At 40.3% G+C, this 286,797-nt stretch overlaps 17 protein-coding genes across 30 annotated transcripts in view; 7 read left to right on the forward strand and 10 right to left on the reverse strand.

Annotated features, from left to right (window-relative positions):
- The window catches only part of tmem47 (transmembrane protein 47), an 8,569-nt gene extending 8,219 nt beyond the window's left edge, over positions 1-350 (forward strand). Inside the window, exon 3 of the mRNA XM_044044148.1 lies at positions 1-350. This exon is cut by the window's left edge and continues 1,371 nt beyond it. The gene's annotated coding sequence lies outside the window, so the exon portion shown is untranslated.
- An 80-nt stretch (positions 351-430) lies between these two features.
- tab3 (TGF-beta activated kinase 1 (MAP3K7) binding protein 3) lies at positions 431-9,209 on the reverse strand. 2 transcript variants are annotated; one of them, XM_044044127.1, is made up of 7 exons: positions 9,019-9,209; positions 8,172-8,343; positions 5,890-7,156; positions 4,152-4,312; positions 3,723-3,816; positions 1,610-1,693; positions 431-1,295 (listed from the first exon to the last, which is right to left on the reverse strand). In XM_044044127.1, exons 2-7 carry the CDS (start codon positions 8,271-8,273, stop codon positions 1,150-1,152), a joined length of 1,854 nt encoding a protein of 617 aa, XP_043900062.1. In that variant the 5' UTR covers positions 8,274-8,343; positions 9,019-9,209; the 3' UTR covers positions 431-1,149. The 2 variants fall into 2 exon arrangements, with proteins under 2 accessions (XP_043900062.1, XP_043900063.1); XM_044044128.1 differs by lacking the exon at positions 8,172-8,343.
- Positions 9,210-14,197: 4,988 nt separating this feature from the next.
- Positions 14,198-26,419, forward strand: nexn (nexilin (F actin binding protein)). 3 transcript variants are annotated; one of them, XM_044044120.1, is made up of 15 exons: positions 14,198-14,342; positions 16,245-16,680; positions 16,819-17,016; positions 18,208-18,292; positions 18,395-18,543; positions 20,908-21,105; positions 21,204-21,377; positions 21,590-21,778; positions 22,088-22,279; positions 22,904-22,948; positions 23,240-23,434; positions 23,542-23,763; positions 23,949-24,137; positions 24,264-24,627; positions 24,764-26,419. In XM_044044120.1, the coding sequence occupies exons 2-15, from the start codon at positions 16,300-16,302 to the stop codon at positions 24,775-24,777; spliced, it is 2,595 nt and encodes an 864-aa protein (XP_043900055.1). In that variant the 5' UTR covers positions 14,198-14,342; positions 16,245-16,299; the 3' UTR covers positions 24,778-26,419. The 3 variants fall into 3 exon arrangements, with proteins under 3 accessions (XP_043900055.1, XP_043900054.1, XP_043900056.1); XM_044044119.1 differs by having other exon boundaries at positions 24,264-26,419; XM_044044121.1 differs by lacking the exon at positions 22,904-22,948 and having other exon boundaries at positions 24,264-26,419.
- Positions 26,420-27,391: 972 nt separating this feature from the next.
- On the forward strand, positions 27,392-33,283 carry LOC122780807 (afadin- and alpha-actinin-binding protein-like). 4 transcript variants are annotated; one of them, XM_044044129.1, is made up of 14 exons: positions 27,392-27,482; positions 28,616-28,736; positions 29,071-29,222; positions 29,380-29,583; positions 29,669-29,779; positions 29,884-30,019; positions 30,448-30,523; positions 30,749-30,929; positions 31,176-31,323; positions 31,606-31,739; positions 32,018-32,191; positions 32,329-32,446; positions 32,582-32,730; positions 32,864-33,283. In XM_044044129.1, the coding sequence occupies exons 2-14, from the start codon at positions 28,718-28,720 to the stop codon at positions 32,891-32,893; spliced, it is 1,632 nt and encodes a 543-aa protein (XP_043900064.1). In that variant the 5' UTR covers positions 27,392-27,482; positions 28,616-28,717; the 3' UTR covers positions 32,894-33,283. The 4 variants fall into 4 exon arrangements, with proteins under 4 accessions (XP_043900064.1, XP_043900067.1, XP_043900066.1 ...); XM_044044132.1 differs by lacking the exon at positions 27,392-27,482 and adding an exon at positions 28,887-28,978 and having other exon boundaries at positions 27,490-28,736; XM_044044131.1 differs by lacking the exon at positions 27,392-27,482 and having other exon boundaries at positions 27,490-28,736; positions 32,585-32,730.
- An 881-nt stretch (positions 33,284-34,164) lies between these two features.
- Positions 34,165-43,695, reverse strand: LOC122780797 (vitellogenin-like). The gene is made up of 34 exons (XM_044044083.1): positions 43,653-43,695; positions 43,000-43,017; positions 42,679-42,824; positions 42,341-42,592; positions 42,098-42,259; positions 41,860-41,999; positions 41,445-41,595; positions 41,192-41,349; positions 40,927-41,092; positions 40,718-40,843; positions 40,412-40,630; positions 40,113-40,330; positions 39,931-40,028; positions 39,611-39,735; positions 39,439-39,540; positions 39,219-39,338; positions 38,943-39,129; positions 38,521-38,614; positions 38,251-38,436; positions 38,016-38,154; positions 37,723-37,933; positions 37,307-37,638; positions 37,174-37,218; positions 37,029-37,094; positions 36,687-36,893; positions 36,426-36,568; positions 36,205-36,340; positions 35,939-36,062; positions 35,673-35,853; positions 35,253-35,347; positions 34,957-35,051; positions 34,715-34,880; positions 34,441-34,602; positions 34,165-34,351 (listed from the first exon to the last, which is right to left on the reverse strand). Exons 1-34 carry the CDS (start codon positions 43,690-43,692, stop codon positions 34,239-34,241), a joined length of 4,923 nt encoding a protein of 1,640 aa, XP_043900018.1. The 5' UTR covers positions 43,693-43,695; the 3' UTR covers positions 34,165-34,238.
- Positions 43,696-47,318: 3,623 nt separating this feature from the next.
- LOC122780824 (vitellogenin-2-like) lies at positions 47,319-56,154 on the reverse strand. The gene is made up of 34 exons (XM_044044155.1): positions 56,115-56,154; positions 55,615-55,635; positions 55,044-55,195; positions 54,687-54,938; positions 54,445-54,606; positions 54,200-54,348; positions 53,964-54,114; positions 53,711-53,868; positions 53,458-53,627; positions 53,252-53,397; positions 52,951-53,169; positions 52,643-52,860; positions 52,457-52,554; positions 52,253-52,377; positions 52,036-52,137; positions 51,821-51,940; positions 51,536-51,722; positions 51,342-51,435; positions 51,062-51,247; positions 50,846-50,972; positions 50,551-50,767; positions 50,170-50,465; positions 50,024-50,068; positions 49,864-49,932; positions 49,566-49,772; positions 49,302-49,444; positions 49,075-49,213; positions 48,840-48,969; positions 48,559-48,742; positions 48,344-48,438; positions 48,149-48,243; positions 47,909-48,074; positions 47,590-47,751; positions 47,319-47,484 (listed from the first exon to the last, which is right to left on the reverse strand). The coding sequence occupies exons 1-34, from the start codon at positions 56,152-56,154 to the stop codon at positions 47,372-47,374; spliced, it is 4,938 nt and encodes a 1,645-aa protein (XP_043900090.1). The 3' UTR covers positions 47,319-47,371.
- Positions 56,155-61,638: 5,484 nt separating this feature from the next.
- On the reverse strand, positions 61,639-69,960 carry LOC122780825 (vitellogenin-2-like). Its single transcript, XM_044044156.1, has 34 exons — positions 69,921-69,960; positions 69,727-69,747; positions 69,392-69,543; positions 69,035-69,286; positions 68,793-68,954; positions 68,548-68,696; positions 68,312-68,462; positions 68,059-68,216; positions 67,810-67,975; positions 67,600-67,725; positions 67,299-67,517; positions 66,991-67,208; positions 66,805-66,902; positions 66,601-66,725; positions 66,384-66,485; positions 66,169-66,288; positions 65,884-66,070; positions 65,690-65,783; positions 65,410-65,595; positions 65,194-65,320; positions 64,899-65,115; positions 64,518-64,813; positions 64,372-64,416; positions 64,212-64,280; positions 63,914-64,120; positions 63,664-63,806; positions 63,437-63,575; positions 63,202-63,331; positions 62,921-63,104; positions 62,704-62,798; positions 62,509-62,603; positions 62,269-62,434; positions 61,944-62,105; positions 61,639-61,846 (listed from the first exon to the last, which is right to left on the reverse strand). Exons 1-34 carry the CDS (start codon positions 69,958-69,960, stop codon positions 61,734-61,736), a joined length of 4,914 nt encoding a protein of 1,637 aa, XP_043900091.1. The 3' UTR covers positions 61,639-61,733.
- An 871-nt stretch (positions 69,961-70,831) lies between these two features.
- Positions 70,832-74,777, forward strand: ctbs (chitobiase, di-N-acetyl-). The gene is made up of 7 exons (XM_044044144.1): positions 70,832-71,024; positions 71,524-71,662; positions 71,877-72,085; positions 72,162-72,333; positions 72,423-72,520; positions 73,192-73,353; positions 74,299-74,777. Exons 1-7 carry the CDS (start codon positions 70,911-70,913, stop codon positions 74,485-74,487), a joined length of 1,083 nt encoding a protein of 360 aa, XP_043900079.1. The 5' UTR covers positions 70,832-70,910; the 3' UTR covers positions 74,488-74,777.
- Positions 74,778-74,781: 4 nt separating this feature from the next.
- Positions 74,782-84,092, reverse strand: spata1 (spermatogenesis associated 1). Its single transcript, XM_044044133.1, has 13 exons — positions 84,046-84,092; positions 81,198-81,298; positions 80,983-81,089; positions 79,910-80,027; positions 79,509-79,562; positions 78,942-79,362; positions 78,159-78,324; positions 78,039-78,084; positions 77,544-77,664; positions 77,314-77,439; positions 76,355-76,530; positions 75,682-75,780; positions 74,782-75,515 (listed from the first exon to the last, which is right to left on the reverse strand). Exons 2-13 carry the CDS (start codon positions 81,255-81,257, stop codon positions 75,381-75,383), a joined length of 1,629 nt encoding a protein of 542 aa, XP_043900068.1. The 5' UTR covers positions 81,258-81,298; positions 84,046-84,092; the 3' UTR covers positions 74,782-75,380.
- On the forward strand, positions 82,933-85,187 carry LOC122780823 (guanine nucleotide-binding protein G(I)/G(S)/G(O) subunit gamma-5). The gene is made up of 3 exons (XM_044044154.1): positions 82,933-83,146; positions 84,074-84,229; positions 84,883-85,187. Exons 1-2 carry the CDS (start codon positions 83,066-83,068, stop codon positions 84,197-84,199), a joined length of 207 nt encoding a protein of 68 aa, XP_043900089.1. The 5' UTR covers positions 82,933-83,065; the 3' UTR covers positions 84,200-84,229; positions 84,883-85,187.
- Positions 84,479-90,313, reverse strand: rpf1 (ribosome production factor 1 homolog). The gene is made up of 9 exons (XM_044044145.1): positions 89,976-90,313; positions 88,740-88,796; positions 88,333-88,413; positions 88,144-88,239; positions 87,016-87,169; positions 86,777-86,859; positions 86,180-86,361; positions 85,954-86,080; positions 84,479-85,667 (listed from the first exon to the last, which is right to left on the reverse strand). Exons 1-9 carry the CDS (start codon positions 90,216-90,218, stop codon positions 85,626-85,628), a joined length of 1,065 nt encoding a protein of 354 aa, XP_043900080.1. The 5' UTR covers positions 90,219-90,313; the 3' UTR covers positions 84,479-85,625.
- Positions 90,314-90,440: 127 nt separating this feature from the next.
- On the reverse strand, positions 90,441-95,183 carry LOC122780813 (deoxyribonuclease-2-alpha-like). Of its 2 annotated transcripts, none has more exons than XM_044044138.1 (7): positions 94,731-95,183; positions 92,779-92,869; positions 92,525-92,687; positions 92,363-92,444; positions 92,105-92,263; positions 91,819-92,010; positions 90,441-91,237 (listed from the first exon to the last, which is right to left on the reverse strand). In XM_044044138.1, exons 1-7 carry the CDS (start codon positions 94,858-94,860, stop codon positions 90,870-90,872), a joined length of 1,185 nt encoding a protein of 394 aa, XP_043900073.1. In that variant the 5' UTR covers positions 94,861-95,183; the 3' UTR covers positions 90,441-90,869. The 2 variants fall into 2 exon arrangements, with proteins under 2 accessions (XP_043900073.1, XP_043900075.1); XM_044044140.1 differs by having other exon boundaries at positions 92,779-92,873; positions 94,731-94,821.
- A 381-nt stretch (positions 95,184-95,564) lies between these two features.
- Positions 95,565-101,402, reverse strand: LOC122780817 (deoxyribonuclease-2-beta-like). Its single transcript, XM_044044146.1, has 6 exons — positions 101,194-101,402; positions 100,382-100,556; positions 99,615-99,693; positions 98,072-98,233; positions 97,466-97,663; positions 95,565-96,406 (listed from the first exon to the last, which is right to left on the reverse strand). Exons 1-6 carry the CDS (start codon positions 101,298-101,300, stop codon positions 96,072-96,074), a joined length of 1,056 nt encoding a protein of 351 aa, XP_043900081.1. The 5' UTR covers positions 101,301-101,402; the 3' UTR covers positions 95,565-96,071.
- Positions 101,403-102,393: 991 nt separating this feature from the next.
- On the forward strand, positions 102,394-106,047 carry uox (urate oxidase). Its single transcript, XM_044044147.1, has 8 exons — positions 102,394-102,816; positions 103,155-103,367; positions 104,339-104,455; positions 104,609-104,687; positions 104,981-105,167; positions 105,281-105,404; positions 105,624-105,707; positions 105,801-106,047. Exons 1-8 carry the CDS (start codon positions 102,802-102,804, stop codon positions 105,873-105,875), a joined length of 894 nt encoding a protein of 297 aa, XP_043900082.1. The 5' UTR covers positions 102,394-102,801; the 3' UTR covers positions 105,876-106,047.
- A 12-nt stretch (positions 106,048-106,059) lies between these two features.
- On the reverse strand, positions 106,060-109,800 carry samd13 (sterile alpha motif domain containing 13). Of its 2 annotated transcripts, XM_044044153.1 has the most exons (6): positions 109,761-109,800; positions 109,413-109,509; positions 108,773-108,887; positions 107,288-107,330; positions 107,071-107,182; positions 106,060-106,983 (listed from the first exon to the last, which is right to left on the reverse strand). In XM_044044153.1, exons 3-6 carry the CDS (start codon positions 108,798-108,800, stop codon positions 106,840-106,842), a joined length of 327 nt encoding a protein of 108 aa, XP_043900088.1. In that variant the 5' UTR covers positions 108,801-108,887; positions 109,413-109,509; positions 109,761-109,800; the 3' UTR covers positions 106,060-106,839. The 2 variants fall into 2 exon arrangements, with proteins under 2 accessions (XP_043900088.1, XP_043900087.1); XM_044044152.1 differs by lacking the exon at positions 109,761-109,800 and having other exon boundaries at positions 109,254-109,509.
- Positions 109,801-109,936: 136 nt separating this feature from the next.
- prkacba (protein kinase, cAMP-dependent, catalytic, beta a) lies at positions 109,937-122,625 on the reverse strand. 3 transcript variants are annotated; one of them, XM_044044142.1, is made up of 11 exons: positions 122,262-122,625; positions 119,214-119,222; positions 118,478-118,539; positions 118,045-118,173; positions 117,031-117,129; positions 116,686-116,768; positions 116,074-116,200; positions 114,978-115,073; positions 113,710-113,832; positions 113,314-113,478; positions 109,937-113,240 (listed from the first exon to the last, which is right to left on the reverse strand). In XM_044044142.1, exons 1-11 carry the CDS (start codon positions 122,305-122,307, stop codon positions 113,115-113,117), a joined length of 1,065 nt encoding a protein of 354 aa, XP_043900077.1. In that variant the 5' UTR covers positions 122,308-122,625; the 3' UTR covers positions 109,937-113,114. The 3 variants fall into 3 exon arrangements, with proteins under 3 accessions (XP_043900077.1, XP_043900078.1, XP_043900076.1); XM_044044143.1 differs by lacking the exon at positions 119,214-119,222; XM_044044141.1 differs by lacking the exons at positions 119,214-119,222; positions 122,262-122,625 and adding an exon at positions 119,896-122,245.
- A 1,431-nt stretch (positions 122,626-124,056) lies between these two features.
- Positions 124,057-193,043, forward strand: ttll7 (tubulin tyrosine ligase-like family, member 7). Of its 4 annotated transcripts, none has more exons than XM_044044115.1 (23): positions 124,057-124,336; positions 131,586-131,979; positions 132,649-132,780; positions 134,665-134,786; positions 137,099-137,166; positions 137,437-137,595; positions 141,231-141,447; positions 142,637-142,801; positions 144,999-145,157; positions 154,631-154,725; positions 156,540-156,687; positions 158,438-158,511; positions 161,495-161,630; positions 167,311-167,397; positions 169,626-169,869; positions 171,746-172,041; positions 174,096-174,230; positions 180,101-180,181; positions 182,414-182,574; positions 185,852-186,025; positions 187,346-187,452; positions 190,890-190,994; positions 192,357-192,419. In XM_044044115.1, the coding sequence occupies exons 2-22, from the start codon at positions 131,955-131,957 to the stop codon at positions 190,970-190,972; spliced, it is 2,868 nt and encodes a 955-aa protein (XP_043900050.1). In that variant the 5' UTR covers positions 124,057-124,336; positions 131,586-131,954; the 3' UTR covers positions 190,973-190,994; positions 192,357-192,419. The 4 variants fall into 4 exon arrangements, with proteins under 4 accessions (XP_043900050.1, XP_043900051.1, XP_043900053.1 ...); XM_044044116.1 differs by having other exon boundaries at positions 124,057-124,292; XM_044044118.1 differs by lacking the exon at positions 187,346-187,452.
- The last annotated feature ends 93,754 nt before the right edge of the window (positions 193,044-286,797 follow it).

Genomic DNA, 286,797 nt, shown 5'->3' on the forward strand with positions numbered 1-286,797 from the left:
GCACACACCTCCCCATGTGATGCCTCCTTATCTTACCACTGTAGGAAATGGGGATTCTAAGTAGGCGCCATTAAGGATGCATCAATTTTCAGAGAGGCATGTTCTGGGTCTTTTTTTACTTGCGTCTCCAGTTACTTAAGAAAATTCCAGCATGCTGTGGGTGAGTTGTGTTAAGATGAAACTAAGGAGGACAGTGAGGGATCTTCTCACAACTTATTTAAAAAAAAGGTAGTCAGGAACTTCTATTTCTCTTTTGCAACACTTGTAAAATAATGTAACACCTGCTGCTGTACTTGAATCCCAGTGGCTTGTTTACCAATACAATAAACGTGTACTGTGAAAAAAAAAAAGGTGTACATGTTCATTTGGGGGAAATCAGAGCATTTGTGGAATATGGACTATGTAGAAATGTGACATTTGCATGGTAAAGTCACATAGAATCAGCTCCTTTATTTAAGTACAGCAAGTTGAGGCATTTGCACAGAAAATCAATATCTTAAGAACACATAATACAGGGTGGCATGATATGCATATAAGTACCAGAAATATACTTAAATGCAATTGTCTTTAGTGTTCTTTCAGTGAAATGAGCTCTAATACAGAGCTAGATACAGTGTACAGTCTACATTTCGCATTAGTCACAACTTATATACCATTGCTTTCGTTGATTCACTGTCAGAGAGAGAGAGATAGTTACAGGTTCTGAATTTAAGTAGAGGTTCCTCCATTTTGAGTTCAGAAATAGGCATAGTTGTGTAAACAGGGCAGTCACTCATTCTGCATGGAATGTTCGCTAGGTAAACCATAGCTTCCCCTCATCAAACCTCAATAATTTGACCTTTCAGAAGCTCCATCTCAATCACTGCCAGTGTCACGGAATGTCACTGCCTCTTCTATACATTTGCCATGAGAAGAGTCTCCAACCGTCCGGAAAAGGTTTAATCATCCGCCAACAGAAATGAGGGCCAAAGTGCACAGGAGCAGTGGATGTGAGCTGCAGCACAAGTGGGAAGTCAGGGATAGTGGCTCTTCCTCAGCAGGTAAGAGGGACTTATATACTGATTGAGAACGGAAGACCTCTAGACAAGATTCTGGAGGGGTGCGGCAGGAGATGGAGCAAGTATGTGGAAATACAGCACAGTCCTCAGCTCAGGTGCAGCGCGGCATCTCGCACTGTTCACAGCGGTTGAGTGCAGGGTGGTTGAGGAAGGTGCAGCTTTCACAGTTCCACTGGGCGCCTTCAAAGTCCTCGTCCCTCTGAAGCCTTGGCACTGACTTGGAGCCCTGCTCCCCTTCTGATGAAGCCAGACAGAAGCAGTACATAAAAAGACTATTTGTGTGATAAAATGCAAAATGCAACAATTTCAGTGTCAACACCTCAAGGTCATCAACCATTTATAAGTGTGTGTGTTGATAGAATTTGGCATTCACTAAATATCCATCTTTCTCATCTAGGTTCCATACCAACAGATTTGTGGAGGTCAATACAAAAAAAAGTCCCAAATACCCTGACAGCTGAATGCCAGATAAGACAAATATGAAAGTGGCAGAAACTCAAATCCGTAGGGCTCATATTTATGCCATGGAAACTGCTTTGGACAATTCTCACCTTTCTTTCCGGGTTTAGGTGGAACAACTGGACCAGGCTGAATGTTGTCATAAAAGTTGTTCATTGCTTTTGGATCAAACTTCCCTGTGGAAGAAAGCAGAAATCAAATACTGACGTTTATTTAAAAGTGATCATCCCAGGTAAAAGTTTGTCATCAGTCCAACTGGTTTCCAGCTCCAGAAAAGAATAGCTGTTTAACCTAGCTCAATTATTGCAACAATAAACGTAAAAAAGTAATGCGTCCAATATTCAAAATGCCCAATTATTTCATTGAACCCTGATGCAACACGCCACAACCAGTGCAGATCCTTGGTTTCTCTTTCTTTACAGCCCCTAGTGAATATAATAATACAATTACTAAGCCAATTCAGTATGAATTATACTGTTTTTTCTTCTTCACTTGGACACAGTTCCATACATTATTTTTTACCAGCATTATAATATTGCTAGCTTAAAGACACCAGTTTTAGTTAAAATACTTTCTATTTATATAAACTTACAAGTTAATATAATACTTAAGCCACACGAAGATGGCGTGAAGATGGTTTGACGATATATTCTTGCAGCTGCATTTTCCCTTGAGCAAAGTTTTCTTGGTCAATGAGCTGGATGTTGGGTGATGCAAATTACACATTTACTGGCTGTTACAAACCAATCACAATTAGCAGCATTTTCCACAATGTTACACAATCATTGATCCATTTGACTATTGTTTGATGTTTGTGTTTAAAATACGGCGCAAAGTGGGGATGCTTCTAAATAACAGGGACATTGTAAGTATAGGACTACACTGATGTCCTGAATCTTGACATACATACGTTATTGTCTGCCAACACATTTCCGTGGATTAACATGTTTACATTGAAAGAAAGACATTGTGTACATTGTGAGAATGACTATAGAACACAGAGTTACTTTAAAGCTGCTTTTTTGTTGTGAGTTAAGACTTATTAACCAACTTATAATACGGATCATCCTTAAAAACAAAATCTGAGAGTGGCACCAGGGTTGCCACTTGCCACGATTCAAAAGCTCAGAATAAAGACCCTCGACACGTGCCAAACCACAGTCAAGTAGCTTAACGAAGTTGTTCAATTGCAACACTGCTCTTGTCCCAGTATACGAGCAGAAGTAGAGAATTGATTTATTGACTTTAGTGTTTTCACCTCTGCTCCACTAGGGAGACCCTTTAAGCTTGTTGGTATAAGGCAGTTTACAGTTTAGCAAGTGGCAAGTTGATAGCATGTCTAAACACTGACTTAAAAATATAAAATTCTTTAAGCTGATGGAGCAACAAATTGGTCTCTTCGTCAGTCCTAAAAAATGCAGTAGAGATTATTAGAGACGGAAACTGTGTCACATGGTCAGAGCATTGAGACCAGTTCGAGTCTGATCTCTGGTTCAACTTAAGTAATACATGCAGTAGTAGCTCGACTCCCAATCATATTATGTGTTATCCATCTTTATCCATCTTTAAGAAATGTGATTTAGTACAATTTCCAACCTGACTGCATACCTAGATGCTTTATCAATCACAGCTTTAAGGAAAAATATTAACAAATCATGCTCTTTAAAACAACTTCAATACATATTTTGCTCTTTGTTTACTAAAAGGTTTTTGTGGGATATAACTCACAATTCACATGTAAATCGATTTACTGTTAGTGCAGAAAAACACTAGAAATATTTTTAAAACATATTTGTACAACTGGAAAGGAGAATACCTGCACATTTTTAAACCCTCAAAAATCTAAACGGGCACTGGACTGGAAAATCCTGTGTTGGTTGGGCTCTTACCTAAACATCACACATCAAAATAAACACAGCATCTTATCCGTGAAGCCTAACTTGGCAGAATCATGCCTGCACTAGTGGTTTGTATGATTAAAAAGGTGCAATGGAGCCATCACGCTGGAGCTAAATCTGGTCTGCTTCTGTTCTGCTTTTTCAAGACCAGTCCATCCATCCATCCATTTTCTAACGCTTTGTTAGGAGGGTTGCAGGGGTGCTGTGCCAATCTCAGCTGACATAGGGCGATAGGTGGGGTACACCCAGGATTGTAATGTGCACTTCTGAGTGAGCATGTGGTGTGAGTGAGTGTGTGTATATATACCTCTAGACTGCAGTAGATCCGTCTCTTTCAGAGTACAGTCGATATCAATCTGAAGCTGTCTGTTAAAACTCCGCAATCTGGTCATCTCCTCTGGCTGCAGTTAGAATAACCAAAAGCACATCACCAAATATACTCCCGTGACCATTTCAAGCTTCTTACAAGGTCATTTTTTTCCCATCACTTTATATAACATGGTATTATGTTTTATTGTTATTATTATTATTATTATTGTTATTATTATTATTATTATTATTATTACTACTAATGTTATTATTACTACTATTACTTTTATTGCTGGATCTTCTGTTCATTTTTTATGAATCTGTACAATGAATAATAATTATTGTCTGTGGTTTTAAATAATGTTTGTGAGCATATGGAAATGTATAATTTAAGATTTGTGATGACAAGAAATGTGCAAGTCCTTACTCTGGGTATAAGACTGGTTGAATTTACTCGTCGAAAGCGCCTTTGAAGGGCATCATATTCCATGTTGTTGACATCAGCTTTGAGCTGCTCTAGTTTCTGCTTCTCCAGCATCAGTTCCTTCAGTAGACGCTCCATCCTGGCCCGCTGGTGGAGCAAGAGAGCTATAAAACAGAGTAGTATATATAGTAAATGATACCAATTTAGCCTGGATAAGTTTAACACTACCAAATAAATTCCCCTTACTCATCATTTGTCTTTTCAAACAAAAAAAAACTTCAAATGTAACAAAGACAAAATTAAATTAGCAAAAATGTATATCCATTACCAGCACACGAACCAGCAGCTTATGAATGAATAAAAAGGTAAATCTAATTTAATTAATGGATTAGATATCATTTTATACATTTCCAACAAAAGAGACACACCCTGCAGTACTGGAACTGAGATGTGTCAGTTATACAGTATATGTCTTATCCAAAAAACAGAAACAGAAAAAAACATACAGATGAAAACACATGGAGAAAAAGAGACAGTACATTGAAAACAAATATCAGTTTCCAAGATGAAATGCATCAGTAAACAAGGTTTCATGAGTTATGATGTCAAACAGTTTTCTTCAGGCTGAATTCTGACATCAGATATTCCATTTAGTACACTACCACATATGAACATAGCACACACAGCATACTTCATGGCATAGAGTGTTGATTTCAACTGTATCATGTTGTCTGAAAGCACATGTGGCTGTTATGCACTTTGGTTAGTGGTGTTTTATGTGTCTAACTAAACCTGCCTTGGTCAGTTGACTTAAAAAAGTCAGTGTTTTACTTGTATGTCACATTTTTGTGTCACAAAAATAGTTAAATTTCACATTTAACTATTTTGATGCAGGTGGATCAAAAGATCTAGAGCCAGGAGAGGTGGAGGTATGCACTGGAGGGAAGAGGAATGAAGGTTAGCAGGGGCAAGATAGAATACCTGTGTATGAATGACAGTGAGACACGTAGAACAGTGAAGAGTAGAGGTTGCAAAAGTGGATGAGTTTCAATACCTGGGGTCAAACATCCACAGCAATGCAGGGTGGAGTGGATGGAGATGAGTGTCAGGGGTGATGTGTGACAGAAGGATAACAGCAAAAGTGAAAGGGAAGGTCTACAAGATGCTAGTGCGACCTGCTATGATGTATGCTTGAAGACAGTGGCACTGTCCAAAAGACAGGAGGCAGAGCTGGAGCTGGCAGAGCTGAAGATGTGAGGGACAAATCAGGTTGAATAGTTTGCGAATAAAATAAGAGAGGCAAGGTTGAGATCGTTTGGTCAAGGGCAGAGAAGATATAGTGATTATAATGGACAAAGGATGTTGAAGATGGAGCTGAGGAAGAGGAAGATCATAGTGAAGGAGGAGGACATGAGGACAGTTGGTGTAACAGAAGAGGACACAAGGGATAGGGCAAAATGGAGGCAGATGATCCACTGTGGCGACCCCTAAAGGGAGGAGCCGAAAGAAGAACAAAACTATTTTCATCCAGATACTGTATATAACCATACTGGTCAGTATGAACACATTCATGCACTCAACATAGCATGTGCGTGTGCAAAAATGCAAACTGAGACAAAGTCTTTGCCTTTATCATAAACTGCACAGCCACAAACACACATCAAATATCAGTTTCACAGGGAAAACATTTCTAAGTGATACACATAAATGCAGGGCTAAAGAAAACTCAAGAATCCCTTACCTTGTGTGTAAGCATAGTCATCAGAGCCTGAGCTTGTGCGTCGGGGCATTTGCTGAAATTGATTAGCAATATTCCCTGGTAGAGCGGAAATGGGGAGGATGGGTGCAGGTGCAGCGTTGTGCTCCCCTTGGTCTACTATGTTGAGAAGAGACTCTGCTTCAGTCACTGGAGGTGAGCTGGATGGCCTCTGGGCCTGACCTCCGGGGGACACTTTGATTTTGAAAGTGTAGGCTGATTGGCCTGGTTGAGGAGAAGAGGCTGGCCGAGGCCTTGCAGGACCCTGGTGCTGCAGGTACAAGCCAGGATGAAAGGCTGCTGGGCCTGGAGGTCCACTCATAGTGATGCCCCTTGAAGGGGAGCTGGGTGAAGGGCTGGTGGCCATGTAAAGCGCTCCTTGGGGGTGAGGGGTGTGCACGGGTGAGTTGCTGCGTGGTCGTGGACCCTCCAAGGTAATCTCTATTTGGTTCTTGAGAGAACTTTTTGTGTGGTAGGGCCTGTAGACAGCTGGCTGTTGTTGGGGTTGTTGCTGGTGATGGTAGGGCATGCTGGGAAGGGTTGGGGAGCTAATAGGGAGAAAGACATATTGCTGGTGCTGGGGTTGTGGCTGGGGCTGAGGCTGTGGTTGGGGCTGTGGCTGGACTTGATGTTGTGGGGAGCTGTAAGGTGAGCCATATGTGGGAGTGCTGTAGGGAGATTGCTGATGCTGATAGACAGATGCTGCTGAAGAGGACCAGGGTGCTGGCTGTGGGCTCTGGGAGGGTGAGGGTCGAATATATAAGGTTGTGTTTGTGCTGTTAGCATAGTGCCCAGGAGGGATCTGCAGAGCCTGTGGAACATTGGGTATATTTTGAGAAAGGGTGACCGTTATTGGGTTCATAGTATAACGTGGGATAGGGGCATATGTGGGAGACATGCCCTGCATGGTGGGTGGAGGAGTGGGAGTGCTTGCAGTGCGGCTCTGGTCATTCATAAAAAAAGGATTATATCCAGGGGAGGGGGCCATAGTGGCAGGGGCTGACAGTGGCTCAGGGTAGCTCGGCCGCTGGGGTTCGATGTGACTGTCACTAGTGCTGTGCACAAGAGAGCGCCCTACTCCTGCTGCTCCTCCGTTTGTCTTACTTGCCTCTGAGCCTGGGTAGCCCAGACTAATGTGCAGCATGTGGTTTCTCACTCGCCCTTCTTCTGGGCTGTGGTGGAACTCTCCATACAGGTATCTATTACTCTCCTGGGCAAGGAGGTGGCAGCAGAGATCCAGGTTGTTGTTGTTCTGAGACAGAAACAGAACAGTCTCAGGAATACAAAATGTATTACCGAGTGTTAAAAACTTCATTGTGCTGTCTTACTGTGCAATATACATCATAAGGGATAATGCTAGAGGTTAATATCTGAGTAGTAGTATAAACAAAGTAATATGTGCGGTAATGAATCTACCCACCAACCATGTGATAATCAGTCACAATTTTCCAATATCATTCTGTCGTAATTTTCTAACAATCTCCAAATAGCTGTATGAGCATATGGTTGTGTATTGTGTCTGACTGTGTGTGTAAATCTGGGATATGTGGTCAGGTAAGACAGAGCCACACGAGTCATCATGAAAAGTAAAAAACAAATAATGATAACATAAAATATATGAGTCCACTTGTCTGTATAATAAATTAGTTTTCTGAATGATTCCAATAAGTTTGATAATTTTTATAGCCAAAACCATAGCCAGATGGTATAGCCAGATTTTGCACATTTACTGTTCAAATACAGGGGAGAAACATGAAAAGTGTGGCAGCGGCAACCTCACCTCAGACTGCTATACCTCACACACTGGGTTGATGCATGCATGCATGCCTGTTGCTGTCTCCCTCTATGTGGCCAATATAATGTTTGCAGACACGTTTATTATTCACCCATACTTCCCACAGTCTGGCTATTATCTTCAATGAATGTGTATGACATAAAACCACAGTGAAGAGGCACAAGGTAAGGCAGACAGTACCTTGCCACACTGACAGAGGCACATGTGAGCCCAACAGGTGCTTGTTGTTGCTGTTCTTGGAGGATGCAGAGCAAATGTGCTCACATTCATGTAACATTCATTCTTTCTTAGCCAAATAGGTACCTTACCTATGTGTGTAAAGAATGCTTAAGAGATATGAAACATAACCAGTAGCCAGTGTGCATGCTGCCAACTGCCTAGATAATAAACTACTTTTGTGGGTTAATATATTTGTATAGCTGTGCCTCAGCAGCCATGAACCTCATGGCACGTCACTGGTGTAAATAAATACCTGCAGAAGGCACTGTGACACTACCCCTTCTGGGATCTCCGGGAAACGCTGCTTGAGGTCCTGCAGGATGTGGTAGTCGAGCTGAGAACCTCCCTGCGCCATCCTGAGCCAACACAGAGAGTCAACGAGCCCAAAGCAGCAGTGGGGGAAATACCATACCTCGGCTCATCCCCTAAAGATACAAGATGACAATCAAAGTTGATGATTGAACTCAAATTTCATGAGAACCCTGGAGTGAAAAACAATCCTATTTGCACTACTGGTCTGCAAAATGTCTGTCACACTCCCCATGTGTCAGCAATAACTGCAGCCAACAATTCTATTAGTCTTTACGGGGCATGTCAACCTGAGTTTGTTTATGAGCACTACGTATCCATCAAAAGAGTCGAACAAATCACGAAAAATAGCACACCATCACAAAGACCATCCATCCCTGACGTTCATTCGCATTCGCACACGGGTGCTAACAAGGTGGCCTGTCAGTCTGTTGTTGTTTGTTTAGCCATACCTTTGCACCAAGCAACGACGACATACCATCTCTAGCTAGCACGCAAGCTACTTATGAGCATCAGTTTAACCTAAGTACATAACTGAAACTGACAACTACACCAGACTAATGACACTCCTACAGCAAGCAACAACAACGTCGAGGTTGTACCGATGGCTCAGTGAGCAACACAGATCTCCAAAAGCCAATTTAAGTAAGATTAATAGAATTAGTCAACTGTCTGGCAGCTAGCTCTGCTAATGCTAGTCGTAGTCCCGGTCAGCTGTCACAGGGATGGATTTGCTAGCTAGTCATGCTAAAGTCAGCGAGGTGTAGCGCGGAGCTCTTGTTAAAACTCACCATATGTTACGCGTCTGTCTCATGGCTCAGACCATAGCTGAGATATAAGAGCAAGCTGAGATGTTTGTGAAATGACGCGCCGAGGTTTCCCAGGTTTTTGGTTTGGCTTAATAACTTATAGTTTCGCATTCCAGCGTCAGGCCCCCGCCGCGGAACCGATCACGGACAGGCTGTTGTATCGCGATGACACATTTGCCCGGACCAGGAAGTCGTTCAAATCTGTTGTTTTGTTTTTTTGAAGATGGACAAAAAATACACAGGTTGACAGGAAATTGTACAACGTGAGACAACAAATGGACAACAACAGAACTTATGAACAAAATAAAGGAATATATATAAATATAATAAGATAAAATAAGATTAACTTTAACCCTCAAAGGGGAAAATCTCCAAAAACAATTAAGAAAGACGTGTACAGGCAGTGAAAATGTGAGCACAGTCATTACAGCCGTATAGTTTTCAACTGAAGATATTGTCTTTAGGTATAATTGAAACTCTTTCAAGAAAACACAGACAATGAAATTATGAAAAAAAAAATCATAAATCTGGTGAAAAATTGGTGATTACAAAATACTCCTTTTTGTGTTTTGTATAGGTCTTTAGGTAACCAAAACCTACATTTTCAGACAAGAGTTTAAAGTCACAGATGATATTATCGAGAATTAATCTACAGTTGCCACAGTTGGAGGTTGTACACACACCCGTGTGTGTGTACACTTCTCTCAGCATGGGTATCACAGAAAGAGCATCTTAAATCAATATCAGTTTAGAGAGACTTAACAGGGTAGCACCAGTGAATCATTTTAAAGTTTTTGCCCAGCACAGGTTATTTACCAACACAGGTTATTTACAGGGTTGTTCCAGAAAGTTACTGGAATTCATTCAAATCAGTTTTTCTCTGTCATGGAAATTACACATAATGAGAACAATTACAGAATTAGTGTACAACTATTTTTTTGTCAGTATTACAGAATACACACTAACATACATACTAATATTGTATGGTACTAAAAAAACCTGGTTTTGAAATAGTTATTTTAACCCTTTTACCCATATTTATTACATAGATGCACCATAAGACAATGTCATAATCATGAGATAAGGTTTCCATTTTTTTTATCAAAAGGGCGTCAAGTTGATTATCAGATGCATGTTCCAGCTGTTTTCACTAGGGGGCAGTAAGAGATTCATGTATTTGGCACGAACACTCCAACACACTAATGAAAAATGGAAAGTAATGAACTAAGATGAGTTTCTGTGATGAGGCATTATGATTTAATGTAACGCCAAACCCATATGTCCTCAATAATTCTGCTGATTAAGACAAAACAGAACGATAAAAACCAAACATGAGAGGTCAGAGGTCAGAACTGTGCAACTGCAGAGGTGTTGTTAATACACTATGATCAGTAACTCATCGTGGTGCAGTCAACAGAAACCCCTTTCTTACGTGTCGTTGTTACATGTTTCCAAAGCAGCTCAGTAAGAGTGTGGTCTGCTCTGCTCACAGTCAGCACCTGTTTTGTGGTGGAGTGGCTTTTTCTTCTCATGACAGCTGAGCACTCAGCAGTCACAGCCTGGACATTTTGACAGGGCACACTACTCTTACTGTCGAAGACTCAATTGAGATGAGATCTGTAAAGATCTCTAAAACTAAAAGTCAAAAAATGGTATTGTATTCCAATATTAAAGAAAAACAAAAAATAACTTGTCACTGGGGCTCCTTAGCAGCTTGCCTTGCATAGCTTGGTCAGTCATCTCAGTAGCACCACATTTAATTTAAAGTTAACGGGAAAACCAATCCACAGACAGAACTGTCCACTCCTGACATCTATTCTGCCCTCAGATCATCTTACAGATCAGTTGTCTTTTTGAATTGACTGTAGTTCAGGAAAAGTAGACACTTGCTTCAGCCTAGGCGGTTATTGCATGAACACTTTGGACTGCATTGAAAGTCTTTATAATCTGTTGAAGAACTTTGAACTGCAATAAAGAAAAAACATTATTCATTTTAGTATGATCAGAATAATAATAAGAACATTATAATAATAATAATAACAAGAAGAAGAAGAAGCAATTGCATCCAGCTATACCTCTTTTGGTCTATTCTAGATAGACCCACCTGAAACTTCTACAAGGAACCAAAAGAAGGACCTGCAGTAAGTTCTAATCTGCAGTTTTACTTCAAAGAGAATATCAACTTGTGTTGGTGCAATACAGAAAAAATGTTTGTGACACAATAGTTTGAATGATAGGATTTGATGATAGTTAGAGTTTAGTTTAATAGTGCATAGTGAATCTTAAGTGTGTCTAAAGTGTGTTTTTCTCTGATTATGTGACCTGAAATGGGCTGAAAAAGGGTCAGTAATGTTGTGGACAGGTGGCACCCATGTGACATGCAGAGCTCATCTTCCTGGGCTTAAACATGGGTGTGGGCCTGTAACACTACAAAAATGTTCACAGGGGGAGTTAGGGTTGTGCTGCAGCAGCAGGGACTGACGAGCAGGCAGCACAGGCCCGGTCTGACTCAGGTTAGCTGTCCCTGCAGTGTTGACAAGTTGCCACAGCTGTGGTGCTATTTTTAAGCAGTCCCCTTGTTGTCTCTGATGTCCTGCAGGACACAGGAGGATGAAGCCCCGGTTGCCCAAAGGGTTTCCAGAAGAGACGTTGAGGTGGTGAAAAGAGTAACTGCAAAACATATCAGTTGAGACTAAAACTGATTATTGTTTTCCAAACACTCACATCATTGCATACAGTGAAGATGTTAGGTCCAAAGTGTATAATGTCTATATAGTCAGTGACTGCGTAGTTTTAAGTCCTTAAATATTATGTTTAGTTTTTTTTTCTGTTTGGACTTTTGTTGAATTCTGTGGTCCTTAATTATTTACTTTTTACAGACAGAGACCCTTTACATTTCTTTTTCCTTCAATGATACACTGCCTATCAGGTTTCTGAGTATAGTATTAGTGGAAGTCTTGAACCTGTTGTTGGGGGTTTTCCCAAAACCGTAGCAGCTCTAATGGGACACAATAAATGATTGCTGAAATTATGAAACATTCACAGTTTCCGCTCACATTTATCTTGTTATGTATTGGTATCACACATTTCATTCATTGGGCACCTTTGCATCACAGCATACAAACCAATATACAGCACATTACGCCATACTTACTTTGGTGCACATAGGATCACTAAAGGTTTTCCTGTGTCACCTCAAAAGTCTGTAAAATTCCTGGAATACCTGAGCGGGGACTCAAACTGCTGTGCTTGTTTGGTCAGTGAGTCAGTAGTTGTGCATGGAGTCATTGGCTCAGATGAGGTGTGTGTACAGCAGTGATTATCACACATCCTAATTTAAATGAAGACTCACCCACTGGGGCCACACGGTGGTGTAATGGTTAGCACTCTCGCCTTGCAGCGAGAAGACCCGGATTCGAGCCCCGGTTGGAACAAGGGCCTTTCTGCATGGAGTTTGCATGTTCTCCCCGTGTGTGCGTGGGTTCTCTCCGGGTTCTCCGGCTTCCTCCCACAGTCCAAAAACATGCAATGTGGGGATTAGGTAAATTGGACACTCTAAATTGACCGTAGGAGTGAGTGTGAGAGTGAATGGTTGTTTGTCTCTAGTTGTGTGTGGCCCTGCGATGGACTGGCGAACTGTCCAGGGTGTACCCCGCCTATCGCCCGATGTAGCTGAGATTGGCACAGCACCCCCCGCGACCCTCTGGTGGAGGATAAAGCGGTTAGATGATGACTGACTGACTGACTCACCCACTGAATATCAGGACTATGGTGAAACGCTTATACTGTAAGCTTTGTCAGGCATGCATGTTTTTTTTTAACAACTTGTGACCACGTTGAAATGGTTCAACCATCACTGCATAGTAGAAACAGGTTATCATATTATCTTAACAATGCGGAAGCTGGAGTTTCTCTTAGAAGACAGGTCAGGAATCTTGGCTCTACCAGGCCGACATGAAGATAACGATTCAGTCTGTGAAAAAAAAATAGACCTCACCAGAAGACAGTCTTTCGCACACTACGGGGTCCAGTCATTTCTTTGCTATAGCAAAACAATGAACAATTCATAAACGCTTACAACCCACTAATACAGCTTATAAGCAGATACACAGATAAGAACTCTCGATAAATAGGATTTGAAATGTCTGTAGGTCATAACTGCATAAAACTACATACACATTTATTAAACGTTTGATTATTAGATGAAAGGTCCAGTGTTTAAAGTTGAAAATTAAAGCTTGGTGCAAAGGTATGGCTTAACAACAACAGACTGAAAGCTGAAATTACTTTAATTTGGCAGAAATTGATGATAAAAATAATTATTCATAAATGTTTTATGTGCACAATCACATGATTGCATGAATTGTTGTTTTTCAGTCTTTTTACATTCATAGCAGGAGCTTGGTCAGCTCGAGGGGGGTTGCACCATTTTGGACCACCATGTTTTTACAGTAGACCACAAGGGACAAACTAAATATCTTTGTGTTTTTATGGTAACTGAAGGCCACGCAAGGGAAGTGAGAAGTGAGGGATATTCAGCTGTAATAAATGTCACTAAATGTTACATGTTGTACATTTAAAAATCCCTCCCATAAGTACCAGGACCCAAGTTGCACATTTTTTTATAAGTAACAAAATAATTAAAATGTTATAATAATATTAGTATTGGAATATTAAGAAAGTATTCATAAATACCAATCTAAAACATTAATAAAATACAGACTCATGACACATCAAAATTATACATTATTTTATGCTAAATGTATATGAAAACAGAATGGTTGTCAAAAGTCCGGGGTACAAATGTAAATACATAAATATTAAAATAAAAATATATAAAAATATATATAAAAATAATAAACAAAGAAAACGACGCACACACAAATGTTAAAATGATAAACATAATAAAATGTGAATAAATGAAGGAGCGACACCATCACTAACCACTGGCGACAACCACTGACTTTATCCTATTAATCAAAATTAAATTACAACTGTTATTAAAATTTTCGATGCAGCTGCGGCTTCAAGAGACCAGGGCGGAAGCTTGGGTGCACTCGTGCGTGAGTGCGCGTGGCAACAGCTGAACCTGTAGCAGGCGCGCGCGGAATGCAGTATCCGGTAGAAAGTAACGGTACTTTTATGGAAACGCACACCCACACCGAGCAGTCGGTCGAGTAGTCGCATCTCGGATTGTTCCGCTCCGTCAAACTGTGGCGTCGTTTTTATTTTTAATAACAACCCAAAGGATTACTTAATTATTATTTTTTAAACCACAAGCAGGAGGACGACAGCACACTCAACAGGTAAACGCTGATTTAATCGATAATGTAGATGGAAAAGATTTGACTGAGCATCATTACTTAGCACAATATATTCGTTTTTATTCATTGTCAAGTCAAATTGCCAATTGCAATTATGTTAGTAAAAAAAAGTAGGTAGACGTGACTAAATATTATTATATATTTATTTGTTAGACATTGACATATTCATATGTGTGTCACACGTTTTCAGAGACAGTCATGATCTGTTCTGCCAGCTGAGTACAGAAATAGGACCACCAACCAAACCTTAACCTACAAACGTCTTTCTTTCTTTCTTTCTTTCTTGCAACCATCAAATCACCAAGAACGTATTATGAAAGATAATGTAGTTGAATGTTGAATGAGTCAGAATACTGCATTTATCAAAACACAACACAGTAATCACTGTCACAGGCTGCAGTTTTGCAAGTGTCACATGATTATGATCTGATACAACTGTTTTATTTTGTCTCTCATTCACCTCCATGTTACTGCTGCTGAAGTTGGGCATGTATGTAGATGACACACTGCTAGGTGATTAGTCAATATATGTATGTATATATATATATATATATTCATATACATATATATGTATGTATATATATACGTATATATATATATATACGTATATATAGACATAAACACATATATAGCTGAACGATAAACATGATTTTATATAACACTTTGGTTAAATAAGTTACTGTGATTTCAAAACTTGATCACATTTGCAAACACCCTTTATTGACAGACAGATTAAAAGACTCATAACAACTATACCACTCTTTATAAAACAACATTTTTACACCACTGAAGCCAGCCGACATGTTGACACTGTTGACACTGAGAAGCAGAACATGAATACTGTGATATGAGATGAGATTAATCAGAAACACTGGCTACACTGTGATTCATGTCTTTGTGTACCATGGTACACCAAAGGTTCACACAGAGAGGCAGAATCATGCACACTATGATCCTCATAGCTGGAGAGAAAAAAAAGGTACTTGAGGACACTGATAAACAGCAGCAGTTGACGTTTTGGCAGACTAACAGTCCCTCATTCATCCAGTTGTCTGACTCTTTGTCTGGCCATTTTGTTAAGGTCTGTGGGGCGACATGTGTCTTACTGCCTATCACTCATCAGAAATAGCAATGATCACATGTCCTGCACTCGCAAGTGGGCTATTAATAGAGGTCAGCCAGCTTCCACTGCCCTCCTTCTCAACAAGTGGAAGTTTAGCAGCTCTTTTCACCCCGAATTCTGCCTGTTAGACATATACTGTACATCCCAGCACCAGATTAGGTGCATATCAAATGTTCATGAATTTATTAATGTAGGTGTTAATATGTAATGAAAACACAGATTATGACAGATCTGGCCAAGATTTTACTAAAATATACTTGGTTTGAATCTTGATATTTTCAAATGCACAAATAGACAAACAATACTAAACCATGTAACTGCTATCAGTACACACAACGTGTCATTTATTAATATGAAAAGAATCATGAGGAGAAGAGAGAGCTTCCTTCGTAGCCATTTGAATGTTGTTTATATTTGATTTCAAAAGCAATGCATCAATCAATTAATCGTCCAGATGTAAAGATTGATGACATTTAATGAGGCTGCAGAATGCAACAAATGGAGGACTCCTCAATTCACCACCTCTCTTTTCGAAGAAAGATGTTTTATATACCTCAACTACATATAAGACTTATTATAAGGCTATGAAAACCAATATTTTAATATTTGAAAGTAATATTATACACATATACAAACATACTTGTGGGTAATATGTTTAATTTCTGCCAATAAAACCTCCTACATGTTACACACTCACCCTTTAAATTTAAGATATCACAAGAATACTGTAACATTTGCCCTATTCCTCATTTGCTTTACAGGTAACATTTTTTTTAAATCAGTGCCTGTTTGTCAACTTGTCATTTTGGCACAAACATGACGGAGGTGGCACAGGTTACGGCAGTCGTTGCCCAAGACACTGAAAATGACAATGAACTCAGCATGAGCGACGCAGAAAACAAAGATGATGATACTGCACAGGTAGACGTGGCCCTTAACGAAGATGACGACAACACTGAGGAGAAAAGTGAGACGACGTCAGACAAAGACAAAGAGGAAAAGGCCTGTCACGAGGATAATAAAGAAAATACTGAGACAGACAAGCCACATATGAATGGTGTGAAGCACAAAGAAAAAGGTTCAGCCGAGATGGAATCAGATTCCGTTCCCGGTGACGCAGAGGATGGAGAGAAGAACGATGAACAACCGGATACAAATGAAGACCAGAATATGTCTGATTTGGCAATTAAAAAAGAGGTGAGACAGAAATTTACATCTTAGATGATTTGATTCCCTTCCATATGTAAACTGCCCTGCAGGGAAACAAGTCCCCCTCCTCTATATAAGACATTTTTTCTTATGTGTTTTCTTCTTCTTTTGACTCTTGAATGACAGAAACTTCTACGAACCAGAAAGCCAATCGCCAGAAGCTACGTACCCAAGCTGAACAAAGACAAGGGAGATGTGACGAACAAGTTTGAGACCATGCAGAAGGCCAGGGAGGAGCGCAGCCGGAAGAGGAACAACGAAGAGCAGCAGAAGAGAAAAGAGCAATTTATCAAGGAGCGAGAGTGGAACCGCAGGAAGCAGCAGGTCAAAGATAGATAACCCCACTAACCTCTGACTGTGACCTGCATGCATGATGAGGCATGACGGGGTGACAAGGCTGCCAGTCTGAGTGAGAATTCACTGTTTTCTACACTGCACTGCAACACCATTCACAGCATTCCATACAATTAACATTTATTAATCATTTTTATTCTGTATAATATTCACACTTTGCTCTGTGTTTGATTTTTAAAGAAACCCTGTTAACCCTGTTAATGCTCCAGTGGATCCAGAATTGAAAATACATGCATACATTTATTTAAAAATTATAAATCCAATCCCAAATTTACACCAATTGTGTTGATGGTCAATAAGGACAGGAAAAACATCTTTACACCTTTTTCTTTTACTGAAGCCGTATTCAAATATTTACAAAGGTAAAGTGTATGCATTAAAGCATTAACAAAACTTAATTATAGTTATTGATGCAGTAATCTATAGATAATGTTAAAGCTGTTGTTGGCAAATGTATGGCTAATTTACGTCAACGTAATGCTGAGTAGATTAATTCAGTCTTAACCTACGCCAGCATATGCAGCAACAAACCAATACAACTTCTTTAAATTGATATCGTCTTTAAAATGCAACAATTCTCATGGCAATTCTCAAGTTCTCAAATAAAGCAAACTGATTTCAGGACTGCACTTAAGAACAGCACATGTTTTTTTTCATCTTCAAGATTGTAAAGTGACAAAAAATGTATTTAAAGACATCACATGAAGTTCTTAAAATTGAATAACAAATCACAGATTTGTGTCTTGGCCTGACTGATGCACTAAAAGCAGCAGGGCATGTACAAATGCATGAGATTGAAATGTAGAGAAGCTGCTTTCTGATTTAAAAACTGTCTGTGAACAATTTAAGCGCCAAAGATTGATGAATTCACAGGGTGGGGAAGCGTTTTCTCAGGATCGTTTGGGGTGACATAAATGCAGTAATAGTGTGTTATGTGAGTGGATTATCAGTGCTGCTTGGACAGAGCAACCCAAAGCTCATCTCCTGTCTGTGCAGCAGCATCATAGCCCAATCACAGGTCCATGTGCAGGTCACATGATCCACCTATTAGCAGGGATTAGGCCTGTGTTCTTGCTGGGACCAGCATGGCTCCACAGTGGCAAAGGAGATGATCCAGGCTAAAGCGTAGTCTCACTATACTTTACGTCTGATCTACCACAGATAAAAGAGCTTCTTGCATCCAGTGATGAGGAGGAAGAGGTGAAACCAGTGAAGGTGGAAAAATCGTATGTCCCCAAAATCACAGGTAAGACACACACACACATCTGAAATATGGAGATTCAGAGAAGGATGTTGGAGGAAAAGGGGGAAACTGAAGCCTTGTGTCGTGCTATGTGAAATCCCTCAGGTAGTGTAAAGGGGAAGTTTGCAGAAATGGAAAAGCAAAGACAGGAAGTGGAAAGGAAGAGGATGGAGGGGGAGAGGAAGAAAAGGGAAACCCAGGACTACATGGAAAAAGCCAAAATCAAGAAGGAACTGGCTCAGAAAGCAGCCGAGGTAAGTCAATGAAGCTGGGGTGAATTTTGTTGTGCTGGGCAGTTGGACAGCATGTCCAGGTGGCTCGTCACTGCCTCTCTGATGAGAGTGGTGCACTTGTGACTATAACGATTCAGGTAATCCTCAGCTGCCACTCGGATGAGTTATTTTAAGTGGTGTTTGAGATCCAAACAGTTGGCAGAGGCTGGATATAGGTCTGAAATCACCAGAAGGATTGTTGACATGAGCAGTGGCTGAACTCCTGGTAAATATGTCTGCTTTAGTTTATCTCACTAAGTAAGACTTGTGGTAGATCTGAAAATCACAAGTACATTACAGCGTACTAGAAATTAAAAATTGTGAATCAAACCATCAGACAGGCGGTTTAGGTCTTGGCAACTTGAATTATCTTGTGGCTGATTGGCAGTTGAAAACAATTACCTGCCCCTGATTTGCCCTAATTCCACTCTAGGACAGTGTCATAGTTACTGTGCCACTGAATTTTAAGGGTTTAAGGGTTTTACTACATTTGTATAACATTTAGTAAGAATTAGCAGATACACTAACAGTATCGGTATGCTGGCCAAAATCACAGGACTAGATATCGAAAAACGTGAAAAGGTCAAATATAATACAATCTATAAAAAGTCTTCCATGTCAATATCTTAATAACAGCAAAAGAAAGATAAAGATTCGGACTAATATCATGATCGAGAATTCAAGGTTGTGATATCAGTATCAGTATCAGACACAAAACAGTGGTAGTTTGAGCCATCTCTAGTATTCAAAAATTAAAATCTGTGTTTTTACATATATTTATATTATGAAGCCAATTTCATTTTTGTATTCTATGAAATTCCTTCAAAAATGGATTGAAATATGAGTTTTGAAACAGCATTAATAATGACTCATAAATGATTCTAAAAACAATTTACTAAAGGGCTTTCGTGCTTTTTTGCTGAATACATGTTATTCACAGTGGGTCACATTCCATTTTCACTGTATTCTTCAAACTTTCTGTGCGTCATCTGTCATCTGAAACAGAATGCGTTAGATTTTTCATCAGCAGCTGTCTAACAGTTAACAATGTTCACAAGCTTTGACTTGGTGAAAACAGTCAAACACTAGAACAGAGCTGCCAGGTGTGGACAGCAGATGACTGGCAACTGTCTCCCACACCTCCCTGCGACTAAATTAGCTTGAGACCCCCTTACTGTGACTAAATTAGACTCTGCTATCTAAGACTGACACCCATCCTCTGACCTACTGCAAATGGTGACATTACGCCAATGGAGTTGAATCCTACCCCCCACATGCTCTTGTGTCCCGTCTGTGTGTGTTGGGTGAACACTGTCAGTGACCTGAATGGGTTTTTTCTTTTACCACTGATTGGTATGTTTTTACACCATACAAAAGAGCTGAAAATGTGTACATGACACCCTAATTAGGACCATAATTCAGCTTCCTTTTACTGGGTTCGCGACCTGGTCCGACCAAGGCTCTCTGTGTGTGGAGTTTGCATGAGTGGGTTTTTCTCCAGGTTTTCTGGTTACCTCCCACTGTCCAAAACACACAGATGTTAATTAGACACTCTAAATTGACCGTAGATGCAGAAGTGGACAGTAATGAATAACATTTACTCGCTTTACTGTAATTGAGTCGGTTTTTTGTGTAATCTTTAAAATTTGTAATTTTACTTTTACTGAAGTATGTTTTTTTGGAAGTGCTGTACTTTGCTATGGTTTAAATCACATCTGTTACTGAGTAAAACAAAAATGTTGACCTGAAATCAGGTGAATGATGGGGAGGACAGGTGAATGATGGGGAGGACAGGTGAATGATGGGGAGGACAGGTGAATGATGATGAGGACAGGTTAATGATGAGGACAGGAGAATGATGATGACAGGTGAATGATGAGGACAGATGAAAGATGATGAGGGCAGGTGAATAACGAGGACAGGTGAATGGCGAGGACAGACACTATTTAAGGTCCCTGAGTGAGAAAGCACTTGTGACCTTTGACCCATTTTGACTGATACATTATGTTTTCATCTTTTATTTAGTCAGCACTTCATTTGGTAAAGTTTTGCCTTATTTGCCTAATTAAAAACGATTAATGTGAGATATGTGTCCTAAGTAACTTTTAAATAAGCAAAATAGTGGTACTTTTACTTGAGTAGAATATTTCAGCACTCTTCCCACCTCTGCGCAGGTGTGAGTTGAGAGTGAATGATTATTCGTCTCTGTATGTTGGCCCTGCAATGGACTGGGTGAACCTCGCCTTTCGCCATATGTCAGCTGGGATTGGCTCCAGCGGCCTGGAGCCCTCATATGGAGGATAAAGCTGTAGACAATGAATTAATATTATATTATCTAAATTTTAGGAAGGAGATGACACCATCCTGGTACGGGTGGTTCCAGCGAAGTCATCACGAACTCCGGGAAGAATCAAAATGAACTTTGAAGATATCGAGAAGAATCGGGAGGACGAACTGAAGAAGGCAGCAGAGGAGGAGAAAAAGAGACGGTACATTGAAAACAAACACTCCTTCAGGGAAGCCAAGCGGCGCTCTGTTGTGCAGGTACGAGTTGGGATGAATAAATTAATACGGGCCATTTTTGTTAACATTTGTATGCTTATATTTTTATATATATCATGTATACATTTACTTGGCTTTAGGATGACGAGGAAAAGCCCTCAGAGAAGGTGCAGATGGCTCCCGGAAAGCTGAAGATGACGTTTGAGGAGCTGGAGAAAGAAAGGCAGGAGCAGAGGAAGAAGCTCGCTGAGGAGGAATCCAAACGCCGCCTGATTGAAGAGAAGAAAGCTTTTGAGGAGGCCAGGCTCGAAATGGTAGAAAAACATTTAAACACTTTAAAAAAAACATTAATTGAGAGTTTGCAATGAATTATGTAATTCAATAATTTTTTTATTCAATATCCTGATACTCACGAGCACCCAAAATGAGTCAAATAAAGTTGCTGTTAGGATAACCTGAATAGCAGAGCATTTTTGGATGCCTTTTAATGGAGTTAATGGAGTTAATGGCGTCTGTGTATCATCAGGGAGACGATGAGGAAGATGCTCAGGCGTCCCAGGAAGACAAAGACGAGGTCCGACCGGGAAAACTGAGGTTGAGCTTTGAAGAGCTGGAGAGGCAAAGAGTTGAAGAAGTGCGCAAGAAGGCAGAGGAGGAGGCCAAGAGACGGATGGAGGAGGAGAGGAGAGCTTTTGCTCAAGCCAGAAAGAGCATGGTCAATATGTCTCCCATAAATCATAGCAAATAGACAACTGACATTTATAATGATGCCTTATCATAATATATGATGCTAATTAATGAGCATTAGAGGCTTTTGTGGGTTTTGTTAGCTTCTGGTTCCCCAATGTACAAAATTTTCATCTCTTTTATCTACCTCTCCACCACAATGTGTATATACCAAAATGTCTAGCAATTATTTGAAACACAGTTAGAATATGTCACATAAAACTGGTAACAGATGGTTACACCATCAGCCACATTTTATCTACAGGTCTTAAGAGTTACCCTTGTGCTTTTGATGCAGCTTGTCGATGAGGACGATGAGGCGCTGATGGCCTTGTTGAACCTGGAGGGCAGTGAACCTGGGAAGATTTGTGCCAGCTTTGAGGAGCTGGAACGCCAGCGAAGAGAAGAAGAGCAGAAGAAAGCCGAGGAGGAGGCCAAGAAGAGACTGGAAGAAGAGAAGAGGCTTTTCGCTGAGGCCCGCAAGAGTATGGTAAGTGCACATGTGTCAGTGAATGACAGTAGTGTGCATGTATTTGGCTGATCACTAATAACGTCAGAACTGTTTTATTGTTCTAAAACATTAGAGTTAATTTGCTGCTGCTGCTGCTGCTGCTGCTGCTCTTTCCTATGTAAAACAGGGGGAACCATGCATTACAGAAATATTTTAAAGTGAAATCTTAACATGCAGATTTGGGGATTAGGCAATTTGGACACTCTAAATTGACCGTAGGTGTGAGTGTAAGAGTGGATGGTTGTGTGTCTCTTTGTGGCCCCGCGATGGACTGGTGAACTGTCCAAGGTATATCCCGACCTTTCACCCTACGTCAGCTGGAATTGGCACCAGCGACCCCGCAACCCTCATGTGGAGGATAGTGTGTGTGGAGTGAATGAGTGAGTGAGTGACTATGTGTACAGCACAGTAATATTCATTAAAAGCCACCCAAATTAATATTAGTTAGGATCAAAGTAGTTCTGCTCTACATTAAACTGATACTTCAGTCACAATAGGATTCTAATTAGATGTGGGAATAATACATTTGCTGCATGTTTGCATATCATTCTTTTGGGCTTGAATTGTACACCTGCATTCCATTTTCCAAATTATTTCTTTAAGAGCCCCGGCCTGGATCAAGAAATGTCTGCGTATGGAGATGAAACAGTAAGATATTTTCAATTTCAAATGTACACTTTCAAAGAAAAATCTGAAACAACAATTGTTCACAAAGTGCACACTATGCTATTAAGAACGCATCTCATTTAAAAACACATCATCATCTCTAGATGATGATGTGTTGTGTTTTTATGTAATGTAATGGCTATGCTTCCATTTTTTTTTTTTTAAACTTACTTGTGGGTAAGTAGTTGGACTGGCATGTTCATTCATCATGGTCACAACACTCGGGTCAGTTGATTCTCTTCCAAACGGAAATATTTGCCTTCATCTGTGCAGGTAGAAAATGAGGAAGAAGGGATGGTGAAGAGTGAGTCTCAGGAAGCATTGCATCCAGGAAAACTGGAGATAAACTTTGAGGAGCTGCTGAAACAGAAGGCGGAAGCTGAGAAACGACGTAAAGCAGAGGAACGCAAAAAGAAAATGGAGCAAGAGAAGCAGGAATTTGAGCAGCTCAGACAAGAGATGGGCGAGGTCAGTCTGGAACAAATGTTTTAAAATATGACAAACATGCAAATCCAATGCTTGGGGCCCCTGTGGCATGCTCTATAACTACAGTTAAATTGGCTTCTGTTTCACAGGACGAAGTAAATGAAAGCTCAGATGTCGTGAGCAAAGAATATGAAGAACTGACAAAGCTTAAGAGGACCGGCTCCATTCAGGCCAAAAACCTCAAGTCCAAGTTTGAGAAGATCAAGCAGCTGACAGAAGAGGAAATTCAGAAAAAGATAGAGATGGAAAGAGCACGGAGGAAGGCGGTTGATGATGAAATTAAAGAGAGAGAGGCTGAGAGGTTCCAGGAGGTGAGATGACCCCACATTAAACAAAGATGCCATTAGTATAATTTGACAGTTTGGAGACCAAATTACGAAATGATTCCTCTTGTCTTGTTCATTGATTATGCCTAAAGGTGTTAGGTTTCTGTCATGCTTTTCACATAAACGGTGCTATTATCTAGGTTTCACATGTTGAAGTTGTCGTTTTTCAGGAGGATGAGGGAGGAGAATCAACTCCACTCAGGGCCGAAGAATCACCGTTCAAACAGAAGGTGGACATGCGAGCTCGATTTGAGCAAATGGCTAAAGCCAGAGAAGAGGAGGAGAGGAAGAGGATAGAGGAGCAGAAGCTGCAGAGGATGCAGTTTGAGCAACAGGAGATTGATGCTGCGCTCCAAAAAGTAAATCTTCCATGTTCATGGCCATATATGTACAGTATGAGTGTTGCATGACAGCTTAACAAGTGTGTTTTAGGGTCATTTTTACACTGGCAAACACTTGTCATTCCTGTTGTCATCTGTTTGCAGAAGAAGGAGGATGATGGGGATGAGGAGGGTAGCATCATCAATGGCTCTGCCGCCTACGAGGACGAGGAGGATCACGCCAGGTCTGGGGCTCCTTTGTTTAAAAAGCCGCTCAAAAATCAATCGGTGGTGGACTCGGAGCCGGTTCGGTTCACTGTTAAAATAACCGGCGAGCCAAAGCCAGAGGTCACCTGGTGGTTTGAGGGGGAGATGCTTCAGGACTGTGAGGACTATCAGTATATAGATAGAGGAGAGACATACTGCCTGTACCTGCCGGAAACCTTCCCCGAGGATGAGGGAGAGTACATGTGCAAGGCTGTGAACAGCAGAGGCACAGCAGCAAGTACATGCATCCTCACAATAGAAAGTAAGACAACCTTGGTTTGACTGCATGCCTCATGATACTTCAGCATCTGTGTGAAGTGGATCGCATGTTCCTCTTCCCTGCGAACCTGGGCTACAAGGCAGATGTGTATAACTGCTTGTGTGTTTCTTTTTTGCAGCTTATGACTACTGATGCCCTTCCACGCTCTGGAAACTTTCCCTGTTGTCTCTCACTCCCTTTGTAAATCTTTGTCCCACATGGTATAGTATGGTCAAACAGCAGAGGGAAGGAAATAGCAGTATGCTTGGCATTCCTTAGGGAGGGACACACACACACACACACACACACACACACACACACACATAAAGGCAAGATGTTGTTTACATATTGCTCATTCATAAAGCTGCACTTTCTGTTAAGAGTAGGATAATATTTGTGCCAAAATCAGACGTGATTCTTCGTCCCCATGCCAGGGGTTGCGCAAAAATTGAAAAAACTATCTTCACTGAGAGGCCCCTACTGTTGTAGTGATATATTGAAAATACAAACCCCATTTACAGAAAAGTTGGGACATTGTCCGGAAATTCAATAAAATACTAAGTGGTATAATTTGTTTTGGGGGTGGGGTAAAGTGAATGTTGTAGTTTTTGTGTCACGGCCCCCGAAACCAGAAGTCACCCGGTACCAATGCAGGCGATGCAGACCTGCGCTGCCATTATGAGTCCACGTACTAACAAAGTCATCTTTGAGACATTATTTGAAGGTTGACATCCTAAACTTTAAATCACCGAGAGGAGATATGGCCTTCTCTTGGCTTCCAGTGATTTTCTAAATGTGGCTTTGTCCATCACAGTAGAATGACAGTTTCTCATACAATAGTTCTTGCACATTCAGCAGCAGTTTCTGTCCTTGGCCTTTACACGCTGAGATTCCGTGGCTTTAAATGGTGAAGACAATGTTGAACAGAGAAACATGCCCTTTGAACTGACTGAAAGTCTCTCGTGAAGTTTGGTGCAAACTGTTGATCCACGAGCCACCCTTGTGTGGATGAAGCCTTCAGTAGATACTCCTTGTTTATACCTTGACACTGTCACTTGTTAACCTGGTAGTTGTGGAACCTTCCAGCACAGTGTTACTTGTATAACCATTTCTGTCTAGACAGCTGTACCAACGTTTTTGAGTGTGTTGCATTTTTATACAATTGTAAAATACATTTAGGTTTGTTCAAGGTGATTAAACGGATTAAGTGTTACAGTTTTTTTTAATTGCATTTTTAGGAAGTGTCCCAACTATCCTGGAAATGGGTTTTGTAACTGACTTCAATAGTCGTTATAAGGCAAACCTTATTTCTGAGTCACTGAGTGAAATGTTTAAAATCCATGTCTGCAGATTTTAAAGAATAATATAGTGAAACTATGCTCATGTGTGGTTGTCTACAATATTACCGCATGACCACTACGTCAATGCCAATCAGTCTTCTGGACCCTTTCACTTGGTTCCTGGTATTCGATCAATAGCTAACCCACTGTGTTGGAGGAACAAACACAAACACAACAATTGAACTTGTATCCATCCTGATTTTCAATTATACTTTTTAAGTCAAGCTAAAGTGTTTTTTTTTTTTTATTGCAGCATATTTAAATTTTAATGTGTTGATTTTCCATGCACAGACCCCCCCTTTTCTTTTTGAATGTAATTCTCTTGTTACAGTTGACATACTTCAGTTGTGCTTGAAAGGAGGTAACCATATATTGGTTTGATAGTTTTAAAAAAAGCATTAGGTTAGTCTAGAATATTTGTCATATGAAAATGTTTTAATAAAACGAACAAAACACTTCAGGTGTGGCGTGATTAAGATGTGAATAAGTGATCAACAGTTCATTAGGTTCTCTGTTTTAAGGGAGATTTTATCTTTGAGTTAGAACTGTATGTTTTGTGATGCACTGAGCCGTATTTCCTACAAACACAAAGCAGCCCCTTCCTCTTAAGAATGGATTACCATCCAGGTTACGAAGGCAGCTACACTGGGTCCTGTCGCGCATTTACATGTAAGTACAGTAGTTATTAACATTTGACAAGCAGACTCTTCTCTCCAAAACACACAAAATACACACATGGAGAGAAACAATGTTTGCTGTGATTATTGAATTGAAGTACACTATTTTTTTGAGAACTAATTTATGAGATTTTTATATATTTTTGAAAAAAATAGTTTGACTTTTGTAGTTTGACAAGAAACATTTTATACTATTTACTATTTATTTAAACAAGGGCCAAAAGGACAAACTGGATAGTGTGTATGTTTTTCATTTTTAAAGTGTAAACTTAATATGTAAACAAAGACAAACGGCCACTAGTTCCTGTAGTTCCTTGACACACTTGGGAAAAGGAATGAGCAGAAGATTCTCTTATATATGTTACGTTCTGTCAACCTCATCAAATTCAAACTTCCAATAACAGTAACAATAAAAATAGTCTGAAACATTGTGGATTGGGTTGCAATGATTTGTCACCTTGAAAAAGAAGTTCCCCATGTGAATATATACATATTATATCTGTATTTGAGTATTATTATTATTATTTGTAGTAGTAGTAGGGGGCATGTTTCTGTTTGGCTGGTCCAAATGACAAACTAATAAAAATGTGTGCATGTTGACTTCCATAAGATTACAAAGGGTTAAAATGGAAAAAAAAGGAAAGACACTAAAACGCCCCTCAGACAGCAGCCAATCATATCGAGCCATTTTTGGTTGCTACGCGACGAGTCAGCCAATGCCCTGCTGTTTGGATTGTGTGCAGCAGCTTCTGTCGTTGGGAGAAACAAGGGCTTCATATCTGTTCCTGTGTCGTGAAGAAACGACCATCTATAGGATATAAACGACCAAACTCAACGAGCGGTAAGTGGTCACGCATTTTTTTTTATCCTGAATCACGTTCTCTGTTAATAAAGACTTCAGACGTGTGTTGTTGTTTTTGTAACAAGTCCACTTGTGTCTTTCCGTGTGGACCTGATAGTGCAGATTATAGTCATCAATATGGTGCCACCTGCCAGCTTTATTTATGTATACATATGTCCTTTACTGCGTACAGACAACTGTTTCAACTCTCAATTTTCTTTCAAGTGCACCAAAGGAAAGACTTAACTTAACTGAACAGAATAAATACACCACTGTGCCTGTTTTCCATCATAATATTGATAATAAACTTAATGTATGCAGTACATTGGTTAAAAATACAGTCACAACGTGCTTTGCAGGACACAATTGAAAAGGCAAACAAAGTACTTATAGGCAGACGTTGGCATTAGACAATATAAAACAAAACGGAATAAAACTTACAGTAGTTTGCGTCCTTGCATTAATGCCCTCTTCACTTCAGTTCATCTTACTGCAATAAGTAATATGAGAATAAAAAGATCAGAGGAATGGTAATACCATAAATGCATTTTTTTTTTCAAGGTTAATACTTGAAGTAGGTTTGCCATCTGTCACACCAGACTTAAAAGAAGAAAGAAAAAAATATTACTGAACTGAAAAGTTAATGAGTTAAAATTAACGAACAGCTAAAATATTTAAAAAGAAAAACAAGCATTATTTCTGCTTATGCTTTGTTGACTGCTGTCCTGAGATGAATTGCCCTTAATTGTGCTTTAAGTGTGATATGTTCATTCTGTCTACTGCAGCCTAGCTAGTGTTGCTGTTGCTGTTTTGTTGTGGATTTGATTTTGCAACTCTACAGACAAATCACTCCACAGTCAGCCTGGGATTAATGTGATCAGCTGATGATAAGAGCATTAAGATAAGACTGTGGCTGGGTCCTTCCATGTAACCTTTGAAATACTTTACACATTACACAGATCACATTATTGTCCACTCTCCTTCTGTGTTACATGCATGAATTAGCCCTCGTGGATGTGCTTCCTCACTCTCTGATAATTAGATTGCTGCTTGTTCCGACCAGTCGCTGCTGCAGTTGCTCTGTAATCCACGCCGAGATAAATGTGTACTGCTAATCTGACCTTCTATTTCAGGAGCTGACAGCATAGGTGGATCCTGTGTGTGGGGGGGGTTTTGTGTGTCCTACACATGTGGTAGATGATCCAGACACGTAGACTGAAGGCAGATCTGCAGCAATGCCAGAGTCCTCGCTGGGTGAGTTTTCCCACGTTTCTTTTTAACACCACTTTTATGCAGTGTGAAGGTGACACATTGATGGTGCTTTTGCTGCAAAATTATCATGTACTGAGTAAGAATAGCACTATGCATATTGTATAATGCAAAGTCTGGATTATGTGTCTATAGTATTCTGCCTGCATCATTTCTTTTGCCTCCGTCTGCTGGTCTATATCTGCAGACACAAGTGTAACCTCAAATCCTACAGCATAATATATGAGGTGTTTTCCTTTTCTTCTAAAGCCTTGTCAATTATAAGCATAGGTCTATGTGCTGTATAAATTTGAATGATATTTTTCCCTTTTCGTTGAAGTCAAGGACATTCACGGCACCTCTGCTGAATGTAGAACATCCCCCTTGAGAGAGTTTTACCAATCATCGCTCCAGCTGCACAGAAGCTCCAACATGTTCAGCTGCTTCTGCACAGAGCACAATGTGCAGGAGTGTGCATCACACATCAGTCAGGTGGGTAACGTTACATGTGTCTGTGGTCATTAGTTGTATTAGTACAGTGGTTTAAGACATGTACAATATGATCTGGAACAGGACACTGTATCCTGTTTTAGTAACGATCAGAATAATCCATAAAAGCTTGTCTCTTGCTGTACCCTCACATATGTAGGAGCTGTTATCGCTTGGCCTCACACCAGTTTGGACCGAGTTGTCGTGCAGGTCAGAGCTAAATGTCACGGCTGTGATAAATTGCATGTATGACCTGATTCAGCTGCATCGTCGAAGCATCCGAACACTGGAAAACTTGGAAGTGGAACATCACAAGTTGAGCAGCAATGTGGCCTTTCTTCAGCTCACCAGTACCAGACAAACGGTTCAGTAACATTTAAAAACGCTCACGTATTGACATTTTTCTTATCAATAACTATCAATAGTTCACGTTTGCTCTGTTCTTACAGGAGCAGCTCGAGGTTTGCAAAAGAGAAAACGCGGGGCTCGTTGAGAAAGAACGGCAGCTTCAGCTGAAAGTGAAAAGTTTGCAGAATGCTGTGAGAAATGAAAAGGAAGAGGTACTTTCTTTGGAATAAACTGCTTTTGATGGTGTTGAGTGAACATGGAATGACAGGTCCTATATAATAATCACAATCACAAATGTTGATTTCACTCTCGACAGGTGCATAAACTTCAGAGCATAATTGCAAGTCGTGCGAGTCAGTACAACCATGAGATGAAGAAGAAGGAAAAAGAATTTAACAAACTAAAAGAGCATCTGCATCAACTTCTGGTCGGTAAAAAGGAGAAGAAACAAGGTGAAATCTCTCTGACCCTGGTAGAACCTTTTACATTCATAAATGTGTGAGCTGATGTAATTTCTTCAAAATTATTTTGGGTTTATTATTGGGATTAATCAGACGATTATCTGCTGTGATAGTAGAGATAGTAAGTTTTATCTTATGGGAGACCTCAGTGCAGTGTTTGATCTAATGTAAGACTATGTTTTCTAAGTTTGTTTGAAGTTTAAAATGAAGGCGACAGAATCAAGTGTTGTGATTGAAAGTTAAACATGAGCAGAAAGAAGTGGCGTTGCTTCCTTCATGTGTTGGACTATACTACAGAACCACTATACTACTTATTCTTCTTCTTCAAAAAAGCTGTGTTTTCACACACACTCACCAAGGAACTCCACACGCTCGCTCGTCTTTCTCATCCCTTGTGTCTTTGTCATTGTTGCTTTCAGCTATTGATGTGTTAAATAACATTGGAAGAGCAGATGGAAAGAGAAGCCTTTGGAAAACTGAAAAGACAGAAGCAAAGTAAGCTCAAGTCTTGTGTCCTTGTTTCAAAAGAAAGATATTTTCTAAACAAAAACGTCATTGAAAAGAATGGCACTGTAATAAAACCTAGTTGGTCTTTCTGCTTTTGAATCTCAAGCAGGTAACATGAGCTTTAATCATAGCTGGATCCTGAATGATGGAAGAGTTACTTTATCAGTTTGTTATTGATGAATAAAAACACACCCCTACCTTTCTTTTCTTCAGACATGAAGGCGAGATGTACAGAACTCTGCTGAGTGACTACGACGCCCGGCAGAGGGAGCTGGAAGTGGAAAATGCAGAGATGAGGAAAGTGTTGCAGCAAATGAAAAAAGACATGATGTCTGTTCTAAGTTCAACCAAATTGACTGTGACGAATGATAAACAAGCAGATGACGGCGTACAGGTTAGAAACGCTCCCCTCTTTCTCTATTTATTAACTATGTTATTCAACTATGTTATTCAACTCAAGAAATGCTTATGTTATGGTTTATTCATTTATTTATAGAGATTAATGTAACTAACTAATGTGAGATGATAACAAATGGAAACAACCCACTGGAATTGCTGATTATCTTCCTCATGCTTGTTATTTAGTGTAGGAGGCATTTTTGTCTGGTGTGTTCATGCATTGTTTTCATGACCATGAAAGGCTGACTCGGGCGAGGAAGAGGAAGTGCTTGACTCCAGTAAGGAAAGCGTAGAGCTGCACTGTGTTCATGCTCGGGAGAAGCTGACTAACAGTATTCGCCTCCAGTGGAGAAGACTCAAGAATCATGTAGAAAGACTGGACAGCCAAGGTAGTCGTCACTCTGCACACGACCTGATGAACAAGTTTTTTAGATCAAATCTATTTTTTTTACCTAAGAAAGCAACCGCAGACTCTGGACATAGTTTAGGTTCAATCAGAATACTTGTGTTACTTAGTCAATATCCTATTTTAAACCCCAGTTTGTATGGAAAACACTAAAAGGCCAACAAGAATGTTTCAATAATGTTCCAGACAATTGAAGGTAAAATATAAATGTGCAAACGATTAATGTAAACATAGTTTTAATGTTGGACTTTTTCTGTTTGTGCAGCATCTTTGGCTCAGGTGGATGAGAGTAAAACTTTAGCTGTTCCTCGAGAGACTCACGAGGAGGAAATGAACAGATTGAAGCTGGAGATCCAGCAGTGCAAAGACTTTATCCAAACACAGCAACAGCTGCTGCAGGTAAAACTCTGTTTACACTCAAATCTGTGGGATTCATTCAGTCAAAGTTACTTTGCTGAGACAAATGTATTTTTTCAATCCATCTGTTGTCGCACATTTTATTGGTTAATTGAGTAGTTTTAGTAGTATCTTTTTAATGTTATTAATTATATACCAAACACATGGGCTGAGGTTAAGAGCACTATGGCACCTGTTTGCTGACATTTTTTAATTGATATCATGCCTCTGTAATCATTTTTAGCTGAACCACATTGTACTGTTTTCATCACTTCTTGCAGCAGCAGCTCAGCTCTCCATGTGATGAGGAGACTGGTTCTTTGTTGAGTGACCGCTACATGTCCCAGGAGACAGAGCGCCTCAGAGAGGAGTGGAGGACCTTAGAGGAACAGAGAAAGATCTTTGAGAGGGAGAGAAGGAACTTCACAGAAGCAGCCATAAGACTGAGTCATGAGGTGACATAAATGATATTTATTCCAAGATTTTTTAAATAAAATGGGAATTTAGCTATGTATATTGGAGGCCAAGGACACGTTCAAAAAATGTATAATAATTTCAGGTTTTCATAGTTCATATATGGTGTCATTCACAGAGGAAGGCCTTTGAGGAGGATCGTGCGACATGGCTGAAACACCAGTTTTTAAACTCAAGTCCATTTGCAGACTCAAAGAAACCTCAGATGTCAAAGTCTAAAAGTGCCTTTTTAATATGTAAGTGTTGTGGACTGTTTAATCATCTACTGATACAGCTAACTTAGCACTAAAATATTGACTTAGTATTCAGGATGAATGAGGATAAAGAATCCTCATGTAGACCTAAAGCAGTATTTATTTATATTATTTTAGCAGCTGAAACAGAAGCAAGTGGGACAATGGATCCAGAAGAGCTCGTCAAATGTCCATCTGACACGACTTCTCCTGCACACGGATGTTTCCCACTCACATCACCATCCACAGCCATCACGTCACGCACTGTTCCTTATCCCAGGAAAAAGGTACAGTGTCTTTGTTTGCGTGGTGATTCATAAAATATTAAGAAAAAAAGAAAATAAATCAAAATATAGTTAACCAACAAATGTTTTCGCTCAATTGCTCTTCTGTTTACTCTCTGTAAAATGTGATTTCCAGCTCGAGCAAACCGAAGACAAAGACTACTGAGTGTGATGAGGAAATCAAACATCTTTTGTTGTGGAAATGTTCCACTTCAACCACAGCAAAGACCACAGTGGCCACACACTCACACAGGAAACAAACAACTTTTTGTTTCATGCCATTTTGTCTGGCAAGATTGTAAAGTGATGAAATACTGTAGCAGTCAAACTAGTTATATGTGCTCTTGTTTCTTTTTCCATTGCTTACCTTTTGTTGGTAGATTTTGTAATTACTTACAGTATTTGGACGATACTATACATTTTGCTTTGGGAGTCATAGCTCATGTTTAGCAGCATGAGTGCAGTGCAACAAAACGTTGCTTTCTGGCTGTTTCTGCAGCTAAAATTTGGTGTACCATTAACATATGCCATTAAAACCATAAGTGAACAACAGTAACTTTAAAGTCACTGACAATTTTTTGTTTTAGAATGTTTTATGTCAACCAGTGATGGTTGGTTTGCCAGAACTCAAGATTTACGTAACAATCTTTGTCCTTTGTGCGTTTAAACTTGAAAGAAACTATTAAAACGTGTATTATGACTCTAGTTTTATAGAGGAAATGTTCCATAAATAGCTGTTAGCATACTTTGTGTTTCAGTTTAAAAGGAAGATTGTAACACACATGACATAATGTGTAGTAGACAGTGAACGCACAACAGTCATGTGAATGATAATGCACATTCCTCTCACCACTTTGAAATGTATGCGTTCATCATAGTGGTTTTTATATTGACTACAGTGATGTATATTGTATTGTAGATTTATTTGTTTCTAAAAAAGAAAATATCCCTCACCGTTATACTTACACTGATCTTCATTTGTCAAGTTACTGCATGTCCAGTGTCAGCTATCAATACCAAATGGTGAAGAGGCAATTCTGCAGAAATGTCTGTAATAGAGATAGACAAGACAGAAGCATTATAATCTTGTAGTATAAGCAACCACTGATCGATATCTATACACTATAACAACCATTTCAAATCCATTATATAAAAATGACACTTACCAGACGCTCTATTAGGTAGACTGGGCATCTAATAAAGTGGCATCTACTTTAACCCTTAGAACACAGAGCATTTTGGCTATGTACTCAAAATGTTTCAAATCAGATTGAATTTGTGAAATTTGGAAATATGTCACAGTTCAAAGTTCACTTGGCTTGTTTTTATGAACAAAAAGAAAAGGTAAGGAAAAGGGTCTATTTTGGGACTTCTGCACAATTATTGGTACCTTCATTCATTCATACATTCATCTTTACAATTGAAACACAACACAACTTGTTTGAGTTGTTCATTCGTTTAATTTGAAATCATATTCAAAACATAATGGTGACTGACAGAAGAAAGTGTTCTTAAGCACACTGAGCAGTGCAGCTGCAGGCCAGGTGAGCCTCTGCTGTTTCCCTCAGGTCGACGCTGTTTTCAAAGATGCTGTGAAGTTTCTCTTGCTGATTTGAAGCAGAATCTGCAGAAATGAAAGCACAGGCATTGCAAAATCAATCCTTTCCCCCCAAACTTTCATGTGCTGCCAACTATACACAACTTAGGACTCACCAGCAGGCAGGCAGTGGTAGCCAACGGTGACAGTTGTGGTCTTAACAGGGTAACAGCCAGGTAGACAGCGCAGCACTGGCTCAACAGAGAAGCATTTGGACTGCTGTCCAAGGATGTTGACCTGTTTCTCCAGCTGCACAGACTCAAGCTTCATACGGCACTCTAAAAGAGAGCGAATCATCACGTGGTTTATGGACTTGATTTAGTTGTATGCAGTCATATGAATGTATCTGTTAAGTTAATCTGAAGTGGAACAGTGTTGACAAACACTCACCTGTGTTGTCCCTGCAACTCTCAGCTGGCAAAACCCAGGAATGAGCATAGGTGACTGGATTCTTGGTCAAGCGTCCACTGGGTGTGCGGAACTCCTGTTTGACTTCCCCATCAGCCTTTCCACAGAGTCCACAAGTCTGTCCCCTCATCCAGTCTACAACTTTAATCTGCATGTCAAGATAAAATCAGAGTTATTTTTTAAAGTTAAATATATTGCTAAATTGTCCTCAGTTAATATTTTACCCTATATGAGTTCCTGTCAAAGTAGACTTCAAGAAGACCATGGCTAGGAGCCTGTACAGAAACACCGTTTCCATTTGGTATTATCTGGATTTTAGCTGCAAGAAAAAAACATTTCATGATCATTTACTTTAGTTTATACAGATTACATAACTATATAAAAAACAAATATTAACTAATACAGTTATATTTGCTGCAATTTTGGAGGAAAAAAAACAACAAAAAAACAGAATTTAGACTTATTTCTCTTCTGGCTGTAGTGAGAGATTTTGATTGGGCAATTAATGTGTGTACAAAACCTGTGGGATGCTGGTATGGCAGGCTGCTGATGGGTATTTCCAATCCATTGACCTTCACAACCACAACACTGTTCTTCGGATACAGGTCAATATCACTGCAAGTTCATAACATGAACATGTTTTATCATTTTATTTTATGAAAGTGTGGATACAAAACAGAGTTCTGTGCACAATTCAACTAAACTCAACTTTTATTTCAATCATCTTACGACACTTTCTAGATTTTTACTCTTTCCATTTGTATGATTGCTCTGTTCAACCATTGTTGCTACATACAGTTTATAGCAAATTGTGTGCAAATGTGAAGATATGTCACTTTAAAACTCATTTGTCTGACAATGATAAGCTTAATCAGCACTGTGTGTATCAATATCCTTGTAACCTAAATAATAATAATAGTAATAATTTAAAAACACTCACATATCAGAAATCTTCACATTCAAGTGGTTCTGTTCAAGTTGATCCTTCCTCAGAAGAACCATGAATTTCAGCTCATCAGTGCAATCCTGTGCTAGAACTTGGTAGCAAGACAGAGGCCTCTCATTCTTGTATTTCTTGTTGTTGAACGTGGTCAGTGTGTCTCCGTCAAAGCTACATTCAGCTGAGGAAAAAATAATAATTTGGGCTTAATTAGTCAAAAGTCATTTCCTATGCATTTCATAGGAAATGCTGAAATTAGCCATTACCTGCACCAGCTATGCCAAGCAAGTGGTGGGTCTTATCAACAATGTTGTTGATTGGGGTAAGACCGTGGATTCTATCCAATGGCAGAGCAATTGGAAGTTGCAAAGACATCTGATATACAATATGCTGTGTAGAAAGAAAAATAATTTAGAATTTGTAATTACTATTTGTTAGCAGTTCACAAAAGGCTAGAGCATATTTTTTTCAGAGGTGGCATCATTATACATGAAGGGATCTAGTGATTTGCACACAAATGAATTATTCATACCATAGGTGTTTTCCAGACAAAGTCAACTTTTTTGTCAGACGTTGCAATCACAGTAAGTGAGAGCTGCTCGGGGCTTTTTTCGTCCTTTCCTTGAACAAAACCGGCCAGCATGTTAGCAGGAATGTAGTCGTATGCCCTGTAAAAAATATGTCAAAATGCCATTTTACAGTACATCTGTTATATGTGAATTAGCGAAAGACAGTGTGTATGAAGTTGCTTACTTCTGTGCATAGCGTTTAAAAGCAGAAGGTAGGTTGGTCCATGTCACTTTAAGACGAGCTGCAGGGCTTTGACCAACAAGACCAGTCTCTGCTGTAATGACGGTGTCGTACTGCTTGCATTCATCTCCCCAGCCGATTTTTGCCTTTGGAGAGGCAGTGAAAGTGGCAATAAGGTCACTGGTTGTACAGGTATGTGTCTACATGTTATATTGTTACATTGTAATATTTATTGAATATAAGACAAGCGAGACAATTTCTCACGGTGACTTTGAAGTTGCTGAGCAGAACTCCGTCAGCACATAACTTCCACTTGTTATCAGCAGCCAAGGCAGCCAGAATGATCTGAAGTCTGGCAGTAGGTCTGTCCAAGTACACAGCCAGTTGGTATCCCTGCACCTGTTTGTCAGCTCTGACAGCACGGAAGATAATAGCAAGGGCTGGAGCAATTTCTTTGCCAAGGAATTTGTTCTGTGGGACCAATAAAGGTTGACATCACATTATTCATAAATGTAAACAATTTTATGTTCTTCTTTTACATGTTCTTACAGAAACAGGCAAAACAATCTGACAGAATATATATGTGACCAAACAACCACACTTTACCTTCTTGTGGATGGCTTCAAAACTCTCCATGGACCGTTTTGCAGAGGTGGTTTGAGAGATATGAGCCTACAAAAAATATTGCATCATTGTTAATGGGCATCATGGAAAAGCTGCAACAGATTTTTGTAGCATCATCTAAATGTACCTGTCTCTTATGGTGCTTTTGGAAGTTGGGTTGATAAATCACTTCCTGTTGAATAGAAATATACATTTCTTTCAGATTCCATACTTTGTGTATTTTTCAAACTCACAACATCAATTTAGTCATGTGATCTTACCTTTGAGAGACGAGCACTGGAACGAGATGAGATTGAGATTGCACCAAAGAGCGATTCAAGGCTTGATGCAGAGCTGGACCTTCTGAGAGATCTAGAGGAACTTGAAGAGGCAGATGAAGACCTTGAACTATGGATTGAGCTTCTGGAGCTAGAGGAGGAAGACAAAGTGCTGTTCTTATGACCAGGAGCCAGAATTCTCTTGAGCTTATTCAAGACTTGTCTTCCCTCAACCAACTCCTCTTCACTCAGATTGATCTGCTTGATTAGCTTCTCTGCAGCCTTTGGTCCAACTTGAATCTCCATCTCCAGTCTTTCAATGGCTTCACCTTCAACTGTATGTATCAATACATATTGGCATTAATAATTGCTTCGTGCAAACTGATTCTCCAAAAAACGGACAAGTATAAAATACTTACTTGGTTTCACAGAAAGAGCGACCGAGTGTTTTCCAGCCAGTTTGTACAGGGCAACGTCTCTGTGGAAAGCAGCATTATCGGTGGCAATCTTGATGCAGCCTTTCAGTCCAACAGCTTTGGTACAGTACTTCTTCTCAAACTGAGCTGCTTTGGGTTTTAAATTAGGCCTTGAAGATTCCACTTCCTGGTCAAGGATTTCCAAGGATCTTGTCTGCAGCAAAGAAAGACCAAGCTGTTATATTTTAAATGTAGATCCTATCTTGGCAATATTAACATGAATTGTTTAAGCTCACCAGGCTATCTGAAGCAGAAGTGATCTTCGATGTGAGAATCTGACTTGAGAGGGGCTCCAATACTTTGGCAGGAATAAGAGGAGTGATCTTTGCAGCAGCAAGATCCTCAATATTTCTTGCCACAGCAAAAGTCTCAACACTGTTAAAGTAGCAAAAGTTTAATCATGTAACCTTGATGTGATGTGTCAAAATGATATTTGCAATGGTACATAATTAATAAAAAAAATAGACTTACTGCACAGATGCAACTTCTTCAGGCACAGAAACAGGCAGAATCACAACCTTGAAGTTGCCCTCATTGATATCAAGTCTTGCAGAAATTCTGGCAGGTAAAATGGAGTTGAGCTTGGCTCTTGTCAGTAGGGCAGCCTGAAGTACAGCCGTGTTTACCCCCATCACAGCAAACGTGTTCACAGCAACACTAGAAGGAGACGTTTTTATATTATGCTCTGTGATGTGACATATGTCCTAATTGTTTTATTGTAGTGTCAGTTATTATACTTACCTAGGTTTGATTTGAGTCTCAAGCTGCATGTCTGTCTTCAGGAGGTGAGCGAGATGGAAGTTTTCAGCCAGAGCTGGTGTTGTGGTGGCCTTGACTAAGAAAACAAATAAATCCTTGTGTCACCTCTTATCATAGCATAATTTTAAAAATATTGTTGGTTCCACTATAAGATGATATTATGTACCATATCCCACAAGGGCTTTAATGCTAGTATTTATGAAATTCAATCAAGTAGATCCCATGTTTTAGGAAAAGCAATGTTACGGTGATAAATCTATCACAATTTTAATTTTTTCATCATTCAAAGGAATTTACTTTAGCCAGCACCCAGATTATTACAAATAGCTGTTTTCCAGTATAAAATAACTACAAAGTTGTTGTTTTTTTGTTACTGGAATACAGTAAATGTAGCTTCTACTTACTTTGAATAGCTGCAGTAGCCACAGCAGCTGTGTACAGACTGAGCTCCATTGGAAGACCAGCAGCAGTAGGCAGGATGCGCCGTACCTCAGTCGCCAGCAGAGGCTTAACAACGTGGAAGGAAGCACCGGACAGCAGAGCCTTGATTGCATCTCTACCAAGTGACTGGACAGAGGGTGCAGTGGAAAGCTGGAAAAAAAATGATTTTTTGCTATAATTATCATGTCTTACAAATAAACAATGTCATATGAAATTGATTTTACAGTTGAGACATTTACCGAAATGATCTGATCAACCAAGGCTTTGTCAATGTTGGCAAAGGCAATTTCCTGTCCGAAGAACTTGACATAGATAGATGCCAGGGGACTGCTGTTGGGCTGAGCTCTCCACTGAGAAAGCTGTGGACAGACAAAACATACAGTACAATTGTTTTCTTCCATCACATGACACTGATATTTAATACTTGTGTTTATAAATACATAGCGTTTAATCACTTACAGCCTTGATGACACGCTTCATCTTGGTGATCCTGTCAGAACTCTGAATAATGTTAGGGTTTTTCAGAATAGCTTCCTGGAGTCCCTCCGTTCTTACTCCAACCTAGGAAACATTCAACACTTTAATTTGTAGCTGTTATCTGAAAAAGCTACTTTTTTGCTTTTTGACTCACCTCCAAAACATCAGCAGCAGCTCCAGTAAGGTAGGCACTGGTCTTAGCCACAATAGATTTGGGCAGAAGAGTGGCAGCATCGTTGATATAGAAAGCAGTGGCAGCAGCACCCAGCATCAAGGGACCTGAAAATGCCAGTCAGTAAATCTATTAATAAAACATAATGTTTATGGCATATTTTGTACAGGTTAATACAAATCAGACACATATTAGAAACCATCTATTACATGGAGAGCACTGGTAGAACTCCCAGTTGTTTGTATTTGATAAGATGAAATAAGATGATGTTACTAAAAAAGGTAAGGTAACAAGGATCTTACTGTTATAGATGTCTGCATAGACGGCTTTGCTGAAACGCATGTTCAGTCTGCCCAGAAGTGGATTCAAGATTTTGACAGCAACATTGCAAGCTGCAGACCTGAAAGTAGAGTACAGAAGACGTGAATAAGCAGCTTTGAGTAGACAGACTTGGTGATGAATAGGGTTCAGAATGTGCTCTTACACTGAGTTATGCATAACACTGTTGCTCTTGGTCAAGGATTTCATGTAAGAGTAAGTGAAGCTTGCAACCTGCAGATTTTTCTCTGCTTTCACAATGCTGGCAAGAGATGTTACCAAACCCACTGGAGGTCTTGTCTCAAACAGCACCATGCATGCAAGCATACGAAGCTCTGGTTGAAGAGCCTTGTCTATGTAGAGCTGAAGAGCCAAGTCCTGGATCTATTTTGCAAGAAAAACTAAAGTCAGAGTGGAGTTCTCTTAGAAATGTACGTTAAATGGTCTTTGGTGTTGGGAGATCACCATTCTGGGCTCCTTCTTTGCAATGTTCCTTAATGCCAGGATGGCTTCAGCATGGACTCTTGTGGGCAAAGATGCAGCTGCAGTGCCATGTATGGGCAAGATCTTTGTTATCGGCTTAATGCTACTTGGATGGCCAGCATTACCCAAAACCTTGAGGAGCAGGATGATGTTCTGTGTGTCATCTTTAGCAACAGCTTCTGCAAGGAGTTCCTGAATGGGCTGTGGGAGAAAATTAAAAATTAAGAACTTCCTCTCTAGTGCAGAAATGTAAAAGTAAGTAACATGAACAGAACTAGTTTACATCACCTTTATGAATTCAGCAGGGCAGACAGGCTTTTCAGCACAATGTTTGGATATCATGGTGCCAAAGCCAAGAAGAACGATCTCCCTCAAAATTGGCTGTTCCAGTATTTTATTGCTGACTGCCAGTTGCTAGAAAACAGCAACAATTGAAAATAAGACACCTAACTTTAATCTTACCACAGTCAATGTAACTTGCACAGAAGTGTACCTACCTCAACCACCTTTATGACCTCAGTGTTTGCTGCCACCATGTGAACAGATGCAACCAAAGCCTGAGCTGTTTCAGAAACAGTTAGCTCATCAGACAAGAATTTCTCCTTAATGAATCTCAGAGCATCAGGTGTTCCAATGACGGGAATGGCATCCAAGATCCACTGTCTGAATGACGAAAGGTTTGGACACAAAAGTGGGTATTGTACATATCTTATAAATATCTTTTGTTTTTTGTTTTTTTAAAGAAATGTTCAAACAACAAACCTGTAGATGGGGCGGTTTCTGTATTGAATCCAAAGTCTTTCCAGGTCTACTAAGTGTGCTGCGCGAAGGACCTGAATGAGCTCCAAAAACTTGAGTGGGGCATCGTCATGGACCTTATCCACATTGTGGGTGACCAAATGATCCAGAATCTCCACAATCTAAAAATACAGGAAACGTGTGAATTTGTTTTTAATATAAAAGAGTTTCACAAATGTATTGTTTCCTTTTTTCACTAATATTCTTTTGAAGGTACCTGGGAATGAACATTTTTGATCTTGATAAGCTGGAGGGGCGTCTGAAGAAGCTCAGTGGAGAACTCGTACTTCAGAGATCCACGCTGAAGATACTGAGCTTCAATGGGCACAATAGGAGCGTTTTCAATCTCAAGGAAGACCAATGATTGCCTTGAAAATTAATGTGAAAATGATTAAATTAACACAATCAGCTCTGTATAAATGAAACACTGCCATTATATATAGCATTTAAAATGTAATCCCTAATCCTAAAAAAAATACATGTTTTCTAGAAATGGTTTCTGTTATTTTAGGTTGTTTTTATCATGCTGATTATGTTCAAGGGTTCATAGTAATAATATGCTTAGTTTTGACTAGTTATTTGATGCTGTAAAAAAAATTCTATTTAAACCTCCATCGCCCAATTAAACATACTTAGTCTCCATCTGAGCAGCTCCATTTATCTCAGTGAAAGGTGAAAACTGGATCAACTCGTTGACTTTTGCCTCGAGGATTAGCATGCCATTAGCAAGTGGCTTCAAGACGTAATTGTATGCGGTAGCTCCTCTCAGGTTCTTCAAATCATATTGAGAAAAAACAGAAAGTTACTTGATCGTGTAATACCTTTTACTTTCACAGATGTAAGTGTAACACAAAAAGGGTCTGAACGTACCTGCTGGCACTTTGTACATTTCTCAGTGTATGCCAGGCCTATGTCCTTCATGATCCTTTCCTGACAGTGGTTCAGGTCCCTGGTCTTTGTCAATAGGATGCGTTCTGCTTTTTCATCTTCAGTAATGGCATAGAGGGTCCTGCACACACCCTGAGCTCCAGCCTAATTAGAAGAACATACATTTACCAGAAATTCAACTTCCTCTGGTGGATTCATCACAACACTATAAGAGCATTGACAAACCTCCTGCAACTCATAAACATTCTGCGTCTTCTTCAAGTTGAGCTGAAGGACGTTCAGAATTCCTCTGTAGATGTTCAGCACCAGTGTGGAGACTCCCTGAGGGGCCAACATTTTTCCTACAACACCATTGGTATACTCAAATTTGACGGGGGTCAAGAGCTGAGCTGCCAGTGCTGATGTCAGCTTGGATGCTGGGATTAGAGGATCCTTTGGCCAGACACCGCTGTACTCAAAGAGCTCAGGTTCCACAAGCTACAGTATATAAAATTAGATTTGTTATAGAACAGTCTGCCGTAAAAGTACAATGTACAATCCTCGCACACAATTTTAATCTCTACCTTCAGCATGTAGATGTTTTCCGTAGCGGCACTAAAGAGAACTTTGGTGCTGACTTTGATTCCAGCTCTGGCCAGACCTTGCTCTGGTAGGCCACCAAGAAGCAATGCCTCATATTTGTAGACATATGTCTTGCCAGCAGCAAAGTCTGTAGATGTAAACAACACAATTTAAACGAATGAGTGTGTACTTTCTATCCAAATAGTTATTTATAAAATCATGAAAAAAACATTACTTGTATAATTTACTGCATAGTCTTGTAGGTTTCCCGATTGTTAGGAAAAGTTAAAAATTAAAGTTAAAAAATTAAGGACTGAACTTACCAGCATAGGCGTGACCTGCTAAAAAAAAAGACAAAAGGAAAGAATATGATTAAACATATTAATCGAATTTAGCATGAGATTCTTTTAAAAGCAATCAAATCTGTCAATATTCTCAAGTTGTGAAACAGGGAAAATTGTCAAGGTAAATGTTTTGTTAATATACAACACTTGTTTATTCTTCACTCCTGTGTGTGAAATCTCTGAGGACGGGACGTGTTGTCATGCTGATTAGACCAGAGAACGATGTGTGAGTGCACCAGAGACACAAGCATGGACTAAAATGGCAAAATTTTAATGCAGTAGCTGGTGTTTGACCAATGAGAGGCAGTAAATATGCTGAATTTCTTTTTTTTTATTTTTTTTTTTATCACAACATATATATTTAAATACTTTAAACTAAACTGTGAAGATTTGCACCTGGATCAACAAATAACATTACTAGATGCCGGTGTACACTGGTTTACACCTGAAAAAAGTGGTTTAGGAGTTTAGTTACACTCTAACTGTAACATTTGCTCAATTATGAGGGATAGACTATATTGGTATATACAACATTTACCTTTGATTTCATGAAAAAAAACACACATCCCTTTTCAAACTATGATAAAACTTGCTTTGTTGAAAGGTTTCACAAAAGCAGAAATCATACTTACCCACAAGGGCCAGAGTCAGGGCAAGCACAACCGCTGTCATGACTGACTGAGTTGTGAAGGCCCGAGTGAAGGGGCAGCCTATTTATGGAAACTAAATTGTGCTGAAAACACAGTAAATTAGTTTGTCCTAAACCCTAACATGATTGACCAATACTGTGAGGTTTGTATTGGGCATGATAGCAGGGTTTGTATCAGTGGATGAAGAGTTAGGTTCTTCTGACCTTGTTCTCCTCACATAATATGTCATGTCAAACTCTCACAATTAGTTTTTCAAGCAAACATGTGACAACCTCCCCCTTTTTTTCCACAATAATCCTTACTTTGGATGAAGATATTGAAACTTTTTCGGTGCTGTTTCGTGTTCTGGTTTGCAAGTTCTGTATTCTGTATATTATTATGACATAAAAACATCTGAAAAAATATGCTGTTGGAAAATAAATCTGTCTTCCTAAACAAACAATCTTTGAATAAAAGGCACAATAGGAATAATAAATAAAAACTTATTTGACAAGAATTTGGTATTTATTTCCATTATCATTTAATTTCATGAATTCCATAAATGTCTATGGCATAACTGTGTCATACAGTTGACACAGTCAAAGTTCACAAGTGTAGAGACCATGTCAGTGGTTGTTTGCTAACTTTGTTTGTTGTGGTCAGGGTGACCATCACTGACATTAGAGGACTTCCTACCCACATTCACACTATCTGAACATTAATGACAAGAATGTCAGGCGCAAAATACACAATATTTCAATATTTCACAAGAATGGGGTATACTGTATCATTGTAATGTCATAAATGTGCAGTTCTTTACTGTATTATTGTAAATGTGTTGCCCAAAATAATAATTAAAAAAAAAGAAAATATTACAATCTAAGATTTATACCAGTCATACCTAGAAACTCGGTTTGGACCCACAGATGGGTTGCAGGAGATTTTGTTGAGGTCGGCAAATATATTTGCATATTTTATTCCAGCCTTCAACTGAAGATTTATGTTAAGTATATTCCACAAAATCTAAATCACATTTCATTGAGAATATCATAACATCCTAAAAGTGTTTTTACAACCTCAAGCCTTTGTAGGATTGTATGCAATACTTATGCACAGTGTGCTAAACACAGCAGATGGCAACCAGCGTGCTGCCTGTTTAGAAATGGAGATGGCAGGATCAGTGACTTATACATTGTAATAATAATAATAATAATAATAATAATAATGATAATGATAATAATAACTTAGATTTATAAAGCGCCTTTGACAATACCCAAGGTCGCTGTACAGTTGAGAACAGATAAAAAAAAAGAAGTATTGTAACAACATTTTAACTGTATTCTATCATTATATATTCTGTGGTTTATCAGGCTGACAGACAGCTCTCTCATTCCTAGTACTGAAGCTGTATACAGTACATTGAGAATACATAATGACACTCAGTACATTACTCTAAATTAACACAAACTGATAAATAATAAATTAAAATAACAAACAGAAAAGCATCAGAATCCCTTTTAACTCTTTTAAACCCCCTTTCATCATCAAACCCCATCTCATCATAACAGTATACCAAAAAAATTGAAGACTTGCATGTATTTGTGCCAAAACATATTTTGCAAAAATTGACAAGGTTTTTGACCATGTCAAACTTTTCATGTGTGTCAGTCGTGGTGAAAATGTAAGATTTACTGGTCATATACATAAGTAGTTCAAAATGAATTGCTCAAGCCAAGGAGTGACATTGCAGTGTGACGTTAGAGAGAACATTCAGAGCCGCATCCTCTGATAGAACAGACGCCATCTTTTAGCAACTCACTGTGTTACATGTTTATTCACAGATCAAGCAAAACTGCAAGGAAAAATAGGCCTAGACATTGCCTGTTATTTGTTAATTTATTTTATAATCCCTTTTCTTTCGCATATCACACGCCCCTTATTTGTTACTGTTTTTTTTCTATTTCATGAATCCCCCAAATTTGCTTTGTTTATATTGTAGCCTACTTAACATTCATCTATATCATTGTCCTCATGAGAGTTTGTGTTTTTCCACTGCGCAATAAAAAAAAAGAATAAAAAGGATATTCACATATGGTTGTTATCCTAGCCTAGCAGTTAGCTTAGCAGTGATGGCTCCTCACTATCCCTCTCAGTCTCATGTGCGTCAAGTCGAACACAACTGTGAAAGTGAACAACATAAACGCCTTACAGCCACTGTTACACAATCCCACTGAAGGAGCAGATATAGGAGAGGGAGTACAAAAAAGGGCTCCAGTATTATAGCGACATTATTACAGTGGCCAATAGGGGCAAACGCACTCCAACGACCCAAAACACATGCAGGAGGAGAAAGAGCTACATATTCACAAGCGCTGCAGATTCCCAAAATACCAGCAAGTCCCAAAACGCCAAGTCACAAGTCACAACTAGTAAGAAGCTGAATATTGGTGTTTTTGAAGTTTTGATTAAGTTTCTATATTGTCCAAGTACAGGGAACTAGTTGATAAATAAAAATCAAAGCAAGCAATTCATCACAAAAAGATGACAAACAGAATAATGTGAAACCAGTAGGATGTAAATAATTAAAATACATAATAACGATGATGAAGATTTAAGTAATTGGAATGACGAATGACGATAGGATTTACACTCCTCCATACAAGTGATGGCACGAGCCTGTCATTTGTACATCTCACTACTATTTCCTTTGTTTAAGGTAAATACCCTGCATAAAGTATTGAGGGTACACCCTGGACACATCACCAGTCCATCCAGGGCACACCTATAGTGATGGGGGGTTGGAGTGGCTCAGTGGTTAAGACCGGTACCCTATGTGCGAAAAACATCATGGTCGCAAGTTCGATTCCACCCCTCGCTGATTGTACTCAATTCCATTGTAAGTCGCTTTGGATAAAAGCGTCTGCTAAATGACATGTAATGTAATGAACAACCATTTGCTCACTCACACCTACGGTCAATTTAGAGTGTCCATGTAACCCATTCTGCATGTTTTTGGACTATGGGGGGAAGCCAGAGTACTCGGAGAGAATGCAAAGCATGCAAACTGCATTCAACAGTTTAGTAAAAACACAGGAAAAGGTTCCACTCGGTCCAAAGACAGGATAATCATGAATACAGTACACCAATTTACACATTATATTGGGCTATAGGGCATATTCTCTGTTGGCTGTATCTTATTGTTTTTATACTTAGAACCTAGTAAATAAGATTTAATTATTTAAGAGGAGGACAATCAGGACATTAAATTCTGAATTCAGAATTAAACCAAACCAATAGACTTGACAAGGCCGTGTTTCCTGATGTTATAGATAAGTGAATCCAAACCATAAAACGATTTCAGGAAGAAAAATATTTGTCATTAAAGTTGTATTAGACTCTTTAGTCCTAAATTAGATTTTGTCCACAGTTAGACTAAGGATGATCAGTATGTTGTAGATTCAGGATTGCTGAAGTAGATTTTTTTATGCACTGTAGCATTGTCATGCTTGTTGGTTCTATATTTCTCCATAGGTAGGCGTCATTACAACATAAAAATAAGTTTCTGGATGAACAATGTCTTAGATTAAAGGTTTCAGTTGTAATTCTAATACATTTCAGATGACAAATGTTTCATGTGATTCAATTGTTTATTTTATTGTACATGTCAAGAATACTTCCACAAAAACACAACATTAAAGTTGTCATCCCGGAAGTCAGCGAGATTAAGCGCACTGAGCGGTGCAGCGACAGGCCAGGTGAGCCTCTGCTGTTTCCTGGAGGTCAATGCTCTTCTCAAAGATGCTGCTCAGACCCTCAGAGCGGTTCATGTTTGAATCTGTAACAGTGGACAGAGTCAAGCACTTAGGCTCAAGCTATTAGGTACTATAGCTATAACTATGACTTAGTCTTGCGAACTAGTGGTGATTTCTTGCTGACTCACCAGCTGGCACGCAGTGGAAGCCAACAGTGACAGTAGTGGTCCTCACTGGCATGCAGCCAGGCAGACAACGAAGTACAGGCTCCACAGAGTAGCATTTGGACTCCTGACCATGGAGGATCATTTGCTTCTCCAGCTTTACTGATTCAAGCTTCATGTAACACTCTGGAAAATAATTATTAAGCAAATCTCTGTACATTTCAATAAGTTCAACAATTGCAGTCCTGATCTAAAATCCATCCTAAAAACCATTCTGGTCTATGTGTGTGGAAGTTTCTTAAAATCTTAAAAGAAAAAGTGGCATTGGAACTTAGTGCCTTACCAGAGGCATCGCGGCAGCTCTTTCCTGGCAGAACCCAAGAGTGAGCGTAACTGACTGCACTCTTGGTCTGGCGTTGGTTAGGAGTGCGGTACTCCTGTCTGACTTCCCCGTCAGCATTTCCACACATTCCACAAGTCTGACCCCTCATCCAGTCCACAACTTTAACCTGAAGAAAACTTAAACAGTTCAGTATATGTGGAACTTCTAGAAAAGTCACTCAAGTCAATTTTCTTGCGTTACCTTCAGTATGTTCAGACTGAAGAAGACCTCCTGAAGACCAAGGCTGGGAGCATGGAGAGTGATGCCATCTTCTCGCTGTAGGATCTGAAGTTTGCCTAAAATGTATGCAAATAAGTATACATATATAGTACAGCATCAATATCTAGTTTGTAAACTTCAAACAAACTGAATAATGTAATAAATGAAACAAAAAACCTTCGGGATGATGGTATGGTAAGTTGCTGATGGGGACCTCGACTCCATTAACCATCAAAGCGATAGCATTGTTCTTTGGATACATGTCGACATCACTGTTCAAAGGAACATGGGATTATATATGAAATTTACTTTTGTTGCATTCTGGTATTCACAGACCTCTAATTGAATGTTTGTTTTCGGACAATTCCTATAACTTAGATAGAAACACATACATGTTAGCAATTTTCAGGCTGATCTGGTTCTGTTGCTGCATTTGGTCCCTCTTCAGCAGAACTATGAATTTGAGTTCTTTAGTGCAATCCTGAGCCAACACCTGGTAGCAAGAGTGAGGCATCTCATTCTTCAGTTTCCTGTTGTTGAATGTGATCAGTGTGTCTTTGACCAAGGAACACTCAGCTGGGGTGGGAAGGAAAACCGAAGCAAGTTAGTTACAGGTAGAGATCAGTCTAACTATTTAAAAAATGTTAAACTTAATCCTTTTGAGTGTTTTCACCTGCATGAGCCTTGGTGAGCAAGTGTATGATCTTGTCAGCCCAGTTGTCCTGGTATACTTGCAGCTCAGCAGCAGTGTTTCCAATGGGCAGAGAAAGGGGAAGACTGATTCCAAGTTTGGAAATGGTCGTCTATAATATTTAATTTCAAACATAAGGTACACATACAGGATAAGTGACAAGGTTAAATATGGACATTGTTATGTACTATTAATGGTTGGTAGGATAAAAATATACCTTTGGTGTCTTCAGCACCAAATTCAGACTTTTCTCAGTAGCAACAGCCACAGTCAGTTTGATTTGATTGCGAACATTTTTGACCTTGGCCAGGTTCACTCCCATTTCACGAGCAACACGGGAAATGTACTCAGAGACGCTAGACAAACGGACAACATTATGGTTAGTTGTTTTTTCATTTAAATATACATATTGTTATATGAACATGTATTATATAATGGCATTACTCCTTTGCATAGGGCTGCAAGTTCCTTGGGAGTTTGTCCCAGGTCAGCTTCAGGCGGAATGCAGGCATTTGATTCACAAGACCAGTTTCAGCTGTGATCTCAGTCTGGTATTGCTTGCATTCAATTCCCCAGGCAAGCTTGGCCTAGGAGAAATTTAAATCAAAGATACATTTCTCTCTCACACATACACACACTTACGGGGTTACACAAATTTTGTCATTATTGCCAACTAAATTCTTGTGACCAAAATCAAAATGTTTTCACCATCAGTTTGTTGTTGCTCAGCAACACACCATCAGCACAGATTCTAAAGTGATCATTCTCAGCCAGGTTGGCAAGAATGATCTGCAGCCTGGCGGTGGTTCTATCGAGGTAAGCTGCAATCTGGTATCCCTGCACCTTGTGGTCAGCCCTCACAGCACGGATGAGAACAGTCACAGTTGGAGTGACAGTGTTAGCAAGATACTTGGCCTGAAAGTGCAAAGTAGAAATGATGGAAGTGAGTTTTTATTATTTTCCCAAATAATAGAAAAGTCTTAAAAGACTTGCTCTAATGACGTGCCTTATTGTAAATAGCTTCAAAGCTGCGAGCACTGCTCTTGCTGTTGACCATAGCAGATGAGATGGAATGCTGCACAAAAAGAAAATGTTTATTCAACCTGCTCAAACACTGCACATGGTGTGACTTTATCATGCTCCTTAAAGCACACTGCAATAGTTACCTGGTGGATGTGGTTCTTTTGGAACTTCATGTCATGCAGTTCCTGCTGCAATACAAAAATTAGTAGATGAATTAAATTAATTAATTCCAGCACATAGATTTTTGATTCCATTGTTTTTACTTGTCAGAGGTGGAGTTGTATCTCACCTTGGACTGAGTTCTGGAGCTGTGGCTGCTAGATGATGAAGCACTGCTGGAGTAACTTCTTGAAGACTTGGATGATGCAGAGGAGGAGAGGCTTGCACGGGAGCTACTTGAGCTAGAAGAAACTGCCGTCCTATTATTCAGACCCGGAACCAATATTTTCTTAAGTTCCATCAGGACATTCTTGTCCTCAAGAATTTCCTCTTCAACACTGATACGGATCACCTTGAGGATCTTTTCTGCTGCTTTGTCTCCAACCTGAATCTCAATTTCAATCCTCTCAATGACTGGTCCAGCAACTGCAATCAAATTAATGGTAAATTACTTTCAAACTACTTGCTTACGATGTTACTCTTATCAATAATTGAATGTCATTTCACTTGCCTGGAGACACCTCAACCATGACAGCGTGCTTTCCAATGATTGCATAGAGTGGACTATCTCTGATGAATGCAGCATTACGGGATTGAACCTCAGTGCATGCCTTTATTCCAAAGACTTCGATTGCAGCACACATTTTTTTCTCATAGGCCACGGGCAGTTTCAGTCTGTTCACAAGTTTTCTTGGCAGGTCATCAGAAATGAGCTCAGATGATAGTGACTGTAAAAACCACAACATCAGTCAGATCACATTTTTAAACATTGTAGGATTTCTGTTGGTAAAGGCTGTCAAACTCACCATGTCATCAGCAATTGAGGATGCTAATTTTGATGAGGTCTGAACTGCAGGCTCAGCTGGAATTATTGGTGTGAACTTAGCAGCTGTAAGATCTTCTACATTTCTTGCAACAGCAAAAGTCTCAACACTGTTGGAAAATGGAAACAACAGTTTTAGGAAATGTACTTTTTAAAACTGCAAGATATATTTAAGTGAATGAGAAGGAGACATGCATACAGTGCAGATGCGATCTTATCAATGCCCTGAACAGGCAGGAGCTGCAGCTTGAAGTTGCCCTTAATCATGTCAATTCTTGCTTCCATCTTTGCAGGAACAATGGTGTGAACTCTGGCTCTTGACAGCAGGGAAGCTTGGATCAAAGCAGTGTTCACACCCATAACTGCATAGGTGTGAATGGAAACGCTGCAAGAGACAGAATTGTAGATTTGTTTTTCTGTTGAACAGTTGGAAAGATGACAACAAGCTCAACAAACTTACTACATCACAGTAAGCTTACCTTGGAGCAATGGCAGCCCTGACGCTGATGTCAGACTTCAAAAGCTGGGTAGCATGGAAATTCTCAGGCAGTGGTGGTGTCACAGTGGCATGGACTATTAAAAACAACACATTGTCATTCTAAGTGTGAATCAATGTCACTTTAGTGTTCGTATTTTTCAGTGTTTCAATTCCAGTCAGGCAAGTGGGACTTACATTCAACGGAAGCAGCTGCCACAGCGGCAGTGTAGAAACTCAGCTCCATGGGCAGACCAGCAGCAGTGGGAATGATGCGACGGACCTCAGCAAGCAGCAGTGGTTTAGCATAATGCAGTGAGAAACCAGACAGCAGAGCATCCAGAGCCTGTCTGCCATGAGCGTTGACAGAAGGTCCGCTGGCCAGCTGTAAACACAAAATAGCTTTTGAGACATCTGATCTTCATTTCAGGGTACAATTTTATTTAGTTGTTATACAGTATTTAAAGGTTAAAAATGCTGTACCTCAATAATCTGATCAACAATGGCTTTGTCAACATTGGCAAATGCAATTTCCTGTCCAAAGAACTTCACATTCACTGAGGCCAGGGGTTGGCTATTAGGATGAGCCCTCCACTCAGACAGCTATAAGAAAAAGAAAAACAATTAACCTGTGCAGCTTTTACAGACAAAAACAAATGACTATTCTTGAGGCGATTGGAATGATCCCTTGAACCTACAGCCTTCATCACTTGTTTCATCTTGGTGATCCTGTCAGCATTATGTGGAGCCTCCTTGATTTTTAGAAGGGCCTCCTGAATTCCCTCAGTTCTTACTCCAACCTGTAATGGGAATAAAGCATTTAATAAATATATAAATATATTTTGTCTCATACATACGAAGATTATCAGCTGGCTACATTTCCTCCTCTTAGTTGTTTTAACATGATTGTCATACCTCAAGAACATCAGCGTAAGCTCCAGCCAAGTAGGTGCGAGCTTTGGCTACAACTGCTCTTGGTAAAACAGTTGCAGCATCATTAATGTAGAAGGCAGTGGCAGCAGCACCAATCATCCAGGGATCTACATGGAGGAGACAAGAATCATCAAGCCACATGAAAATGAAAATGAAATCTCTGATTCTCCAGTATTATTCACTTACTATGGTAGGCATCTACATAGAAAGCTCTGCTGAAGCTGGAGCTAAGTCTGTCAAATTTGGGACTGAGGATCTTAACAGCAACATTGCAGGCTGCGGCACTGAAAGGACAACGCTACAATGATTAAGACTGTAGGTGGCAAAAGGTAAATTAATAAATACAAACATTGCTATAATTTCGGTTCTTACACTGAAGCAAAATCAGGAGCAGTGTTCTTGGTCATGGCCTTCATGTAAGAGTAGACAAAGCTTGCAATCTGCAGATTTTTCTCTTTTAAGAGTGTGTCAGCAAGGACGGTCACCAGACCCATGGGCAACTTTGTCTCAAACAACACAATAGCAGCAACCATACGAAGCTCTGGGTGGAGAGCCTTGTCCATGAACATCTGAACAGCCATTTCCTGGATCTAATTCAGAAAGAGGAACATTTTCAAAACTGTACATGACAAGGTAGGTCTTGTTTTTTCACTGAGTTAAGTCACAAATTTTCATCTCACCATCTTGGGCTCTTTCTTTGCAATGTTCCTCAGGGCCAAAACAGCATCAATGTGAACTCTGAGTGGCAGATTAGCAGCAGCACTTCCAAAACCAGGCAGGAACTTCATGATTGGCTTAAGGCTTGAATGATGTCCAGCATTACCCAGGACTTTCAAAGCGACAGTGAGCTCCTCGATATTACCTTTGGCGAGAGCCTCGACAGCAAGCTCATGGATGGGCTGTTGTAGAAACAGCATTCATCATGTTATTGATGATAGAACTGAAGTTCAGCTCCATCAAACACCTATGAATGACACATACCCGCACAAGTTCAGCTGGGCAAGATGGATTCTCTACACAGTATTTGGCAACCAGAGTACCATAGCCAAGCATGACAATCTCACGCAGGATTGGGTTTTCTTGGATTTTGCGGTTCATTAACAGACCCTGTGGAGTGATGAAAATAACTGATTACTTGTCTGTGTTCTCACATCATTGAAAACACAAAGATCAGTCCTAAAATGTACTAGCCTCAGTAAGCTTGATGGATTCCAGGTCAGCTGTCACCATGTGCACTGATGCCAACAGAGCTTGAGCAGCTTCAGCAATAGTCAGCTCATCAGCCAGGAACTTTTCCTTGATGAACCTCAGAGCAGCATGATTACCAATGGCGGGAACAGCATCGATAATCCAGTGCCTAAGAAAGACAAGCTCTGCATTATTATGTTATCTATTACATTTTTGTTTCATGGCTCTTCTCTGAATGAAAGTTGCTGTTACCTGTGGTCAGGTCTAGCTTTGAACTGATTCCAGAGAGCTTCAATACTCTCAAATCTGGCCACACGCAGCAGCTGGATGAGCTCAAGGAACTTCAGAGGGGCATCTTCATGGACTTTGGCCACGTTGAAGGTCACTAGGTGGTTCAGGACCTCAACAATCTAAAATAATATTAAATTTTTCCCTCAATACATTATGTTGCTACAGGACAGATTCACAAAAATATCTAGAAAATCTAGAGCATTGCCTGAAGTACCTGAGCCTCAGCATTGCTAATCCTCAGAAGCTGGATAGGATTCTGAAGAAGCTCACTACCAAACTCGTACTGCAGGGATCCACGGTGAAGATAATCAGCTTGGATGGGCTCCACTGGGGTCTTCAAAATCTCCAAGAAGGTTAGGGTTTGCCTTTGAAGGTACATAACCACCTAATTAAACTCCACTCATTAAAACTGCAAAGTCATCTTTTGAATATTTAAATGTGGTAACATACTTTGCTTCCATCTGAGCAGCACCATTCAAGATGTTAAAAGGAGAGAACTGAATCAGTTCTGTAGCAGTTGCCTCCAAGATCAGAGCACCTGTGGGCAGTGGCTTCATGACGTAGTTAAAGGCAGCGGCTCCTTTCAGGGACTTTCCTCTCTGCATTGACAGCCAAACCCACAAAATAATCAGATCAACATTATAGGAGTGAAATGTATCTGTGGACAAGTTGTGTCACAGAAAAATACAACTTACAGCTTCACACTCAACACATTTTTCAGTGTAAGCCAAGCCAATGTCCTTAATGAGTCTCTCCTGACAATGGTTCAGGTCCTTGGTCTTGGTCAGATGAATGCGTTCAGCCTTAGCGTCCTCACTGATGACATAGTGCGTCTTGCATACACCCTGGACTCCAGGCTAGTTCACAGAGAAGTCAAAGGTTTAAGTATGTTGTTGTTTGTTGGTGTGGGTGGAACTGTATGACAAGTAATTCATACCTCTTGCAGTTCATAAACATTCTGAGTCTTCTTGATGTTCAGCTGCAAGATATTAATGATTCCTCTGTAGATATTTAGTACAGTAGCAGAGATGCCAGCCGGTGCAAACACCCTACCAACAACACCGTTAGAATACTCAAACTTGATGGGTGTCAACAGCTGAGCAGCCAAGGCTGAGGTGAGCTTGGTGGCAGGAATGAAAGCATCTTTGGGCCAGATGCCACTGTACTCAAAGAGTTCAGGGTCTAAAAGCTGCAAGGAAAAAATTGACAATTTTAATGACATCTTATCAGAGGACAAACCTGTCATTTCATTTTATCAATATAAATTATATTAATATGTATAATTGGTCATTACCTTCAGCACAAAGGTGTCAGCAGCTGCCGGATTGATCAAAACTTTGCTGCGGATTTTCAGTCCAGCCCGTGCCAGGCCCTCTTCAGGCAGGCCACCCATAAGAACTGCTTCATATTTGTACACGTAGGTCTTTCCAAGAGCAAATTCTGGGGCTGCAGTAATATTGAAATATCATGACTGATGTGAATTTATTTTAAAGGAGATCAAAATAGGTAATAATAAAAAAAGGATCACAGTTCACTTATATTGGTATTTAACAAGGATTGACAGAAGCAACTTTTAAAAACACTGTTGAATAATTGTATATTTTTTAAATTGTGTTATCAAAGTTACCGAAACTGACCCATCATGACTGATGAGAATTTATAAAATAGGTCAAATGTATATATATGTATACATATATATATATACACACACAGTTTATCACACACATACTTCTATTTGTACTTTAACAAAGATAAAGAGAAACAAATACATTTAGTTTCTCATATTTTGTAAAAAAAAAAAAATACATTTGAAAACATTTTTAATTATTATATAATTATTTATAATATGATGTTAGCATACTCACCAAAACTGACCTGGTACCCCGCTGAAAAATAAGACATAGAGCACAGTCACAATAGAATATACAACCAGTCCATTTGTAAAGGACAAATGTTATATCTTAGTTAAAATGATTTCTGAAGGCATTGGTGGTGACAAGACAGAACATATTTAATAGTAGAACTCTTTAATGTGCACAGATTGTCTCAAAAATGTAAGCATCTTACACATTAATAGCTATTACAATACCAGTGTATATCAAATTCTCAACTCAACTCAACTCTATTTATAAAGCGCTTTAAGCAGTCGTAACTGAGACAAAGTGCTATACAAGAAAAGAAATAAAACAAAAAGTAAAACAATAAAAATATTAAAACAATAAAAACAATAAAACAATAAAAATGTTAAGAGAATAAAAACAATAAAACACTAGAAACAAGAGCAAAGTCTCATGCTGAGTTGAAAGCCAATTGTAGAAAATACAAGTTAAATGTAAGCCAATTTTGCTTTAAATACCTGCCTCACCTGCAAGGGCCAGAGTAAGAGCTAACACAAACACCCTCATGGCTGGTGGATGTAACGGATTGCCTCCAGATGCTGCATTTTAAAGACAATTTTTGCTGTGCTCATCAAAATGTAACAGTAGCTAAATATTAACTCTTAACTTCTGCTACTGAAGTAAGCAAGTTATCACGCCCTGACCGTGCAGGTTAGACAAACAGTGATAAAAACAGATTTAAAAAAATATCAGTGACATTAGCAATTTGATCCTCTATATCTGTGTATGTAATGCTCAAGCATTTCTTGGATAAGCCTGCCATAATAGAGATTTTTCGCAACAGATATTTGTTGATGGGAAATAGTATTCACTTTAGTTTGGGTTCCACAAAAAAAAAGAAGCCAGGGTCGTGCTATTGTTCAAGTGTATATACAGTCATTTTAAATTGCAATTATTTAACTACTCCTGAAAAAGATATTGAACAGCTGGAAAAAGGTAATGGCTGAACAGCTCATTTTTAAGCAATAACTGACTTTTTGAGACTTTTCAATCTGCATGGAGACTGCTTTACTTGGAAATATGAATGACCTGCTCATTGCGGCTGATGAAAACTGTTGGTTTTGGTTCTAAATTTGAGTACTGCTGACCAGTTGGAACATCTTAAACACTGGGTTGACAGCACTGGTTTAGCTTTTAAACATTTTATTCCTATTTAACTGACAGGCATTTTAATATTTGGAAATTCACAATAATCAGGCATGAAGTTGACTTGTAGTGTTCCCCAGGGTTCAGTTCTCGGACCTGTTTTCAATATAAATTCTCCCGCCAAGACAAATTATCCATAAACACAATGTTGATTTTTACGCAGATGACACTAAACAGTTCCTTTCTTTTAACCAAAATAATCTTGATGTCATTAGGACGTGTAAGTCAACAAAAAAGCTTGATGGCCCAACACTTACTAAATGTTGATCAAGGTCATCATTATTGACCCAAACAAACCACACCCTCATATATCGCAACTTATCTTCTAACATGAACAATAGCTGCAGAAATCTGGGAGTAATTCTTTATAGCTTCTTAAATATGGACAAGCATGTAAGATAAAACTTACATAAATAACTCAAATGCTTACAAGAAACTACTAGAAATGGTATTCTACTCCTGTCTGGACTACTGTAATGCTTTGTCTGTGTGTCTACCACAATAGAACATTTGACCAAATACATATCTGACCTGTCCTCATCCAGCCTTCAAAAAATCCCCCAATCCAGGCTGAGGACTAAGATGGACCAGGTCTTTTCTGTCCAGACTCCTACAGTTTAGAACAACCTGTCTGAGGATATCTGGCTGGTAAGATCCCAATCCTCTTTTAGTCCCTTTGAAAAGTTTATTTTACTGGGTCAAAGCTTTGATTTTTTTTTTTTTGATTTAAATGACTGTTTCATTTATTTTATTATCATTATAAATAGAATTATATCTCTTAAAGCAGTCTGGCAAAGATCACCACATGCATAAATGGTGCTGCTGTGGAGAGGGTCAGGAACCTCATGCAAGCAGTGCCAGTGGACTTTAGAGCTGAACTGACGCTGCCTAGAGGGGAAGAGTAATTTTAATTTTGCCACAAAACCAACAAGACACCGCAGAGAAAATCTTCACAGAACAAATTGTATGGGGATAAAGTCACAGCCTCAGTTTAGCGTTCACAATTTTTTAATGCTAAACAACAGCCACATGAGGACATTAGTACTTTTGCTCTCCGATTACAAGAGGACTTTAACAGACTCAAAAACAAAGACCCAAGAGGAATTAATGATAACGATGTTTTACTCAGAGACCACTCGATTGAAGGCCTCAGAGACCCAGCCACCAGGGGTGAGTTTCGAAACCAAAATTTAGCTGGATGACACACTCACGTTTGACTGTCAAAGATGAACTATGTTTGAGAGAACAGGCCAGTGGTGAGACATTTGAACAGGCTCAGTGTTTTACTTTGAAGGGCCATGACAGTAACACAGTGAACACTAAAGACTTTGAACAATTTAAATCTCAATTAAGGGAAGAAATTAACACTCAAATGGCTACTAAATTTACTGAACTGTCCAAAACCATTATTAGTGAGATTAGGTCTGAGCTGCAGAGGACCCCACCCGGATCGGCACCCTCTCCAGGCTGGAACCTCTCCTTCTCGCAAACCAGACCTGTTAGCAGGAGCCGCCCACGGATGAACTCTACAAACCGGTATGATGATCAGGGCAACCCAATTTGCAATAAATGTAGTCAGCCAGGCCACAGTGCTATTGTAATGGCAAACAAAGATCGGCATCTTTAAACTAGTGGACACCACTTTAGCAGCCCACACAGTGGGGTATCCAGAGCCTAAAGGGCCCAAAGAGGAAGTTGCTAACAAGTTGATTGGACAAGTACCAAATGTTGACTTTATTATTGAATATATTCCAGTCCGCTACATCCTGGACATGGGATCTAATGTTTCGCTAATGAAAAACAGTTTCTTCCTGAGCCACACACACAGGGAAAGAAATTGGAGGACGCAGGACACTGGCTAACACTAGAGGCCGCCAATGAACTTAACATCCCCTACTTGGGTTATGTGATCCTCCCTATTAAAGCAGGCGAAGCTGAGCTAACCAACTGTGGTTTCCTAATTATAAAAGATCACTGCCTTACTGACTCTAATGGTGTTGTTGGGATGAATATAATTTCTCGTCTGTGGCAAGAAATGGACAAGTGCCCCGTTGCCTCTTTGACCCATGACCCTTCCCAACAACAGGCATGGACTATGGCTTTTAAAATCTGCTCAAGACAGGCTCAGTTTGCAGACTCTGAAGGGACAATTGGATCTGTGAGGACAATCAACTGCAATCCCATCCAGATCCCTGCTCAGAGTGAAGTTAGAGGGGCCGGACTAAAGGAGGAATCGACGGGAAGGACTATCAGTGCTTGGTGGAACCACTTGAGGTGGGTAGACTTTTAATTGCCCGTTCCTTATCCACTGTTCAATGTGGAAGAGTTTTGATAAAAGTCAGCAATGTACCTGTATAAACACCAAATGCTAGCCAAAACATGTGAAGTTAACTCTGCAGATATAAATCCTGAGAATAAGGTGACCTTGACCCGTGTCAAACCCGTGCAAATGCAGTAAGAGTGAGTACAGACAAAAGTAAAGCGTGTGCTGACCCCAATACCTTGCCTAACATGAATGATTCTGACCTGTGTGTAGAAAGCAAAGAGCGCTTGCAAGCCCTCCTCCACAAACAGTGAGCCGTCTTTGCAACAAATGATGAAGACTATGGACAGACAACAACAGTGCAACATGTAATTCCAACGGCAGATGCACCCCCCATCAGAGAACGCTACTGCCAAATACCACAGTTAACTGGGATGAGACTTGTACAGAGGCCTTCCGGACTTTAAAAAATGCACTCACGTCTGCACCAATTCTGGCTTTTGCTGACTAACTTGCCCTTTGTCTTGTACACAGATGCCAGTAGCCGGGGCTTGGGTGCAGTGCTGTGTCAAATACAGGATGGGAGAGAAAGGGTAATAGCATTTGCTAGCAGAACACTTAGCCCCTCAGAGAGAAATGACAAAAATGATAGCTCTTTTAAGAGCTAAAATAACAGTTTTTAGCCTTAACATGGGCTGTAACGAAGAAATTTGCTGAGTATCTTCATTGTGGCTTTGGCAAGCGGTGGACCCAATCTCCTCCACCGACTTTCCCCCTGCCCAACTATTAGCATACCTGCACTTTTGGATACAGCTCTATTTTAATAATACCCTTTTAATCTTTTAAACTTTGTAATAAAATTAAACCTTTTAACTACAACCTAGTTTCTGCATTTTTGTCCACACTATACTGGTTGGTCAGACAGAACTCTTGGGCGTTACACTAACAGCTTGAGTTGGAGGAAAGTGTGTGAGTGAGTGTCCAGTCAGCAGGCTAACAGCTGTTTGCTACATGAGGTGTGCGTTTGCTCTCTGATTGCTACATGAGTTGGAGGAAAGGTGTGTCCCTATCAGTACAAAGTTACAGGCTATACAGCTCATTGTGGGGGAAGTATGTTCATTAGCTGACAGTAACATTGGAGCAGATTTCAGAGAGATCATGAACTATACTAGTGACACTAGTATATTTAGTTTCTGAAATAATTATCAGTGCCTTTATGCTTTTTCATGCAAATATTGTCATAAACAAAACAATTAAGTTATTGAAGATACAGTAAACATTTATTAAAAAATGTGGACAAAAGTCGATATATTAGGCAGTTGTATCAGGAACTCCTGGCGTATCTGGAAAACAACACAGGACATGATGAGGACTTGTACACTTCTACCCAAATACTCCCAGCAGCAGACAAAGCTGTGATAACGCCTGAGAAGAGAATCAGACAATATTGTAAAACAGTGAAATGCTGTTGTTGCTGGGTATGTTTTTATAAATATTTTGAAATTAAAATATTCTGGGGAAAAATGTTTGTCATTCTTTCATTATTTGGTCCATATGGTAGGCAGATAAGGCGTCTAATTTTTACATTACACTAATGTACTTCATTAGATGTGATTAAGACTTTACTTGTGTAATGTTCTGCCTCTCAAAGGCCCATTGTCTGCACAGCAGATGTTGTAAATATTTTGGTGGTCTTATTCCTGTATCAGTAATTTACGGGTATGATCAGTCTAAAGCCGACACACATACACACACACTGTGAGGTCGGCTGGGGAAGAGGAGAGCAGCTACAAAGAGTGACTCATCACATTTCAAGATTTTCAAGAACAGCATAGAGAAAATACACACAGAAAAAAATTATTATTACCTTTATGAAACGTCCTGCTGCAGCCTTGGTAGTGGGAGAGGTTCCGTTGTCTCCATTTCTGACTCTGGATGAAAATGTAAGGAGATAGGATGAGGTGACAGCGATGAAGCTACTAACTGCTAAACATTACGTTGCCGCTAATTGCTAGCACTGTTTTTAGCATTGGACAGGCCACCAGTGACATGCCTCCAGTTTGGCCAATCACAAGAGAGTAGGAATGCTCTCCGTAGCTGACCAATCACAAGACAGAAACCGCCACTCAGCAGTGGCAGACTGAGAGGAGTAAACAGGCTATTTCTGTAGAAACTCTGAGGACATGTCATGTCCTTCTCCAACAACACTACAGCTTTCATCCATAAAGCATCTCCATCTCCTTCCGGAGACTCAGAATGACAGAACTCCCCATACCTCACTAATTACATTTTATAGGGGCACCATCGAGAACATCCTGACGCATGATTTCACATCCTGGTTTGGCAGCTAAAAGGCATATGATCAAAGACAGGTTAACAGGATTGTTAAGTCTGCCAATATAATTGTTAGTGCCCCTCTCCTGTTCCTAGAGATCTCCCAGCAGCGCTGCATATGGAAAGCAATCAAGGACTGTCACCACCCCACTAATGGCCTGTTCTGTCTCCTGCCGTCTGGCAAGCAGTACATGAGCATCAGCTGCAGATCCAGATCCAGCATTAGTAATACATTCCAGATGACAAAGTTTGCATGTGATTCAATTGTTTATTTTATTGTACATGTCAAGAATACTTCCACAAAAACACAACATTAAACTTGTCATCCCGGAAGGCAGTGAGATTAAGCGCACTGAGCGGTGCAGCGACAGGCCAGGTGAGCCTCTGCTGTTTCCTGGAGGTCAATGCTCTTCTCAAAGATGCTGCTCAGACCCTCAGAGCGGTTCATGTTTGAATCTGTAACAGTGGGCAGAGTCAAGCATTTAGGCTCAAGGTAGCTATTAGGTACTATGACTTAGTCTTGTGAACTAGTGGTGATTTCTTGCTGACTCACCAGCTGGCACACAGTGGAAGCCAACAGTGACAGTAGTGGTCCTCACTGGCATGCAGCCAGGCAGACAACGAAGTACAGGCTCCACAGAGTAGCATTTGGACTCCTGACCATGGAGGATCATTTGCTTCTCCAGCTTTACTGATTCAAGCTTCATGTAACACTCTGGAAAATAATTATTAAGCAAAAGCTCTGTACATTTCAATAAGTTCAACAATTGCAGTCCTGATCTAAAATCCATCCTAAAAACCATTCTGCCAGGTCTATGTGTGTGAAAGTTTCTTAAAATCTTAAAAGAAAAAGTGGCATTTGGAACTTAGTGCCTTACCAGAGGCATCGCGGCAGCTCTTTCCTGGCAGAACCCAAGAGTGAGCGTAACTGACTGCATTCTTGGTCTGGCGTTGGTTAGGAGTGCGGTACTCCTGTCTGACTTCCCCGTCAGCATTTCCACACATTCCGCAAGTCTGACCCCTCATCCAGTCCACAACTTTAACCTGAAGAAAACTTAAACAGTTCAGTATATGTGGAACTTCTAGAAAAGTCACTCAAGTCAATTTTCTTGCGTTACCTTCAGTATGCTCAGACTGAAGAAGACCTCCTGAAGACCAAGGCTGGGAGCATGGAGAGTGATGCCATCTTCTCGCTGTAGGATCTGAAGTTTGCCTAAAATGAATGCAAATAAGTATACATATATAGAACAGCATCAATATGTAGTTTGTAAACTTCAAACAAACTGAATAATGTAATAAATAAAACAAAAAACCTTCGGGATGATGGTATGGTAAGTTGCTGATGGGGACCTCGACTCCATTAACCATCAAAGCGATAGCATTGTTCTTTGGATACATGTCGACATCACTGTTCAAAGGAACATGGGATTATATATGAAATTTACTTTTGTTGCATTCTGTTCAATTCACAGACCTCTAATTGAATGTTTGTTTTCGGACAATTCCTATAACTTAGATAGAAACACATACATGTTAGCAATTTTCAGGCTGATCTGGTTCTGTTGCTGCATTTGGTCCCTCTTCAGCAGAACTATGAATTTGAGTTCTTTAGTGCAATCCTGAGCCAACACCTGGTAGCAAGAGTGAGGCATCTCATTCTTCAGTTTCCTGTTGTTGAATGTGATCAGTGTGTCTTTGACCAAGGAACACTCAGCTGGGGTGGGAAGGAAAACCGAAGCAAGTTAGTTACAGGTAGAGATCAGTCTAACTATTTAAAAAATGCTAAACTTAATCCTTTTGAGTGTTTTCACCTGCATGAGCCTTGGTGAGCAAGTGTATGATCTTGTCAGCCCAGTTGTCCTGGTATACTTGCAGCTCAGCAGGAGTGTTTCCAATTGGCAGAGAAAGGGGAAGACTGATTCCAAGTTTGGAAATGGTCGTCTATAATATTTAATTTCAAACATAAAGTACACATACAGGATAAGTGACAAGGTTAAATATGGACATTGTTATGTACTATTAAGGGTTGGTAGGATAAAAATATACCTTTGGTGTCTTCAGCACCAAATTCAGACTTTTCTCAGTAGCAACAGCCACAGTCAGTTTGATTTGATTGCGAACATTTTTGACCTTGGCCAGGTCCACTCCCATTTCACGAGCAACACGGGAAATGTACTCAGAGACGCTAGACAAACGGACAACATTATGGTTAGTTGTTTTTTCATTTAAATATACATATTGTTATATGAACATGTATTATATAATGGCATTACTCCTTTGCATAGGGCTGCAAGTTCCTTGGGAGTTTGTCCCAGGTCAGCTTCAGGCGGAATGCAGGCATTTGATTCACAAGACCAGTTTCAGCTGTGATCTCAGTCTGGTATTGCTTGCATTCAATTCCCCAGGCAAGCTTGGCCTAGGAGAAATTTAAATCAAAGATACATTTCTCTCTCACACATACACACACAAATTTTGTCATTATTGCCAACTAAATTCTTGTGACCAAAATCAAAATGTTTTCACCATCAGTTTGTTGTTGCTCAGCAACACACCATCAGCACAGATTCTAAAGTGATCATTCTCAGCCAGGTTGGCAAGAATGATCTGCAGCCTGGCGGTGGTTCTATCGAGGTAAGCTGCAATCTGGTATCCCTGCACCTTGTGGTCAGCCCTCACAGCACGGATGAGAACAGTCACAGTTGGAGTGACAGTGTTAGCAAGATACTTGGCCTGAAAGTGCAAAGTAGAAATGATGGAAGTGAGTTTTTATTATTTTCCCAAATAATAGAAAAGTCTTAAAAGACTTGCTCTAATGACGTGCCTTATTGTAAATAGCTTCAAAGCTGCGAGCACTGCTCTTGCTGTTGACCATGGCAGATGAGATGGAATGCTGCATAAAAAGAAAATGTTTATTTAACCTGCTCAAACACTGCACATGGTGTGACTTTATCATGCTCCTTAAAGCACACTGCAATAGTTACCTGGTGGATGTGGTTCTTTTCGAACTTCATGTCATGCAGTTCCTGCTGCAATACAAACATTAGTAGATGAATTAAATGAATTAATTCCAGCACATAGATTTTTGATTCCATTGTTTTTACTTGTCAGAGGTGGAGTTGTATCTCACCTTGGACTGAGTTCTGGAGCTGTGGCTGCTAGATGATGAAGCACTGCTGGAGTAACTTCTTGAAGACTTGGATGATGCAGAGGAGGAGAGGCTTGCACGGGAGCTGCTTGAGCTAGAAGAAACTGCTGTCCTGTTATTCAGACCCGGAACCAAGATTTTTTTAAGTTTCATCAGGACATTCTTGTCCTCAAGAATTTCCTCTTCATCACTGATACGGATCACCTTGAGGATCTTTTCTGCTGCTTTGTCTCCAACCTGAATCTCAATTTCAATCCTCTCAATGACTGGTCCAGCAACTGCAATCAAATTAATGGTAAATTACTTTCAAACTACTTGCTTACAATGTTACTCTTATCAATAATTGAATGTCATTTCACTTGCCTGGAGACACCTCAACCATGACAGCGTGCTTTCCAATGATTGCATAGAGTGGACTATCTCTGATGAATGCAGCATTACGGGATTGAACCTCAGTGCATGCCTTTATTCCAAAGACTTCGATTGCAGCACACATTTTTTTCTCATAGGCCACGGGCAGTTTCAGTCTGTTCACAAGTTTTCTTGGCAGGTCATCAGAAATGAGCTCAGATGATAGTGACTGTAAAAACCACAACATCAGTCAGATCACATTTTTAAACAATGTAGGATTTCTGTTGGTAAAGGCTGTCAAACTCACCATGTCATCAGCAATTGAGGATGCTAATTTTGATGAGGTCTGAACTGCAGGCTCAGCTGGAATTATTGGTGTGAACTTAGCAGCTGTAAGATCTTCTACATTTCTTGCAACAGCAAAAGTCTCAACACTGTTGGAAAATGGAAACAACAGTTTTAGGAAATGTACTTTTTAAAACTGCAAGATATATTTAAGTGAATGAGAAGGAGACATGCATACAGTGCAGATGCGATCTTATCAATGCCCTGAACAGGCAGGAGCTGCAGCTTGAAGTTGCCCTTAATCATGTCAATTCTTGCTTCCATCTTTGCAGGAACAATGGTGTGAACTCTGGCTCTTGACAGCAGGGAAGCTTGGATCAAAGCAGTGTTCACACCCATAACTGCATAGGTGTGAATGGAAACGCTGCAAGAGACAGAATTGTAGATTTGTTTTTCTGTTGAACAGTTGGAAAGATGACAACAAGCTCAACAAACTTACTACATCACAGTAAGCTTACCTTGGAGCAATGGCAGCCCTGACGCTGATGTCAGACTTCAAAAGCTGGGTAGCATGGAAATTCTCAGGCAGTGGTGGTGTCACAGTGGCATGGACTATTAAAAACAACACATTGTCATTCTAAGTGTGAATCAATGTCACTTTAGTGTTCGTATTTTTCAGTGTTTCAATTCCAGTCAGGCAAGTGGGACTTACATTCAACGGAAGCAGCTGCCACAGCGGCAGTGTAGAAACTCAGCTCCATGGGCAGACCAGCAGCAGTGGGAATGATGCGACGGACCTCAGCAAGCAGCAGTGGTTTAGCATAATGCAGTGAGAAACCAGACAGCAGAGCATCCAGAGCCTGTCTGCCATGAGCGTTGACAGAAGGTCCGCTGGCCAGCTGTAAACACAAAATAGCTTTTGAGACATCTGATCTTCATTTCAGGGTACAATTTTATTTAGTGGTTATACAGTATTTAAAGGTTAAAAATGCTGTACCTCAATAATCTGATCAACAATGGCTTTGTCAACATTGGCAAATGCAATTTCCTGTCCAAAGAACTTCACATTCACTGAGGCCAGGGGTTGGCTATTAGGATGAGCCCTCCACTCAGACAGCTATAAGAAAAAGAAAAACAATTAACCTGTGCAGCTTTTACAGACAAAAACAAATGACTATTCTTGAGGCGATTGGAATGATCCCTTGAACCTACAGCCTTCATCACTTGTTTCATCTTGGTGATCCTGTCAGCATTATGTGGAGCCTCCTTGATTTTTAGAAGGGCCTCCTGAATTCCCTCAGTTCTTACTCCAACCTGTAATGGGAATAAAGCATTTAATAAATATATAAATATATTTTGTCTCATGCGTACGAAGATTATCAGCTGGCTACATTTCCTCCTCTTAGTTGTTTTAACATGATTGTCATACCTCAAGAACATCAGCGTAAGCTCCAGCCAAGTAGGTGCGAGCTTTGGCTACAACTGCTCTTGGTAAAACAGTTGCAGCATCATTAATGTAGAAGGCAGTGGCAGCAGCACCAATCATCCAGGGATCTACATGGAGGAGACAAGAATCATCAAGCCACATGAAAATGAAAATGAAATCTCTGATTCTCCAATATTATTCACTTACTATGGTAGGCATCTACATAGAAAGCTCTGCTGAAGCTGGAGCTAAGTCTGTCAAATTTGGGACTGAGGATCTTAACAGCAACATTGCAGGCTGCGGCACTGAAAGGACAACGCTACAATGATTAAGACTGTAGGTGGCAAAAGGTAAATTAATAAATACAAACATTGCTATAATTTTGGTTCTTACACTGAAGCAAAATCAGGAGCAGTGTTCTTGGTCATGGCCTTCATATAAGAGTAGACAAAGCTGGCAATCTGCAGATTTTTCTCTTTCAAGAGGGCGTCAGCAAGGACGGTCACCAGACCCATGGGCAGCTTTGTCTCAAACAACACAATAGCAGCAACCATACGAAGCTCTGGGTGGAGAGCCTTGTCCATGAACATCTGAACAGCCATTTCCTGGATCTAATTCAGAAAGAGGAACGTTTTCAAAACTGTACATGACAAGGTAGGCCTTATTTTTTCACTGAGTTAAGTCACACATTTTCATCTCACCATCTTGGGCTCTTTCTTTGCAATGTTCCTCAGGGCCAAAACAGCATCAATGTGAACTCTGAGTGGCAGATTAGCAGCAGCACTTCCAAAACCAGGCAGGAACTTCATGATTGGCTTAAGGCTTGAATGATGTCCAGCATTACCCAGGACTTTCAAAGCAACAGTGAGCTCCTCGATATTACCTTTGGCAAGAGCCTCGACAGCAAGCTCATGGATGGGCTGTTGTAGAAACAGCATTCATCATGTTATTGATGATAGAACTGAAATTCAGCTCCATCAAACACCTATGAATGACACGTACCCGCACAAGTTCAGCTGGGCAAGATGGATTCTCTACACAGTATTTGGCAACCAGAGTACCATAGCCAAGCATGACAATCTCACGCAGGATTGGGTTTTCTTGGATTTTGCGGTTCATTAACAGACCCTGTGGAGTGATGAAAATAACTGATTACTTGTCTGTGTTCTCACATCATTGAAAACACAAAGATCAGTCCTAAAATGTACTAGCCTCAGTAAGCTTGATGGATTCCAGGTCAGCTGTCACCATGTGCACTGATGCCAACAGAGCTTGAGCAGCTTCAGCAATAGTCAGCTCATCAGCCAGGAACTTTTCCTTGATGAACCTCAGAGCAGCATGATTACCAATGGCGGGAACAGCATCGATAATCCAGTGCCTAAGAAAGACAAGCTCTGCATTATTATGTTATCTATTACATTTTTGTTTCATGGCTCTTCTCTGAATGAAAGTTGCTGTTACCTGTGGTCAGGTCTAGCTTTGAACTGATTCCAGAGAGCTTCAATACTCTCAAATCTGGCCACACGCAGCAGCTGGATGAGCTCAAGGAACTTCAGAGGGGCATCTTCATGGACTTTGGCCACGTTGAAGGTCACCAGGTGGTTCAGGACCTCAACAATCTAAAATAATATTAAATGTTTCCCTCAACACATTTTGTTGCTACCGGGCAGATTCACAAAAATATCTTTAGAACAGAGAGCATTGCCTGAAGTACCTGAGCCTCAGCATTGCTAATCCTCAGAAGCTGGATAGGATTCTGAAGTAGCTCACTACCAAACTCGTACTGCAGGGATCCACGGTGTAGATAATCTGCTTGGATGGGCTCCACTGGGGTCTTCAAAATCTCCAAGAAGGTTAGGGTTTGCCTTTGAAGGTACATAACCACCTAATTAAACTCCACTCATTAAAACTGCAAAGTCATCTTTTGAACATTTAAATGTGGTAACATACTTTGCTTCCATCTGAGCAGCACCATTCAAGATGTTAAAAGGAGAGAACTGAATCAGTTCTGTAGCAGTTGCCTCCAAGATCAGAGCACCTGTGGGCAGTGGCTTCATGACGTAGTTAAAGGCAGCGGCTCCCTTCAGGGACTTCCCTGTCTGTATTGACATCCAAACCCACAAAATAATCAGATCAACATTATAGGAGTGAAATGTATCTGTGGACAAGTTGTGTCACAGAAAAATACAACTTACAGCTTCACACTCAAGGCATTTCTTGGTGTAAGCCAAGCCAATGTCCTTAATGATTCTCTCCTGACAATTGTCCATGTCTTTGGTCTTGGTCAGATGAATGCGTTCAGCCTTCGCGTCCTCACTGATGACATAGTGTGTCTTGCACACACCCTGGACTCCAGGCTAGTTCACAGAGAAGTCAAAGGTTTAAGTATGTTGTTGTTTGTTGGTGTGGGTGGAACTGTATGACAAGTAATTCATACCTCTTGCAGTTCATAAACATTCTGAGTCTTCTTGATGTTCAGCTGCAAGATATTAATGATTCCCCTGTAGATATTTAGTACAGTAGCAGAGATGCCAGCCGGTGCAAACACCCTACCAACAACACCGTTAGAATACTCAAACTTGATGGGTGTCAACAGCTGAGCAGCCAAGGCTGAGGTGAGCTTGGTGGCAGGAATGAAAGCATCTTTGGGCCAGATGCCACTGTACTCAAAGAGTTCAGGGTCTAAAAGCTGCAAGGAAAAAAATGACAATTTTAATGACATCTTATCAGAGGACAAACCTGTCATTTCATTTTATCAATATAAATTATATTAATATGTATAATTGGTCATTACCTTCAGCACAAAGGTGTCAGCAGCTGCCGGATTGATCAAAACTTTGCTGCGGATTTTCAGTCCAGCCCGTGCCAGGCCCTCTTCAGGCAGGCCACCCATAAGAACTGCTTCATATTTGTACACGTAGGTCTTTCCAAGAGCAAATTCTGGGGCTGCAGTAATATTGAAATATCATGACTGATGTGAATTTATTTTAAGGAATAAAAATAGGTAATAAGAATAAAAAAAATTATCACAGTTCACTTATATTGATATTTAACAAGGATTGACAGAAACAACTTTTAAAAACACTGTTGAATGATTGCATATCTTTTTAATTGTGTTATCAAACTTACCGAAACTGACCTGGTACCCCGCTTAAAAAACAAGACATAGAGCACAAGTACAGTAAAATATAAACGTAGCCGATTTGTAAAGGACAAGTTTCAAAATTCACAAGTTATTTCCAAATTAAAATATTTTTCTTCCTGCATTTAAGATGCCCACAATGTAAGCATTCAAGCACATTTTTAAAAACTGCCTGCCTCACCTGCAAGGGCAACAGTGAGAGCTAGCACGAACACTCTCATGGCTGATGGATGTGACTGACTGCCACCAGAAGCTGCCTTTTAAAGCCAAGTTTTTTTGCCATGCCTCTCAGCATCATTAGCTAAATATTACCTTCTGTTACTGTAGTTGTCAAGTTGTCATGCCCTGACTGTGTAGGTTAGACAAACAGTGAGTGTGTGTATTGATAATGGACACTTGTTCTTGGTCTGTGATTCAGTTTTATATTGACAGATACTATTATCATTATATACTTCATTAAAGACACAAAAGAAGGTCCATAGCACAATTTATAAAATAAAAAAAGGCTGGATAGATAGATGGATAGATGGATAGATAGATAGATAGATAGATAGATAGATAGATAGATAGATAGATAGATAGATAGATAGATAGATAGATAGATAGATAGATAGATATCCTTGTGACCATGGGATATTTGTCTGGTGCAGAAATGTTAAAGTAACACTGTTTCAGTAAAATGTCATACTGTCCTGACATCACTATCACTATCAACTTGTCCTTAAAACTGTTGACTGTGCAAAGGCTGCAGTCCAAAACACCTAGTGTCAAATATACAAACAACTACTCAAGTGATAAGTAGAATTTCATAAAAGGTTAAGGAAAATTCACATTTTATACACTCAGCTTTAACATCATCATAATGCTATATTCAAAGGATGTATACATGTATATAATATTCCAATAATAGTACAATGGGATACATTTGCCCAATTTACCCTATTGGTAAAAGTATCACATTGTTTTCTGCTCATTTCATAAATGCCTGGACAGATATAAGAAGTAAAAATGATTCCACAAATCATAATTTGTTAACCAGTAACAAAATGCTTTGACTGGTACAATTAAAACTATTACGACAGTCGACTGTACGAAGTTTGTCCCACGCCGTTATCCGTACATTAGTCGTGTGTTGTTGTTGGTTTGTTAGTTTGTGATTTAAAGGTGAAACATGAACTGGCTTTTCGCGGTTTTGGTGACGACCGTCGCGGTCTGCGGAGCCAACATTTGTCCGTGTGAGAGAGCAGAGCTGTGTGAGCAGATCCGTCAGCAGAGAGACTTTGAGGTATTTCACTGCTGCTCGATTAAGCACACATGTTTATAGAGTCACTTGACTTGACTTCCTCAATGTACAAGTACGTTTCTGTGTCCGTACAAGTGTCTCCAACCCGCTTTAACACAGTGCTCGTCACCTTACAACTGTGACTCGTGAGCTATAGTGGTAAGTTATGGGGTAATGAAACTAACTTCTCGTCAACATGTATCAGTCAGTCAAAAAGTATAAAAATCAGTCGATAACGTACATTAATAAACACGTCGAGAAGAAGGCAGTAATGCAACATTGCCTCGAAACATCATTACTAACTAACTAGGTCTTACATGTATTTTTGTAAATACACTCACTGGCCACTTTATTAGATACACCTGTTCATCTAACTCAATGCAGTTAGGCATGTAGATATGGTATAAAAGATAATAAATTGGCCAACATATTTTTACATCTGTCACTTACACAGATGTGGAATAAAAGCCTCCATTTTCACAGACATGTCCTGTGTTTTTAGGTGTTTTTGTTTGATGTTGGTAGCAAGACGTGGGAGTTCTATGACTGGAGCATGGTAACAACAGTGGCGACATTTGGGAAATATGATGCCGAACTTTTGTGCTTCGCTCACTCCAAAGGAGCACGCGTCGTTCTCAAAGGTAGGGTAAATAAGAAAGATACTCAAGTTTTACATAAGAGTTACATAAAGTAATATTACATCCTTACATTTATTAATATAGAGCCCTAACTTTGGACCGTTACAGAGATTGTCAGCAAAGAAGCTTTGCCTTGTATATTGAGATTTTAATACAACATGCAGTGAACTTGTCACTGACCTGTTTCTAACTCTTTCCTTCATGGTGATGTGTGAAGGTGACGTTCCCCTCTCCTACATTGTGGACCAAGAAAACAGGACAGCGTGGATAACAGAGAAAGTCAACTTGGCCAAAAGTCAGTTTATGGATGGAATCAACATCGACATTGAACAAGCGGTGGATCAGGGCTCGCCTGAGTTCCATGCTCTGACCGACCTGGTTAGAGAAACCACTGAGGCTTTCCACAGGGAGATCCCAGGGTCACAGGTAGCTCTCTCTTTTAGGTAAATGGATTGCCATGAACCTTGATGTCCATTCTTATGTACATTTTCCTGGTCTGTAGGTCTCCTTCGATGTTGCCTGGTCACCGAACTGTATTGACAAACGCTGCTATGATTACGTTGCCATTGCTGAATCCTGTGACCTGCTTTTTGTCATGTCCTACGATGAGCAAAGTCAGATCACTGGGGATTGTATTGCAATGGCAAACGCCCCAGTCGCGCAAACACTAAATGGTTCGTCGTTCACTTCTCTGTCACGTGATCAAATGATGCCAAGACTACTCACTGCCACCATATGAACTCCCTGCTATTTTTCCTTTAAGGCTATGACCAGTATTTGAGTCTGAAGATCGATCCAAAGAAACTAGTGATGGGTGTTCCATGGTACGGCTATGACTACCCATGCCTCAACCTTTCCCAGGTAACATGTCAGTCATTCAAAATCTATAGAGCTTAAATGTAGGTAGATGAGTGTTTTTATAGAATAATATTTTTAGCAGCACAGTTCCAAGGAATGGCAATATTTCATCAACTCCAAACAATGAGGCTAATGTTCATTCTGAACTGTTAGTGTTCTGTTCTGTTAGCCAGTGTGTTGTCTTTTTTATATTAATCTTATTTTTGTGTTTGTTTGTGTCATTAATGTTTTGACAAAACATTAATGAGTCTGAGAATTACACTGGCACCTGATTACATTTTGCTGTTAAGATCATAACCACTGGAGCACTGTGTTTTTACTGATGTAAAATAGTAAACAAAAGGTGCATCATTCACTATGGCTATAATGTTAAGTCTGTAGATATTTCCTACACTAGGAGAGACAGACTCAAACATTTTATGTTGAAAATGTAAAAAAATGTTTTGTTTAAACAAGATGATGCACAAAAACATCCATTGCGCCCTTCTGTGTGCAAGCAGAGTGTGCATGAATTGTGAACTCGCCTATGCGATCTAATGGTCCATTTTAATAACCAAGAAAACACTGCACCATTGACTTAAGACCAGGTTTCTATTGGTGCAATGGTTTTCTGCTCTTTTCTCATTGTTTTTGTTTTGTTTTGTTTGTTTTTTTAATGTCTTTTCTCTTGACAGGAAGGGATATGCTCCATAGACAAAGTTCCTTTCCGTGGAGCTCCCTGCAGTGATGCAGCTGGAAAACAGAAGACATACAAGTGGATCATGACGCAGGTCAACAGCTCGCTGTCAGGCAGGTTATGGGACAGCGAGCAGAAGGCTCCCTACTTCAATTACAAGGTGCGTAATCTTTATTTTCCAAAATAAATTTCTTATGTATGTTAATGTTCTTATTTTTTAATTTTGCACCAAGTTCAAGCTTCACCAATTTACTTGTACTTAAAGCCCTATTTGGACAGGATTAATTTTACATGGAGAGGTGGGGTAAAGTAATTATCACCACAGCTTCTCAGGGATTTTAGTCCCGTCCAAATCAGCCATGGCAGTAATCATTACCGGTGACTTTTACCTTGGAAAAAAAGGTCAGGAAAAAAACGGATTGTGCAAATAGACCAGCAGTAAATATGTGTGAAAATATTCCATCATATCCTGTTTACAAGTAGTGTTCCGCAGATCTTTAAGCATGGAGGCACTGACCCTAACCCGCCTGAAGTCACTCTAGGCGGTCGCTCAAGTCTGTGGCAAAGTTTGTGTACTTTTGGTGTACAACGAACACCATTCTGAACCAAAGGGAGGTCGAAAGCACTTGTCAGAGGCACATGACTTCTGATTGCTTTCGGTAAATAAATCTCTTCCCAAATGGTGTGGTTATGCACCATGGTCACAAACTGCCACTGTTCTCCCCAAATCAAAAATTAAACACAGCGCTTCCTCCTTGCGTTTTAGGTGATTTAGCTTTTGTCAGCACTATGATAAGGAAGTGTGAATTGGCCGTTAATATTACAGATTACCTGTGGTAAAATAACATTAGTCCACCATGTAAATCTAATCCTATCTATATAGTGCAGTCCTAATAAACCACAATTCAACAGTTCAGGCAGTCAGTCCAGTAAAGGACAGTTTATCTACAGTAGCGACGTCCACCCGAGCTGCTTCCCAGTCTGAACAAATTGCCTCCTTGAAACAGCAATAAAACCTTTCCTGGCAAATGTCTGTTGGCTCAAAAAGCTTCACCATCACCACAAGGTGGTGCCGTCATCATTTCTTCATTTTCATTTTTTGTAGGACCAGAGTGGACAGATTCATCAGGTCTGGTATGATGATCCACAGAGTATTTGTCTGAAGACAAACTATGTGAAATCTAATGGTCTGAGGGGCGTCGGCATGTGGAATGCCAACATCTTGGACTACAGTGGTGAAACAGTTGCCAAGCAGCAGACAGAGATGATGTGGAATGCCCTGTTTGGATGCTAGCTGGGACACAAGACATTTACACCACCCCGAGTCCACTCCTGTTTGTTGCTAAGTCAATATATGCCTTTGTAAGCAGTAACGGGTTGTGAGTTCGGGGATGCATACCTTAACTTGAGAGTTTATTGTGGCTTTTATTGCTTTGTTTTTGAATGTAGTAACGCCTCAGACATTCCTCTGTGCTAAATGAAATAACAGGGATTCACTGAAAAACACGCAGTATTTTTGATTCACCAAAGTTGAGTTCGTTGTGGTCTGTGCACTTTTCCTAAAATAAAATATTTTCTGATAAATTGCTGATGTTACACAGCGACATGACACTTTTTAATTTGAGCTCAGTGTGTTTATGTCTTTGTACATTCATGGACTCAGACACATTTTAAGATCATCACAAAATCAGCTTCTAATGGATCTCACCTCTCATGGAATAAAGGATTTAAGGACTGAGCAGGATTTGAAAAGAAATCTCACATTTATCTCTTGATTTCATGGACCTTCACCAAGTAATGAATGTATTTTTTTAACTGAGTGGAACATAGAACAAAAACAAATAGCACAATTGCAAACGATTTCCAAATAGCATAGTCTCAAAGTGCAATTTTGATTTAAAAGTGATTGTTCTTTTTGGATTTTATATAAAGCATTTTCCTTTTGTAAATGTGACAAGCTTACAGCACAGAGCAAAATGAACAAAGCAGGACAACATTGACATCGTGAAGAATTCCGGCCATGCTCATGAGTGGCTCATAATGTATGAAGAAAATGTAGAGAACGTAAACACAAAATTCAGGTGTAAAAGGTAGGTTTTGTCAAAAATGTGATACTTAAGAGAGTCCATTTGAGATCAGACATCAGTCTTGTGTGTCCTTGTAAACAGAGGATTAGGCGGACGTGTTTTAAAGATGTGCTCTGTTGCATGTGGTATGTCCAAAGCCCAGAGAGGACGTAGGTCCCAGATGAGATGACTGGCTTTTCTTCTGGGCCAGTTCGGCCTTCAGCGCCCTCAGCTCTGTGGCAGCCTGTTTCCTCAACTACACAATCACATTCATTCAAACCAAGGAGAACGTGTGAATGTATCATGAAACAAAATGAACCTCGTAGTTTGCCAGTAGAGCCGAGTGAGTGATGAGTGCGGTATTGATTGAAAATATCTCGACTTTCTACACTTTTTTGACATTGTACTAAAAGATGTGTTACCTTTATCTCCGTTACCAGCTTCATTTTTGCATCTTCTACTTTCCTCTTCAGGTCGTCAATCTCATGGCTCTCAGTCATAATCTGAATGATGAGCTCGTTCTGAAATGAAAAGACGTTTGTTCAGTTATAAATAATGTACTCACAATTTAAATATACAAACAAAAGTAGAGAAAAAAGTGACTGACTTGCAGTGTTGTAATGTAACAAAGTACAAATACTTCATTAGTGAACTTAAGTACAAAATTCATGTACCTGTACTTTACTTTGTTATTTACTTTACTTCACTACATTTCCTTTACTTAAGTAATTTTATACAAAAGTGAATTCAACTTCTACCAAAGTCATATTCTGATAAGATACTTGTACTTCAACTCAAGTATCCTTTTAGGTACTTTATACAAAACTGCTGACTTGTGCAAAATGTGGGATCTTTTAGTGACAAATATAATGCATCACATTTTATGGAGAGTATATGTATTAAATATATTGATCAAATCTGTTACAATGAGGGTCAGTTTCTCCACAAACTTTATTTTGTTAAAAATGGCTACTCAGTCATTCTTTGGAAGTTTACTTAAATATTTCTCGAGAAGTCTTTTGCTAATAATTGAAAAAACTAAAGGACAGAGCCCAGAATATATGACAATACAAATCAATGTTATGCTGACTTCACCTTGATGGAAGACCTGCCTTGCCGTCCTTGCTTCCCTCTGTTATCTCTGGCCTGGAGCTGGTGCAGCAGTTTGTTGTAAAACGTCTCCAACTCTTGTCGTAACTTCCTCAGACTGTCCTCCAGTGGTGCCGTGGCCTTCTTGGTTTCAAAGTATTTCTTTTTCCAGCTATCCCGCGCTGATGTTACATCCAATATGAAGACAAGAACAGTCTATTTAGAAAGTTTGAGACCACACATTCTCCTCTACAGCTGTGTCAGTGCACCTCAAAATATTTCCATTAATGAAATCCATTAATGAAAGTTGTTCTATCATTTACATAGAACAACTAGACCTCTAGTGTTTGTATGGAGATACTGCAGAGGCCTAGTCTACCAGGAGGCCGAGCTCTTACAAAACATTGTTTTAATTACTGAGCCACAAATATTCAGAACATTATTCACTGGCTTCATATTCCAAGAACAGACTGGTGCCACATTGAAGCTACAGCCTGAAATTCAAACGAGTTTTAACATTGTGTTAACATCAGCCCTGTAGAAGTTAAAAAGAGTATGTTGCTGTCTTGGATTAGATAAAATATGTTTGGTTTATTGATCCCACAACTTGTTAAAGCAGCGAAAAACAAAAAGGTCAAAGTCCAAAATAACAATACACTGAAAAGAAAAAAGGGCCAAAGGGTCAAAATGTAAAGTTACTTCAGTTGGTAACACCCAAATAAATTGAGTGGATTCAGACTAACCAAGTAAAAAAATCGTTTTAAAAAAAAGACAACTTTTTTCAGTGTAGAATAAGCAATAAAAATAATACTTAAGTAAAAGTGGGATATAAGGAATAGTGTAAATGTTGTCACATGTTTGTGATAACTCCTATTTGTCAATATACAGGGGGATTCCTGGAATTATTCTTTTTTTATTTGTTTCACAGATTCCTAACAAGGTTATTAGCGTGTTACTGTTCCCACCTTGGTTCCTACGATGTCTATTCTGGGCCAATAAATCTTTCCCCTTCCTCAGCAACTCCTGCCTCATCCACTCCAGCTGCTTTCTCTCCTCCCTCACCAGCTTGATGTCCTCGATCAGTTCCTCTCCTGACGGGCACAAAACATGTCAGCTGTCATTCATTCATTCATCCATCCATCCATCCATTCATTCATTCATTCATTCTCTGTATGTGGCCAAAGTGACAGCTCACTGTTTGTCTGGAAGACCGGAGGAGCAGCAGGTTTATGGGTAACCAAGGCCAAGTCCAGACCCGGAGGAGGAGGAGAGTTACGCCGCACAGGCCCAGACGACACAGCTGGACTCTCCGTCACCTTCAAATAGACGTTAAATACAACAACACAAGGTCATAACCACAATAGATGTTAGTGGATTTGTGTGGATTCAAGTCTTTTGTTCACTTAAAAGACCACACACTCTCCACTAAACCCACCTGCTGGTGCAGGAATTTGGATTAATCACTTTACCAGCCATGAATTGTCCAGCAAAAGCACACATCCGGCAAAACAGATAAATATGCTATCATACAACAACACAACTGAGAAAACAACATTCAGTATCATCATTTATAACAAATGCAAGCGATGATGCAAACTGAGACAATAAAGTTTTAGAACAGTTTGATAACCCAGAATAAAAGCTGAAAGAAAGAAAACATGCTTGGAACATGTTGGGTTTTGTGCATTACCTCACTCGCTGGTTTACGTGCATGTGTTTCTTTTGACTTCCCGAGCCTGCAGACAGACACACTGTTTAGAACAACACGCAGCAGTACTTGTCCATGCATGCAGGCCCGACAATACAGTACCCATCTGTGAGGGTGGAGCCTGACTCTCCATCCTCCAGAGACTCTGCTACTCCTGAGTCTCTGGTCACTTTTCTGTGGTATTGTTTCTTTTTTCTGCTGGTTTCTTCTTTTTGTGTCGGCTCCTTCATCTGAGTGGCTTCAGCTTCCTGTCGCTGTCCACATAAACCTAGGGTAGATAAAGATGCACAAACATGTTCCAACCGTATGTGATGTGCTAATTGTTCAATCATGAAGTATAATTTCAAGGAATTATTTTTGAAAGATGCAAACATTTGTGTCTAGGATGATAGTAGCAGTTGTAGTATTCATTTTGTCACCCATTTATTAAATTTGGTCTTAGTCTCATTTCAAATGTCCTTATTAGTCGTCATCCTATTTTTATCATTTTATTCCAGCGTTTGTCAAAAGAGAACTCAATGGATCTTTGTCAAGATTGGGTCAAAAAAAGTTAGTCTGTACTGTGTTCATTTCACAGGACGGAGTATATTACGACCTTTTTTTTTATGACGAGACTGCACCGATGTCCTACAACACTGACTAAGACTATATTGACATGCATTATTGTTGATAAACAAAGACCAAATGTTTTGCATGACTAAATACGACAAAGACTAATAAGGACATTTGAAACAGGACTAAGACTAAATTAAAAAAAAAAATGGGAAGACAAAATGAACACTAGTCTTGATAGCCAGCCGTATGTGTATGGCTTTTAAACACTGAAACTTAACGTAATGCTGTGTTTGCCATTTGCTCCTCAGATGTCACACACTGTTGTTTTACCTGTATTTAGTAAAACCGGCTGTGGTGCCCTTTGATTCTGAGTCTTCCTCAGACAACACTTGTGCTCTGCCCATTCAGATTTGTTAGAGGAGAGATGTCCCTCTTCATTTTCTCCATCTCCCTCTGAAGAACTGTAGCTCTGTTCCTCTTCTTCTTCCTCCTCCTCTTCATCATCATCCTCCCCCTCCTCCAGACTGAGGTTGGGAGGTGGTTGATGGGAACACTGGGGGATGAGGGGGAATTTAATGGGCTCCTTTGTCCTCGTTGGCAGGCTGCATGTCTTGGGAAGCTGGTAATATGTCGGGGGGTGTGGGGAGCTGCTGCTGCTGCTGCTGCTGCTGGTGTCTGCAGTGAGAGACTGGGAGCAAACACTGCTGCCGTTCTCCACAGTGGGCAGCAGGTAAAGCTCTGGCTGTGGCGCCTGCCCACAGAAGATAACCATACATGAACACGCTTCCACAAACACTGGTGAATGTACCACAAGATGTAATATTTTACATATGTGAGGGTGTATCAATGTATGTGTTATTCAATGTATGTGTTATTTTAGATGCTGTTCATACGTACATATGGTGGAGCAAAGGTTTTCACTTTGAGATCCTTCTCCTGTTTGCTTTTGACCTGGAACAAGTGAGTGTGTTTGGTGTCAAAACCATGGTAGTAAAACACACACACATACAGTTTTCTTAATAAAGACATAATGCATCCCATTGCCCCTTAACTATCACAACTGGATGCTTAACCCTAACCCTTAATCCTCAAAAAGCCCTTTAAAGCAGTAATGACTGGCCAATTCATCCCCACAAAGATAGTTTTTAATCAAATTTTCACATCCTCAAAAAATCCTCACAGCCAACAACAGACACACACACTTTGAACTTGTAAATCAAACTGTCCGTATTGTTTCCCTCTTCTGTCTGCCTGGTGAAACACAAGAAAAAGTGCACTTAACAAGCAGCTGCACTCACCAGTGCCAGACTACGGCCCACACATTTCAGGAAGGAGAATTTGTTGATGCTCCTCTCTGTGCCAAGGAGAGCGCCCAGCTCGTTCCTCAGACTATTCAGGGTGACGTCAGGAAAAACTCTAATGACACACCCATAAAAAAAAAAAAAGATTTAACAGATTTAACAGATTTAACAGTAACTGCTACACAAGGTAACACACTTTTACTGTAAAATGATATTGTAAAAGCTGGTCTTCATTCAATTCAGAGGGAAGTATTTATTATCATTATCAGTACTGATAACCAAATACAAGAGGTTTATTGCATTTTTTTTTTTTTTTAAATACAGCGGCTTAGACTGCAGTGACAAGTGAGTTCCCCTCTACACAAATCAATATACTGTAAATCTGCATCAACAATAAAAATGTGACTAAAAATGACTCCATATAATAAAGGTGGTTGTCATAGTTATTCATTATTTTTCAAATGAAGGGTTCATCCAATGGCTTTTGGAGAACTATACAACAATCTATCCAATAATAACTATAGAGCAATGTATCCACCACTTGACATTTACCAAATATTGCTCATGTGTTGTACTAATAACTTGACATTTCACAGAATTTTTGATAAAATATTTATGTGTTTTAATTCAGGTTGAATCACATGCTAAACCGGGTGCTTGATCAATACAAGTGAAAAGACTCTACATTCTGTTTATTCAAATGTGCACCGATCTCTATTGACTTCAAGAACCCAGGTGTACATTTTTTGTTTTATTTCTTAAAGCAATGCTATACCATTTTTACAATAAAATAACAGCTTCACAATCATTTTTGATGGATTATTGACTTGAATTATGAAGAATGGGTCCTTTTTTATTCCCACTCTTCCTTGTCCTTGCATCATGTTTGTGTTAGAGTTGGTCAAAAAGACTTAAAAATGCACCACGCAGTCTTTGCTACTGTGACAGCACAACCACAAACTTGTTTACAAATACTTCTACACCACTGATAATTGTATAATTAGTAACACCATTATTCACATTCAGTGGACAGACTTGGACTTGTTAAATGAAATGTGTAGCAGCTTCACCTGATGAAGCCTGCAGAGATGAAAGTCTCGATGGCTTCTGCTGGTACTTTGTTGAGCTTCACATTCCACTGGTCATCTGGTACATACAGCACATGGAGCTCTACAAACTAGACGCATGCAAACACTGTTTATTAACTGGCACTGTGTGTCACTGTGCATCAGTTACATTTCGTTTTCACATGCACAAGTTAAGAGTTTAATTCCACACAACTTACCTTGCAACTGGCCGGTCTTCTGTCTTCTGGGTATCTCACGGATTCACAAGACAGCTCCATTGTGAGAGCAGTTGAGCAGAGAGAGTAGAAGCAGAGCACGGCTGTTAAAGAGGGTAGATCTCTGTTAGGTTTAATCACAGGCGGTCCCTTTCTTTGCCTGTTGAGTGTGTTGACTGCTGAAGTAACAGTCGGTCATTTCTTTTATGAGAGTGCCAGCACTGGTTGCTCTGGAGTTGCAGCAGAGCAAAGGAGCTTTTCCTCCCCACCAGAGATAATACTTGTTCTGCAGAATACATTCATCAAACATAACTTTGATTATTTACTAGTTCAGAGGTTCTCAATCTTTTAATACTAAGTCTTCATCACATATACTTCACACACTAGTATAGTGCAATTAGATTAAGGAGTGAGAGATAAGGTGAATCTAATTATTAATATTTAATTTCTTATTTTTGTTTTGCTATTCGTTTCACTCTGATCAAAATGTCTCAGCTCCACTCTGATGACATAGCCTGGTATATACAATAGAGCAGTATATTTCTGATTTTCCTCCATGTACTACCAGAGGAAGCTTGTGTACCACTGGTGGCACATGTACCACAGTTTGAGAATCATGGTACTAGTTTATACACTAATGATATGAACAATGATCATATTCACTCATGGTTGTCATAAGCATGCATCTTCCACTATTGCCTTTTAGGAGCAGTCATTATTCTTTATTTAATATTTCTTATTAAGTTTGAGAAATGCTGTTGTGTCATATGTTAAGATAACATATCTCTTCAAGGAAGAGTAATCCCCCTAATCACAATTATTTTATTTTATTATATGTATGTATATATGTATGTGTATATATATATGTATGTGTATATATATATATATATATATATATATATGTATGTGTATATATATATATATATATATATATATATATATATATATATATATATATATATATATATATATATATATGTGTGTGTGTGTGTGTGTGTGTGTATATATATATACACATACATACATATATACATATACATATACATACATATATATGCATTTATCTTTTGTATTTGTGGCTTATTAACATTGTTGAAACTGGAGCACGTGTCTTTTTCATGTACATTTTTCTTTCAATAAAAAAAAGAGTTTGTTGATATTATATGTATGAGAGGCGCTGCAGTACCGAACGGATACATTATTTATATTTAATTGAATCATGTTTTATCTGTCAAAAATTAATTTACACACTATATTCATATGTACTTTAAACAGTCACCGTTTATGTCAATGTGTTCGATTTTTTAGTTTAGTTCCGAATCGCATTGTTACATGGTTCAGAGTGTTGATAAATTTTTACCACTAGAGGTCGACAATTAAATAACTACATCCCGTGCTGCTTTTAAGTACCTTAGGGAGGACTTGTAAATGTTAAGTTTAAAGAACATTTAAAAGAGAGAATTGCCTGCGAACATAACATAAATTAAGTATTTAATAAACAAGATACTATCTGCATACACATCTTATACATCCTCATGATCATAACTTTTGTACATAAAACAAAAAAACATTTTGTCGCCACAAAGTGTGCGCGTGATTATTATATATGCAAAGTAACTTTAGCACATAAGATTATAACTTATACATGTACTTCTGGAACAGGGACAGTGACATTGAAAGCAACCCGTCTTTTCCCATTCACATAAAACTAATGTGATTGACGAGCATACCGTGAACGCAGCAGCAGTATTAGCCACGCCTCTACAAAAACCGGAAAGTCTTTGTTGAGGAAGACGAGAGGAGTTTAGAACAGCGACTGATTATTACTTTTTCCTAAAGGTTTCGGTTCATTTTTTTGTAAAATCACAACAATGTCCGGCTCCTCCAACATCATAGCTATGAAGAAAATCGTGCAGCAGCTGCGTCTAGAAGCCGGCATTAACAGAGTGAAGGTAACGGTAGAGCTCGCTGCTGTCAGGGCGTGTGAACTTCCACCGTGTGACTCTGGTTTTTAGTTGTGATTATTTATCAGCGTGGACGACGTTTACCGTCACTCACCAAACGTTTCAATGCAAGGAATGTCTGCGTGTTAATTACACAACTGTTACAACTAAACTTAACCGGGGACTTTTTTTTTTACGACGGAGCACCAGTGTGTGCAGTGTCGGCTATATGGATTTTTGGAAATGTTATACTGGACGTAAACGGGCGGATCCTTCTCTACATTTATATGATTTATGTCCGTAGTTCACAAAATACGTTTTCAGGAACTGGGGGAATACTTCGGAAGACTATTATGGCCACTTGTAAAAACTTTTTTTTTTAAAGTAAAAAAAATTAAAATAAAACATCATATACTCTGAGATGAAAGTCAGAAATACGAGGGGAAAAAATATAGAAATCTTAGTCAGAATTTTTTCTCGTAATTCTGACTTTAATCTCAATGTTTTAAAGGGACATTTAAATTTAAAGATTCATAAAATATGTATCTTGCAGACATTATCTTGTTTATGTTTGTGAACATAAAAAACCCCAGAAAATGTAAATGTACAAGAAAAATTAACATTTACATGGAAAAATAAAATTAGAAAAGTAGAATTAAGTCTTTAGAATTTTGTGTTATTTCAAATTGTGAATTGATTTAAAAATTAATAAATTGTTCAGTTCTATGTTACATACATGAAATATAAACCCTCTTCCCCATTCACAGTGGAAATTGAGTATGATCAACTGATTGTGACTGCTTTTTAAAGTCATGTACATCATCCCATTCTTGGTACTTGTGTACACACTCAGTGACTACAGAATTTATGTTAAATAACCTTTAGTAACACATTAAATGTAGGCTTACTTTACATGGAGTGGCTTGTCTTCTACAGGTGTCCCAGGCTGCCGCAGACCTGCAGCAGTTCTGTCTCCAGAATGCACAGCAGGACCCTCTGCTCACCGGCATGTCGTCCAGCAACAACCCGTTCAGACCACAGAAAGTCTGCTCCTTCCTATAGCACCCGCGGGCAAACCCACCCTCTGCCACTGTGAGTACCATTGATCATAATTTCCTCATCGTCACTGCCACAAGTACGCGTTTTTTTATTTAAAAATATAATATTTAGCATCTCTGCATTATCTAAACATTTAACACTGTAAATAAAGGCAATTACAAGTGAAATTCATCCATATAAAATAAAGTAGGACCCACAAATACATGCATTGCCACCCTAATATGAATCAAAAGTAATACAGTCAACGTGTTAATACCTATAAATAGTCTGGACCAATATAGATTGACTTAACCATTTATTAAGCAAACTGAACTGAAACTAAAGCAGTGTAGTGTAACAATCCTGCAGTACCATTAACCCCATGAAGCCTAGAATGTTGGCTTTTAGTTGATACACTGAGATAATAGTAATGGTAAGTAAGATTTCCACAGTTTAGGGCCAACTAGGGAATGCTTCATCCCTGTTCTTCTCTATGCCCGTCACACAATTTTGAAGTCATAAAATGTATATTAAATGAAAATCCTGATGAGAATTCAGAGGTATATCTGAAAAGCTTTACCCAGTTTTTAAATATATAATGTCTGAAGCTGGTTTAATGGTCTCAAATGGCGCAAAGGACATACATTCCAAGTGTAATGTGCTTATGTTTTGTAGTTTGCATTTCTAATGCAATCACATGTCTTCAGGTTTCGGACACTGTGGTGCCTTGTGGAGACGAGCTACAGGATCCAGCGTCATGGACTGGAATTGTCTCAGGAGTGTTTTTCGGGACAAACAACTAACTTAAGAATTTTCTTCTTTTTTTTTTACTTCGTCTTTGTAAAATCTGATACAGAAACATTTCAAGGTGTTCAGGGGGCACAATAGATATCTTAACCCGTCTGCTTTATAGTAACTAACCGATATCAACACACACTGTGCCTGTGAATTGTACATTGATAAAAATGGTATTTCCACATTTTAAACGTTTATTAAAATGAGCATAAAACCATTGAGAAATGTCTTTGATGTGTTAGCTACAGTATATTTACATTGAAAGTCCCACTACTGGACATTATGTTCTGACATAATCAAGGCCATATTCATACAGTTTGTATGCCAATTTAACTTCCACATAAACCTGACAATTTAAGTGTTTTTGTGGAGTGCCTGCATGTTTAAACGCTTTTACCATGAGCAACAGGTTCATGTCCCACACTTCGTCTTCTAAAGGTTTTGCATAAACATCCTTTCAAAAACAGTTTTTGAAGAAGAATAGAATTCTAATCCAGTTATCAGTGTCGAAACTCTGAATGTGTTAAAAGAGCAAGTGTCAACTGATCTCTTCAATGAATCTTGGACATCCACACTCAAGTTCTTTTGTGCACGTCCACAAAAAGTGTCTCAATAAACCTTCCCTGTCTGCCCATGAAGTATCGCTGTAACATCCCTATAGCTGGAACTTCCGTCTGCAGGCATCCATCTCGTGACGCTGTGAACAGAAAAAAGTAATTTAAGCATTTTTTGGACAACAAGAAAAGTCCTGAGTGTAATACAGGTATTCTTCTATTGGCATTTAAACTGTTGTTTAAATGCTTCTTTAAACAACAGTTAAAGAAGCATTTAACTGTTGTTTAGGTCAGTTTTTCCTCGACTCCACTGCAAAATTACATTAACATCAATGTGCCACTGAAGATCATGACGACAGTTTAACAGAGCTGCATAAAACACCATATGTATAACAATAAAGCTCACAGTCAAAGTTTAGAGAGACTCACCTTTAGGACCCACTCGTATTCTCCAAACTTTGAGTCGAAGGTGCCTTTCTGTAGAGAGCGCAGTTTGAGGGTGAAGCGCGGTCCCAGCTCCTGAATGCCAACTTTTTTCTCATTCTTGAAGATATACCTTTACAGATGGAAAGAATTGTGTTTTGTTTGTATACTGTACACTCTAGATTTAAGGAAAAAGGAAGGTTGAGTCGGAATTAACAGTTCAAATATTAACCTGTGGAATCTGAAAAAGACAAAGTCTCTCTGGTTGTGGAAGGTGGCGACCTGTCGACCCACAAATTGCGGATTTTGAGGAAAAAGAGCAGCGAACAGTCGACCGATGCTGTGGCCCAGGCGTGTTGTGAAGTTGTTGAGGATCACCTCTGGAAAGTGCTCTGTGGGATCTTTACCTCGTCTCTGCAAAGAGAAAACGTCACAAAAATATTTTTTTATACAAAAGCAAATGCAGGATAATGATATGTCAGAGTTCCGCAGTCGTTTTCATTAACTTAGTGCTCATTAACTTAGTGCTCATCTTTCAAACATAAACAAATGTTTGTTTCATTCAAACTGGAAAAATTAGTTCACACAATTAAGCCTCTCCACGCGACTCTATTTCTCCATGTAGTGGTGTTTGGATCTTGTGTTGCTTGGTGACATTCCTGAACTGCACACAGGAAGTTATTTGTTTCATGTTCATACAGACTGAGGCAACAACAACATTCCACTTGTGAAGTGAGGCAGCTACAAACAGGTTGGAGTTTGACTGAAAACACAAAGAAGCTCCCACAAAAAGTTCCAGAACTGAATTCATGATGATTTATGAACTTGCCTTAAGTTCTTTTTGTAGTCTAACACTGCTGACTTTGAAGTGTGCAGTCGGTCCATCAGGTAGGTGACACAGAACCAAACCATCTGAAAGTTGCAGTTAAGGAAGCAAACCTTCAAAAAACCTTAAAACTTCAGTGAAATTTCAAAAACAGAGTTTTCATTCTTAATCCAAACTACAGCAATGTAATGACTGCCACACAGAGCATCATCCTCGCCAACTACTGCTGCTTTTCAGGATACTGGGCACTTTGCGATCCTCATTGATGACCATTAGGTAGGTGAAGTTCCTGGCGATGCACTGAGGAATGACCTTTTTCAGGGCCAACCCTCTTCTGTAGTACACGTGGGCATCTGGTATCACTGTCGCCAGCTGCCTGCAAAACCTCACTGTCCTCTGCAAGACACACACAGCATGTTGAAGAAAAAACTGTATCATTTTTTAGACTCATTACATATGGTGACCCTGAGGCCTGATTCATTCATCTACCCGACCCTAATGAACATTCTGTATGAAACAGAAGAGGCAGCTAATCTCGAACAGTGTAAATGCTGACGCATTAACATTTCTGACAGTTTCAGTAGACAGTGTTACCTTGGGCTTATTGCATGAAATTTGGTGTGAAATAATTAAATAAATCTAAAATAATTTGGATAATATGGACTTGTACGTTTCCCAAATGGTCTTTAACCAATCTAAGCTGGTTGTTCTGTTGCTTATTGACCTCCAATGACTATTGACTTCCAATGGCAGTCCAAATTAATTTCGTCACTGACCTATGCCTGGATCTGCATCCATGTACTTGAACCCATTTGTGGTTCTGTCATGGTGGAACCAGTTCCCTTATGTTAACAGCGCAGCGAGAGTTTCTCTATATTCAACTCTTGAAGACTTACCTCTTTCAAGAACACTTTCTTGCTAAAATCTCTAAACACAACTAACTAATTAACTAACAATAACTTGTCTTGAGCACTCTCTACTCCTGCTCTTTCCTTCCTTGAACTTACCAACATCTTTTAATTTCTTTGCTCCTGATGGTCTCTCACAGTGATGTAACTCTAATGAATGAATGTTTTCAGTTACAGTGTAACATTAATACGTTGCTCACTTGTAATTCACTGCCTGTAACTTTCCTCTGTCAAATGAACAAATGCCATGTAAGATTAAACAAGCTACACTGTGGCCCTCTCCTGCCCTAAGACTGAATGGTGAGGGTGAAAGCATTACACTCAACTAACATACCTGCTGCTGCGAGAATGCATGAAACATAATATACTGTAAAAGTGTAAGGTTAGGTTCCCTGAAGTATATGTTTGTTAAAAGACAAAAAACAGTAATGAAATAATAGTGAAGTAGCTTCAGCCTCTCACCCCTCTGGGTCTGTCTGATGTTGTAATGAGCACTTTGGGGTTAGTGATGCCATTGAAGTAGGCAGAAAATTCATCTGTTCCCTCATCAAATGCGACCTGCAGATGACAAAGACAGAAAATGAAAGCACACCACCCAAGACGATATAATCTGAGATAATATGATCACTGTCAGCCAGTCACGATCCATACCTCTTCATCCTCTGGGTCAACTGTCGTCTCGTCATACACCCTCTGGTTTTCTATTGTCTTTGGGACTTCTTTAGGTGGAGCCTATGTAAAGGATAGTAAGCATTTTAATAATACATGAATTAATTAATATGAACATTTTAGCAATTCAGAAAAAGAAAGACAGAGGGAGAGAATGTTCGAAAACATCATGTTGACATGTTTGGTTTAACTCAAAATATTGTGTTTTTCCATAATGTAGCCTGGGATGCCTGTATTTTGGACTGCAACTTGTACATTATAAACTTTCTGTGAAGACTTTAAGAACAGTCAGTGAATTTTGAATAGTTACCACGAGTCTTGTGTAATGATCATTCTAGACAAAAAATTAGTTTGTGACACGTGGGATAAGACAATGGGGGGAAACTCACCTTGTCACCTAATGCTTCCCTTTCTTTTTTCTTCTTCTTCTTCAGCTGCATCTTTTGCTGAAATACAGACAGAAAAAAACATTACATTTAAATAGAGGCCTTTTACATTATATTTACTACAGAAAAGAAGATTATTGTCCACATTGACATGACTGCATCATGCAGATGGCTGAACATCCATGAAGTGAATCGCCACCACATCCCAAATAAACAGATGGATTGTGATCTGGTGAATGTGGAGGCCATAGAGCGGACTCATTGAGAGACCAGTTTGAGAGGTTCCTACTGGAAGTAGGAAGGAAGGAAAGGATCTTTATCGTCACTATACAACCAAAATTGCACAACGAAATTACAGGGCCGCTGCGACTGAGTGTGCTGCCACAATGGACCAACCTGACCGAATGTGTCCAACATTCATACATGTTTTCGATGGTGGGAGGAAACTGGAGAGCCCAAAGACAGGGGACATGACACGGGGAGAGCAAACACCACAAAGTCCCAGGTCAGGATTGTGAGGCAACCACTCCACTACCACTTATCCACTGTACAATCATCAGAGGATGTGCACATAGAGGATGGACACGGTGAGCAAAAACACTTCGGTAGGCTGTGGTGTTTAAACGATTCTCAGTTGGTAAATCAGGGGCCAAAAGTGAAAGAAAATATTCCCCCCAGGCTGGAGGTAAACTTTGATGTGGTTTACAATACATTCCGAACCTACGATTAGCCCAAAATTGGTGCTCAGACTCATCAGACCAGGCAACATTTTCCCAATCCATTATTGTCCCATTTCCATGCACTGTTACTTTAGTTTCCTGTTTATAGCTGACAGTAGTTTCACTCAGTGTTGTCTTCTGCTGCTGTAGCCCATCTGCATCAAGGTTCAACATGTTGTGTGTTCAGAGATGATGTTCTGCATACACTGGATATTTACTCTTTTTTTAATCCATCCATCCAAGACTATTTTAAACCACATAACTGGTTTAAAATAACTGGCTGAAAATCATTGTGTAGCTTCTGAAACACTGCCTATCCAGCACCAAGAACCATAGAAAGTCACTTTATTCACATTTCTTCCTCATTCTGATGCTGGAGGGTTAGCTAACACTAACCCATGCAGCAGGTCGTCTTGACCATGTCTACATAAACTGATGAGACATCCGTGTTTAAAAGGAGTTGAACAGGTGTACCTAATAAAGTGGCCAGTGAGTGTACGACCTTCCGTGTTACGTTTACCTTTCTTTTCTCCTGCTTGAATTTCATGAACATCATGTGTCTTCGCTGTTTGTTCTTGATTTCGGAGACACTGAAGGTGGGGGGGAAAGAGATACCCGCTGCTCCCTCACTCTGCTCCATTTTCTCCTCTTTCGGCTCCGCTTCTCCATGCTCCTCCTCTCTCGCTCTCTTGTTCTTTGGCTTCTTGTTCTTCTTTCTTTTACCTTTGTTGTCCTGGCTCACTGGAACTTCTGTAATGTCCATGCTGCGCCAGCTACCTGTTATTTTCCTTCTTTCACGTGTTTGTGTGTGTGGTGGTTGAAGGCGAGCTGAGTTCCTGCTCGTGTTTTCACATCCGGGGACGTCAGGTCACCGACGTGACGTCTTAGGTGAACATATGGGGACATCTAGTGGTAAGGAGGAAAAACTACACAGTTCCTACTCATAGCCCACATACGTACGCACATACATACAATATATAAAAGATTGTGATTCATTTATATATACATATATGTATTTATTTTTTTCTCAATGACATCAGTAAAATATTCTCTTTTCAAATGTTGATGTTACACAGCATACAGTTGTGAACGCATGAAATGAATGACACATTTATGAATTAAAACGGTTGAATTTGACTATAACCACAAGTGGGTTATTCACATTTTAACTTAAAAAAAGGAAGTAACATGGAATATGTGATAATAACTTACTTCTACTTGTTAATAACTTACTTCTACTTGTTTCTTTCAAAACTCAGTCCATGATGTCTTTAATTAGCTAAATAAAACCCAGCCTCAATTATAAACAGATGCAGTCATACGCCATCTACAACCTTTTTATAGAACATCTGTCATGTTCCTGTTATGCCTTTCAGTTTTCAAGCGTGCAGCTTTATTTCACATGATTTTTCCTTCAAAGCTCTCTGTGCGCATCAGAAAATGCACCTTCAACATTACATGGTTCAACCTGTTGGATCAATCCTCTGAAAGCCTGACCAAATGCAACATCAGTGCTGCATATTGCTCCTCCACCTCTGCCCATCTGACTCTCTTCCCTGTTCATGTCAGCGATGCAGGCCCAGCCAGCATCCTGCGTCACACACCACTTGGAGTGATCGACGGTGTCGGTGAATGGGTTCCTGTCGGGAAGACGCATTTCCTTCACATTGTACACATGATGAGTGATGGTGCAGTTAGAGGGCAGGGGGCGACGCATCTTCCCCCAGCTCTTGACATACAAATCCTGCTTTGTGTTGTTTACAATAATGCCAGAGTAAAGATCTAGAGTACAAATAAAAAAAACAAAAACAAAGCAGAACAGAACACACTCATCAATGAAAATGAATAAACAAAGTATCAGAGGTGGAAAGAGTAAAATTACTCAGGGTAAAAGTTACTTAGATACTTTTTTAACAAGGTTGGGATTCTTTTTTGTGTCGTGCAAAAAGGACAAGGGGACACAAATCTCATATTCATTGTTTTTAATTAAAGGCAAACCTTTACAAATTAAAGTGCTGACTAAATAAATGTATAAACACATAATGTATCATTAAAAATCAAAGGTCACAAATGCTCACTTCTCACTCACTCAGGGACCATAATTAACACCAATTCACCTGACCTCATCATTGACCTGTCATCGTTTACCTGTCAAGTATATAGTATATATAGTAAGTCAATGTTTTCTTTATAGAAAAACTAAAATCTCAACTGGACATAGGTGGTACAGAATGCGCTATTGGGTAACCCTAACCCTAACCCTAACCCTCAAGAAGACATCTATCTATCTATCTATCTATCTATCTATCTATCTATCTATCTATCTACATATATCACCATTTATCTGAACTACAAATACTCACCATCTCCAAAACGTCTGTATTTTGCAAAGCTGTGGAACTGTCGTCTGTTCACTGATGTCAGGATCTGTTCTCTGAACCAGGGTGCCGTCTTTGGGTAGCAGTCTCTCTGAGCAACACAACGCAGCTCATTGTGAAATGTTGTCGGTATGTCAGAGTCGTACGAATATGCATGGATGAACTTGAGCTGCAATCCTGAGAAATGTGATACAAGCTGTTGTTATTTAGTACCGTTACCGTTCCTTTTGAATGTTCAGACATAATGGCAACATAATTAGCACTAACCTACCTATTTTTTTGAATTCATCATAGGAGTAAGTTACACACATAAAGGTCTGAGCATTCGCATTTCCATTTTTTGGCCAGAAGTCTTTGCTGCCATATGTTGGAAATTGTGGTGTACTGTGTGAGAGCCAAACTCCAGTAGCTCTGTCCAACATTATGACGCCTTTGGGAGGTTAATCAGTAGAAGTCAATATAAACAGGACTGTAAAGGTTTTGCTTTTGGCTTTTGAGAGCAAATACAGAGGAACGATGCTGCTCCCACCTTTACTGTGGCCAAATGATGATGGAGCAACATATGGTTTTGGAGGTTGATCACTGTACAGCATATATCCAAAGCCTTCAATCTATAATAAAACAATGAAACTATGATATAGTTTACTGCTGGCTGTCTTGCCAAATGATGTTGCACACATGTACATGTTACCTTTCTGTCATAGAAGTCAAGCAGAGGTTTCAGGGTATATGCCAGAGCGCCAGATGCACTGTTGATGGTTTCTCTGCTGAGCCTCCATCCTTTTGTGCTCTCGTCCATGTACAGATACGACAAACCACCATCCCTCAAATTGGGCAACTTGTATAGAACAAACCTAAAGGTATACAAATGCAATATTTCTTACACTATGTATCCAGCCAAAACTGAGAATAGGTGAGACGATTAAAAAATAAATGGTTACCAACCAGTCGACCTGGTTTCCATCGTCATTCCTACAGTTCACATCTGAATCACACCCTTGGAGAAGGATCCAAGAAGTCAGGAGGAATCTGATCACTGTCTGAGACAATGGGAACATTATCATGATCAGAGGTGGAAAGTAATACATTTCATTTAATTGCATTACAGTAAATGAGTAGATGTTTTCTGTACTTTAAAATTTGTAATTTTACTTTTACTTAAGTATGTTTTTTTGGAGGAATTGTACTTTGTTACAGTTTAAATCACATCCGTGATTTAAGTGTTTTAAGCTAAAGTGTTGGCCTGAATTAAAATATACAAATAAATAAAAATCATGCACCGGAAATTTGGAAATTTTGGCAGTGAATGATAAGGGCAGGTGAATTGGAGTTAATTAAGGTCCCTGAGTGAGTAAGAAAGTTAAAGCATTTGTGACCTTTGACCTATTTTGACTTATACATATTTATGTGTACATATTTTATTTTGTCAACACTTTCAATTTTTGAGGTGTGTGGTGTGCATTAAAGTGTGACTCTACAAACCTCAATTTAAGATTATTACTGTCAATAGCGAATGTGCTCTGATGCATTTTAACATCAAATATTATGTGTGACAGTTGTGTTACTGACTACTTTGCCTCTATCTATACTACTGGATTTCAGAATTATTTTGGGTTTGAATATTTAAAGCGGAGAATCATCCCATTTTTGCCACATGACATACAGTGGAGTATTTCCAATATGATTAAGGGCAGGGTTGTTGTGAAAATCTCACATTATGAATAGAATCTACTTCTGTAATGAGAAATACTATATTTTACAGTTTCAGATACCTGTGACTAAATGTTTTGTGCTTCTGTAGATCCACTGTGATGTGTAAATGGTAAAAAAAAAAATAAAAAAAATAGCATATAATATATAATATAATATTATTGAAATTGCACTTATTATTCTCAATCTCAGTGTTGCGGAGATTTGATGATCAGGTGAGCCGAGCAAGTATGGAGTTTCTGGGGTCAGAGATGAGTTAAGTCGAAAAGCTTTATTGGAAACAGCTCAGATCTGAGGAGAACTGAGAAACATGAACTAGTAGATGTTAACAGTTGGGCATCCTCTGTCAGTCTGCCTGTGAGCCCCTAACCCTGCTGATACCTCGAGCTGAACTTAGGGAGGACAGCATAGTTGAGTTATCAGTCCGCTGTCCCAGTCAGGTTAGGCACAGTGAAAATATAAAGAGGCACATTCTGTAAATAAATGACTGGTGCCAGTGCAACATCAAGGCCTTTTTGATTAGAGAGTTGCAGCTGGCACCGTCCGGAGTTGTTTAGGTTTGTGATTATGAATGTAAGCTGCTAATTTTAGAGAAGGCCGAATAATAAGTTTTTCTCTTATATTCAGTTCTTTATAATATATATCTTGTAGAAAGCTACTTCATTAAATGGAAAACAAAGGGAAAAAATTGGATTCCTTGTTGTTTATATGTATATTTGTATATTTTTGTATATATTTTATGTGACCCCTAAACTAAAATGAGTTTGACACTCCTGTTTTAGGGGCTCATCTAAGAATGTCACCTCTGAGTTCAGCTGTAAAAACAGGAAGCAGGTTATCAGAGGGCTGTTAATGTTCTGCATTTGTGTCAAGTGACTTCCTGAACCTAAAAGATTACGTCATCCGAAAACATAACCGGCAACATAACCAGTTCCCCTTTCACGAGCCGTAAATAGCACCTCAAAGGAAACATAGAACATTAATGTATTAGTACAACAAACCATAAAAACAACTTGAGAGTGACTATTTTTTATTTTCTATAACATATGGACGTCACCATAATATGACAGCTCATGTAATTATGAACACTGCACTAAATACATTTCAGTCTGACTTAAAGAATATGTTACACCCACAACATTAATCTGTACATAACCTTAACCAACACGGTAGTTTATTTTACTCACATGTATGGTCCTCTGCATTTCTTTCTTTCTTTCTTCCTTTCTTTCTTTTCTTCACAGTATGCTGCACAGTGATCTGTTCTGCAGATTCACATTTGTTATCACTGAAATGAAACTGAAAACTGCAAATCATATATGTAATCTACTTCCTTGTTCCTGTCCCGCAAGCTTCAAGTACTATCTATGTATTGTATTTATATAAACTACTAAATAAAAGTACTAAATATAAAAAATCGACTTGCTCTATTTACTGTATGTGTATGTTTACCTTTCTACTTTTCAACTCCAAGAGTTTTAATTAAAAAAAAGTATTTAATTGTCTTGCTGTCATTTGTTTAGTAATGATGTGTCAAGACTTTTGCATAAACCTACTTGACATTGATTTCAAAATAAAAGTGGATCAGTGTGGCACTAAAACTGCTCAGTTGTTGATAGAGAAGTTGTAACATCTTGATGTGGAACATACAATATTATAGGCAGCTGTTACCAGTGCAATTTCCCTTATTTCAGGGGTGTTTTAAGACTAATGTCCACAGCCAGTAATAATAGATTCTGAAATTTCCCTGAATTTATCAGGATCTCACAACTTTCGGTCAACATTGCACTTGATCTTTTCAGGTTAAAGGAAATACTGATGCGATGAAGAAAGTGAGAAAATTGAGAATTCTAATTCTCACCAAAAACACTGGTGATTTGGTGAAGTGGATAAAGGTTTACAATTAAAATACATGACACAAGCAGTTGCTCTTGTTTAATGAGATGAGATATTTTTAAATGTTAATATTTAAGTGGATAGGTTTGCTATTGTCATTTTTGAAAGGTTATTGTGTTTCGTGACTGCAACAACCCTGAGTGAGTAGAAGGATTTATAGTGGCCTTCATGAAGCCATACAAGAAAACATACAAGGCCTTCCAGTACTTCCTGCATGACAGACTCCATCTGACACAGTCACTGAACTGAAATACAGCAGAAGGGGCGAAATACATCAGACTCCTTTGTTAAATGTTTCCTTGGTAAATGTCGGAGATTAATGCATGTCTTCAGTCTTTTTAACTGATTTTAAGTTTGCCATTGTTTGGTTTAATTCTTTTGTCGGGCGTCTTGCTCGTTGGAACCTTGCCAGAACAGGTACTAAAAAAAAGTCCCAGGTACCAACGCTAATGGAAAAGCAAAAAAAAAAAAAAATGTGCCAAGTCATGCCAGGACTGTATAGGGGAAAAGCCATTCGTAGTAGCCAATAGTTACTGAAAACAACAATACTGAAATCATTATACATTTAACATTCTATTTCTGACAGTAAACCTCTGAGTCAAAGACTGATTCACTTCTATGTTTCTTGTCTGTCAACAGTCAATGTACCAGTCCACCACCTGTCTGAAAGCCCTGTAAATCAAAGGGTTGAAGGAGCAGACCAGTCCACCACCACGCCACAGCTGGGCCCTCTCCCTGTTCAGGTCACCCAGACAGGTCACCTGGTCCGTGGAGCTCTGAGACACACACCACTTGGAGTGGTCATAGCGGGACTGGAAGCTGACTGATGTGGGAAAATAAATCCTCTGGATGTTCATAGTGTGTTGGGCCAGGGAGCAGTTGGACGGCAGAGCGTGACCTTCTCGCTGCCAGGACTCCACCAGCAGGTCAGCCTTCAGGACCTGAGCCACCCAGCCAGTGTAGATATCTGCATAAAAGATCCGAGAGAGTTTTTAGACGACATGGTGGCAGACACATCTGTCTGTAGATGTTCTTGCTGATTTTTTTTAAGATTGTGTAGGATTTTATGATTATGACTGTGACATGAAAAGTGCTTATCTGGTTATTTTATGTTTTTGCTGACTGTTTGTCTGTAACCTTGTTGTACTTTGTTTGTTTGTAAGAGAGCTGCAGCCTGTCTTGGCCAGGACACACTTGAAAAAGAGACCTTTAATCTGAATGTGTGTGGGGTTAAATAAAGGTTAAATAAATTAAAAATAAATAAACTGTGCAAAGGTTTCATTGCACCACCAACGTTCATCTGTGAAATTCTGTGATAATTGACATTTGGATTGGAATGATGTGACTCAAAGTTGGTCTCATTTTAGCAAACTGTCAATGAGTTTAACTCATAGAACATGTTTACGTAATGCTTAAGGCATGTCTTGAATAAACATAGACATAGTAGAACACAGGTTTTACCAGTAACATGGTAAAATGCTACCTGTTATTTTAGAACTGCATACAGTTCTAAAATGTTCCCTGTATTTTCTGGATGTGTTGCAGTAAAGAGATTGAGAAATAATAATAATGTATGATCATTATAGCATTGCTAAAACAACAAATCTAATGGTGTCACCCCCACTTCTCGCTTCTCCCTCTCTCGGGGTCAGTGGCTCAGCTGCTATGAACCCACATATTGATTTTATGCCAGATGCCCTTTCTGACGCAACCATCCCATTTATCGGGGCGTAAGACCGGCACTGAGAGAACCCTGTGGCTAATGTACAGTGGCTTTTGCACATTACTGTATATATATTCAATATAAACATTCACTTACATATTTTCACATGTAAATTTAATAAAGAAGATTTCATGTCATGGAATAATGACAAAATAATAATAAGCTCTTAGCAGTTTTTTAAGGATCTATATCTATCTATTTTGTTAGGCTGTTTCTAACACCCCTGGCTGATTGTACTCAGTTCCATTGTAAGTCACTTTGGATAAAAGTGTCTGCTAAATGACATGTAATGGAATACTTTACCATCCACAAAGTGCTCAGATTTGACAAAACTGACAAACTTGTCGCCTCCGAGAGAGAAAAGCTGCTCCACTCTCTTCACTGAGGTCAACAGTGGTTTGGAGCCTTCACATAACTGGACCAACTGTGGCAGGTCGGCGGAGAATGCAGCAGGTACAGAGCAGTTATAGCAACGTGGATAAAGGTAGACCATCTGTTTTGCTGGAGAGTGACAGAGTGCAGCACAAAGAGAGAAAGATGAGATCATTTTGGTGAGAGAAAACTACAGGGAGTTTTATCACTTTATTTATATTAGGTAGATTTGTCTTGCACTTTCAAGACGTGACAAATACACGACGTGAAACAAAAAGTGAGTATAGGGTGTTTTAAAGACAAACAGTTATCAATAAAGTGAAAAATGTGGTTATATTTTAACAGGACCTGCTGTGCTGGTTCTGTAAAATGTACTCCAGTATCACTGGACAAATATCATGGAGGTGTGTGCAGGCTGCATGTTAATGAAGCTACTGAAGGCCTTAGACCAGACAACAGTGCAAATGTTGTCTTGTTTTCAGCAAAAATAAACTTTTTTAAGATAGCAGGATTATCAGCCCATGTTGCTTCACTCACCTATTTCATGAAACTGTTCATACTGATAAGTCATGCACAGTGCAGTCTGTCCGTTGACTTTACCAGAGGAGGGGTAAAGGTAGCCCAACTCCGGGAATGAGGGGAAATGGGGGATTGTGTGCGACAACCAGAAACCTTGAGAGCGGCCAAAGAGCAGAACCCCTGTAGGATGCATACAAACATTTCTTTAAACCTACAGTGCTGTGCAAAAGTCTGCAGCCACCATTGGATCTGTTGTTTCAGCAATGCTCTAATGACCATGCAGTCTAATTATTTTCACTTTATTGGAACATATTCAAAAAAAAAAATATAAAGGAAACATGTATGCAGTTTTAAAATAACAACATCTTCAGAGAAAACATAATAATCTTCTTTTGGTATTCAGTGTGATCTACATTTACACTTGAACAATTGCACGACCCTGGCTTGAGTGGAGCTTTAATTAATCTTACTGGTAAAAAAAACCTGTGTTTGTCCCACTATTTCAAGTTCTATATGCCCAGGTATTTCAAGGCATGCTTGAGCATCACATACGCATATGTATGAGTTAAAGTCATTGACATTTTGCTAATGAAGAAGAAGAGATTTCAGTCACATTTGACAGTCATAAAGACCATAAAGGTGGTGGTGCCCTGAGACTTTTGCACTGTACTGTAAACACACTGACAGCAACACAAATTCAGTCAACGGCACTTTTCAAACAGATGCTCTTTGCCCGTTCACTCCCCCTGGCAACCTTGACCCGTACTTCGCTGCAGTCACGCAAATGAACGAGGTCTGTCAATAACACACACCGGTCTCTAAATGGACCATATTGCAAAATAAGTTCTTATAGTGATACTCTTTCATCAGCCGTCTCAAACTCTAAGGCCACATGCAGCCCTTCACTCAATTTTCATGTGGCCCTCCAAACCATATCAGATTATAATATAAATTTGCATCATAGCTTTTTTATTATTATTGTGCATATTACAACAAACATGATGTTTCCTCCACATGGGGATCGTGAGGAGTGCTGTGCCAATCTCAGCTGACATAAAGCAATAGGCGGGGGGTACACCCTAGACAGATCACCAGTCCATTTCAGAGAGACAAACAACCATTCACTCTCACACACTCACATGTCACCATTTTTTTTTTATTGCCCCATAGGCAATAAAATACATATGAAAAAGAATAATATACATTAAAAAATGACATAAAACAATAAATACGTCTGTGAAATATTTTTTTCATGTAACCCCCTGCCTTAGATGCCTGCTTTTTAAATAGAGGAATATATCTTGACACCAGAGGCAGACAAGGTCAAAACAGACCTGAAGGAAGGTGAGTTATTTTAGAATTTTCTTTCCTTTTATCCTAAGAGTTCCACATAAGATGCAAAGCTGCAGTTTCAGTATAAACACATACCCCATCTAAAATGAACTGTACGTTTTGGGATAATTCTCCCATTGTCTTTTACATATTGTAATGTTTTCCTAACAATGACCTTCACGTGTTCTTATTTCTTACACACATAATCAAAACTCATTATCAACTGTACCTTTAGTATGTCCGTATCCTTGGACGTAATCCAAGATTGGTGGAGCGTCATTGTAGAGTACATAGGCCGAGTTGTTGGACTGTGAAATATACTTTTCTTTATTAACATTCAGTCATTATGTACTTAAAATGCTGCTTTTTGCTGGTTCAACGTTTAATTGTGCTCCAACAGAGGGTTAGAGAAGGGAGAATGCGGTCTCTTATTGAGACCTATTCCAGTAAATTTACAGCTGTGTACAGGCAGAAGCTTGTGAACTTATCTTGTCATAAAACTTTGGAAGCAGGAACAAAAAACCTTGTCTGGCTTCTGCCTGAAGGCATTACGACTGGTTACCTGCTGCCACCTCTGGTTGCTTGGCAACCTCAAGATTTAAGGTATATATTAGCTAATGTGCATTGACAAATGAGAGGTTTAATGTGTAAATATGATCTTTAGAGGAATGGATTCACAGACCAGTACTTCTTTTTAATTTCATTCATTTGTTCGTTTTACTCTCAACTTAGACAGATAATGTTTCTACCCACTTCCATAAAGGTTCAATATCAAACTGATGTACAACATGAATGAAATAGATGCATTTCTGACTCACCGTATGTAGTGATAATCTAATGCATAGCTTTTTTCAGACATACAGTATATTATTCTACCGGTTCTGGGTAAAATGATCAAATCTTGCTGGAATTCCACATGTCATTATATGTTAAAACATGAGGAAGGACAGCTTATTTGCTTTGTCTCAATGAGGAAGCTATAGATCATGATCTCACCTTGTAGGCCCCACCTACGTAAAGCTGATTGAGCGTGTTCCCGATGGCTCCTTGACTGACGTTAATCATGAATTTACTCATCTGCCAACTCTTTACTGAAGAGTCCAGGTACATATAGTCCAGCCCACTGCCGACCTCGCCAATCTTATATTTGGGCAGCTTGTAGATGATAAACCTGCAGTGGATCAAGAGAGAAATTAGAGTTTTCTAAGTGGTAGATGATTGATGGATTGACAAAACACAGCTAGATAATATTTAAACCCCCTAATGATTTTTGGTTATTAACCTAATCAGCTCTGATTGAAAATGCATGCACGTCATCAGGCAGCTGTTCAGAGAGCACGCCATTGCCGTTTGCATGGTCACGTTTGTCAGAAGCCAAAATCATGATTGTGACTAAAACACGATTATGAATGTAGAATCCATTTCTGAAACAACTAATGGATGCCTCTTGGTGTGTTCAGCCATCGGGCAACTATTCTCATCTTCTGCCCTGCCTGCTCAGACTTGACATCAAATGTGTGGGAATCTCACCAGAAAAAAAACTGCTATACTAAGGAACACAGATTCATGTGGAGCTTAATCAGCATTGTGTGAACTCATTTGACGCTGGTTGGAATGTAACAGAGGTTGGTTTATATTTAAAAGTTCCAAACTGCTGCAATAACATTAAAGTGTGTCTTTTACATTACATTACATTACATTACATGTCTTCTACTGAACCATGTACTACAACTAAAAACACAGTACTAAATAACATTCAAGCGTCGTTTATATATTATATTATATTACAGTGCATAATGTCAACTCACCAATCAACAGGCTCGTCGGCTTCATTTCTGCATGAGAAGTCAGCACTGCACACAGCTCCAGACAAAAACATGACCGCAATCTGGAAGCACAAACGGTGTGCGGCCATCCTGAGTGACCCTGAAGTAAATACTGCAGAGAGGGTTAGGGTTATGATAAACTAGACTCAGGTTTCATGCTTTGTGACTGACAATCTTGAACTGTAGCTGTCCTCACATGCAAAAGAGGAAGTCACGAGATTTTTTCACATGACAGGGCAACACTGAAGAGACAGTGAGGTTGTGGCAATATTAAATTAAATTTAATTAAATTGCTAAATGTTTGTACAGGACCTATATACAGTAAGTTTTAATTCTTTTGGACTTTTATGCGTTTTAACTGGAGGTTTCATCTTTTATAAGCCGTGAAAATATTGATCACTGAACTGAAAACCATCTGGTCCAAAGGGAGGAAGAAGAGGTCACCATGGAACTGAAATTAGACCGACACACACCTGTGTTCGATTTTTACATCAGTCAGTGGCACAGATTGAGGTAAGGAAATGAAATGAAATGCATACTTTAGAAACAAAGGTCAAACTCAGAAGCATTTTGTTTTGTCAAAGCCATTTCATTTTTTGAACATTACTTGAACATGTGTCAGAACTCACAGTTTATAGTCCCCGCCCGTAAAGCAAGTGTTCACAATTCAGGCTGAGCTAGATTACCTGATGAGCTAGATTACCTAGATTACTGCCCGTAAAGCAAGTGTTCACAATTCAGGCTGAGCTAGATTACCTAGATTACCGCCCGTAAAGCAAGTGTTCACAATTCAGGCTGAGCTAGATTTGCTGTTTTATTGATGGTACAACACTTTGGTCAACATGAGTTTAAGGCCAAACAGATAAATTTGTTTTGTAAATAAGATTTTAAAATCTAAAGAGTCTGGACACATCGGATTTGCCAGGGCAGGCGATTCCAAATACTGAGGTGCCAGCCCATTTTAGGTTTTTTTTTTTTGCTGCAGCTTCTCAACCACTATTTAAGCAGTTGTATAATTGTGTTCAGTTGCACAGTAATCTCTGCCAATCTCCTCTGACATAGGGCGATAGGCGGGGTACACCCGGGACAGGTCACCAGTCCATCACAGGGCCACACATAGAGACAAACAACCATTATATTATTATGGAACACCATAATACAATTAAGTAACACCATCTTATTTATTAAGTAATAGTTTGCCAATGACATTGGAAAACATGTGTGGGACATGAGAGTGGATTTATTCTAATTTGATCAGCTTTTGATTCAAGCACCTTAAACCATGAACACACTGATACATTAACACCCACATCTTGTGATACAGTATGTTCCCATGCATAGCAGGATCCTGAAGGCAAACTGTACCGTAAAATTAAAAGAGCAAACAAAAGTTGCATGCCTATGCATGTGTGCATATCACAAGGTGTTTACGCATTAGTTCATTTACATTTCACCTGAGGACCCAACTGGTTGAACCAGTGCACTTGTATGGTGCAAAGATAGCACCGCCCATGCTACAAAAACCTCCTCTGTCAGTGGAGGCAGCTTTCACTTCATTGTGGGACATCAGGTGACACAACAAGGGAAACAATGGCAGCTGCTTCAGTAAGTAATAATGTTATACACATCAATAACAGATCTTTCATTGTCAAAAGCTAATTTAAATTATTCATCAACAAGATACTTCCCTTAACTTTTTATGTTTGGAGGATGATTACTAAAATGTAATATTTCATCTCCAGTCCGATTTTTTTGAAAGTATAAAACCATTTGATCAGTTCAAATTTTGTGTGTTGTTTTTTTTTTTGTTTATGTACAAAAAAACGCAGTTACTACAGACAGAATCCATAGTTTTCAATAAAATGTGCACTTGTGACACAAGACATGACCAGAAAGTCTTGACGTGCGACATGTCAACAGTAAATACGCCTCTGTATGTGCAGAATGTGGAGTTTGTGCGAACGGGCTACGGCAAGAATTCAGTGAAGGTGATGGTCATCAGGAGACAGGCAAGACACCACTCCATCACCGAGCTGAAGGCTGACGTGCAGCTCACACTCAGATCCCGCAAGGATTATATAAGTGGGGACAACTCAGACATCATCCCCACCGACACCATCAAAAACACTGTCCATGCCCTGGCCAAGATTAAAGGGGTAGGTCGCCCACTTCTACTGACACAAGCTCGCCACCTGACGTAAGGACAGAACTACAAATTACAATCTGTCAAACACACAATGCTGATTTTCATATGTTGTGAAGGAACATTTTAGTTAATATTTTAAAAGAAGCATTGACAGCGATGACGTCTACACATTCAGGTTTGTAGTAAATGTATTGATCATCAACACTGAGAAATTGCTTAACTCTTGCTTCAGAATATTACAAATGTCAAACAGATACATGAATTTGTTTAAAGAGCCACTTCACCCAAAACATTTTTGTCAATTAATAAAATTGACAAAAAGTCGACGTCAATGTCACTTCCTTCAAGGAAAATAAAAGCCCTGCACTGCTCTTCACTGCGTTTCTGTCAATTATAACAAGATTTATGTGAAAAAAATCTGAAAAAATGTAAGTTAAACAAAAGTTAAAGTTAACAAAAACAGGTCGTAAAACAAAAAAAATAAAAAATAAAAAATAAAATTTAATGACACAATCCCACAAAGTCAATTCAATTTTGGTTGAGGCAAAGGAAGGGACTAGACGAGTCAGTCACAAAGATGATCTGTTCATGTTATGATGTTTTACGTCAGCACAGTCACATCTGACCCCGATCGCTTGCCTCTCAAATACACTGATCAGATAACACCAAGGCTACAGTAGCAAGCCTGCACAACATGGTGGAAATGAATGTTTAATTTCATACACACTGCAAACTTCACCTGTGTAAGTTTGAACTTGAACTATGTTCCTATATTCCTATCTTTGACAGCCAGTCAGTGATGTCATACCTGCATACTAGGACATAATTATAACTGTTCATTTTTGAAACAGATTATTGTTATTTATGGCTATTTAGTTCACTGACATCGTTAATTTTGAGGTGTCTTTACATTCGTAATAATACTGAGACTTTTGGAGATCATTTTATTTGCAGTATTTTTTGTGACGTGCATCTGTTCAGGTAAAGACCATCGAGCAGTTTTCCCTGGATATCTGCAATCACTTCCTGACATCTTTCAGTCATGTGCTGAGGGTCAAGGTCTACATGGAGGAGGCTCCGTGGAGAAGGTTGGAGAAGGTAAAACACAAGAGAGTGTGATAACTTCTGAGCAAAACACAAAGAAAGTCTCTTTTTACTTGTCGAGATTATGTCGAGTATCCTCTTTTTCATGACGATTCTTTTTTGCTGAAACTACTGAAATACAAATCTCTCTCTCGCCGTCTTTCTCAGAATGGGGTAGAACATGCTCACGCGTTCATCCTCAGCCCAGAGTCTTGTCGCTTCTGTGATGTTGAGCAGAATCTCAATGGTAAACACAACCACACACAAATGCTGCTATTTTACTGATCTTAAGGCAAGTTTTGTTTACTTAAAGTCTGAGCAGGGAAGTGGGAACATACCCAGCATCAAGATGAGCTTAAAAGATTAACATACGGCTGCTGTGGTGGGACGAGGCTTGTGAATTTAATCTTGTGTGTTCCAGCATAAATGAAAAGCGATAAAAATTGAAGATAAAATACTGAAGCAGGGCAGCATTGCAGGATGGGTAGTCTTTTATCAAGCTTCTGTGCCTACTGTTCACCGGCTCTGTGTCCCGCACAGGTGCCCCAGTGGTTCACAGTGGGGTGAAGGACATGAAGGTGCTGAAAACCACTCAGTCTGGGTTTGAGGGTTTTCTCCGAGACCGCTTCACCACTCTGCAAGACAGCAAAGACAGGTGTTTCTGCACCACTGTCTACTCCAGGTGGCGATATAACAAGGTCCAAGGTGTGGACTTTGATGCCTCATGGTAAAGACCTGTGAAGGGAATAGAGGGAAAATCTCTCCTGTTTCAAATGATTACATCAATGTACCAAAATCCCTAAACCTCATGTAATGATCATCATATCATCGCCTTTGTAGGAAGCGTGTGAGCAACACAATCATTGAAAAGTTTGCTGGCCCTTACGACTATGGAGTGTACTCTCCATCTGTGCAGATGACCCTTTATGAGACACAGGTTCTGGTCCTGGACAGAGTTCCTGAGGTAGGCCCACACCGTCAATACAAATCACATCCTCACAACTCACAACTATTTGTCGATACACAAGCTAGTTTAACAATAACAGAGTTGAAATATATCAAAGTAACTGCTGATGACAAATGTATCTTATTTATAAAAACACAGACATAGAATTTCTTCTCCCCATTCTTACTTGAGCACACAAAAACAAACTAATGGTGTAAACGAAATATTTTCTTTCAGGTGGAGGAAATAGAGATCGCCATGCCCAACCAGCATTACTTCACCATTGACATGACAAAAATGGGCCTTTCCAACAAAGATGAAGTGAATTTTGATCAATTTTGCAATAATATCAATATGCAATCAATCAATCATTCTAGTAGTTTAAACTGATGATATGATTGGACTCCCTCACAGGTACTCCTTCCCCTGGATAATCCCTCAGGAAACATCACAGGGACACTGCGCAGGAAACAGCAAGCAAAACTGTGAAGCCACCGACACAAATCAAGAAAAGGCTCCTGCTGTTGTCAGGATAAAAAAACACAAAGCCCTGAAAATGTTCCTATAAACCTTTGTTAGAATTATGATTTCTCAAAGATTATAACATTTGACAAAGTTATGTGAAAATGTGAATACCTTGTTTTAAAAAGCTGCCATTTAATTGAATCCCATGTTATTCTTTGGTGAGAAAGGAGCACCATTTATTGCAAATGTCTGACTCAGATATTCAAACTCCAGTGTTATGTTGCACATCTACATCCGTCATACACACTTCAATAAAGCTGTGACAGTGTAACAATACTGAAAGCACCACATGTAGGAACATATTAAGAATATATATCTGTATATACTGTACATATGTTTATGTTTAGAGACTGGAGCTTAGCTTTGTGACTCCTTGAGTCTGGGGAAATAAAACACTTCATGCTGAGGATGAATCATAGATTCCCTTGCGCAGTTTAGAGGAGACGATTATTTCAGGTCAAAAATGGGATTCATCAGATCAGTTTTCGGCATGTATCCAAGGGTTCAGGTATGACAACACATACAGTTTTCAACTATATCATCTTATTTACAATTACCGTTTTAAACAACATAGATTAAGTCAGTTTGCACACACGAAAAAACTATGTACAAATGCACACGCACACAAAAAACATACCTGCAAAGTATTCTGTCCCCCACAAATGTCCTTTTTAAATAACACACACACACACACACACACACACAATAAAATACATATTTCAAGCAGCAGAAATAAGAATGGGGGAAAGGGTAAACAACTGAGTAGACTCCCATGTTCAACCCACTGCTGGGCTCCATGTTTGTAAAAACCATTCAAGTCTTGATTAAGGTGCCACTGTGGCCAGAAGAGCCTGTGAAGCAGCAGCTAACCTGGAATCGCCTGACATGATGATTGTCACTGAGGTGAGTGCTGGGATGGCCCGGCGTGCTACGACGCATTGCTTTTCAGGTGTTGAGTCTGCAGCGGCTTTACGTGATACTCATAGATCTTCAGTGCTGGCCCGAGCTTTATCGACAGCCCCGTCAGGACATCGTTACGTGTCATCAGGAGCAGAGACTTACCATCAATTTCCTGAAAGGGAGAAACAGAAGCACTTGACTGACAACCGACTTCGTTTCCATCACGTGTAAGGAATTGTGAGCAGAGGAGCACACCAACCTGATCTTGAAAAGCCGTGGCTTGCTCCTCAAACCCTGTGGCTTTGAAGTAGTTGACGACATCAGAGACTCCCCAGTTGGCAGGGTCCGGCATCTGACCGTTCTCCACTGGGCTGTGTGGGGATTCAAATTAATGTGCATATGCAGTGAACTGTAACAGCAGTTTAACACATTGTTTCAATAAACGATGACGCAAAATAACTGGGTTTAAGTCATACCTTTTGGTGTCAACAGAGCCATTTGCCTTGTCTTCCATTGCGGCTGTAAAAAATAAAAGAAAGGTGAGTAAATCTGAAACGATTATTTAGAGAATAAGAAAATTAACAACAATTGAAAATGAAAAAGTTGCCAGAGGCCAAAGTGACATATTCAGACTACACTTTGACTGACCAGAAGAATATCTGAACATCTGGAACATTCCAGATGTTCCAGAAGAACAGATGGTAAAGTGCATCTTTGAGATGCACTTTACCTGCCTGTTTAGGCTTCATTAACAGACATAATCTAACATTATTTATGGGTGTCATGGGATCTGAGCATACTGAGTAGTCTGGATTTGCCGATGGGTTTGATCACATCGTGATAACTCATTAGATAATGGTTTGAATCTAACAGACATTTGTTTATATTACATTTTATGCACTATTATAAATCCAAAGGTGATGGCCGCTACAGCAGTTACATGGCTTCAGGATCACGCTGGTCTTGCAATGTACGAGCATTCTGAAGTTTGTCAATCACCCGATGTTGAAACTAAACCCTAGGCTTGGTGATATGGGACATATTTGTCTTTTTAACAAAACCGATTTCAATGTTGTGTAAAGACAGCTTACTGTCTATAGTGACAGTTTAAATGTAATCTTTTTTGCATTTTTTATTATTTGGGATTGTTGCTTCACATTGTTCTAGTGTGATATTTGCACAATAAAGCAGTCTAGAATCGTTAAAATAACAATATAAGAGTAATTATATTTAAAACTTAGCGTTAAGTTAAAACTAAATTGAGTGGAATTTTACACAAATCCCAATTAGAATTTGTCCTAATCAGAAGTGGTGTGAATTTGACACTTTTGGTGTTACTTTCACACTGCAAAAGTTACTAGTGAAAAGGTAGTCAATGATCACATTATCCCTTTTTAAGGCATAACAGGTGATGTTTCCATATGATTAACATTCCAGTCATGGTAAAAAAAAAACACTTGCTGTGGATGATGGGTCATAGGAATAAGGAGGACAAACCCCTTCTGGGTCCTTTATTTTGCCTTAATTTGAGGTCATCCTTTCTTTTATCTTGTGTTTTACAGCTTAATTACTTTTTAAAATGCATACATTTGATTTGTGAGAATTTGTGACATTGTCATGTTGCTTTTATTTATATATTGCTTTTACTTATGTTACCATTAGGAGTTCTGAATTTTGTGGCCTTGACTTTGTGTTTCTCTTGTTTCTGCCATTACTTGTCTCCTAGGCTTTCCCCCCTATAATTCTACATGAATAAATATTTTAGATTAAAAATTCATTCTGTCCATGTAACATGAGTTTGAATTGTGTTAAATAGACGTGCAGCTTACACCATGGACAAACGGTGTTTGTTTTTAAGCTGTTAGGCAACAGGATATATGGTTACTGAAACCGAAAGTGAAATCTGACAGCTGCAATTCTTTAATTTTGGCTTTAATAATTGGCAAAACACTGCCTCTTACAATCAGTAATGTTGCAGTAATATCTCATCGGGTGTCTTCTCTCGTAGAACTTAGTATGTTGGCAGCTCAAACATCATCACTGTCTCTCTCGTCTCTTAGTCACTGGATGATTTTCCTAAAAATGAGACACAATGACGCAAAACAACTGTGATGAGACTAATAAGAACATATACGACAAAACACAGCGACAGAGCAAACCGAAACAGCTGTGCGACAGTAAACAAAACAGCTGTGACTGCAACAACGTCGGAACATGAGAACCTAATACTACATTAGCTACATTACACATAGCAGAGTAACAGAACAGTGGCAGATACAGAAGTAAAATAAAAATGAGCCGTCAAATAAATCACAGTTTGAAAATAAGGCTACGCTGAGTGATACCAGCTAATATTGATAATATTACGATAGCTCGCTGCATCTTCGCAGCTAACAGGGATACAGTAGTTAGCAGGCTTAGCTAATACTAATTCTAACTTACCTGATTTTGGGTGATTCCTGCTTGACAGCGACACTTCCCTTGCACTGGACACGCACTTTATACAGCGAAATGTTTCGCGGGCAACAGGATATTTTACGAAGCAATAAGCGGCTGTACTCGGTTGATAAAATCCAGATTTAATTAAATAATATATGGTACCTTTTCAGTGGTTTAGCCTTCTTCACCCACATGAACGCGGAGGCTCATGGGGAATGTAGTTGTCATGGCGCTTCATTGCTTGTAGTTGCAGAAACGGCTAAATGACAGCAGACGAATGGTTTACAGTTAAATACATATTAATTGGGTAGGGATTTTTGACAATTAAAAATACAAACCTGAATCATATCATACAAAGAAAAACATGTTCTCAGTGTTGGTGTGATACATAACATATTAAAGGCTTTTAAACTGTCACTGTTTTGAATGCCCCAGCATTAACGTTTGTTTAGTATTTGTCTTTCAGTAATAATCAGAAACAAATGAAACAACTGTACATGTAGCTCCTACCTCTCACATCCCCTCCACTCTGTTTCAGCCCAGCAGTAATTTTTATTTGGCCCAGTCGTTTTCTATAAATAGAAAAAGCCTAAACACAACCGAGGGAGCCTAGTCTGCCCCCTTGTGGCATCAGGCTCGATTTCAACATAAACAGCAGTATATTACATAAATGCATTCAATCAGAGTTTTTAATAAAAATGATTTATTATAGTGACATATCTTTTGTTACATAAAATCTGCTACAGCAAAGTATATTCTCCTTGCAAACACAAGTAAATATATGGGTGAGAACAAAAAAACCTGTCAGCTTTCTAAATGATGTGCAAAAGAAAAAAGAAAAAAAGGATTCCTTCAATCAGGAGTGTGGAGTGACTCAGGGAAAAGTGCCATTGTTTACATCAAACATGACAAACATTATTACACATAAGGGAAAGTTAAATGACACCTAGAGAAGAGCGGTGGATTTCCTACACACTTTCTTGAAAGATTTACACACAGGCAGTTTGGACTAAAACATGCTGAATTCCCAGGTATAGTTTTCAAAGTTTCTCGTCCAAAACAACAAAACAACAAAAACATTGAGTCTGTGCTCACATTCTGTTCAACCTTTAAACTGGGAAAATAATGCTTCACCCTCTTCAATAAAATCGATTTTCTAACAAAATAAATTAAACAAGGTAAAAGGATAGAACTGTCAAGAGGCATATGAGGCATCAGTTTGTATAATCTGTTTGTAAATATGTTTATTTCTATAAATATCTTATTCTTTTAAGGGGAAAAAAAGAAGTACAAATATATTAGAACAAATATTAGAACATCCAATATTAGAACAAAACATTTGGAATCTCCTTATACATTGAGAACTATGCGACATCTAAAACAGTTAAAATGTTATTTTAGAAGACATCTCAAAATATAAATTAAATATTAGAATCAGTTGTGCCATTTGAATTGAAATGAGGGCTAAGTAAAATGTCATTAATTGCTTTAACTATGACAAGATGTTAAATTCCAGGTTATAGACAGTAAGTGCCTCAAAAAAGCATTCAGTCCCTTTTCACATTTGGTTCTAAGATTGTTGAACTTGAACAAATTGCATGATTTCTCATCTACAAAGACTTGAGCACCGTGTCAAATAATGATTTAAACGTCTGAAAAACGTAGGAGATGACGATGGATAATTGTTTCCAACAAGACGAATGACAAACATTTCAGCACAATCCTGAGCAGTCCAACCTGCAGAAATGACCTAAATCTGATCTCCCTCACTATGGAAGTACATGTATTTGAAATACAACAACCTGTGGAGCTGGTGAGGAGTTTACAGGTACGTTCATTACAGCAGCATGGACGGGCAACGTGTCAGAAATTAATGGGAAAGTACTGGTGCTGAGAAAAGAATAAAAGAGCAAGACTAATATATTTTGTGGAGACAACAACCAAGCACAAACAAATACACAATAAAAAAAAAACAAATCTTGAAAATCGAGACTCCTTATTCCCTTCAAGACAAGACTATGGCAATTTGTCCATTATTGTTCCTTTCTGCGAGGAAGAATGATTAAATTATGCTACATCACAGTGTGCTTTTTTCTTAATGATGATGATTTAATGAAAATGATGCAAAAAAGACTACTGTACTACAGATCAAATATCTAAAACACCAACATTCTCCAGTTTTAAATCTATATCTTTACTGACAACTTTAAAATGTACAAAAGCAACTGTTCGACTGCCCGCGCTGTTTTCGTTTTAAAGCTTGCGCTATGGATTTTCAGAGATTAAGAATTTACAGCATTCCCTCAGCAAAGACAGATGGGTTAGTGCGTGGGCTCTGCCTCCTTTTGCACTTCGTATTCTGCCAGCGTCACACCTTCAGAAAGAAAGAATTGATAGATCATAACTTCGATCATCCTGTTGGTTAGGGAGACCTAGGGTTAGAAGAGACCTAGCTGGTAAAACAGAGGTGTTTTCGGACTTTTGATCTGTAGTGTATAACTGCAGTGACTGTTATGTTGTTATTTTATAGTTTAAGAGTATTTCATGTTTTAGTATTGTGTTAACTGGAATACGTCCCTCAGATAAAAAGTCTAATGTGTGTCCCAGTGCATCGGTTACGAAATGAAAAACTACAGCATATGTGTTGTGACACCAATGTACAAATATTTAACATGCAAGCGTAAAACTGAAAATGAAGCAAATATGTCAATTACACAATGTCGTCCAAGTGCTCTGCTAAAGCAGAGTTAACTTTTATAAACAAAATCAAAAAGCAATTCAAAACAAGTCCATGCGACAACACTGCCTTGTTTCCACTACAATGCCCCCTGAATGAAAATCTAGAAATTGACCACTCTGCTTCTGAAAAATGCACCACATCAATGCACTTCATGCATTTACGGACATACCAAAGACAGACGACCTGCTGTGTGGAGTCACACACACACACTCAAACTTCAGCAGTTTCCATTCTTAGAGCAACAGCTGTACCTGAAAAAATATTATTTCCTTCCATTCATTTAATACCAGACCTTGACTGAGGTAAAAGTAAATATTCTGTGACAAGATATGGACAAAAACAATGCTACAACTGATCAACTAATACAGCGCCTGACAAGCTTCTGTTTCACAACAACACCTGTCACTGTTAATCAGTCTCTTCAAGGATGGAAGTGCTGAAAACCAGAAACCTGGAGGGTTTCTATCCGTTCACCAAGCACCACAGTCTTTGACTGAATTTTGGTCATGCTTTGACAAAACAAAAAAAGAGACAAGGGTTTAAACTGTATGTATCGTATGTATGCAGGTTGTAGGACACCAAAATGGATAAGTAATGGTTTCTGTTAAAGTCAGCAATTGATGGAACCCAAAAACACTCAAGCCTGTAACAGACGACAGACATGGCAAAATTCATTGTCAAAATATGAAACCAAAAACTTCTATTCTCCTAAAGCTTTTATCACAAAAAGTGCAACGCCAGCTAATACAATTGATCACTCTTTGTGCCATTTAAAATTTGAAATTGCAGTGGCTCTCATGAAGCTTTGGGAGAAAAAATTATTTGAATTGAGTAAAAAGGTGGTGGGGGACACACACAAACGTGGCAAACGAATAACAAAAAAAAAAACCCAAGAGGAAGTGGTCTTGTATTTTTGTGTCGCAGCACAAAGGGTGTCTGCATAATGTGCCTGTGTATAGGTTAGTGCTAACTGCACGCAGGATCATGGCAAGAAGGGCCTCATTCTGCTGTGTGGAATGAAGCTTTTGTATTGAAAGTGTGACAGCCACAGTTCCACCTTAACCCCCGGGAGAGTGCAAATATCCTTAAAACACCTGAGCCCTGCTGGGACTCTTGCTCACTCACTAGAAGTCAGCAAACTCTTTCGCACACTTTTCCGTTTGTGAGACACGAATGTCCTCCTCTTCGTAGTCGTCGAAGTTGCTTGTATCTCCTGGACCTCTGCACTTTGGCAAGAAGGGAGCTTCAACCTAAAGATGCAGAATGCAGTATTCATTTGGGGCCAGTATGGTGATTGAACGCGACAAAGAAATAAAGATCTACCTTTCTCTCGTAGACTGCGATCCAGTCTGTAGTGGAGAACCACTTGTGATTTTTGATGTCATTCACGCCATTCTTCAAGTTGCCAAATCTCTTTGTCAGGTCTACCTGAAGCAGGTTTCTCAGCAAGTCCTTCAGGTCGGAGCTGAAGTGAGAGGGGAATCGTACCTACATGGTGGGAGAACAGGAAACACTGAGTTATCACAAGCAAATTGTGAAAAAAACTAACATTTGATATTCTGGAGAAACAATGTTGGTCCTCATGGGATGCCAATCCCAGCGGACACAGGGCCAAAGGCGGTGTAGACCCTGGACAGTTCACCAGTCCATCACAGGGCATTGCCAAAAACTCTTGTTAAAAAGATTCGAATTTGCATGTGTATGGCTAATCTGGCCTACCTTGCCAGACACAATCTTTTCGTAGATCTGGATAGGCTGATCAGCGAAAAAAGGAGGATAACCAGCAGCCATTTCATAGATAAGAACTCCAAGTGCCCACCAGTCCACAGCTTTGTTGTAGCCCTGGAGATAAATGAAGAGAGACAAGAGGATTTTTTTTTTTAAATTGCAATTTTCTAAGACTGTTTCCTCTCCAAAAGGCAGAAATACTCTGAAACACAATCAGTTATAATATTCAGAAAACTTTAAGACATACAGTCCAAGCCAAATCTAATTATTTAAAATAACAGGTATTACTAGTTATATAAAATAACAGTTAATACTTGTTATTTAAAATAGCAGTTATTACTAGTTATTTAAAATAACAGGTAAACAAAATGCTTGATATTTATTATAAGTATATTTATTATAAGTATTTTACAGTTAGTGACTGAAGCTTAAGAGATGTAAACTGTTGCCCAGTCAACCTGAGATCAAGGTAACCTGCTTGGCAGGTAAAGGATATTCCAACTCTTAATCTTGAAAATCTGTTTGGTTGCCAAGGCTGGATGTTTAGGATCACTGTGCTCAGAAGACCTACGTTGCATCTCTGCATTTAATCTGACGCTTCTGGCTGGATGAGGTAAAAGGAGCAAGAGGTTCTTCCTTTTTTTCCACACCTAGAAATGTACAAGTTCCTTTTTGTGCCTTGGTGAACTTTGGCCTTCTCAAGTGGAAGGCCGATGTGTCACTGGGCAAGACACTTATCCCCAAGTTGCTCCTGATGCCTGTGCTGGCAGTGTGTGAATGGGTATGAAAGATGTGTCATAGAAAATTATGCGCTGTATGAATGTGGGAGTGAATGGGTGTGAATGAGTGAATGGCGAAGCTGTAGTGTAAAGCAGATTTGTGTAGTCATTAAGACTAGAAAAGCTCTATATAGTAAATATTATAGACCACTCATCTAAAGAAAGTGTCCAACTACAACATGAGCCATTTTCAGTTGTTCTGAGGTCAGGTGACAGCCGCTCAAGGACAGTCCACAGAGTGTGTCCAGTAGATGAACCACTCAAAATGCATACCACGTAACTGCAACGTCTCTGGGCTGATGCCAAGGTTGAACACACTCGTATTGCATGTCATACTTGCCTCTCTCCACCCATGTTTCTACACTAAAACCAGGGTTACCCTGCATAAACAGCATTTTCTTCGTCTTCTTCTTTTGACTACCTTTAAGATGAATTGATACATCCACACTGCACAGTAGGAAGGAGGATATATTGGCTCACCTTGCTGAGGATGATCTCTGGAGCCAGGTACTCCGGAGTTCCACACAATGTCCAGGTCCTGCCTTTTACTCTTTTGGCAAAGCCAAAGTCTGTGACCTGAAGAAATGGTGTATAAGATTAACATTAACATTATGATGACATTAACACATACTGTATCTAGCATTTTGGACTACACAATGTCTTCTCTTTGAAACCTTTGAAGGTCTCAGACCTCCCGTTTCCTTATCAAAGCAGTGCAATTAAGAGTTCAGATTTTCTTTGGGGAACTTAAAGATTCTGCAAATACAGCATATCTTCTCTTCACACACGGAAAAAAGATAGTTTCTCTACACTCGTCTTTAAAAAAAAAAATCTTTCGGCTTGTCTAGAAATATGGCTTCATGATGCACAGGAGCCATAGCTCAACCTCAGGTGGGCAGGGTTGTGTCTCTCTCGTTTTCGCTCTTTCTCCTTTTGTCTACACAGGGTGCTCGTTATGTTCATGGCTTTCAGGTGTGTGGTCTCTGAGAAGGCGGGGCTATGCCCTTTAAAGCCATGCAAATCCAATTGTTTGCTCTCTCTCCCCACTGTCGGCCTGGCACCCTGCAGCTGACCCGTTTTCCATTCAACTCACAACTGATTTGCCTGATTACAGATATAGGTTATATTTTGTTCCTCTTATTTAAGTTTTTTGTATAAATAAATATTATTTGCCGGCATCTCTCTTACTGTAGGTTGTTTTGTCAACGCATCTGAGCCAGTCTTGACAATATACAAACTCTAAACGCTCTGTGTCACACTTGGACGTAAAAACACACAGGAAAGCTCTGACACTATCTAAATTTCCTAAAGATGAGGAAATGAAGTAGAGAAGAACACAAAGAGGAGCAGACTCCTGCTGTGAGGCTGCAGGTGCTGCTGATAAAGAGGACAAAGGAGACTTAGAGGGTGGAGTTTACATTAATATTCTTTACAAACACTGATTTAAAACCTAATTTTTAAACACTTGGCAACTTTTTTAATCACTCATATTTGGTAAGGTGGTTACTCACCCATTTTCCTGCAAAGTCAGAAAACATTGTTTTATCACTTTACAGGGACTTGAGTTGTTGCGTACCTGGATGTACCCATGTTGATCTATGAGCAGGTTTTCAGGCTTCAAGTCCCTGTAGATGAGGTCTAAAGAGTGAAGGTACTCAAAGGTGAGCACGATCTGAGCTGCATAAAATCTTGCATGGTTTTCACTGAAAGAAGGAAACAATACTAGTCAGACACTGATGACCTATATGTATATATGAACACAAGCCACATTTGAAGGTGGAAATAAATGCAACACATTTATTGTGAAGCCAAATTAAAAATGATGTCCTCACCCATGAAATGACCAGACTGATAAAGTTACAACAATTAAATGGTAACACTTTATACTAGGGAACACATATTAACCATTAACTACGTCCTTACTACCATATATAAGTAGCATACTAGCCCTTAATTAGTCATTATTAAGCACATATTAACACCTTATTCTACATTACCTTATTCTAAGACTACCTAAATAAGGTGTTAATACGTGCTCAATTTTTACTAATAGAGAGCAAGTATGCTACTATATACTATATGCATGTTAGTAAGCACCTAGTTGATGGTGAATATGTGTTCCCTAATAGAAAGTGTTACCAAATAAATAAAAACGACAACTACAACAAGAAAACCTTTTACTTTTTACCTGAACCTTCCGATGCGTCTGAGATGTGAAAACATTTCTCCACCAGGGACATATTCCATCACCATATAGAGGTTTGAGTTGTCCTGTCACACACACACACAAACACAAACTATTAGTAAGGACATGTCATGATTAAATGTTAACTGCAGAGTTTTCCATGGTTTCTACATTTTAATACATTTTCTTACGAAAATAGATATTTTCACACACTTTTTTAAATAAAAGATTTTTAAATCAATCTCAGTGATGACTGGTTATTTTAAAATCTACTAAATTAACTGAAATAGTTTCACATTAGTCAAACCTCTAAAAAGCTGGCTGTAAGCAGAGGTCAGCAGTGTGTACCTTGAAAGCATACTCCAATCTGACGAGGAAGGGGAAGGAGACGGCCTGTAGTATTCTCTTTTCATTTAGTGTGTGTTCTATCTGCTTCAATTTAACCACCTGGAAAAGAAGGGACAAGTGAAGTCCTAAATGTGTGTATGTTATATACTGTATAGCTTTCAGAATAGCAGTCACAAGGTTTACTCATACATTACAAGTGAATGTATACAGAGAGTTTATGCAAGGGTTTCTCTTTAATAGCAGAATTATAAACATTTACGATATGAGATTCAAAGTGCCCAAAATATACTATCCACTGGAGTGAACATAATGTCCTTGTTGACCTTTCCACAGTCACTTGGTTGAAACTGCAACTACTTAGAAACATCTACTAGTCTGGTGCATTAACAGGTTTGTGGGAAACTAAGACATGAAAGAATTACAGGAAGCAATCATAGACAAGAAAGTGCCTCATCCGTCTGTCACACGTTCACTCAATTCACAATGTATTCAAACACAATGATCACACATGGTCATGATGTTCCCTGTGACAAATTGCCTACTGTATTTCAAGCAACTTTCAAGTCTCTGTAAGTTAATTTGCAGACAGTACTGAACTACCTCAATGGGAAAAAAAATTCCTGGGAAACCGTAAACATCTCACGTAAGAAAGTAAAAAAACATAAAAACAAGAGCCAAGCAAAGTCTTGCAGAGAAAGAAGAGGACAATCCACACACTATAAAAAGGAAAATATTTCGGCAAGAAAGCATAAAACAAAAAGACTTGTCAGTATGTTTTAAACCAAATCAGGGATCAGAGAAAAAATAATCAAAACACTCAGGGCATGCTAAACTTTACATTGGTATTTAAAGGACTAAACTCTCATGAATAGCCTCTGAGACCTTTAGTGATAACACAGTGGTAGCACATGAGGAAGTGTTCCATTTCCTTTGATACACAGCATTTATGTAATTACAGCATTTGTCAAGCACGTGTCTGCTCTCACAGACTTTCTTCGAGGAGCATACACTTACTTTTTGTTTGTCCAAGATCTTCATGGCGTAGAACTGGTTTGTTCCTTTATGTTTGACGAGCATAACTCGTCCAAATGAGCCAGTGCCCAAAGTCTTAAACCTATCAAAGTCATCCAGGGCTGTTGTGCTCTACAAAAACATATTATCAGTGAAATGGAGAGAGAGAGAGAAAACTGTTGATTTAAATTCTGTATGAATCCTGTATGAACTGTATGTTCAGGGTACTTCAAGCTCCTATAGAAGGTACTAGTACAACACTTCCTGTAACTCAAAGTAAAACCACAGATGGAGATGTTGGTGGTCAAATACCTCAGCAATCACATTAAAGTCAACAAGATCTAAGTCATTTTGACCACAAGTTTTAACTTTCATCATTAAACAGATAGTACAAACGTATCAACAACAAAAAAAATACATAATTCACACAACTTACCTGTGGTGGACACTCCCATTTTCTTAAAAAATCTTCTTTGGCTTTAGCTAAGAACTCTTTCACTGTAAAAACAGGAGAGAAATGTAATTAACATGTAAGCACACGAGAAAGTCGAAAGAAACGTTCAAAGGGATAAACTAAGGTGATAAACACCTTGAGGAAACCAACTAAAGGAAGTTCAAACGTTCAGGGGCACAAATGCACTTTGAGGTCAGGCAAATGTCAGGTAGTGTAAAGGCAGGACTCTACTCAACACCAAAAGAAACAAAATCACACTCAAAACAACACAGGACCTAAGCAGGAAATTTGAATCCATAAAGTGATGCAAAGAGCTGTTGTGAACGTTACAGAACTGTCCAATTCAAACTCAAGCAATTCTGCATCTCTTTCAGAGTAGGCGGGAGCAAAATGGGGAGGAGGTAGTAATAATGGGCAGAGAGAAAAGACAAACTACAGAACAGACAATAGTGCAGGCATTCGAAAAAAGTGTGTTATGAAAGTCACAGCAGACATGAGATGTCCAAAGTCACAGAGTCATAACAGGTGTCTAATGTCTAACTGGTGGTGGTACACTGCGAGGTGCTGTTACTCATTTAAATGCATGTCGAGTGTAGATGACTGCTGTTTATGTTTTGGTAATATGTATGTTAACTGACTGGGTTGTTTAACGTTGTAATATTTGCAGAGTAAACATTCTCTCTGTGATTTAGGATGGCTCATGGAAAAATGAGCGTACCAAAAGTCTCTACAGTTCACCAAGGGTTTGCAGGAACATTCACCCACATGGATGGAAATGATGGAAAAGAGAAAGAGAGGAAGAAACGTTTATGAAGTGCTGAAAACAGAACATTTGTCATTCATGTGGATTAAATGCAACACAAAACAAAGTGACACCAAAAAAAGACAACATATGGCATCCTAACAAAAAACAAAACTATATCCTGACTGTTCTTGTTTTAAAACTGTCTTTAAGAACAGTGATGTGTCTCTGTGTTTTCTGTACAACTATGTAACAAGTGGATATTTCAGTTCACTGGAATACACAGTTCATTTTAATTATGCACTTAAGCTAGCTTTCAATCTCTAGACCCAACTTCCTCTTTCTCTCTTACCAGTATTGGAGGAGGCTTTTACTTTCATACACTAAATAAAATATAATACAAGAAAGATCAATGTTAAACGACAACAATATGCCACAAAGAACATACAGTGATTGGAACAATGTTGCAGAAAGCACACAAAAATACACATTTCATACAAAAACAGTAAACAACACGACAGAACAGCAATATTTCATTTACATACAGTATTACCAATAGCTGAGTGAACAAAAGGTGTAAGAAAAGGTTGTGATGCTGCAGCTTGCACTGCAAGAAGGAACACACATGAACTGAGAGCAGTTCTGCCCGGGCACTTACTCAACTTATCCCACATGATGGTGAACTCGGAGATATGAGGCACATCACTCTCTTGTCCTCTCTGATCGAGGCTACTCTTGCGATACTTTTGAAATAAACGGCTGGCGAAGGATTGCTCCTTTCCCTGGGCCATTTTCAGACAAATTTCTTGATGTGCAAGTAGAAAAAGCCTCCCAGACAAAGCAAATGTTTTCAGCCTGAAGAGCAGTGTGAGTGACACTTGCAGCTTCCTGTATGCAGCCAAGTGCACAGCAAATGCTTGGCTAACCACAGAAAGTTAAGCTTCCTGTTCACATACTCAGCTTTAGTGACAGTGACCAACTACACATCTACTTTTGACAACGTTATACAATACAGTGGAAAACACACCTAATACTGGAAATGGTGTCAAAATGCAGTACAAGTATGCTACATTCTTTGGGTAGATGAGGGAACTGCGAGACCGTGCATCAAAATCTAAAGCATTTAAAAAACTAAATTAAAAACAAAAATATTTTTGTTTTTTATGCTTCAGATTAATATCTTCATTTGAATGACAACAGAGACCTATATTTGCAGACCTTTATTTTAACACCAACCAAAAAAATTCCCTGATCTCACAAGGTCAACAGTTTTTTTCTTTTTTTAAATCCTGAAACCTAAGCATTTCTTTCTTTCTCATGTAAAAAAAATGGTAGTGCCCCGATTTCCTCCTGAAGCCGACCAGGAAATAAGAATATAATGAATATCCACTAGGGGGTGACGCTGCTGGTTGCAAAAAGAACTGTTCTGTGAGCCCAGTTCCCGCTTGATTAATAGTGTCAGTAAAACATTTTCTGAGGAGTTACTTAGCGAACATGATGTCAAATTAGTCAATAATGTTACATTTAAGAGGAAAATATGAGTGGACACCAGCATAACAACCAATGTGTGCATTTCTGTTTCAGACATCAACACGATGGCCTTCTACTGTACATCACAAGTCTCGAGGCTTCAAAATGAGAGTTCAGATTCCAACGTCACGACTGGTCATCACTTTGGCCATACATGTCTAGAAATCCTTTATTACTTTTTATGTTATGCTGCTCACACAAAGACATACAAAGGTCAGCGAAAACATACGATTGTTAGCAGAAGTTATGGTAAAAAGAACATTTCTCCCAACACATTCGCGCAGACACTGCAGGTCGCTCTGAGCACAAAGGCTGAAGCTTTATGAACTTCTGCCAATCAGAAAGCAGGTCAAAACCGGTGCTCTTCAGCCAGACACTAGCCACAGTACAGTTTAGCAGATTACCTTGGTCAACACTGACACTAAACACATCTTAAAGTGCCCCCAAGCCACGTCTTTCAAGTGTCTACAATATTTCTGATTAACAGCTGCTCAGAAGAGTGGGCGAACGAACTTTCCTCGACGTTAGAGCAAGAAGAAATTAAAGAGATGTGATTGAGTAATAAAATGTTGATTTACAGTAAACTTGGTTTGTTTTCTTAGGGTGACCAAATCATTTTACAGAAATGTTTCCAGCATCACTTTACGATTTATGTGTAAACAATTAAAATAACATGCATAACATGAAGCTGTGCTTAATTTATCACACATACATTATCTTAGGAATTCTTAGAAATTATCTGACTTGTTTACCTTTGCAAAAAGAATACTCTGTGTTACAACTATGCAGTTGTCGCGGTTTATGCCGTGAACTTGGTCACTATACTCGGTCATTTTTAAAAGGTGGGTGGTTATATTAAAAAAAGTTGGGGGAAACTGTTGCTGTCCATTTCAAAAACAAAACAACACCAGAAGCAAAAGGCACTTGTTTGTTATGAGCTTGCTCTTGTTACACATGAGGCATATTCTCTGGTGGAGAACTTATCTTGAATGTTATCAGGTGGTAACAGTGCCTGCATGGGCCTTGAACAGCAGTTTCAGTGGAAACCGATGTTTGCCGATGTTGTCTAACTCCAGGCATTCTCTTTTTTGTAAATTAAACAAGGAGGGTCGATGACATTGTGTTTCACAGTGTGAGATTAGATTTAAAGTTACATTTCATTGAGTCTCTTTGCATTTACTACAGGAGGAAACAATGTAGACGTCCTACATTGTCACTTATGTGTTGTCTATTTTGCCTGAACTGGCTATGACATTGTTTCAAAGAAAGATAAGGAGACATACAGTAAGTCATTGGGAGGTAAACTGCTTTACCAAAGATGGTTGTTCTCTGCTGTGTGTGCGTGTGTGTGTATTAGCAGCAGCGCTGGGTAACAGCTGCTGCTAAAGACTGCTCTCCTCTGACTTCATAACAACCAATGACACGCTGTGCAGCAGCTAACGGGAGACGGCAGACAGGCTATGGCTGACAGGCTGCTTTGCAGGTGCTGCTTACCGCTTTCCTGCTCGTTGCCTTTCTTGGCAGTGGCTGTGTTTCCCATTGTAGGAAGACCAGGGCGATGCACAGCTGGCGAGGAGCGGTGATGGTGATGATGATGATGATGGTGGTGGTGACGGCGATAGGCTAACAGGCTTCTCCGTTAGCTAGCTAACATATACCAGCTTGTGCTAACTGTTTGGCTAAGAGCAACATGAATGTGTTGTCTTAGTGGACAGAAGGTGGACAGAAGCTCGACGTGCTCCGCTCACCGCCCCTCTGCTCTTTGTTTACAATGTCCTTTTCCGTTCAAGTGCGCCTCCGCTGGAATGAAAACATGATCCAGACTTCTCACCTCTGCCTGCTGCTGCTGTCGTTTGGTGATGCGTTCACGTGTCACCACAAAACCCGTACAAACGACTGACTGTGCTGCGTTCACGTAATGATCATAAATAAGAGATGCATGTACATTACTCTTATTTAACGAGAGTAGCTTTTCGGTAGATTGACATTTGGAAAAAAATAATTATATGCTCCATTATTTTGCACTAATAAATGTATTAATTTCTCATGAGAAATTAATACATATACTGTCATAACTACAACTACTACCACCAATAATAATAATATAACATTATAACTGAATAAGTATTTTAAAGTTATATACGATTAATAATTATTAATTACTTTAATAATCTATTATATTAACTTATTGTTATGTACCTACAACTTAAATTTAAATTAGATAGATGTGTACCTGTTTAAAATGAAATTGTGCAAAATGTGTGTCACTTTTTAATGTGTTTCATGATTGTATCTTTTGTTTCCCCCCCGCTTCCCTTACCCCTAAAAGTGTTTCCCGACACTTGCCATGCCAGCATTGTAAATAAGAATTTGTTCTTAATGTTAATGTTTTGCCTGGTAAAATAAAATAAAAAACATTTGAAACAATATTATATTTTCACCATTTTCTAAGCTCCTGGTTCATCTTGTTCACCAAGACAACAAACATGTGCTGAACTTCAACAAAAGCAATGTTTTTTTAATATCATGTTTACAGTTTGTTAATAATTCATCTAGTTTAATAACATATGTATAGAAAACCAAGAGTCTTGAGCCACTTGTTGAGTAACAAGTACAAATACATGTAATTAATTACAAAATTCACAGATCTGTACTTTGTTATTTATATTTCTAGCAACTTTTGCTTTTACTCCACTACATTTCCTCTATCTTTATTACTCGTCACTTGCAAATAAAACCAGAAGAAGAGCTGTTAATGGTCTGTATTTATATAGAGCTTTTCTATTCTACTACTGAGCTACCATCATAACTCATCACTTTTTTTTTATACTTTAACGTCTAAAACTTAAGTACATTTTATACTTTACATACTTAAGTACAGTAAATGTCATATATTTTAAGACCGTATTTTAAGTAATATTATAAAAAAGTGACTTCAACTTCTACTAAAGTCATATTCTGGTAAGATACTTCAAATATCCCTTTAGGGAATTTAAACAAGACTGGTTTTAGCACCATGGTCAGCGACACTCGGTTGCTAGGTAGCATGTGTCAACGAAGAACAGCAGAGTGAAACCAGCGTCGAACGATGAGTTTAAGTTGTGGGAAAATAATAATGTGCAGCCATTGCGAAGTGTTTGCTTTTGTATAGTTGGTAATAGCTGGAAACAAGTGTGTGGACTGAACATGGACGCGTTGCCGCAGAAAACCAAATGTCACGTTGATGGTCCCAGATCGAGAATGCAAACTTCAGCACTTTGCCCGGTTCCCCCTCTCTCGCTGGGCGAATGGTTTTGCCCATGGATTCGCTCCAGCACTCGTACCACACCGGAGGACTACAACAAGATACTGTTCTTTTTTGTGGTTGTCACTTTTCCGTAGTAACGCCTTTACACACCATGACCACTGGTGCAGTGTTAAAGACACTCCCGGGATTGTGTCTCTGTTAAGGGACACCAGTGTCTCTCGGCGGCGGCAGCGTCGTTGGGATGAGATCAGCTCATCCAAGTGCCTGGAATAAATAAGGTGACGTTTTAACGGGCTACTCCATCCTTAGCTCGCTAGCGTGGGTAAGCTAACTGTACACTAGCATAGGGTCATTATGTTGCCTTTGATTTCCTACACTGATTCTGCATTATATGTCATTCCATTATTGTGTAATACCGTGAGAAGAAAGCGCCTCCATTCAGCACACTGCATTTTAAAGTCATGTTGTTGTGTAACGCTACATTGGTGATGACAGAAAGTGAAATGGACAGCAGTAGTAAGACCGTTTTGTCTCCCTGTTTGATCCACCTGCCCCGTGCAAGTGGCTGTAGCGACCTGACGTTAGCTGCTGCCCGCTAGCAGCCAATTCACAGCAATAAAAGCATTCTTCGGGTGATGTCACGCTAAGATCTGACATCGCGGCCAATTCATTTCAAACACTTGGCATCTTAGATATTGTATTGTGAGTTTAAAAAAATCCAGTTAGTGTTAATCCCGGAATAAAGACAAGAGAAAAGGGGGATGGCCTACAACCCTGTTCTTTGACAGTCACTGCTCCTTTGTTGCATCGTTTCTTATAAGAAAGGCTAGACCTTCTGTCAGTACATACATAATTGTTTTAGGTATTTACAGTCTGTTTGATTGCATGATGGAATGTGGCGTTTGGGAATCTGGATTTGAATATCCTTTGAATTGCAGCAAGTACTAACTAACTAAACTAAAAAAATGGTGTTGTTATGATCAAAGAAGAATTGGAAATCAAGTTTCCCCTCTTTTTATTTAACTGAGCAAGAGCTAACTATTGTAACAAAGGTAAATTACAAAGATGAATAAGATTAAGGTGGCATATAATGATGCTCTCAGAATCTTGTTGATTGATAGTGATATGTTTGTAACTTCTAATGTTCTCACTTTTCAGGCTATACCCAGGAACTTTATGTATACACATATGTGCAGGTTTACTGAGTCAAGGAATGGAATTATAATGTCTGTGTAGGTTTGTGTATATACAGAACTCAGGAGATGTAATGGTTAATTACAGGATAATGTCAACAACATAACAAACCATATGTATTGTGCAGAACAAAAAAGCTATGGTACTTTTGTGGCAGATCTGTTAATATCTGACTTACTCAAGACATAAACAAATGGAGAATAATCAAACCTTTTAAATAGGTTTGAACTAATCTCCAAAACAGGACACAGATACATTCACTGATGGGTTGTGACACTGAAGCCGGTTACAGATTTATTTCTGTGAGGGCTGACTTGTGTATGTGATATCTTGCATTTGAGAGGGATAATAAATGAATCTTTCAGTTTTAGGTAAACATACTAAGCATGTTGTGGGACATTCATTAAAGCACTGCACTATAGTTTGTGACTTCTTACAGATCTATGGATCTTAACTTTAAAACTGTAAACTGTAAAGTTGACTCTGGAGATGATCAGAGGATAAACTAGGACGTTAGAGTCACAAGTGAACTTGAGAGCAGAACCAGCCCAACATTAACACTGGCAGTTGGGAGTAATGTTGAAGGTCATCTGTGAATTGTGAGTATCTTGTGTCCGACTGCGAAAAAATATATTGTGAACCATCAAAAACAAATCTGCCACAACTTTAAAACCACTTATGTACACATGGCCGGATGATTCATGTGTTGATAACACATCTTCTTACACACAGTGTCACAATATAATATAATAGCACAGTGTTTTCGAACAGTAAATTTTTCATTGGCTGAGAATGAGGTCAGACAAGGTTGTGGTTAACATACATTTTTAAACGCATTCAGCCAGCAGTGCTAGAATTTAGCAGTTGGCCATGTTGTCTTCATCACCATAGATTTCTTTTCCTGATTTAAAATTTAACATAGCTGTTTGTTGGTGTATTTCAGTATCTCGTGGGCAGACACCTCCCACACTTGTTCCTCCTCATATTTGGAGGAAGGCATGAAGTCAGAGCTGGGTCACTGGTTAGAGCTAATTTTAGTTCCACTGGCAATTCTAAACCAACTATTTTCTCATGAGAGTAGTAAGCAAACTCAGCTAAGACTTTTCCTGCAAGGACAATGTGGTGGTTGAAGGAAAAAAGATAGAGGTTGTATAAACAAATGTACGTTTTAGGTATGCTGTAAATATGTACAGAGCAGCTCTGTCATTGTGCCTTTAAAAAAAGTCACTTTACACTATTCCTGAGATAGCGTGTTTCTTTTTTTACTTGAAAATACTTTTGTTTAATGATTTTCAGTCAGGGATGTGTAACAGTAAGAGCCTCCATTATTACATGCCCTGAGGTCCAGACACTGCTGTAATGGCAAGGTAGGGGCCAGTGCATGTCCTGTAGAGAAAAAGTACCTGTGTCTGCAAATCCTGCTTCTGCACTCAAAGCTAAATGGTGTTTTCCTGACCCTCTCTATTGATTCTGTATTTGATGACCACTTTCAAGACATAGCTTAATGTAAGGCTGTGACAACATAAAACAAACCCCTCAGGGTCTTACTGCTGCTTATTGAAGGGACTTGTGTAATAGGTGTGACACTGCAGAGTTTGCTGCTTTGGTTCAACATTTCTTTTAGCACATCACACTTATTGACGAGCTATTAGTGCTGTTTTTGATGTAAAAAAAAAGAGAAAAGGTTGTAGTTAGTACTGTTGTCGAACACTGTATAAGTGACACGAGCCATGTTGATTTCTCATATTTATCCGGACAAAATATTCTGGCGCTTTTCCACTACACAGATCTGACACGGCATGACTTGGCAATAGCACCTGGTACCTGGTACGTTTTTAGTACCGGCTCTTGCGAGGTCCCACACGAGCTGAGCTGATACTATGCCATGACTGCCAGTCACTGAGAGAGTGTCATCATTGGAAGAGTCACGAGCGTGAGGAATCAAACCAAACAATGCTGAAATGTAGATTGTTAAAAATACTTAAAAATCACAAACATGTGTTAATCTCCAACATTTAGCAAGGAAATGTCTAAAATCTAATTTTTTAACAGAGGTGTCTGGTGTATTTAGCGACAGCATTGCGGAAAGCCTGCGATTGTGAGTGGAGAGCTGCATCACAAACCATTCCGCTATATTTCAGACAAAGTCTGCGCTCTGGTTATGCAGGAATTACTGAATGATTATGTAAACAAATCTTTTTTTAACACTGATTCTAATGATTCAGTACACTGAAAACAACTACTTTACAAGTCGCAAGTCACTAGTTTGTGTGCGTCGTGTGTAAAATGACATGAGGAGGGCATGTTGAGGAGGTACTATAGTAATGAAAAACGATACCAAACTGTGTAGAGTCGTTCCGTGCCATGCCATGCCATGCCATGCCATGCCATGCCATGCCGAGGCAAGCTGTGCTGGAGCTGTGTAGTGGAAAAGCACCACGATAACGATCGTGAGAACGATAACCATGGCAGACAGAATATACACACAAGTCACCAACTCATGAAGGATAAAGAAAAGGCCTTGCATACCCCCCCCCATACCCTTTAACATAAACATGTGCAGCTTAGAGAGTGTTGCAGAAGAGCAGCATGGAGAGCTGACTGTACAATGAAGCCTTTCAGTGTTTGTGTGTCAGAGAATGACCTCAGCATCTTTAGGAGCTCTGCCCACTCTGCTCTGCTGGCCCTCTGGCACACTCTGTTGGACGAAGTGTGTCATTGCATTGCAGAATTAGTGATATTTCTAAAATACAGGGTGGGAGGGATTTCAGATTTTTTAGTTATTATTTGTATCAAATGATTAGTTTGGATCATGCTTTCAAATGCTAACAGTAAGATGTAATGGTGACAAATGTTTTACTGTTACATTTTCCAATAAAGGTTTTGGGGTTTAATGGTATTGAGTGAACAGTAAACATTACTAAGATGGTAGGACAAATGAGATGATCACACTGCTGAAACGTGATATCACCTCAGGATGTCCTGCTTTGAACTGATATTAGACATAATCCTCACTGGTGTCTGAATCCTTTTTTCTGTAATTTCAGTGCTAGTAAAACTAGGCCCCCTTGTGGTTGATAACCACCACTACTACTACTAAAACACATCAGATACACATGACATTACATGTCATTTAGCAGACGCTTTTATCCAAAGCGACTTACAAGGGAATTGAGTACAATCAGCCAGGGGTGGAGTTGAATTTACGACCATGATGTCTTTTGCACACAGGGCATCGGTCTTAACCACTGAGCCACTCCACCCCCCAGACATGAGAAAATCTCTTTGACCTTACACTGATCGACCTGATTGAGTGACATTAATATAAATATTAAGTTTTATCTCTTTATAATGATGTGGCTGATCAGTGTGGCATGTTTTCATTTATTTTTTTAATTCAGTTTCTACATCAATTGGTTAAAAAACGATACAGTGTGATTCATGACTTGTTTATTTCTGCATAAGACGATAACATCCGAGACTAAAATCTTAGTCTAAGAGGTGGAAGGAAGTAATGTCAGTGACATTCTTAATTCATGTTCATATTCTAATCTCTAGATGCAGCCATTTGAAGCTGATCATCTTACAGAGTGTGATTTACATGTTAATAATTAAACATGTTGACATAAATAAACAAGTGTTACCTTTAAAACAATTAAGATAATAGTCAATGTTGGTTAAACACAAAAAAACATTTGTTGCTTGCATTAGTTAGGTAACAAACTCAACTATTATGAATAACACGGGCTACTACTGGGAATCTTGTGTAGATTAGACAATGCTGTGTACTCTTGTTTGTATGTGTGTTCTTGCAGGTGTTAAGTTGCATCATATGTGTCTGATCACTGACTTGGGTTTACATTACACCTCCAAGTCCTGTGCACCTGTTGAGGCAGCATTCTCCTCCTGCACTGCATCAAAGGGAGGTATGGACAGGTGGGCAGGCCTTGACTCTTTGTTGTCAGCTCTGATGATCTCAGTCCAGTCTTTGTCCTTTCCAGGATCAGTGTTCTCACCACAGGCAGGTTGATAGGCTGACAGGAAAGACCACCGAGTGATAAAGAGATGTTTCCATAAACTAAATTGTCTCGAGGATACTGATCAAATCAATATGGCCGCTCTTCAAGTCAGATTATATCTGTGTACATTGAGTGTGAAGAAAGAATATATTGGTCAATAGGAAACTCGGTCTTCAGTATATTCTCACCACTAGAGGCTACTGTTGATCTCTTTATGAAATGCTAAAGAAGCACCATGAAGTGGTGAGCTCCAGCTGTGGCCTTACATTACAGGTTTATGTGTTTATGTATCTATGGTTTACATGGTTATTATATCTGCCCCATATATTCATGGAACAATGCCCTACAACTGTTGAGCTTCACTACTGTGATTGGAATTTCTTAAATCAAGCGTAAAAGTTGGCTGACCTGGTAACAACCAAGCTTACATGTAATATTTTACAGAACTCACCATTAACCTCCATGAGCTTCAACTAATTTGTCAGCAATTGGGAAATAGTGAATCCATCTTTGAATCTGACATGGCAACTGGGAGTTGCTCCAGCTTTGCCCGCCACCCTCAAAGGACATGCACTAGAGAATGAATGAATGAATGAATGAATGAATGAAAGACATTTTGAATACGTTACAAGGTGGTGGCTCTCTGATGTTTAAGCTTGTGACCCCATAAAAAGAAACTTGATTGTCATTAGTTGGTTATGACAAGGTCAGTAGAATGGAGTAGAATTTCCCATTATTTCCACTCATTATTTAAATGAGTGGGCAAAAAAGATTAGCATAACAGGAACACTAAATCTTTTTATTGGATGATCAAGGAGGGTACATTTACAGGAGGTAAAACAGTTCTCCATTTTCATTTTTACATCTTATTTTATCTGGGTGTGGGCAAAAAAACACACCCAATTACGATATAAATTTTTTATAGATTACTTAAATTTCTCCCCCAGAATGGTGCGTATTGTGCGTGTTACCTACAATCCCAGGTTTTGAAAAGACATTTTTCAGTTTAATTTCAAGCATGGTAATTTGGACAGTTGTGCCGTGTCCTGTTGTGAGAGGATCTATTCACTTTGGCCTAGCATTTATCTAATTTTTTTCCAACAGTAGCTCAGTGAACACCGAGTAGGCAGAGCTCAAATTACTTGGACTAAGTGGTTTTAATATTAGCAGGTGCGACTAAATATAGCAGTTAACCTAACAAGAAAAACAACAAAAAACCTACATTCTGCTGTACATGTTAAGTAGCGCTGTCCCATTCACTTTAGATAAATGTCAGATTGACTGATATACAGTGTGTATTGATTTTGGAAATATAAGTCATTGGTTATTGTTTCAAGAAATGTATCCTTCAATTTTGGTTGAAGGAGGAAAGAAAAATGCAATCTTTGAAACTATCAAATTGAAATACAGTCAAATTACAAATCCGGATCAGTGTGATTGAAATTGAGCAGCTAAAAGCATTGTTTGATTGGTGGTGATCATGAGCAGCTGGTATTGTTTCAAGTATTCTTTAAGGAAAAACACCATGGAGTGACAGATTCACACCTGTGGGCAGTTAGGAATCCTCAGTCTACCAGAATACTGCTTTGTCTTGTGAGGAATCTAAAGCACCTGGACAAGAGAACCCCCAGCAACAAAAGGAGAACATGTGAACCACACACCAAGAAAACACTAACAGTCCCATCTTGCTGTGAGGTAGCGCCTCTAGCCACTGAATCACTATGCTGTTCGAGGCAACAAAAAAATATGATGAAATAGGACATCTCAGCAGTGGTTGATTATCTCCAAAAATGGGTTAATGACACACACACACACCTAGACCACAGCCAAACAATAACCACATTTGGCTGGTGACTGCTGTTAATTTCCCACACTGTTCCTGGAGCCTGGAGCATCCTTTTCAACAAACCACTGTAAAGATACCATCTGTTTCAATGAAGTGACCTCCCAGCCATACAATGAAACCCAGCTGGCATAAGCATGATACACAATGAGATATTACAAACCCTTTACTTGACAACCACATTTATATTTCACTATGGTTTCATGGAATGCGTATTAGTCCAGCGGACATCATATAGTTTTAGAGTATTTCATGAGTCGTACAGCAGTGCTGTATGGATTCCTCCCTGAACTGCTATGATCAATGCCAGATTGACTGATGGAGAGTGTGATGGACCCATGTGCTGCTGTTGCCTCTGCTTTACATCAAAAGCATGTCCAATGCACTCCAGTCCAGCAAGATAACACTCGCTAATCCCCACGTTTGCACTACTGACGTCCTGCGAGCAGTCAGCTCTCTGCTGCTGTTCTGCTGCTGTGAAAGATCTGACATCTTCTTTTTCTTCTCCTCTACAGGCATTTCTGTATATCCCTCTGTCCACCCCATTCCTCCCTCCCTCCCTTCCTTTTCTTCTTGGGTCTGTAAATAAGCTGGGGCTGTGTAGTCCCCCGAGAGTCCCCCTCCCCTCCTCCCCCCACTCTTCTCCACCACAGCTTTCCCCCTCAAACTCCTGTGCGCGCTCAGACTCTGCTTCTGTTGGAAGGCCCTGGGGATGATCCACTGGGCCACTCTGATGCACATCGTCCACACAGCCTAAGACAGGAAAGACTAACCAGTGTGAGTGTGAGAGAGCCCTTGGAGGAGGGCAGTGAGTATCCTGCGAAGCCCGTTCACCGAGCCTGGCACAAAGCTTGGCTTGCCCCTTCACTACTTCAGCCCCTGAGATGCCCTCTCCTCCCAATGATGGAGGTGAGTCAAAGAAGTTGACAGGGTCATTCTGTCAGACCGATATGTTCATACACTGCTAAGCACACTCGGGCTGAATGAATCTCTTAACTGCCATTTTTGGTTTGCAACAAGTATTACAATATTGATTTGATTTATGACATAGTTTTTCAAGTCAGCATCAGTTCAATATTTACTTTGCAATAGATTTAAAACATGATGGAACACTGCCACACAACATCATCAAAACATTACAGGACCAGGTGTGAGATTTAAGTGACTGGATTGAAAGAGACCTGCTGTGTAAGATAAAGGGCTCTTCATAAGAACATGAACATTCTTTATTTTTAGATAACAATACATTCATGAAAACAATTTTAAATAATTAGATTCCCTAATTCTAATGAATTATTCATTTGTTCTATATTGTATCATTTTTTTTTAAATTTGCATATGACATGCAACAAACAAATACAGAATGATTAATGCATCAGCCATAAAAAAAAGATAGTGAAGGAATGTATCTACATTACTATTCATTTATATTCTGGTCCATTAAACAATCCCCCACTAAATCCTCTGCATAAATGAGAGAAAATGGGAGAGGATTCCAGCAATTTCTGCCCCTCTGTCTGCCTTGAGCACAAGCTGTGACTGTATCTTATTTTTGTCATATGCCGTTTCCTCCTCCAGAGGATCAAGGAGCGTCCCCCATGAACGGGCCATCTGTGGGCTCCTATCACAGCAGTGGGAAGAGGAAGGTGCGCATGAAAAAGAAAAAAGGATCCATCAGCGCCAACGTCGTAGGCACCAAATACGAGATTGGTACGGTTACCTATCTGTGATAACGCTTGAATTATTTTTGAAATGACTGTAATAACCATAAAACGTGAACATGTTGAGAAAAGTTTTTAGACGGGAAGAAGAATAGGTGGGATGCTGGCACTGACTGCTACACTAAGGCAAAAACAAAGACATTCATTCTACGTTCTAAAGTGCATTACTGTGCTTTTATTAAAAGTGTTTTGCTGTTTGGCATCATCTGCTGGTTTGAAAATGCTACCAGAGTCCACAAAAGCTTGGAAAACTGTTAGCAGTGCCATTACCAAGCATTTAAACAATGCAAAAAGGAGCCTTCATAAAACATGACACAGGTGCAAAAAGAGGCATGTTCTTTCATTTTAAGAAGATAAAATATATTGTGCTCTCTGTAAAAAGAGACCCTCTGTGACATGTGTTAGAATGCAAGCCTTCTAATTTATATTTATTTATATTAAAATCTCATGAATGAGTAAGACTAGTCTTTTGGACAGTGCCGTAGGTAAGATTAATGTACTGTGACACACTGCATTGTATTTCAATTTTTAGAAACAGTTGCCATTGTGGCTCAGTCCGTCCCTCAGAATACCATAAATCCCGTAACAACATTATCTCAACAATAATTTCCTGAGTGACGGAGGTCACTGCGACGTCATGCGTTCAATTAAAGGTGTCAGTGTTGCTGTCCAGTGAAACTTGGCCTTGCTGCATACATACTGTACATAAATTGTTTTTGAGGTAATTTACCTTGGCAGTGGGTTTTTTTTTTTTTTGAAAAGGGCCAAAAGAGCGCAGTAAGCACTCTCCGCCTGCTCTGTATATTGTGTGGCAGCAGAGCTCTCAGGGGTGAACTACAACCTATGAAAATAAGGAGTCAGCAGCAGCAGCAAGCAGAAGTTAGGGGCTGCCGGGATTCTGTAGGTTGATGGGAGTCTAGCTGTGAGTCTGTTTGCTAGCTGTGACGAGACCCTCTCAGTGGCCATTCTGAGGCTAGGGCAGGGCTATTTTGAAGGAAAATTAACACTAAGGGCCAGATGGATGGCTCATTTTTGCAGTTACTTTTTTTGAGGGGCCTTTTTCTTTTTTCACAATTTATAGTATTACATGTAAAGATTAAGGTTCATGCAGTATGTTGGCGGTAATTTGCCTTACACCCACTGAGAAGGGATTTTAATTTCTGGTCCTAGGGTTGTAGGTTTAGTTAGATGTGTAAGGAAGGGCCATTTACAGCTTTGTGTTTAAAGCCCCTACTGGTGATTGTAAGCAGAGCCCTGCTGTGATGTAAACCCTCTCTCTTCCAGTTAGTAAAATGTGGTTAGCCTCTACCAACATTACCAGATGGATGAAGTTGCATTGAAACCATCCTTTTCCAATTCAAGTGCCATCATGCAACATTAGGCAAGCCTTCTCCAGGTTTGTGCAGGCTTTCAAGAAAATTAATTAATACCATGTTTCGTTAGGGCATATGAATCTTTCATTACTGGCTGAATAATGAATAGTTGTTGGATTAATGTCAAAATGGGCCTGCCACCTATCTCTCATACCATAGGGGTTTCCGTTGGGATTTGAATGCATTACAATTAATTTATCTTTTGGAGAGAGGAATTACGATTGGCTGCTCCACAACTATCATAGGAATGGTAAATATTGCTGTTAGCTTTTTGATCTATAACCCATTTCCCCCTTAATGTATGCAAAAACTGAATTTAAGCATAGCAAGTGGAACACTGATATGAAGAGTAGAAATATATGATTCCTGGGTCTACATCACATCTTCTCATTTTTGCATTCGTATCAATGGTTGCTTCGTTATTCCAAAATTGATTATATAAATTATTCAGTCGCCCATTCTCTTACTGTGAAACATTCTAATGAGTGGTTTCCACCCAGTTCGTATAGTCATCAACGAGATGGACTTCATGAAGACGCGGGACGACGACGAGACCGCCAACCTCATCTGGAATGACTCTGCTGTGCAGCACGAGAAAATCGCTGAGCTCAGGAATTATCAGGTATACGTTTAGGCCACAATTCAGCACATCTTTGCAAACGAGAGATTGGAGAATGGAGCCTTTGAATAAAAAGTTGTCAGGTTCTATTGTTACACCGGGATCTGGATTTTAACCTCCAATTAAGCTGCTGCTCAGTAACACAACAAAGTTTATGTCGCTAAGCAGCTCCATTGAGAGCTCTCAGTAGTGTATAGTATGTAACTTGGGGAACTTTGAGGAGCGTGTCTGAACAAGGATCATATCTGACTTTGTATACCAGTAATTAAAGACATTCTTAAATGAAGTGTCTTATATATGAGATATCTTTTAAGACCACTGACCCATTCAGGTAGAACAGGTGTACGTTCAGTGTGTGGCATCCCTGTTTATTTGGGCACAATATAGTTTATTTGCGAGACATGCACATGCTACTTACAAGAAATGTGATATGCAGCTGCTTAAGCTTAGCAATGAACGAATATCACATGCCCACAAATAGGATTATCCGTTACTTAGAATGGGAAAATTTTTTTTTGTAATTGACTCTTAATGTGAACATGTATTAACACATGAATAGACAAGATTGACTCAGATGAATGAATTGGAAGGAGGCAATAAAGGGTTTCTGTTCAGTTATTTTACCTGGTTAAATTACACAGTAAAAAAAACACTTTGTGTAACCTAATGTTGCATTTTGTGTTAAAATTGTATTCAGGGGTGAGATGAATTCATTTTTTATTATCCTTACAGTCTGTCTGCAGAAATGATCGATACACATCACATCATGATGTGTATCGATCATGTTGCTGACCACAACAAACCAGATTTTTCTTGGGTGTTTTGTGCACCTAATTCTTTATCTTATCTGGGGCCGACTGAGTATTGACACACCCACCTGTCCTGATACATGTCCCTAGAAGAGGTCAAATAACAGGAATATTGAGAAAGCGATTAAAGCAGTCTGAATGTTAAGGGTTTTATATAGGACAGATGGATATGGAAATAAAAGAAGATTATGTTAAAATATACTACATGTTAGATAATATGATAAAATGAAAAGAAAGGGAAAATGAAGATGGACAGACTCTTCCCATCTGCTTTTTCTTAGACCCTGGGAGGTAAGACAGAGAATAGCAAATAGAGGAGAGTAGTGGACAGCATGAGTGGGAACAACGCAGCATACACAGAGACAGATGGGAAGACTGACAGGTAGACTGACAAGTTGTGAACAGCAGGGGGTGGGGGGGCAGGTTTCAAATGCCACTCGTGATGTTGATAAGACAGGCCTAAACAACAAGGGTTGCTCTGAGGTCTGTGTACTAGTCTGAGAGTGATCTCACCTCTGTTTGACCTCCCTGTCCTGCTGAGTGAACTTGACTGCTCCCCCGAGCTTTAGCCATCCATCTTACCGTGCGCTTATTTGATTAGACTGGGCACTAATGATCGACTAAATCACGGACTAGTCCGAAAGAGTCTAGCTTGTTAGGATAGGGGCAGTGAGAGTTCATCGAAGCAGATTGAATATTACAAATACAGGAACAGATTAACACGTCGAAATGTGCGCCGTGATGTTTCGCACAGAACTGGTGATTTGCTGTCAATTGCTTTCACTTGTTTCCCTGCGCCGCAGTGGAGTTTCACGAGATAATGTCTCAGATGAAAAGTAGAGGTCCCTCAACAATTGGTTTTGATTTCCCTTCACAAGCTATGTCGTCTCGCGGCATTGGCATAATTGTGCAATTCTTCCGAATCCCTAATTACATCTGTCTCGTTTGGATAATAATCACGGATTCCTTTTACACTCTGCGTTCTTGTTTTTTCCTCTCCTCTCCTCTCCCTCTGTTCATTTTTTTTTCCTTTTAGTGATTTACCGTGAGAGTTTGCTGTCAAGTTTCAGTTCATATGAGCCTAATTAACGCCCCTGTTCAGGCTCATTTAGTCAAAGAATACAGAAAATCCACAGTTTCTCCTATACACCCCACACCTTCACCGCATTCAAAGCAATTCATTCAACTGTCACTGCAGGAGTTTGCGATGCAGAACCAATTACCTCGGCCCCTCGGAGTCGAGATTGATCTTTTTTTCTCTCTCTCTCCTCTTTCCTCCCCAACCTTTAAAGTATTAAAAAAACACGATAAACTAAATAAGGGTGGTGAAAGGTCTCAGCGTCACCTTTTTGTTTTGAGTCCGTAATTGGGCATAAATGTCAGTACATTGTAAGCTCACTTCAGGTTGCTGCCTTTAATGTGCTCATTTTTATGAACGGACGGGGGGTGGAATTGAGTGGCGTAATGGCCCTAACTACATTATTATGTCTGCTTGTTCCTCTTTAGAGAATTAACCATTTCCCTGGCATGGGCGAAATCTGCCGGAAAGACTGTCTAGCAAGAAACATGTCCAAGTAAGTTTTCTGTCTATCTTAACACAGGAAATATGAGCACTTTGGCTTGGCTTAAAATATGCAAAAACAAGAGCTTTTCAAAGATCAGTGTTTCGACAGCTTGCAATTCAAGACTTTACAACTTGCAGCATTCCACCAGTGCAAGTAAAAACAAGCAAAAAAAAAAACAGTCACTGCTGTAAAAGCAGAGAATTTATATCTACTATTATAAAACAAAACAAAAAACTCTACCATTGTGAAAAGAACACTGCCCTGTCTTTGTCTGTTTAGAATGATCAAGTGCCAGCCTCAAGAGTACAGCTTCATACCCAAAACCTGGATCTTCCCTGCCGAGTACACGCAGTTCCAGAACTACGTCAAAGAGCTACGCAGGAAACGCAAGCAGAAGACCTTTATCGTCAAACCTGCCAATGGAGCCATGGGTCACGGGTAGGTCAGAGGCGAGCAGACGACCACTATATGACTGTCAGACCGTTAGTGTGAAGGGGCCTTGAGAGAAGACAGAAATTAGCACTGAAGCAAATAAGCGACAAGCACAGCAAACGAGCGACCCTGACGCAAGTGTCCATGGAAGCAGCATTATCGCTGAGTAGCTGAGTATTTGAGCGGAGAGAGTGTGGTGAATCTCATTGTTGGCCCCTAATTGTCTGTGATGGTCCCACTCTCCATAAATCAGAGGTTGTAGCTGCACAAACACACACTGCATGTGACTATTGTATTCCTTTATAAGGCAGCAACCAGTCTGACTAGGAAAAGGACCAAGATGGTGGTTGCAGGTTACTCTGTCCCTCAGTAGCATTCCTTATTCAAAAGATGAGCAGGCTGTGGACCTGAATGCATATTTCTCATCTAGAAGCCTGTCTCAGGCTGTGATGTCACGCTTCCTCTTGCATTTAGAGAATCATTGCCAAGGCCTGTTTTTTCTTTTTTACTGTGTGCATGGTGACTCTTTACTCTCACGTTTATGAGGTTCAACATCCCAGCAGTCAGAGTACTTTTAGTAAAGCTTAAGTCATATTGATTTGTTGCCACGTCAGAAAAGTGCTGACTCGAGTTATTCTTGATGCTACAGTGTACAGAGTTGTATTTGACAGTGTATTTAGAGCTGTACTACATCACTTTAATGTCTGCGAATGGGGTGAATGAAACTAAATTCCTCATGTAATTGAACAGACTCCCTACTGGCACAATGTCAACACAACTGTACATCAGCATAGGGTTGGTATTGATTTTAATGCTCCTTTGGCTTTGAGAAGAGCTGTTTAGGTCATTGAGTAGTAAAGCCCCCTGGCTTTTAGTGGTGTTTTAGTGACACTGACTAGGAGGAGACCTCAGGGCAGAGCTTCAGGACATCAGCTTTTACAACTCCTTTTCAATGGGAATTGACAGAATGTAGGAATCTACACTTTTCTGACTAGAATATGTGGCTCGGAAATAGATGGAAAAGTCTATTTAAGAAGCAGTCAACAACACAATTATCCTAAATTGTTTTTTTACAAGCCCTGTAAGTGATTCTAATGTTTTTATGATTCATCTGGCACTCAAAACAGAAATTAGCTACAATTTAATGCACAATTTGCGGCAGTTGTGGCCACATAGACGAAGACTGAAATAAACTTCAACAATTTAAGTGAAGTTGGGTTTTATTTTAATGTCAGGGGGTATAATGTAAACTAAATTCACAGGATCTGTGAATTTTCGTAACTACAGGGTCTCTTGGGCACTTAGATAAATGTGTTGAAACTGCTCAGTTTGCAAAACATGAATTAAGTATTCATTTGACTTCTCTTGCTTTGAAAATGTGATCCCTGCTGTGCATATTGTGAAGTAATACTGTGGAATGCATTTATCACTGGCACCAATAGGTGGGGATATTGAAGTTGAAATAGCTCATTGTGCTTCACCTTTCCCTCTCATTCTCTTTGAATTTGTCCTTTCTGGTATAATGTGAGCATTACTTATAACTCCATGCTGCACTAAGCCCTTATTTATTAAAGAATAAAAGGCTGAATTATTGCAATACATTAAGAATATGAAAGATGATGAGTTTAGCACAAGCAGTCAGTGGTGGGGGGCTCACAAGATTAGATTTTTCTCTCTCTTTTCCTTTTATTTTTTTTTTGCATGGTGTGATGCGGCAGGAAATTAAGTTATATCTACCCTCTGTAATTTATTTTTCCGTCGGCCAACTAAATGAAGTTATTGTTTGTGTCTGAAGCGTGGCTTGTTATAAGGGAAACAAAATAAAAGCATGTGTGGGGCTTAAAAAGGCAAGATCCCCTCCGGTGCCAAATTAAATAGGCAGGGGAGAGTGGGCCGTGATTATCTGACACCCCAGCTCATCAATCATGTCGTCTTCTCCTCAGCTACTCCTCCTCAACTAACTTAACACTGTTAACCCTGTCTTCATCATTCAGCCTGCTGTCTGCCACTTAGAAGGGCCCCTCACATCATTGGTCAGGCTTCCTTTTCTTTTTTGTTCTCGAGTGGTGATAAGCAGGCCAATGAAGCCACGTCTATAATCCAAGCAGTCTTTGAGTTGGTGGGAGCAAGTGGTGATTGATAAACCCAAAGTAACCACAACGTTCCAGCAAGGCAGAGCTTGTAAACGTGCAAAGTTTTATTAAGCCTCTGAAATAAGGAGGACTCCAGAGAAAAGACTATTTCATCATAACTTGAAAGGCAATACCTGATCCCAGTCTAGACATCCAATTTTCCTCCCTGGTATTTGATGAAGAAATTCTCCTAAGGAGCTCATCAACAATGTTAACTGAGTTATCTGAGAACTCTTTAATTAAATTACACCAACACAGACTGCTTTTTCCCAGCTGCTGTATGTCTTGTTCTGGCTGTGATTACAGAAACCACAGGGACAGAACCGTGTGGCACCAGAGAACTTGGTGCCACAATTTTCTCCGTACCTCAAAATATTCTTTTTGAACAGTCAAGCCTTCATATCTCAGCCAAATATTGTGTTTGTGTGTGTTGTGTCCATGTGCATGTAGCCAATTTAGCTCAAGTCTGCCCTAACTGTGAGTGATTTAGGTCAGGTTTGCTGCTTATACATACCGGCAGATTGTTTAAAAATGACCAACCATCCTCCCCGCACACACACACACATGCTGATAGACATACACAAAGTTTTGAAAATATTCCCACAAAAAAACACAATTCATTCATGAGTCCAGTTAGCAATGGTCTGCATACTTTAAAGTCTGAGTGCGAGTGACATGAGACCAAAGCAAATGAATTAAAGCGGAGCTTGAAACGGAGCAATGCCTGCTCCTATTGAAAGACCCTGCACTATGCCATTCAGTCCAAATGCTTGTTTTGTTTAAAAAAAAAATCCCATTATTCTCCAGATGTTTGCGGAGAATTGCCCAGACAAACCAACCTTCAGATTTTATTTTGTACATTCATTTCTCAGCTGTTTAAATTCAAAGGCGATGACAAAAATAACAAAATATTTGAAATGTTTTGTGTCTCCACAGAGCCAAAACAGCCTGTCCTGCTCAAACTATTCTCCGCACACTCATTTTTTAGATATGTTTTGAGTGAAGATTATATATCAGTGGAAGATCACATTCCCAAGGTTTAAATGTCTTTAATGTAAATTTAAAAAAAACATTCCATACACATTCTTCCACCTCTGATCACATTAATTACTCCTGTAAACTAGTAATGTGTTATTTTAATACAGCACCAGGGCAGAGATTATCTTTGAGTTGAAGACCAAATGTGTCAGCAGAGCAGGCATATGTGGCACCCCAGTAAATACATCATGTCTTCCAGAACATTTGCAAACGACTGTGAAATAATAATAAAAAAAAATAATAATGTGTTGTAACCAATAAAAACAGTATTCTGTTTAGCTCATATTTTCTTTTGCTGTAGCACATACACAAAGCAGTGCCAATGTCATCAGTCATGTTCATGGTCTCTGCTATGCTGCCATCTATCATTTTTTAATTATCTTTTTTGTCTTTACTATGCCATATTTTATTATGCTGCTGACGACACCCCAATTTCCCCCCCGAGGATTAATAAAGTTTCTGTCTATCCAGGATCTCACTTATCCGAAACTGTGAGAAGTTGCCAGCCCAGGAACACTTTATCGTTCAGGAGTATCTGGACAAGCCCTTCCTGATGGAGGGCTACAAGTTCGACCTACGCATCTACATCCTTGTCACTTCCTGTGACCCACTTCGCATTTTCCTCTACAATGACGGCTTGGTTCGTATGGGCACTGAGAAGTACCATGCACCGAGTGAGGCCAACCTGGTGGGTCACACACACAGTGCTTGTATGCTTTTTATAATAATGACGATGTTATTTACAGTATGCAGCCGTTTTCAAGGTAAAGTGGCACAGTAGCTGCACACACTCACTCGTAACTATGAACAATACATTCATCTTTATCTGTGTACCATCTGTACACAACAGTGATGCTTGCACCCGCCCACAATATGCCACTTCAGTACACTGTGTGTGGCCAATCATGGGAGTCAGAAACTGACTACAGACAGATTTGTGAAACAGATACACAGAGAAATGTATTTTCCATACACTGCCATGAACTGGAGCCACGCAACTCAACATAATCATATTAGGCAAACAAACTCACAGAAGGATAGAGGCTGGGAAACACAGTGCAATCTCCTCCTCAAAACAAAAGCATGCATTACGCACACATTTTTTTCTTTTTTTTAAAGACAATGTAATTCTATCCCAGACCTAAACCTAACAGCTAATCTTACGACCAACTATCAAACAGTCCTCACAAAGATAGAAGTACCAGTTAATGCCTAACCTTAATTTTAACCTTACCTCTAAGGCCAAAACCTAACCAGTTCCTCAGAAACTAGGTTCTGTCTCATTAGGACACAGTTTTGGTCCCACTGAGGTCTACTGGTACTGACAAGGCCAGTGTTTATACCAGAGAAGGTCCTAAGTGCTCACACACACACACACACACAATATGCAGGGATACTGCATGCACACGCAGCTGAGTGCAAATGTCCACATGCAGATGTCTCTGGTATTATCAGGCCACTCTTATTTGCTTTGAAGTTCTGCACCTGCTGAAGGGATGCACACACATCCACACACATGAACACATACACGCTGGACTCCTCCTGCATGTATGTGTATCCTACTGTGTTTTGTCTTACTCGGTCTGTGACACATGATGGAGTGAATCATGTCATGGAGATGGATGTTCAATCCCACAGTGAGAGGCTCCCAGACAGCCATCAGGGGCCCTAGTGGCCTGCAGTCACAGTGTTATTACCTTGTTGGCTAAGGGCAAGGAAGTATTATCTTCAACTGTGTGGCAGTGTTTAAAGAGGGGGGATACGCCATGGTAATACAATGCATAGTTTTAGTAAACCGCTCAATGACACATTTTATTTTCAATGACACAGTTTGTTGTCTAATGTGTTCAGCCACCAACTCCGTTGTGTCTCCACAGAGCCAGCTCTACATGCATCTGACCAACTACTCGGTCAACAAACACAATGAAAACTTCGAGCGAGACGAGACAGTCGACAAAGGCAGCAAGAGGTCCATCAGTTGGTTCACGGAGTTCCTCCGCACCAATGACTATGACGTGGCCAAATTCTGGGGTGACGTCTCTGTACGTGGGAAGTCCACCCAAACACACACAAATGTACTGTGGCGGATGTGCACTTTGATAAAAGCAAATATGTGCGGTGTGATATCACGACCGCACCACAAAGGCAAACAAACACATGCATACATCTGTCAGTGGAATCTGCGAGTGCACGCTCATATATACACATGCTGTTCTTACTAGCCAACACAGGTTGCACACAGTACACAAGTGAACCAGGAAATGGTTGATATGATTTGTTATGGCAGTAACTCAGTGAAGCTTCAGAGCTTTGTTTAAAAGAGCTTGTTGGAAACATCTTTCCTGGAGGGCACACTCACCCTATCTGACACCACTTACCTCATCCAAACACCTTCATTTTGTTCATTTTCATTCAGCAGCCCTGGTTCTGTTTTTCTTCTCTGCTGTACATGACCTTTGCTATTTGCTGTTCTTCCTGCCCTACACTCCTTGTCCCTTCTGTCCAAAGTAGTTTTGGCTCTATTGGTCCCTCAGTCTTCGCTGTTTTACTTTTACCTCAAAATCAAATCTTCCTCAAGATGATCTTTCACTCATTCTCTTCATCAGCTTTTACTTGTTTTGCGTTGCTGTTGAAGAAAGTGGTTTTTGAGATTAGCATTGCAGTCAGTGCCCTGCCTGATTGGCAAAGTTCTTGTTGCGGCAACATTTCATCTTCGATATTCTACTTTTATTTAATCTCTTATTTGTCAAAGTGCTGTTTCTCTACTTCCACTTTCTATTCTCCACATGACTGTGGAATACCAGAGTGTCGACATCTGGCTTAACACTTGGGTTCTTAACACTTTTTCTCTCTACGCCTTACTTCAGAACTCACACCACTTTGGTGTGAGTGCTGTCCACTCACAGTCACATACGCTGCTTTTAAAATCAATATTAATGCTCTTTGCTCATTCTCCTTTTGCCTTTTTCTCTTCATCTACCCTTGTAGGTTTTTACATTTTATTTCTGCAGTGGGCTGCCCTAAATTTCAGAATGTCTGTGGGTTTCTTTGCCAAAGGTTTGTGTCTGTGTGGGTGAAGAATATCATGTAGATACTTTTTATTCTTTGTGAAACAGTGGCATCTCTTTCATAATGGGTTACTACTGATGTGCTCTTTGGAGCAAAGTAACTAAGGCCTGACCAGCAAAGCCACAGCTTTTTATGCGTGTGAGAGCAGTGTCTGACTACAAATAACCTAGTTATGGATGCAATATTTGCTAACACGGATAAAAATATGAAGACACGTAAGGTCAGTGATTTTTGGTTGATGAAAAACATATAAAAAATAATCCTACAATTCCTACAATAGCCATTTAAGGTGTTAACAAAACAGGCACAAATGTTAATACAATCACAGTCCCTGGCAGTAGCCAGTGCTTGGGGCTCACGAGGAGGAAAGTGATGTGGGACACACACACACACACACACACCAAACAGTCAGTGCTGGGACTTGAGGCATAAACAGCGGCAGTGGGAGCAGGTGTTTGTGCAGGGCAGCCTGTGGGTCAGAAGGGTGGATGGATAGATGGATGGGGGTGTGTGAGCAACAGACAGATAGAAAAGGGAGAGGGGGTGCAGCTTATCAGGCTTGGGCCAGACCACCTTGCCCCCCTCTGACACCCAGCAGTCAGACTGGACATGGCAAACCGCATGCCAGCATCACTGTGTGAGGCCAGACTGGTGAGGGGAAGCTTTGCAGTGTGTGTGTGTGTGTGTGTCAGGAGACAACATGTTTACCCCACATATACTGTGGGAGTAGGCAGGCAGGTAGCAGCCAGCAAACATACATGCACACAAGTTGGGCGCTACACAGATGGATCACCACCAACACTGGCGAGAGTGTGTGTGTGTGTGTGTGTGTGTGTGTGTGTGGGTGAAATTCAAAAATCTCTTTGCCAGTAACCATTGTTTCTCTCTGCTTTAAAACTGGCAGCTTATCTTGACACACTGGAGAATTACATTCAAGATGACTCACTGATTGTAGACCCTACCACTGCGGAGCATGTCTATAGGTCATGACTGTATCATTCAGATTAATCTTCATCTTAATGTTTCTAGTTTAAGAAGAAATTAAATCATCATCAGCTTTTTTTTTTAGATAAATGTTACTGGCTAAAAATTGACAATATTTGTCATTTTATATATTGTCCAGTTCAGCTTGGTGATCCTCACTCTGTTTGTGTTTGTTTGTCCTGCCAGGAGCTGGTGGTTAAAACATTAATAGTGGCTGAACCCCACGTGCTGCACGCCTACCGCATGTGCCGCCCTGGCCAGCCACCAGGGAGCGACAGTGTCTGCTTTGAGGTCCTGGGCTTTGACATCATCCTGGACCGCAAACTCAAACCATGGCTACTGGAGGTATGGGGTCAAAGACTGCATGTGTGTGTTTAAAAATCTAAATCTTCTATTGAAATTTCTTTTTTTAAAAAGGCACAACTTTATTGATTCATTCATTTTCATTTTTATTTAATTTAATTTTTATTTTTAATGTTTTCAAATTTGAATGCACATTGAGAAATAATTGCAGTCGGAGTCCTGTTTGACATATAATCTTTTCATTTATGGTTTTTATGTATAGGTTTTCAGTCAGGGAGAGGAGAGCTGCAGTCTGTGAAACCTCACCTGTGTGTGGCGTTAGTGAAGTGACAGCAGCTGCTAAACTGAAGCAATGTGACATCAGCAGGAGAGAGGGAGAGGTTGCTCCACACTGACAGAAAGCATAACACGCTGATTTTACTCACACACAGTGGTGCACCTTTGAACGACGATGAGAGACATACTTTAATGTTACATGCATGCGTGAATTCACACCAGCCCACCCACACATACTTTGAATTCATGCACACAAAATAGTAGATATATATGACAAGACACCTACAACTCCCTCTCATACAGAGACACACACACTCTTGCACAGCACTAAAATGTAGGTCATGTAGGAAATGGCAACACCTGCCCCTCATTCTCTCAGTGTCAGTCATTCGGGAAATGGAGCTTAAAGTCCACTCCTGGATTTGTGACTCACCATTCTGATGTCAGCCAGTCAGTTAAAGTGTGACCTAAATCCTTTAACCCAAAGTGGCTGTACCCCTCCTCTCCCTCCCTTCCCACAAATTGACTCAGGGATGGGGAATGCCTCTGGGATAATTGTTTGTTTTCCCCCCATCATGCCATCCCAAAATAAATCTCGCAATTTCCAAAAGCCTCTGATTTGGAGGGAAAAGGATAGAGAGAGAGAGAGAGAGAGAGAGAGGGAGAGAGCGAGAGAGGAAGAAAAAAAAGAGGGATGATTGATAGTTGGTTGTTGTTTTCCAAAGAATCATCATGGAATTAGGGTGATATAATTACCCTCTCTGACTCTTTCTGTGTGGTTGAACAGTTCTACTCGATGACAAAAGGATGTACAAGAGAGAACGAAAGTGGTGTTTCTTTTGAGTGCTTTTGCACCGTATATGTGTGCACTTAACGTGTGTGTGTGTGTATGAGACATGGCAAACAGCCGTGAATGCAGTTGTTCCACTTCAGTAGTAATGATCCCCCCTGTGCTACAAGCAGCTCTCTATAACTCTCATCAATTAACATCTCCCCCGCACACACATGCACACAGCCCTGCTTCTCTTTCACGCAACATTTACAGCAGCGATCATCTATTTCCAAAATTCAACTGATTAGTCAGGGGATAGTTACAAGCACAGAGACCCTTCTTAAATCCTTGCTGCCAAGCCTGAAAATGACTTTATCACTTGTTTTTGCCTGGCAAAGTTCATTCCTATTCAGCTTGCATGCAAACATGCAGTGCAGCCCAGTGCCGTGTTGCCACAAAAGGTACCCCGGGGCAAGCCCTCAGGTCCAAATTAAATATTTCAGTAGATCATTTTTCTACAAATTGAGGTAAACTCACTGGATTTCACACCATTTCACCAGTTTTTTTCTTGATTTCCAAAATGGTAAAAAAAAATGGTCAGGAATTGAAATGCAGTGAATGTCCGGCAGATTTGTTTTGAGTCTGTGGACACCTCTCAGGTTTCCTTATTGGTGCCACTGTGAATTACGTGTCTAGTACCTGGTTTGGGCTTTCCCAGACGGCTATTCCGACAATATCTTCCTCTTTCCCTCTTTAAAACGTCAAAGTTGGTTGTTGGACATGCAAACTCACAGCCAGGAAATGAAGGTTCAACCTGTGTAAACTCAAAGCCAGTTGGATACTTGAAAGCTGGATGGTATCATATATAAGAAACTGTCAGATGATATTACTCATGCCTTTTGTATTTGTATTTTTGTCTGAGTATATGCAGCAGACTGGGAAGGGAACAGGAACACAACTGCCCCCTCACATCCCACACTACACCTCCTGAAATTAGGTACTTTAAAAAAACCCAAAAAAAACCCTATTATTTTAGAAAAAGTGCAACTCAAAACTTCTTAAGAGGACATGTTTGTTTCAATCTTGCAGAGTTGACAATACACCGACTCTTCGTAAGCACAAGGAGAAATCGTTCTAAATACGTGCGTACTGATAAGATACTCAAGAGGAACTACCCGCAGACAAGCCAGCACCTGCTAAATAGCTTGTTGCAAGATTGAAAACAAAGACCGACGCTTCTCAAGCCAAGGCCAGACATTAAACTGGAGCATTGTGCTCAGAGCAGAGTATAGAAAGGGGAGAGGAGAAGGTAGAGAGGGAGAGAGGGCTTTTGTGTGATCCTTATCTTAATTCAGTTGGGTTTTCAACACAAGTCTTACCCCCTATTGACATTCAAAACATCAGTTCAGCATACAGTAAGGGCGCGCGCACACACACACATACACGTAACCGGAGATGCCACTTTCATTGAACCAGCCCAGACAGCATCTGTGTCTCTTACAGGGAAAGGCGTTTCATTGAGCTGTGCGCGCACACATATATACAAGAACACATTCACACACAAGACTTTCTTAGACGGTGCCAAGGCTTCTGCTTTGAGGGCTACCTTGCGTGTTTTTGTCTTTTGGAAGCAAAAACAATAATAAATGCTGAATACAAATGCAAAGGGAAAATTCATTGATGAAGAAATTGACATATATTCAGTTCAGTCCAGGAACCAGCTCATGACATATGTAGCCTTCACGCATACGTTCTGCTAACATGTGGTGTTGCCTTAAAATTGGGGTGTGTGTGGGTCAACGATAACAGCAGGCATCTCAAAATTCAGAGTGAATTATAAGGAGGGTGTTTACTCAGCGACAGCATTATCACTCATGCACCCCCTGCTCCTCTCTAAAGTTTATCCGGGGCCCCTGCAGTGGAAGCCAGCATGACAAATCATGTCAAATAAGGTGAGGAGAATGGAAAATGCATCACTCTACATTTGGAATGTGATGGGTGAGGACAAGGGGAATATATATTCCCAATAAACAAATAAATAAATACATGAATAAAAGTGGAACTTTACAAAATAACAATCTGTTGTTCTCATTACGGGTGCCCTCAGACAACTGTTTCTCTACTTGCAGCAGGACAAAAAAAAATCAACTGGTCAACTCACACCAAGAAGAAACGAGTGTTTGTAGAGAACATTGATAATTAGAAACCTGCCGAGGCCACGCAAAGCTCTCTCTCTCTCTCTAGTGCCGGGCTCCCAGCAGCTCAAAGGCTGCTTGTTAGGGCCACTTTCACACAGTGTGTGAGTGTGCACGACTGTAAATGAGTATGAGCGAGTATGTGTGTGTTTGAGTCTTGATTTGATTTATGCTGTGTCACTATGTGTGTGTGTGTGTGTCTTATGCCGCTGCCTGTGTGTCTTTCCATGCACAATTAACACACACATGCACTATGGGAGTTACTGCACAAGGCCGATGCTGCTTCTGTGTTCTACTTGTGAATTTTGTCTCTGTGGAAATAGTCGGCTCTGTTGTGTGTACTTTGTGTGTGTGTGCAGGCGTGTGGAGGGAGGGCCATTCTGATCTGCTTTCTATCAAACAACAGCCTGGGTTTTGTTTTTCACGTCAGAGATACAGGGAGGAATCACACATAAAACACACAAACAACTACTCAGTAAGCAAAGGAGAGAAGGAAGACACCGCTCCCACCTCTGTTGGGACGGTTTGTGTAGAGTGATTGGCAGCTAATGAAGCAGGCATTGTTGGGTCAAGCGTAGGCATAGGTTTGTTTGTGTCTCTGTGTTTGCGTGTGTGCGTGTGTGCGTGAATGGGCATCAACAGACAAACAGCCTGCAGATGGACGGCTCCCCCAAGGGCAGTGATCACCCTCCCCTTTCACCCCTTTCTGCAACTTTCCTCTCTTTCATTGCTCTGTCCCCAATTGTTTCAAGATGAGTTTGGTTTGGCTGTCCATCCCTCAGAGCCAACATAAGCCAGACTTCCTTTTCTCCTGAGTGCAAGTGTGTGTAGTGTGTGTGCATGTAACAATCTGCACTGGCAAGGGTAAACAGATGCCATGATACACACATACACGCAGAAACAAAACCATATTTCTTTCACTCTCCCACATCCCCAACGCACCCAAATAAATTCAGAAAGTACTGGTAATTTCCTCTGTGCAATAAATAATTGCCTCTCTGTTATGTCAGCTTTTAATTTAAATTTCTATTTCATCTGTGCAGACTGAGATCAAAATTGTATGTCCTGAAAGCCAAACTTAAAGCATAGCTGTGTTCCCTTAGTGCTCTATGAGTGAGAGCGAGTGAGATTTAAAGGTTATATTGCCTTTCAGATACTTCCTCAGTAAATTTGAGGAGTGTTTTCTAACCCCTACCTACAACAACCGAGTGAAACATTATCGTGAATGTGAGGTGATTAAGGACAAACTCACTTGCTACCTGTGTATTCCAAATTATTTCCATCACCTCATGATTACATTTTTCTACAATGAAAAATGTTGGAGGTGAAAACATACAGTTTAATAAACTCAATTATCTTTCAGAGTCTCTCTTGCCCCTTTTTACACCTTCCATTCCCCTTTTGCCTTTGATTAATCTTTTGTACTTAGTGGGATTCTGTCTTATTTAAATGTCCTCAGCTCTGAGGGGGCGTCCTTCTCCTTGTCAACCCTAGGTGGCAGTAGTTACCTATGAGCCACTTTTGGCTCATGAGAGGTTTATTAAAGAATAATTAGAATGATGTATGGGACTGTCTATCTCTATCCACATCCATTTTCCCCCAACATGACTATTTCATGGAATAAGTATCAAATTAGGAGCACACAGGCCTCATATGTGGGGCAGTTGAAAACACACCCCAACATTTAGTCATTTATCATTGGGCATGCATGGCAGCCCCTGTGACTCTGTGTGTGTGTCTGTGTGTGTGTGTGCACACACGCGCATGTGATGAAGAGGGAAGAGTATTGCTCGTTTGAGAGTGACATGTGACTGAGACTGAAGATAGATATTGTTTAAATATGTATAACTGGCGGTTTTGGACCTTTTAGTGTGTTCTGTGAACCACGACAATAGTGTGTACTCATATGTGCACCTTGTGTGTCTTCAAACCAACAAACAAACAAACAAAAACACAACATTTCGTCAGGCTGACTGGTGGCTGACTAAAGCGTCGGCCTGCTTACTCCCAGGACCTTTAGCAGTAGCTCAGCAGTCTCAGCTAGAGTTTCCCTGTGTCCAACTGGACCACTAAAAATGCCACAAAAAGAACAAAACAGTGATTGATACGACGGCTGAAACAAGAGAGTGACTTAACAGGGTGGCCAGCTGTCTGTCTTTCTGTCACTCTGCTACTCATGTTCTCCCCTTGCTCTCCCTCACTCTCCATCTCCCGTTCTCATACCGCCATTGTGCAGCAACAAACACTCCATTCTGACAGCGGTTGAACTGTGCCGATACCCTCGAGTGTGCGGGGCAGAATGGGAGGCTTGTCAAAGCAGTGGTTGTTTACACTCTGCCAGAAATAATAAGAGGGGGTCGTTTTTCTGAACCGATTAATCACAAGCAGCCCTTGCACTTGTTTGACGTGTATTCCAGACACAGAATAGATGTCGATGGGCGGAAGCAATTTGTTGCGGAAAGAAACCAGCTGATTGTTCTTGATCCGTTGCTGTTGCTATGTTATTAGGGTCGGTGTGACACAGCAGAGGCCACAGACGCAAGCTGTTTGATGCCAACTACACTTTCAACAATGAGCAAGTCAACTAATCATTGTATGGGTTGTTTTTTTTTGTTTTTTTCCTGAGCTTTATGACGTGACAATGAAGAGAATCTCCCTCTAACAGACAAAGTAGAATAAATAAAGTCAAAACTGGATGAAAAATAATATTAAAATACTGATCATTATCCAATGCCGGGCATGTCACATTTGCTTGTTGAACTTCTGGCCCTCTGTAGGAGCTGCAGGAAAGATCAGTAGACAGACTTGTGGTTCACAGACAATTCAAACCAACTGGATGGTTCCCCCACCACGAGCTGTACTTTGCAACTGCCTTTGTAAACAATGGCAAGTTACTCATGTATCCCAGTCACACATGTCCAGATGCAGGGAATGAAATGGTTACATGTCCTGTGTAGTGTATGTGAATGGTTTACAGCTTGCAGCCTCTGAAGTTTGCACGGTTAACTGGGCGATCAGATGAGGACAAACCTATCCTGTGAAAAATAACAGAAGGATGCATTCTTTTCCTACATGTTTAATCTGCCGTTTGACCGACTGAGATGTGAGCTACATTAATGAGATGCTGAACTAAAGCAAAGCATGAAGGAGTTTTTAATCTTTTCATCTGATGCTTTTATTGAATGCGTCTTGGCGCAACTAAGGGATCCTTTAAGACCCTGCCAGAGTCACTTAAGGAAATCAGAGTGGGGGTTTCGGGAGCCTGCAGGGGTTCATTAGGAACATACTGGTCCAACTTCCTATGCCTGAGAGGAAAGGGAGAACACATAAACGCAAAAAGAGGAACAAATAAGAAAGGTAACGACCAGAGAATGAGGTCTAGCAAGTGGGGGTGGGTGGGAAGAGGAACTAACCAAAAGGGGTGTGATAGAGAGTTAAAAGGGAGAGACGAAATATTGCGGGAGAGCAAAGAGAGACAGTGAGTGCTGTGATGCCAGTCTTCCCTGTGACAACTTGACACCACAAATCAAACCAAGAAAATGAAGACAAGTAACGAGACAACCATCACCAGGATCACTGTCTGTCTCGCTGTTACCTATAGGCTATACGGCAACTCTAAAGCCATTCTCTTTTCATTGTGGATGTCATATCGGGCAGTGCTCTAAATGAAAACAGACCACTTCCCTCTATTTCTTTTGTAGTTTTTTCGTCCTAGGTAAGGCACTGTAGGTCGAAAGTGGAGCTCTGTCTCAGCACACAGAGGGATGTATTGTAGACTTTACTCTATTGAGTGAAAGAGTTGGAGAGGGCCTCTGTTCCTTTTTCCTCCTGGCGCTGGAAGACATTCATCACCTACCCTGTCCTTCTGATAAATGGTTACTGTGTGGAAAAACGCACACATCCTTACAAAGGCACATCCATACAAACCCATTTAATGTTGGTGTGGAGTTTGTAGCTCACTCACAGTATTTGTGGATCTATTGTGTGAAGTGGTCCAGAATATGACCCAATGAGGCCAGAGAAGAAATAATCAGCTAAGAAGCTCCAAGATTGGGATAGATTTTCTGTATGTTGTATAGTGTTATTCACCGATGTCTGACCTCACTTAGGGATACACATGAGCTTCCTTGTACAAGCTTCCATATACAAGTCCATATATTACTATTTGTGTTGCTGAATGGTGATTCTGGACTAGCTGTTGACATTGGCGGTACCTTTGCTGGTTGGCTGCACAGAAGTTTGTTTTATTGCTGGCTCATGACCTAAATGAACCTTGTGGATGTAAATATTATTGTCAAGCACAAACCTGCCACACTGCAGAAAGCACCTTTGTGTTGGTTATGTCAGTTGAAGAACAGCAGTGACAGAGGAACGTAGATACCGAGAGCTATGCCCATAACCGCGGAGACACTTTGGTAAAGGAGGTCCCCCCCAGTGTTGTGCACAAACAGTCCTGTCATTGGCCTCTTTCAGCATTTCAGCAGTCTTTATCCGTGTTCCTCATTGGCGGTTAGACTGGATCTGCCACGCACTCTCAAACCTGATTGGCTCAGTGTTGTTTTGTCACTTGAATCGGAATTTGCGATTGGCTGTCAAGCTACTTTGACGTGCTCAACTGTATCCAACTGCTTTTTTTTCCTAGAGGAAGATTTGAGGAAGACAAATGAATGTTTTTGACCCAAATACTCACTCTGACTACAGATTATGACTACTGAGAAGGGGAAGCTCTAGCTACACTTTCAGAATAATTCATTTAGCTGGGATTTACATTGGCACGTGGATTTTCTCAAGGTTCATGAACTACATAATGCAGAAATATTTGAAATGAAGGAAAACGTAACATTAAAATCAACTTATTATTTTTGGACAGAATGAAAGGAAACTGTGAACAGATGTCGTTCTATTGGATTATATAAGATAGTTTTCAATATTAATATGACAAATATTCATATATTCATTCATTCTCTACTGCTTTATCCTCCACATGAGGGTTTACGGGGGCTAATACAACAAATAATTGTACAAAAAAAATAGTTGATCCCACATTTATACTGACATCACAAACCTATTTCCATTCAATTCTCTTTAGAGTACGGTAGTTTTGACAATAACAACAAATGTTCTTCTGTCAATTGAAGTGAGGTTCAGTCTTGTGATTCATGCGTTCCTTTCATGTCAGGCTTCCCTTGTTGGAGAATTTTGTACACGTACACAATCAAATACACCATTATGGATGAATCCTCTGTCACAGCTACTACGAATGAAATGATATCAAAAGAAGCTATTGGTCCTCTGAAGAAAAAAAAAGAAAAAAGAAAGATGGGCAGTTTGAGCGCATTGAACAACATTAGTAGGAGCCCGAACTTATCTTAACAATCAAGGTTTATCTAACCGAGCCAGCCTTACGGCGGGCATCTGTTGCATAGCCATTTCAAATTAACCCCATGGGCAGATACCATTCCAATCACAGTTGCCAGTTCATTCACCCTCCCACTGCACTGCTCTCCTTTTGCTAGTCCCTTTGTTGTCGCACATTATCTCTTTCTCACCTTGGTGGAGAGGCAAGGGGAACATAACAAAGAGCAAAGGGAAAGAATTGATCTGTTGTGTCAGGTGTAATATCTGATATCTGAATAACTTGCACGGGTGCTGGAAATGGTTCTGTTCAAAAACGCGGGCTGGTCTTGAGTTCTTCCTTGAGCGATACTGGCTTTTGTCCCTCCAATCACAGGCTGCTTATTCTGTTCTCACTCATTTGACTTGGAGTCGGCGCGCGTCTTGATTCTATATGACAACTGTGAGATGAGTGGTGGTTATCACTGCTGACAGTGGTGCAGATGGGAGCTGCATTGTCTGGGTGTGATACACACAGGTTACAGAGTCACGGACCGCTTGCTGTGGGTTGCTGAAAAGAGATGGGTCATTCACCTTGTGACAGCTTAACCTACACAATCTGCTTTAATGCGTACATTCATGCACTCACACACACACACACACACACACACACACACACACACACACAACAATGTAAGTATTTATGGCCAGGCAAGGGATAAAAGTTCCAAAGTGTCCTTCAATGGAAATTTTCTTTCTTTTCTTTCTTTTCTCCTTTTTCTGCAAACAGATCACTCAGCTCCTCATATGCCCTCAATTCACCCCTGCACTTGCACGTCATGTCTGTCTGCTGAATTTAGGAGGAAGAAAAAATAAATAAATAAAGTAAAAAAAAAACCACAAGAATATTCTTTGAATCTCTTTCTCCTCCCTGGCAGATCAATCGAGCGCCAAGCTTTGGGACCGATCAGAAGATTGATTACGATGTGAAGAAAGGGGTGCTGCTCGATGCTCTCAGACTCCTCAACATAAGGTAGTGTTCTGCGCAGAGGTCAAACACACTCGTGCACATGCATGCAGATACGAATTGAATGGAGAGACTAACGAAGTTTGAAGCAGAGAATGCTGATGTCAAACTTAATTTTTCGGGGCTCAGAATATTTTTAGATTTTTTTTCAGCTTTTGTTCTTTTTCTCTTTTTTTTCCCACTGAAACCTAATTGATTTATTTTGATAAACAGCACAATTTATTCATGTTTTTTTTATTTTTTTATCTTGTTTTGATTACAGACTGATGACACAGTTGTTACATTCGTTTGAAACTAACAGACATCAACACAAAATTGCTGTCCTTGTAAATGTGTCTTCTGCTGTAGTGGATTCAGTGGTAGATAATGACCACCATACAAACCTGTGTCTATTGTGTGTCTCTTACACCCTTCAGTGAGATGTGCTTTGTGTGTGTGCATGTGTGTCTGAATTTCTTTTCACTTTATTATTATCATCATCATTATTATCATTATTGTTGTTATTCTTGTACCTCTGCTACCATAGTTTATCTGTTGTTTTCAGTCTACGTTGTTTCCCCTGCTGGGTATATTTATATGCACTTCCTGTGTTGGTCTTTTACTTTGCTTTGTGGGTGTTTTTGTTTGCCTGTTTAGGTTACGCATACTGTCTTTCTTGCTGTATAATGTATTCGTCGTACGCGTAGTGTGTGTGTCTGCGTGGTGAACGGGTGTGTTCTTGCTGGCATGCTTTTCTGTCCCCTGGCTACAGTGAGTCTGTCCACTGATTGATCATCGTACACCAGACCTCTGGATCTCTGCTCCCTTTTTTCTCGTTTTCTTTCTGTGCTTGTCCTCTCGCTGTTCTAAATATAGTCTCTACAAGTAACACACGTACACACGCCCCCCACAAACACACAATGGATCAATTACATGTAGCCCCATACATCTAGTTTGGTCAAATGTGGTGCATGGTGCAGCCAGCCCACATAAAAACCTGCTCCATCCTCCTGCACGGCACCAGTCTGCAAAATAAGAAATCTCTTATCAAAATGATTTGTTTCATGGCTGATGTTTGCCGTGTTCCCACAGATTAAAAGGGAAGATTTGATTATTTCATGACAAATAAATCGTTGGAGGCCTTGAAAGGCGGCGTGGAGCTTTTTCCACTGGACAAACTGCTTATGTTCATGCTGGAGTGAATGAGGGCTTTGTTCTACCTCACTCACTTTTTCCTTATATAGTAATGGCTTTTGCTTCCCAAAAGAGGAGGGGCAGGTGGTATGTAGAGGCAGGGGCCGCGCTCAGAAGCCGTTTGCAACACCAACTGTATCAACGTGGGATCAATTCAGACTGGGCCGGGCATGGACATTGATAAACCTCAGACCCCCAACAGCACTCAATATCCAATTTAAAGGGCCAGCGATTGACTAAAATGAATTGCCCCTTTCGCCAGACTCCAATGGCCCACTTGTGCAGAATTAGCTGTCTGGTCCTCTTCATCCTGGTGTTTGTTTGGGTCTTTGTGTGGTTGAATGTTTTGTGAGGGCTTTTCTTTGTTCTTTCTTTTACCCGCCACAATACAGTAACATTCAGGTTATTCTATTAATTAGGGGTTGAGACCTGCAGCCTCTCAAAGTTCATCAAAGTTTACTGGCTTTGAGTTCTTTACTCACCAGTATTTATTGTTATAAGATGTCCAACTAAAAGTGCCTCATGCAGAAAAATGAAAAAAAAAGGGTTAAAGAGTTATTCTCTTGAGTTGTCTACTTTTTAATAGATCCTGATTTCCTTGTCTTTTTATAATGCATTGTTTTGACTCTTATTTTATGATGAACCAGGGCAAGCGATAAGAAACGCAACCTGGCCCAGCAAAAGGCAGAGGCGCAGAGACGACTCTATGGACACGGCTCCGTGAAGAAACTTTCCGCTACTTCCTCAGACTGGGAAAAGCAACGTCACACGCTGGAGAGAAGGAGAGAAGAGCTGGTATTGAAGGCATTTTAGTAACAATAATAATAATAATATTATTATTTAATAAGGTACAGTAGAGAATAATGCAGTCTGTGTTTTGACCAAGCCAAACAATTATTCATCACACTGTTTGATAGGGGCAGTAAAGAGCAATGCATGCTGCTTTACTCTGAGCTAACATGGACAAATGACTCTCTGTTGTGTTGGACCAAACCACAGAGCAATAATCTAACTGTGATAACACGATAACTTGCTCTGATTTATATGATCAAGAATTCTTCTGCATCCATAAAGATGATATCAGGTTCACTCCTGGAACACTGCATTCCACATTTCTTTAACAGTTTTCCCCTACTTGTTCACAAGTGTCACACAACTCCAACATAATATACTCCACTTTTGCTTTGGCCTGGTTTCTTTGTACCATGTATTCTTATAGGTTTCGCTCCAGCCCTCTTTGTCACAACTAATTACATGTATATGTATATTAATATGAATAAGTGGCATTAACATGTTAGTAAAAAAGAAACATGAATTCTTCTTTTATTCTACTATTACGTCTTTTGTACGAGTTGTTCCCAAGGGCTGGGCTACTCCCTGAGCAATATACACAATCCTCATTGCTCATTGTTATTTGGACACTCTAAATTGACCCCAGCCACAGGGGTCACACCTAATGTTGTCCTTGTGCCGGTCCCTAGCCGGTGTAAAAGGGAGGATTGGGTCAGGAAGGAGATCTGGCATACAAATCTCTAGCAAATCAAAGAGAGAGAGAGAGAGAGAGCAGCCAGAAAGTAAAAATAAAATCCTAATAATATATATACCGTATATATGCTTTTATATTTTTTTCCTGACCCCTGCCCCTCTTATTGATCGCTAAATACTTCAGGAACTGACTATTTGATTTTGAGCACAACTCAAAAACACTTTGAGTCAGTGATGAACTTCTTGCTCTCTGTCTCACAACTTGTATTAAACGACTCGCATTGTAAAATCAAACTGACTTATTTGTCAAAAGTTTAAATTCCATTTTAATATTTAAACGCTGGTACACATTTGGTAGTCGATAAAAGCACCCGATAAATACTGGCCTGCAGTGGCTGAGGCAGTTGAGGGTAATTCACGTTAATTTCTCGGTGAACTGACTCATGGCCTTTGTTCCTAAGTCAGAAGTAACAGGACGCTAAGCTAAAGTTGGAACTAGTACTTCTCACTCCTACGTCAGAAGAGTCGAAGTTTTCCGAGACAAGCATACCATTTAATTCTTTTCTCGTTGAAATAAAGGACTTTGTGACAATTCCTCAGTTTTATGGGGGAAAAGTGGCAGCAGCGAGTGCTTTGTGTCGCCTCCCTCTTTGATTAGCCACAGCAGTAATCAGTGGGAACGTGGAAAGATGGTGCCGAGGCACCATTTTAAAAAGGGTAACACCTCATAGTTGAGGGCCGTTATGACTGAAGTGTGAGACAAGGTTCAGGTCTATTGAGGTCACATATCACTCAATTCTCAATGATACTGCAGTGCCAGTCAGTAGTGGAGTTATCCCCTCCACTCTGCCTTATGCCAAATGGCTGCCTGAGCTCCATCGTTACACTTTTGGAAAAAGTAAATCGAAATTCAGTCATTAATAGACGGTGCTGCGTTTTCCTCATCTTTCTCCCCTTTTTACTTTCTTTCTTTTAAGACTTTATTCATGTGAATGAGGCAGGAGTGGCAGGGTCTTTCACCCGGACGGTTTGCCTTATTTTTTTATTCTCTTATTTCCAGAAAGAGCGGCTGGCACAGGTCCGCAAGCAGATTTCCAGGGAAGAGCATGAAAAACAGCATCTGGGGAACTACAGGTAAGGTGGCAAAGAGCCGAGGGGAGGAGGCTCCTTCTCAGCTTCTCTCACGTTTACAGGGTCAACCTGCCTAGTGCTGGGGTTTTCAGGGGAATAAGTGATGTTTTTGCAGACAAAAATAACAAAGGGGAGCGCCACATATTGTGAGCGGAATAATTATGAGCGTGAAATATGTAAAACAGAGACGGCAGGGCAGGAAATCCGAGGTAGTGCGTTATCTCAAGGTTCAAATAGTTATGCACCGTTCAGCATTTCAGGATTTGAGAAGCTCAAATTAGCATTTAATCGTCACCTCACAGACGGAGCAGATCTTCCTTGAAACTTAATGACTCTGCTGCATCAACTGATTTGTTTGCTCCTTGTAGCTTCCTCAATGTAACATGTAACTTTTTCTCATGCACATACTGACGGACACACACACACACACACACACACACACACACACATAGACCTTCTTGAAGCCTCCACAAGTCTAAGTGACTTCTTGACTCATCACTTGACTGAAAGGCCGGTCAGAGTACTGATCCCAGACTGCATGAAGTGCTGTCACCTTCGTCCTCTTTTCCGACAGGCTGCCAGACAGCCAATCAGAGCTGCTGAGGTCTGTCTGGAGCACCTCTCATAACGATCCCTTTGCATTTAAATGGTGTCCCAGCGTAGCACTGGAGTCTGATTAACACACTGCTTCTCATGAAACGAATGAACTTTTCACGAGAGGAGGAAACTTGCATCAGGTACAGACAGGACTCAGCTGGTCGGATGCCACTGATTCTGTTTAATTTGTTGTAATTTGTCTGTAGATCAGTTGAAAAATGCGTCTTAGAAAAAATACTGTAGGGCAAGGATCACGCTCAATTAAAGTTCCCATATGCTAAAAGTGTGGGAGCAGTTAACACCATTATACTGAAGTGTTGACCTAATGATTTTCCCGACTGATGCTGCTCACTGAGAATTGACGAGCGCCGTCTATTTTCATACCTTACTGTTCAGATTTAATTTATCCTGCACCTGCAGTGTGACCTTTTACATTTTCATGGAATAAATCTAAAAGAAAGTCCACAGAACTTTAAGATGGTTTAAAAAAAAAATATTGCAGTTTCAAAAAGAAGGAAATGAAGTTAATCTCTTGTCTCTCAACAGTCGTTTGTTGCTTGATTTGAATTGCACTAAGAACCCGGTCAACATCTAAACAGTGTGAACGTTTCAATTCAATTCAATTCAATTCATAATATCTTAAGGCACTAGTACTACATACTACTTACTACAGCTGCAACTAATGATTATTTTCATAATCGATTAAGCCGTCAATTATTTTCTCGATGAATCGTTTGGTCTATAAAATATCAGAAAACTTAAAAAAATGTTGATCGGTGTTCATCAAACCTGGAAATGATGATGTTCTCAAATGTCTTGTTTTGTCCACAAACCAAAATGATCAACTTTTAATGATTTCTTTGTTATCCAGAGCATTGTTTAAGAAGCTTAAACAATCAGAAATCTTGTTTTAATCATGAATACGCTTCAAACCGATAAATTGATTATCAAAATGGTTGTCGATGAATTTAGCAATCAATTAATAATTGATTCATCGATTAATTGTTTCAGCTCTACTACTTACTACACATTAAGGTCAAGACCTTAGAATTAGAGAGACTCAACAAGAACATAATGAGCCATCACTTGGCGACAGTGGGGGAAAAAAAAACTAACTTCTAACAGGAAGAAATCTGTGGCAGATTCAAGACTCAAAGTGTAATATTGACGATGACCAGGCAGAGGTGTATACATTGCCCTAATCCCCTCTGTCTTAACATAAACACTGAGCACTGTTAGTTTAGTCTTGAAGGGACAAAACTATGCGGAACGTGTGAACATGAGGCACATTAGCAAAGACGGCGACTAAATGGAAAAGTAAGTGCACGTCTCAGAGAGGATGTTATGTGTGGAAAGCAGATGTGCATTAATGCATTACGGTTGTACAGGGTAAGGTCTCCATTAATAGCTGTCTCAGTCTGCCTTTTTTTTTTTTTCTTTGCTCCATCCTTTCTCATTCTTCTCTACCTTGATCCTCTTACCTTTTTATGTGGCGGCAGCAGCCGTGGCTGGAGGCATGCTGTTATCTGCTTCTCTGTGTGTCTGTCGGCTCCATTTTGGTAAACGAGACGTCTCAGGAACATCTGGAGGGAAAATGTTCATTTAGAGCTAATTATGTACTTGTTTTAGAATTTGTTTTTAATCAAAGGTTGAAGCCACTGTGACCTCACAAATGGTGTTGATGCAAAATATCTTATTGAACTAAAGGATAAAGTGGTGTCATCTTCCATCTAAACGGCGTTGTGATATCACAATGCTCCGAAAAAGCACGTCTCTGCCCATTATTCTTCGCACTGATGATGATGTGGCATCACAGCCACGCTTTCTGCTACTTTTCTGGTTAATGGGGGCAACAATTGTGAGGTGCTATTCCCGGTGGTATCTGCATCACTTCACACATTCAAACTGAAAAGCTTATAATTCTCTCCATCTGTATGTTTTCCCTTTCTGCTTAGTGTTTTTTTTGTCCATGCATTACTTTCACTCGTGTGCCTTGAACTCTCGGTGTGCCCAACTCTTCTCTTCTCGTCTCTCCATCTTTGCTTCCATGCTCTGTTTGGTTCTTGATCATTTTCTCTTCGTCCTTCTCTCCCCCTTTTCTTAACAGTCTACTTTCTTTGTCTCTTATCAGTGACGGCTCCCCGCCTCCCAATTCTGTCACCACTCCTCCTATCATCTTCTAGCCCTCTTGCTGAACACCAGACTTTCTTGCTTTCCACTCTGTCACTTCAATTCTCCATTATTTCAATTTCATCATTTCTGCTCTGTCACTTCTCATCTCCAATCTCCCTGCATTGATTACTCTAATTCTTTGTCTTTTCTTTCCCTCCGTTTCCCAAGTCCTCCCTCATTCTCTCTGCTTTTCTCTTTGTGTCTCTGCGGCCTACAGACGTATTTACCCTCCAGACGACAAGCTGCTGTTGGAGAAGTATGAAAGCCTCCTCTCGGCCGCCTTTCAGACCTTCCTTGCTGGGCGAGCTGCCTCACTTCAAAAGGAAATGAATAATCCTCTGAAACAAATGAAGGCACGTACGTCAGTGGCAGACTGTCACACACTCACACACACACACATCATAGAACCATGCAGAGATGCACACAAACATACACACACAATATTCATATACTTATGGACAAGCAGATGCCAAAGAGGGATGGATATGACATGTGCACGTAATGTGTGAAGTTAGCCACAGTCCTAGTATTGTGATTCTTTCCCTCCTTTGTTGCTGTCATTTACTCAGCACCAGAGCTGCAACTATCGATTATTTTCAAAATCGATGCATCTGTCGATTATTTTCACAATGAATCGAGTAATCGTTTGGTCCATGAAATGTCAGAAAACGTTGATCAGTGTTTGTCAAACCTGGAAATGATGATGTTCTCGAATGGCCTGCTTTGTCCCCAAACCAAAATGATTCCGTCTTTTAATCATTTCTTTGTTATACGGAGCAAAGAAACCCGAAAATATTCACATTTAAGAAGCTGAAACAATCGTGAATAATGGCTCAAAGGCATCAAAACAGTTGACGATTCATTTAGTGATCGTTTAATAATCGATTAATCGAGTAATTGTTTCAGCTCTACTCCACACACACTTATGCTGTGTACATGTCAAAATCCAATGGTATTGTGTCAAAGTCAGCTTTCAATAACTTTCAAAATTAATTACTACTTCTGCCCACACACTTAAATGTGCATTTTTGTACAGTACATAATTTATTCACAGGACGTTATTCAAACACATACAATGAAGTGTGGGAATTAAGTCCTTAAACTCATATTGCCATACAGTAATCACTGTGCTGTCAAAAGGACTGTCAAAATCCCTTGACTGCAGATATGACGAGACTTTGCAAAGAGCAGAAGTTTATTCTCCGAAAGTGGCACACGACTTGAGATGATAACAACAAAGGTTGCTGTCGGAGATAATAGGTTTGTTACTTTTTTTTGCAGTGTGGGAAGAGTAGACGATAATTTTATGTTTTCATGTCTAGTCGTAGACCACAAATCACTGAAAGGTTAAGACATGGAGGGATTATTTGATTATTTAAACACATGGAAGAGTTGATGCGTTAAAAGGAAGCAGGATGAATACAAGATAGAAATACTAATGAATACTAAATACAGTATGTGTATGATGTTTACATTAATATTGAGGGTGCACATTTATATCATAACAGTATAAGGAGATGCCGTATGCAGCTGCTGCAGCTTTTGTAGAAACAAGGAGCGTCTCAACAAACTCCAATACAAGCACATTGTCCTTTAAAAAGTAGAATATCAGCAGAGATGCCAATCAAAGATCAGTGAATCGAGACACCAGGCTGAATTATGTTTAATGTAATCACAACATGGAGATGTGGATCTTGCTCTAAATAGGAAGGGAGAGAGATTGTAGGTACAATGAAAGCTGGAGGGTTTATCTAATCACATGATCATGAGTGACAACTGGGCCGCCTGATTATTAAAGGACATTAAGGGAGTGGGTAACCAACAAAAATTAGCATTTTCATTTTTTCATTCATTCTTTCATCGCCTAACAATTTATCCTCCACATGAGGGTTGCAGGGTTGTGCCAATCCAAGCTGACATAGTGCGAAAGGCGGGGGACACCTTGGACCACACAGAGACAAGCATCAATCCACACTCACGGTCAATTTAAAGTGTCCAATTAACCGCTGCATGTCCAGTGGACTCTCGGAGGAAACCAGAGAACCTGGAGAAAACCCACACACATGGGGAGAACATCATGTAGAAAGGCCCTTGTTCTGACCGGGTCATGAACCCGGGTCCTCTTGCTTGCATAGGCAACAGTGCTAACCACTATACCAACTGCATGAAGTTTTTTATCAGTATAATTTGACCTGCCTGCTACCTTTAGTTGCAGTCACATTTAAAGAAAGCTTGGAGTAGGCAGTGGTTTCGCTCGATAGTGAAAAGCACACACCAGCTCCATGCTGGAGAGGAGACTGCGCCTTTTTTGGGAACAAACTCGGCAGCGCTTGCTGTCATTCTGTGAATCTCTGAGGAAATGCCGGGAGGGATGGGCTGCAGTGCTTCACCACTACGAACCTGCGGAAGCCCAAGGGAGCACCGGTGAAAATGAACGAGAAATCAATTTTCATTTAAAACGATTTTAATGCATTCAAAATCTATTTTTGAATAGTAAAGGTGAATTTTCAAGCCAATCTGTTGGCAAGAATAAAGCATGATTTGATTTATGCGTCTTGACAGACTTTGCTTCTGTTTAGTTGTTGCCATTTTAGTACAATGAGTACACACAATTCATCTTTAATTTTTTAATCTAGATAATTTGCAGCATGCCATGTTTCAATAGTGGATCTTCAGTTGCTCATCCTCCAGTAGCTCTGCTTCTCACAAAACTCTGCTGCTTCTTTTAACTTGTAGTAATAAGGTTGCTATGAGTCTTAATATCTAGCAGTTTACTAGTATGAACTAGGCAAGGGGTTATATTTTTAACCAAAATGTGAGCAAATCAGGGGCCTCGTTTAAAAAAAAAAATAAAAAATTGTGTTTAGATTCCTTACTATAATTGTCAGTGCTCACCAAAAACAAAAAGTGATAAATAATATATAATAAAATAATCCGATTTACGAAACCACGTGCGAGCACGCACACACACACACACACATCTGCAGGCAATGTTCCATTTATAAAACACAATCTCAGCCTCATATTACATCTTTGAAAACATCCACATTAACCCATAAATTATGAGCGAGAAGCACCTCGGGTACACTAATGGACACAGTTGAAATGAGCCTGTTGCTTCTCTGTGGTTCTATCATGTGGCGAATCACGCCAGTGGCCGAGTGGAAAACTGAGAAATGTAACTTTTCTGACACAGAAATTATAAGGTTTCTGATCATGTGATATACACAATTTAGACAGCCCATATTTACATGTGGTTACGATGTGCTGGGAGAGCTGACCGTAGTGTGTGTGTAGCGGTGTCTCCAGTGTGCTCTGCGTTCCTGACAGTGCAGTCGTGTTCACTGCAGCGAGTTTGTTTCTTATAACGTGCGTATGGTGAGTTACTTGTGATGGTTGCGGGGATTTTTGATTAGAAGGTGAGATGAGTCAGTGATGAGTTAAGTTGAAAGATTGTATTGTGGACAGCTCAGATCCCAGGAGAACTGAGACAATGGCTGACATCTGAACAGTAAGGGATCATTGCAGATTCTGGCGAGCAGTGTTTAATCCCAGAATTCATGCTGTTTTTTTATTACATGTGGCCCTAATACTCTTCCGTAGAGATGTGCATATTTATTCTGACCATGACTGAGAATTTTCTCTCACAGATATGAAGTGAGGAAAACTTTTTGGCTCTCAACTGTCAGACTGTGCATAATTTACAACCTGGCCATCTACAGGTGGGTCAGAGTGTTTATACAGGTAAACGCATTCGCCAGTTGAATTGGTTTTTGTTTTTTAGTGGGACGTGGCATACATATGGGCATAGCACAGAGAGAGCCTTTGATTGAATCGGAATAGTATTTTCTACCCCCGTGATCATGAAAAACCGTCTTCCAATTTATACCCACGTCTGAAATAAAGCCTCTACTGTGCATGAGTCACAAGTCATAAGTGATTTGGCTTATAATCCTGGTGGGGACCATTATTGATCATCTGCTGTGCGTGGCCTGTTTGGGAACTTTTTTATTGTTGCAAGGGGCCGGAGTATATTTTCCACCATGGCATCAACATATTGGTTAAGCCTGACAGACATTGTACCCACAGGAGTCATGTTGGCTGCCTTTGTGAGCCTCTCAGAGCAGTGAATTGAAAAATGTCATGGACTATCACACTATCAAAGAAAATAATGAATTTTGTAATCCTAGCAATAACATGCTGACGCTTGTTGCCGGACGTCATGCGGAGAGAGTGAGCTCTCCACCTTCAGACAGTGCAGCCACAGGTTACACGGTTGCATCATATTGTCAGTTTGGTTATGTTTTCCTTTTTGCTCATTCCTCCATTTTTCCCCAAACAACACAAAGTAATAATAAGGATGTTGCTGAGCAGGTGCTCTGTCAGTAAATCGGAACAGCAAAATTCTTTTCTGAGTGAATCTCCGTCAGATGTTATCAGTGAGTGTTCTGCGAATGCAGAGAAGCCCGGTTTTTGGTTACAAATGGTTACCTAAAATATGCATTAAAAAAAAATACAGATGAAAAAAATAGAAACTTCACGGGGTCAGGCATCTCAGAATTCACCTCCAGTGACTGAAAGTAAAGTGACAAAATGAAAAGAAACCCCGTTGTGCAACTGATTATGCCGAACAATGGACATTTAAAAATGTACCATGTAATTGATGCAAAGTTCCTGAAACCGGGACCAATTACCATTCAGCTGCAAAGTTGAGCACCTTCCGTCCACAGATAAAAATACAGTAACCACATCACAAGTTTAGAACTGAAGATTTGCAGATGTGGGTTGTCATCTGCCACACACAACAATTGTAATATCACATACTAAGCACATTCAGTATCATAAGTATATTATTTTGCTGCTTGTTGTCAAAGAGCATCAAGTTGCCAACAATAGAACACAACCACACTCCTGCTGCCAAAAAAGTTCAAGTTTGTACAAAATACCTTATGAAAAAAAGCAATGTAAATAATCAAATTATTGATGGCTGAGTTCAATTGTGCTTCCGCAGTTTTAGAAGCATGCTTTAACATTTGTGTTTGGTGTGTAGTTACGTGGTAAGTGGAAATCTATAGGTTTTTAAAATCCCCTGTGGGTTGGAAAACCTTGACCTTGTTAACAGTTAATAAGTTGGCAGACTTTCAGTGTTCTGAGAATGCAGTGCTGCAATAAATACGGTTTAACTGCACTTTAAAATGACTAAAGTTTAACATAAAGTACATTTCATTGTTAGGTGTTAGGTCCTGGGGACCAGCACGGAAATTCATTTAGTGGAAAACATGTTGCTGTATCAAATCAAATCAATTTTATGTGTATTGCACTAAATCAAAACACACACTATCCCAAGGCACTTTAATCATCAAAGGATAAGACCTTACCATAATGTCACAATATTATCCTGCTCTTATTATCTTGCTGTTATTCCTTTTCTCTTGGGCTTTCATTTATAGCAGTTACATGAGGCAAAAAGTCCCAAAAATGTGTAAGAGATCATGAATGTATGACGACTTTTACGTATACAAATATGCGTAGTGCACACACATTATGTACCTGTGCTCAAACACGTACCAGGAGAGAAAGCCAGAAGCACAATGACCTTTTTCACAAACCCCAAAAGCAGCTTGATGGCTAATCTGAGAGAAAACAACCACTTTTCATCTGCATTTGAGGCAAGTGGGAGCTTTTAATGTCCCAGCCGTGAAGCAACATTAATCACCTTTGTCTGCATTTCAGCTATGGCCAAATGGCCAAAGCCCCGACATATTGGCGATGGTCATGACTCTATCGCTTCCAAATTCGGCTTCTATGAGCGCTGCCAACGAGCAATGCAGGCCAGGGCCTTTTTTCTAACCCTTCAGATAAGACACACGGGACTGTGAAGTAGGACTTTTTCCATCCCTTCAATTGTTTTAATAACTTAAGGTCGTCTGTTTCTCACAGCTAGGAGTCTCTTAGTCACCAGAGTAATTATTCTGTTTGTTATTCTTTAGTCTCAGGATGTAACTGTCATTCTGCTGATGTTTTGCTGTGTAGGAGGAGGACATCTTGGATCTGTTAGAGCAGTGTGAACTGGACGACGAGAAGCTTATGGGCAAATCCTCCAGGCAACGAGGCCCTAAGGTATGTCAGAGTAAGCGAGATGGAGAATGGGGACCACATGCCTCATGGAATTCGGGCAAAAGTGAAGAGTTTGTGGGGGGGGGTCTGAGCGGTGTTTTTTTTTTTTTTAAAAAAAGGCAATGGTGGTGGTTAGCGGGCTAGGCAAAAAAGAAAGGAATCAGAAAAAAAATACCCAGCTCCCCGAGGGGACAGCTGTCAGACTGTCTCCCTCACTCTCCCTGTGCAATCTTTCGTTTTCTCTGTCTCCCTCTCTTTCTCTTTTGCTGACTCCCTTTGTCACATACACCTATATATACTCCCACTCAATTTCCCACGACAGCACATTACTCCGTCCATCGCCTTGCTTCACCGACCTCCTCTTACTTCTCCATCTCCCTCTCCTTCCTGCACATCTACATCCGTCCCTCGCTGGAGGGGTTAAATTGGCTGGAACACTCGCAGAGTGTGTTTGGGACTCAGCAGGACAGCGCAGCGCTGCGTTAGCGAGACCCAAGTCTCAATGAGAATTTGTTCTGACACAGTCACTGTTGTCCAAATTAATTTGAGCCCAGTCAGTTCGGACGATGCCGAGTGTGGCGAGAGAGACATCGAGAGCGGCGGGGGTGGGGAGAAGGAGTTGTGATGGATAGATTCACTCCTTGGGGTATATTGCTCACGAGCCATCTGGTGAAACTGAACCACTGAGTGCATGAAAGAGAGAAGAGAGGATCGAGGCAAAGAGATTAGAGAGAGGATTTTTGGGGAAGGAAGGGGCTCCTGAGGTTTATTATCACTGAGAAAATTTTTCATTGTGAATGTGCCAAAAAAGAAGCTGTAGGTTTCCTTTCCCCTTGTTGTTTCTTTTATTGAATATGCACCACCTCATATTTGTTCCTTGTGGTGTTTCCCTCTGGCCCCACCTTCCTCCTGATCTCAACCTTCCGCTTGGTTTTACCCAATTATTCCTGCCACATCCCCCCAGCTTCTTTCCTTTACACGTGTGAAACTTCTCTCATCTCATCTGTTCAGTGTTAAGCCTTCTGTCTTTGTCTTGCTCTCCTTCTGTGTATCCACTGTTTGTTCTTTCCTTCATTTCTCTCTCTGTTCATTTCCGTTCCTTCATGTACTCACTGCCTGCTCTCTGTTTCTCTTCACTCCCATTCTTAGATGCACCTCCTCGTCTATATTTCTCCCCCCATCAATCTAATGTTCCCATCTTCTCCTTTATTCTGCTCTCTTGTATTTAATCTCTCTCTGTGTCTGTCCCTCTCTATCACTCACCCACACAGCTGCCTGGCGGTGACTGTGCAAGCCCTCTGATCACATCCTGCCCATTAATTTGGGTGGCCAGACAGCGCTGCCTGAGCTAAACGTTGAATAACAGATGTGTAAATGCTTTATTAATGCTATCAGCGTGTTCCCTTCCAGGATGTGGAATAGACAGCGGATAGACTTAAAAGATGTCCAAAAAAAAAAAAAGAAAAAAAAAGGAGCTTATGTTTTTGTTTTGTTCGCAATTATCTGAAACCTTTTGATTCAAATTCGCAGGACACAATTTCATCATGTGAGGTTTATATTTGTACTTTAATTTAAAAAAACAAAAACACCAGTGAAGTCACCACTAAGTTCCAACTGTCCTTGCACACACAGTAATTCTTACATACGGCGCACATGTGGCATCAATGAAACAACAACCGTTTGTCAAACTACGAATTTAACCTTTACATATCCAATCAAGTCAAATTTGTTCAAGGTATGAAGCCACTCATGTTCCTATTTATAGTGACAGCCCGAGCTTATAAAGGAGCGCATGTGTCACTGTGTATCTGCGCATAATGAGCCTGCAAGCAAACACTGGTGTGTGGGCACGCCGTGTCACCACCGGGTCTCCCAGTGACAGATGGTAGCAGGCTGAAGGTGAGGTGAGGCGAGGCTGAGGGAGGTTGACAACATCTCAACATCTTCATGCTCAAGTGTGGGTGTGTGTGTGTGTGTGTTGATAGTTGATACTTATACAGTACTTATGTCCTTGTGAGAGACATTTTTCTTTAAAATTTTGGATGGATTGAGGTTAGGGAAGCAAATGAAGTCAAAGTAATGAATGAATGTTTGTGTGTGTGTATAATGGGGGAAAAATATATTGTATTATGACGTCCATGTACACATGGATCCACAATATATGTGTCTACTCAGTAAGTGTGTAATTTATTTATGTCTTGCATACCTGTACCTGTGTTTGTCCATGCCAGCCCTTGACTGCTATGCCAGAATGCAGCCAGACACCAAGGCGACAACGACCAGACTACCTGGCTGACTTCACCAGCGGCAGCAGCGCGGAAAACTCATGCTCCTCCTCTGATGAAGAGGAGGAGGAGGAGGACAGGAGGAAATCAGGAGGAGGAGGAGGAGGTGGACGAGGTGGAGAGAAAAAGGAGAAGAAAGTTTCTTATGACCTTGGGGAGAGCAAGGACAAGAACGTGGCTGAGCGCTCAGGTAAAGCGGTGGGATTTGTGAAGCTGTCTGAGAATGTCTCTATTCAGATGCCAGAGAGTGTGGGTTTGACAGAAAACTCGTTTACTGTGATCTTTCCATCGTGTTTACTTTTGTTTTTTGTTTTTTTTTGCTTGTTATCTCCTCATTTCATCTGGTCCTCTCTTCCTCCTGTGCAATCTGTTGATGTCTTTCTTTTTATGTTGGAGCTCTTTATCTGATTACAGCAGTTTGTTTAATACTTGAAACAGACTTTTTAAAACACATTTTTTTTACATGTAAAAATACCTTGACCATTTTTGACACCTGCATGAATATTTTTCATTTTAAGGTTTCATTAGACTAAGATAGAGAATTAAGTGCAGACAGGAGAGAGGGGGAGCAAATATTAATGTACGTTATGATGCAATAAGAGAGTCAGAATTTATTTAGTGATGCTGCAAGCACATGACACCCCCTCCAATCACATATCCACACTTTAAACAGATTGAAAAATATATTCTTAGTCGTGCAGAGCACATTTACATAGTGTATACGTGCACATGTGAGAGTTTTGCTTTGATCAGTGCCAGCAGTGCACGTGCATATAGTACGTACTTTTCAGATGCAGTCCAGGGCAGGCTTTCATGGTATGAGCCAGCAGAAGCTTTACTACAGATGTTCAGTAGTCTACGTGATTGATGTGATAAAAGTCCTTGGATTTTAATTAAAGCGTAAGCAGGGTGATCATAGCCTCCCATGAGTCACTCATGGGATGCCGCTCTTTTTTGCTGTATTCTTAAGAGGAGTTTCATAGCTTCATAGCTGAAGAGCCTCAAACACTCATACAAAAGTTTCTTAACATTCAAAAGCAATTGAGAAAAGAAAAGTATCTTGAACAGTGCAGCTCCACTGAATGGAGGTGAGGGAAGAGGCAGAACTGAGGAGAAGAAAGAATTTGATTGAAAGGAAAGATCCTCTTTGATGTTTACCTTGAAAACACCTTGAGCTTCATGCCAACGTCTTCCTTGTGTTAAAATGAGAGCCACGAGTCACCGATCTTCCCACAAATAAGAAGTAGCATACATCCAACTCACTACCAGCTCTCTGAGGTAAGAAAGAAGAAACCTTTCACAGCAGTTTCATGCGATGACCTTGGAAAGGATGAAAAAAAAAAAAAACAAACTCTGCTTTCACTAAAGGACAACAGTTTGACAACTACTCAACAGGGTCGAAGGACCCTTTATTAGCTCATTCTGTTTGTTAAAAACGAGGAACAAAGCCACAAAAGAGAAAGTATTTATGAATCCGTGTGTGCACACACGCGCACGCTCAGAGAGACAGCAGCTCTGCCAAGCCATTCTCCATGCCAAGCCACCAAAGGGCTGCTAGGACTAAGCCCCGTAATGCTCTCATTTGGCAATGGCCAGACCTCGAAAGGTTCAACAGTCACACGTTGCACACACCCAAACACACACACAGGCAGACACACACACTGTTGAATCACTTCTGTGCACACTTAATGTCAGACAGACACACAGCACAAATAAAAAGCACATGCTAATGCATTGGCTGGTAGACAAGCTGGAGAAGTTTCAAGGGTGATGGAGAGTGTCACTGTGAGTTTTCTGTGTGTGTGTGTGTGTGTGTGTGTGTCCGTGAGACAGACTGAGAGAGCTGCTCTTTAATCCATGGTGAAACAGACGGCACTACTGTTTAGTTTCTGGGTTTGACTACACATGCTGTGGTCATTAATAACGCTGGAGTGTGGCTACAGAAGTTTTAATGCTGCACTTCATATCCAAAGCCACCCTGCTGTGGAGCAGAGAGAAGACCTTGAAAGTGACTGGGGCTCTGAGACAGCATAAGGAATAACACCCATCCCCCCATTTCCCTACAGGTCGTATGCACTGGAAACCGCCAGTCAAGTCGCCCAAAACCAATCCGGCCCCCTCTGCTTCACCAACACTTTCTGGTCCAATCAGGCGCTCCATCTCCTGCCCTCGCTCCATTGCCTCCCTCTCATCACCCAGTGAGGTGCGAGCACTGTGCACCAGGCCTTCTCCTACACTTCCCATGGCCACTCCCCTCATCAGGCCAAGCTCCGCCACACTGCGCTCTCACTCGCTGAGCCGCAGTGGCTCCGCCTACCGTGTGCCTCACAGCAACAGCCTGGGGACCATCCACACCAACATGGTGAGATTGTCCTGCCTGCACACAGGAATCAATGTTTTTCTAATAATGTAATATTATTATTCTATTAATATAAGAATATGATAAAAATAATAATAATAAAGCTCTAGTGTGTAACTTCTGTCAACAAAAAACTGCGAGTGTCACTATACTAGAGCTGAAACGATTAATCGATTACTAAATTAACAACTATTTTGATAATCGATGAATTGTTTGAAGCTTTTTTTATGATTAAAACAAGATTTTCAATTGTTTAAACTTCTTAGATATGAATATTTTCTTCATTTCTTTGCTCTGGATAACAAAGAAATCATTAAAAGTTATTCATTTTGGTTCGTGGACAAAACAGGACATTTGAGAACATCATCCTTTCCAGGTTTGACAAACACCAATCAACATTTTTTAAGGTTTTCTGATATTTTATGTACCAAACGATTAATCGAGAAAATAATCGACAGATTAATCGATTATGAAAATAATTGTTAACTGCAGCTCTACACTATACAGAGAAGCGTGAGAGTCGTAGAGCTGACAAGCTTAATCACAGTCTGTTTTTACATAAAAGTTACACACTACAGCTTTAAAACAATAATCATCTCAATATAACTTCATTTACCAAAAGACCAGTACACAGAATGTAGTTGTAATGTTTATACATTCTACAAAAACTGTCTGAAATTGAACACACACACAATGTCTTTGAAAGTTTAACTTTCAGATTTATGAAACGTTTCTCTCAAAAAAAGAGAAAAGTTTAAAAACAGTCTTTAGTATTCTGATATTTATTGCAGTAATTATCAATATCGACTGATCGTGATTACCTTTTCAACCACCTCAGTCTGACATGCTCAGTCTGACCATCCATATTCAGCAATTATTTGTTGTCACCATACTATACATTATATTGTATACCACTTTACGCTCTCTTTCGCTTTTTATCCTCCTCTCATATTTAATGTATCCCGGCCCACAGTGGATCTCCTTTGATACTGTACAGACGTACTGTTGCATTTGACAGTAACCTTCTTTTATGTTGCCATCTGTTGCTTTCCACCTGCCTAATCCATTTGCCTGTTCTTCATTACAAGCACGACGAGCATGCAGGCAACCTTTGGATGCACTTAAACAAAACAAAACGGGGCAGAACGCATTTTACCATTGAGAATAAAATGGTAGCAAAGTAAAAACGTTCATACCGATAAAGGCTATAGAATGCAGGAGCTTTTTTGCTTTTATCCTGATTCACATGCATATGAAATGAGTCAAGAACTTCTGACACCCTTGACTTCCCTTTGGGAATCATACACGCGGGGATACGTATGTGCGTACACTTAGATGCATACACCATTGCACTGCGTTTACTGCACAGAGCTCGCTGTGATGTACAGAAATAATGATCTGTGACTGTAATAGATGGTGCCAAAGCAGAATCATAAATTACTGAACACTCAGGGAATAATATACAGAACATAACATGGCTGTGAAGCTGAAAGTATCCTACACAGCTAGAATCAATAACAACAAATAGTGTGAATGCAACTTTTTTCTCTGGAACAACTAAATAAGTCAACCACAAGGGCTGCAATCTAATTTGTTCTATTTTATTTAAATTGTTCCATCTTTAATGTAAATTGAAAAAATAAATAAATAAATAACACCCACATGTTGGAAACAAGTTTTCATCCTTGAAATAGAATATAGAGTAGTTAACATTTTCATGGTGTAATGTGGTAATACTCTGAGGAAATGAACCTTGACTTTTATTGCAAATCAAAGAGCATTTTTCTCCAAATCATTTGTCCCTGATTACAAAATGTATTCTGACAAGAAAACATAACCTTTGTTATCAAAGGAAAATAGCATTGTTTGATGAACAACTATTCATTAAAATAACAAAGCAAATCACAGCTCCTTATTCAAATGATAGTTTTAATAATATTTTCCAAAATTTCACTGACAGTAAAATTAACTAAATTCCTATTCAAGCCCATTAAACATGTCTTCAAAAAGATATGAACCTGTTCACTGACTGGTTTCTCACTTCTCTGTGCATGTAGGGCGATGCTCTCATAAACCTGAGGAGTAAAGAGCAGGAGGCAGAGCTGGTGCATCAGACTCTGGCTGCTCTCACTGCCATGAGGATCAGGTTTCCTGGCAAAACCGAGGAAGAGGCCGAGGCTGTGCTGGATGAGGTGGGTGCAGCATTTCATGTAATTACTAATATAATGCCATTGCTATAATAACCATGGCATTACTTTTGTAAGCCAAACCACAATGTTTCGTATGGTGCACATGTTCTTTGTTTTGTATGTGCACCACTCCATGTAAGTATCCACATTTTTTGTTTTATATGCGCACACTTTATGTTTCACTTAGCTCAAAGTCTACCGTCAAGGCACACGAGTGCCAGCAAGCACACAAAACTGCCTCTCCACTCACTGAACTCAACACAGTTACAAATGTGACACATTCCCAGCCAATCAGATGGCAAGACGGGCTGTACTATGGGAGCACTGTTAAATGTACTGAGTAAATCGAACAGATTTGCTGGACTATCAAATTGGATTTTGACACATTTTTAGGTCAGTATTTTTAAAGTGTGTTTCATACACCTATGTTACAGATTTATTTAGATTGCAGAAAAAAAAACAAAAGAAAGAAAGTGAAATAAGTGGGAGTGAACATGAAGCACGAGCACTGAGCATAAATACAGCCCTATTGTATTCCCAGAGCCTCCTCTGTGGCCAGGTGTGGTCACTCTGCAGCCTTACTAAAAGTGACCTCCTCTCTCTCCACAATAGCATGTCAGCTTTGGCCCGGCTCCCATTGTCTAACAAATGACCTCAGTGACAACCTGTCAGTCAGTTTTCAGCCCAGACTTATTCCCCACTGCTCCTTTGTTTTAATTAGTGCCTCCTCTATTTCTGGTCACATCTCTGTGTCCTTCCATCCTTCCATCTGTTATGTCTACATGTGTGCTCACGCATGCATGCCTGTGTTGTTGCTAAAACCATTACTAGAATTGATGTTTTTTTTTTGTTTTTTTTTAAGATATGAGTGTAGAAACAACAGAATCTTCTGTAGCTAGCTGTACCATAGGCGACTGGACTTGTTTACTATAATAATTAACATAACTCAATTCCATATTTGATTATTCTGTTTGAATGTCTGTGAAGGTTCTCAGTCATCCAGGTCATAGTCATCTTCAGTAGTTAGCTGTGGGCGACTGGACTTGCTTGGGTTAAGTTTAAAGACGTTTCACCTCTTATCCGAAGCTTCATCAATTCTGACTAACAATTTTAGCACCTCTGTTTGGCAACGGTGTGTTGGGAATTCACCACATCAAGAATTCCCAGGAATGTGCGATCAAAGTCAAGGAAGAAACCATGGTGTTGTACGATGAAATATCTCTCTGAAGCAGTGAAGATGATAAGGAAGACACCACCCTCTCTGACAGGACCAACCTCAACCTCACTACAGACCAGATTTGCTCCTTGCAAAACCTCTTCCTGACCACCGCCTACTTCCAATATAACAATTGTTTTTTTTCAAGCTGGAAACATGAATGTGCTATGGGGTCACCAGTATCTCCCATAGTGGCCTCCCTCTACATGGAAGAGATAGAAAGCAGAGCCTTGGCCTCTTACGCTAGAAGTGCACCTACACACTGGTTCAGATACATGGACGACACCTGATCTCAAGATCAGAACACAGGAGCTGGAATGTTTTATGAATCACATCAACAGCATAGACAGCATTCACCTGTGAGGCTGTCAAAGGCAACAGTCTGGCCTTCTTGGATTGTGTAGCGCACATTTTAGTAAACAGACAGAAACCTACCCACACAGACCAATATCTGCTGTTCAATCTCACCACCCACTGGAACACAAAGTTGTCAGAACTTTGCAACACCGGGCTGCTAACGTACCCACAACAAAGGAGGCAAAGGAGAAGGAACAGAAACGCATCAGGGGAAAACTTAAAATGTGTGGTTACCCAAACTGGGCCTTTATAAAAACCTCGAACAGGAGAACAATTGACAAGGAAAAAAACTGAAATAGATGGAACAACGTTGTTATTCCGTATATTGCGGGAGTCGCGGAGAAACTCAGGAGGATATTTAACAAACACTGCATCCCCGTACAATTCAAACCCTGCAACACTAAGACAGAAACGTGTTTACCCTTAGGACCAAATTCCAATATGCAAACAGAGAAATGTGGTTTATGCCGTGACCTCTGACACATGACACGGCATAAAAGAGCCAGCTCATCTGGACACAGGACTGATCCGTCCATCTACATCTGAAGGACAAGGGACACTCTTTTGGTGATTAGAATGTTCGTATTCTGGCCAGAGAAGAAACAACACGGAACAACAAAATGGAACAACAACAACACCCAAATAATAGCAGTCTCTGTCTCTCAGGTGACCAAAACACAACCTCAAGTGAAACCAACAACCTGAAACTGGGTGAGAGGGGTGAACCATCTGCATTGTCCAAATGAATGACTCTCTCGACAAGACCCCATCCACAATTAAACGTTGTTGCTGAAAAAAACATTCTCGTAAACACAGCCTTCTCCGAAAGTAGCTAGGGTTATGCCAGAAGGTCGCTAGATTTGTCGGTAGTCACTTTTTTGAAAAGGAGGTCTTAAATGTAGCGACAAAGTCACCAAGTTGGCAACACTGTTATTTGGTCTGTTTGCTTTATGATATCTTTTATTTTCCCCTGGCTTGGTTCATTCTGTCTCTGTCTCTGCGACTGTATGCATTGTAACGTATAAAGCGTCTTATTCTCCGTTTTTGGTGTAGCAGCGTTACAGGCCTGGCTTATGTTCTACAGCATTTTGAATCATTGTGGGGGGCTTTCGCGTGGATGGAGACATTTCCTGGAATGACACCATGTTTACGGGAAACTTTTTTTTTTTTTTTTAAAAAACGACAAAGAAAAAGCCTGTTCACATTTTGTTCCATTTCCGTGTGGATATGACCTAAATACCTGGACTTTTCCACCAGTTAGTCAAAACTGAAGAGGCCTCCTGGATTAGAGGTGAAAACCACAGAAGATGACTATGACCTGGATGACTGAGAAACTTCAAATCATCAAATATGTCTAATGGTCATACACCAGAACATTTGGAATTGAATTATGATCATTATGATTGTACTGTTCTGTTGAAATAATGATTATTAATTCTGGTAATGAGAAAAACATTGGCAGCTGTTGATTACCCACTTAAAGCATTCACAGCCTGTGCTATTGCATGGCTGTCCATGTAGACACGACGCATACTTTTTTTAAAAATGACTTCATGTAGTCCATAGAAATGAGGGGCACAAATGCACAAAGGAGAGCCAGAGCAGTCTGACAACCTGAAATCACAGCAAAAGCACAGGAGTATGATGAAAGCTTCTAACTATGCCATCTCCACCGACTGTGACCTCTGTTAAGCAGCTGTCTGTTCAGCACTGCTGCTCACTAAACAGCACTAAAAGGACAGCAGTCACCCAGCTCGTATTCACTCAACTAAAACCTGGTCCTCATGAGGCAGAGCCTCATTTCTGAGGAACTGGTTAAGTTTAGGGCTAACTGTGGTTTGAATCGTGGTTGGGGTAAGGCATTAACTGGTTATGGTTAAGGTTATGGGATAATGCTTTGTTAAGGCTGTTCAAATGAATGGAAGTCACCGCAGTGCCCCAAGAAGAGTACTTAGAGTAACAAGGCAACATATTAAAATATTACCAGTTCTATCAAACACAGGTAATCTGTAGTAAATGTGGAGTGAAAGATCAGGAAGAGGTCACCTGGGTCCCGGGTCGATTGCTGTCCAGTTACATTCCCCATAAAATTGCCTCATAACACCACCAAAGACAAAATGTGTGTGTGTGTGTGTGTGTGTGTGTTACATCAGGTTGTGCGAGACAATTACCACCACACCTGTTCTCTTAACAAACCCTAATTAGAGCACCATGAAAATGCAGACAAACGGCTGCACCTGTATTGTTCACTCTTCGCCTTAGGAGACGAGGAGTGTTCGCTTGGCATGAAAACATTTTTTTTTTATCATTATGATGTTGCGCTTTGCGCGCTTTAAGGGTTGAGGCCTGATTGGGCTAATGGTGTGTGTGTGTCGGAGTAATTGCCTTCTTTATCGCTCACTCAAAACCTGCTCTTTGCTGCCGACGGAACCAATGGAAGGTGGATGTGTGTTTGTGGGGCTTTAATTTAGGGTAATTTGAGTACATATGAATTGAATGTGACAAATGTACTAGTAGCTAACTAGACAGGGTTCAGGGGGTTCTTATTGGGAGAGGAAGCTTAATGAGTAAAAATATAGCCACGGGCAGCAAGTCCAGGTTCAAGCCCCGTTGCACTTAACAAAAGCAAGTAGCTTACTGACTGAAAATGAAAGCTTAGCAGTATTTTATGGAGAGAAATTACATTTAACTGCTCCCTGACATCAACTACAAATACAAAAAAATTAAAGATTTCATTGGGTGCTCAGGTATTAATATCAATGCATATTAATATTTATTTGGTTATTTGGTGAATTCATGTGTGATGTCAAAGCTGTTTTTTAAAATAATAGTCTCTACCCCTGGTTTAGAAATCATAGAAATGGCTGAACTATTTAACAAATTCAGCCTATAAATAAGCCAGGATGCAAATTCACTTCACTTCACTTTCTTGATTTTAAGTTCATTTAAGCAACAGACCAACAATGCAGATACATTTACAAATCACTTAATTGATCCTCTGAGGAATTGGGTAATTTAGGTAATAATGACCAATAATCAATATACAAATAGGTAAAAGCTAAAGCTAGCTAAATAGGCAACCAGTAGGATCCTGACTTATTTTGGCTTGGACTGAAAGTGCAATGAAACTGGGGAAAGAAGGAATCCATACTGTAGCTCTACATCTGTGAATATTTGTGTGTTGTTGTTTTTTCTGCATGCGTGTCTGTTTGTGTGAGCACACAGGTTTACACTGTGGCTTCCCATTGGGAGCACTGTTTGCAGGGGATCTAGCATGCGATGTGAGAGGTTTACGTCAGTGGGGAGATGTAGACTAAGTCAACATAGCAACAGTAGCAGTGTACACACACAATGGTGTTGGCAAGAGGAGCCGGGATGTATCCATCCCAGCTTTTGAATATAATAACCCATGCACCAAGGATTTTTTTACACACCCACAAAATATAGGGTTTCTCTTGGGATGGAAAGCTCATGACTTGACTTAATTATTCACATTTTTTGTGTGAGTGTATTGAAAGCTAATCCCCGAAGACTACATCTACATCATAAAATTGGCTGGTAAGTGGTCTGATAGCAAAATGACAAATGGATCTCCCTGCACACTGGAGATGCATAATCATGTGCTACAGTCAACACTCTCCATCATGTGCTAGATGTCAAATATCACACAAACATTACAGCTCTAACTGTAAAAGAAAAGTCCTGTCACGTTTGAATTACTGAGACCTACAACGTGTGTGAAAGAGTCCAGAGTGCATTAACAGATACAGGTGAACCCAGTGATGTTACAGATTCCATGTCTGCGGTGAAGCATGAAAGGGAATCTGCCAGGCTGAAGGTGTCACCGTGAGAATGAGCGCCACACTTTGTCCTTCCTATAGTTCTGTCAAAGTCGGTATGATTTTACAATACGAAGACACACTTTTTAAAGTTATGTTGTCTTTGGCCTGACAGTGACAGTATTCCAGTGTCTTTTTTTAGTTACTGAACTGCACCACACTGTAGCAATAGTGTACTAACTCTAGGTTTTAAACAGAGGATTGCTGGGAAACAACTTGTGGAATAAAAACATCATATGTAACAGAAGAACATACAATGTTATAACAATCCCTAAGGGAGTTAGACATATTGAAAACCATATTCACGTTCATACATGTTCATACATACAATATCACCCCCATACAAGTGCACTGACCAATTAACAGCTTCACAAATAAAAATAGTGCTTTGGAAACACAAATAATCATAAATAATGACCGTTTGCCAATACATAAACTATTTTCTGAATTTTCTTTCTTAGATCCTTGACAACTGGAAATACCATAAACCAAAGGTGGCCTCCTATTGGTTAGTGAAGCTGGACTCAACCAAACAACGGAAGGTATGTTTTTTGGAATCACATTTTAAGATATTTCAATAAATCTGTCTCATCCCATCATAGAATTGGAGGACGGTTTGGCTCAATGCCCTTGTTGCTACCAAACCAGTTTGATATTTGCCAGAATCTTGAGTGAAAGCCACTGCTGTCTGTGGTGAAAGATCAAAAGACCTCAAAACATAACAAGAGACAGTTCAACAGAGATCAAAAAGAGGAGAAGTTTTGAGACAGAAAAGTCTTTGAAGTCTGTTTGTTAGAGGTATGGCTGCAGGGGAGGAGTTAGTAGGAAAATGGCCTTGTTGCTGATATCAATGTGGAGTTGATAGAAGCAAGTTGAAGAAATCCAGTCGGTATCTGTGTGTAAAATTACAATAGCAATCTCAGTACCCTTTAATTCCTCAACAAGTTGCAGTAAAGACACTGGAGCAAAATAACCAGTGGTATTACCATTTTTTTACCATTTGTAAATGATTCAATCCAGCGTGTAACCTTTATTAAGTAGGTTTATGTGTTTGTACAATGACTTTAAAATAAAATAATCTGGATTTGTACCCTTCTATATGCACTTAAGGCATGGGCCTTGGTTTACAGAAGCTGCCATCTTTACTGCCATGTTTCTACAGCAAGAGCGTTTTGCATTTTGACTACGCAAATGAAGAAGAACAACAATCTTTCTAGTATGCGAGGGCCAGTGTGAGCGGAGGAGAACTCATTTACTTCTCACGTCACTTGTTCTTAACAGAGCTGTCCCTTTCTATTTGAGATTCTGATTTGAACTTGGCGATCTGAAGTAATTAACCAGTAGAGGGTGCTGTGAGCACAGCGTGGCCTTAGATCCACTTTGAATCCATCAAAAATATAATATAAATAAGACACAAGTAAGCGCAAGCCGTCCCCTCGAGCGGACAATCACAATGCCAAGCATCGGAGAAACATGTTACGTAATAGTGATTTGAAATAGATTTTCAGAAAAAGTGACACAATTATTACACACTGGAACTTTAAAAAATGGGCTTCACTTATCATTTGCCAGCTTTTGCGACAGTCCTCTGTCCTTGCTGCCCTCCACATTATAAAAGCTTCTAAAAAAAAGACCAAATGTCCTGCTGATCCTACCTATTCCTTTGAATGCTTTCGAGCAATGTTTTAAAATCAATTATCACAGGAAAATCAAGACAGGCATGAAGATCATTACACTGCCAGACAGGGAGACGTAGCAAACCAAATAGGACGTAAACAAAACAGAAGAGGGGACAAGACGTGAAATGACATCTAGTAGGTGTGTCAGTAATGATGTGATGTCTCAGCCACTGCTTTCTGCACAACTATGCTCGTCTGCTTTGTGGGCTGTGGCGGTGCGAGCTGATGTTTTATTTGGAGTGGAGCAGCCTAATGAGCAGCAGGCAGAGGTCAGGAATGTAGCACCCACCGCTCTGCCATCTGATTACCATACCAAAACATATCTGTGTGTGTGTTTGCTCATCTATCAGTTTGAGTGTGTAAGCGTGCCTCGCTTGCCTCATATTGCTGTAGGGAAATCTTGCCTCATCGCATCACAAAACACACACGCTCGCACACACAGTCAGACGGGCACGTCAGTAATGAGGAGAGAGGAATCAAAGTCAAAAGAGCCACAGCGCTGCACTCTGAGCGGGGTGAAAAGGGAAAGAAAGAGGGTGGAGGAGAAGGCAGTGAAGTGGGGAGGAACAGGAAAACGAAGGAGGAGAGATGGAAGGATGGCACAGGTGTTCTCAGACTGTCCAAGAACTTCTGACACCTTCTCTCCTAGACTGACGTTAGTGTAGCAATTAGTCCTCTCCCAGGCTCTCCACTTCTTGGCCCATTACCTTTTGTGTTTGCCCTATCGCATAAACTCACAAACACAACACACTTATTGAAATCTCACCTCATATGCATGGAAGGTCTGATTAAAACAGTTTACAAGACGAGTTTTTGCATACAGTAGACTGTGTGTGAGCGTGTGTTTGTGTCTATTTATTCATAAATGCATGCTTGCTCTGTCACTGAGAGAATCCATTATGCTCTATGATTGCTAATTTCAAGAGAAGACAGAAAAATGACATGGAATAAATGCCAACTCACGCGTATCAATTAGAAATGCTGTCACCTCTTGTCTTGCAGCATTAATTTCCCTCATTATTACACGCTTGACTTAAACCTTCTCTTGCTCTTTTTTCCCCCACTCATCTGCTTTTCCTTTTCTGTGTCATTCAGGTGTTGGACATTGTTCGTACCAATGTGCGCTCGGCACTGCAGCGGATCTGGAGGGAGCCAGATGTCGACAGCCTCCACCTCTACCGGCTCTTTAACCGCGTTTTCAACCGGCTGCTCTGGAGTCACGGGCAGGGCCTTTGGAACTGCTTCTCCAACACTGGGTAGGCCAGGATGAACTTTGCAACTAGCGGGCTCGATTATAGCCACGAGCTTGAAAATAGTCTGCCTCCCCACCAGAGCGTTCTGCTTCATTTCAAAATTAAAGGATGACCACACACACACACACGGAGGAGTTAGAAAGTGCAAGCTTGGAAGGTTTGAACTTGGAGTATTATAACTGAACATTTATTCAAAGTCCTGTGAAAGTAATGCTGTTTGTAAAACGTTTTCAACTTGGCATACCTTCTCCGCTTCAACGAGGGGGGAGAGAGAGAGTGAGACACACACACACACACACACACACACAGACACAGTGACTGAGAGACCTATGTGCTGAGTGCAGAGAGTGAGTGAGTGGCAAAAGTGAACTCAGACAAGTGAATCAAAGACTTCTAACACGACATTGTGATCGTCTCACAGCAGTTACAAGCTCAAGCTCAAAAAAACAGAGCTGCTGACGGTTCACTGTGAATCTGAACGTGACAACCGAGCTGCTTCTGGTAAGACAGAGACTCTGTGAAGTGAGGGGCAGACATATTCTGCAGGACTATGGCAAGACGATAAATGGCTCTCCGTGTGAACTGGGGTAAAAATGTCTTGAACTTGAATTTGACCAAGTCAGAATGTGGCAGACGCTGCAATGCACGTACCACTGAATTACAGACGTCAGTTATGAGAAACCCCAATCAAAGAATGTCTCTTTTTAATGTCCACACTCCACTATATCAGTTCTAATGGTGTTACTAAGTCTGTAAGGAAAAAAAAACCTACATTAAAGAGCAACTGTAATCGATGACTTCAGACCAACTAATGAGTTATAATATGTTAAGTTATGACACTGAAGGGCAACTACCTCTCTATAAATAGCATAATGACACTTTTCAATTTCCATAACCACAAAGTGTACACGTCGCGCAATCTCACCCTGTCCTCAAGCCCAGGGTTCGTTTATGAATCCGTTTCAGTGACAGCAGAGACATCTTCCCATTTTTAGTCAGCATGACTATGGAAGCGACGCCAGCTCCATGACAGACAGCGAGGGACGGACCAACCAGACCCAGCTGCACTCCTGAAATCACAGACGATGAAAGAAACATGTTACTCTTTGGAGACAGAGTGCAAATTTAGGTCATGTTATTTGGGCTTTTTCCACAGGTGAGGACATGAAAAAGACAGGGGTTGGATAGAAGCAGGAGGAAGGAGGTGAAAGGAGGCCTCTTCGTTAAACCTTCGTATGACATCGGATTTTTTTTACTTATTTCTTTCTTGCTTTTTTTGACTTGACACAAAGTGGCTTCGTTTAAGATGAGTCACTGCTGTCACAGCCCACTTTATCAAGTCCCCAGAAAAACAACCCTACATAAAAAGCTGGACTGTTTTCCCCTCCGCGGTTCATACTGGATATCCTACACTTATCATATTTATTCTCCTTCAAACACAAACATGGTGTTGGACGCATCAGGATGGTTTCTGCACATTTACCCCGTCAAAGAATCACCTCAGCACCCTCACAAAACACCACGGTCGTATACAGTATACAGCTCTGACACGCGGCCAGCTGCTGCACTGCTTTTATAGACTATGATAAAGGTCTGACCTTCTCCAGTCGTCTCCTTTCCATATTCTTTACAGTTCAGTTGCTCAGTGGCCGTGTCTCCCTTGACACAGAGGGCTCAGAGTGTGTAACTGAAGTCGCTGCCTACAGCTCTCCGTTTTACTCCTCACTCCTTCCTCGGCAATTGCAGTGGCGGACGGGTGAAAGGAGAGGAAAGGAGGGAGCCAGTGATAGAGAAGATAAGCAGACATAGACGGAGATGGATTTGTGGCGGAAAGAATGTGGAGAGGAGAGCGACTGAAAATGAGACATTACAAAAAATAAGGCCGTGAAGAAAGTTGGGTGAAGGGGTAAAGGCCTGGGAGGATCAGCTAAGCCTAGCATCAGCTATCCCCAGCACGATGCACCCCATGCAGCCTTTGTCTGATCACAGCCTGCCCTGGATGATCCAGCAAGCTGGCTATCCTATCATTCAGTCCCTTCAAACAACAGGCCACGGCCTCAGCATGGATGAACCCAACAGGGGGCCCCGATGTCACGCAGCTATTGGGAAGCAGTGCACCTCCAAAAGCACACTCCGAATCCAAGTGCAGCTGCCCCCCTGCTTCTCTTTCTCTTGTTTGATATTTTATCTTAGGGACTTAGCAAAAATCAAACAGCCTCAAAGCTATTGTGGGCGACAAATTCAACGGGCTTTGGAAACACACAGATCTGAATCCTTACACACGAAGCAACCCCCCGCCTTCTAGTATTGAAAGGGGGTAGACATCAAACGCACCCCCCAGGGTTGTGTGTCTCACTTGTTGAAGCTCTCTCACAGTCAGGGGTATGTCCGGGGCAGTAAATGAGGTTAACTATACGTGGATTTGTTTCATCCTTCTTCTGAGTGTGTCTGTCTGACTTCCTGTCTGTCTGCGGGTGGAAGAGAGCGCGTGCCAATGCCACACACACATTCTGTATGGGTTTTTATCTGCTTTGGCTCTGATTTGCATTAATGGAAACGCAAAACCCGGTTGGACGCACAAACATTTGTTCTTCGTCTGGTTCATTTCTGGCACAGATGCAAATTGCTGCGTCACTTGCGGGGCAAATTATTTTGCAGCCATTACCTGCGCGTTAGCCATTAATGATTGTGGTGACCAATACTTTCTGCAACTTCAAACAACGCTCAAAATGTTTTATTTCATCATTCAGATCAATTGAACGATCGATTGAGAGAACCCAGCTGACAATGTTTGGTTCCCTTTACGTTACCTTTTGGTTGTGGGAATGTTCCCACGTTCATACAACCATTATAGGACATTATTTTGGTTACATTAACATATTGATAGGATAGGAAGTTTTATTTTCAATAAATGCTCTGGACAATGTTCTAAAAAAATTAAACCAAAAAACAAACCAAACGGGAACGTTGGAGCAACCACAGGAGAAAGTTTCAGTTTTTAGTTCCCTCAATGTTTAGGGAACGTTGGGCTCCTATACGTTGGTTTTTGGTTTGGTTGTAACTAACCTTAGGAGAACCATGAGCTAACATTCTTTGAACATTGTGAGTTAGTAGGGAAAGAGCCAAGTAAAAGATACAAAAAAGTAACCATGGAGTGAAAAAGGGTGTTAATCACTTTTTAAGTGGCTTCACCTGGATTCAAAAATCCTGTGTATACTTAATTGTGGTGTGAAATATTCTTTTTCTAATGAGAGTCCTTTGTTCTCTTCCTGCTCTCCAGCTCATCGTGGGAGACCGTCTTCAGTAAGAGCAGTGAAGTCGTGTCACCCCAGGAGCTGCAATGCTGCCGCCGGCTGGTCCAGCTGTGCCGAGACTGCCTTTTAGTCGTCTACAAGTTTGTCTCTGAGTCCCGTGGCTCTTTGACTGGACTCAGCCCCGAATGGGATGATACCAGGTGAGAAGGAGATCCAACCCTCTGATGTCTTCCCACTGAGTTCTCTATTTTTTTTGAAGATGCTTATGGCTTTCTTGCCGAAATAGATAGTACAATAGTACAGTGGGGTGGCTGGATACGATTCAAGGAGATAATGGGATTCAAGAGTCTGTGAGGTTGGAGACAGAAAGACAACTCAGTCAGTCAGTGTCCTTGGACAAGATGTCAAGCTCTTGTTCTGTGTAGATTTCTCTTAATGCTGGAACATTTTGTGGAGAATGTTTTTTTTGTCCCTTGAGATTTCAAAATAGCAGAAAAAACCCCAACACATTTTAGGGATAATATGAAGTCCAGTTTGTATTGAGTTTGTATTATGATTAACAGGAGACAATTATGCTGTTAGTCTTTTTTGTTTTTTTTTTGTTAAATAATTGTTTACTTCTGATGTTTAGATTAAAACGGAGTATATTAAAATTGAACCACAGAGATGCTTGGTGATAAACTTTTGTTGAATTCCCCCTAGAAAGAACCGCTAAAAGCAAACAAACTAGATTAAATAAATGAATAAACAGACACAGACTTTAATTTGAAATTTCAACAGTTATCATCATTAAAGCTCCCAGGAAACATCTCTGCTTCCCTCTGTGGAGCTTTAAAGCCATAACCCTAATAAAACAAACAAAGTAACAAAAATAATCAGCCTCTCTCTCTCTCTCTCTATTTTTAAGGTTCATCTCTGTGGGAGGTTGGTATTGAGTGAACTTTTAAAGCACATATGCTTTGGGCTGGCAGACGGGGAGGGAAAAGGACGAGCAGAGGGAGAGAGGGAGTGTACTGTTAACAGGAAATAATGGCCCACAGATTAGTGTTCAGGTTAGCCTAGGGCCCCAGAGGCCTGCTTAATTCAATTAGAGCCCAGATGAGCCTGTGCAGCAAATGACCTTATGTGAGGGAGAGAGAGCTCCTTTTTTCCTGGGGCCTCGTTTTACATGATTCATAACTCTTGTGCATATTTTAACAGGCTATCACTTTGCACCTACAGTGTAAAAACCCTCAGCTGTTATGAAGAAAAAAAAAAAAAAAAAATGTGGGGTTTGTGTGCGGCATTTGACTTATTGGACATGTTGTTGCTGTGGACGATGCTTTTCTTCATCCAGGTAGTTTTGATACACTAGACTTTTAAAGTTTATAACAATTGAATAACTCCAGCATGCAGAAAATGACATAAAATGGTGTATCCTTGTTTCTTTTGCATTAGGTATCCTTGAGATTTCCATTTAAGCATGCGTTGGTCTGTCTCTCCTGATTTCTTCTGTGTCTATATATGTCCGTGTAAAAAAGCTTTCCATTCGCTGCTGGACCAGCCTCTACCCATGGCTCTACCCCTGCCGCTGTTGCTGCCGCTTCTTCTTCCTCCTCTTCCTCCGTCTCTTCGCCCCTCAACGCAGGTCTCTGCTTGGTTTAGATCCGCTAAACCCCCTCCATCTTCCAACACCTTCCCTATTCACTGCTTTCAGCTGCTTCTACCACCTCACAGCCGTATTGAAGGCCCGGGTCCCACTTGCCCAGTGATGGTTGCTTTGGCGGAACAACCAACAGTCAAGCATGTCTTTCACTCCTTTCCCTCACCAACCTCTAAATCAGTGTTATTTGGATTGACAGTAGGGGAATTGAAAACGTTTCAAGTTATTCACATTATTTTTGAAACCCAAACTTTAAAAGGGGCATTTGAAAGGAAGGAGGTAGGAGAAGGAAGCATATGAAGACTGTATGGAGAACTGTTTGTCGACACGGCAACCATCTGTCCAGCTTGCTCTACATCACCAGCCAATCACCCCCGCTGCCACATACTAATCTATACCTTTCACCTGATGCTTTTGTCGAGATGATCTTACCAAGTGCATTTTCAGACTGAATTGTCCTCAGTGGGAACCAAACGCCGCACCTGCACTGTGACCTAAACACTCTAAAGCACTCCTGTCATGAGAAGCCAGACAACGTCCCAGCCTGAATTGTGTGGTTTCCCCTTCAGAACAAGCCGATCACACCTCTCCATCAGGCATGCAGGGAACAGGGGCAAACTGCAGCAACTTCAGATAGCTAGGAGGCAATTAAGATTATTTTCTCATTGGAAAATAAGCTTTGTATGAGAGAGTGAACTGTGTGTGTGTGTGTGTGCATGCTCCTTCATGTGCCTGTTGCAGCCACAGCCACCCCGCCTCTCCGCAGTGACTCGAACTCAGCTAACCTTTCACAATTTTTCCTGAGCTGTGTATAAATCAGACTGGCATGCATATTATTTTTTATTTTTTTTAAGTTCTGTCAGTGGAATGGGGGACAAGGTCCTTGTTTATAAAAAAAAAAAGAAAGAAAGAAAGACAGTCTTCCTCTTATCCTCTTAAAAATAAAGAGGTGATTTTATATTAAAAGCACTGTAATCATGGAGGGATTGGAGGGGGGGGCGATTTCTCCTTCTCAAAAAGTATTTAGTTAAGTTTCATGGTAAACATTCCATATATTATGGGAAAGTGAGTTGAAAAATGACCTCTATCCTTATATGTGAACATTAAAATCAATATCATAAAATAAATACAGATGAACTCAACTACAACCTGATTGAACTTGACTTGACAGAAATAGTAGGTCAGGCATTTAATCCTGTTATATGACACAAGTATGCTAGACATGAATAGTTTTCATGAGTTGTTTTGCGATCCCAATTTCACCATTTCAATTTAGCTTCTGCAATCCAAATATATATAATAATGCACAACGAGTTTGCCGAGTTTGGGATGACTCACGTTGACATTAGAGATCATACACCCAGGCAAAATGTGGCTACTTTGAAATCAACATCGACACACTCACACAGCTCTTGGCAGCCTTTAGCACACATCAAAGTGGCTCTGTTAGCCGAGGTCTTTGGAGTCCCGATTGTTGACCACACCTGCCCACTCTTGTTTAAGCATCCTTCCCGTGCAGAGTGCCCTAATCAGGTGTGTCAACAGCCTCGTGGGTCTTAGAAACGTCCTCCAGTCTGTGTGGGCAGATGAGAGGAAGAAGCCAAATAGCTTTGCTAATGACTTTCTTGTTAAGCCTGGAATTACTGTCACTACCCAAAGACAATTTCCCCATGATGACAAAAGTTTCAGATTTTATTAACTTTCATCTGTGTGAAAAGTGTGGCAGTAATTAGGGTTAATTGGGGTGCCGCGCTGAATGTGGGCTGCAGATAACCTTCAAGCCTCTTTGGTTTATGATTGCATCAGCTCTCGTGGCAGTCTTCCCCTTCGTCCTTACTCATGGTATCTCATTGTGTCTGGCCTCCTCTTCATCTGCAGTGGCAGTGGCATCTTGACGAAGTACTTAGGAGTGATGTGGAAGGCCTGTCAGTAGGCGGACTGTAGCTTTGTATGTAGGATAGACAGCAGGCGAGTACCTTTTTGTCTCCCTGTCAACTGACGGCGTCTAGGAAAGCACAAAGAGCACGAACAAGCCTCCCCCCGGCTTTAAAACATGCACAGTGTTGCCAAGATCTTCTTCATGATCAAACAGAGAACAAACCTGAAAGATGCAGAATGAGGGTCCAATTAAATATAGCCAGCAGAGACAGTGGCCGCATGGACATGAGAAGCCCCCCACACCCCATTCCTTGCAACAACCAGTCTCTCTACGGAGAGAATAGTAGAGGAGCTCCACAGAACATACACTCAACCCCCATTGAATGTTCAATATTTATTTTTTGTTTGTGTGTTTTTTTTCCCCCTCAACTACTCCCTCCATGCCTTGGCTTGAGGTTTTCAGTAAATATGGAAATGTAGGGAAAAGATGAGAAATACCAGGACTCCATGAACAGGATCCCAGTGGAAACACAGTGAATCTCCTCCCAGAGGGTGATGGTATAAGGCGGCGAGTAAGGAGAAGAGATGTAAGAGTAATAAGCCAGAATTCAAGCCATGTGATGGTATGAAATCACTAAATGTCTCCTCGAAAGCTGACACTTTGAGTTACCAAACAGAAAGCAAAAGTGAACGGCTGAGCGCAAAGCACACACTGTCCTGCTCGCTTTGGTTTGAATGAATAAGTTGAAGAAGAAGAAAAGCTGGACTGAGCTCTACTTCCCCAAGTCCAGATGAAGTAGATGTGCTGGAGGGATACCTATGGCCCACTTGAAGCAGTTTTCAAGGACACTCTTGTTGGACTAAATGAATTTAATTTGAATCTTCTCTGTCTCTCTTGGGTCTGGGACTGTGTTGAAGAGGGCCCCTCAGCGACACCCTTTTTTCCCACTTCAAATTTAGCGGTCAACTATAGAAGAAGCCGCTCGCCTAATTTGTCCAAGAGCTATTTCACAAAAAAAGTGAGCTGTCAGAGGCGGGCGGGGGGTGTGGGGTGTGGGGAGCTCTTCTATCTCTGCACCAGCTTTAAAGAAGATATTATTTCTTCACCCTGTAATCCTCTGCCCCAGCGACTCCCTTTTGATTAGATTGTCAAATCTTAAGCACTTCCACAGGGAGTATGTCTTTTGACCACTGAACTAGTTCAAATCAACCCTTTTTATTAGCCGCTGTTGCTCTCTGTAGTTGTGGCATCAAGGTAACATAATATCACAACATAAGTCCATTATTAGTGACAAGTAAGTCAAGCTATTCTTCCAACTGATCAGTGTGGAAGAATCAAAACTTTCCCCCGCGTCTCATTGTCTTCTGTACAGTTCCCCCCCAAACGTTTGCACAACCTTCTGTTAACCTTCCCTAGGATTGATCATCTCATCTGACATTGCTCTGACAACCATGTCTGACTCATTTTCAGTCACTATGGAAGATGGGATCAGGGTTCAGCCCCTCCTGACTCTATCTCAACCTGACACTGGTCTCATTCTCAGGTACTGGAACGCTGTTAGCAGGAGCTGCCTCACTGCTCTGTCTCGGTGGAAGGTGTCATAGAAAAGTCTTAGAAAGGTTCTGACGTCTATGCCTCGGAATGATAGGTGAGGATCTTCTGTTCATGATACCAAAGATTTAAGGGTGAACGTTCAAGAATTCCGTTGTCCTGAGAGGAATGAGGTCCGCCATTTGTTTTTCTGTCAGCACATACACTTTGTCTTACATACTTAAACAGGACTGCAACTGACAACGATGTGTACAGCATTTTAGATTTGGTACACGCCACAAAATAACAGCTTTTAGTCTCGTTTTTAATCATAAAGTTTCTGCCTTTTTTTAAAATTCAAGAGTTTAATGCTTTTCTCTGTCATTCATTGGAAAAAAAGTCTCAATATAGAGTAAAATATGAAGTTTTGGATTGAAGGCATCCTCTGGGTCTTTTTTCCACTATTTTTAGTAGGGCTGCAACAGTGAATTTTATCATTGATTTGATTAATTGTTCTTTAATGACCACACAGCCAAGCTGGTACATAATGCAACATCCCATTACAGACAAACAACACTTGAGGCCTTTGTGCATAAACCGTTACAATATGTATGTCATGTGCTTGTTGAAGGGTGTTTGGAGTGTTTATTGCAGAATTAAAGCAGGATGTTCTGGAGGCAATTGTCCTATAGCGCCTTCCAGAATTTATTACTAAACCGAGACGTTTGAGAACATCATCATCGCTTTGAGGTTCGGGAAAATAATTCTCAGCATTTTCTGGACCAAACAACTCAATTAATCTAGAGAATACTTGACAGATTAATTGATTAGTTAGTTAGTTGCAGCCCTAATTTTCAGACATTGTATAGACGTGAATGAATTAAAGGCACAGTTTGTGAGATTTAGCAGCATCTGTTGATGAAGTTGCATGTCGCAGTGGAATATCTCTGAGCATGTAAGAGAATCTACTGTATGGCAGCCTTCAGTTATCAAATAAAACTCAAAAAGATGTTTAGTTTGTCCATTAAAATATAAAGGACTCATTCTGGGGTAAAGAAAACAACAATTCACACATTCATGCGTGCATGGTAACATCAGTATAATTACTTTATATTCCATGTCTTCTTAATGGAAATAATTTCACCTAAGTCTTACACACTGGACCTTTAAACTAAATAGTTTGCTGCAGCTAGGCACAAAACACCCCAGATTATTTAAGCCACCATTCTTTTCTCTTTTCACGGGCCGGTTGATGTCATCATATCATGGGAAAAAAAATGAGGTCAAGTAACGTGTTAAGATGAAACGTGCAAAGATTTCCATAAAAGGCAGAGGGGAATATATGCGACATATTTAGACTCCGTCTCACGGACTGAGGTGTCCTGACTTCCTGATACTGACCTTTGCAGATCTAATCCTCTCATTGTATTTCTCCTTTCCCCAAATCCCTCCATCCCCTTGCTGTTGTCTGTTGGTCCAGGTATCTGCTGCCAGTGACCTCACAGTTCATCATGAAGTGGCCTTCGTCCAGCTTTGTCCGCATCTCCGCGGCCATGCCACGCTCGAGCAGCCTCTTCCCCGCCAGAATGGGACACTTCTGAGGTCACTGTGGCAACACTGCCTTCTGACCTCGACCACCCCATCATCCCTCACACCCCACCCCCCCAATTCACTCAGCCAATCTCCAATCTCAGCAATCCTGGTGTGGAACTGAACTTTGGGCAGCTCTGGACATGGGATGGAGCCTCATGTTCGGCCAAAAATATCCACAAGTTGAACAATAAATGATTGCTAAAGGGCCTTATTCAGTTTAGTTATGTTTGGCCCTGCTCAGACCAGCAGACCTCACATACCCTGGAACCTTCCCTTTAGCCCCCATAACATCAGACAATGGGTTCCCGCCCCCCCCCTCCTCATTGTACTTGCTGTATAATACCTACTCACTGTACAGTTATAACTTAAGGTACTGTAAAAGGAAAGAATAACAACTACTAAACAATGCAAGGATTATTTATTTATGGACTTATTTATATTGTAAGGTATTCCATGAATGCAGTGAATGTGGATGCAGAGTGCAGATGTGGAATGATTTCAACAGAGCTATCCCTTGTTAGAGAAAATGGCTTTAAAAAAAAAAAGAAGAATATTTTTTTGCGTCTGTATTATGAATTTTATTTATTTTCACTTTATGTTTACAATGTTTTAAGCGTCACTTTATGCTCTTGTTTTATTTTTTTATTTTTTTGCAGTTCACAGTGGAACGCTCGTCCCCCGGAGAATGATTCTGAACGATGTTTTACCCGTTGTGATCATGCAGCGCTGTCTTAAAGCGACAAATTGTTAAGAATGTGAGTGTGCGTAGTGAACCTCTTTTGTCTCGAGCCCACTCGGACTGTGGAGTCTCAGAGAGTTGAGAGAGAGAGAGTGGGCTCCCGTTATAGTCGTGTCTGCATGTTTAGATTTTAGTCCCTCAGTCGGGCGTAGTGGCGAAACTAAGGCGCTGGACTGGGAACATACTTGAAGTTAGTATACTGTGAGTCGTTAAATAGTGTGTCTCGGTAGAAGACGTGTGTTGAGGACGATTAGGATGCTTCGCATCGCTCAGAGAGTGTGCAGCGTCGAATGACTCAGGTCATGTGCTGTACTGTAACAGCTGAGCAGGTGCAGCCCAAGTGCCAGGGGAAACAGGGTGGACATGCCCACAGTAAGCACGTCTACGTCAATGTGTTAAGTTTGCTTTTCATCATCATGAAATGCCTGTATGAATTCAGTTAAATACAGTATTGAATGTTTGCAGGGAGGAAACGCAGTGTTGTGTGTTTACTGTGTATGAATCCATCGGACGACGCTTTTAAATATTACGGTAGTTTGTCAACACAGTGCAGAGGCCATTTTATACCATCAGTTGTGACTAATAAGTGTAGCAGCAACGCTGTGTTGAATGTGCTCGGATGGAATTCTCCCCACATACTGAACATTAATTCACCATGCCAAATATTTTTTTTATTTTACGTCGCCTGATTTTATTCGTGTTATTCATGAGCAGTACTCTTTCATTGGAGGTATGGGATTCTTATTTTTATTTTACATAGCAATAAAATGTTTAAACAAACACCTTTTTATCTTTTCTGACGTTTCTTTCCCTGAATTATGAATCAGCCTGTGTTTTTTACTCCGTCGACTGTTTTCACTCGGCTTGTTTTCTTAACACATGCAGGCATACGCGGACAGGCTAAGAAAAGGAAACGCTCTGCAGAGACGGTCAGTGCACAAACAAAACAAAACAAAACTGCAGGTGAAGTTTTGATGGTCTAAGTGTTTATTATTTTACTGGCTAAAAAGCATTTTTTGTTTGCAGTGGGGAGCTGACACTATGAAAACCGAAAACAAGATGATATGAAATGATTCATGCGTCCCTGATTTGTTATTACGATGGAGTGTTGGGGCCAAACAACAAAGAGAAAAAACACAAGCATCTTTTCAGAATAAAGTTGTAATATTATGAGATGTTGTAGCATTATTTAATTTAATTTTAAATTAAACTGCTTGTCTTTGCTTGATTAATGACTTTATTGTCATAATGACTATATATTACAACTTTATTACTATAATATTACGACTTCATTATCAAAAGCCCTAATACTCGTCGTATGTTATAGTACGGTAGTGTCACGTGATTTTATTCAGAATGTGTGTGTTATTGTTGTTAAGTAGCACAGACAGCATTTGCTGCCAAATGTAGGCAGTTAGAATATATTTTTAAGTTTTTTGCTGCATTATGCCGTACATTCTTTGCTACCGATTACTTGAAATAATGTTGAAATTTAAATGTACCTATTATACACTAAGAATATTTGTGATGATATTTTAGAGCTCTGCTATTTGAACTTTTACTTGAGGTAAAATAAATATTAAACAGGAGACAGGCTGTGGACAGGTTGACAGCCCCTGACCTGTCACTTGCCTCAGAAATGAGAGTGCGTACCCAGCAGCCCTTTCTTGTTCCACACTGACCTGAGAGCCGTCCTGCACACACACACACACACACACATAAGAAGAACAGTCAGGGTTTTTTTAGCAGCAGCACTGTGTTGAGGTCCTTGTGACCTCGCGTCCATCCCTCTCTCTTTCCCTCCTTTCTGTCAGCAGAAGAGGTGCGTTGCTGTGACCTTGAGGCTCTCCAGCCTCTGCCTTGGCCCCGGCCCCTGAAACCAGGCGAGAGAGCAGAGGCTGACAGTCTGGTGCTTTGACTCGTCGCGCGCTGTCCAAAAATATCCCCCTAGCAACGGGGCAGTGCTGCTCTGTCCTGACCTTTCCAAAAGTCACTCCCCTCGTTCCCTTCTCACCAATTTCTCTCTGTCTTTCTCCTCAACCTGTACATGATGCAGGCAGCTTCACTGCCAGTGTCCGGGCTTCTTCTTTTTCCTCTAATCAGCACCCAAATGACCCAGTTTCAGAGCCTTAAGCCGACCTCTCTGGGGTGGAGAGTAAAGAAAACAACTGGGAACTGTGTGAGCGGTGGATGGTTTAGATGAGATAAGGACGCACGCACACACACACACACACACACACACACACACACACACACACAAAATCTGCTTTTTTTGGCACTCAATCCACTTCTTGAAATGACATGGAGGGGAAAGAGCGGTGTGATTTGTTCTGTAATTTGACTGCCAGAGTGAGGCAGCCATGAATGCCCTGCTTTTCCTTTTTGACTGAGGCTTTACAGGTGAAGCCAGAAGTTGCTGTGTTCTTTGAAATGACAAACGTGACCTTCCTTATCAGACAGACATCACTTGTATACAGCCTGTGTACAAACATAAATAAGAAAAAAAGATTCAAAGTCGAGATTATGTACCTTTCCTACCCACTGTGGGTGTAATGACATGATGTACCGTACTGTATGTGTGTGTGTTCACATGTTTACTGCCGTGTTTTATTAGTTTTCCAGCCCCGGCGTGCGCGCGTCTGCGTCCTGACATTTGTGTGTTTGTGTGTTCAGCGTTGTATTCTCAGAGGGACGCAGTCAACGACACCTGCTGCAAAACATTATCTGCGGCGCCGTGTTTACAACATCTTTGGTCTCAGCAGGGGTTCCGCCTGGAACTGACACACAAGCCAGCTGATAAACACACAGAGGAGCTTGGATGATCTTCACTCATCCCAGCGGCTCGGGTTATTTACTCTCCACGTTTCCCTGCAAACACGTGGCCTTTTCAGAGCGAAGTCTACGTGTAAGGTGTAAAAAAAAAAACGCCTGCATATTTGATCGTTTCGCACGTGACGGCCACCGCAGGTTTGCGTCACACCCGATCAAGGTTTCCTCAAAGAAACTGGTTCGCTGCTTGCCTCGACTTTTCCGTCATTCAACCCCTGCCCTGATTTATCACCAGTGAGTGATTTGAGCGCGGTGCGATCGATCAACGGGTTTCTCCCGCTAAGACACGGCTGACAGCTCCTGACACGTTTCATCAATGCAGTTACTAAAATGAGGTTCACCTCATTCTTTAAATTCGCGACCTTTGCCGCGCACACTGGTGCACCTGCTAAATTAGTATATACTGCACGTGAAGTGTTTTTTTTTTTTTAATCTGGTGCAGATTGCGTCGCTATAAAAAGCTGCAGGAAACCCAGCAGTGATGTCACCTGGGTACGGCCAGAGCTGTCATTCATTAATTGATCGTCGACAGTAATAGTTTTCTTTAGTTTTGCTGCTGCCGCAGTAAATCTATTTTAATCACCGATTAACCAAAAAAGCCACGTACTTTTATGGTTTTATTTTTTTTACAATTGCTGTAAATCTTCAGAACCTGTGGTTTCCACAGCAGGTGCACATGGTTGTGAGGTCAGTGAGGACAATGCCCTGGTCTGTGGGGACTTTTTAAAGTTATACACTCAACAAGTGATACGTGACTTGTAATTATTAGAGACCAAAATTTGAACGTCTGTATAATTCAGCCATTTATATTTAAATGATGTGACAAAATGATTTTAATGAAGTTGACTGACCATTTACAGCCTTGTGTGGGTTTGGTTTTCATAATGAAGACTAATACAACATGTTTCGGTTAAAAAAAAAAAAAAAAGATAATGAGTTGCTGCTTGTACTGTCCAAACAACGGGTGTACTCGTTGTAAAAATAGGTTAGTCTTTAAACTGTTGACGCATTTTGGTGTTTATTAAATCACATATGGAAAAAACTGCGTTTGCACAAGCGCTGCAATCACTGCAATTACCGATAGCGGTTTGTGCTATCAGGTAAACGGTTTTCAACAGTTTGTGTAAGCCGAGTAGTCAAAGCCAACATTGTGGTTATTAAGGTCATTTCATTCACGTTGTTGCAGGAAGTCAGTGAATCAGAGTCTTTGTCACCAGCGAGGAAAAAACGCCTGTTTCCATTTTTTGGCCTGTGTTTGGACACTGAGACTAAGACTCAAACAAATGTTATTTTAAATATGTTTTATACTGTTCACACACTACAGTGTTTTAGTTTTTCTTCATTTTAAACTGTTAATACACTATTTTAACATGCAGTAAATTGTAAGCAGAGCTAGAAAAATTAATCGATTATGAATCATTAATTAACTATTTTGATAATCGATTCATCGGTTTGAAGCTTTTTTCAATACGATCAAATTAAAACACGATTTCTGTTGGTTTTAGCTTCTTAAATGTGAATATTTTCTTCGTTTCTTTGCTCCATATAACAAAGAAATCACTGTTTGGTTTGTGGACAAAACACCACATTTCCACTGATCAACATTTTGTAACGTTTTCTGACATTTTATGGACCAAACGATTACCATCAATTATGGAAATAATCGTTAGTTGCAGCTCTAATTGTAAGTAACTGCCAGATATTTGAAGTTATTCTGGAAAAATGGGCAAAAGCACTTAGTCACAGGACATTTTCTGGTCCTTGTATGGTTAAAATAAATAAAAGGTGTTAAAAATGGCTGAAAAGAGACAATTTATATCCAAATTTTTGGACATAAATCTAATCTCCACACAGGTGACAGCATTTCTCCTACTGACTACGATTCACAGAGCATTAGACAGTTTTCATGCTCTTGGTTGGTTCTGTTTGTGTCTATAACTTTTTCTTTCTAACATTGTTTCAGAGGAATATCTTTGTCCTGAGCGTCCATGCTTTTCCAACTCCATGTTCCTTCACATCCACATATTAACACACTTTTGCACCTGGGGATCAGTGCAGTGACCACTGGCCCCAGATTAGTCACATGACATCGCACAGTGGACACTCAAAGAGGGCAGCGAGCCACTTGTACTCCTCTACACACACACACACACACACACATTTAAAGCAGTGGCCTTCTTCTGTGTATCTATAAACCCACTTCCCTAACCTTCATGGAGCCGCCGACTCCGGCAGGACGTACATCAGCGCAGAGCTGCTGAATCAAACTGCAATGCACCACTTCCAAATGTTAACCTTGGTTTCAACACTCAAGGAGTTGACTGTACTTTGCTCCCGCCACAGGGGGTTATAGATGAGCACAGCTCTGCATATGGCCATCATTCACAGCCCCAGGCTCCCCCCGAGTCTGTGTCTTGACTGTGTATAACAAATGGAGCCAAGCAGTAAAGGTATTAATGTGAGGGAACGAGCCCTGTGGTGGAAGTACAGCAGGAAGTCACTTTCTCTCCCATCTGGCCCCCTAACAAGATGGAGAGGAGCAGGCAGGTGTGAGCACTGGTCTGCACCTCCGCTGGCTGGATTAGCACTTCTGATGGGAGAGACGAGGCAGAGAGAGAAGGACGATACTTGGCGTAGGCTGTCATTCTCTCGCCCTCTTTTTCCTCCATGCTCTATCCATCTCCTCGCCTGTGATCACTGCTCTCTGCCCCTCACTCTGCAGTGGGTTTGAGAGAAGAGACTCAAAATGAGAATAAATGAGGTGTGGGAAAGGCATTCAGCCAGTGTGCCTGTTTGTGTGCGTGCGTGTGTGTGTGTGTGTGACTGACTGTGCACGCATGTACCTGCCTTCTCCTCTGGTGTGTGTTCACATGTCTTGCTCTGCTGCAGTGTCTACTGTAGCTGTGGAGCCAAAAGACCATCCGGGGACTCTTCATCCACTTGCTACTGAGCGCCCCAGGGGATGGATTGAGCTTTGCAGGCTGGGATATTATCAATATAGCCCCTCCAGGCAGCCTGGGAGACAGGAGACGGAGCCACTGACTCACTCTGCCTATTAGTCCATTGCTGAGCGTCAGTGTTCAGGGAAACAGCTGCTTTCACTGGAGCCTCTGCCAAACAGGCCTCATCCCTACCTGCTCAATATCTTACTCAAAGTGTGCTGCTGTCCATCCCTGTTCCCTTTTTCTTCTGCCTTTACCATCAATTTACTGTTCCTTCCCCGACCCTGCTCTGTCTCTAACACATCTCTTCATAATCTTGACAACATTAGTCCCCGTTTTTTTTTTATTCTCCTGCCTTTGAGGGTGCCAAGTTACGCCCACACTCTCCATGTGCTGCCCACTCCTGTAATTACACATGCTCCGCTCTTTTTCAGTGCTCCGTTTCACAGGGTGTGTTTTTTTCTTTGCTCAGTGTAATGTCAGTGTCACTCCTCCTGTATTTTAAATCTCCATTTTGCTTCAGAGGTGTTTGGTATTCCATTTGTGAAATGAGGAGCCTGACCTTGTATTTGCATTTCTGAAAAATTGCAAATTGTTGAAACCGACCACGTTCTCTAGAGAATGGCTCTCGGTGATTTTCTCTCTTTTATACACTTGTGAATCCACTACAGTCCCTTTCAAAATCTTCTATTCTCCTATTCCTCTTTTAACATAAAAATTAGACAAATTAGATGGTGCTTGGAACACACACACACATTTTTAGCAAATGGTGCTACATAAAATATGGAACATATAGTTTTTCAAGCACATCAGTTGCCAATAGTGTTTAATGTTAAAGCTTTGGTCATTTTCGAGCTTTCCCTCTTGTTGCTGCCAACGACTCAAATGACAAATTATTTCCAATCTCCACTTTAAACTTGATGATTCACAGGGACAGATCTTTGGCCAATCTGCTCGCAGCTCCTGCACAGAGGAAACTGGAGAAACTCGACAGAAACCACAGTTCAGTCTCCGGAGCCAGCAGCCATTTCAAAAACCTTCTCAGGTCGGTTTAAACAGCCAGAGCTGTGACCTCATCGTTTTCTAAAACAAGCAAAGATTTGAAAAAGTGCGATCTACGTGAACCTCCAAACACTGCAAGCTTTTCCGTCCTCATATGTCCCGCAATCCCTTTTTTCCTGACCGAGTCCATGTCTCTCTGTCTTTGTTACAGCTCCCCAGCTCCATTTTCTTCCAGCCATTATCCCGCAACAATAAGCTGGACACAGGTCACTGGTGTTAATGACCTCTCTGGTGATCCTTTGGGTGTCCAGATCCACTCGAGTAACCTGAAGACAAATACGTTTGGTGTCGTAAATGTACCACAGTGTCTCATAAAAACCTTTTTTTCCCCTCCCTCCCACAGCTCATGATTGCCGGAGTTAAATCCAAAATTCTTGAGGTCACTGCTCAAGGTTCCTTGAAACTTCTGTTTACTTTCAAAACAGAAAACATGACCAACCCGTGTCAGAGCTGATCACAAGAGCTTTGATGACAAGGATGCACGTGAAAGTGTCTAATGAAATGGATGACTAAAGAACAAAAGTGCTTTCAAATGTGAGCCTGACATTAGAAAGCCTAGGTACTTAATGGGAGCAAATTCTTCTGGAGTATCTGCAGCTTTTCAGCAGCTGAACAAGCTCGGTTTTCGATAATTAGCGGAGCATTCTAACAGCCTCTGAAACTGGGAAATAATTGGCCTTTCTGTCTGGTGTGTGTGTGTGTGTGTGTGTGTGTGTGTGCGACTGCCTCTCTCTGCTTGTACACCTTCATCCTGATCCCTGTGTCACATCGAGGTCGACATTATCACCATGAAACATCATGGACATTCAACTCCAAAATAGTTCAATCCCCCCGACAAGAAAACCTGCCACAAATCATGCATATGAAATCTGATTAAGGTCTAATAATCTTAATGATTGCCGTACTATTTTACTTGTGTTGCCTAATTTTTGTCTCACGTCGCACTCAATTTTACAATTATTTGAATTTAGACCTCAGACACTTTACACATATTTCGTCGTCGTTTTTTTTTTTCATTGACAAATAAAGATCTAATCTATTTTAGAACAGTCCAAATAATATAATGCTATAGTGTTGACGTCCTAACTCTTCTGACTATTTTTACATGTAGTTGTTAACGCCTCTAAATAAGGAATCATTTTCAGTGTTAGTTAGGTGATTTAAGAAGCTTGTGCTACTGTTACTCAGCATGTGAGCACATTTGTTGCTTCCAAAAAAAATGTTTTTATTAAAATATTATATATATAAATATCTATTATTAAAATGATTCTACTTAAAGCAGGGGATATGGTAAATGGTCTGTGTTTATATAGCACTTTTCTCGTCTTGATGACCACTCACAGCTGCTTTACACTACAGTTTTGCCATTCACACCCATTCACTCACACATTTCCTGCAGCACACTTTCTATCACTAGCACAGCCTAATTACAATTTAAACAGAACAACAACAACAACCAAACAGTTGGACTCTTCAACAGCGGCCAGCTTTTTAAGAGTTTAAAACCAACCCCAAACCCAGCATTGCAGGAGGCTTTTGACTTCAGCACAGTTTATTGTCGAGATGTAGGGAGATAATGGCTGTCCCCGAAACACACATCTGCAGATTATGGCTTAAAATCCCAAGAAAAAAAGATATTAATAATGATAGGAATCTTTGTCTGGACATGGACTAACTTCTATCAAGATACTAGCACAGCTCCAGTCCTGGTCTGTGAAGTTTGCTGCATTACAGACACTAAAGTAGGCTCATCTCCACTGCACTGCAGAGCCAAAAATGCAAATGAGAATTTTAAGAAAGAATTTGGAGAAAAAAAAAAAACAACCTGTGCAAAGACAAAATTTTCCACTTGATTTTAAAATAAGCCTTTCCTTTGGAATGCAGCGTTTCAGTATTTCAGAGGCTTCATGCTGATTTAAATGTTACAGATCATCTGAGATTTTCCACGAGCTTCAAATTCTTGTGATGGTGGGAGCCAAAAATGAGATCGCTGCCCGACCCTTGAACCACGTTCTTCAAATGTATGCAGTGGCGGATAATTAATTCAAATCCTCCTCTCTCCTTTTATCTGAATGATCGCATGAGCGAATGATCAAATGCACGCCGCGGTTTCACCATTTAGGCAGGAAAGAGGAAAGACTTTGAGAAAGACACAGACACAAATAGTTGGCTTTATCTGACTGACAGACCGAGAGACAGATGGGGAGCAAGAGATTTTCTGGGAGAATGAAACCTGCCAATATACAAGTAATAGGCACAACTAGTACCATCATGATGATGCCAGCACTATATTTTCAGCGTACAAACCCTCTTACTCTCTGTCGAGTATTAAAATCAAATTGTCAATCACAGGTGTTTGTTTATCAGCATCTTTGAACTGGAATCACCGACATCCTGGCGAGAACCACTGAGAGCCTGGCACCAAATCATTTCTTGCAACCCAACAGAGTCCCGGCAGGCCAAATGTTAGCTGTTGCCATGGCAACATCCCACCACACTGCTTCTCTCACAGTGACAGGATTGGGATTTTCTGCCGGCTGGACAACCGCTGCCACGTGTCATGTTGTGTGTGTGTGTGTGTGTGTGTGTGTTGCCATGTAGCGCTCATGTGTACCGAGCATGTTGTTGACCTTCCTCAGTGTCAGTCAAGCTGGTAAACACAGCGATCGCGAACGAAACGGATAGTAAAAGCCGGGGTGAAACGCGGCATCGAAGGTCATTGAGAGGGTACAGTATAAACACCGGAACATTTATTGTTGCGTCAATGACAAACTTTGGCCTCGTTACATTCTCAAACCTCTATGAATCACTGGATTTAAAATGACACTCCATTTTACTCTGCTATGATTTCTTTCTTTAAAAAAAAACCCAAACCTCTACATCTGTCTCTTATTCTGGTATAAGTCTTTATGTTTACTGTATTTTATTATTGAGTCACTGGTCCCAGCGGTGCAGTACTGTTTCTGCTGTAAATTACAATGTTAAATAAAAAATAATAATATCCTCTGCAGTGTCTCAACAACGACCAGAAGAACAAAAGTCTACTGTGTAATGTGACACTATAGGTTTTTATTATGATCTGTTTTTATTATTCTTTCTCTGTTTTCTTAAGAACAGAGAAAGTAATAAAACCTCTAGGCAGTTAATCCGTAAGAGAAGCACTAGATTAGATGCATGTCTGCATATTGATTGACAGCTGTCAGCTCCCGTCTCTCTCATCTAATAGATCAAATCAAAGTAGTCCTTTAATGGCACCAGGTGTTCAAAACAATATTATAGAAATGAAATTATACTATTAGATTATAATTTATGTGTAGAAAGCACCTGTTATTCTTCATTCAACATTGGAATTGTAGTTAAAATCTTTACAATTTGCATCTAATAAAAGTCCGTTGTGTAAGAATTAGTGACATCTAATGGCGAGACTGCAAATAGCAACAAATTCCCCAGCAGGCGACAATGGCCGGTCTCCTCTGTCTGTTGTTTCTTTCATCTTCTTAATTGGTTTATAAATCAGGTTTATGTGGGTAGAGCCGTTCTCCTTTGTTTGCATAGTAAACTTCTGCTTCACAACACACGCACACGCACACACACACACATGCTGGAGAAACACAGGGACACAAGATGGCAGCCACATAAAACTTGGCCCTTGTTGTTTTTTTTCTTTTTTTGTCCGTAGACGTTTTACAGGTCTGTTTTACAGAGTGCTGTTGTTTTGGTGTAACTGCAAGGACACGGAGCCAAACACAACACAAGGACGTTGCGGTTTATATTTGCCACCTTGAACCCAGGGGGCAGCTGTACTATCGACTTTCACCAGGAAATGCCATCAAATCACCTGCTAGTCTAATAATAAATGACTTTTACTCTTACTTACTTTTAACAGACACCCACTTGTGATGGCCCCAGGGGCCTTTACCCTGGCTCTGTGTGGTGCCGTCCTGTTTAGTTTCTTGCACATTGTAATCTGTTCTTTGTTAAATTTACATTTAGTTTAACCCTTCTGTTACCATCCCATCATCGCCGACAGGATTTGGTAACTACGGTAATTTCCAAAACTATGGACAGGCGATCTGTCCGCGGTGTGACCCCGCCTTTTGTCCTATGTCAGCTGAGATTAGCGCTGCACCTTGTGGAGGATAAAGTCATTACGCCAGCCCTCAGGACTTCCACAGAACGTCTGTCCGATCACAGACAAGATTCACCGGCGTGTCATCTTGGAAAAAGGGGCACAAGCACTCACGCATTGAACATTACTTGACAATACTACGGCCATAAAAACAAAATAAAGCCAGACGGCCTGATTATCATGATGGTCATTCTAAGAGAAAAACATTCGGCCTTCTCTAAAAATCAGCTGATTACATTCGCAACTCTCTAATGACAAAGGCCTCGGAGTAGCACTGGCACCTTTATATTTTTGCTGTGTCTAGACTGACTGGGACAGAGGACAGCTCAACTATGCAGTCCTCCCATAGGTCAGCTCTATGAAAGGCCTCCAAAATCCCTTTAAATATCCTAACTCTGGGACTCACAGGCAGACTGACAGAGGACGCCCAACTGTTAACAGCTACTTGGTCATGTTCGCCATTGTCTCAGTTCTCCTCAGATCTGAGCTGCTTCCAATAAAGCTTTTCAACTTAACTCATCTCTGACTCCAGAAACTCCATCCTTGGTCACTTGGTCCATCGGTCATAAGAGGATTAATAAACCATCATTTGTTGTGGTCACAGCCAGACTGTAAAAGTGAAAAAAGTAAGATGAAATGAATGTACCTATCCGTGTACATAGACTTTGTTTGTTTGTCTGTGGTCATATTGAGACGGTGACATAAGCAACTCCAAAAACACTCTCAGTCCAAACATGAAACCTAATCCAGACAAAAGTTAATGAGCCACACACACTGGTAAGTGCTCAACCACAGTGTCTGCAGCCTGGCCTGTGGCTTCCTATTAGATGTGAACATGTGATTGTGTGAATGTGTCGGTATGGTTACTAAATTTGCATGTGTGCGTGTGTGAGCTGTGTCACTGCACTTGCGTGTGTGTTTCAGTTAGATTAACGTGCCCTCACACAGCAATTCAAAGTGGATGAGCCCGAGGGCCCCGTAGGGGTTGGTAAAAATAGCCCAGAGGCTGATTAGGAGCGAGTCGGCAGGGGGATTTTAAAAACCTGCTCATTACCGTACCTGTAAGGCCTCTTTAAGTAGCCATTCTGCAGAGCCCAGCTGCTCACATCTGCCAACAGCTCTTCACCGTGCCTGTAAAGCCATCTCACGTATTCCTCCAGGGGTGGGACATCACAACGCAAGACGGCAACAACAGTGGGTAAAAACTCCGTCCTCAATACTTCCCCTCACACACACACACACACAAACCTTACTTCACCTATTCCACAGCGATGTGCTGCTGTTTTTAAAAAAAATCATTTTATCATTACTATTCTCCATAAGATCAAGAAAGGTTGCCATTTGACCTCCATAAAAAAAAAAATCTAGCTTGATTAAATTCTGAGCATCAATCTCTTCCCGTCCCTTGTGTGGAGTATGAAGGACGAAAAGATGGCAAATCTAGAAATACAGTAATACATAAATGTGTAAATAAATAAATAAATAAATAAATAAAGACTTCATTCATTTCTGGGTCATATACTATTGAAGTGGGAGGGTCTGGGGCTCAAATCATTAGCAGATTGGTTACAGGTGTGTGATGATTCAGTTCGACTACTTCTGCCTGGATGATTTAAGAGTGCAGATCTGGTTTTGTACAGGTGAATATAAAAGTGCACAAGCGTCATATAGTTCTCCAATATGGAAGCGTGGAACTGCCACAGGGGAGAGAAAAAAAAATAAGAATTATCTGAGGAGTTTGATTGATTGTTGCACGATGTTTACATCAGTGACGGATGATCTGTAATTATATCAGGTTTGACTTTTTTTTTTTAATTCATTATTCATACACGGTGCAAGCACAGAGGAAACTTTTCTGGCCGACTGTATCCTCCAGACACCTCAATGAAAAACTGACTGTCAGAAAAACAGAAAATGACTTACACAAACAGCTCAACCATGGTTGATTAAAGTCGTCCTCTATAAAGGGTTTACAAACTCCCCGAGAGCGGCGCGCGGTGCTATTATTGAAACAACAATCTGTGGGGTCTGAAGAGGCTACGCCCCTCTGTCAATTACGCAGCCCGAGCCTGTCTTGACCCCGGTTGACTCCCATCAGCCCTCCTGCTGGTACAGTAAAACAAACTCACCCCCCACCCACAGGTAGGTTGTTTAGAAATGTGCCGCAGTGAAGTTCGTCCCTGAATGCTCCGTGGATGGAGGAAACGGAGGAAAACAAAACAGATACAGTAAGAAAACAATCCCATGCTGCTATAACCGTGAGACGAAATGAAGAACAGGTTTTACCAATGGACATAAATGCGATTGAAAACCCATATAAATGTAAATATCTAACATATTTTCATAAAACATGATGTCAGATGAGAGAAAAATCTACCAGAGAGTGGTTTGTTTCTTTAGCAGCAAATCAACAGCGTTTGGGATTTTGATGTTTGGACGTTGGTTGATGTCGGTTTTCTAAGCGAAATAGTTGGATATGTGGTTCCTGGCATAGGTTTTGTCAAACAGCTGGGCTTGGATTCAAGTCAGGATGTTGCGGAGCATTTGATGCAGCTGTCATGTTTTCTGCTGTTGACAGTGTTTTTTTGTTTGTTTTCTTTTCAGTCGTTACAATTTTGCTTTTAATGACTCTAAACTATGTCGCACTGATGTACAAGCTTGTAAAGTGTCTCCATAGAGGAAATGGTCCGCGACTCTGCAAACGGGAACTAAGAGGAGTGGTTACGTTAAGTGACGGGATAAATGTTATGTTATGCATATGGATTTGTAAATCAGCACATCACTGTCATTCATCCAGTGAAGGTCATCTGAGCCTGGCAGCCTTTTTACATTCACAAATTCATGACTGAAACCTGCCCAGTACAACTACACTCATCATACTGTATATACACTCACATACTGTATGTAAGTGTGCACACAGTAACATGCAACTCCGCACACGCAACCTTATTGCCCTTCAATCTGCTACCCATCCTTTAATCTTTCGTATCCTTGTGTCCATCTCCTGACGCACATCTGCACACATGAATATACACGGACACACACAGGTCTGTGTGGCTATTCTTCTTAGGACACTGCAATGACCTCCATTCATTTAGACAGTAGCCTTAACAATAACCAGCTCATGCCTAAACACTAACCTTAACCTTACCACTATTCAAATCAGCCCTAAATGTCTGGTTCTGCCTTATAAGGACCAGGTTTTGGTCTCCATGAGGACTGCTGGTCCTGACACACACACAGCTGTAGGTTTTCACCTCATCCCGCTGTCCTCTCATGTTATAACGGCTCTGAACCCGAGACCTTTAGTAAGAGGGGGCTCACCCACACCGTGTTTTCACAGGCCACAGCATCTGGACGTGTAGACGTCACTCCTACAGTGTCCTGTTTTGGGTCAAGGACAGGAGGAGGATCAAAAAGAGTGGACATAAATCACTTGTAAAAGACAACACAGAGGAGTGAGTGATAATGCAGCGAGGCGAGGCAGCGCGTCAACTCATCCTTTTTGTGTCTTTTGTGAGTGCAACTGTTAAACACAGAATCTTATGAAATAGGTCACGATTTGACAGAAATTGACTGAGGTCGGAACGTTTTGCCAAGACAAAAAGTGGCCATCTGAGACAAACACGCGGTCTACAAAGTTAGGAAATAGAAAAGTAACTCTAAAGTCAGGGGATATGTTGCTCTGTACATTCTGCCAGCACACAGTCGACCCAAAAACTAAAAACGTAAAAACTTCACACCCGCTTCCAAACTCATAAGAAGAAAAAGTAAAAACAGCAGGTTAACAGGAGTGTGCGCGCTGATTCAGAAGCTCCAGCCATTTCTAGGGAAATCTTGCAAACAAGGAGGCTCGCTTGTTACTTATCAGGATGTCTGCATGTTCTCAATCACATTTAAAGACAAATAATATAAAGATCAAAAAAATAAAATACTCTACTGCGACATGAGTGAGGAAGGAAATATTTGGTATCAATATTTAGCCGATGTTTTGTTGTTGTTGTTGTTGTTTTTCATCTCACTGTGTGTATTTGTTACTAATGGATCTTCTCATTCCGTTCGATGCATGTTCGGCCGACAAGAACTGAAATGACAGACAACAACTCCCATGACACCGCGCCGCTTCCTGTCATCAAACTAAATCTTTCGTTATTGTTTTGAAGAAAAAAAAACCCTCGGAGGAGAAATTGCACACTGTCCATTTAAGCGTTTTGAAACGTGTGTGTTGTTAGTATCTTAAGCTCCCTTCAGTTTATTTTTCTTTCCTTTCATCTCTTTATTTCCCCATCTCTCTCTCTCTCTCTCCTGGATCACGCAGCTCTCCTGACCCGCTTTGTCCAGATCACACAGCACAAACATATTTCCTGTGATGTTTTCCAGATACGTGGCTTAGCTTGGCTCAGCCCAGCTCAGGCTCCAGCTTTTCTGTTGACCACTACTGAACCGGTACAGAACCACTGACACAGTCAAATGACCTACAGCTTTTTCCGGGCATTTCCTGGGTCACCTGAGCAGCGTGCAGCCATCCCTACTCTACATCCTCCCTGCTCCCTGCCATGTCGTCTCTTCCTGCCTTGTTTGGAAGGTCCTGAGAGGGGTCAGAGTGGCCTGGTGTGCAAGTGGGAGCCATACTGTGGATATTTATTATTTCATTTAAGTCTTCCCTTTGCTCTGGAGAGTAGCCGAACCACTGATGTCTAACAGAGGTTGAAGGATAGTTCACAAGGTGACCATGTGAACTGTTGAACCCTAAAGCAGGCTCGGGTGTGTGTGTGTTTTTATATGGCGTGCATGTGTGCCTGTGTGCATGAGCATGCTCTTTCAAAGGCCCCCCGAAGAGTTCAGCAACTATGAGTTTACGTGACATGATAAATTCTGAGGAAAGATCACGAACAAGTGGCCACACACACAAACAGACACAGCCGTGCAGCTTTGGAGAGGAATGTGTAGTGCTGTTTAAGTAATTGCATCGTTTATTTTATGTTGTTTGGCAACAGTTACGGGCAAAAACACCTTTGTCCCTGTTGTCCCCATGTCCCCACAAACTCCACGGTCTTATTAAAATGAAATTCAAGTTTCTTATAACCAGTCTGTATTACTGGCTATAATTCAGTATTAATACATTTGTACTTATTAACTTAACTGCAGGGACAAAGACAAAAAACAAATTAGACAAGTTCAGGCCAGAAATATAGTAATTATATACAATTATGTCTTTGCGTCTACTAGGGCCGAACAGTTCATCGTTTTCAAATTTAAGTCGCCATTTAAAAAAAAACAGCTAAGGAATTAGTAAACTGCAAAGGCTACAATCGAATTATTCTATTCTAATTGAATTGACTTCACAATCCATGGAAATTCATTATATTTCTACGGGAGGTTTAAACCGTTTCATTTGTTCTCTTTTATTAATGTCCTCTGCTTTGAGGAGCTACTGCTCTTTTACACAGTGTTTGCCTTTGACAATTGCTATTATCAAAACACGTTTAAACGCTCTAAATGTCCCTCTGTACTCAACAAAATACCAGGACTCTTCAGCGTGAAGCCGCAGCGTCGCTGTTCCTGCAAAGATTTCACAATAAAAGCCTTGTTGGGGGCTAAACATGAATGGAAACGGGGAACAGAAAAACGCTATGGTGCTTTTACTTTAAAATGGGTACAGGATGTGTTGTGTTTGTGACAGATGAAGGCACTGACAAGCTTCTGACCGGAGCCGAGAGCCAGTTGATGCTGCAATGGTCACAGTGAGGCATAGAGTGAGAGAGAGGGGTCGCTCTGTTGGGGTCACACATCTTAAAAAACAGCTGATTGTGGTGTGGCGAATGCAATGTTAAGGTTTTGATTGTGTGAGAGAGAGAAAGAGGCCCCTAGTTACAGAAATTACATACTGTGTATTTTGTTCTAGGTTAAGTTCAATAATTCACTGTGTAATAGGTGATATAATGTGATATAATATTGCGGTACTATAAACTAAACTATATGTAAGTGCTTGTATACAAACAATTCATAACTGTCTAAGTGGAGAAAGGTTCATCTTGTACACTTTTGCCTACACACCCCCATTGTGTGCATTGGGTGTGTGGGTGCGTGTGTATTTTCATTACGTGTGTGTGTGTGTGTGTCTGTTCACAGTGAGCTGAGGTTTTAACCTGTTAGGGGAAACTTTGATGCAGTCTGGCCAATATCAGCTCCTTCCCCAAAGCCATGCGGAGGCCGACTGGGAAGAGTTGGAGCACGACACATATACACACACACACACACACACACACACAAGCAGCCCAGGGTCCTAACATCATTAAAGGGCTGAGAGAGGCAATAACGCCAAGCCTTGGGAGATTACCCCTGCTGCAGCCAGCGTACAACTCACTTCTCTCCGTTTTGTGTGTGTGTGATCTTTTCGTTCGGTCTTGTACGACATCATGATGGATGTTTTGGTCTTGAGGCTGCTTGTGAACTCATCCTGGTTTTCATCACCCATAGAAGCCACCGATACACTTATATGTCGCTGCTTTCTGTGAGCGCGTTGCCACAAGATCGGGACAAAAAGCGGGACCTTTGTTTTTTTTTTTAAAAACCTGTATGACAACAATCTTCTCAGATTGTAACACGTAGGAGTTGCCGCAGAGCCAAGAAAGGTTAGGCTTCGCAGAGCAGGACGAGGATGGATCTCATCTGCAAACAAACCAGTTGCTCTTGGGCAGGAATGAGATTAATGATTTTACCAACATGATGAATGGCTGAGATCGCTGCTGACAGGCTTTGAGTGACAGGTTACAGGTGGAGACCGTCCCAATTCCCAAAAGTCTTAAAGACAAACTTCACAGTCACTCCGCGTCTTTCGTCTTCTGAGGAAAGAAGCGCGACAGCCGCTTTTGTCTGCCACCATATTTTCTCCTCAGCACAGCCGCGACGGCGTCCCCCGCCTGAGGTTATTAGGCAATGTGTGACCTATGACCCCGTGTAATAAACACGATAAGTCAACTCTATGAAGTCTGGTGGCCGGTAGTCACCAGCTAAATCTTTTGGACTTTGCTGCTTGTTTGCTGCACTCAGTTGTGAACAGGCAGAGAAACAGTTAAGCTGTCACACGTCAGAGACGACAAGTAGCAGCCTTTTGTGCCGGACCGTACCAGTTGGTCCGATTGTTGAGTAGAAAAGGAGAAATCAAAGGCTTGTGAAAACAGCTGCAGATGGGGTTAGGGTTACAAAATAAAGATGATGAGGAGCAGGCCAGACTGCGGTCATTCGTGGGAGACTGACTGTCGAAGTTGTAAAGCCATTACAGAGCGGCTGGTAATCAGCTTTTGACAAGACATCAGCTTTCACCAAGTTTTGCTTCTGATCTGGAGGAGCATCAGAACTGAAGTGATGACCGAGAACACGCTGAAACATGACTAATGCTCCCTGTCGTTTCATTTATCGCTGCTGCTTCATGCAAACATTCCGACTCCTTTACATTTAGACTTAAATATTTGAGCAGATATTCATTTTATTCTAAAACGTCAACTTAATTGTGTTCTGATTTTATTGCCATTTGTGTGAACTTTGTTTAAATTACTTCAGGTTTTGTGCTCCCCTGCATTGATATGTTGAAAACATGCTTATATCTTAAACATTTATTAATTTAACATACTTAATTTAACCAATCCAAGTACAACTAATTATCTAAGGAGAAAACTGGCAAACCAGCTGTAATAAAAGGAAAATGCAAATACTGCAAATATGTCTGATATTAAATAACCAATAACCAAGTACAGCACTAGAGAAAACTTGGTAACTAATATTTATTTTATCATTGTGACAGCACTTAACTGTAAAGGAGTGAATGACTTTATAACCCGTTATATGTGACATATGCTTTTATATACACTTGCACGGTTAAGAGTCAGGAAAAAAAGCTGGGGTTTAAACGGAGCACAGATATTCTGGGGACTCAGTTGGACAGATGAAGGGATCAGGTAAAAGTGTAAAAGCTTTTCTTTTCTCCTGCACTGCCCTACAATGGTCCTCCGAGACAAAATAAAAGGCAGCAGCAGAGAGCTCACAGGCCTGAATCACGCCGTTCAGTAAACAAACCTGACAACCTCCGATATCACATCCTCTTTTTCCTCTTCCCCGGAAGGTCCTCGCTCTCTCCACACTCGCTCTGCCTTCGTTCTCGTGTCTGAGGCCCTGCAGTGTGTGCAGGCTGTTCAGTGGCAACTCTGTCTGACCAGCAACCACATACGCAGGACGCTCGTAGCATCACACACACACACAAGCAATCAACGGGACTGAGAGAGGCACAACCATCCCATATGACTCAAACACCATTTTGGCATTTAGCTCATCTTCTCTCTCTCTATTTATTTTCATTCCGCTGGTAATAGTCTGTGGACAGTGAATAATATGGCCCGGGAATTACACAGTAGAGCACATTCCTCATACATGAGGACAAATGTATGAAAAATAGAACACTAGTGATCAGGTATGTCCATGCCCACTCTGCTCAGAAAGAAGAGTCACCTTGAATATACTTATTTATACCCTGTAGTTTTCTACTGTGATCACAAATAAGCAATCTTTGTTTTTGCTGCGCACACACACACACAAACTGGGAGTCTTGCCTCGATGTCCAAGCTCACACTTGCGCAGAGTTCATAAAATCTGGCTGTCATGCCTCCGTTTGACAAGTATCCTTGACAAAGCGAATCCCAATCTAAATGCAGCATGGCAGGCACAGACCTTGTCAAATGCAAATTCCAGAGACACTTTAGAGGTTGTTGCCCTCTGTGGGTATTTTTAAAAAGCACTATATCTCCCTGGGATTCCTGTTGGTGGAGCAGTACGGGAGCACGCCAGGTGGTGGCGGTGTCTGCACTTGCTTCATCAATCACTCCCCTTTTCGCTTTCTCTCCTTCTGCCCTCTTGTTATTCATTAAAGTGCCTCAGAATAATAAGTCCCCAAGAAACTGGGAACATGTGATGAAGTCGTAGTTAATAATGTATGTACGCCACCCTCTCCCTCCCACACTCCCTCTCTCTAACCCCCACACCCCCCATTCCTCCCACTGCCTCTCTTCCCTAATTCTCTTCCCATTCAGACCCCTGCCAAAACACACAACTGCAAGCTCCACCACACTTGTGCACCCTGTGCCCTTTTGGGTGAATGGGGGTAAACATGCATTAACATATTTATATCTTAAGCCCCCCGAAAAAATTGTAACAACAGCGCCGATCTAAATGGGCTCATTTGAAAGCCTCAAGAACTCAACTCCTTTCACACTTCAGTGCCACTCTTTAATTATGCTGTCTTAATGTGTCAGTGAACCATAACGTGCCCAAAGTCTGCTCCGGGAACGGCCACATGGATGTTTTGGCTGCTGTGGTAGTCACGGAGAAGGGTCGCACGCTGAAAATGAGCTCTTCACACTCGACTGTCGCACAGTCTCTCGAGGTGTGTGTGCTCGAGTGTGTGTGTGTACACAGAGCGAGAGATTTAGGTGCTGCGATCGGTGACGTAGCGAGCGGTGCGCTTGTTTTCTCCGTCTCATGTGGTACACTGCACACTTTGAGCCTCGTCCAGATCACATCAGAGCTCCGCAAGCAGCTTCAAACACAGCAGACCAACGAGGGCCGAAAATGTGTTTCAGCCATCGGGGAGATTTTCTTTGCAAAGTATCAAACCTGAAGTATGAATATGTTGAGGATTCAATCAGGAATTAGGCGGTATGGCTTGTGGCAGTGGAGGGTGGGAGTCTCCTCTCCATACGAGCCAGAATCCATGCATATCATTTTGCCATGAGCTGGCCTGAGCAGGTGCACACTCGGCGGCACAAACAGGAACAATGGGACGTCATTGTTCTGCATTGGCGGCTCAATTATTGAGGCACAAGAATCAATACTGTAGCTCTGCAGTATTTTTTTTTTATAAGGAGCTGAGTAATGCATACTGGTCATGACACTGTAACAGGAAATGGAGGATAATACTGTGTATACTGTAGAAATAGCAGGCTCAGGAGAATCCAAATCGATTTCATTCAATTTGGGTCAGCCTGTCTTATTTCAAGTTGGGCATTTTCCACCGACGGGTAAAAAAAAAAAAAGAAAAAGAAAAAAGAGAGAGAATCTGGACAAAGTCTCAAATTCCAACCCACTTTCTGCATTTCTACTTCCCTTTCTCCCTTTATTTGACCTGGAAAGAAATGACTTCTGGGATAAATTATTTATTTCAAAAAATTGACTGTATCCTTCATGCTTCTCTCGCTCTCTCAGTCTTTCTCTCTCATAAGATCCAGATGCAAATGTGACTGTGTCTCCTCCCTATAAATAGCAGTCGCCAGAGGGTTTCTTCCAGGAGCCAGCCACAGTTTCTCTACCGTACCAAAAGAACCAGGGGAGGGGAAAGTGTAACACTGTGGCAACGTTCACACATTCAGTCAGAATACTCTATCAGCATGGAGCTAAGTATGGGGAGGAGGATTATGAGATAGGAGAAAAAAAAAGAGAAAAAGGTTTTGGTGATTCGTCAATAGGACCTGGATCAGGCTCCTGATTGGATGCCTGTTTTGTGGTGCTCTGTCCTGACTGGCTGTTGCGGCGTGCCCCAGTTTGGTGCGTATCTTTCCTTCACAGTTGGAGACTTTAATGGATCTCACAACTGTTGTTGGTGTTGATAATAGGAACTTCACAATTAGCCTCCGAACGACGGCCTTGTGTATTGAGGTGTCATAACAGCGTTTACGAGTTACTATGATGAGTTGATGGGTTTAAATGGCTCTAAAAGAGGAGGACATACAGTATATGCGTTATTCTGGTCAGTCTGTAAATTTAGCTTTTATTTGATCGCCGCTAATTTGTTTCGCTGTGAAATGTGTCCATGGTTGCTTCGGCAAAATCCGTAATACCTTCACTGCGGTATTATCAAATCTATTTCAGGGGGTTTTCAGGTAAACGGAGCAGGCCAAGCTGCCTGTGTTCCTGCAGCAGCAAAACATGGCTGAATACGTAATGTCAAGGTGTCATTCAAATGGTGAACCACCAACAGTAACTGCTTCACTGTGACCGACACAGAGGCATGGGTTTACTTTGTCTGACTATATTTCTGCTGAAGTTTTAAAACCAGAAACCAAGAAAAGAAAAGAAAAGAAACCACAGATGTGTCAGTAAATATAAAGGGGAAGAATAAATCCCAATCTGATTCTATTGAATAAAAGTATCACAAAGAAAATAGTTAATCTGATAAAAGCACTTCATTTAGAAGCGTCAATTACCTTTGCTTTTTCTGCTAAATGTTATTTCTGAATTGCGCGTACCATGCATCATTAGTGCAATATAATTTACCTTATTTCCTGGATGCGATGACAGTAGCTAATTGAACAGATACATTTGCTTCATATTTCATCTTTTGTGTCTTCAAGCTATCTTAACCAAAATGTACTGACAATAGAAATAACAATAAAAAGATTGTTATACACCACTGTGCTTTAAATGTGTTTACACTGTGTAGTTGTCTAGTTTCCTCAACAGCAAACTATACTTCAATAGTAGCAGTGACCGTGTCTCACTATGAATGATTGCAATAATTAAACTTCTAATCTTAGATGAGACTTGAAACAGCAGCCAAACGAGAATTTGAAAAGATGTTCATTTGTCTTTTTTTTTGGGGGGGAGGCGTTTCTTGCCAGGAAGTCAGAGGGACAGTGAGAGGATCTAAGCAGAATGTGTTACAAACCCTCTCAGTTTGGAGCCCCTTCCTCTCATCCCTGTCACTTTCTCCTCAGTGGCACAACACAGCCAAACCCACAAAAATATCACGCAGGTACACAGATGCACACGCGGCCCCTGCCTCTGTTCCTCATTAGCGAGAATGCATTGTCTCACAGCTGATTGTGAGGACTGCACAAAGTGATCCTGATGAAGTCTTTATTTTCCATCCCAGCTCACTAATCAATTTCATATTCTCTTTCCCCCGCGTCCCCAATCACCCCCTCCCTCCCTCCCTCCATCTCTTTCTCTCCCCGCGTCTTTTTCTCGCGCACATACGCCCATGGAAATCCTTTCAATGAAGACTGTCATCATATATCTATGGTGCTAACACCGCGATAGCAGGATACACAGCATTTTAATTTGTTAAAAAGGAGCAGGTTGGTGGAAGTGTTTCTGCCTGTGGTGCTATATATAATTTATGTTTGGATGAACATGTGAGCAAACTGTTTTCCCAATGAAATACCAGTCATGATATTATTCATGCTGTTATAGTTTTTGGGAGGAGTGATTGCATGAGTTTATTCATACATTCAAATCTTGAGTGCTGGGGAAAAAAAATGAGATGGGGGTCACTTACATGGAATCAGATTGATTGACTAATGGTTAAAAAAAAAAGAGTGACAAATATAAAACACACTAAGCCACTTGTGTGAGCAGAGTGCAGCCATGCACCACATAAACACTGCTTATACGGCACGTTCTCCATAAATGGCTGAATTGTGTTCCCTGTCGATGATATCACTGTTGATGAAAATGCATGAACACTTGTTCACAGGGCCAACCTTTCAGAGACTGCAGTGGCTCTTACGTGAAGAGATTGTACTCGTGAATTGTTTAAACCTCCGCCTCCACCACCACCACCCCCACCACCACCATCACCCCCTCCCACAGCACGACACAGACATGAGACCCGAGCCGCCGAGGAGCCAAGCCGCCCCAGTCCTGAGACGACGGCCTCTAATCCAGTGGTGTTTTCAAAGCAAGATGACAGGGCAATGGAGTGGAGATTTGAGCCGAGCAGCTAAGCTATGCTAAAACACCCAGCGTTGGACCCAGCGGAGCATAGATTTACGAGCAGCAAGCGCCACTTCACTACACGCCATTTTTCAGGGTGTGTGAATATATGGATGACTTTTGCCAAATTGTGTGTGTGTGTGTGTGTGTGTGTGTTCATTTGAAACATGTTCGCCTGTTAGGGAGAGTGTATGGAAAATCTACACAAGACACAATTCTGACAATAAAAGAACTAAAACTATTAAAATTCCTGTAGCTACATAATAACAGTCATGTATTTTTAATAATATTTGCACTCATCATTAAAATTGAATTCAAAGAAATACGACAGCCTGTGAGTGAAAAAATAATGCTGCAACTACTACTAATAATTGTAAATACAATATAAGAATATATAATAATAATAATAATAATGATGATGTACCCATTGTGTTGTACCCATTTACTCCCATACCTGTTTTTACAGGGAAACTAGACTTAATGGATATCTAGATCTTTCTTTTCCACAGAGGCTGCTGCTCGCCCGCCGCCTGCCATTTGCAGGCCTCAGAAGCTCCATTAGCCGGCTTGGTTAGCTCCAGCTACTGTGTCTCGTGGGACAGCAGATAACAGCTCTGCTGAAGGCTCTTTGTGAAATGACCAAATGCACGTTTGCGGGAGAAAGCCTACCGCCAAATAAGAATTCCATTGTGATTGTCCACATTCATCAAAAAAACGGAGGCTTATTCTTCCAAGACTTCAGCGCCATATTTGCAAGTGATGAAAATGAGATTGTGAACTCCAAAGGATATTTCTGTTGAGGAGCGAGCGATATTTATCTCTTTGGGTCTATTTACCTCTTTTCACTGGCAGGAATATTAACAGGAATCCAACATTTAGTGCTGCAGTAATCCCAATGATTAAGACCTGCTGACAGTTGAAGGTAAAGTTTATTGTTACTCTGGGATCCAGGCTGCGCTGCCATATTAAAAAGCGGCTCCGCATGCAGAGCTGGCCGTGAAAGCAGACACAGGAGACGAGGTGAGATCAAAGGGCTGCCCAGTGAGGATCTCACCACTACAGTGGGGCATGTGTGTGTGTGTGTGTGTGTGTGAGTGGATCCATACTGAAGTCTTAACTTCATTTCATTTCATTTAAATGCACTGTAACATAAGGTATAAACAGGCAGATAACGACACACAAATTCTTTACATCTTTCTTCACTTAGTCATACTTAGGCAGCACAACCTGGGGTATATACAAACGTGCATTTTAAAAAGAACAAAAAATAAAAATATCATGAGAAACGTTCTTCATTTTGCAATTCACAGATTGACCTTGACAAATGTACAGCTTTAAAATAAATTTTTTTTTAAAAAAAAGCACATGCTCTGGTCTACATTTGTGTGTTTTGTCGAGGACCTGGCTTAAACTTTTTTTGTACCTCGCAAAAATAAAATCAAGCAAAAAAGAAACGAAATTATTGTTTTAAGGGCAAAGAAAGAGGGAAAAAAGGAGCAACTCAACAATACTGAGCCTTTTTCCAAATTCAGTAGCATTTTTTAAAGCACTGCATCCATTTTTTTTGTTCCTTCCTCTTTTTTTTTTTTTCCCCTCACTCAATGACCAATCAGATGCTCAGGTTGGAAGATAAAATGCCACTTCTCCTGCAGGCAGCCCCAGGCATGTCATTAGGAGAGGAATTTGATGCCCTGTACAAGCGCTTGGAACTATCAAGTTCAGTAAAAACTGAAAACTCATCAGTTTTTCTCCAAATTTCACCATGCCCTTGACTCAAGTGTTAGAGAGCAAGAGAGAGAGGGAGAGAGTAAGGTAAAGAGAAAGAGAGGGCCTATAGAATTAGGCCTTTAGGTGTCACTGTACTTTCAAGAATCCGTCCTGCCCCCTCACACAAACACATGCACTCACACACTGTAACAGCATGGTGTCACATTGGGGCACCTATTGTTCAAGAAACCTGGGTTTAGCATTCAGTCTGTTGTGGCGACACAGAGAAGGCCTGTGCTCCACTGAGTTCCCTTCTCCAGGGACGGATGATTAATGGCCAAAGCAACAACTTTGGAGTTGCTCACAAAATCAAATTTCTTACCGAGACGCCGATCCGTTCTCCAACTTTGAGAGCGATCGAGTTTTGTTATCCCCGGTCCACAAATGTGACTTATTTTTATTTGCTCAGAACTTGAGTAGTCTTTTAAAAAAAGAAAAGAAAAGAAAAGAAAAGCAAAGAAGGAAATACTCCACATTCCCCACTCGTGCAAAAATCCAGCCTACTAAGCAAAGACTTGATTCGTAAGGTGTAATTGCAACAAATCTACCGGTGTTCACTTGTAATATACCTTGTGATTCTATTCTAGCAGAGTAAAACGCCTTTCTGAAAAAGAGGAAAATAGGAACGAAAACAAGGGACTCTACAAGAACAAAGTTGTGTCATAAATACATCCATATGCTCTCTGTTTGTGGCTACGCATATTTCTATTCAAGGAAAAACATGCGGTTTCATGCTGAAAGACTCACTATTCAGAAAATAACCTTTGTAGATGAGAGGATGTGAAACAGGTTTTTTTTCCTTCCTTCATCCCTCCTCCTCTCCCTTTTCTGTGCTTCCTCCCTCTCTCTCTCTCTCTCCCCCTTTATCTCTCCCTCTCTCTTTTCCAGCATGATTTTACTGCTGTATCATCCCCAGATAGAGATCTAATGTCTATGCTATATTCAAGACTAATCAGCCCTGGCATCGTCGTTATTAATATTCAGACAAACAAACAACAACAACAAAAAAAACACCTGCCAAAAAAAATAAAAAATGCAGACATAATCACAAAGCAACGGCGACAAACACAGCACCAATGACTACAAATAGCAGCCGTTAACACATGCTCGTAAAAACACCACACACTGTTCTGAGTCACTGATCTGCGCTGGAAAAGCAGACCTAGTTAAACGGCATACCTCAAAAATAGATTTGTGTATTTATTTGTTAGGGCTGCTCATGTCGAAGAAACTTCACCTTGGGAGGCTGCTGTTGTCATGGCGTCCTTCCCGCCTTGTTAGAGCTCGTGTGGGCCGCGCTTTGTATGGCTGAGAGCAACCTGTGAAAGCTGCAAATGGAGCTAAAGCACCCGGAAGAGGCTCACCGGGGGACATTAGCAACACACCAGTTGTGGGCAGGATGGACACGCACCATCTGAGATATTTGATAAACAAGCAAATCTCACAAATACCTGAAACGGGATGCAGCTGAATATTCCCAGAATGTAAAGTGCATGTATGAAAGTGTTTGCCTTCACCCTCCGAACCGACTCTTTGCATTACCACTGCAATGTTTTCTTTATCAGAGGAAAACGAGTGAAAAAGCCTATGCTGTTTTGGGGGGAAATAAAAAAAACTGCTCTGCCTACTGAGCTGAAGCAAACACTACTGACAAGACGCGGGTAAGGTGAGGACATCGTGCTCTGCCCTGCTCTACTTGGGATTTTTCAATGAGCCTTAAAAAATATTCAACATAGATGGTTAGGCACTAAGCACAAACAGCAGTTTTCTCCCCTTTTGCTTCCTTCATCTCCCTCCCCTCTTTTCCCATTGTGTTTTTTTTTCTTTTTTCTCTTTCTACTTTATGCTTCTGTTGGAAATTAGCTGGAAGACAAAGAAGCCATGTGTTGTTACATGGCATGCTTACTGTACCAGTGTGGTTGGAATTTCCGGTGCACGACCTTCCAGGCATGGCTGCGCAGGTAATTAAAACTCATCTGGATCCTTTCTACATGTCTGCTGACAGGGCTGTTTGGGGCAAGACTTTGGGAGACAAAGGTAACTTGGCACATTTCTAAGGGGACACAGGGCCGACGCGATGCCAACGGAGCATGTGTGGTCAAGAGGGAGGGAAGGGATAGAACAAATGTGGATGCTCCACGAGGTGAAGAAAGTGTGTACAGTGTGAATAGAGTAGTGAGGAGAGTTTAGGGGGCAGTGTGCTAAAGCAGAGATAGGCAGCCACCTACACAAGAGGCTTTGTGACCTACACTGTGGTGGGAAAGTGTGATAAACGGAGAGAAAAAGATTAAGGGAGACAGGGCAGGCAGAGGAGAAAGGGGAAGGGTTACAAAAAGTGGGTGCGTGATAAAGAGGTGAGAGATAGAGGTGAAAGAGAGAAAGAATGAAAGGTGGAAAGAGGTGGGGAAAGGGGTGAGAATAAATCCAACAGAAAGAAAAAGGAAGCAGGCGGAAAAGTGTTGGGTTTCAAATCCAGTGCTCCCGACAGCGGCATGCCGAATGACCTTGGGCATGTCATGCTGCCATCTGTTCACCCTGTCTGGCCTGTCAACATACCTCTAACTCCAGTTAAAACATGACATTCCAGCTTCCTTATACACCGAGGGGCAGCCATCATCACCCTGAGTGAGCGCAATAGAGAGACACAGGCAGAGAAAGAAAAGAAAGAGAGAAGTAGGGAGGGGGGGAGTAACGGAGAACCCGTGGAGGAATCATGAGGCCGACGGAGGCGAGAGAGATACAGTGCAGGCAAGGAGGGGAGTGACCTTTTTTGCCAACAGCCCATCTTTATGAGCTGATATTGTTATCAATGTATTACTCCCTGGATGGCCACTACAGCTACAATAACGCCATTGAACCGACAGTCCATCATCATAGGACAAAGAGGGGTGCTAACGCAGACATCCTGTGGGGCATTGGGTTGCAACTGATTGCACTCATAAATGAGCGTGGCTCTCATAAAATCATGTGGTAACTGCTTAGCGGTGCACAGGGCGATGGCTTTTGTTATCACGAGCGAGGAGCGAGCAGCGCAGGCGGCCCCGTTTGCCGCACTGTAGCATCCAGGCGGCCGACACATGCTTTCAGCTGTGAAGTTAATCAAGCATCCGTTGATATATGGTTTCACAACGGAGGAGATAGAGCGGGGAAGGGAAGCTGTTCAACTTTCATGATTATATAACGTAATATTTAAATGTTTATTTTGAAATGAGGGGTTCTCTCAAAGCCCTTTTAAAAGTGTAAGTAGTGCTAATTATTTATAAAGATTTACTAAAATGTACTCAGGCAGCTGGAGAGGACACAGCGCTGATGGGTTTCGATCTTAGTGCATCAGCGGACTCCCAGAGCAGCGGCTCACGCAACTTTCCCTGGACACGTGTTTATCATTTTTAATACGTGCCAATAAATACCCCCTTAATTGTTAATGACTCAGATTGGGAGTGTTTTGGCAACAACCTTAAGGATGCTGCTAGAACATGAAGCACTGTGGAGAAAATGTTGAAATAAACAAACATAAATAAGGAAATAAGAAGGAATATCAAGAAAAGACTCTGAAGACTCGCTGCCCTCGAATACTTGCATAATATTGAGCGTTCATTTCATTCCCTTATAGCTCAACAGTGGTTCATGTTCCCAAATATTGATTGAGCTGTCCTGGGCCAAAAATACAGTTATGTGAAACTTCACATTGTGTTGCATTCCTTTATGAGATATTGAAATCCTGCACCAACAAGGTTTCTAAGTTCATAATACTCATCGTTGGAGAGACAGCGATTATCAGTGTGTTTTAATGAGCCAGGTTTCCCATGGCCTAAAGCAAACTTTGGAGTCATGCTTACCAAAGATGGAGAGATTTTGGGTCTTTGTGATGGTTAATCATCACTGCAATCTGCACAAGTACTGAGCAGACATTTCCCAAGACCCAAATATGTTTTGAATTTGTCAAGACTGCGAGGATCAAGCTGCTTAATGTACTGATGGTATTAGTCCTGAGTCTGTTCAATTAAGTCCCCAGACGTCGCCTATGGCTGGTTCTGGGTAAGATTCAGTGGCCCATTAACTTCACAGAGAGGGAGGCTGTATTCAAAGCAACCCACTGTATGACCACACTGCAATGAAGTGAGTTTGGACTGGGGATTTAAAAGTGAACAGAGAAAAGAGCAGAGGAGGCTGCTATTTGGGTCAAGGGAAATCCTCAAAAAAAAAAAAAAACAACCCAGAAAGCAAACAAAAATATTTCTAAAATAATCTCATCTACCACAAACTACTTAAATCACGATTGAGCTCTTTTCATGGCAAGCTTTTACTCGCACCGCTAATGTATTCACTCTCAGCTCTTCAGCAAAGCATTTCACTTCATTTATTGCTGCCAAGTGAGGTGACGCGCTGACGTTAAAGAACAACTTCAGCATCGAGGGACTGAGCCAATAACAGTTAAGAGGGGGATTATGACACCTGTAACTTCCCCGCCAATTATGAAATGAATAATTACATTTTAAGTTGCAAACTGAACAAAAATGCAGTCTACGTCGTTTTTATAACGTGCCCCCACATAACCTCAAGCTGCGCCAAACGACACCATACTTTCCCCACAGTGCTGACACTCTGGGGATTAGGGGGGGGTAATTGTACAAAGACCATACCTAGAGCTCTCCTCCTCATCCTTTACTGACCGATATGAAAGGGAAGTGGAACCCTGACCCACTCCTGACTAGCGGAAATTGCTGTGACCTCTCTGTGTTTTGGGGAGGAAGCCAGACCTGGCACACAGACGCCGGGGTGCTGTGGCGTCTCTTCTGACCCCATGGACCTTTCATTGGCCTATACCGCCTTTTGGCCACTTATTCTCGCTCTCTCTTATAATATAACACACACACACACACGTGCGAAGGCAGACTGAATGGATCGAGTTACCTGTTAGAAGTGATGGCTGCCTCTGTTTTGCATCCTTACCCTATTTTCAGCCCGGGAGTGGAGGAATGCCCTAGTCATTAACACCGGCAGCCTGTCTGTACCGGCAGCTAAAAGGTCTGCATTCATGAGAGCCGTCCTGGAAACCAGATGTTGTGTGCTGTGAAAATGAATGAGTGTATATGTGTATGTGTGTGTGTGTGTGTGTGTGTGTGTGTGTGTGTGTGTGTGTGTGTGTGTGTGTGTGTGCAGCAGAGAAATTTAAAGTTTTCAGGAGCAGCCGATCGGGCCATGTGTGTAGCTGAGCCCCCAGGGCCTAGGTGGTGCACAGGTCACTCAAGAAAATGTGGGGTGAGTGGAGGGGGTGTCTCTCTCGCTCTCTCTCTCTCTCTCTCTCTCTGTCTCTCTCTCTGTACTGAATATCTTATTTGACTGCCTGACTGTGGCTTTTCTTCCAGTATTTACTAGTGTAAATCAAACACATATTAGATCAAAATGCTATTTAAATAAACATATCTCCCAACGTCTCTCAAGAGACAGCTAAACTTCTTAGCTATTTTCAGTTTTATTTGCCAGTTTGGGGATCTCATCTCAGAAAGACACAAAAAATCATATACTAAACACTGCTGTCAGAAGCAACAGACCAGGATGTTTTATCAGCATAAAACACCTAACCAACAACGCATAAGTCTGAGCAGCAAATCCGTCAACATCTAACATAATAAAACTAACACTGTTTGTGTAATGGGCGCAATTTATAAATCTATCTCTGGCAGCCTTTGGTCTTCCCAGACTTTTCCTTTTGGCCCTGCCCAGACAGATTTATAACTTTAAAAACAATACAGTAGTCCAAAATTTAGTCTGTGGAATTCACTAAGGTATTCTTCACTGGCTGAATATGATACCTGGGAAATATTACTCAACACGAGTTATTAAACTCTCCACAGTTATCAAAACCTCTTATTAGGGAGTTTAAAATCTATGTCTATAATTCACTTTTTCCACTCACATCCAAGATGAATGACACTAAACACTGTCAAATAATCTTTGCCACCCACAGGAAAAACAGCACCACTGCCGGAACATAAAACAAATCAGAGTCACTTGTTTTCCTCCAGTGAGAACCCTGCTAACTCTGGGTACAACTATCCCATTTCGACGAGGCAATCCATTTTGGCTAAGTGATGTCATGCAGCCTGTCACGTTAGTCTGTGAGAGGTTCTGGGCCTATTCCTCATCTCAGCAGCCACTTGCTCATGGTCCGGATGAACAGCCTCTCTTTCCCATTTGGAGGAGTATAACGGGGCAAAAGACTGCACCGGTGCCCAAACAGAAACAGCGCCAAGAGCTACACTCAACCAAGGAAGACAGCCAGTCTTTATTTGTTCCCTGTTTTGGAGACGTGCTCTGATATCGCCATGGTCATTTTCACTTTTCAAGTAGCTCTCAGTGGTTTCAAACTGGCCCTGTATTCACAGAAACCCAGCTAGTATTTCCCACTATACACCACCGACACTGTTGCAGTGACTTTGGTTGGGGAATAGTGAGCCCCTCAGCCCATTTAGGGCTGGTACAGTCACATATCTATTCCCTCTTTTCCAATTTTCATGGCCTGCACACGGGAATCCTTCTGCCAGAGACTGCTTCATTATTAGCGCGCCTCGCACAGAGCTCAATGGCAGGATATTGCATACAGAAGCATATAACAGCCCAGCAATTTGAGTTGGGGCAGCTGGGCGTGCAAGTATTGTAATTTTAATTCCCTTCTCGATTCCCACGTCCCTGTACAGTGGACTGTTGTTCTTCTCAAAAACAGTTTGAGGTAACATTTCTTTGAAAATGCTCCGTGTGCTGAAACTGAGGGATCGAGAGAAGCAGGTGACGTGATCTCGCATCGCATTTTGCTGAAATTGTAAACCACCTGTGGCTCTGCTGATCTCTACTCCGTACACAACCTTGCATACCTCGTCTATATACCATGATATTTATTTCTTAAAAATAACCTGGTTACCATGCCAACGTTTGATGGTGAAATTGATCAAAGCACACTCACACTATAACTGAATCCAGCATTACCTTCTTTTTTTGGAAGCTATCATTCAAATACGTGATAGCTTCTGCCTCCATCACCACATTTGTGGAGTAAAATTTCTCCCTGTTATCCACCATCTAAATGGCCATTAGCTGCACTAACCCAATTAGCAGAATAAGATCTAACACAGCCTTCCATTGTTCTTCCATCACAGGAAACAGTAGTGGTTTGCTGTATTCTGATCAGATGTATGGTGATTAATGACTCCTCTCTTGCTCTGTTGACAGGCTGTAGCCGCTCAGAAATTCAGCCCCACATTGGCACTACACATATTTGCCTGTGTAACTGACACTTGAAGAAATAAATTGGGCAATAGCTCCATCACCAACCTGACTACATATACTCACTTCTTCCCCCCCGAACGAATAATGGGAGTAAGATACTGTCAAGAACGCGCTCCCTCCTTGACGTGCCACATCTGTGCATCTGGAATAATGACCAGGCTAAAAATATTAGAAACTCAGCAGCAAATTGCTTAAAGGTCGTTTTAATTATACAGATGGGCTGTCGAGCAGTCATGCTTGACAGGAAATAGAAACAAATGATGTAATGCTAACTGGGGAAATCTGTCAATAACGTGGTGGGCACCATCACAGGGAGGCTCTTGGACGAGACGGTAAAGAGGAGCAAAAAATCTGTGAGAAATGAATTCAGTCCAAAACGTTTGACCTGTTTCCATAAGTATGTTAGTTTACCCTCTAAGAAAAAGCAAAAGGAAAGGTCGGGGTTCCTGACATAGTTGTTAAGATCGCATGCAAGTGGGTGAATGGATTAAATGCACAGCAGGAGAGTACATCTATTTATGAGGGTCACGTTCTTGACCTCGGACATATTTTATCTTTTGCTCTCTCTACCCAAAACCTTTGGAGGGTGTGGCCATGTTGCTGTGTAAGACAATTTATCTATGTCTGAGGAATATGGAATAAGAAAAATATGAAAAGCTTAAATACATTGAAAAAAAAACAGCCACTGTGCCATGTTTCTTTTTCAATTGCTTTGAAACATTCGGAGCTATAATACCACTCAATAGGAACAGAAATCATCATGTCCACTTAAGTGCAAATAGCCAAGGGAATAAACTGCCTGAAATGAAAGAAGAGAAAGAGACAAGAGGAAAAACAGAAGAAATAGAGAAAAACTCAGATAAAGATGTCTGCCTCAGAGGTGTACTTAAAATTATCCCCGTTTGAAAAAAGAAAAGTTTGAGATACTTATCAGGCCATAAATCTCTGGCGCAGGGTTTGAAAAAAAAGTAAGAACGAAATAACAAACACCACACGTCATGCTGCGTTGAATGTCTGCCTTCTTTCCCCCACACTGCAGGAGTTCAAAAGAATAATAACTTTGCCCTCACTCATCACCGCCAAGAGGAGCGTTAGGGCAGCTCGTAATATTGTTTTTTTTTTTTTTTTTTTAATTAGTAACTCTAATCTGATCATTGGGGGCAGAAAAATCCACATAGCTCTGTACAACTGTGAACCAGGCTCGTGGTTGCAATGATGGCAGCGGCGCCGTTAGAAAGTCACATCTGTCTAATGACGGTTTCTGCCGTCTTTTACTGTATCACATACTGTGACAGGAAGACAAAAGGGGACATTAAATGAGTAATGTTGTGTGGAAGGGAAAAATACAATGTGTTTCGTTACCTCTTAAGGACCTTTATTCATTAACAGTGACTTTGTATGAACCACTAGATCTAATGAGGACTAAAGCCTGAGCCTAATGAAGCAGAAACTCATTTCTGAGTGACTGATTCCAGGTAAGATGCGAAGATTAGGGTATAAACTGTGTCTGTGTGTGTGTGTGTGTGTGTGTGTGCTATGACTCAGGGTGAAAGGGTCTCTGACCAAAATTAGGTGGAACAAATCCTGCATCATTACAAGTACAGTACAAAGTAAAAAAAAAAATGACAAGCCAGGAAAAATATGAAAACTAGAGGAGGAAGAGTCCTGAGCTAAGAAGGTAAAGAAACGGCCAACTAGAAGAGAAGAGGATGGAGTGTGGATGGAGCTAAAGCAGTGGATTGTTTCAGGCCGCTGATGGAGAACAAATGGAAAGAGACGAGTGTTGTGATTAGTGCTACATGGGGACCAGGCAACTGCAGCACTTACGGTCTAGTGGTGGTTGGCCCTCAGGCGGCGTCCACAGTGCTCATTCCCCTCCCGTAGAATAGCCGTCACTGGCCAGAAAATCCCAGCATGCCTGCATGCTCTTCCATCGCTGAGCACTGAGCAAAACCAAGACCAATTCTCAGTATTCTCATTCTGGCATAAACAAGATGTCCTGTTGGCAAGAAAGCATCCCCAAAGGAATTACATGGTTGGTTTCATCGCTTATATCTCCTCCATGCTGGATAAGTATGACATTTACTCAGAGATTGTGTATATTATGATGCTGCACTTTATCTTTATTTTTTCTTGACAGTATTACCGTAGATATTGCCACCTGTTTAATTTCTTTATTTAATGTTTTTTATTATTACAGTTCTTTTACTTTCCACACCCAATGCCTTTGCTCGCCTCCCCTCCCCGGCAGCTTCAATTCAACCATCACTCAGCACAGAACAATTTCACCAGAGCCTCAGCCAGCTGAATTAGGGTAACTTGAGCCGCTCTAGATTGTAATCAAAGTGAAAATAATGAGCGCCGGACAAAGACCGGTGCTATTACTCTAGGTGGATTAACATTTCTCTCCTTTCGTTTTTTCCCGCTCTTTTTGCTCTCTCTCTTTCTCCGTCTCCCTGTGGAAAAATAGAAATAGCAGAACCGAGTGAGGGGATATAAAAAAAAAAAAAAAAAAGCTGTTCGTGAAAGAATACCAAAAAGAGAGCAAGGGCAAAACAGAGACACACACACAGTGAAGCAGTGGGCCTGTATTACCCTCCACAGCCAAGGACTCGCAAATGAATTTATCACCAGAGGGGATTCTTCTCAGCTTACTTAAACAACCACAGAGTTAAACACACATGCTTCATAGGCATCGCAGCACAAATGTGTGTGTGTGTGTGTCCATGTGTCCTCATGGGTGTGTGAGCATTTGTGACCTGCTGGCCAGCTGACTGAGGCAAGCAGCAGGCCATCACAAAAATGAAGGCATCTGTTCCTGCGACTCCTGGCAGATGCCGTTAGTGAGACGAACTGGGGGAGAAGTCGATGTAAGTGTGCGGTGGCACTTGTTTGAGGTTTTTTTTTTGATTGTTTTTCTTTGCAATAATAGGGGAAAGTAAATGATATGTGACTGCAATTTGTAAAGCAAACATGAGGCCTGCTCCACCTCTCTTCCATGTTAAATGTGTCTGGCTTTGCGTTGTGACAAGGAGACAAAAATAAAAACGGCAAAAATCCACAAGCAAATTAATAAAGCTTTTGTGTTTTTTTTTTTTGCTTTTGACAAATAGTGTTTTCTACAAAGCACTATAAAAAAATTAAACAACTTGCACATCACACGTACAAAACAATCCATGTCACCTCCAAATCATGCCATCTTATTGTCGTATTTTGTACAAAATCTCGTGGAAAAAAACTAAACATGAATCATGAGTGATTTTTCAGTCTGTCCAGCCCTCTACCCGTTTCTCCCAGCTACTCACTGATGACACTGTGGTGCAGGCACAGAGGCAGCTGCACAACTAACAAGAAATTCTGTAAATTTCACACTATGCTGCCTGCCAAAAAACCCTAGGCCCAGATTTGGTCTCTCAAGTCTTGTTCCAATTTTTCCGCTGCCTGCCACCAAGCAGAGGACGCCGTCCGCGCTGCATCCCTGTTTGGACACAACTCTCAGAAAACATGTTGAAGTCACTGGCGACGGAGTCATTCCAAACAAGTCGGAACACGCTCGTATCCGTGGCGCTGAACAATCAGCATGATGCTGAGAAAAGAAGTATGTTTTATTTTATGAAATTTAGATGCTGTTCATCAAGATATGTAGCAGTTACAGTGTTTTCACATGGAGTAGAAGGCTGAACGTTCTCCCCTTTTCTCTCTCTCTCTCTCGTATGTCTCACAGAAAAAGCACAGAAATGTTTTGACCCTTTACTTCCATTTGGCCCACATCTGCTTTAGAGATGGGCTGTAGGTTGCTGACACTACGAGGGGATTGTTATGCATTTTGATGCGCTCGTGCCTAGAGGGGGGCAGAGGGAAAGTACTGATAGGAAATAGAAGAAGTCCTGAGTCAAGCAGTCCATACAGTTTTCTATTTATCGTATGAGGGAAAAAAAAATCAAGTGAATCAGTCACTGGTGTGCTTATGTAGTATTTAATTAATGAATTATTGTGTGATGTATGAGGGGAAAAACTGTCTATGCATTTCTGTTATTTTTTTTACATCAACCACTAAAATAAAAAACAAGGTTTTCAAACCACGCTTTAATAATCATAATCATTTTCCTAGTGTACAATTTTAAAGCAGAAGGAAACCACCGAACATGGAATTCCGCAATTGGATTACACAATTTCATCGTAATGGGGGACTTAATAGCTGGTTACACGTTACAGCTGTAAGTTATGGGACATATTTATTGTGCCACAAGCTGCATGAGTGCAAATAAACACACCAGTGCTTTAATCCTGGAGAGTCGCCAAGCCACAGGTTCCACACCGTAAATTGAATGTGAATTAAACATTTCACGTCGAAAACAAGACTCCATGCAGCAAACTCTGATTAACCTGAAATGTTTTTATTTTTATATTCTTTACTCTACCACACACTGTGCTGTTGACGGGCATTGTTTAGGTCATTCATTTTACAAACATGCCTGGCTTTATTTGGATGACGGCTCCATCTTGTGAGGACAGCCAGTGGGCTCCAATCAGGAGCTGCATTTGTTTTACAATATCCCAGTAATTAACTGATTGATAATTTCAGGGTTGGTTCCCCTTAATTATGGGGCTGATTTTAAATGAACATGGTGTTCCAGTGAATTGGAAACGACCGAGACAAAGTCCGACACCTCTTCCAGATTTGTACCATGCATGGTCACCGCCCACACTCTGTTGTGGCTGCTCAAATGATGTTGAAGAAATCTTCCCCTGCTGGCCTCCTTTACCACACCTACATTATTATCTTACTGTAACAAGGGAAGCTAGAATCCATTTCATCATCTATGCATAACGTGTATAATTATATCAATTTCTATGTTTTGAAATAAAATATCCTCTTATTAGGAATAAGAAATATTTGCGACGACTGTCACGCCAGAAATAGAAATATTCTCTTGCTTCAAAAACTGTGTTAGTGTTAGGTTAAATTGTGCGATAGTTTGGACAAACTGCTTGTACTTTAAGTACTTTAAAGTTAAATTAGCATGTTTAAGTCGACTACGACTGACATACTTTGACAAAAACTGTATGAGAGGATGGCAGGTCCTACATGAGCCAGGCCGATGATGACTGAAGGAGTTTAAGATTCACTCTGCCATGTGGAGAAGTGTTCTGCAGCAGCTGCAATCAGGGCCTTGATGGCGGCCGTAACTTCTAGCTTATGGTGTGTTTGTGTGTGTGTGTGTGTGTGTGTGTGTGTGTGTGTGTGTGTGTGTGGGGAGCGGAACCTCCTCATTATGGCTGCTTGACAGGGATCAAGGCAAGTAAAGCATCCACAACCTCCAAACTACCCATGGCCCACTGCTCACCTTCCGGTGACATCGAAACTTGGACAAGGGGGCGAGAGGAGGGACAAAAACAAAAAAACAAGGATTCCATTCCCTCACCACACCACACGCTTTCCTCTTATTAATACCCATGCACGAGTAGCAGCAATGGCTAGTAATAGAAATATCCATTTCAGCACTCGGGGTACTTCTTTGTCTAGGGACTGCTCCTTGGCAAAGCACCAATGAACCACGCTGTGCAGGATTTACTAGCCTCACTTTTTTTTTCAACATCACTTGGAAAGGTATGTGGAAAATCTTTTTGATAAACAGAGCTGAGGTGAAAAAAATGGTATTCAGATCAGCATGGTGTACAGTGAAGCATGTGTCTGCAATTCAGTTTCAGGTCTGGTTGAAGTCACAATTGACTTTTGTTTACTGTATCATCAACACTGGATCAAGCTCTGGAAACGCTTGCACACCTGCAGAAAAATCACATAAGCTGTTTGAATGTGAACGCAAAAGGAACATTTCCAAATTAGTTTAGTTTATTGTTTAAACCAATGATTTCAGGAATTTTAGTATGACCTATAGATATTTTATATTTTAAGATGCAGTGGACGATTTGGACAGAGCAAGAATGTTGGCCCTTAAAGCCAAAAGTGTTATGAAATTGTGAAGTTAGAATTTGCCGAAAAAAAATAGATGAACTGTAAAACCTGTATCTCTTTAAACTGCTGCAGGAAAAAAAAAACTTTCACCCCCTCTCTGTTCTATGGGAGACCAAGGAGCCATCCATCACTATTCTCCACAGTGCTTTACTGCCCAAACTGCTCTCTCAACATAAATGAGTGCTGTGGGGCTGGGCAGAGGTTTTTCTTTTTGACCCTGAACAACTGTACAGAGTGAGGCACACTAAACATCCATTATAGCACCACTCTCAGCTGACTGGAAGCAGAAAGTGCAGATTATCATTTTTATATCTTAAAACTTTTATTTTCTCCTTAGATTTCACCCCAAATATTAAATAAACACACGTGTGTGTGTGTGTGTGTGTGAAAATGATCTATTTAATTGTATTTGTTCTAATGAACAAACTAATGTTTTTACAGTAACAAAATGTCCAAAATGCACAACTAAACACAAACGCATCAAACAGCACGGTCAGCATTGTTTAAAGACCTGGACCAAAATGGACCAGATTTGGTTTGAATGATGAAAAGGAGTACAAATAAAACAAAAACCGACCAACCCCTCACAAAAATCCCTTCATTCTACATTCATCACATTAACAGGGACAGAACCTCCGCGGGTTAATAATGTTAACCCATGTTTTCCTTTCAGTGTTCACAGAATTAACAGTAAATTATACATGAGAAGCAAGCATCTTCCTTACCTATTAGAAAACACCCTAACCTGCAGGTCAGGCGGCAGACAGCAATAACAGAATCTACCCTCGCACCTTTTCCTCCTCGTGTCAGCTGGGACAATAAGGGCCTCAGCTAGGGGCCCGACATGAACACATTCTGATAGTGCAGCGGAACCAAAGTGGGGCCACTGAGCGTCCCTGTCAACCGCCAAATAATGGAAATACAGTCTCTGAATAGCCATGCAGCTAAATCCAGCACCACTCTGCCTTCAGACAATAGGCAGGGTGCTAATCCCTCTTCATGGGGTCTGCATCCCCTGTCATGCCCAGTGGCGAACCATGCTGAGACGCTGTGCTGGTGACTGACACCTTGACAAAAGCAGCGTCCCGGGATACTGTTGGGCCTGCGTGCTCTGGACTGCTGTGCGTGGAATCTGCATTGCGGAGAATAAAAGAGATGAGCACTGTGTTAAACAATACGCTCCCAGGGTGCCGAGACCCCCGTCAAGTAGCTCGCTGCGGCCACCCATCGAAACCCTTGAGCCCAGCATTCGAAGTTGCCAGGAAGTCCATCCCACAACCGAACCCCCCCCCCCGACTATCCACCACTATCAGTCTTATGTCGGAGTTGGATCTAACTGGGCCTGCTCTTCTGTCGTCTACATTGCTCTGTTGAATCTGACAGCTGTTACCGAGGTTGTTCATTCAGTGCATCTTTCCACACACACACACACACACACACACACACACAATGTCCACACAGCCCCGCCTGTGTAGCCAACCAGCGCTAACGCTCCACAGCCGACAGACAAGGTGGAGAAAACAAGCCGACAGTGTCACTCACCCGCCACGTACATTTCACGCTAAATATGTGCGTGATGAAGGCTCCCCTCCCACCCACCCCGAAATAACTCAGCTGATTTAAACATAGCGACACCTTTTGTTTGTTTATTTGTTTCGCTCTTTTTACACGTATAAGGCAAGCTGGTGGAAAATTGGGTCAAACGCCGTGCGAATGTGTGGTTGAACTGAAAATGGCTGCTGTGATGGGTGTGCTCACTTGAATGTAGAGCTGCAGTGGCATTGAGCAGAGATTGGGGGCGCTCAAACTGTATTTACAAGAAGGCCCCATCATCACAAAAAAAAAAGTGCAGTCCTCCCTCTGGTTTATTGAGACGAAAAAAAGACGCTAACGGCTTTATTAATGCCATGACAAATGCATTGTGCGGTTAAACTGTCTGACATAAAATATTATCAATAAAAGATCAAAATGGAGTCAAAAATGCTCTAGTCTTCATAGCGTCCAGGCTTTGGAGCTTAGTACTGGTATTTCTTTATTTGAATCTTAAGGGAAGTCAGTTGTTTTCATAATATTATACTATCATTTTGTCATTTATTTATTGATTGATTGATTTAGTATCACGTTACATCTCTCTGGTTCACCTACAATCGTTTCATTCTCTGTGACACGACAGACTGTTGCCACAGTGAAGATGTTGCAAATATCAGTTTCCTGTGACCCTAATATTGTTATTCTGTTTCAACTGGCAAACTAACACATTGTGTTATTTATATCGGTATCTGTATCATAGCCTTATATGAGCCGTGTCACAAACCATCTCCATTTTACTCCAGCTCACTGGAACTACGGCTCTGTCGTGCAGTGGCACTGGCACTGCTCCATCCATTGTGGTGCATTCCACTGCTGCGTTTCTTGTTATTTACAGATAAGAGAGTTAGATTGTGTTTATGGTATGGCACAGTAGTTGATCTTGCTGTGCTATGTGCCGCTGTACTGAACAGTTTGCTAATTGGAAAATAATGAGGGTAATAATGGCCAGCCACTGATTAAAATTCATCAGTTGGGCCTCTTTTTTTCTCCAGAACAACACCGAGTGTGAATTAAATGACGTGCAGAAGGAAGATATTAGAATATCATCTCATTATATTGACACACTTAATTATATGAAGAAAAGCCACTGTTGGTGTACGACCCGGATATCTATATACTTAATGAGCGTGTAATAATTCCCTCAAATGAGCCACATTGTGGCTTCGTCAGTGTGGTTAGATGTACATTGGTGGAAAACAGTTTACGCTAGCAGCAGCAGCACACAAGCAACACTGCTAACATGCTGTACACACTGCCTCTGTATATTTAATGAGTTATTATGAATAAGGCCGCTTATGACCCGAGGATCTACATACTTAATGAGTATGTAATTATTCTTTTAGACAAGCTGAGCTGACAATGTACTTAAAATACAGCATAAACTAAGGGAAAGCTAAGGGCTCCAGTCAAACTTTTGCAATAAGTAGCACCACAGTTCCCTAACTGAGCACCAGCATCACATGTAGGAGCGTAGAATAGACTGTGAACCATCATGCAACACAGGAACATTCACAAAGAGAAGTCCTGCTGTCGTGCCAGGAAAAAATTAAAAATATTTTGTTATAACAAGGTAATGTCAACTTTTACAAAACTTTTATTTGCTGATATATTTGCTGTAACGGTATCTATCTGATCAGGTGACAGATTAAAAGTATTCAACCTTGTGTCTGAAAAACATGTTACATTTCTAATTTGTTGCAGTTTGCAAGAATTTAAGGCTGAAACAATGACTCGATTATTTGATTTTTAATAGATTACCAGATCAATCGTCAACTATTTTGATAATCGTCTAATTGGTTTAAGTGATTTTTAAAGTTTATTGATTTTTCTGCTTCTTAAATGGGAATATTTTCTGGTTTCTTTGCTCCATATAACAGGGAAATCATTCAAACTGAATCATTTTGGTTTGTGGAGAAAACAAGACATTAGCGAACATCATCATTTCCAGGACTGAGGAAGAATGATCCGAGATTTTCTGGACCCAGTGATTAATCGAACAATCGAGAAAATAATCAACATTAATGATTGATTCATTATGAAAATAATCGTTAGCTGCAGCACTACAAGAATTATTGATTTAATGTAATTTGCTCTAGACTTCCTTGTAGTTGCAAAACGTGCAAACGTCTGAAAAAAACCATGAACATCATCAGGCGTTTGATGGTTAGTCATTAAAATACAGTTCATGACAACTCTAAGACGGGTTGATATGAGGCAACAACGTTCTGTGCATTAATAATTTTCCATGAATTATTTGATACTATGCATATTTACTGAGAAACAATGTACTGCTTTATTTTAATAGAACAAAATATGTTTATGCAAAAATAGTATACAATCATTTAGTTCAAAATAATGTGAAAAATGTATCTTAATAAACAGATTATTAAACATAATTGAACAAATTAAGAAAAGATGTGTTGTAGGTTTATGACCGTCAATGTAGTAAAACAAAACCTCCTCCTTCATTTGAAGCACGTTGAAGGCCAGCCCTGGTCTGCTGTTCAAAGTTTGCAGTCAAGGTGGCACGTTGAGTCGTTTCCACAAAATTATTTTTCTTTGTACTATCTCATGTCTCTTTGCAATGAACTGTGCAAAGCTGTTCCTGTCAGAAATAGTAAGACTTAGATCGTAAGGCTCTCAACACAGTTTAGGTGTGGTTGACCCTGTTGCCAAGCATGAGACATTTTTATAAAAGGTGTTATTGGTTCATTTAACAACAAAAAATAAATAAATCGCTGTTGAATTAATTATGCCAAAAATACAACATAACCTAAATAATTTCAAAAACAGGTCAACTTGCAAAGCAGGCTGCTTCACATGCTGGCACTTTTAGTGCTTCATCTATTTAACAATCAGACAACATCTGATTGCTGTCTATAGTGACAATGGCTGACATGCAACTCAACTAGTGGACAAGTGAAGAGCAGCTCAAGTAAATTAAATAACTACCAAATAATGTTAATCATTTGCGGAGTGGAAAACATGGAAGTGCAGCCTCAGTGACACAGCACAGGCCAGGAAGCGGGTGAAGGGGAATATAGTGCAGGATTTCAACATGTGCAAGAGAGGAGATTTTCACAAACACGTGCTTGACCTTTTACAACTCCTGGAAAAGTTATTTTAGATGAGCGTGATGAGGCCATTTACTCATCTGCTTCAAAAACTCTTACGCCTATTAAAAAAAACACTCTTACTACTCCAATTCCAAAAAAGCAACTCTATGGGATAGGAGGAAAATACTGTAGATTTCACATCAAAAATGTAATTTTATCAACACCAAAAGAGTGAGGTGATAGTAAAAGTAATATAAATCAGACATATGTCGATGTCATTAGTGCCCTATCTGGCATTGCTATGACGGCGAGAGCTTTGCATTACTTCTATGCTCTAATTTCTCTCTCTCTCTCTCTCTCACTCTCTCACACACGCACACACACACACCCCATACAAACATAGGCACTAGTTCTACCATGATATATGATTATTGTAAAATCAACAAAAACAAAGTGGGGGCATATTTATACAATTTTTAAAAAATGGTTTCAAAATGCCACATAATGTTCACAGCCTGAGGCCTTGAAGCTGATTACTGTATCTCTCTCACACACACACACACACACGCACAAAGCCCATTGCATTCCATTCAGCGATGCACAGAGCATCATGTGAACGGGCATATTTCTACACAATGTAATATTAATATATCTCATACATTTATCTATGTGAAGCAAGAAAATGTGCTTAGGCAGAACACAGACTAATCAACATTCAAAGCCATCACTGCCCCAGTTTGGATCACTACTGTGCTTGCCACCATTTCACCTATCAACAGGGTTATCTTTCAAACTGAATTTCATCACATTCAGCATTTTCTGCTTCATCAAACACATGCACAAAGCCACACATAAACAGAAACAAACACAAGATGCAGATATGAAAACACACACACACACACACACACACACAGAGACCCGACTCTCTCAAGTGGCAGGGCCATTCACACGTTGCTCTCTCTGCCTCCATCCCTGACAGCAAAGCCGTACTGACGGTTTACCTTGCCCCAGGACATTCATGGGACAGTGTATCAGCCTACTCCCCACTGTCAAAGACATGTAGCCCTGTTTATCTTCTAATTGACTCTCAGAGGAAGGCTAAGATTGACAGGGTCGCTCCCACATCACTTAAGCCAAGTCAACTCTGCACACATTGTGGCAGCCCTTACTTTATTGATAAGCGCTGCTTCGACTTGATTCTAAAGGCAACGCCATTAGAATCTTATCACGTTTTTCTCATTGGAGAAAATGACCGTCTTTCCCAGTTCTGCCTCACGTCTATGATCAGAAGACTCAGAAGAGATGTGGGAGAGGCTACAGGGAGCAACACGTTCTCACAAAACAAAACACGTCCGGGTTTCCATGTTTTGTATTCCTCCCAGTTGTGATCGAATGAAGAAGCACTCATGTTGTTCAGTGTGGCAGCAAAATTAGGGAAGGCTGCTGCTGCCAACGGTTGACACAAGAGTGGAGATAACATATAGTGTAGAGTGTATTTATTATGCATCGACGGGTGGAAACACAGCCTGGAAATGCCATAACAGGTCTAAGCAGAAACAATGGGATTGATTGAGACTAATTGACAGCATGAAGGAGAAGAAGGGAAAAAAAATCTGAGTGAGGGGTTTAATTTTCCTTCCCTGGCAATGACTTGTCATCACCTGACAGGAAGCAACTTCTCCCTTGTTGATACACGCTGGGCATTTGACACCTTTTTGAAAGCCCAGCTTGCCGCTCCTGATGGCAGATGATGGGGTAAAAGGGCATCGGGTGCGAGTGCGAGCCAAGATGGCCCTTGTCCTCGTCTGTCGGAGATTATTTCATGGGTCGTGACTGGTGTGCTGGCAGTTTGTCACGCGCCACTTGCAATGATGTCACCAAGGCCAACATCGCAGAACTTTGGCCAGCTGGGTGCCGTCACAGCCTCGTCACGTCTCAACTAAAGAGCACATGACTTTTTAAAAACCCTGCTAGGGGACAAATATTAATAGAGCAGTACAGTAACATGATTAACAAGGCTATGAGGAAATTGAGCACGAGACAGTTTGTTTTAAACCAGGTTAACTAATTGGTGTGGGCTTCTGGACAAAACTCCAAACTGTCAAGATGAGACGGACAGAAGGAGAGTTGGCGTTTAATCAAGGTTTTAATTAATAAGTGAACTCTACATGCCCAGAACTGAATCACCTCCCTTTCATCACTTCCCTGACAGCCCTCTTTGTTTTTTGAGATTCGAAGGTCTGAGGACTCTTAGGTCATCTTCCAAGTTGTCACAACAAACTGAATTATGTCCTTTGATGTAATTAAAGAGGCACATTAAAGGCTGTTTCTACTCTAATATTTATATTTATTAAAAGCGGTGTATTTTTCATCCAGGAGTTACAGTCTGGGCAGAGACTCTTTGTAGGTTCTTATATATATATGAGGAGCCAATTTGTAGGAGCAATTTGCTGCACAAGAGAACTATCAAAATCTAGAGACATGACTTTTGGGTGCCAAAAGGTCTTTGTTCTCTTAATCAACTTGTTTTAGCTGTGCGTCACTTCAAACGTGCACAGAAACAGAGGACTCACCTGGGGAGAAGAAAGGTCGTCTTCAGCTGAAAGAATCTGATTTCCATCCTCTTGCATCCATTTCCTTGAGCCAGTCGCTTATTAAGGAAAGACCCCTCACTACCCAAAGTACTTCAGCTCATTACGTGCTAATGATCTGTACATAAGAATGACTTTTACCTGTGATAAAGAGCTCCTCAGCACGCAGGAGAGCAGGAATAAAACTAAAGAACATTTTTAACAAGACCCTCAAAAGATGGTCCTCTCCCATAAGTAAAATATGTAAAAGGAAACCTGCTGTGCCATTGACTCCCACACAACACACACACACACACACACACACACACACAGCTGAAAACTTTAGCTTGATCTTGTGATATTTCTTCTCTAATCTTCTGATGTTGTTCACTTTACTCTGGTACGATTTTGAAAGCCACACTGAAAACTTCCTTGTAAAATCTGGTGTATGTGTGTTTCACCGTGTGTGGAGGTGCAAGTGTCCGTTGGAAGGGGAGGGGATAATCTCATTCTCGGTTTCAATCTGGTAATTAAAGTGACAGCATGACAAATGGACATGATCGGCCGTCTGCCTCCAGAAGACACACGTATGCTGTAGAACACGTTTCTATGGAGGATTCCACTCAGAGCTAGGGCTCAGTGATATGGAAACAAATCTTATCACAATATCATTTTTTACATCGTTCGATATCGATGTACGTCACCATCGCCAGTATTTCTGTCAAGCTTAAAGGTTCCCCTTTACTTTGAAGTAGAAGTTTGGAGAGAGACAAAAGATTCAAACCTTAACTTCACAGGTTCAAAGCTTCAGGTTTTACAGGAGAACAAAATAAATTATTCGATCAGATTCTAAATTAAGTTAAATATATAAGGAACGACCTTCATGCTTCCTCTTTTTCTTTCTAGAGGTCAAAATAGGTTAAATTGTGTCTTTATTTTCTCTGGACGTGGGTGAAATGAGTTCTATTGAAGTTATAGCGGTTCTCTCTTGTTTCATAGAAGAAAACGTCTATCACAGCAAAAGGGGTGAGTTTTATCTTAGAGATTCATGTGAATTTAAAAGTAATACAAAAAGTTAAAGCAAGTAATGAATAGTGCAAATGAACATGAGCCTGTATGTAAACAAAACATACAGTGGAGACACTTTCTTTGATGGCTGTCCTCTCCTTCATATTTACACTATGCCCTTCCTGATAAGGCCTAATAGCACAGAGTAGTAGACTTGTCTAAATAAAGACAACTGTACAATAGAACGTGCCGTCTCTCCCCATACCTGTCCCTCTCTCCCTCCATCCCCACTGCCATTAATCTATCCCTCTATCTTGAATACCCGATTTGGCTGAGAGCTTTGCACTTCACTACACTGCTGCCTTTTCCTCGGAGTTGGTGCACTGCCAACCGTATGCAGTAACAAACACATGCACACTTTCTCACACACAAATGACTACAGACTCAACAATGACATGAGCTTACACAGAACAAGAGGCTCCAAAACACATGGACTGACCCGTAGTGGTGTCTAATAGCACACGTGATGCGTCCCACTGCTCTGCAGCTGCTACATCACCTGTATGAAGCGTCACGGTAAAGCAGATACGAAAAGTCCACTTAGCCAATTCATTCGTGTGTAGCTCGAAATTAAAATAACACTGCACCCTAGCTTCCAGATACAGCATCTCCTGATAATGTCATGCATCAGATATCATCTTGAAAAGGGTATTTTTTGAGAGCATTAGAACCAAATAAATACACAAAATAATCCCTTCCTGGCAAAGCAACCAAGCATGCTCCAGTTACTGATATTTACACAGTACAAAATAATAACAATGCTAATGTCAATAGAAACACAATAATGTCCCAATCTGATTATGGAGGCTGTGTGTATATGGCGAGTAGAAAATTTAATTTGAAATTTGAGAACTTGCCTCTGTCTGTAATGTATTAAAGTGGGGGCTGGGAGGAGGTGGTGGGATGGGGGGATTTAATAAACCCGCCAAAAAATGTTTAAAATGCATAATGGGCCGAGATAAGGTGGAGACTGTCTTTTTTTCTAAAGTGATTATGAGATTTTATTCATTTGTGTCATTAGTCAAACTGACAGCCGGTCCCTGCAGGCTGGACTTCTGCCATTCTACACTCCCGCTCACCTATCTGAGAAGGAACCCCATAATGAATGTTTACAACACACAGGTAACAGAGTAAATATTGGACTCATCAATTATGGAGGGTGAGGGGAACTGGCAATCAAATCCCATGATTATTGTAACCATTGGGGCAACATGGGCCGTGACAGTGGCTGCTGGTCACACATGACGCATCATGTAAGCGGAGCGTGAACACAATGAGACAGATATAGAGCCTTAAAAACACACGGATGCCCTTCACCTTGTCATTTTGTGGAGCTGTCTTACCTACAAGACATAGGGCAGTAAAGGAGCTTGTTAACATTGTGTTGGGGAAAGTAGAGGCAATGGTAGAGAGATAATTGGAGAGGGAAAGCTAGGGAGAAGACATCTAAATGATACCGTTATCATCAAGGACTTTGCTCTCAAAACAAAGGTCAGTTAAAATTTACATGGTTTACATTTCCAAAAAAAGGGTATAAATATTTATTACCTTTTCTCTGCCTTAGGTGAGCAACGATAACTTTCAAAATAATGTGGTTCTTTTGTTGATAGTGGCGCAGTCCTTTGCTTTAAAACTTAGTCAACAAGTGAGAGAATAAAGTAGCTTGAGCTGTTATTGTTACTGACTTAGTAAGTATGTGTATTTTCTTCTGCTTCATAATAGTCTAGAGACTTAATTTGTGTAGTGCTCCTAAGAACTGCATGTCTAGGCATGGTGACTTGGAGTACCTCTCTTTAAATTTGTGCTGATGTCCGCGCATTGTGTTCTAAGGACCCTATTCCTGCTATTCCATATTTTGGACTGCAGGACCCACAGCTCAGAGAAAGTAAACGGACACCACCAAAAAAAATACCCCCCATTACAGCAAAGTATAGCTGATGGGGCTTTGAAACCAGCCATTTGTTCCATCTAGGTTAGGATACTCGTACAGACACTCTCCTGTCTTCATAGTGTTTTTGCCCGGTCAATTAAAATGTTCCAGCATGAGCAAGACCTGCAGGTGCAAACAGACTCTGATAGCACACATCTGCTCTTTTTTTTGTTTGTTTGTTTGTTTTTGTGCTCCCCACACAGAGTGAACGTGTCTTGCAGATTGTGTTTTGCAGGCTAAGTGTCCTAACATCTGTGTTGGCCTGTGAAGACGACTGAAGGGAGCTGGGAGCGGACCAGGTGCCAGCTGTATGTAAACCATATCACAATTTTCCTCCATGGTTCGAGCCTTGATCTGATGACTGCTACCCGATTCAGCACACAGGTGAATAATACAAGAGGGGGGTCATTAACATGTAATTACACACAAGCACAGACACACAGACAACTGCAGCACTGACAGCACTTCAGCATAATACTGAAACTCCCCCTCCCAGAGGGACCAATCTATGTTTTTAACTTGGAACACCTGTTACCATACTGTGCATGCAAGCCATAGATTGGAACACTCAAACCAGAGGAGCTAAATGATACCATTGCTTCAGGTTAATGTAACCTAAAAAAGCACAGACCAAAAGATTGTCATCCAAGTTATAGAAAAAAAGCAGGCCTGTTATGGTCAAATTTGAGAATTAACTGGAGGCACATTAGGGATGGCCATAATGACTCCATATTAGAATGGTGAAATAGCTGTGCCTTAGCCATTGAGTTTAAGCTGCCAAGGGCTGGAAACACACAGTCTTGCACACACACACATACACAAGCATGCAGAGCAAGCTAATAAATTGCCCTGACACACCCTTTGGCAGCAGTATAACCTACCACAACCACATCCCCCCTCTCCCACAACCAGTGTAACTCCTAATTTAGCCAAGTTTAACAGTGAAATATAGACTTCCCCCATGCAGACTCCATTTCCAATGCTGGGAAGAGAAGGAGAATTGTCATACAGTAGTTTGGAGGATCTGGAAGTTGGATTAAACTCTTTGGAAAGCTCATTTGGCCAGAAACTACTGGGAGAGGTCAGGGAATGTCAAATGAAAAGATGTGCACACAAAGACATGCCAAAGTGATGCGTGAATACATAAATACATATATGTATCGCCTGCTACACAAGTCAACTTTTATACATTTGTGTTTCTTTGCTATGGCGACTCTGCAAAACAGAAATAATTAACAAAGGTGAAAAGTGAAACTCCTGAAGATACAGTGACCTGGATGACTTAGAACCTTCACCCACAATTGTTACCACTGCTGAGGTGTTGAGCCAGGTGCTAGAGCTGCTCAATGAATGGAACGATAGTGTTAAGGTGTGTTATTTTGAGTATTTTAGAAAGCGATCTACTGTAGCTTTTACAGACAATCAGCACATGTAAAAGAGGTCAAGGGCAAAGAGGTCCCTGTTATAGCTATACTATACTTCCTGCCTCATGTTAAAACCTTGTGGGTGCACCCTCCACTCTAATGCTGACGTGAAACACTGTTAGATGACATAATGACTATTTAAAAAAAATTATGTGCATATACATCAATACATTTTGTCACCGTTATTGTGTTACGAGCCTGTTACTCTCACATCCGTCAATCCACGCGGGTGACTGACTGACTGATAATAGCATATTGATCACAACACTTTTACTGTTGCAATTAAGTGCTCAACTGACTCGAGTCATATATTTGCGTGCACGTGGCTTTTATGGCAGCGTTTGTTGCTACATTTTGCGTGGTCCAATGTATTGGGGACTACATGTATGTATGCTTATTTATTTCGGTCATGTCAGATCACTCATCATCACACATCATCTTAGTGTAGTCCACACAATACACATAACCGAAAGGTAAAGTGGGAGAAGCAAAAGCTTATCTAGTCCCGCCCCCATTACCCATAGAATACATATATACATCGTATAATACAAAATTTCATCATATTAATTTTTTTATTTTTTTAGTATGACATTTTGACAATAACATGGCATCGTCTCAGGAAATCTCCAAAGCAACTTTAAATGCTGCAGTACATATGCCAGGCCTGTATGCGACGCTGTAGCACTACTACACCAAAAACATAAGCATGAAGCATTATGTGCTGTGTTTAAACTTGGAAGGAAATAAAGGAAATAAAACACAAGAGGATGACGAAGACAGCGACAGCGAACGCCACCGCAAGAGCGAGGTGGGACTATGACATCATAGTTTTCCCAAAGTATCCAAGTGTCTACACAAAAAACAAGGGCAGTGATTTAAAATTGTACCAAAGTGGTGTTTCCAAAAAATACCGTTTTAGGTCTCCCAAAGCGCTGTTTCTATGTGGATGAAACATCGATACGATGAAAAAAACAAGACTTGTTTTTGTGTGGACCACCCCTTATTCTTACGGTTTGCTGCCATTACTCGCTGTATTCTTTCATGCTGTGTTGCTCTTTTATTGATATGGATCTGTTCAGCACTTTGGTCAACCTCAGTTGTTTTGAACTATAGTCTATAAATAACATTTGAGTTGAGTACATAGCAGGATTCACCTTAGCTGTAATATATGACGACCACAAAGTGGGTTATTAGTTTCAACCGATTTAACAACGTTTGTTTTCTCTCTTTTTTTCCTCACATCTCAAACAAAGAAAGCCAACGCCTGTGTGCAGGACTGCAAAAAGTGGAACGTTTGAAAGCCAAAAGTCCCATCATGACCGGTCTTAAGTACTACACAAATAGCGGTTACATCTGTTGACACTGGCTTTACATCTGACGTCACCATGCATCGTTAGAGCATAGCAGGGCAGAGCAGTGAGAGGTATTAACCCCTGGGGATGTAAAACTGAAGAGAAACTGGTGAGGCGTGAGGCTACTGTGAACGCAGCCTGCCTGAGTTGAGAATCATTTCTTATTTTTCTCAGCTCCATACCTCTCCTCCTCCTTCCTCTCTGACTCGCACACCCACATCACTGCACATCTCTGTTTAGTATGGCAAGGTAGGGTGACGGTGCTCAGGGGGACATTTTAACTAAATTGTAAATGGCCCAGGTGCAGCTGTTGTACTCTGAAATAGTTAGCAAGAAAGGAGGTCATTGAATCACCCCTTATTCTTGGGCATTGCAGTCTCTGGAAGGCAGTATGGAAGACGTCCATTCTCCAGAGAGTTCAGTTTTGACAGGCTCATTAGAAAGCGCACACACAGCACTTGCCTATACCTTACTTTTATATCCCTTCACCTAAGCACTGGCCATGGTGTCAATAACAATTAAAGTGATGTCAAATAGTCAAGTTATAGAATTGGACTGAAGAGTTATTCAAAGACTGTCAGTGTCAGAAAAATGCTATTGTAAGGAGTGAACGAACATACACATGGACACACACACACACGCACGCACGCACACACAGACAGATACACACATACTACTTACTACTACTTTATTTGAAGTGACAGCTGGGTAAGTAACACCCCCAGGAGCGTGGACACCACGATGAGATCCAGACCTCATGGGCACCATCATGTCTAATAAGTTTATCATTAATTGCAGCCTGTGGGGACATTTGCTCTTGAATTAATTAGTCTTCGACCACTCAGGGCTGAGAAAAAGTGAGGAAGCACAACTCATTTACTGAAGCACTGTGGCCTGTCTCTTATTTTATGTTGTTTCTTTACTTAACATCACTCTGCAGACATCACCGTCTGTTTCACGACTACGAGTCTGCCCACCGGCTTGCCTCAAAGAAGAAAAGTCCCCAATGAACGCATCAGCACTACAAGCGATGTTATCTGACAGGGTAACACTGGTCTTCAATTATAAGTGAATTGTTCCATCTTTTGAAAATGTCAGCCTACAGATATAAAAAGGGAGTTAAGGGGACTAGTCATTATTGGCACATATTAAGTCAAATCTCCTGAAGAGGAAACATTATATATAATGTTTTCCTCTATAATAACTACACACTAAATTACATCAACATCTACCCATTTGGTAGACACAAGCTTTGTACAACTCACGCACAACTCTAAATCTTAACATTGAGTCAGGTGTGTATAGGTATAAATGATATCAATTGGGCCATGGTAGGGATTTTCATTATACTTTGACCTCCTCGACTTGTGTAAAAAACTATAAAGTGCCAGGTTTTGTTCATGGCCGAGGGCAGCGAGCGCGTGGGGATTGAGTAGAGTATAGCAGTATTATGTAGTATGATAATTTTCAACAGACTTAGAGTAACTGAATAAAGTCTGCCTTGAAGTTGTCATTAATTTTGTTCATTATCCATTTGTATGCTGCCTTATATACCATATAACCACTATAACTGCTTTTTATCTACCCAGCAACGTAATAACACCATTTTATGTGTGTGAGTGTGCTTCAAATTAAGACACACATTTACCTACACCTTATTCTTGTTTACAACCCTTAAAATTGAGACGAGAGAAGCATCTTTCTGGCCACGATTAAATCTCTTGATCAAAAGGTATGCGGTGTCTAGCCAAGAAGTGAAAATACCCGTGCACAAATGTACATACCCAAGAATATAACGCAATATATACCAATATGCTATTTCTATTTAAAAAACTAAACAAAACAGTATTTGATGCTGTTTCTTGAGCCCATATAATTGAGTTGTAGATTGAGAAACAGTCTGACAACAGCACCAAACAGCACAACCATAGACCAAATTATAATTAAAAGTTTGAGTAAAGAAGCATTCATTATATATAAATAGGGCATTAATAGCATGTACGCTGTCATTTGGATAAAATAATTACTGGAATATGTTACCAAACATGATAAATTACAATGTAACCCATTGAGCATTTTTTTTTTTTAAAGGTAAACATAAGTCACTTCCTGAGTGATCGATTAGCAATAATAATTTACTAAAATGACTTTGTTGAGCTGTGTAGAGTGTACACAGATGTTGCAAAGCGAGTCAAGGTGAAGTCATAGAAAAGCAACCTGCAGTTCCTTACAAACTCTACGGCGCTTGTTCTGACCTTCAGTCCCCATTTCAGATGAATTTGTCAGGGGCTTTCAGTTGGTTTTAAGGCTGGCCTTACACTGTTTTGCTTGGAAAAACAGCTGCTGCTGCTGCAGGCCCCCGAAGAGTGTCAAGTGGCACTTTAAAGTAAAAAAAAAAAAAAAGGTGAGGCAAACCAGAGACCTGCTGTAGCAAGATAACTAACTGCATGTGATATTGTTTTTGTTACGATTCGACACGATGCTAAGTACTCTTAGGATCCCGGGTAAAGTTTCTAACACTCTACAGAAGAGATAATCCCAAGGAAACTATTAATTCAGAATCTAAATCTAATATAAAAATCTGTCACCAGGTCAAATACAAGGTAGTTACAAACACTGCTTTGACAAAAACACTAAGCAGCCATTTGTAATTGACTGCAAATATCTGTGGTTGTATATTCTGGCAGGAAAGCAGACCCTAAAATGAGAAAAACTTTGGGGTGTTGAAATTCAAACTGCATTACTGTCTAGCTTTAAAATGTCCAAGCAGAATAACTGACGAGACAATCTTATTTTTCAGACATTTAGAGAAGTAATCCATGCCTCAATTTTCCAACAAAGACGTTTGATGATGCTCTGACATTTTTAGAGAAGCACACACACGTATTATCAGGTTCAACAAAGAAAAAAAAAAAATATCCCTGGCAGAAGTGGGGTGTTCAAGTGGAGAACAATCACGGTAGAAAAGATTGAAAGTCAAGCAAGTCATAGGTGAAAGTTTCCTTTCTCACCTCTCTTCAGCACAATCACTTGGGGCGATCGCCTTCTGAATTCATGCTCGGTCAACTTTGGATCGACAGTCACGTCCGCCCTTTAAAAAACAGCATGCCAAACATGGCTATCAGCTTTTCCTCAGCTGTTGTCTATCAATGTCATACTGGATCAACAATGCAGAACCCTTTCTGACGCTCTGCTCCCCTCGCTGCACAACTGCAATCCCTCCACCCCTAAATACCGTCTCCATCTACACACAGAGGATTGTCTAGTGAACTCAGGTGCAGCATCAGTACCGTTAACTTATTTATTTATTGGTGTAACTGGTGCACGGATCAATATAAATACGCTGCTCTGAAAAAGCCGAGATCGTCGGGAGACAGATTAGGACTGAAGCGGCATGACACTGCTCAGTTATGTATTGTCAATCATGCCATGTGCACAAGGAGTAATTAAAACATGTCATGTTTTTTCTACCCCTGTGTTGTGTTCGCTGTGTGTTTAGGGTCATTGTCTTGGAAGGTGAACCTTTGTCCCAGTCTGGGATTTCATTGAGGATATCTCTGTTCTTTGGTCCATTCAACTCTCCCAGATTGGTGGATGGCTGCAGTGATGGTTGTCCTTCTGGAACTTTGTCCCGTCTCCATGCAGGATCTCTGGAGCTTGTTATATATACGAACACTTTAAATACACTGACATTTGCTTTCTGCTCAAAACTAACCTCGAGAAGTTGAACGCTGCATGCACACAACCTTGGATGAACACTCAAATGGGGAGTCACTGAGACAGACAGCGCCCCGGAAAGACGGGGACGCCTTATCTGAAACAATAACTCATGCCTACACAGCACCACGCAAATAGTTGCCTGCTCACAACAACACCATACTAGTAGAACTGAAACGATTAATCGATTACTAAATTAATCGACAACTATTTTGATAATCGATAATCGGTTCTAAGGTTTTTTTATACGATTAAAACAAGATTTCTGATTGTTTAAGCTTCTTAAATGTGCATATTTTCTTCATCACTTTGCTCTGGGTAACAAAGAAATCAATCAAAAGTCAATCATTTTGGTTTGTGGACAAAACAAGACATTTGAGAACATCAACATTTTTTCAGGTTTTCTGATATTTTATAGACCAAACGATTAATCGAGAAAATAATCGACAGATTAATCGATTATTAAAATAATCGTTAGTCGCAGCTCTACATACTAGAGCTGAAACAATTAATAGATTAATCATCCAAAACCACGGCTCATCCCCATCTATTGAACCAATCACACTTCAACACATACACATACTCTATAATGGGTCTTAGTTCTCCGTATCACGTGCTCTTCTGAGATGCACTGCCGCGAGGGTATACTTTTGTACTTCAACAACAAACCTTTTTAATAACAATATAGAAGTTTCCTCTCATTATCTCAAAAATACGAACACAACAAGTTCATTCAGAGTCTAAGGCCCGCCCTCAATTGCTCAGTTTGGCCAGGCGACCAGCTCTTGGAAGAGCCCTGGTTGTGCCAAGCCTCATCCATTTGAGAATTATGGGGGCCACTGTGCAAGCAGACATGTTTTGTAGGCGTCCCCAGATATGTGCCTTGCAACAATCCTGCCCCTCTGCCTTCCTTTGATCTCATGCCTTGGTTTTTGCTCTGATTTGCATCTATAGAGAGGTGTGTGCCAAATCATGTTCAGTCAATTTTATTTGGACTCAAACTGAGGTGTAGAAACATCACAGCAACGATCGGGAGAAAAGGGAGGCGCCTGTGCTAAATATCAAGTGTAGGAGAGGGTTTGAATACTTATGTAACTGTGAGATTTTCTGTTTTTTTATTTTTAATAATTTACAACCATTTCTAAAATTCTTTCCCTTTGTCATTATGGGGAACTGAGTAGAGACTAATGGGGAACAATTTTAACAACTGCAGCATCAGCACTGTATATAATACATACATAAAACACATTGATGCATGTACACAGTTTCTCAAAATCTGCATGTCAGACCGTGAATGATAATTTAAATTATTAATGAACCTTTCAATCATTTTAAATTATTAAATATTAGTGTTTAGTCATTATTTGAAACTCAAAAATCAAAACAAAATCTCACTGAAATAGCACACAATTCAAAGCGCCTTACACCTTTGATGGGTCAACGCTGTTCACTTTATTATGTTAAAAGAACATAGCTTTGACATTGACATTTAAGAGTTTGGTTAATTTATTTACTCTCCTGCAGAGGAAATGGAATTTTGATGAGTTATCCATGAGTTACCATCTCTTCAAGCTGCACCGCTATGTCCACCACATGTCTCATACACACCAAACATACTCCACTACCTCCCATGTAATTAATTTGTTGTGACACCGACTCAAGGGACAACAATCGAAAATGTCAAAAAAATAATTTGTGAAATCAATTTGTGTACCCTTATTTTAATGAGTTAACGTCAGGAAACATCTAAAAGCAAAACCACAGTGGCTGTAAGTAAAGGAAACATGCAGTGTTGTGTGTGGTATGCTTCAAACAAGGCCAGCCCGCAGGTGTAAATCAATGGTGTAGTGTGGTCTACTGTAGTGAGTATGCTGTCCCTCACTCAAGTGGCAGCCAGCTGCACTCACACACACACACAAAATGTGCCATGCTGGGTTCACCAATCAGAACATGCTAGACACTTAGGCACTGTCAAATAAAGGACAAAAAAAGTACAAATCAAAGAAAAAAAACAAAAAAACATAGGTAGACCATAAAGTCTCAGAAACTGATATTTGTTATTTCATGTGCACAAGACGACAACAATACAGTTTTTAAGGATATAAAGACATAATGAAGATATCCATTTTTCTCATCATTTGATGCCTACTTTCTGGTTTATGTCAGCCATAGTGTTACTACTTTATAGACAAGGTGATTTGAACCAGAAGGTGTAAGAGAAATGCAAGTCTCTTGTCTGGACAGTGAGAAGTCATTTTGCTCTCCTTGATATGGGGAACCTAAACACTCATATGAAAGTTGAAATTGGTCGCTGAGAATCAAGGGAACATTACTGTGACCGCCATGATCAGTCCATTTCTCATTTTGCACCTCTCAGTTTCACTTTGAGCGCAACTACCATAAAACATGGGCTCCATCACCACCAAGGACGTCAGGCCAATATGCCGGACGGCACTCTCACAGGACAGAAGCGTCGGTGCCTAAATGACCCATAACAATACCCTCGAAAAACATAGAATTCTGAAGGGATGGCATTTTAAAGGGGAGGGGGGAGCTGACACACTATAAAGCCTTTTATTACACTTTTACATTAAATCTCACCCTAAGTGTCAGACGAGCTTCCAGCTCTTGTTTGCCACAATAGGGTAAGGTACAGTGAGTCGGTGCTGCAAAAAAAGAAAATAGAGAGGGGCTATCTGAAATTTTGGCACACTCAACCATCCTCATTAAAAATGGGATTTTGCAGAAGAATTATCCCTCTGGCCATTTTTCAGGTGAAGGCATTCTGCCCAAGTCCTCTGTTTGAAAGGAAGGGAACAGCATGTTGTTCAACACTTAATTCCATCTGTCCGCACCCAACATCAGTTCTGAAGGAACAGTGAGCACAAGCAAAACATTTTTGAATTGTTTATTCTCCACACCAATATCTCTTCTGCGTCGTACACAATGAGTCTCTTTTCAGAGGTTTTCATCTCTGTTTGTGTGGCCGCTGCAGGTATCGCTCATTAAAAAAAAATCTGAACTTTTTTTTTTTAACCAAAGGCCACCAACGTTGTGACGATAACTCATTTTTAGACAACCGTTTAAATAGGGAAGAAATGTGCAACCTAGTAACCAACAGATCTAATGAGAAGCTTGTTGTGTGTGTTTATCCCAGTAACAGTAAGACATATCAGGCGTGAAGAATGACAAGAAAAAACATAGGAACCCATTTGTTGGAGTAGACCGGCCGGACACCGGATGTTCCTGTAGAGTGCCTTCCTCTACTGCTGTCAAGCATTAGTGCAAGCATGCTCCAGGTGCTTTGTTAAAACAAATACTAATAAAAAGCAATGGGGCAATGGTAGTCCATCATATGACGGCGGCAGTGATGTATTGTCGAGATGCTGTTGTCATAGAAACAAAACCCATGCTGTGCTTCTTTTTTTTTATATGTACCACTGGGATGAAGCGCTCACCAGGAAAATGCAATGTCCTAATGTGACATGACTACAAAATAAACTCCTGTTTCCACATCCTTTGAAGGACATCTGTGAGGTCTATTAGCATACTGTATGGTAAGCAGTGGAGCCTAGCAAGCAGCTGGGAGTATATAGCACTACGGTGCCACCTCTGAAAAAGGACAAACAAAATATATTGCTTGCGCTGACGAGGGATGGTAGGTGCACAGAAGCATGTGTAGTAGTTAATGGTATGTCACTGGTGGGGAGGAGAGGTCAGACCAAACAACTGCACAGAGAAGTCTGCCACTGTACAGTAAACACACCACCCCCACAACAAAGCCTGGTGCGTGTCATCATTTTAGAGAGTGTGGAATAAATTTACGCGTTGCCAAAAGGCCCATAGCTGTGTTTGGTCAAATAATACTAATAAAGAGCCTCAGTGAATCCATAAATAAAACCTGCTGGTTGGTCTTTTTCTCTCTCCTTTCATCAACTACTACTGTGTTATACATGTCGTCCCTTTGAAAGAGAGCAAAAATAAAACGATGTATAAAGAAGAACGTGGACTCAATGTATTCCCTTCTGTGGCCTGCCACATCATTAACTACAAGAACAGCAAACACCTAACCTTCGTTACTTGCACTGATGACTGCAAACAAGAGATTACAAAGAATATAAATCAAAAGGTGAGTCCAATTTACTCTGTCCCAGCTACTTAGGGCTTCAGTCATTGCCCTGACTGCAGGGAAATTGGTGGGCACTGCGTCTCTGCACGGAACAATGGCCCCATTATTTGCCCCGATTCCCAGGGTTCAATATTTCACTCTTCTGACGATTCCCATACAACAGATCTGCTCGCGTCATGTGTTAAGTCAGAGTTGAAGTCTTAATTTGACTGCTGAAGCCTTTAACAATCGCTGGCCATCTGGGAGATTTCACTCCTTCACACATTTTGCTTTCACAGAAACAAGAAGAATGTGATGAGAGATCCCGAAGACTATAATAGAGTGACATTTTGTCTTGTCAACATGGATGAAACAGTATCCCACAGGAAAAACACGCAACTTCTGAGGAGCATTAAGATTTAGTCAGCAATGCAAGTACATGAACATTGTAATACTAGTCTGCTTTTTTGCCACTATAACTTCATTCGACCTCAGACAAGTATAAGGACCTTTCAGCAGTGTTCTGTGGAGCCTTTTTTTTTTTGACAAAGGATAGGTGCTAATTCTGCTTGAGGCCTTATGAAATTCCTGAAATGGCAACAAATACTCAGCTGCTCCCTGCCATTTCTTTGCCTTATTTTCATTTTCTGGCCACAACAGGTACTCAGTACTGTCATCAATTATTCAATTGATGGAGAAAGTTTTCACACATGGCCTGCTGCTCCTCTGTGTGTCACCTTTGAATTGTAATTCACAAGTTCAGCACGCTGCTACTGGAGAATTTAGAGAGAAGATGCTGACAGTGCTGCTACGTTAGCCATGCCACTGGGCGCCAGATGACAAGATTGTCTGTGGGCAAGTGACTGGAATAAGCTGAACAAATATTTACAGATTTTTTATTTATTTTTTATTTGACAAAACAAAACTCTGTCTGCATCGACCAAGAAGCAACACAAAACCACAGCTCAAATGAGTCAAATATTAAAATGAACTAGCTTGTTGTGTCGAATCTCTAAAGGTTCATACTTAAAATATATGGCTGTATGCCATGATTTGGGAGCCATTTGGTCCATTTCAAAGACCATAATTGTTTTGTCTGTTTTTTTTGTTTTATGATTATGGTCTTGCTTTTGTCACTTGCATATGAAATAAATGTGCTATAAAATGTCTAATTTGCCAGACCATTGTTAATTACAGTGGTTGATGACTGAAACATATTTTTAATTTTAAATCTTTGAAATGTCATGCATATACAGTGGTCCCTCACTATAACGCGGTTCACCTTTTGTGGATTTTTTTTTTTAGTACAATTTTGCATGCTTTTTTTTTTTTACAGCGTACTAACGCGCATTGTGTTCTGCGTCCTGAAAAAGACGCACCCCAGTGGCACGAGGACGAAGAGGCCGCGGCATTGTCAGAGGAACTGTGATATACGCGTGATCTATTAATAATTTCTCAGGTGTCCTCGTAGGTTGATCATTAAAATGAAATTAGTTATTTCTAATAGCTAGGAAAATGTCTATATTTTTATTTCTCAAACAAATGTTAGTAAAGAAAAGTTAGAAAAGTGTATAAAGTGTGTGGTGAGGGGTTTTACAGCCTTAAAACCTATATAATAATTGTAAAAAATAAAGCTGACTACTTTGCCGGTTATTTTTAGAATGTAACCCCCGCGATAAACGAGGACCACTGCACTGCAGAAATAAAAAAAAATAAAAACTGCCTCACTAAGTAAACCAATATATGTGTGACATTAGAGTATAAGTCACGCTTTTTTAGCAGTTAGGCTGGCCATGCGACCAACATTTAGAAGCGACTTATATTTCAAAAATATACGCTATGTCATCTATGACCACAAGAGGGCACCGTCCACACTCGTGACAATTGAGCACAGCTACTGCACCAGCAAAAAAATGGCACGACTAAACCATAAAGACAGAGAACACAGACAAAATGCAAATGATAAAGTATGCAGCCGAAAAACGGTAATCGAGCAGCGTCTTGGACGTCTTGCCTGGTATTATTCAGTAAGGGTAACGTTTTGCCCATCACCAGACTGACGCATTTCCTTATACATCGTGAGTTGGGTGAGTTGGACTGTGCTTCCTGTCTTGATAGTTCTCTTGTTTCTCCTTCCAGAAGAAACCACTGACCTCCGCAGCAGCAAAACCTCCCGCTTCAAACATCAAGAAAGAGAGGAGACTCATGTCTTTGTATTACAAATACCCAACAGGACAAGTGGTTCTGCAGCTTATGGTTGGTAGTGAAGCAACCAATAGTTTGTTTAGATACAGTAATTCATCAGTTAATAGCAAACGGTTCTCAGCTACATTAATAGTAACAAATAATTCTGATATGGAATCAATTGTGCCTCCAATACATGTCAACAACAACAAACAAACTGTTACTGACCATAAGGTTGGAGATGGAGGGCTGGGACACAGCAGCATGTTGATGCTGGAACATGAACTGTTTTGCAGCACATTCACAAACACATGTACTTCCCATTGTCTGAGGCAGCCACATGCTGACAAAGTCTTGGACTACATACTAGTTCAAGTGAACCACAAAAGGCTTCTTTCCTCTGCTCTTCAACCTCCCACAGTGAAATGAGAAGACCAGTAGATGGGTGAAAGACAGGCAGGAATTCAGGGGAAGGATAGGAATACAAGGTTCACAGCAGATGAGCAACCAGTAAGACTATTTTTACACATCTGCTTTGAATACAATATGTGAACTGGACAGTTAATACTTTGAGTTTTAAGTTAATGATCGTCATATCTCCGTCTCGGTCTCAATGATACAGAAATCTTTAAGTTTAAAAATAATTAAGCTGCTCATACATTTCATAGGAGTAAGGTGATATATTCAAATGTCAGGTTTGATATACTGTAGTTATGTTTATTGAATTTCAGTTTACAAATATAGAAGTCACCCTGTTTTTGTTCATTTAGTTTTCAGTTCAACAAGGGCGACGTTAGCAAAAACAGTTCAAAAGTAATTATTAATCTCTTAATAATCCCAAGATTTATTTGTTCTTCAGCTGTCAATTATTTTCCGGGATTGTTGCAATCCTTTATCCTTTAAATGTGTAGACACTCCACAATGAATAGAATCGCACACTCTCTTGCGCCTGATCTGACAGTTGTAACTTAAAATAATGTACTGCACAGCTGTGACCTTAAGTCTCCTCCTTTGCAAAAGTACTTTACCTTGGGGTTTGGTTTTTTTCTCCAAGCTGCTGTTCACATGTGAATCTTTGGTTGAACTTATGCAAACCCCACACAATAAAGTTAAAATATATTATATCCAGAGAAAGGTGTGAATGCAATTCCCCTAACAACAGCCACCCTTCACTTCTCTTACTGTTATCATCAAAAGAAAACACCTCTTTTATGATGGAGTATGGAATAGTCATTTTGAGGCTTCCTCCCCTCTAGAGGTAAGCCCTGACTGTGAGAACTGAGGCAATGAGAGATCAAGATGATTTGTAACCACAGAGTCAGCTGCAAATCCAAGACTCTCTAAATAAATGGGCTAGTGTATTAGAACAGCACAAAACCAAGGGAAAGGGCATGCTGAGCCCCCAAACTAAATAACATTGAAAAAGACCCCCTCCAAAAGAAAACACATTTTCATTCCACATCTCTCTTGAACACATTGGTTTGAGCCAATGTAATCATGTGTAGAACACACATGAGACTGCTGATATCTGAAAAGAGAACATGTAAACGTTTTCAATTAGTGACGTAAATTAAAAGTATAAACCTTAATATCAGTATAATGTGTCCACTTTAAAAATCCATTTCCTTGATTTTTAAAGTTAGGTGTCTGTAAAAAAAAAAAAAAAATACATTGAACAAAACAGTTTCTTGTAATTCTCTTGTGCAACTTGTTTACTCAAGACACATTTTGAAAGAAAGGTTAGACTGAACATCCAGATGATGGTTATAGTTTAACACTAATGTATTCTATATACAGTACTTTTGTTTAAACTAAAAAAACTGCTCTTCCAAAAAAAGATCAATTTGAAAATACCTAAAGAGAATAATAAATACAAGCCTTTAGCGAAATACTATGGTGCACATGTGTCAAACTTGTGGCACCACATCCGCGCCTCAAATAAACAAATAAACAAATAAAATGTGAAACCAGAGAGGGGTTATAAAAGGGGGCCCAGCCCCTCATTTGTATTTTGTATTTTCTCTCTTTCAGCTTTATATGTCTGGTAAACATTCATGACTACAGCAAACTGGCTAAGATACATGTGACTACAGGCCTGACTGAGCTGTTACACTAAAATACAGCAGAGGAAATAAGGTAAGACAGATGGAAATTGCATTACCATATTAGTGATTTCAACGGAAAATTCATTCACAAATTATTTACCACGTAATATTTACCGCTCTTCGACATTTATGATCTTTTGTGAGCACTCCAACTGACGTGTATATAACTTGATATTTAGTAATTCCAAGAGAATTGATACATTTTATTTTAAGGAAAAAGTATCCATTGTGTTCACTAATATATCTCAACATGACACATCTTTCATTTGAGATTTGATGTCTGACTTGTGTCTTTATTTAACTCGTCCTTGACTTGGACACAGTTTTTAATTCACGGCCTCCTCCGTAATTAAGTTTGTCGCCCCTGCAATTTAAACCATTATTTTACTATAATTAATCTTTCTATAGTATCTACATTATAACAGAATACAAATACAAAAAAAAAGTTTTTGGAACAGCTTCTTGTTATGTTGAACAAGTCAGTGTGAATAATGACCAAGTCTCAACCAGTGAAGTACTTTCCATGCATTTAGCTTCAATGGAAGTATTTTTAGAATGTATTATTTGAGAAAATAATGTTTTTAGCTGGGATATAACACATATAGTGAACATATTGCTGTTTAGATACTGAAAGTGTCTGAAAGTGTGCTGTGTTATCACACAGAAACAATGTCATTAAATCCAGCAAGAGCAAATTCATTTTCAAAAAGTGCTATGTGAAGAACTTTCCCACACATGTTCAATTTATACTAATGGGGCATACAGCGAGCTTTTGAAAAGAGGAAGTAATTGCTCAGACAAACAGAAGAAAAACCCTGAAAAGCAGTGGTAACAACCAACAAGTATGTGCTTTGGTCCTTGGACCGTAAATGTATTGAAGTGGAGTTTGGTATCGGGCTCACTATGGCTGATTACATAGCTTAATGGTCTTGGCCTCACCTCATGTTTTACAAGCCCAAATGGTCCCAGTGGTCTGATAAATCATCGGCATATTGAGTCAGATTGCTCCAATGAACTGTTGCCATTCCCAGGTTTCTAACTAGGGGACTGGACCTTACAGCAGGCCAATAAAAATAACCCTCTACCCTGTGCAGGTCGCATTTAGAAAAGCCTATTTTTTTTTCCTCAGTTTCTTTGGTGGGGAAATGTGAAACACAGTGCTCAGCTTGAAACTGTGTGTCTGTCTGCTGGAGACAAAAATACACAACATCCGACAAAAAAGGTGCGATGGCTCGGCTCTGAATCTTTAATAAAGCACAATACGTTGCCAAGAAAACATCCGCCGCTCCACAGGTGGTCTTTGTCGGGGAATGAAGCCGTGAAAAGGTTACTGCTGACAGCTCAACAGACTGCTCGTTATGTGAACAGTCGTTTTGTCTCTCATCATAAATGCCATCACAAAAAGGTAAACAAAATGTGCTGCATGAATTTTAGGTGCCATTATTGGCTACTTCTTTAAATGGCTGGTGTAAATCAGACCTTGGCCATAGTCAGATTAAGGCCTCACTTGCGGGCCAAATAAAGAAGTTTTAATTGTAAATGAAAAACAACCGGTCACTACTGGGCGGCTTTTCACTCACAGTGTCTATTACTGTGTTCAAGAGGAACATCCTGACGTCAGAGCTTTCAGAACATGTATACAGGTCATGAATATGATGGGAAAGTTGTCCATGAATTCTGACTTGTGAACATGGTAAATAAAGCCCTTTTTCACACAGTGAATTTGTGTGCCAGGTCCAGCAGTGGCGATGGTATGCAAATGCAACAGCTGAACCACTTACCAAAACGGAGGCTCAATAACAACACACGGTGGGTGACGTCACTCTAGACACCAATACTCCTAGCTAAATGCTGTGTATTGGACAATTACCTTTAACATTATGAGACCATTCGAAGCAAACATTTTACACAAACCACTGATGGAATTAGCATTATGCACTGTGTACAGTTGCCGTGACACTGTAATGCTGAGAAATCCAGGTGTGAACTTTGATGGAAGTTGTTCCCTGCAGATCCTTCTACATTGTAACCAAGTAAATTGGATTAAAACATTGTTGCTGTGACCATTTTGAGGAAAAAAATGATGGGTCCATTAGAAAGTGTTATGTTACGAGTCACTTATTTGACATTTGCTGAGAGGACACATTGATTGCTCTAATTACTGTCACAGGCTTAAATCCCTTGACATATTCTCTGCATGCTGCCTCGTCATTAATCACATCGTCTTGTTGTCATTGCTGTGTAAAGCATCAGGTCGACGTCAATAATTTCATTATCTTGAAAGAATAAGCTCAAAATGCCAAACTACATTGAATGTAGTTCAATGTTTACTTTAATCTATTAGATATTATTATGAGATATTTGGAGATGACTATAAATGATCAATTTCCAACCACGCACCTTAGCCTCATGGATGTAAACAGGGCAAAACTATACAAGGTCATTGAAAGAAATCAATATTACTTGCTATAGATCAGCAGCCATACTGAACGGTTACAGGTCACCAGTACTTCTAGGGTACCTTGCAGCCAGTCAGATGTGAACTCCTGTCTTGGAAAGTCAAGAAAAATGATTTTAAGACAACCACGATTCTACTTCAAGCTCAAAGAGTGTAAACAGAATATCCTCCAAGAGAAAAGCTGTATGGAATATAAACCTCAAAAAGATATGTTGTGTCGATGTGTCGTCTGAGTGAGCTTGACAAGCCTCGGGATGCTAAGGTGAATGTGAGCCTCCAGTTTGAAACCAAATCTTTTTCTTAGGTTTCTTCCCATCATTTGGTTTGTGGAGAGCTACAAGCACAGGTAAAAAATAAACAAGGCTGTGTGTAAAAATACAGACACAAACAAAGCAAAAGCTAAACAATTATATAATTAAAATCACATGCAAACAAGAGTGGTTTAAAGAAAAAAAGAACGCATTAATGCAATCAGTAAGGCCATGAGAAATCATAGTGGTAGAGGAAGCAATGTAACATAAATTTGCAGAATGGCCAAAGGCAAAGAAAGAAGAAAATGTGCAGCCTAATTCTAAGCCTAAATCTTAGAGAATCAAGACCAATTTTAATGATATGTAATTAAGGCCTAAACAAATTTTCCCCAACGGATACGATTAATGGGGAACTTATTACAGGCTATGGCACCCAAGGGGGTAATACATTCATACTAATCTCATGGCTGTCAGCCTAGGGGCTTCATTGCTATTGAAATGCCTTCATATTAAGGGCAGGAGACGACAGGAGGTGGAGAGTCCAGGGAGTTAAAATTAGAGGAACGATAAATTAGCAGCGCTGTTGCTTATGAAGTTGAAACAAATGACAGCCAGGAACTACATAACAACATGTTATGGCTAGATTTTAATTATATATACACACAACGTTCGGCCAGGGAGGAAAACATATTTGGTAAGCATCATTTTTGCTGCATACATTTTAATAAAAACAACCTTAGAGAGAAAAGTGCACAAAAAAAATAATGTTGCAACAATTTTACAGGAAACAGTGCTAGATCTTGTGTAATATTTGCTTGTGTGTGCGTGTGTGTGTTTATGACTCTGCACAGTAAGACCATAGAAGCCCTCGGATAGAGAGAATGACTGCTGAGGCTGGGCAGTTTAGGAGCGTTACATTTCAGATAATGATTATGCATCATCGGTGTATGACAGATCACCACTTTTGGCATTGCGGTTGCATTAATTGCTTGCACGCAACCAGCTCCATTACCCGGGGTGGGCGGAGTTAAAAGCATGCAAATAAAAAGTGCCTCTCAAATCTTTCAGTCTGCAGACAAACTGGAGACAGTGGCATTGACAAAAAACTTAATGTCAGAAGTGGGTCAATGATTAATGACCCCTTACCTGAAAGCTTCAAGTGTGTCTGCTGCACAGAAACATCCTCCTCGTGAAGAACAGAGCACACACACACACACACACACACACACACACTCACTCACAGTGCATTAGACATCTGAGGCTACATTTCTGAGGGTTAGATTATTTAGATAAATCAAGGCAGAGGAATAAGAATGTCATGATGATTTTACCCTCAAAGAGAGTAAGACAAGTGAAAATATCTCCATCTTGGGGTGGGCAATTTTGGGCAGATTTTGATGACATATATACACCCATATAGTATGGATTTTAATTGTTGTTGATGGACACAATTACAACTCTTATTTTCGTTCATCTTTAACATTCAAGCGAAATTTCAACGACTTATCCAAACGACAGCGTAGAAACACTGAACTCTGGGTAAAGATTCAGACGCAAGCGCTACAAACAAGTAAAAGCAAATAATAAAACAACGATAAAGACTTTGATGCAGTTGTTGACGTCATGTTTTCTCGCTGAGCATAACCACACACGGCTAACCTGTGTGAGAAGGAGGATGCTCGTGAGAGGTCATGTGATCATGTAGGCCCACTCGTGGTCACGTGACCCTGAATTCTGCTCACCATTGCATTCATGGAGCGTACAGAGTTTCAGTGTGTTTCGCCACGTGTTCTGCAAAGTCAAATAAATACTCGACAAACTCTTTGATATTGATATTATCTTAGACGATACATCTTGCCCACCTCCATCTCACAACTTTATTTATCGCAAGTATTTTCATTAATAGAGATGACTATCAAAGCAATGCACAAGTCACTGCACTTGATAAGTGGATGGGATTGCAGAAAACACTTCAGCTTAATCACCCCCGAGTAAGGCAGGTCTCAAATCAAAAGTGCAATAATTGGGATCAGCTTTCATGAAGCTAGCATTAGGTCATTAAAACAGACGCCACATGACTGTGGTGTAGGCAGTGGTGGGTAAAAAATATTGTGATGATTTTAACCGATTAAACGGAATGAAAAGACACGAAAATAGTGGTTCTTGGGGAAACTCTGAGATGATAATGCTAATGACAAAGTGCAATCACTGGGGCTATGCCATTGACGAGAGGTTTATTAAACAAAGTTGCCAGATAACTGCACCCTTTTTCTTATTTCTTTTCTTGCTTTTTGAGTGTTTTTAGGGTCCAATCGCACAAAGTGCAAAGGACCCTATTGAAGCTGAAGGATTTATTACACTTCACACTTTCATCTTGATGACTACTTCAAATGTTAGAAGACAACATTTTTTGAAACTGCTATAAGCGACTAGTGTTGACATGACATTGAAGAGAAGACGAAGAAGAAAGATATTTTTCAGCTACCTATTGCACGATCTTGGCCAAAATGACAACAACAGGTCAAAGCCTGGTGATCTGAAAACACATGCCAAAGAAACTATTTGAATCAACGCAAGTCAATAACATAAAAGAAAACAAACATGAAAGAAAAACAACTTTGTTGATTTATTCTTACTTTCATCTACATTTTGACTTTTGTGAAATACATGCTTCTCCTTCTTCTTCAAATAAAAAATCTGTCTATACTGAATTCCTAACAGCTCATGACCACATGAAAGCAGCTGCTTTACATAAGGAGGCACAAACTAAAAACAATGACAACTAATCCATGACTGAGGCGAAGCTACGCTCCGTTCGAAAATTCTATACAAACTAAAAACATGCACATATGCAATTGATACTTGTGTTTAAGAAAAGCCTTCCAACTGTATACTCCCTCCGCTGCAGTTAATGGTAACTTAAAACAAAAGTTCAACAGAGTAAGTGCCTCACTAATTACAGAGCTTACAGTGCTCAATGTAACATGGCCAGTTAACCTTATGGAGATCTGTGTAAATGTTTCCTCCTGCTCATTGAGTATTTGTGCAATCCCTCCATACATCCTGTTCTTTGCATTGTTGCCCTACTTTTCCCAACAATGGGAAATACTGCCCCGTGTTATTAACAAACAAATTGCCCCATGGTTCCCTATGAAGGCTGGAGTATGGATGCATATGGTTTAGTTGACCTCCTAATCATCGAGCTAATGGGGCTAAATTGCTTTCAGATTGAATGACCAGCATTAGTATGTCTAGGAAGTGAAACGACACAGGATAGACGAGAGGAATGGTGGAGACATGTATTTGACTATGTTGCAGCCACAATAAACCATTTAAAACCATTATCCAGGTAAATGCCTGTTGTTTACAGTTGCAACGATCATGGTAACATGCAGTATGTTGAATGAACGTTGATTCTGGACTCAACATGTGGTAATATTATAAGTTTATAATACTGGACACACACACACACACACACACACACACACACACACACACACAGTAAAAAGAAATGAAAGGTTCTGCTCAGGGCTTGTATTCTCCAGTGTGAATGAAATCCTTTGAGGATTGCCTGTGCAGGTGGATCAACATCAGAAGGACACTTCATATCAACACTTCTGGACTCTCTTCATCACTAAATATTAAGTAAGAAGACACGAGATGAAGAGTAAAAAAAACGAGGCTGGATTTTGCTAACTTAAATGTGACCTTTTTTGTGGGAGAGGAACCTCCCTGAGCTTGACAAGGGGATCAACACCAAGGAGTCGTCTCAAAAAAACTAATAATGAGAAGAGTCACGGTTTATTACAGTGTCCAACAACATGTGCTTCTAGTCCACCGATTCCATACTTTCACAGGCAACGGCCTTTGCGAGACTGAGCAGTGGTATTGAGAAAATTCCCGACACGTTCTTCGGTGGTTACACCACAATCCTCAAACGGCTTTGTCTCTGAGCGAAAGGGACACGCTGGCTTTTCTATAGCCCACTACCTTTGTCACAGGCCCAGCATCTGCTTAAAATTATGGCCACAATGCAAAGCGGTACCAGCGTCGTATTTATGATGGAGGTTTACTTGCCAAAGCACTCTGCATATTCCCATGAAGCCTGAAGTGTGAACCCTGCAGCCGATGCCAGCCCAATCAGAACACTGCTAATAACATTCACTGACAGTAATCAGAAGGATATGTTGCAATCACTGCTACACAGCAAGAGTCCTGCTCACAGGAAACAGCGAGAGGTCTAGATATCACACAGCAAGAGGCTCAACCCCTCGCTGTCAAAATCAAAGCTTTTTGACTTACCTATTAATAAATATGGCCAATTAAGTAGCATCAACTATTTACCAACACTTTGAACGAACTTGCTTTTAATCGCTGCACCAACACTGCAGTTGTTGTGACACGACTTACCACAATAATTGCATCATATCACATAATATTTAATCAATATTTATCGCAACAGTAACAATGCTGTATTTTTGATTGGCTGATAATTCAGTTAATTTCCAAGCATTTTCTTTTCTTCTTTTGTTATACGTGAGTTTCTATAAACTGTAGTAGAATGTATATGAATATGCTGTTGATTTAAATGTGTCTCCATGCCCAAGATATTTGATACAATTGTAAATTATAAACATGAGTTTCCATATTTATTCTTGCTTATATGTGGGAGACTAAAGATGAGAGAGATATCGTGATAGTTTCCCATTTCACCATCACTTCATCAGTTAGGTTGATAATGTGTCAGAAACGCAGGGGCAACATGTACTTTCTCACTTTTCTGTCTGGCTCCTGGTAATGTTTGTCCCTAAGCTGTAACTTTAAATTTAGCAATTCCTAGCAGTGTTCAAAACACTAGTTCTGGCAGATGGGCTCATGCGTCGCTCTCTGATGCTCCCCTGAGTCTTAGCATAGGCTAGTGCTGGGTGGTATACAGGTTCATATGGAATTTATTTATTTTTTTATACAATATAAGAAGCTCACAAGGGTTAAAGAGTTAAATATACACCATGGCACGAGATGGCTTTGATCACACTGCTCCCATTTTCCTCTGAATTAAAAACCCAATAACAAGCGAAATTAAACAAATCAGTGCTGCAAACCATTTTTGCCAGTGTGTAAAATCTCCAACTAAAAATGGAAGGCCAGCAATGATTGGTATATTTTATTCTCAAAGTATAAATTCTACAGGATGTCTTCCTTCCCTTAATACATTTATTTTTCATGTATTTAAAATCTTTTTCTTTTAAAGAGACTTTTAAAGTGGATAGAAACAGCATTCAGAATGACTAAGTTTGATTACACAACATTGTGGTCTTTCAGCCGTGTATTACTTCAGTCTGTGTCACAAAAAACTGAAAGAAATCACACCACAGGATTTTGTAACTAGAGGTTGACCAACGTGGGTTTTCCTATGCCCGATGCCAATTATTAGAATTCAGGGCAGCCAATGGCCGATGATTGATGCCATTTTTTTTCTCTCTCTTTTGGCCCCTATATTTAGCCGGTTATCCCTTTTTTCTCCATCTGATGGAATGTGTCACAAATAAAAATATCATTTAAAATAGTTTATTTCAAATACCACAGGGATGTTTTTTAAAACATATTTACTGGCTTTTCTGAAAAATTGTTTAACTTCAGTAACCACTGAACAACACTATGTATGCCAATCAACATTATGTCTGCACTGCAGTGCAATTAATTGATTACAACTAAACATTAAATATATGAAGCAAGACATTAGACTTTTGTATCCACAAATCCAAAATGATCAGGTTTCTGCGAACAAAATGTCCAAATTGTAATAAATGACCGATATTATTTAATAATCAGCCAATGCCAATGCCAGTTGTTTTACAACGGCAAATATCAGCATATTAACAAGTCCAACCGGTTAAGTGATCTACTTCTATTCATAACAAATGCTTTCACCCTTTTAATTTGCAGTGTACAGAGAAGATGTAGAAGGGGATAAAAGGTCATGCTAAAACTACAACTATGTTTGAATAAAACTACACTGAAGACTAGAGCTGCAGCAAACTTCTGTCAAGCATTTTCTCGATTAATCATTTGGTCCATAAAATGTCAGAAAATGTAGAAAAATATCGATCAGTGTTTGTCAAACCTCGAAATGATGATGTTCTTTAATGTCTTTTTTTATCCACAAAAACAAAAAATATCAAAGAAGCTAAATCGATCAGAGAGCTTGTTTTAATAATGAAAAAACCCTCAAACCGATTATTGAAATAGTTGACGATTAAATTAGAAATCAATTAATAATCGATTATTTGAGTAATTGTTTCAGCTCTATTAAAGACCTCAAATGAGTGACAGGAAAATGCATCACCGTAGCAAATGTGCATGTTGCAGCACAAAGTGCATCATGTGCCGAGGCATTGATTGTGTATGATTATTCATTCATTAGGGCAATAAACACTGGCTGCATCACACTGTGTTGTTATTAGACACTGGTTATGGCTTACAATCTGCAATGGCACATCCCAACACAGTAGAAGAAAAGGACGCAGGTGTTTTTCATGTGTGTGATATTGAATAAGGAATCGACAATGAAGTTTGACTGTGAAACTCGACATTTCCATTTTCCATTTCAGACACCAAGACTTACAGCTTCTCTGTTTAGTACCTTGTAACCTCGATCGTTGGGCGTTTAGTATAATTTAGCCCTTTCAATGTTTTTCTTTAAAATGGTCTTAAACAGTCATTGAAAGAGAAGGAAGAGGTCACTTCAAATTCTAGACATTTAATCACTAATCTTGAGAGAGAGAGAGCGAGAGAGAGAAATGGAGTTAGAGAAGGAGATGGTGAAAGGTGAAAATAAGATGGGCTCTTTTTTCCATTTTATTCCAGTCCATTTCACAAACAACCACATTTGAAATGTAGGGAGAAGGCAAGAGCGCAGAGTCTATCTATCCTCGGAGCATTAGGAGGGCACTGTATGTACAGGAGATCATAAAAAGATGGGCAGCGTCTGGCGAGAAGCCATTGTCAGCAACAGTAGAATTTATGCTGAGTGCAGTTCCATTGTTCAGCGAGCACAAGAGATGAGGGTGATAATATGTGTGTGTGTGTGATAGTTAATACATCGGTGCATGGACGTACAGGAGCCGTCGATTCACACGTTGATGCAATGTGGTACATTTCTGTCATGTGTACTGTGAACAACCTTTTTTGCCTGCTGTCATTACTTATTTCTGCTGCCCTTCTCCTTTTTTCTCTGGGAAGTTTTGATGCATTTTTTATTCCAGTGGTTACCATGGAAATGCAGGGGAGGGGTTTTGTCAGCTGCACAATAAAAGGCAGGTGCATGGCAGGGACCCAAGGTGACAGTAGTTGAAACGTGCTCAAATGTTTCACCAACTGCCACGACCTACAAGCAAGGTCACAGCATTTCTCGTTTTATTCTTTATTCTGAAGTAAACCTCCCTCGCCACAAACAATATTCTAACACCTGCCAAAAGCAGAATTATGTGTTAACATACAAGAATTCTCTGCAGTGAAATTATATTTTGCTTGTTCTTCTTCTTCTTCAGTAGGGCATTATTAATGCAGCCTTTACCAAGTATGTGAGAAGATGAAGAAAACAAGTGAGATGAAGAAACAAGACATTTTCACAAGTCTATAAATAAAAAAAAATAAAATTTGTTGCATCAGATTTCTCCAAAACGTTACATGCAATATTCTTGTTCAATTGTTTCATGAAGATCGCAACCTTGAGCGTCGCGCACAATTAATCACCTCAATATATGTTGACCAGTGAGATAAATGACCAGGTTCAAAGGTCACTGATGTTGAGGCAAAGGATAAAACTGCAAGGGTAGTGGAACACCGAGTAAGACACAAATTGATCTTGGCTTTAATAATTATGAGGACATGTGTCCAAGAGAAGTGCATGCTGTCTAGGAATATGGGGGGGAAAAAAGAAACAATCTTTGGGTGGTTGTCCAAGAGCCTAAGCTCTCTCCGATGGGAGTCGGTGCTAAATTTACAGTCTTCCATTTCCTTTTCCTCCTTTTCAGGTTCTACTTTTTGAACCGACTGCAGAATTATTGCTACCAATGTCAGTTGAATGTTTGTTTAGGTGATCTGCAGACAGCATCCAAATGTGTGTCTAAGAAAAATGGCAAAAGCATCACCAAGGAGGACAAAGAATATCTCCAATAAGCCTCAAGGGTCCCTCAGGCCATATTTTAAGGAGGCTAGAGGGTGAATATAGCTGTGTATGTGCTGCTTGTATCTCCTACATATTCCACTGGTTGGAAATGGCTGAGTAGATGCTAATAAGCTTGCTCTGTCATGCTTAGACTGTCAGACCTGGTGCAACAGCATGTTAAGATAAAGAGCCTACATTTGGTAATGCCAAATCCCAAAGGTCCTAGATCCCACTTGAGTTTTCGCATATGAATGAGCATAAGTAATGCAAATATATTTCCAGAAAACTTTGCTTGCCTTTCGTTCTTGCTCTCAGACTATGAGAGAAACTTCTCCAAAAAACATAAATCCATCTATTATCCAAGCTGGTTTCTGCCTAGAGATAGCTTTTGTTCATGGCTGGCTGGCCTCACATTTTGTGGGTTGTGATTGGCAGTGTCCAGCGGGCCAGTTCCTTGAAGACTACCCCTGTACTGTCTAGAGGTCCTCTGCTATTGATTTCCTGCTCGCACTCACTGCTTGACCTGCCAGTCAATGGTCAGAACAGTGGGATTTCATTGGGAGCAGGTTGAGGACGTGTGATGCTTGGTTGACATGTAACTGATGGCACTCAAAGAGCTAAACATATTAGGGAGAAAGAGCAAGAGAGAGACAGACTGTAGACAACGGGAGCATGCAATAAACCCATGTTTTTCAAGTCCGAGGCAGAAAAAGTAAAGTTAGTCTTAAATTAAAAAGCAATGAAGTGGTTATACATGGGGGACACAGGTTCTCTGAAATCCAATCACTTTGGAGAAAATCACCTCATGGCAGGCAATGACTCAGCTTTGTTCAGCCATGTTCGTTTTCTGTAAAGTGCAAGCAAGTGTGACTTACTGTACTCATTCAATCCAAGTAACAACTGATTAGCTGTGAGGAATGAATCTTCAGAAAAAAAAAAATCATTGAACTGCGAACAGTGGACTGGAAACTATTGAGAAATCTTACACCCCCCAGAGTTTTGTGGCTTGATTTTGGAGATGAACTGAAAGGGAGGCCCAGAAAAAAAAAAAAAATGAAATATACTTTTAAAAAGACTGCAGTGTGTGGAATTTCTCTTGAACAAAAATGCTGTTAATTTTGTGGCAATGTATTTTTTTGGAACTGCTGACCTCATGAGACACTACAGACATTCCTGTGGTATTGATAAAAAATATTTAGATTGACACATGAATACCTCCCCACTTTGAGAAACACACATTTTAATTTACTTGTTCCTATTGTTCCCTGTTTAAAATAGTTTATTTCAAATACTACAGGGATTTTTTTAAACATATTTACTGGATACATTTGAAATTAATATTTTAAAACCCCTCTTTTGAAACAGGGAAAAGGGAATTATGTGGGTTTTGTTGTTTGTTTTTTTGTTTTTAGCTCTGCAAATATTATTGCAGAGGAACAAACGTGTATACGCTGTCTACAGGGGAACTGATTTTTGAAAAAAAAATAAGTATAATTTAAACTGTAACTGTTGTCGCTAATTACCTTCTGCCATAGTTAACAGAGTAAAGCAAGAAAACAAGATGAATATTTCATCAGCTTGTTGCTGTAATGGTTGCTTCTACCATTAATGTGTCCCGCTGAAATCCTTATGGACCAGTCAGCATGAAAATATATACCACCATAAATACTTTAATGTTTTGCTGATGTCAGCTTTGCTCCCCATAGTTTAACAGTCTTTAAAATTTGTCAAACTAGGTTTTTCACCCTTTTTGAAGAAAAACAATGTTAACAATTGCAAATACTTGACATACCGATATATACTGAATTTACTATTTACTAGTAAAATATTCAAATAAGTAAAGAAGATTTGTGAAATTTGATACAAAATAAACTATTTCACACTTTTATTTTCAATAACTTTGCAAGGATGGCCGAGGCAGACGTTCAGCTGATACAATGCTATTTTGCTGTCTAGGATACTGGCGTCAGCAAAATCAAAACGTGCCGGTGGTAGACCTAGCATCAAGTTGTCTGCAAAGGAAACACTTTACCCATAGCTTCTCTGACAGTTATGAGAACCGCCATTAGTGCATTATGCATAATTGTACATGCACTACTATCAAGTGTCAGTGAAAGACAACGGGCAGAGCAACTCTCTGTCGACTATGGCACATTTGTTATTGTGAGCTATCAGCATTTCTCTATGTAAATTGAGTTGTTACAAAAGGGCCATTTTCCAATCTGCCGCCATGAAATCGCTCTACCTTCTCCTGGTAATGACCAACCTTTGAAACGGGTTTACACAACATTTATTTTCATGAAAGATGCCAGTATACAGAATATGTGTGCTCCTTTTTAGAAAATGTAAATGTATGTTTTTTTTGTTTTGTTTTTCTGTCTCTCTATACGGCAACATCAAGAACATCAAGAAGAAGGAACATGAGGAGATGCAGAAGTAAACAAGGGCTGAGAGAGGAACTAGAGATGTGGGGAGTGAAGGCAAATGTGGTCCCAGTGATGGGAGCACAAGCGGCTGTAACCACCAAACTGAGAAAGAGGAGAGTGGCTCCAACAGTTTCCAGGAACAACATCTGAGATCTCAGTCCAGAAAAGACCAAGGAACAGCTAAGATACTGTACAGAACCCTCAGGCTCCCAGGCCTCTGGTAGTGGACCCGAGCTTCGAAGAGACACAAAACGTGGGTGGGTGGGTGCTTAGTGGGTGCCATCCTGATGTCACCCACTAAGCATTAGCTTTTTTTCTATCCAAATAGAAACATGCAAAAGCAGGGAGTGTATGGGTGACTCATCTTAGGTGTATCAAGGTCAATTTCTGGAAGAAAAAAAAAAAAAACAGTAATGTACTCCCTCTCCACATCTCAGTCCTTTTGATCAGTTTCTTTTTCGTTGCTTTGATCACACGGCTTATCATTAGAGATTGGCCGTGATGTGTGCTTGACAGTCCAGTGTGTGATTAGACATGGATAGAGTGGAAGAGCAGAACATGAAGCTGCAGGGCTGTGGGGCACCCTTCCCATCAAGATGTGCTCCGGTGTAATTAGACATTAGCACCCAGCAGGAAGCCTGCTAACATGAGCCGAACCCCCTATTAGAATGATTATCACAGATAATTCATTTTAATAAGTACATAGCAGACCACCAGACCCACGCAAGTAGCGATAAAACGGGATGCTTTTGTAATAACTGCTTAATTAGTGCATGCAGGGCAGCTGATTTTGATGCAGTGCTCTAAAAAGACTGAAATAACTACTGCATTTTATCAAAAGGAGCAGAGGCTCGCATTATAATCTGGAAAATAGTGATGAATTGTGTTTGCTCTATTTTAATTGTTTAAATATTTAAATACAAATGCAACTGCAATTCTGATATTTTATAATAATCGTTAACTTCATTTGTATAACATGTGTATTAACAAATGTTACTAAGTGCTTAACAGTCCTAGGCCTAATCAAGTCTGGTAAGGCAGGGAAAGAAACAAGACCAACAGATCACACAATGAGCAAGAACTAGGCAACAGTGGAGAGAGAAAAAAACTCTGAAGAGAAGAAATCTGTGAGAATCAGACTCAGACGTGCAGCCATCTGCTTCAGCCGGTTGGAGTGAAAGGAAAATAGGGGACAGAGGAGAGGTGGAGGACAGAAAGGGGGAGAGAAAATAGAGAGAAGGAGTAACACAGAGAGAAGAGTGATGGCAACAACAAATCAACAAACAATGTTAAAATAGGAGAAAAGGGAGAACAAGAGAAAAATGAGGCATGAACCAACAAATTAAAGTCAGTACAACCAGGACAAAAAAGTACAACAATGAAATAGTCAAGCTAGAACAGACTAAGCCTGCTCTATAAAACCAAAAAGGTAAAACAGGCACAGATGGAAACAGAGGGGAGGTGGAGGTTAAAAGAGGAGAGGAAATATGAGGAGTGAGAGGACAGAGACGAAGGAAAGAGACCAGGAGCAGAGAGAGAAGGAAAGAATTAACAGTGGATGAAACCATAGAATATGAATAGTATAAGCGCATTTTATAATACTTGTACCACAAATGATTTTGTTTTAAAATTAACATCCTTAACAACATGCTTCCAGCTGGTCTTCCCCAAATGGCCACCTCTGAGATAGTGCCCTTTAATATCAGAGACAGCAGAGCACAGCATGAAGCTACATGGACAAGCCAGGCCTGTTGGGAGCAGAGACGATAAGCATGCCACACAGACAAATACACTTGACTTTTCCTGCTTGTCAGATACAGTTCTGCAGGGACTACACAGTCAGTGGTTGCTCTTCTATTTGAATACAATATCTATTTAGAAATAAGAAAAGGAAAAACACTCCACTCCCACTAGAGTGGGATCAATCATCAACTAATTTTACTGGACTGCTCATGTGAGACACAGCTGAGAGGTCCATGCTCCCCAGACAGGCCTTAGTGCACTGGCTGCTGCTCTGAAAAACTGCATTAAGAGTTTGCAAGCATGATTAAACCGTTTGTGTTTTACAGCACATTAATATGCACACACACATACAGAGGTGAAAAGAACATGTGCAAATGATAACTTTTTCAAGATATCAAAAGGTTATTTTAAAGACACCGTTTTAAATTTTCAGGATTCCGTGATATAAGAAACATAAAAATAAGACACGAGACGGGATTCTTTTTTTTTTTTATGTCTCCACACAATCTATCTTCCTCACCGAGAGCATCAGATAAAATCTATAAGGACACCTCACAATGGATTCTCCCCCGGGGGCCTGATAATACCTGCTGCCAACTTTCTTTTTGTTCCTTGTTCCTACATGTTCGGGTCACAGTGCTACTCCAGTACTCTTGTATTTGTGACTTCCCATGGGCTCAGCACTTTCCTAGCTCATACTATTTATAACTTGTGCAAAACGTCATGGCTGTGGCTAGAAATGGAGATGTATCACACGTGAGGCTCTTTCAACACACGTAATTTTCAAGCCATGTTCAAATAAAACAAACTTGTCAGTAATCACATCTGACTACACAAGGTGTTGGAGTTGTTTGTAGAGTTCCATGTTAAAATCTTTCCACTTGATTATGCCAGGAGCAGTAAACGCATCAACACTTGAGGGACCCACACAGTGACCACGTTTTCATGTAAATACATAAAACCAGAGGTTGACGAACAGGCACATGCAAAAATAATTACGGTCCCCGTGTTCTGTGATGTCATGGACGCAATAACTCTGCAATATTGCTTTATACTTTCCATGAAATCTAGTGCAAGATATGCTTTGCATACACCCAACCAGCAATGCTTTTCTCTCCCTAGACAAATTGTCTGTGTGAAGCTGTATGTGTCTAACTTAACTCAAACATCAAGTATAAATGTGCAGCCCTATAGAATATAATTGTAGTATTGTTTGTCTTATTTTTTCCTGCATTAAGGTTTATTTTCCACATGTTGTCCTTCAAGAGGACAACATATGGTAAAAAAAAATAATGTTGGGACTGAAAAAGGAACTAGAGAAAAACCATCTTGAAAATGAGCTAGATCAGATTACTTTGCATTTTGATTACCTCACATTTGGATTACTTTGACTTTATTAAAATGGTTTTATCAACATGAACATTAAGTTATTCATCCTGTAGAAATATAAGAATTGTCTGTAAGTAAACTGACTGCCCCGTCAAAGTGCAACACAAATCAACAAATGTACTGGAACTCTTGTCAAGGTGGGAGGAAATGTTGCAAGAACAGATTGTATATTACGAAAAAAAAAATCAAAAATTGATTCCGATAAATTTTAATGTTCAGTGTAACATTTATTCAAATACTTAAATTGCAGAAATGTGAACTAATGGTGACTGCAACAAAATTATTACATTTCCCTGGTTACCCCGCTGTTACCCATGTTCACTGTAGACTCACTGGGACATACAGTATTTTGAGACTTTTATAGGGATCACTCAGGCATGCATACCAATAACGCACTGCAACTGATCCTCCAAACAGTGAATGCATATTTCAAGCACTCACTTGAAATACAATGGTATTCACTGGATCACATTAATGTCCATCCGATCCCCATTACCAATTATTATGAAAGTCCGCTAGTTCTCTGAACAATCAAAAAAAAACATAGCCATTGCCATGATAAATACATAGTGAAGAATAATCCCTGTTTTAATTCATGCAGCATAGATGCAGCAATGCAACAGCAATCCTGGTTGCTTTTTGGACTTTTTATTAACTTTAATGTGAGAACAGAACATGTCCTGGTGAAATATCTAAAGGATGCTCACATGTGTTAGAATGTTCAGCACGCTTCTGTCAAGAGCATGCATTGCGTTTTGGCCTTTGGCAATTAAATATTCAGCTGCCTCTTTTATTCAGTAGTGCCATGTCTTTAGGACATCTGACTAATTATGTTTATGTTTATCTAACTTTACCCCATTCCAAGAAAAAAAGCTGATGAAAGACAATGTATATACAAAAGAACTAGTGATGAAAGAACATTTTTGAAACAATTATCTAAATTTCCTTTACTGCACATTTCTCTTCCTGCAAGTTTAAATCATCCTTATGATGTATTGCCCTGATATACTACAGCCATGGAAAATCTGATGATTTTCATGGACTGAAAGCAAAAGAACAGAACAGAAACTAAATCGAGTTGACATTTTGACTCTAAATATAATACTTCAGAGAGAAAAGGTTAGTGCATTACTACATTTCTCATTACATTATTATAGGGCTGCAACGATTAATCGATTATACACAGATCACCAACTTGTTCTGAGCAGTTGCTTTACCAACTCTTGGTGGGATAGAGAGAGATACATCATGATATAAATCAAATAAATATTTCTGGAAGGCTGAGCAATATGGCTTATAAATAGTATCAATATTTTTTGGCAATATCCCAATATAAGAGGTGCATCAGGATATAAAGCTGCACACGGGTTGTTTCTCTCGGCTAATGAAAAGTACATACACTTATACAATACATACAATGAAACATCTACTGTTAATGGACTGTATTACATGCTTAAAATACAGATACCCTTCCTTTCAGATAATACCTAGGTCATTTGTTTGGCTTTTTAATGTTACATGAAGGATATTTGTGCTAGAAACAATTAAATATGATCAAATTCTATCAATATATACTATTAAATTTATAATATTTAGTTTATTCAATATAGTAAATATGCAACAACCTTTGAAACCATATCACCATATGATGATATCCAAAAAATAATATCTGGTCTCATGTCATGATATAGATAAAATATCGATATACTGAATTAAGTTTATATTTGAAGTTCGTATTTCACAGCATTGCGATACTACAATGAAAAGAGTAAAGAGAGGTGAGAATTTTCCCTTTAAAATCTAAGGGAAAAAAAGTTAAGAAAAAACATATGGCTTCTATATCAGCTGCTGAGGAAACCCAGTGTTCACTGACAGCAAAGGAAGAGAAAAGTATGAAGTCGACAGATATTATGTCATCCTCTCGCACTCCCAAAAACTACCATTCTCCCCAGGTAATTGGTTTGGCAGAGGAGAAATGGACGAATACAAAAATGAAAAATGAAATAAAGGGTAAGGAATAGATATTTCTGAATTAAGGTGAGAACCTAAAGACAGCTGAAAATCAGATCGTTACAGTTTTCTGTCACTCAGATAAAGACAAGTCTCTGACACAATCCCTTTATTTTCCTGGAATTGTCAGGATGAATTTTTTTTTAAATTGTCCTCAAATCCATTTATACACTTATTTAACCTGTATGCACAGTATGTGTTATATCAGTGTGACTGGTGTGAGAGTGGCCATGTGACAAGCTTTAAATCTCAGGGCCTTTTTGGCCATGGGGAACTTCAGCTTTGTGTGGATAGCTGGTTTCATCCTTTACCTGCTGAAATCATACACTGACAGCAACAGGTGTCTAAAGTTATATTTATTTATCATCTTGTCATTACTCTGCATGGCGGTGTACCTGGGAGAAGGGTATTGTTTTCGCCCATGTGCGTGTACAAAATATGTCAACACATCAACAGATGGCGTCTCTAGCTGATTTACCTTTGGAGCGGATTGGTGCGAGAAGGGGAAATGCATATGTATGTGCTCATAAAATGCACACCCAGTGCACATATTAGGGCTGGTTTTAAGCCAAAGGCTGTCTGAATTAGTTAACACACCACTGTTGGGTGGGATTTTTTCCAGTGTTGCCGATGGGCAGTCTGACTACAACAGATGGGTCAAGGTGTTTGTGTGAGAGAAAGAGGCAAAGAGCACTGCACATTTTTATATGTAAAATGGTAGCATTTCCTGATTAGGGTATATACAATGCACACCAAGAGCATCACCCCATCAGCAACAGCAGACCTTCAGACCCATGCAATTGTCAAGAAAAAGAAAAAAAAGGTAGCAGATAAGGATGGGAAGGGGACAGAATAACCAAGAGATGGTTCAAAAATGAACAAATGCAGTCTTTAATAAATAAAACTAACAAAAAGGCAAAAAGGTAAAACAACATGGAGCAGAAACATGGGAAGCAGACCAGGAACAAATGAAAACTAGAGCATAAAAGCTAACTTTGTGCACTCGGACCTTATTGAACCAACACAGACACTGCGGATTACAGCGACTAAATACACTAGCGAGGCAAGGACAATCACACATAGGTGAGACAAATAGGACACAGGTGAATCCCATTCGGGCGAGGCAGACAATCAACAGGGAAGACAGGACAGGAAGTCAAACTTAACAAGGTACACACACAAAACGCCCTAACAGAATAAATGTCCAACAAATGTCCATCTGTCAGGACCCCTGGATTTATACAGTCTCTTTTGTTAAACTTTTAGTTCCTTCTGGTTTTCATTTCCTTGTTTCCTGTTTTATTTTGAAGTTTTTCCTTCCGTGTACCTTGTTGAGTTTTGTTTCCTGTCCCATCTTTCCCGTTGTTTGACTGCTCCTCCTTAATGTGTTCCACCTGTGTCTTGTTAGTTTCAGCTGTGTCCGATTGTCCCTGCCTCCCTAGTGTATTTTGTCTCTGTGCTCCCCAGTCCTTTGTTGGTTCAGTTAGTTTGTTTAATGTCATGTCTCAGTCCGGTTTGTTGTTCTGCTTTTGATGCTCTCGTTTTCATGTGTTCTTGGACTGCTTCCTGTGTTTCTGTTCAGATTTAAAATAAATGCATGAGAAACTGCTCCCTCCCCAGGAACACCAATAAGCAACCCATGTGCTACTTGCTCAGCAAGATGCCAAAATAATTAGTGAAGCAGGAATAAATAAAACAGCATAAAGGAACTGGGAGTCACCCACCGACAAAACAGTAGTACATTTTTGACAGAGGAAAAAGGGGATTCCAATAGGATACCCGGAGTGAGTCTTTCAGAGTTAATCAGCCTTGTAAAGATTCCATTAGTCCAGTTTAACCTGCAGCAGTTTCTAAAAGCTAGTGTAACATGTTCTCCTGCCACAGTAGAAATACACTCCTGATTTATTTTCTCCTTAAGTCTTTATGGCTGAGAATGATGTATGCCATGGATCATTATCTTGAAAGGACTAGTCTAAATAAGGTTGAAAGTCAGAGAAATGAAATGAGGAACAAACTCACGACTAGGGTTGCAATAATTAGTCAACATATGACATCGTCGATTATTAAAATTCATCAAGGCATGATTTTATTGTTGAAGCGTCATCAACCTGTTTAATTAAAAAACTGCCTCTGGCAAACCACGTTCAATGACTGCAGTGCACTAGAGGAAGTGCTGGGAGCAGTATGTCCATTTCTCCCATTGAATACACCAACTGCTTTCTGAACTTCAAAGGGAAAAAAGGGTATTATATCACATTTACTGCATGTTATTACACTGCTTAGAAATAAAGTATTGATTTAAAAGTTATTTGTTTGTGTTATTAACGTTACTTGTGCTTATTTTGAATATACATGACTAATTGACTGATTATTCGACTACCAAAATAATCGATCTGTGCAGTCCTACTCACTACACTAAGTCAGGTGACACTGACGAGTGGCCACTGTGAAAGTTGGCTGTCGACACATATTCAAATGAACAAACATTTAGGTAAAAGCAAATGTATAAATGTAAATGTTAGATTGTCAGAATGGTTTTGTGAGGTTTCAACCCTAAATTTCCCAGTGTTATTTTGTATTGGGCCAAACAGGGACTTCATGGAATGGCACACACTTCATCAGTAAGTATAGTTGCTCCTTGCTAATGTATGAGGCTGCTGTTATAAACTGTGTTGCATTTTCACGAAATATTGGTCCGAAATGCCTTTTTTCTTTTACTTTGCCAATCAAGTGCCCCCTCAGATATTCAGCAAAACTGGGTATAAATGTGTTAATGTTTGCTTAAAGAACATGACAAGCTACATAACTATCAAGCTAAAATGCATTCATTAGGTATTTTGCACTTAAAAATGACTTGTCCCACAAAAATGTCGAACGGAGGACGAAATGAGAATGTGACTCATATTTTCAACATTTACAGAATGAATTTCTCCACCCAATTCCAATTCAAGTGATGAGAGTTTAGCCAGTGGACCATGCTGCGGTTTCTGTGTACCATCGCAAGACAGTGCGAATGCAGAACAAACAAAAATCCAAGTCTTCCAATTGATATGCATTGGATGTTTTCCCTCTGTTCTGACAGAGATGCCTCTCCAAACAGTGGTCTAGAGATAACGGGCAAGTCTAGATGTAGTTGTTGGAGTGGTGGAATAGCAGCTCGGGACGGAAGGTCACTGTACTGATATGAAACTTGACAGGTCTTGTTCCTGCCACTGCTTTTACTACCCAAGACAATGCGGATCCACTGAGACAAAGATAGATTGAGGGAGAGAGAGAGAAGCTCATGTGTTTGCTGCTAATAGACTGCTATGGTTGTGTACGTGTATGTGGGTGGGCACACTTGTACTTGTATTGCAGAATAATGGGGACTTGGTCCAGGACTGATGAGATGCTTCAGGGAGCCATGCCAGCCGTGGAGTTGATATGTGATTTGGGAGAAGGCTTTATGCAATTTTTTACTCATTATTCTTAATCACATACTTCAGCGTTTTCTTCACACTCTCCTTCCTCTCACCACCACTACTCCACCCCCCATTCTTTCTGCCGCCTTCTCATATCCTCAGTCTGGAGGCTGACAGTGACAAATAGAGGAACACCACAGCAGTATCTTCACACGACTGGGGGGACAAATTATTACAGGTTATTTTCCTCTTCCTTTCAAAAGCCATGGCTATTTGTGTGAGAATGTAAATATATATGAAAGCTCTTACCCTAAGATGTTTGATGTCAGTTTACGGATACCACATTGTTAGCTCACATTCATCTCTCAGTAGTATTTCCACATGTTTACATCCCCTCAATATCAATTTAATGAAAAGAGACCTTTAGAGGGTTAATAAATAGTGAATGTATCTTTTATAAACATGGAATATAATGTTCAAGCAACCACTTTTTAAATTTGAATAGTTAACCCTAAGGGTCAAGTTATTCTCATCAAACCTCAGGGCTGCAAACTTTCAAAAGACTTTTCTGCATACTGTACTGGTATATTATAATTCATTTAAATGTTCAATGACCATTTTGTGCTATTTTACAAACGATATAAGATATTCAAAATGAAATCAAACCCTCAAGATGGATTAACTACAAAAATTATGATGCAGTGAATAGTTTCTCAGTGTCAAATTATATTTTCAGCATGACTAGCAACCAGCTTGGCTGCTTACATACAGCAGTCAATTTGGAGAAAACAATATTTTAAAGATCTTCTTATTCAGTTATTCACAATAGACTTGCCTCAGTAGACCAGTCAGGGGTAAAGGACAAGTCTGTATTTCTAGGTATATGTCCCATCAGGGGAATAACTCATAAACATGTCATCTCTTCAGGGAAAACAGCATGCAGTCAAGATGCCATGTTAGACAGGGAACTAGTGGACTGCATAATTTCCTTCGTTGCAACTGACACCTTTTCCATATGTAGGCACTAGACTAGGCTTAAGTGTGATGGCTAGGCATCATTATGCCTTCGAAATGGAGGGTGCAAAAGTGCATTTGCAGTTGACTGTCTTACATCTGACAGGTGGCCTTGTTTTACATTAGCCACCCCCCCAACAGAGTTGAAGATTAAGTGCCAAAGACTTCAGCAAGTCAAGGAAATAATTCACAAAAACATGTTGTACAGATGCTTATGTGAAACACTGCCAATGTCAATTTTATATTTCGAAAACTTTAAACTTCATTTCATACATCAAGAAATGGCCCAAAAAACATATTGCCATGAACCTTGAGTGGTTTCAAGGTAGGGATGGCTGATATGGCAAAAATATTAGGGCTGAACGATTTTGAATTAACTTCTAATGGGGTAAAATTTTCATTGAAATTGTGGTATGATTCATGATATTAGAGGGAATTGTAATTTTACAAAATTGTTGTACTACCATGTGTGCAAATCTGTGCGAAACAAAGATTGGTCTGTAGATGTGTAGGTCAGGAAAAAAAAGATCTAAAATGGTATTTTGATACGCGTTTTTGCTTTAACAAAAATTGCACCTCTTGCAATATGAATATTGCAGTAGGAAATATTGCGATTTAATTGAAATTTCGATTAATTGTTCAGCCCTAAAAAATATCACATTTTCTTTAACAGGGTGGGGAATGAGAAATCTATGGCACTGCCCATAGTTTGCTATGATTAGCCATTTCATATCATGAGCTAGACCTGTAACCCTAATGAGCTGATGTAATATTAAATGCACTGCAACAGAAATATGACAGTTTCTGTCAGCTTCAGTGATAAAAGTCACATGGTTTTATATAATTTACTGTAGATAGAAAAGGTTAAGCAAAGTTGTGTGCTGATATTTGACTCTGTGGTTTAAATTCTTTAAATGCTGATAAAACCACAGAGAAATGTTGCCCAACTTGCAGCTGTTCAGTTTCCCCTCTTTTACAAGTGGAACTCTTGCCTAACAAAACGCATCAACAAGAATTGTATTAAACTTGATTAATTTCTATTAAATTAAAACCAGGTATTTAATTGAAACTTCATTAATTCTACATGGATCTCTAGTAAAAAGTAAAATTCCATTATTTACTCATGTAAGCAATACTTTACTGCTTACATTGAGCAAAAGCAGCTCTCATGGGACATCAGCAGCTGTGAACACTGACAAAGTTCTGAAATATCTTCAACTTCACACAATATACTGTGTCACACGTCAAATGCTCATAGTGTTTAGTTTGTTGGACTTTCCATTCCATCTGAGGTTTTTAAATGTGTTTGATGGTTGCTGGTCCAATCCTGGGATGGGTCAAGGGCTTTAGCAAAGCCCCCAATCTCCCAATGCTCCCCGGGTGTAGATAAGTGCTGCCCACTGCTCCTGCGCTGGCTTGTGTGTGTTCACTACTGTTGTGTAATAAGGATGGGTTAAATGCAGAGGACAAATTAACTATCACTAATTGGTGTGTGTGCAAAAATTACTAATTCTAAATTCTGTGTGTGTTGATGAATAATATTTGGGTAAGTAATTATTCTTGCTATGACCCATAGATAAAAAAGGTATAAGTATTAGTAGTAGGTGCTGACAACTTTTTTTAGCCAAACAGTAATAGCACTTCTACGTGGGTTTCATAGTTAAATAATGAAAGGTCTGACAACAGTGGCCCCTACAATTGATCAAAGGCTGCTTAATTTTGCATTAATTACTGCTGAGCTAATGTAATGGCCCATCACTCTCCTCATAAACCAGTAAACAGTGGGGCAAAAGAACCCATCCTTCAGGCACAGACGTGATTATGAAAAAACACTGTTAATCATCAGGCCCTGTGTTCCTCCCCATTTTGTTTTCTTTCCCCTAGTTGCTTAATGTTTACCACCAGCAAGATATTTTATTTATTAGTTTTGTCATAAAGTTCTGTTTCACATGAATCTGGCCACTCATGCATGCAGTATGAGTGCTGAAATTAGCATCTCATTACTTGCAATAATTAGGCTGGTGACGGCCAGATGTTGAGAGTGTGATCTATGTTTAAGCAAATTGCTGGGCCTAGCCTTTTATTATAATCAATTAATATTATACAATAAAAGTTTTACTGCAGGCATGAATCTCTGTGCGTTGATGAGTGATATGGCAGACAGACACAAACAACTTCGCTTACATTGTTGACTCACTGTAAGATTGCGTATGCTACGTTAAATGAGTTCAGTGCAAATGAAGTCCTATATCAGGGTCCATAATGTAATTCTGTGTGTCAGAGAGAGAAAAACAAAATCTTTTAAACCCTCTAACACAGGCAGTGTCATGATGATGATGATGTTCATAGCTGCTGGGTAAGGTTATACAAATTATGCAATGAGACATTTTAATCACAGCAAATTACTGCGATTAGAGAAACCAAAGCATTGTGTTAAAGCCCAGCAGTGTGATGCAGGGTGCCACTGTGCATCAACAAAAGAAGCACCACTCTCTGAAAGCCAAGATGTGCTCCTATGCTTATTGGAGAGTGCAAATGTAAGAGCAGGAGAACAGCTACTTCTCTAGCCAGGACTAGAGTCCCTGTCATCAGCAGCAGAGCTGACATCATTGTCACCACCGTCTCAACATCGTGTGCCTAAAAGGGGACTTTCAGGAGTTTGGGGTTAAAGCCTGTACATCTTTGGCTTTAGAGGGATTTATGAGACTTGATGCATTGCCGTTATTGCACTTAATAAGAGATGTCAATCTGTCTCATTAAGAATTAATGTTATAGTAAACATAGTAGAGACTGTGGGCCCTATTTAAAAGTATGTGGCTCAAGTGCTTAAGGACATGTCCAACTTCCATTGTGCTAGTTACACGGTGCTTAATCTTGGTGAACAGTGAGGAGCAAAGTCCAAAGGGGTGGTATTTAGTGTAACATCACTTTGTAGGTGTGTGTAAACACCAATTAAGCCAGACTTAGAAACAGAATTTTGCTTGTCACTCCCTTTAAAAGCCAGGTACACCTGTGCTTAGTATATTGCTATTTAAATGGCAAATACCGGAGCAAGCAAATACCGGAGCGAACAATTCCCTGCCGAGTGTGGGGCTTCAATACAAATAATTGTGTAGGCTGGGCAATATGGCTTATAAATAGTATCTTACTATGTTTAGGCTACATCCCAATATACGAGATATAAGACACTTCACTTGTTATTTTGATTCTCAGCTGAAGCAGCAGTAGTAGCAGCAGTAGTAGCAGCAATTTTTTAATATTAGCAATAATGTGTGCGCTGGACACCTGCATCAGTTGGAATGTAGAGCTAACAATTGTGCTGCACTGTGTACCGCTTTGCACTAGGTGTGAGACAGAGCCCTGTAACACTATGGGGAAATTAGACAACTACTGTCACCCACTACTAATCCGGACTGCAGAGCAAAAGTACACAATCTTTAAAAAGTAGTTCAGTTGAAGAGCATTATTATAGCTGTATAACCTTTGCAGTCGAGTGACCACCAAGGGATTAGAGCACTGCTGAGTTTGACTGGAGTCACTCAGAAAGCTTTCAAACTTTATAAGTTGTCATGTCCCCTTCATTAAGCCATGCACATCTACCATCATCTGACGCTAAACTTGACAGATGAGGATGAAATGAAGTGTGTCAAATGCAGTTACAGTGATCTCATTCAAAATGCATTTCCCCCGATAGGATTTATTTCTGTAATACATCACATCTTAGTCTTTTGCTTTTCATTTGGTTGTGTTGCATTCAACATAATGTGCTGCTGACAATGGCAGCTAAACTCAGTAAAATTAATGACTGGGCTGACATTTGTTCTGAATTTGATTAGCAACAACATTAGAGAGCTTCTTTCCTCAACTACGGCACTTCGTCCTCTTTGAGGGCCACCCCCACTTGCTCTGTATCGTATAGTGACATTATTACAATATTATTAAACCAATTTGTCTGACAAAATTATTGTTTTGACAATTTGATCATTTTTCCTCCTCTTCCTTTGGCTGAAATCAAAATCAACCCTAACTATGGCTTTCACTCATTGTTGGTGGGGTTACAAACAAACCTTTGTTTTAGTGCTGGGTGGTATACCCGTTTATACAGAAAACCGTTATTTATTTTATGATATTCATTTTTCGTATACTGCAAGAATGAATAAATGAATGAAAAATAGAAAGTGCCACACCATTCTCACTGCTGCACCACACATGCTAAAGGCTTAGCTGGAGAAGTAACTGTGGTAGTAACTGCAACACTGAGCCATTTACTCCACCAACTTGGTAGAAAACACATTAGAGTACCAATAATGTATGCAGTTACACACACCGAATTGCGCCACTCCCTCTCTCTTGCTCGCTCAATTCGAGCAGACACACACACACACACACACACACACACACACACACACACACACACACACACTCAACTGCGCCCATCTCTCGCACTGCAGCACTCATTTATGCTCATGCATAAAAAACATTGTTCACCAGGAAAGCATTGAAATTTAGTAAAATACCACAATATAAATGTTTGGTCATACCACTATACAACACTATTCTGCACCGAGTAATGCAATTCCAGGCCTCAATCTTGCGATTATATAATAGAAATGCAAATTCTGACGGTTTAAGAGACACCGCTTTCTAACTTATGAAAACTATTATCATTGTCAGCTGCAGTGGATGCTTCCAATATCCAGTGTCCTCAGGTGGAAGGGATATGGGTTGTTTTGCTGCATGCACTAAAATGCACCAGGCAAATCATTCAAAAATAGTGAGTTTTAAAAGGTCACTTTGTGCCCATCACCTTTTCAAAAGCTCACATTAACCAAATATTATTCTGCTCAATGCTTTGCGATGGAAATCCTCTCTCCCTTAAGAAACATACTTTTTTCCTCTCACAAAGACACATGAATACTACATTGGCAAACTACATATAACATGCAAAATCCCAGCTTCTTTCTTAGAACACTGTTTGGGTATGGTCAGCTGTGGGGCCTCCCATGGAGAGGTATAATATGATAAAACCCCTCATCAAGAGAAAATGTCAGTTATCAGCAGACTCTGCAGCAGTGCTGGGGTCCTCCTGGCATGATAAAGATCTAACATTAATAAGGCAGGCTCATCTCTGGGAAGACAGCCACTGATTGATTTGAGAAAAAAAACTGGAAGAAAGGGAACAATTAATTATTTAGAGAAAAACATATTCCACCAAAAAGAAATGTAATGAAGTACAACAAAGGGAAAAAAATGGGCATATGACTGTATTATATTAGAGTTCAGTGCCTGCCAGGCATCTAATGTTTCTCATTCATCAGCTCCTGCTCCTGTGCCTCCCCTAGCTCTAGACATAACCCAAAGAACATTAATAGATACTTAGAAACATTAAATCAGACCCTAGGTCACTGCCTCTGTGTGCTGGCAACAACAAGACTTTGAACAGATTTTTAAGTTTGAGGACTCCTAATTAGTCCCAAGAGCTGCTTCTCTGTTCTTGATCTCATTGTAGTGTATTGGTTTGTTAAACAAGTGAAAATAATGAACCATTAAAAGAAATGGTGGCATTGTTTGAGTGGGTAAAGGGAGTGTATTTCCGGGACACAAAAAAGACCACAAGTAACCAAAAAACTGTCAATTTTTTATAAAAGTTAACTTGTTTATCCACTTAATTCCCTCAAATGCAATTGAATTTCTCTCTGTGGTGTGAATGGACTAAGTAAATGTGGCAGGTTTCACTAGATTGCCATCTGAAGACAAATTGTAAGCCTCTCACGCGGAGAAACCCCAGGAAGTGTTTTGCAGGCCTGGTATCATAATGATCAAAGTGAAATGTTTGTCGACTGAAATCAATAACATCAGGGTGCCTGGAAATTGCTATTAAAGATCCCCATCGATTGGGCAGTAGTAGTTTAGTGACTGAGTGACTGAGCATCTTACAACAATGGGAATGTCATTATCTCCTGAGGGATAACCATGGACGAAATGTAATCAAGGCACAACTGCGTTTGTTTCCTGCTTACTATTAAGGCCCTGGGTGAGGTAAGGGAAATTGTTTGATCGCAATTTGAACTCCAAAGTCATTGGAAACAAGTAAATTAATAAATATATATATATATATATAATACTTAGTGAAGACATTTAGTTTATCAACATTTATGTCAAAGAAAAACCAAAGATCCTTACAGAACATCTAAGTTGCCCGCATGCTTATGCTGCATCTAAGTCTAAATTAGGACTGGGCGATTTGGAAAGAAATCTTATCACAATATACTTTATATCATTCGATATTGATGTACAGTATAGCACGATATAAAATACATCAATATTTCTATCAAGGATAAAGTTTCATATCACCATTTTTGTCATATGACAGGGCGCAAGATAGAGAAGACACTATGGCCTGCTGTTGTGGTGAAGATATCACGTTAGCTTTAATGGAAGGGCCAGCAGCACGTACTTGGGTCTCAGACTGTAAAGTCTTTCATTGCATGTTCTCCAGGGGATGGCACTGTTTCAGGTGTCGTCTTCTTCGGCAACACTGTCGCTCGAGATTTCGCTATGATTTTCTGGTATGATTTCCTCTTTTGACTCACTGCCACTTCTGGCGTGTAAGTGTAAAACATTACCACACGTGCCTCCCCCGAACATGAGGTGGCCGCAGCTATTCCAGCTACGATTGGTTCAAAACACTGATTCTCTCATTGTTATTAATGATATATATCATTATCGTTTTATCGCCCAGCCCAAGTCCTAATGTATAACATTGCATGAGCATGTGTCTGATGCATGCAAAAGAACTTTATTCTTTTATGCAACAGTGAACCAGTGTTAAAATACTTTCCTCAAACAACACTAACAATTCTTTTAT

The sequence above is a fragment of the Solea senegalensis genome, linkage group LG14, assembly GCF_019176455.1.
Source record: "Solea senegalensis isolate Sse05_10M linkage group LG14, IFAPA_SoseM_1, whole genome shotgun sequence".
In the NCBI taxonomy this organism is placed as follows: domain Eukaryota; kingdom Metazoa; phylum Chordata; class Actinopteri; order Pleuronectiformes; family Soleidae; genus Solea; species Solea senegalensis.

Excerpts from the sequence above, each read along its gene's own strand:
- spata1 (XM_044044133.1), bottom strand. The coding sequence starts at position 81,257 with ATGGAGCTGTCTTGTGAATCCGTGAGATACCCAGAAGACAGAAGACCG. Across the intron at positions 79,563-79,909 it reads TGGGCCGTAGTCTGGCACTG|GTCAAAAGCAAACAGGAGAA; the intron begins GTGAGTGCAGCT and ends CACTTGTTCCAG. Across the intron at positions 75,516-75,681 it reads AGCTGGTAACGGAGATAAAG|TTGAGGAAACAGGCTGCCAC; the intron begins GTAACACATCTT and ends GTGATTGTGTAG.
- tab3 (XM_044044127.1), bottom strand. The coding sequence starts at position 8,273 with ATGGCGCAGGGAGGTTCTCAGCTCGACTACCACATCCTGCAGGACCTC. Across the intron at positions 4,313-5,889 it reads TGACTATGCTTACACACAAG|CTCTCTTGCTCCACCAGCGG; the intron begins GTAAGGGATTCT and ends TCTGTTTTATAG. Across the intron at positions 3,817-4,151 it reads CAACCAGTCTTATACCCAGA|CCAGAGGAGATGACCAGATT; the intron begins GTAAGGACTTGC and ends TTCTAACTGCAG.
- ctbs (XM_044044144.1), top strand. The coding sequence starts at position 70,911 with ATGAACTGGCTTTTCGCGGTTTTGGTGACGACCGTCGCGGTCTGCGGA. Across the intron at positions 71,025-71,523 it reads GTCAGCAGAGAGACTTTGAG|GTGTTTTTGTTTGATGTTGG; the intron begins GTATTTCACTGC and ends CTGTGTTTTTAG. Across the intron at positions 72,521-73,191 it reads CATGCCTCAACCTTTCCCAG|GAAGGGATATGCTCCATAGA; the intron begins GTAACATGTCAG and ends TTCTCTTGACAG.
- nexn (XM_044044119.1), top strand. The coding sequence starts at position 16,300 with ATGACGGAGGTGGCACAGGTTACGGCAGTCGTTGCCCAAGACACTGAA. Across the intron at positions 18,544-20,907 it reads TGGCTCAGAAAGCAGCCGAG|GAAGGAGATGACACCATCCT; the intron begins GTAAGTCAATGA and ends TCTAAATTTTAG. Across the intron at positions 23,764-23,948 it reads AGGCTGAGAGGTTCCAGGAG|GAGGATGAGGGAGGAGAATC; the intron begins GTGAGATGACCC and ends GTCGTTTTTCAG.
- LOC122780823 (XM_044044154.1), top strand. The coding sequence starts at position 83,066 with ATGTCCGGCTCCTCCAACATCATAGCTATGAAGAAAATCGTGCAGCAG. Across the intron at positions 83,147-84,073 it reads CCGGCATTAACAGAGTGAAG|GTGTCCCAGGCTGCCGCAGA; the intron begins GTAACGGTAGAG and ends TGTCTTCTACAG.
- LOC122780825 (XM_044044156.1), bottom strand. The coding sequence starts at position 69,960 with ATGAGAGTGTTCGTGCTAGCTCTCACTGTTGCCCTTGCAG. Across the intron at positions 67,209-67,298 it reads CAAAGAAAGAGCCCAAGATG|ATCCAGGAAATGGCTGTTCA; the intron begins GTGAGATGAAAA and ends TTTCTGAATTAG. Across the intron at positions 63,332-63,436 it reads TGGTGCTGAAGACACCAAAG|ACGACCATTTCCAAACTTGG; the intron begins GTATATTTTTAT and ends TAAATATTATAG.
- LOC122780817 (XM_044044146.1), bottom strand. The coding sequence starts at position 101,300 with ATGGCCGCACACCGTTTGTGCTTCCAGATTGCGGTCATGTTTTTGTCT. Across the intron at positions 98,234-99,614 it reads AGGATACGGACATACTAAAG|GGGTTCTGCTCTTTGGCCGC; the intron begins GTACAGTTGATA and ends TGCATCCTACAG. Across the intron at positions 97,664-98,071 it reads TGAACAGTTTCATGAAATAG|CAAAACAGATGGTCTACCTT; the intron begins GTGAGTGAAGCA and ends GTCACTCTCCAG.
- prkacba (XM_044044141.1), bottom strand. The coding sequence starts at position 120,028 with ATGGCCCAGGGAAAGGAGCAATCCTTCGCCAGCCGTTTATTTCAAAAG. Across the intron at positions 118,540-119,895 it reads CATCATGTGGGATAAGTTGA|TGAAAGAGTTCTTAGCTAAA; the intron begins GTAAGTGCCCGG and ends CTGTTTTTACAG. Across the intron at positions 115,074-116,073 it reads ATCAACATGGGTACATCCAG|GTCACAGACTTTGGCTTTGC; the intron begins GTACGCAACAAC and ends CCATTTCTTCAG.
- LOC122780824 (XM_044044155.1), bottom strand. The coding sequence starts at position 56,154 with ATGAGGGTGTTTGTGTTAGCTCTTACTCTGGCCCTTGCAG. Across the intron at positions 51,723-51,820 it reads TTGTTGATCAGATTATTGAG|CTGGCCAGCGGACCTTCTGT; the intron begins GTACAGCATTTT and ends TTGTGTTTACAG. Across the intron at positions 50,768-50,845 it reads CCTCAATTGCTGATGACATG|TCACTATCATCTGAGCTCAT; the intron begins GTGAGTTTGACA and ends TGGTTTTTACAG.
- rpf1 (XM_044044145.1), bottom strand. The coding sequence starts at position 90,218 with ATGGACATTACAGAAGTTCCAGTGAGCCAGGACAACAAAGGTAAAAGA. Across the intron at positions 88,797-89,975 it reads TCAAGCAGGAGAAAAGAAAG|CAAAAGATGCAGCTGAAGAA; the intron begins GTAAACGTAACA and ends TCTGTATTTCAG. Across the intron at positions 86,362-86,776 it reads GACTACAAAAAGAACTTAAG|AGACGAGGTAAAGATCCCAC; the intron begins GCAAGTTCATAA and ends TTCTCTTTGCAG.
- LOC122780797 (XM_044044083.1), bottom strand. The coding sequence starts at position 43,692 with ATGACAGCGGTTGTGCTTGCCCTGACTCTGGCCCTTGTGG. Across the intron at positions 42,260-42,340 it reads ATGTTTATGAGTTGCAGGAG|GCTGGAGCTCAGGGTGTGTG; the intron begins GTTTGTCAATGC and ends TCTTCTAATTAG. Across the intron at positions 40,631-40,717 it reads GCCCTGCTGAATTCATAAAG|CCCATTCAGGAACTCCTTGC; the intron begins GTGATGTAAACT and ends TTTCTCCCACAG.
- ttll7 (XM_044044115.1), top strand. The coding sequence starts at position 131,955 with ATGCCCTCTCCTCCCAATGATGGAG. Across the intron at positions 131,980-132,648 it reads CTCTCCTCCCAATGATGGAG|AGGATCAAGGAGCGTCCCCC; the intron begins GTGAGTCAAAGA and ends TTCCTCCTCCAG. Across the intron at positions 145,158-154,630 it reads TCAAACCATGGCTACTGGAG|ATCAATCGAGCGCCAAGCTT; the intron begins GTATGGGGTCAA and ends CCTCCCTGGCAG.
- LOC122780807 (XM_044044129.1), top strand. Across the intron at positions 30,020-30,447 it reads TAAAAAGGAGAAGAAACAAG|CTATTGATGTGTTAAATAAC; the intron begins GTGAAATCTCTC and ends TGTTGCTTTCAG. Across the intron at positions 32,447-32,581 it reads TAAAAGTGCCTTTTTAATAT|CAGCTGAAACAGAAGCAAGT; the intron begins GTAAGTGTTGTG and ends ATATTATTTTAG.
- samd13 (XM_044044153.1), bottom strand. The coding sequence starts at position 108,800 with ATGAGATATTACTGCAACATTACTGATT. Across the intron at positions 107,183-107,287 it reads GGCTCTGTTGACACCAAAAG|CCCAGTGGAGAACGGTCAGA; the intron begins GTATGACTTAAA and ends ATCCCCACACAG. Across the intron at positions 106,984-107,070 it reads CCACGGCTTTTCAAGATCAG|GAAATTGATGGTAAGTCTCT; the intron begins GTTGGTGTGCTC and ends TCTCCCTTTCAG.
- LOC122780813 (XM_044044138.1), bottom strand. The coding sequence starts at position 94,860 with ATGATTTGCAGTTTTCAGTTTCATTTCAGTGATAACAAATGTGAATCT. Across the intron at positions 92,445-92,524 it reads TTGACTTCTATGACAGAAAG|ATTGAAGGCTTTGGATATAT; the intron begins GTAACATGTACA and ends GTTTTATTATAG. Across the intron at positions 92,264-92,362 it reads ATCATTTGGCCACAGTAAAG|GCGTCATAATGTTGGACAGA; the intron begins GTGGGAGCAGCA and ends AACCTCCCAAAG.
- uox (XM_044044147.1), top strand. Across the intron at positions 103,368-104,338 it reads CCCTGGCCAAGATTAAAGGG|GTAAAGACCATCGAGCAGTT; the intron begins GTAGGTCGCCCA and ends GCATCTGTTCAG. Across the intron at positions 105,168-105,280 it reads GTGGACTTTGATGCCTCATG|GAAGCGTGTGAGCAACACAA; the intron begins GTAAAGACCTGT and ends TCGCCTTTGTAG.